General features: G+C 50.4%; 1 protein-coding gene and 2 long non-coding RNA genes across 6 annotated transcripts; all 3 read right to left on the minus strand.

Moving 5' to 3' along the window:
• Positions 1-21,523: 21,523 nt before the first annotated feature.
• Positions 21,524-44,462, minus strand: LOC141490227 (uncharacterized). The gene is made up of 3 exons (XR_012469099.1): positions 43,377-44,462; positions 37,433-37,521; positions 21,524-21,575 (listed from the first exon to the last, which is right to left on the minus strand). It is a non-coding gene; the product is annotated as an uncharacterized LOC141490227 (long non-coding RNA).
• Positions 44,463-44,547: 85 nt separating this feature from the next.
• HDAC4 (histone deacetylase 4) lies at positions 44,548-208,903 on the minus strand. 4 transcript variants are annotated; one of them, XM_074189839.1, is made up of 27 exons: positions 208,817-208,903; positions 185,666-185,898; positions 145,747-145,818; positions 124,583-124,827; positions 117,953-118,103; positions 115,022-115,136; positions 113,977-114,098; positions 104,578-104,709; positions 101,905-102,017; positions 99,214-99,330; positions 98,908-99,112; positions 95,447-95,670; positions 94,931-95,173; positions 94,257-94,443; positions 93,022-93,155; positions 90,204-90,324; positions 86,112-86,158; positions 83,243-83,350; positions 82,506-82,561; positions 81,675-81,762; positions 79,463-79,582; positions 77,906-78,003; positions 71,721-71,839; positions 70,105-70,238; positions 53,674-53,758; positions 52,146-52,287; positions 44,548-51,350 (listed from the first exon to the last, which is right to left on the minus strand). In XM_074189839.1, exons 2-27 carry the CDS (start codon positions 185,685-185,687, stop codon positions 51,311-51,313), a joined length of 3,240 nt encoding a protein of 1,079 aa, XP_074045940.1. In that variant the 5' UTR covers positions 185,688-185,898; positions 208,817-208,903; the 3' UTR covers positions 44,548-51,310. The 4 variants fall into 4 exon arrangements, with proteins under 4 accessions (XP_074045940.1, XP_074045941.1, XP_074045939.1 ...); XM_074189840.1 differs by having other exon boundaries at positions 90,219-90,324; positions 115,016-115,136; XM_074189838.1 differs by having other exon boundaries at positions 115,016-115,136.
• A 71,226-nt stretch (positions 208,904-280,129) lies between these two features.
• LOC141490228 (uncharacterized) lies at positions 280,130-284,842 on the minus strand. Its single transcript, XR_012469100.1, has 2 exons — positions 284,695-284,842; positions 280,130-280,235 (listed from the first exon to the last, which is right to left on the minus strand). It is a non-coding gene; the product is annotated as an uncharacterized LOC141490228 (long non-coding RNA).
• Between the last annotated feature and the right edge of the window lie 2,656 nt (positions 284,843-287,498).

Here is a 287,498-nt window from a genome sequence, read left to right on the forward strand (position 1 = left end):
AGCTTTCAAAGATGCATGGACTCATTTGGGTTAGAACACTCTCAAACATCAAGACTGGTTGACGAAAAATGATGGGAAAATTCAGAAACTAGTAAATGAAAACTGAGAACTGCACAGAGTTTACCAGTAGGACGGTTCATGCACTTATAAAAGTACAACTGAAGCTTAGTGAGATAGATGATTCTTGACTTGGGAAGAAAGCAGATAAAATTCAGCTTCACACTGATAATAACAATCCAAAGCACTTTTATCTTGCCCTGAAGACAATTTATGAGCCAAAGACCTAAGGTGCATCACAACTACTCAGCACTGATGGAGTTACATTGATTGATGATAAAGACATGATCCTAAAGACATGATAGTGTTCTCTATAGACTGTCATCTACCAATTCTAAATCTTGACTGTATAACTCAGGTTGAAGTTAATCCTTCTCTATCTGAATTTCCGACTGAAGAAGAGATTTTGAATGTCATGGGACCCCTCTCATGGGCAAAGCAGTTGGTGCTGAATTTATTCCAGCTGAGATTTATAAGGCAAGGGTTGACTGCTCATACAAAAGAATGTATGTCATGAAGTTATTCCCCAGGAGTTCAAGAACACCTCCACTGTCCATCTCTATAAACATAAAAGAAACACTGTCCTGAGAATATCATGGGAAGGGAGTATCTCTCTCTCTCTCTTAGTCATTACCTGCAAGATTCTTACAGGAGTCCTTCTCAAGAGGTTGATACCTCACCTAGAATATGGTCACCTCCCTGAGAGCCAGCATGGCTTCAGAAAGTTTTGAGGAATAGTTAATATGCTGTTTGCTGCCCAACATCTCCAAGAGAAATGCTGGGAGCAGAAAAAGGTCTGTATATAATATTCATCAACCCAAATACAGCCTTTGACACAATCACTTGGAAGGGCTTATGAAGAATTATGGAAAAACTTGGTTGTGCAGAGAAGTTCAATATTTTATGCCAGTTCCATGACAGCATGCTTGGCCAAGTTCTTGATAATAGTTGATGTTCTCATACTTTCCCAGATAACCTTGGGGTGAAGAAAGGCTGTAGGCTTGCTTCCTTGCTTTTTAGAATGATGTTTACAATATTGTTGTCAAAAACTTCAATAAAGACAAATGGCATCAAGGTCAGCCTCTGCAGTGATGGTAAATCATTTATTGGAAAAGGCTATAAGCCAAGACTAAAGTAGAAAGAAAATTGGTGCATGACTTTTTATTCTTAGATGACTGTGCCCTCAATGCAGCCTCTAAAACTAAGATGCAGCAAAGTATGAATTGATTCTCGGCCTTTTGTGCTAATTTTGGCATAACAATTAACATCAAGAAAACAGAGGTGCTCCATTAACCAGCACCGCACCATCCATATGTGGAACCATTGGTTGCAGAAAATGGAGAATTTTGTCTAACAGAAATCTTCTGCTATTACAATGTTTCAAATGTAATTTGGAGATCCTGAGTTTTGGGGAACCACAGCACCATTCAAAAGGTCACTCATTCAACTTTTCTGGATGACTATGAGCAACAGCATGGTCTGTGTCAATGCCCTGATGCCAGGATAGTTCATTGGTTGAGTCATCTGGGCTATCTCAAATTCTGTATTTTGGGTGTGGGGATTGCCACCTGCCTATCAAAGGACAGAATGCAGCTGATGCCTAATTCTGCCATACAGGTTATGCAATATTAGCTATTCAGAAGTACAAAAACTTTTCATGTTTGTTGTTCATTCTTAGTTTTCCTGCAATAATCTTTATTTTGATATTATCATGACTGCTGTTATTATCATATGAATAACCATAAAAATCACCTAGAACATTAGTGTCGAATCCAAATAGAAACATTAGTATTAAATACTTTCTGATTACATTGTAATCAAGTTCTGTTTTCCAACCTTGACTTTGACCCCTCTGATTTAGGGAATCCTGAAAAGTGGGCAATGGTGGACAGTTTGAGTGTTCAAGATGCTCTGGTAAAAGCACCAGTCTCCTGAGGGGCTAGGACATGCACAGAAAATAGTCTGATACCAGGAAGAACCAAAATTATACATTTAGAACTGGACTGATGCTCATCTCCTTTCCAACAGTCTCTTTGGATCCCACTTCATTACCTGTCTTGTTTAGTCATTTCCCTCATAACATTCTCTTGGTGACCCCACTGGGATTTTCTTGGCAAAGATCCTACAGGAGTTCACCATCTCCTTCTTCAGGTCAATTTACAAATGAAGAAATTGAGACAAATAGGGTGAAGTGATTTACCCAAGGATCCACAGTCAGAAAGAGTCCAAGGTCAGATTTGAAGTAATGAAGAGCTTTGTGCAAAATGGCACCACTGAGCTGCCTTCTGACATTGCCTCTCACACTTATGTATTTCCTAAATGTCCTACACTAGAGGGTCTGAAGACCCAGCTACTTTTCACAAGTAAATTTCTCAGAGTGGTGATAAGGGCCCAAAGTGATACTCAATGGCCCCAAAGTGCTGGACTTTGGGGTTCTTGTGCCCTATTTCCCAGGTCTTCCCTCCTACGTATCCTGCCTGATCTGCTGCAGTTGACCTTTACTGAGATGAGTTTTTCCAAGGTTACTAATGGCCCCAATCATTTATTCAAAGTCCTTTCCTGCTCCCACACCCCCTGACCTCTTTATAACTTCCAGCATTGATAGCCCCTTAAGATTTTCTTATCCTTAAGGCAGCTAGCTAGGTGGCACAGTGGATAGAGCACCAGCCCTGGAGTCAGGAGGACCCGAGTTCAAATCCGACCTCAGACACTTAATAATTACCTAGCTGTGTGGACTTGGGCAAGTCACTTAACCCCATTGTTTTGCAAAAACCAAAAAGCCAAAGACTTTCTTATCCTTTATCTGCTAATCCTTCTCACTCCACACCCCCCCCCCCAACTCCAATGGTAGGATAGTAGAGTTGGAGGGGACTCTGAAGATTCCCAGAGAGTTCTGTGCACCCTCCCCTTGTAAACCTCATAGAATCTTGGGGACTGACCATAGACATTTGCTCCTCCTTACTCATTCACCATGAACTGATTACCAAGCCCTATCAATGTTTGCATCCCTTAAATTAAAGCTTCTTCTGAGTTGAAGTTGATGCCTTTGGGCCCAATAGGTCATTTCTGCCTGCCTCCTATTTCCCACCAGTCCTGATGGTGGATCAGGCTTCCTGAGTGTTTAGTCTTGGACAGATATAGTATTATTGCATCCTTCCTTCAGTGGAATTCATTTCTCCCATAAAATCATGGGCTGAGAGCCTGAGACACATAGAGAGAATTCGCTCTGTGAGTCAAGTCAGCGATAATCATCGAGATCTCAGCTTGGGTGACCACAGGTTATGGATGCTCCAAACCTCAAGGTGTCTCTCTTTTGTGGGTGTTTGTCATTGGCGTATCCATGTACAAGTAGAATAATGCACATGCATACACACACACACACACACACACACACACACACACACACACACCCCTTCACCACCACCTCCCCCCCCACACACAGGAGTGTTATATGCCAGGACCTGCTGCTTGAATCAATGAATATTTTAGGGAGCGATCACTTCTCTGAGCTGCCCCTTCTAAAAGGGAGGTCAATAAAGAGTTATTCAGGACTCACTTGGCAGGCTCTGTACTACAGTCTAGAGATAAGACCAAGAAAGTTGTACTTGTTCCAAAGGAGATGATATTATGAGGAGGGATTTCAGAAGGGGCATGAGGGAACTAACAACTAGACGGATCAGAAAAATATCTCCACAAGGGCAGATTGTAGCCCCTGAACAGACTGATTTTGTACAGGTGCTTTCAGTGAAAACTTCACCCCTTTGAGATCCAGTTGATGAAATGCTGAGGCCATGATGATGATGATGATAATAATAATGTAGTATTTATGTACTGCTCATGATGTGTCAGTGCTAAGTGCCTTACAAATATTTTATTTGGTCTTTCCAATAACCATGTGATGTGGGTACTCTTATTATTTCTGTTTACACTTGAGTAAACTGAGGCAAACAGGTTTGTTGTGGTGGTGGTGGTGGTTATTGTCCTGGTTTAATGACTTGCTCGGGACAAGTATCTGAAGTCAGATTTGAATTCAGGTCTTCCTGACTCCAAACCTAGAATGCCACCCAGACAACAACTGCACAATCCATGAAAGCGGGACCTATGAGAGCTGATGGTTCTCCAGTATAGGCTCAGAGGACTCAGGGTCATTTGTAGACCATGAGGAGGTGATGTGGAAAATGAGAGCTGTCCTCCTTTCTGGAATTCCAGTTTTATCTGGAGTTCTGCTCTTCACTGAGGAAGGTTTCCATCATAGCATCTGGAACTTAATTTCTTCACCTCTAGTCTCTAGCTTAGGGCTAGATTTCCTGAGGGGGCCCTAATTCTTAACATAGAGAGTGGATTTCTCTTTTGTTTTATGTGAGGGGGGTATTGTCTTCCCCCCAAAAAAACACAAGAAACAAGTAGAAAACTACTTCAGAAGGGGCTCCTGAGCACAGTTCTCTGAAGAAACTATACCTCACTCAGCTGTGGATACCTCCCTGGTCATTTCTCAAATATGCACATTCAGGTTTTCCCAAACCCCAAGAGACTGAAGCTTTATGAGAATACCCAGACAACAGTCACCTTGTGCTACTTCCAACTGACTCCTCAATTCTTATCTCTGAGAGAGGGAGATCTGTAATTGTTCCATAGCAGCCAGACACTCTTCTGGGTCATCTGGAAAATGGGGTTCAATGGAACAGGTTTTTATTTTATTTTATTTTGTATTTTTATGAACATTAAGTAAGAGCTTATTCAATGGAACACTCGGGTGAATTCCTTTAAAACGATGAAAAATGGAAAAGAGAATGTTGTAATGCTCTTACTGGACCTCTGCCCTTGTTAGCTCTCTTGTAAAATCCATGCACCAACCTCTTGGCAATGCCTTTCAATCCTGGGGGGTACACACTAGGCTTAATGGGCTCAGTGAGATTTAGTAGCAAAAATTCTCTGAACTTCCCCATGAGAAACTAAGATCTGCTTCCTGGCCCCAATGATTATGTCTGATCATCTATGAGCAACAAAGAGGTTTCATAATATTTTTACAGTCTTGGCCCTAGGCCACTTGCCCTCTGAGAGACCCAACATGAACACCAAGAAGCATCCACTCACGAGGGCTGTAAATGGAGGTTTACCTTTTCCTCTGAACCTTCTGGCTACCACTGTGCCAAAGAGAGATGGAAGGATCCAGGCGTCAGGGAGGCGATGGCAATGTTCTCACCGCCAGGGCGAAGCAGTGGCCAGAAGCTACTTGGGCATTGTGGGTGTCCAGTGTTGGTCCCTGCCAGATGTGTGCGCTCCTTTCTATCCTCAGATCCTAGAGCTGGCACTAGAAGGAGCTCCATGATTCTTCTCTGACCCCCTCATTGTGGAAGCCTGGGAAGATGAGAGAACTTGGGTTGCCAGTGCCATCAGAGTCCACCCACCAATATCTCTCCAGTGCCTACCATAAGTTGAGCACTGGGCTAAATGCTTCAATGTAAATAACCCTATGGAAGTCAATCTATTGGGAATGGGGATGGGCAGCAACATATACACGTAGGAGTCAATGGAAATAGACCTGGGTCACTCAATTGACAAGGAAATGTCTCTAAACTACCTAAAGTAATGGGAGGAGGGGCTGCTGTAGCCTCTGGAGTGGTGGGGTCCATTCCCTCCAGCTCCTTTGGACAGGTCATGGCTCAGAAGTGTTGCTTTTGGCCTCTGGATGTCAAAGACAATAATTAATAGAGGAGAAAGAGACTGTAGACAACAACAGGCAGTTGAATAAGCTGGCGTTGATATTTTATGAGCTTCCAGGGGACCCCACCCACCTCAGTCCCTGGCAAGGGAGCATGTCCCCATCTCCAACCAGGAAGCCTTCAAATTCCAAGCAGGAGCCAATTCCTTTAGACCAGTGACTCAAGACCTGTGATAAACTTTGTGTGATATTGCACCCAGCACTTGAAAGTGTCATATTCAGAAGAATAAGGGCTGGAAGCACTTACATGCCCCGCATGCTGGGGCCAGAAGGTGAGATCTCCAGGGGCCTCCCTCCTTGTCTGGCCCCTCCTCAGGCTTGAGCTCTTGGCTTCACATATTCCTCCTCTTCCATGACTAACCCTACCCCAGGTCTAGATCTTACTCCTGCAGCCAAATGCAAATCAAATGTTAAAAACTCACCTGAGTTCTTAGTTAAAGAGAAGAGGTTCTTGTGATGGGGCTACTAGATGTTTCTGAAAGGTGGACCACTCAGGAAGGGATGGGGAATTCTACCAGAGGCTCCAAGCATAGTTTCCATAATAGGTCAGGTCCCAAGGGGGCTTCTCCTAGTCTGGAGGTGGGTTATATCTCTGCTCTTCAGTGCCCACTTCTCCAATCAGGAGGAGTCATTCTGGAGGCTTCCATTCTGAAGATCTCACCCCAAACTTTAGAACTCTCTATCACCCCACTCATTTAGAGTGACCCCAGAAAAGAGGGGACTCATTTTCCCCTCAGACCTCAATATCTGGACCTGCCCTGTCTGACTCAATTCTACCCCAGCCCCCAGCTCCTAGACTGTGACTACATAGCTACTCAGAATTCTCCAACACATACTCTATTTTCACCTCTCAACAAAATTCCTTGGCTGATCACTCAATAGCTTGAAGGGATTGGGGAGCTCCAGGCTGTGCTCATTGACCATCAGAAGAGAAATCTCTGCTGGGTTGGGGTCCAGGGCCTGATGAACTACATGGAGAGAGAAGGGCTTCTCATCACATTGTCTCCAAGGTGGTGAAGTTACTGATCACTGTGGAAGATCTTTTCTCAAGTCATAGACTTGAATCCATATTTCAAGAGCATTGAGATTTCGGCTGTGAAGACTTGTCTTCTGTCAATGCAGATCAATACCTCTCCTGCAATTTGGTCTTAGGCAAGTTAAGTGACTTATCAAGAGTCATACAATCAGGTACCCTGACTTTCTGACCTCTCAAGACTTGTGTTTCCTCCTCATGAACTTGAACTGCTAATGGGCCAGTCTCAGAAATCACTGGCATCTGATAGATTCTTGGATCCTTCAGATCATCTTTGTGAGATTGGCTCTGGGAAACTAGCATATTTGTAAATACTTCTAATAAGAGATCTTCTCCAACCCAGGTGAGTACACTGGACCTCCTAATAGAGGACGAGAACTGACACAGGCCTGGTTGAGAAAGGAGTGGGGGTAGAACATTTGACAATGTTCTACTGAAGTACCTTCTTTCTATGTGGACCTCAAAAGACAATGAAGAAATTTTCCATCAATCCACTCCCCATTTAAGCTAGGAATGATTGCTCCACAATTTCATCCTGAAGGAGTTTTGAGATACCTGCCACACTTTAGTCTGAAACCATAGAACCCTCTGAAAGTGGGCTCTCCCCTTCTAGCAAGCTGTCTTCTATGCATAGGGCAGGATAGGCACAACAGCAGGGACACCATCTTCTCTCACCTGAACTTCAATAAAGCAAAATGTAAAGTTTGATACTTGGGTTCAAAAAAATCACCTTTCCAAGTTCAATGTGGGGGAGGAGGCATGGATGGATGGATGGATGGATGGATGGATGGATGGATGGATGAAAGCTTGTCTGGAAAAGATGCTCATTATGAATTTTCCCTATTCCTAAGACCAGTCTATGGTCTCCTGTAGCACTAAGGAGTAGACAAATAATCCTCAAGGTCTTCAGAAGCCCATCTCAATCAACACCTCTCTCTAAAGGAAGCTTCTCCTGATCTCCTCAAAAACCTCACCCCCCCCCATTCTGCTCCACCTCTCCAGTGACTATTGCTTCATATAACTAGCTTGTCTTGATTCTCCTTGCTGTTAACTGGGAATTTAAGCTCCTTAAATACAAGAATTATTTCATTTTTTGTCTTTCTGTTTTGTTCCCTGTGCCAGTGTTGGCCCACAATAGACATTTATTCAATAAATAGTTGTTGAATGAATAAATGACCTAGAATGCTCATTTAACTGCAATCAGCTCACAAAACTTGAAACTAGTAGGGACTTTAGAGATCATTCATTCCATCTCTCCCATTTTACAGATAGGGAACAGAGAAATCACAAAAGTAGCAAGTGACAGAGCTAGGAAGCAGGAATGCCAAACTCTTCCCATTGTTCTGCATTCCCCAAATTAAAATGTGCCCTTTGTATGGTCGTTGGTCATCGAATGGTTCTGTGTCTTGTCCTCTTGACTGGAGTGTCAGGGCCTCGGTGTAACTTCTCAGAGACAGTGTGGTCCCACCCATGGTAGGTGCGGGGTGACAACAAATATCTATCATTATGATAACCCTCAGAGGACCCATACTGACCTAGATTGTATGGAACTCTTTGTAATAATGAGCCAGATTAAAGCACGGTTTTATTGGGCTATTAAAACCCAGTTATTTAAAAATAAATGCAGCCAAGAGCCAGCATCGAGGTTGGATTGTGTTCCAATTGGCAGCTGGGTTTTCGATCATGGCAAGGGTGCGCCATTAGTCACTGAACCAATAAACAAGCTCCCTCGGTTGAGATAGAAACATCATGCTGCGTGTTTCTTCGTGATTAATGAAGGCACTCTGGGCCCCAGAGGCCTCCAAGGGGCCTTCTCTGGTTACAGAAGAATCGATCTTGGACAGTTCCAGATGAAGATTCATTCTCCCATTTCCTCACAATGATTTCCTCTGTTTCTTATGAACTACATCCTCTTTTCAATAACAGTCACCCACTTGGCCTGAGAGCATTTGTTTTCTCAATAGATCAAACTTAGGACAAGGTTGATTTTATTTTCAATCCAAAAAAAGACACTATTATCTAGAATTTATTTTTGTCTTAAAGAGTATTTACAAATGTCTCTTTTAGGAAATGGAATATAAGAAGCTTATTTTGATTTCTTAGTATAATCAGTGTAGGCAAAGAAGTAGTTAGTATAACCCCAGGGGGGATAGGCAGCTGGTCTTGATTTTGAGAAGTCTTGGGTTCAAATTCCACCTGGGACATATACTGGTTTTGTGACCTTGACCAAGTCACTTACCTTCTCAGCATCCTAAGCAACTCTTTCAGACTCTAAACTGAACATCCACTTTTGACCTGAATCACCAAAGGGAGTTCCTCCATCCAACAGTTCCTCTACCCAACCTAAAATTCCATAGCTGATGCATTTCTGCCAAGTCTTTCTTCCCTCCTTCTATTCAGCTGTCTAATTGATCTTTCAATTAGGTGTAGGTCTGACCACTTCACCCACCTATTCAGGTGTTCCCCATCACCACTAGGAGTAAATTAAAAAAAAAAACCCTCAAGTGTTTGAAAGCCCTCCCTAATCTGACTAGACCCCCCTCAGACCTTTCCAGGCTTGTTATACCTTTCTCCCCAACCCCATGGATGGGACATTGGCCTCCTAGATGCTTCTCACACAGGACCCTCCATCTTGGGATTCTGGGGATTTTTCACCAGGGAACATTTTTCACTTTGTTTTTTAATTAAAATGCAGAAATAAATTTGACACAGAAGCAGATCAAGGATTGAGTTTTACTGGACTTGACCCCAATATTGCAAACTTTTATTCAAATAAATAGGTCCAGCTTTGGATTTATATATGATTGCTATTTAATGTTAAACTTCTTCCATATTGTAGCTTATTTCATTAAAATATGAGTCTATTAAAATTTTATAAAACAAAGAAATTGAATATGAAGTCTTGCAGATAACAGTAAGCATATGAGCTCTTGCTGGATTATTTCTTTTATGTTTATTTGCATGTAAAATTTTCATAATTATTTTATAATTTGAGTTTTATAATTTCATAGTCACACTCTATAATTATATGGAGAATAAAATGATCTATTTTATGATTATACTTATATAACATAAACTCTAATTTGTAGACTTTGAGGACAAAACTATCATTGGAGTTATTGCAAGCGCTCAATGAATAATATCTAAAAGGATATTATGAGTAGTATATTAAATTACCCTGGGGGTTCGCAACACATTTTTGCTGTTATTGTTGAAAGAGATTTATCGGAGCAAAAATGTTGGGAGCCATTAAGCTAAACCCATTCCCTCATTTTAAAAATGAGGGATCTGAGGCTTTAGAAACATTAACTGACTCCTCAGGGACAAAGCTAGTGAAAATCGTCAGAGTAGAGTAGTGAGGGGAAAGGGCATCAGGAAGACCCAAGTTCAAATCCCACTTCTTAACACTTAATATCTGTGTGACCTTAGGGGAATCACCTAACTTGGTTTCTACCATTATCAAAGAAGAAAGTTGCCCATGGTGGCTTCTATGATGCCTTTCAGCTACAAATCTACATCCTTATGAGTATCAGAGTCAGGTCTCATGGCTCCCAGATCAGGGCTTTTTCTATAACATGAATTTCAAAGGCTATGCCTAACATACATAACTATACTGATCTCTTCAATAAGTCTATTCTGGGCAGCGTGCTGGAGACCAAGTTTGAGAAATCAGTCTTCAATAACCATTTATTCAGATTCTAGGTGGTGCTCCGCTCTGGGAGTACAAAGGCTTGAAAGAAATAACACCCTTGCTCTTGAGAAGCTTTGATTGGGGGGTCACAATGTGGACACATTCAAGAGAAGTCCCTACTGTGTGCTGAGCACTGTGCTAAGAGAAGTCCTTCAAGGAGATGTATCCAAAAAGGCCCCAATAAATACGTGGAACTGCAGAAATTCCATTCTGAAGAAACTCTCAGCCCCTCTAGATTTCAAATGATAATCAGGGAAAAATGAGAAAGAGCCCAATTCCATAGAGGACCAAATGTTTGCTAAAGAGAATTAAAATATAGAAGACCTGGGTATCATCCAAACTAGGCTCCTTGGGCCATTGTGGAGATCACCGAGACCCAAGCACACGTGTTTTCTCTAGGGTTGTATATTCTTGTGGAAGTTTAAACAGTTCATCATGGGTCATTTGTCATTCTCAAAGGAGGATGAAGCCAGAAGTTCTCCTGAGGAAAGATGGGCTATGCAAATGAATTGTAGATTCTCAGGGCAAAGGGATTGGAGGTGACAGCCGGGATCTGAGTAGGTTTGCTTTCTTGGTGGAAAAAAAAAAGGCAAGAATTCAGTTTTCGATAGCCCTGACTAGTTCCAGTGGATGACTCTTTCAAATGTTTCCTTTCCAAAGGACTCAAACAGTCTCAGTTTCTCAAGAATCTAGCTTATAGGGCCCAGTCAACTCTGTGAGAATCTTACATTCTGTGTGAACTATTTGACTTCATACCTTAGACCAACTCAGAGAAATTAGGGATATATTCCTTGATTACCCAATACAGGTGCCATCCACTTCAGTATTGAGCTTTCCATCTTTGATGTGAGATCATGGGAGAAGAAAACTGGGCATCTATAGAGCTTGCCCTGGGTCAACAGAGGGGGCTCTGAGCTAGGAGCCTTGGCCCAGACCCCTGACCATAAGACCACAGATTCTCTGGTAAGAATCAGAAAATAGCCCTAAGCAAAATTCTGAATTTGTCTCTAATTTACCATTTCTTTCTGGAGCCTTCCAGGCCTTCCATATTCATTAATTCTCAATTATATTAGTCTGCTTTGGGAAGGGAAATCACAAAATTCATGAAAGAGAAAAGGATTCTTACCTTTTTAATTTTTTTAATAACCATAAATTAAGGAAAATTAACTGTTAGCAAGTCAGCTCAAGCACACATCTGTTTTTCTTTCATTTTCATTTAATTTATTTTGTTTTGAAATTATGAAACACCAAATAAAATGTACATTTCCGTATACAAAGTGAAACAGGACAAAAAGATTCTACATGTCCAAGACTTGTTTTAGCCTTTTATATATAAATTCAGCATGGAACTGTCTAAGTGATTTTTTTCCTGCCTGTGATTCCTTCTGACCTACTTCTGTTCTCTTTACAATTATTTTCTGCTGAGTACTGCCCTGGAGAGGATTCTGTGTGATTGAGCTCAGTGTTATTTCATTTCATACAATGATATAGCTTAAAAAAATTCAAAGCTAGTTTAAAGAATTTATTGTTTGTTATAGTTATTTCACATATAATTATTATATATTTATTATACATAGCTATTTAGTTGATTAAATTTATATATTATATAAATAAGCATATATTTTAAATATTATATATAAATATAATTCATTTAATTTATTAAATTAAATTAAAAAGAAACCAGTAACTCCCCAAAACTTGTCTTTACATATCCATAACATATCAATATTAGATTGCCCACATAAGCACCCAGGATAGCCTTCATGAATATAGAAGAGGGGCTGGCAGGTTCTCACAAATTACATTTTATAGTAGATCACATCTATACAGTCCCCATTTGACTGAGAGGTGCAGAGAATACAAAATCTTCCAGCATGTTTTTTGGTTGATGATTTTAAAAAATCACGAGATTCAGTAAAATCCAATGCCTTGAAGGGTCATATCCACCAGTCTCCACTGCAGATATGCATCACTGGACCTGTCATTTCTTCTATAGGGAGCACCAGGTGAGGAACCTATTTACTAAAATGTTGGTAGAAATCTCTACCACTTCTAGTCCCTGAGAGCTGCCTAAGGTATCTTGGTCCAAGACAAGGTGTGCCAGTAGGAGGGACCCAAACCCAAGTCTTCCTGGCTCCAAGCCCAGCTCTCTAAGCACCACACCATACTACCTCTCAAGCATTTGCTATGACCATGCTAGGTGCAATAGAAGAGATAGCTTTGCTGATCAACTTTGGATGATTATGATCAGGTAGAACACTAAGGAAGGTGTTGAATGCTCACCCAAGGTGTGGATCACCATCAAGGGAGATTGTCCAATACAAGTCCAAGTTGCCGAGAAGTCTTCTGCACATGGTGAGGTTCTCCAGATGATAATTCAGGATTTCATGGATTTAGTTAGCATCTTTATGCTCATGATTCTCATTGCTCTTTAACCAGCCCTTACCTCTCTCTTAACTCCTGGACTTACATCTCCAACTACCTCTGGAACATCTTGACTTGCAGATATCTTAAACTCAACATGTCCCAAATCAAACAGATTCTTTTTTTCCCTCCTCAAACCCTTTCCTTTTCTTCACTTGTCCCAAATGCCTGAAATCATTTCTGCTTCCTTTCAAGTCACTGCCGAAATCCCTCAAATCTCCCAGAAGCCTTTTCCAGTCCCCCATCCCCTTCGTTCCAGTATCTTCTTTCTCTTCATTACCTCCAGTTGATCCTGCATATGTCTTGTTTGTACATTCTTGGCTACATATGATCTGTCCCCTTTGACTTCAAGTTCCTCCAGAGCAAAGTCAGCTTCCATCTTTGTCTCTCCAGTGCTCGGCACTTTTAGTAGAAGACAGGCTTTTAATTAATGCTTATTGATAGACTCCAGATGCTCTCGTGCATTGATGACATTGTGGTGATTGCACCAAACTTCAGAACACCACAGAATCTCTTAAATGAGACAGAAGGGATCAGTCTACCATCCATACCTTTATAACTTGGTGGATGAAAAATTCCTATTTTATCAAAAAGACTACACAGTTGATGAAAAATCCATAAAGCATATCTATCACTATCTTAGATGGACACTGCAGATGGCCAAGGAACTTAGTCCAGAACTAAAAGAAGAAAACATTCATAGTTGTCTTAGGCAAACTATAAGATGCTTTCTTTTTTTCTTTCATTTTTATTCTTTTTGTTTGTTTGTTTGTTTGACCTTCATTTCCAAATGCTCTCTCTCATAAAGAAACATTTATTGTTACAAAGAATAAATTGGGGAAGGGATGGGGGGAGGTAGTGAGGGATCAGTTCAGCAAAATTACCCACACATCAACCAAAAAATAGATGCAAGGTTTTATATCCAACCCCCCATCCGTGTACTGTGCTTTCATTAATCCCAACATTCTTATGAAACATAAAACAATTAGTGAGGATTCTGGTTTTTCCATGATCTAAATAGAGACATGGAAGATTTTGTGAAATATTGAGAAGTTAACTAACTTGTTCTGGGTCACAATCAGTATGTATATGGGTCAAGGCTTGACCCTAAGTTTTTCTAGGTCTGAGGTGGGCTTCCTTTTTTTTTTAGGTTTTTGCAAGGCAAATGGGGTTAAGTGACTTGCCCAAGGCCACACAGCTAGGTAATTATGAAGTGTCTGAGGTCGGATTTGAACTCGGGTACTCCTGACTCCAGGGCCAGTGCTCTATCCACTGCCCCACCTAGCTGCCCCTTGAGGTGGGATTTCTAACCACAATACCACACTACTGCTACTTTGACCTGCTTCTAGGATAACCAATAAAAGTCTGATATACAAAAAATACAGGGAACTGGTATAATTCTATAACACCAAGGACGATTCCCTAAGAGAGAGCTTTTGAAAGGAAAATGTCAAATCATAAAGGATCTCTTACAGAAATGTTTCATATCATCTGATATAAAAGAAAGGAAGTTTAGAATATTCCTGCAATTTGTTTTCATAATTTCATGTACATAAAATATGTATATTTATTCATATACATATGTATTCAAATCTATAAAAAGACTAAGGATGTGAAAAGACACAAACAGTCCATGTAGGAAGGACTGGAAGACTGTTGCAACACTGTTGGAACTCCAAAGTGACCTAGACGCTCTGAATTGCAGTTTGCAATGGTGAAGATGGATGACCAAGAGATCCTTACTTTTTGTTCTAGCTATCCCATGGTTGGACATAGACCCCCAAGGAGATCAAAGACAAAGACAAAAGTAAATGTGCAATATGGACCAAGCCATTCATAACTCTGCACACTTTGGGAATAGTAAATAACTGGAAACAAGATGAGTGTCTATCCAGGGGAGCAGCTGGGGGGGGAAGGATACATGAATCTAATGAAATATGATCTTGAAGTAAGAAGTCTGAATCTGAGGAATACAGAAATACATAGGAAGATTTCAATAATGCAAAGGGGGTGATTAAAAGCAGAAGCCAAAGGTCTGGAGCTCAGACAACAACAAAATAAATAGGAAAATCCCTAAAAGGGAGCTGGATTCTGAATAATGAGGGAAAAGTCAGTGACTTTCCAGAGAAGAGAGGATGGAGTCATAGCTTCTTTCCCTAAAGGTAAAGAAATAGGGATCATTTAGAACAACGTAGATGGTCATTTATGTTGGGCCACAGAGAAATTACACATGTCAAAAAGCAGGTATACTAAGCATATTCTTTATAGAGCATAAGGTTATGAAAATAAGTAATTAATACAAGCAACACAAGCAAAAGGCCAGATCTAAGCAGTGACTTTACTAGGCCATCCTAAATAATGAATAGGTAAAAAAACCAAATCACAGAGATAAAACTATAAAAGATAATAATCATGAAAAAGCTTATCCAAATTTCTAGGAAAGAACTCAAGGAGGGTTAGTATTTGAAGAATATATATTAATAAATAGAAAAATAAAGTTAATAAACATATGTGATTTTTAACCATCAGAAAAATACCCCAAAACCTAAAATAAGCAAAAAAGGAAGAAATCTTGAAAATTAAAGAAAAAATAGATGATAAGTTCACAAAATAGCAGACATAACTGGAAGTTAGTTCTTAATTTATTTCTTTTCCAACTACACGCAAAGATCATTTTCAACATTCATTTTTTGTCCTTTTGAATTCCACATTGTCCTCCTTCCCTCCCTTCTCTCCTTCCTCCCTCCTCTTGACAATGAGTAATCTGCTGGGGGTTGCACATGTATCACTACATTAAACATATATCCATATTAGTCATGTTGCAAAAAAAAACTGGAACAAAAGGGAAAACCCCTGAGAAGGAAAAAATATAAGCAAAAAACTTGAAAAAATTGAAAATAGTAAACTTTGGTCTGCATTCAGCCTCCACAGTTCATTCCCTGGCATTTTTCATCGTAAAATCTAGTTCTTAAAAAATTAGCAAAATGCATAGTGTCAGCTAATCTAACTAAAGAAAATCAGATTATGAGAATAAAAAATTGATAAAGTAAAATGATAATACCTAGAACAAATTGTTTTGAAATGATCAGAGCTGCATATATAGGCTATAAAAGCTGAGAATTTAAAACAAATTGAGGATTATTCACAAAAATACATAATAACTAAGTTAATAAAGCATTTGATTTTAGAAAACAAAATTGTACAAATAATAAAGGAATAACCAAAGGGTAAGCCCCTAATCAAACCACATTCACCACAAAATTTGTTAAACATGTAAAGAAAAATGACACCTGTACAATACAAATTATTCTCAAAAATTCAGAAAGAAAAGCCCTTTTATGCAATATAGTTCTTATCCTAAATCTCAGAAAGATAAATCAAACAACTCAAAAATTAAAAAAACGCAAACCAAAAATTGAGCCCCTAAGGAGAGTGTGATGTAATTAGGAGGGTTACAGGAGGGGCGATGAGCCCCAAATTGCCTTCTGTCCTTTGTAGACATAGGGAAGATGATTGAGAAGGTGGTCTCTAACTGTCAGACTAGCTGACTCGTAGATTACTTTTCCTTAACAGTCTTTTCCCTTCTCTTTGGACATGTTCTTTTGGGCAGGAACACATCTGGAAATAAAGGTGAAGTTAAAACAAGCTATTGAAATAACTTTTCTTTTTAAAGAAAATCATTCTCTGAGCTAAGGCCCTTTGCTTGGGGGAAAGGAGGGACATTCCCTTTTGTTTATTTTCTTTTCTTGAAGGAAAAATGAACAGGTACACAATGAAAGACAAACCAATGGTAGACTCTAATAGGTTGGATGTGTTGTAACCCGCCCCCCCTTCTATTTCCAGGGCCAGATCAATCAGGCGGACACAGTGTTTACTTTGTGTGGGGGGTCGTGTAGATCTTCTCCTTCCAGTTGGGTATGTGTGTTCAGTTCTCTTTCAAGTTGACGAGGGTTTTTTTAATTCATATGAAATTTCTTTAGACCCATTTCCTTCCTTTAGACTCCCCCGGCTCTCTGGATAGTGAAAGACTCCAGGGCTGGTTGGCTTAATCCCAGGGGTCCCTTTGACGACCGCCCCATGGACTAAGCAGTAGACACACTCTTCACTTCATTTGTGTAGGGGCTTTCATGAGTTCCCTCACTGGACTTTTTTTCCCCATTCTGTCTCCCCAGGGGGAAGACAGGTTCAGGTCTGGACCCTAACTTTTGAGCTAAGAAGCCAGGAATCAGACAGGAGATCTGGGCAGACCCCCCACTTCACACACCAGCCTTTGCTCACCCCATTAACACTTGGCACTGTCTCCAGAGTTTGGACCTCAACCATTTGGGGCTTTGTGCTCTCATTTTAGGGTCATAGCAACTTCTAGTCTAAATAATTCGGCAAAATAAGGTCCTGATCCATTGACTGATTTATTTGCTGGAAGACTATGGTGTTTTCCAAGTTATGGCACTGGGTCTCAGTATCCCTACTTCCATCCACTCTCCTTACCTCAAATCCTATAAATCCCAACTATTTCGGCAACCCTATAGGATTCCAATCTAATCAGATAGCTACCCTTTTATCTTCCCAGAATGCATCTAAGAGGCTCTGGAGTCTGTTAGTCCTATGATGTAATCACTTGGCTTGCTTCCTCTGAATCTGATTTTTGCCAGTATTAATCCTGTAAACACTTTCAAGAAATCACTAAGGGATCCTTAGGGAAACAGCTTTTTTCAAAATGAATAAATAAATATATAAAGGAAGCAACTCCTGTCCAGGAGGACCCCACCCATGCAACTTAGTCCCCCACCAGCAAAATCTTGCCAGTCCTAAAGATGCTGAAAATCTGGGGTTGGGGATGAAGAGGAGGAGGAAGAGCAGGAGGAGGAAGGTCCAAGGAAGGTCCATCTTTCCTACTGGGATTCACTTAAGGTGCTGAATATACAGCCTCAACTGGAGCACAGTGAATTTCAAAGGATCATACTTAGATCAAAAGGACCCGGGGTTATCTAATCTAATGCCTCATTTTATAGGTAAGGAAACTAATGATCAGAGAGATCAACTGACTTATGCCAAATCCCATAAGTAACTGGTATTCAAATTCAGGTTCACCACATTGGGAATTCTTTCCCTTGGGCCAAAATAGAGTGAGCTGGGAAAGAGGAGCCCTGGGTTCCAGGAAGTCCAAGTTATCTGTGTGCTCTTGGGTAAGGCACCAAAAAACACTGAATCCTAAATCCAGTAAGTCTAAACTGAGTCTGGAGGAATCCTTAATGTTCACCACTCATTAAGAGGAGACCGGATGGCCTTATCACTTTTGCAGGGGTTTCCATGATAAACTCACTACAGAAAACTGGAATTTTCTGTATCTGAAATTCTTTCAGTCAAAGGAAGCCCCAAAGCCCACCATTTTCTTCTCCTATCCATCCCCTGGCTCCTCTCTGGCTGATTTCCTGGGCCCATTAATGCTTCTTCCATACAGTGAAGAATCACAGGCCACACCATATGTCCTCATGAATTAGATTTCTTTGCCAGAGAAGTTTAAGGTGGGGTCAGGTTGGGTCTTTTTTCTTTCCACTTTCACTTGGAGCAGACTTCCCACCAAGTACTTTTCTTTCCTCACTGGGGTACCATGGAGTCTCTGTGGGAGGGGTCACTAACGATGGATTTGGCTGCTCCAGCCAGCCTGACTTCACAGGGAATGTTGCCCAGAAACTAGGAGATGGCTGTGCACATTGAGAAAGGGTGAGAATCTAGGGCAGGCAGCAGCATGAGCCCTGAGGGTCCCCATTTTGGGGTGACTCTTGAGGCAGCATTTCATGTGCATTCTTTCATGAAGCCAAAAGTATCCTGAGATTCACACAGCAAGAACATACCACTGGAACTCAAAGGAAAATAACAAAGTGATGATACTAATTGTGGCTGATTGGAAAGCCCTCCTGTCCCCACTACATTGGGCAAATCACATCCATTAGAGAAGAGTAGACTCTTTGGGTTGGAGGGAAGCCTAGTGGCATCTGGTCCTACCCCTGCTTGAATGAGATCTCCTTCTCTGCCCTATTGCTAGAGGCTAGATGACCACTGGGCAGCTTTGGAACAGTAAGGGATTTCTGGAAGTCAAAAGTCAATTGGGACAAATTTGCTCTTTCCTCCTGGTTCACCTGGCTTGTACTTGGGAGGATGATTGGCTGAAGCTATGTAAAACTTTACATTGATCCACAATAAAGGCAGTTTCTTAGGTTCACTCCAAGGGTGTTGGCCATCAAAGTCTTTTTTCAATCCTCTCTCATTCAGTATGTTGGCTACACTTCCTAATGGTGTGTCATCAACATATCGGATGGCAGTTTTTCATTTGTATCCCCAAAGCCTAGCACGACTGGCATGTAGTAGGCTCTTTATAAAAGTTTGATGAATGAAATGATTCCCTCATCCAAGTCTTTGATAAAAACATTAAACAGCATAGGTCCGGCACATATTTCCGAAGTCTTGCATGAGAGACCTCTGTCCAAGGCGATATCAATCCAATCCATTAGTGATTACTAATTGATTGGGTCCATAAAAATAGGACAAGAGACTTTATCCATTCCAGTTAAGTTGTATCTCAAACACTCCCTGGCTCTCATCTGGCTGCCAACTACACCCCCTTCTCACCCCTTCACCCTCCTTGCCTAAGCTGTCTGCATTTGGAGCTCACTCTAAGGAATGAAACCAACTTCTGCTTTAGTTGGTGAGATTCTGAAGGCTCTTTAGGCAGCTTGGGACTGAGCAATTGAAAGAATTATGGAGTCCCCGAACCCTGGGATTTAGAAGGGACCCAAAGACCATCTAAATCACCTGTACAGTGATCTTAGGAACCTACTCAGAGACTACCCGAGCGGTCATGGGCCAATCATTCACCTCTGGAGTCTCAGTTCCATCATTTGTAAAATGAGGAGTTTGGCCCAGCTGACTTCTGAAGACCCTTCCAGCTGGAGATTAAAACCTTAATATCTCCCAATCCAACATTTCACGTCACCTCTGGGGGTCTCATGGATAAAAGATAATAAAAATAACGACAATGAATATTTAGATAGTATCATGTGGTGACAAGGGCCTTAATGTATTAGCTGTAGAGTACTGGAAATGGCAGGTATTATTATCCCTATAAGTGAGGCATATGAAATAGAGAGGTTCAGTGACTTGTCCAAGATCTTACAAGATTCCCCAGAAGGTAGTTTCTCCCCAATGGGAATTAGAAAGTCACAAGAGTCCCAGGGCTTTCCCTTTTGTTGATTTGCCTCTGCATCAAAACCTATTTTCAGACCTATTCAAGACAGTTCCCTGAGGGACCAAGCTTCAATCTCTCTCTCTCTCTCTCTCTCTCTCTCTCTCTCTCTCTCTCTCTCTCTCTCTCTCTCTCTCTGTGTGTGTGTGTGTGTTGATTTTACCAGTGGGTGCATTCCTATGAGGTCCAGTCATCAGTGACTTGTCATATCTAGGAAGTATCTGAGGTTGGGTGAAAACTCAGATCTTTCAGTTACAAATTCAGCATTCTACCCTTTATATTAAGTTGCCCAGATGTCCCTAAGATTCCTTCCAGATCTAAATCCCACCCACATGATTTCAGAATTTTGCCCAAAGAGCCATTTCTACTTTTCTCCATGGAAAAAATATTACTAATGAATTTACCTTCCTCCAGATAAATATAGGGAGCTTGCCATCCTACCTCTTTCCATAGACAATGGCAATATTCTTTGTTTTAGTTAACAGATACCGATTCAGCCTGTGGACCCTATCTCTGCTTCTCTAACCTGCCTCCCACACAGTCTCCTGGGACTTTCAGAGAAGTGCCAACCTCTCCCAGGTCAGGCAGCAGTCAGGGGGCTGAACCCCAGCCCAGACAAGCCTTTTGGGTTGTGTTTCTGAATTCTCCCTCACTCTCTTCCAATTTAAGTCAGTTCAATTCAGTTCTGTCATTTAAATTTAAATCCAAGCTTAATTTAAGCTCCAGGAACTGTCCTAGGTACTGGAATATAAAGACAAAGGAAGGGGGAAGGGATCATTCTTGCCCTCAGGCAGCTCCCCTTCTCCCTAGGAGACTGTACTACAAATTAAGTAAATGTCTAGTGTTTTTGAGATAAAGGGAGCATTGATGGCTCAGGAGCTTGAGAGAAGGCCTTGGTTGCTAAGGAGAAGGTTCCTGAGCTGGAATTACAAGCATGCTAAGGATTCTAAGAGGCAAAGAACAAGGGCATTCCAGGCGTGAGAGGCAAATAGGCAAAAACCGAGATGGAATATCACATAAAAAGAACAAGTCTCCAACTGAAGGGGACAGTACCTAATTAATAGATCGATCAACAAAAATGAGCTATATAGGGGTTAAGTGACTTGCCCAGGGTCACAGAGCTCTTAAGTGTCAGAAATCTACCATGTTCCTGACTCTGAGTGCAGAATTCTAACCACCACCACTTTATGCTGCTTCTCTAAATCACTTTTCCATATCTCTTCATCCATCCAACCATCCCCATAAAATCTGAAGAGAGTTTCTCCCCAGTGGTTATTAAGAGTCCCAGGGCTTTCCCTTTTCTTGACTTACCCCTGCAGCAAAACCTATCTTCAGACCAGTTCAATGAAGACAGCTTCCTGAGGGATCAAGTTTCTATGTGTGGCAATTTCCGAAGGATGCAGGCCTGTGAGGTTCAGACATCAAGAGAAAAACAGCATCAGGATCTTCAGATTCTGGACCCACAGAGTTTTGCCAAGAGTGAGGCCCCCTACACACCCTTAAATTACCTTTGGCTTTCTGCTCCCTATAATTGCCCCCATTCCTTCCTCCTAACAAGATCAGGCTTTCCCAGTGAGTGTCACCACTGACAGGGGATGCTCTGAGCTTTACAGACAAATCTAAAGGGAGAAAGGGGAGGGAAGGGGCCCAGACACTCACCCCGTGCTGCTTCCTGTGCCTCTTTGTGTGGCTGAAACCCATACCACACACAACCCCAAAGCAGCCCACGTTTCATCTCCATCCCCATCTGCTTTCTTTTCCCAGATAAAATCTATTTTAAGACAAAAATATGTGCTCTGTTTCACCCACAATCAACTCCCCCAGAGCTTGGAAGAGATTTCCAGCTGTGGGTGGCTGCAGCTGTGGCCTCCCCAGGGCTCAGCAGAGGCAATGGCCACACTTGGGTGTCCACAGAAAGGTTTCAGGACCTGGGGAAGGGGCTAAGGACCTCCAGCTCTCTGGGCACAAGGGCCCTGGAGTCACACCCAAGGAAGCTCATGGAATGGGACCTCCCCACACATCAAGACCTGGGATTCAGAAATGGGAAAGGTGCTGCTGACTGTGCCAGCATTTGGTTCAGTTAGCCCCCAAGATCTCCTGTAGAGACTCGCATTGGGAGACTTGAATTACTACTATGAGGAAGGAAACTGCCAGACTGCCCCAGACCTCTCAGGAATATGCATGATTTCCTGGGTACAGATGCTAAGGTAGGTTGTCCAGTGTTGTCCCTGGACATCCACCCCCCCCACCCCAGGGAGCACGGTATGTGTCTGCAGCCCCCATCGGGAGCCTGCTGTGTGATATCATCCAACCAACAACCTTAGCCCTCAACAAGGGATCACTGGTGTCACCAGATCCTGGTGGTTCTGCCACTGAGAGCTTAGTAGAAGCCAAGTCCTTCCCTGGCCCTCAGTTTCCTCCACTGGAAGTTGTTGGACTGGATAGCCCGAGGTCTCTTCCTGCTCTTCCTCCACGATCCTCTAAACCATAGGCCTGTAGCCCCATTACAACATGTGAGGTAGACCCCAGAGTGTTGCTTTACCAGTGACATGTTTAAATTGGAGTCTTTCCTATAAGATGAGCTTCTCTCTCATTTAGTGATCCACATTCCCTTCTTAGAAAGTCTATCTGAGGCCCAAAGCATCAGGGTTGTGGCTTCAATCTCTGGGGTCCCTCCATCCTTCCCCAGAGAAAGACAGGGAGGAAGAAGGTGGGCAGAGAAGGGTGGGAGGTGCTGAGCCCTCTTCAAGCAGATGTGGAGCAGGCCCTTCGGCAGAGGAGCCCACAGGCTTGGACCACCAAGGACTCCAGGGGTGCTCTCCATCATTAGCACTCATGGATGCTCATCCTGGGATGATTGGGGGGGGGTTGTTTCCTTCCTACTTTTTGCCAAGCTTCTAAGAAGTATCCTGGAGGGGGATCAGCCTCCAGCCACTCAGCTGCCACACACACTTGTCCCAGGATTCCTGAGTCAGAGCGCAGAGCCAAGAGAGAGAGAGAAAGTTCCCTCAGAAGCTTAACTGGGTCCTATGGGCCATTAGAGAATCTGCCAGGAAGCAGATGCAGTGGGGAGAGCTCTGGATTTGCAAGATTAAAACCTGCCTGTCCCCCTGCTTACTACCTGGGTGACCTTTGGTAGGACTCAGAACAGAATTCCTGGACCTCAGTTTCCTCCTCTATAAAATGAGGGGATTAGACCAGAAAGCCATGAGGCCCCTTTGATCCCATGAAGGCAGGAGACCTACTGTAACCTGCCATCAGCAGTGAGAACCCATGGACCTTCTCAATAACATCTGAGTGAGTTCCTGGGCATGTGTGGTTGGCCAAGAAGGAGAGGTGCCGAATACCCCAAAGGCAGCGGGGAGCAGGGCTTTTGTCTGAAGCAGGAGGGACATTTATCCCAGAGCCCAAAGCAAGGGAGACAAAGGCATGGAATGACTAAAACCACAAACAACTTTTCCCTCTGAGCCAAAACTTTCATTCCCTTTATATCTGTCCCAAGACGCATAGCTCAGCTTTATGGGGGTTTCAAGGAGAATGTGAATCTGATTCAAACTGATATTAAAAAATATTGGCAGGTTTTGTAGAACACTAGTAAAAATGGAAGGGAAGGAAAAATAACGAAGATTTGGATCAACAAATACTAGGCGGGAGGGGTAGGCTCATGCAGAAGGGCAGGACTTGTTCAAAGTCACCACGAACCCGTGTCCCAGTTCCCATTCTGTGGTCAGCTAGTATGAGAGAGTAGAAAAAGTCACAGCAGTGTGTTCAGCACAGAGCAGAGGAGGCTCCCTCTAATTGTGTCATCAGCCTTGTAAGAGGCTTTGGGGGGCTGCAGGACCCTCCAGAAGACGAATCATCCCAGAACTGAGAGTCCATGCGGAAGAGCTCAGAATTCTCTGCCCGCACCCACAAAGGGGGAAGCAAGAAGTCCAATGGCCGGGCAGGGGAAGACTGTGACAAATGTGGCCTCTATTCCAGCCCCAAACAATCATGAGAAGTGGGGTAAGAAGGCTGGGCTCCCATCCATCATGTCAACACCATTCTTCTGTTGGACGTTCCTGGCGTCAATCTGGCGTTTCTCGACTTTGAGTCACACACACATGATTGTTTGTACCACCCTCCGTAGACCCCACCATGCTTCACAACAGACCACCAAGCAAGGGCTTGCCATCCTTCCAACCGCCAGTGCTCTGCCCCACCAAGTCTTCTCCCTTGCTTTTTCTCCCAAAATGGAGCAGCAAGTGTATCCCACAGCCTGGTGGGACCCAAGTGGATGCAGATGTTTCTAGAAGGGAGAAGCCAGGGAACACCCTCGCAGACATTGGCTACGCAGGTTTCTGCCAAGACTTGTGCTTTTGTCTGGAGCTGGTGGGCCTCCCAGCTGAGGTCAGAAGGTCAAGCCACCTCAGGACCCCTCCTTGGGTGCCTCCTCGTTGGCCAATTTCCCCCATCCTTCTCAATAGTGATATGCCATGACCCCTTGGCCCAACCCTTCCCAAGGCTGCAGAACGAGTGTCCATCACAACTCACCATGCCCCATAGTCTGAATCCTGCCACCACTTCCAAACTCCCCATAAGAATTGGGAAATAGGGGCTGGCCACTTATTCCCATCCTCTCTCCTTTGTCTCCCCATCCCAACAGCTACCTCATCCCTTTTTTGTGGGCCCATCATATTAGGACTTGTTGACACCCTTGTATATTTGTTCAGATATTCCTTAAGTCACCCAAATCTAAAACTGGAAGGGACCTCTAGGACAACCCTTTCATTTTATGGAAGAAAATGAGGCCTCTGAAGAGCTGGCACCTTGCCCAAGGTCACAGAGGCAATAATAGTCAGAGGTGGGTTTTGAATCCAGATCCTCAGCTTGGACACCAATGCTCTGTCCATGGGTTCTGTGTGACTCTTTTCTTCTGTACTGATCATCTCATACACCCTCTTGCAAAGAGTCCTTATAGACAAGGAAGAAGGGACCTAACGGCCTTCTGCAGGTTGTGTGGCTCTTACTGTGAAATCCTGTTGGAGAACAAAGACCCATTGTGGAAGAAGAGTCAGAAGGATGTAGATGTCCAAACTGCAGCTTTCTGTTGGAGAGAAGGTTCTAGAGACTGTGCATCGGTCTTCTAAAACCCAAATCCCCCCCTCAGCTTAGAGCCTGTGTGATCTCCACCAAATGTTGGGGTCTTTTCTCACCTCCTGTTTTAAACTTACCTTCTTTTTATCTGTCTGTCTCCTGCACTGTACAGGCACTAGAGCCTGGCAGGGCTCCCACTGGCCAGTTCTAGATACGTATGGAAGCCCCTTGAGGTCAGGGACTGTCTAGCCCAGTGTCTAGTGGTCCCTTAATCAATGTGGGCCATTGAATTAATTGCAGGGCCATACATAAAAGGTTTGTGAACTCTTAGAAAAAGTGGCCTCAGGGAGGTATCTAGGAGGCCAGTAGAGTGAGTGCCAGCCCTGGAATCAGGAGAACCTGAGTTCAAATCCAGCCTCAGACACTTCCCGGTTGTGTAGTGCTAGGCAAGTCATTTAACCCCCAATTCACACACACACACACACACACACACACATGTGGCCATGGCACTCTCTATAGACTCCAGGACCCATAGAAGATCCTCACTTAGCTTAAGAGCCCTTCACCACCTGGCCTCTCCTGCCCTCCTCAGCACACTCCATCCCGCAGTGACACTGCTCTGTGGGTGGCTCCCACACATCACCCTCTGCCCCCTGACTTTCAGGGCATGTCCCCCTCATGTTGTGGCTGAAGGAGCTGAGGAGAGAGCATGAACCCAGGCCAGAAGTTCCCTGTGCCTCAGTTTTCTCATATGTAAAATGGGAATATTAATAATAGCACTCAGCTCACAGGAATTTTGTGAGAATTTAAAGAGTTAATGTGTGAGAGAGTTAATGAGTTGCGATTGTCACAAATGCTTTGTGAACTTGCAAGTGTCCCATAAATCGTGTCTATTGTTGTAGTGGACCAGGAAAGTCCAATTCAAGGGGAGGAAGAACATTCTAAGACACAATGGTGGCGATGGGGGACCACGGACTGACTGGATGGGACTCCTCCCCTTCATCCCGGCCTGGACTGCTGGCCTCTCGTTCCTGCAGATGCCGGACAGGCAGAGGCTGGAGAGGAGGGAGGATGTGGTGCTGAGAAGGGCTGAGCAAGAGAGTTAGAGTAGAAGGAGGCCTAGGGCTTGGGTTCAAGTCCCACCCCAGCACTCCCAGGGTGACTTTGGGCAAGTGTCGCCTCCTCTCTGGACCTCAGCTTCCTCATTATTCCGCAGGGAGATGGGGAGGTCCTCATCCACCTCTGCAATATGACCAGTGGGCACCACCGGGGACAGCAGGGCAGCTGTCCTTCCCAGGCAAGACCAGCAGGTGGCGCAGGGAGCGCAGGCAGGAGATCCCTACTGAGTCTGATCTAGTGGGGAGAGCTGCCGGCTGCCTGGGGGTGCCCGCCTGAGCAGGGCATGATGGGGTGGGGGTGCCCACCTGAGCAGGGCATGATGGGATGGGGTGCCCGCCTGAGCAGGGCATGATGGGGTGGGGGTGCCCACCTGAGCAGGGCATGATGGGGTGGGGTGCCCGCCTGAGCAGGGCATGATGGGGTGTGGGGGTGCCCGCCTGAGCAGGGCATGATGGGGGTGTCCGCCTGAGCAGGGCATGATGGGGGTGTCCGCCTGAGCAGGGCATGATGGGGTGGGGGTGCCCGCCTGAGCAGGGCATGACGGGGTGGGGGTGACTGCCTGAGCAGGGCATGATGGGGGTGCCCACCTGAGCAGGGCATGACGGGGTGGGGGTGCCCTGCCTGAGCAGAGCATGATGGGGTGAGATAGTCTTGGCTGAGAGCTGAGGGTTCCAGGGGGTCAGGGTTCCTCGGCTTCTTGAGGGCTTCTCCCGCTCTGCCTCCCAGCAGAGACTGAGAGAGAAACTGAGTCAGGAGAGACAAAGACACAGAGAAGAGGGAGAGTCTGAGAGACGCAGAGACAGGGGAGACAGAGGTGGAGACATTGGGGGGCAGAGGTGCTGGACATCCATTTCAGCCTCCCTTTAGCCCCCACACACATGCGGACACACACACACACAGGGCCGGGTGGGGGTGGGGGTGCAGTTAGGGGAGGGCCCACAAGAAAACTGAGGGACAGGCAAAGGAAGGGATCTGTCCAAGCTTGTCCAGGGGGCTGAACCAGGGTTCAAAGTCGCTTGCTCTGAGTGGGCCAGAAAGGAAGGTGTAGGGATGCCGGCTCTCCCTCCCCCACACCCGGCCCAGTTGGGGGTGGGGGGCTTCTAGGAAGCCATCAGCCTCCCGCACAGGTCTTCTGCTTCCCCTGCTCTAAAGTCCCGTGGTGGTTGTGGTCCTGTTTGGGGAGTGAAGAGGGGCAGGCTGCCTCCTCCTTCAGGACTGGGGGCACTATCTTGTATCCCCAGTGCTTGGCTGGTATACAGGTGGTGCTTAATAAACCAGCCACTCAATAAACATTTATGGAGTGCCTACTGTATGCTTATTACTGCACTAAGGGTCCGGGGTGAAAAGAAAGGCAAAAACTGGAACCTGCTCTTCTGGAGCTCATTGAATAATGAGGATGGCCACCCTTGAAAAGATGCTGAAGTGGGGAGGGCACCGCAGCCAGCAGGGAATGAAAAGACGACCCAGGAGCCCTCCTCCAATGCAGAGTCGGCCCGCTGACTGAAGGCTGACTGTCCCAGGTCTCCCCTAGGAAAACCCTCCTCTTGGCCCTCTTCCTCCTCCCCCACCCCAGGCCATTCCTGGCCCCAGCTGGTAGCTCAGCCTCGGTCTAAGAAATGGATCTTCTGATTCTGGAAGGCCGTGAGCCTGTCCCTGCTGAGGCTTCTCTTCCATGTCTTCAACGTCCCCAGTTGTGGCTTGTTCTTTGTTCTTGAAGAAGCCCCTGACACCAGGGAGGTGATGCCAGGACAAACGAGTGAGTTGAATTTGAGGGAGGGGTACTATGCTAAGTCACTGGAGATGGCCCTGGTTATGCAGCGCAAGGCCATGGCCTTTTTAAGCTAAGGTCTTTCCCGGGTCTAGTACCATCAACAGGTGCGCCAACACCATGGCCTTTGTCCGTCCTGATGCCCCCCCCCCCAGAACTGAATGTGTCTCACCAGACAGTCACACCTCCCAGTCTATCCTATAGATCCATCCTGATCCACAGAACTGAATATGCCAGGCACGACCTGACCGGGCAGAAGGGCTATCTCAACCTCATTCCTAAAAACTACATAGCCAGGCCATCTGACAAAGATCTGAGAGTTTTAATAGATTGCAAGCTTGATATGAGGCAAGAATGTGATATGGGAGCCAAAGCAGATAATGAGCTCTGAGCTTGCATTGAAAGGTATAGAAACAGAGGGAGACAAAGACAGAGACAGAACAGGGAGAGACCGAGAGAAGCCGAGATGGGAGAGACAAAGGTAGAGAAAGAACAGGGAGGTGATGGACATCCGACTCAGCCCCCTGGCCAGACCACACGTATGAGAGCGTATGCAGCATTGGGTGTGATGTTTTAAATAGGACAATGAATAGCTTCTGTGCGTCCCCAGGAGGTTGACTAGGAGGGAGGAGATGAGGAGGTGGGAGATTGAGTCTGGAGAAGACTTCCAGGGTGTGGGATGGCCGTACAATTCAAGGAAGGTCATATGAAACCAAGCAGAATTAGGGAAAGTGGGTAAAAGCTGCCAAAAGACGAATGTCAGCCTATTTTAAGGAAATTCATCCTAACCATTCAATCTAGTCTCCAGAAGGCAGTGACTTCCCCTTCCTCTTGAGGTCTGTCAAAAAGGCTGAATGACCTGGACTCCCAAAGGGTAGAGAGGAAAGGGTTTTAAAGTTTTAACTGACCAAGGACCTCCAGATGAGCAAAATCAGTCACCCCCCGGCTCTTTGCTAAGCACTGTGGGATACAGGTGGAAAATGAAATAGGGCTGCCCTCATGGAACTGCCATTCGTAACACGTGGCGAGATGTTGGATGTGGAATTGTAGGGAAAGAATGTGAAAGGGTTCAGTTCTCTCTGGTTCACTGGCCCCAGGGGGAGCGGAAAATTTTTGGAAAACAATTTAGGTTTCACCTGTCTACAGTTCCTCAAAGGTGAATGATGAAATTTCTAATTCCCACGCAGGCATTCAAGGTAACAGGTGTAAACCGGGTGTGGGACGCCTTCACCAACAGATGCATATCATATATGCAGCTACTACTGGGCACTTCCTCCAAAAGAGAATAGTACTTAAGGATATTATTGGGGGCGGCTAGGTGGGGCAGTGGATAGAGCACTGGCCTGGAGTCAGGAGGACCTGAGTTCAAATCCGGTCTCAGACACTTAATAATTACCTAGCTGTGTGGCCTTGGGCAAGCCACTTAACCCCATTGCCTTAAATAAATTAAAAAAAATTTTAAAGTATATTATTGGGGCAACTCTCTGACATTCCGGTCAATCCTTATTTTACATACCTTCCTAGTAGTCCACACAAGACTGAGGCAACCCCTGGTGGTTTAGTTTTTCTCCAGGAGAATAACTCGCTATTATTCCCTCCGCAACATATGGAACAAGTGTTTGTCTATAAACTATGACAAGATCTCCAATGGGAGGGAGTCAGCTACTTTTAGGGGATGCCCATCCCACTTTTTAAGGAGATTTTATTTATTTTGAGTTTTACAATTTTTCCCCTAATCTTACTTCCTTCCCCCCACCCCTCACAGAAGGCCATTTGTCAGTCTTTCCGTTGTTTTCATGGTATACATGGATCCAAATTGAGTGTGATGAGAGAGAAATCAGATCCTTAAGGAATAAACAGAAAGTATAAGAGAGAGCAAGGTCAGACAATAAGGTATCAGGTTTATTTCTAAATTGAAGGTAATAGTCCTCGGTCTTGGGTCAAACTCCACGGCTCTTTCTCTGGATTCAGACCATCCCACTTTTTGGATGACTAGCAAGTTTTTCTTTATGCCAATAACAGATCAAGATCCCTGGCTTCCCAAGGCTTTAGTTTTAAAACTAGGGGTCTCATTCCTACTTTAAAAAACGAACTGTGGGGCGGCTAGGTGGCGCAGTGGATAAAGCACCGGCCCTAGAGTCAGGAGTACCTGGGTTCAAATCCAGCCTCAGACAATAATGACCTAGCTGTGTGGCCTTGGGCAAGCCACTTAACCCCAATTGCCTTGCAAAAACCTAAAAAAAAAACTGTTACCCCCAGATCCCACTGCCAAACACACACGCCCCTGTTTAAAAATATATATATAAAGATCCCATAGACACCCAAACTTCCAGAGCAGCAAGTTCAAGCCAAGGATGGGTGCGACCTAGATGCCTGTCAGTTTGGTGGGTGGTCCATGTGACGACAGATATGGAAACTGATGCCGCGTGAAGGAATCAGAAGCACAGCAGACTTGACTTTAACATAAATAAAAAGAATAGCAAGAAAGCAAAGGGAAACGACACAGGCCTGGGGAGGACATTGTTTCACCAAAGAAATTAAGGCCCGGGAAAGAGACGTCCCTTTGCCAAGGTCCCACAGGGTTCCCCACAACAGAAAGCCCCCTGAATGTGGGACAAGAAGATCTGGGCTTGTACTTGACTGTGTTTCTTGCCTCCTGTTTCACCACGGCTTTCTAGTTCTCGTATCATCCTGGGTGAAAGGGAAGGGCTGAATGAGATCATGGGATCCGCAGGTGTCTACATAGGATCTGTGTGCCTGTGCTTGTTTATTCTACACAGCTAGATGTGTGTGCATTATATGTATGTGTGGGCATGTCACATGCACTCCATTGCTGTGGTGTACATGTAAACACATGCATGCTGCATCAGGCTGTGATGTACAGTGGTATGGACTGTGTGTGCATTGTGTGCATGCTGCAAGTTGTTCGTGTGTGTTTGCATGCATTGTGTACACAGTTGCACACGTGTGTGTGGTGTAATAGGCATTGTTTTGCTGTATGTAGTTATGCATATATGTGTAAGTGAATGTTCATGTTTGAACATGCATGTTTGTGTGTTTTCCCATTAAAAGATAAGCCCTCAGAGACTAAAGACTTTTTTTATCCTTTGCCTTGTATCTGACCCCCCAGGTACTGGCACACATGGGAAACCGACTGATTTATTAAATCGACTATCTAATGATGAACTCACACATATTAAAAAGTTTGGGACTCTGAGCAGAGAGCATACAAGCAGAGGCCAACCATCAGGCCAAGAGTGAATCATGCTGCCCAAGGGGGATGGATGGGCATATTTCACTTGTGAGTAAAGAAGTCTACATTTCAATATTCAGAAGGAGGCTGAGGCCTCACCTTCCTCAAGCAGGTATCATTCTGGGCTTGGGCTCAGGGGAGTTGCATTCAAATTCTACTTGTGGTATACTAGGACCCACCCTCATCATGGGAACTCTCTCATTCAGTGTGGGGCCATGGGAACGCCTTTATTTCCCAGACGAGATCTTGGTTCACTCACTAGGTTGGGTGCTCCCCTCTTCAGCAGAGGAAATTCCAGACAGTGCCAAGCTGCCTCGGGTTCTCCGGTCTCTCACTCCCCATCTGGCTGGCAGACCCAGGTCATTAGCCTAAAGGGCACCGTTGGCCTGAGTCGATCCAATCAGAATCCAATCAGAAGATCATGCCTGCTTCCAACCTATAAGAGCTGAGCATAATGGAATCCGTCACAGCGCCAACCTTTTGGACTGTGGCTGCTTTCGTTGGTCTTCAGCACAGACCCCGCAGATGAAGAAAACTACAAAACTGCTTCGCTCCAGCTGCGGCGGGGGCCACAACTCCTCCCAGATCTGGGCCAGCCGTCGTCCATCCTCTGCTAACTGCGGCACTCCCATCCCCATTCTCCTTGAGAGTTGGCTAAGGAATCTCATTCCCAAATGCTGTTCCACTTATGGTCTCAAGAAGGGTCAAAGTCCCATTCATAATGGGACTTGGGACTTGGGAAGATGTAACTGTTGAAGGTTTCTTGGAATAAAAAGGAGACAACTCAGGGGCAGTGACCTCACTAGAGATTTGGCCTCTCTGGGTTTTCAGGTCAATTTACTGCCAGTCATGCCAACCTCCCTCCAGTCATGGATCAGTTATGATCTGTATTAGTGGAAATCTGTATTAGTGCTATTGACCCCACTAGAGATTTGTACTAGTCTTAGTAACCCCACTAGAGATTTGACCTCTAGGCCAATTGACTGCCAATAACGTGAGCCTCCCTCTAGTCATGCACCAGTTGTGATCGTTATTCATAGTATGGACACAAACCCAGATATTTTGCACTCTCATATTTCATTGCATCAGATTTTAGAGTTTGAACACCAGGCTATAGAGTGTCACCCCTTTCGTGGCCCATGAAGTAGATGACCCTAAGAATTTCTGTCCTTCCACGTCTAAATAAACCGAACATTTGGTTAGCAACAGAAGACCATCCCAGTTATCCAAAGTAGCCCGGCCCAGACTTTCACCAATCATAAGCCAGAAATGAGCAGTCAGATCTGAGAGAGAGGCCACCTACTGCCCCCACCGCCCTCCCCATTTTTACAGATGGGAAAACAAAGGTCTGGAGGGGGCCAAGACTTGCCAGTTAAGCACACTCAGATCTCAAAGCCCAGTCTTCAGAATCCCAGTTCTTTTCCTTTCTGAGGCCAACAGCAATTCCCAGAGGAATTTCACTTCTTTTTTGGAAATTGAAAAGATATCAGCCTCATGAGGTATTGAAATACAGAAAGAATTGCATCACCCAAGATTTCGGAACAGAAAACGGCACCATTTCCCCTAGGTCAGCACTTAGAACCTTTGCTTTGAAAGCGGGCTCCCAGGTAAGAAACTGCCTCAAATTATCTGGCTCTGTCTGGTTGCTTTTGGAGGTCTCCATGCTTCCTTTGTAGAAAAGAGAAACCCTGACTCAGTAGTGCTCCTGAGGGGTTCTTTCCAACTCATAACCAAGAGAGCTGCATTCTCAGATTAACTCAGGGCTGGATGGCTTAGACCATGGCCCCACCAGGGGTGTTTCTGCCTTGGGAAGGTCACCTTTGGATGAACTGGTTGAGGAGCTTCCCCACAACCAACCTTATGATGCTACAAACTCTGATTCTGGCAAGGAAGGGGGATGAGAGAGAGAAATCCCCTTCCCTCTTCTCAGGGGAAAAGGGGGGAATCCAGGCCTCATTTCTTTTATTCAGCAAGGATTGCTGTAGGTGCCCAGGGAGAGGCACACGTGTACATGGAGGTCCACCTTGAGATAGATAGTCCTCATGCTTCCTCTTTGGCAAGCCGGGCCCTCCAAGGCACTTGGACAAGTCCAGGGCCTCGTTTGAGGAGCATGGACAGGGTTCTGGACATGGTGCCAAGAGAGGCTCCTTTCTGCTCAGCTCTACATGGGGGACCCTAGGTGAGGTGAGGCACTGCCCCTTCTCTGGGCCTTCAAATCCCCACCTGTAAAATGAGGAGGTTGAGGCAGATGGAAGCTTGGGTCTGCTCCATATTTACAGGTTGTGGCTTTCAGTATCATGGTGGGCCTGAGTTCAAATTCCAGCTTTACTCCTTGCTACTTGTGAAGCCTGGGTCAAGTCACTTACCTCCCAGGTCTCAATTTCCCTATATGTAAAATGAAGTGGTTGGACACCCTGACCCCTGAAATCCATCCCAGTCCTGGACTCTTGATCTGACCTCTCTCAGCCTCAGTTTCCCCATCTGTCAAATGAAGTGCTTAGACACTATGGTCCCTGAAGTCCATTCCAGTTTTAGATTCTTCCTCTTTTGACCCCTCTTGGTCTCAGTTTTCTCATCTGTGAAATGAAGTGGTTGGATACCGTGGCTCCCGAAATCCATCCCAGGCCTGGATTCTTGATCTGTAAAACAAGGGGCTCCCCGGGCCCCCGAGGCCCCTTCCAACTCTAAGTCCTGACCCAGTGGCAGAAACTCTGGCTTCACCTTAGAGCAGGAGACTGGAAGTGCCCAATAGTGAAGCTGTCCGTGACTCCTCCCTTCTGTCTCTGCAAGAAACTCCCCCATGGTAAGAGTCCCCAGGGAGAGTGAGAGAAGAGAGAAAAGAAAGGAAGGAGCCTGAACTTGGCCATTGTGACCTTGAACCTGGCCCAGTGGCAGGAAAGGTCACCAGGAAGTGTGGATTCTCTAGGACACAGATACCGTAATATAGAACCAAATGAAGACCTCTGCTCCGTGTGCATATAACTGACTCTCGATGGAGCCCTCTATCTTTTTAAGGAAACCCCATTCCAATGGCTTGATGTCAGAACATCCCCAGAGAAGCCCTGCATGTGACCACTTATTACTGGATTGGAGTCTAGAAAGTTCCTGTTGTTTCTAGCCTGAGCCAGGTGACAGGAGCAGCCCCGGCTCTCCCAGTATCTCACTCCTCTCACTTTCCTTCCTTATGGGGTAGGTGGGGCCTGCTGCCCTCACAAACCCCAGCCTTGGGAAAGGTCCAGCATCAGGCAGTCCAAGGTCAGCTTGGCCTCTGCTCATTGCGCAGTTCTGGCCGTGTCTCCGAAGGCCGCTCCGCTTCCCAGTCCTGGCCTCCCGAAAGGGGAGTTAGACATTCTCGGAGTCCGGTGACTGAATGGTGGAAGCCTCTGGCAGGAAAGGGGCCAGAGGATTCTGGGAGCAGGATGCTGGGGACGAATCCCCCTGGAAAGTTGGGGAGGGGTGGGGGTTGGGGCTCTGATTTTCTCTATTATTAGACTCCCAGATCTGTTAGAACTGGAATGGGCCCAGGTAGCTGAGTGCCAAAGAGTGCAATCAGACTTACCAAATCCAATAATAAAATAATTGGAACCGCTGTTGAGTGGAAAAAGACTGCCCGGGGTCATGGAACCAGGAAACCCCAAACATCTGAGGTTTGGCTGCTATCCTGCTGCAGGCCCATGGAGCCCAGCAGCAAAGGCTGCAGGTATGACAAGCTGCCCCGGACAGGCCCGTCTACTAGGGGAGGGCCAGGCCTGGGCGTGGGGAGGCCTGGAGAACAGTTTAACTGCTCCAGAGAAGCGGCATCCTCCGCTCAGGCCTGGGACCTCACCCGGTCTCACAGCGCCAGACAAAACCCTGGAGCCACAGGGGGACGTTGGCAACGGGGCCTTCTGTCCTCAGTTCCTGTCACGGCCATTCAAATCCCAAACTGCTGGGCAAATTTATCTCGGTCCAGTACCACAACACCCTCTATATGTGAGCAAATGTGTGAGGTGCTAGGCGGAGAAAGATCGCTCATAGATCCCACTCAGGATCAAGTCTGATTTCACAGACACATGGGGATGGAAGAGTCCTGGGCCGTCATGTCAGGGGGAGGGCTAGAGGGCTTAAGCAACGTGCTTCCCAGGGCAGCCCCAGCACGAAATAGGGGCAAAAGAGAGGGCCAGGACAAAGACTGAGAGGGATTGGGGGCCGAGGGAGAAGGCTGCTGTCAGTTGGAGGGCACCTCGGAGAACTGGATGGAGGAGTTGGGCCTTTAGGGAAGGAGATGCAGAGGATGCTGTTGGGGGAGTACGAGGGGAAGAAGAGCAGGGAAAGAGACTGAGCATGTGAGGGCAGCAGAGAGAAGAGAAGGATCCAGTCTGGCTAGGTGGCCCAGAGAGAGACCAAATCGTGTCCTTTGACCAGTGACATCACTATTAGTCTTTTACATCAAAGAAATCCAGAAAGGGGGAAAGGGCACAGAAATACAAAACTATTCTCAGTGGCTTTTCAGGAGGCAACTCCAAATTGGAAAATAAAAGGATAGCCTCTTGGACAATGGCACATAAGGGGGTGGAATGTGATCGGACGCTAAGAAATGACAGAATGACTGTTGCAGAGAAAACTTGGAAGCCTTCTCTGAACTGATAAAGAGCAGTGGGCAGAAGCAGGAGAATGATTTCTACAAGAACAACATTGAAGATAGGAACAAATCTGGGAGACATCCAGCAGTTTTAGTCAAGTCTGACTTTTTGTCAGACTCCATCTGGGATTTTTTTTTTTTTAGGTTTTTGCAAGGCAAATGGGGTTAAGCGGCTTGCCCAAGGCCACACAGCTAGGTCATCATTAAGTGTCTGAGGCCGAATTTGAACCTGACTCCAGGGCGGTGCTTTATCCACTGCGCCACCTAGCTGGCCCGGGACACTGTTTTAACAAGGAGATAGGATGAGTTCCTATGTTCCAATCAAGAAACAATGAAGGGCTCCCCTAGGGTTAGGGATGGGAGGAGGAGGGGGAAGGGGAGGAAGAGGGGAGGGAAGAGAGGGAGATAGAGACAAAGACAGAGACACCTACAGTGAAACACGGGGAGAGGCAGAGACGCAGAGAGAGACACAGGAGAGAAAGAAGCACTGTGGACCCACACAGAAGACTCCACTGTGCAATAGGACGCAGCAATGGAAAAGTCCAACCAGTTCCAGCCTGATGACTGGGCCGGGGCAGAGCAGCGGCCAGGCCGTGGCAGGGCTGACCTTCGGGTGACAGAGGGAGATGACGTCACCGCCGGACGGCTGACTTGAGCCTAGCTGGCTGGAGGTGGCACATGCTCAGCGCCTAGCTAAGAGTCAGAAAGGAATGGGGAGCTGGGGCCCAAACCCATCCTGAAAGTTCAGCCTCCCTGCTTTTCAGAGGACTAAACCAAGGCTGGGAGAGCTCACATATGGGTCCGTGGCTCCATGGACAAGTCACTTCCTGTCTGTGGGCCTTGCTTTCTTCCTCTGGAAGAGAGTGGATGATATATGACTCCTGAAGTCTGCTCCAGCTTCAGATCTAAGAGATGATCGTCCAGTGAGATCTGGAAAATGACTTCCCCCAGGACTACACCAATGCAAAGAGAAAGATTACAAAACAAGCAACAAAACACAAGCACTGACCATTGGGTGGCCAGGATGACTGAGCCAGGCTGCACAACAGAGTTGAGATAATTCATCTCTCTACCTTTGTTTGCAAAGTGGGGACTATGGATAAGGAATACCATGATACAGACTGTCAGGAATGGTCAATATTGGTGAGTTTTGCCAAAATATTTTCCCTCTTTTAAAAAAAAAACTTGTTTATTCCTGGAAATGATCAGAGGAATCATGAGAGATTTATTGAGAAATGATAGTGATATTAAATAAAAATCGTGATTGGCTCTTCTATGGAGCCCAACACTGTAAGACGTTCTTTCTAAACATTATCTCAATTGGTCCTTACAACAAATCTGAGAGCTAAGATTCACCACCTCCCATTTACTCTTTACTATGGCTCTTATTTTATAGCTGAGGTAGTCAGAGGTTAAGTGACTTACCCAAGATTACACAGCTCAGTGTCTCAGGCTCGATTTGAATTCAGGACTTCTTACTGTAGGTCCAGCCCTCCATCCACTGTGCCACCAAGCTGAAGTACCAACATAAACAATAAGCAATATTTAAAATATTTCCATTATAGTTAACTTTTATTTTCTTTTTACTAGCTCACATTTTAACAAGTTTATTTTATTTTAAGCCAGGTTGTATTTACATATATTACATATATAAATCTATAATTTTCTTTTTAATTGCAATGATTTAAAAATCTTTATCTTATTTTATTGATGTCTTCTATTTTAACATCAAGATACAAATACCCACAGAAATGTGCATGTATAGATAAATATCTATATATCTATAAAAACTCATGTGCATGTCTTTTATATGCATACACATGATGTCTGTGCACATGCATCCAAGTATAGTTACATAAATGCACACACACATTCAGGCTGTTCCCAAGTGCTAGGGCAGTTTTAAGTGTTCATAGATAAAACAGCTTAAAAGCTGGGCCAGGGGCAGCTAGGTGGCACAGTGGATGGAGCATTGGCCCAGGAGTCAGGAGGACCTGAGTTTAAGTCTGACCTCAGACACTTAATAATGACCTAGCTGTGTGGCCTTGAGCGAGTCACTTAACCCCATTGTCTAACAAAAACAAAAACAAACAAGCCAAAACAGCTGGGTCAGGAGGCACTGATGCTGGAGTAGCTGTAAAACCCAGATTCTGGGAATCCCAAATGTTTACACTCCCAATCACTTCACCCAGAATGGAGACCAATAGATACTCAGGCCAAGACCCAGGGTCCACTTTTCATGGGACAGAAGCCAAGGCCTCAGAGGGGAGAAGACCCTGAAGCCACATTTCTTCTGGCATTATTTCTCTGGCCATTGTGAGTCAAGGAGTCAAGCCACCAGCAGAGTGAGGACAAGGAATTTGACCAATGACTGTAGCCAAAGCTGAGGCAAGACTTTGAAGAGACCCTCAGTCCTGATTTCTACCAGCACCCCCTCCAAATCCCTGTCCTGGGTAGCAGCCCTGAGCCAGTTACAGAATGTCCAGACAACCACTGCAGTCTCTCCACATTGTTCTGACTGTCCTGGAAGTGGGATCCCTGGGGCGCCACGTGGAGGGAGGCCGTCTCAGGCCTCCTGAATGCCCCCTAGACCTTGCTTCATTGGAATGACAGAAAAAGAAGATGGACTGGTCACAGAAAGTGAATGGGGATGACCAGGGTCAGAGCCTGTGCAGCGCTGGGATCTTGCAATGTCCGAAGAAAGGAGGGCTCCCTGACAGAGGGAAGGATTCCCTGGAGGAAGTCCATGACAAGAGTCACATGGGATATTCAGGCTGCAGCCTGCATCATAGGAGGGAAGAGTTGAACGATGAGATTCCCGAGGTACAATGTTCTCAGAAGTGCTGGGAAATAGGATCCAAAGTCCACCCCAATCCACATTTATCCCAAGGAGGTCATGGGAGCATTTCCTGCCATAGCAGAAAACTGGGGACAATGTGGGCACCCAGGGATGCGGGAGCGACCCAATGAGCTTTGGTAATATGGGATAATACCAGCCTGTATGAAACGCCCAACAGGAAGACTTCAGAGAAGCTTGGAAAGACTGATAATAATGGCAACAGTGAAGAGAGAAGAAGCTGGTGAGGAAAAGGCAAGGGTGACTATAATGAGACTTGAGACCGAAACAAAAGGACCAGGTAACCTAAATAACCTGGAGAAGGGCTCGAGGTCAAAATGCAGCTCCCTCTCTCCATTGCAGAGGTGCGGGGCTAAGGGTGTGGAATACAGTATGTACTGATACCTACACCTGCACTTACACATAAAACATACAGCATAAACACCTATTTTATAGAATGCACACACCTGACATCAACATACATGTGCACATACATGTGTGTATATGTAGGAAAATATGTAGGGAAACATGTGTATGTATGAATACGGTGCAGTGAATAAAGCACTGGCCCTGAAGTCAGGAGGACCTGAGTTCAAATCTGCCTCCTACACTTAAAAGTTGTGTGGCTGTGGGCAGGTCACTTAACCCAGATTGCCTCCTCACGTCCAGGGCCATCTCCAGATGCCCTGGTCCACATCTGCCTCCCCACAGTTGTGAGTTACTTCCAGGGTCCAGGAGTCAGGTGATCAGGGTCTGCACAAGGGCAGTGGATAGCATGGAAATAAATTTCATTACTTTAAGCAAAAACTGAAAAATATCAATCTCATATATTCAAAAGCCTTTTCTTGATCTAACTCCACCAAGTTAATTATATCTTTCCTTTAGAATATATATACCATACTGTAATAACTAGAGCCATGAGACCTGGGTTCAAATCTCACCTCTGACGATTATCTTAAGTGACTCACTTAATATCCTGAACTTGAGTTTCATCTATAAAATGAGATAATGATCTGTTCCCCACAATGTGCAAAGAGTTGTCGTAATCACTAAATGAGAAAATAAAGGTAACTATAAAATGATGTGTGTGTGTGTGTGTGTGTGTGTGTATGCATGTGTTATAAGTAAAATTTCTCACCTCCTCTGTTCTACCTTTAGGACAGGTGATCACACCAAGACTCAGATCAAAGTTGCTTCTGCTTTTGACTCCCATTGATTTGTGTTCCTGGGGCCACACACCACCACATGGGCGCTTTCTGGAGAATGCCTCCCTCATTCAGGTCTCTAGCTTCCTAGCTAGTCATCTCTAGCAACCATTCAGTTTCTAAACAATCCATAAACAGTCTTGATCCTTGGTCTCCTTAATGGATTACTGAGAAGCCTGGCCAACCTTCCTCTCCCCCGGCTGCCTCTTCCAAAATACCTCATGCTGCCCCTACTCCAAAAGGTGACATCATGCCTTCCCTTTCCTGATCCAAATCTCAGAATCTCACCCAATGACTTCTCCATTAAGAATGGCCCCAAGATGTTTCCCTTTAAATCTTTCTCCTGTGACAGACGGTGTCACCCACAGTCCCTGAGTTCCCCAAGTCTCCACTTCTTTTCTAGTTCCTGACTTGGTTCTTTCTCTTCTTGAAGCTTTGGATTGTCCCACAGATATTCCACAGGGAAACTTGTCTTTCTGGATCATGTCGAGAGATCCTTCCTTTCTTCTTGTCTCATTTTCCCCTTTCCTTCCTTTGAGAGGCTGTCTGATGCAGTAGAGAATATGAGGCTTAAAGTTGTTGAGAAGAGAAGATTGGAAAAGGAGTGAAGTAAACATTGTCTTTCTTTTGGTTGGAAATGGCCATATTTGAATCAATAGAGGCTTAAAAGAAAGTCCTGACCTCTCAAAGGGAGGGCGAATGATATGCTTTGAAAGAGAAAGTCCTGACGGGTTAGTTAGGCTGCCAGGGAAGGTCTGCCCTCAAGTAAGACGTCTGAGCAAGCTTGGATGGGTCTGCTACACCAGGGAAACGATGAGTTGGAGGAAAAGCGATCACGCTTCAGGTGAACTCAGCTGGCTTCATTCTTGGATTAAGTAACTATTAAATGGGAAGTCACTATTAAATGGGAAGTCGCTTTGCCTTATCAGATACTATTGCTTTGTTTTTCCAATTCTGGGTATGTTAAGTGTTGTTATTATTGCATTTACCAATCTGCATAATTGCTTTATTGTTACTTGTTTGGAGAACTGCTTTATTGTTCCACTGTGGTACAATACTGCATGTTGGATGTTTAACTCGCCATTAGCTGATTCATTGAATGTTGTAATTTGCATGGCTCTAGTCACTGGTGGGGTGTGTGTGTGTGTGTGTGGCAGGCAAGTATCACCAGCTTTAAAAATATTCTATAGGGGATGCTAACCCCATGGGAGTGGGGGCAGCACTTTGAAACAGCGACCAGAGGCTTAGTTGCTATAATATAATGAATGCTAAGTGTTGAGCATTCTTAGTGGGGAAAGGCCAGTGAGTGAATGGGTGGGCTTAGTTGCCTGAGGGGTCATTTGTATGCTACTGAATGTGACTATGGACTTGATGGACTAAAGAATCATAACTATTTTAATGAACCCGGAGGGACACAAACCTAGGCTACCAAAATCATAAGAGCGGCATTGCTGTCCTAGGTGGCCAAGAGGGATAGATGGCATCAGCTAGTTGGTGTTCCTAATCTAACATCTAGAGTCACCAAGTAAATTTAAGTCTAGCTTGGAAACATGAATGAACATATCACCAACTTTGTATTATCAAAACTAGCAGGGAGAACCTGAGGTATCTTCTTTGCACATAGTTAGCAATTAATAAAAATCTTTACATTTTCTCATTCATCCATCCATCCAGCTAGGGGGATGACATATTCAGATATGACCAGGAGACATGTAGCAGCATATAGAATAATGCATTGTCCACAAATGCATCTTTGAAAAATGGTATTTCACCTTCATTACTGCCTTGCATCATTTCCTGTGCTTTAGAAGACTGAGGCTCTAGACTCAGTTCACACATCTCTCTAGTTGGCCTCCAATTTCTCATCTCTAAAGTCTCCAGAATTCTTTCCAGTTCTAAAGATCTACAGTTTTGTGATTATGTCCTCATGTGAAAAAATTGCAATATCCATAGGCTCCCAGTTGCTGAATGATCACAAGTCAAAGACTTCCAAGGAGCTTTTCATCTTCACATACAGACTCACCTTTCAATCCTTTCACAAAGAGCAGGTGAAGGACACCAAACAGTTCTTTTCTTTCTCAAAATGGACATTAAAATGCCTAAAGGTCATCTAGAGTCGTACCTCAAATGGCCATCTTCCAAATCAATGCCTTTGGTAAGACAAAGGTGGAGATGGTGCAAGAAGATGTGAATAAACATGGAGGCTGGTGCTGAGGAAGCATCACCTTCATAAATAAAAATAGAAAGGGTCTTTCTCAGCAACCATAGAAAATTAATTTGTAGGATCACCAAATAATTGGGCGTTAACTGCAAATATCAGTGAAAAGTCTTCTCAAGAAACTGAGAACTTGGTCCCAGCAGACAAAATTTGAAGTTCTAATTCCCAGTATGTATATTCTCTGGGGCTATCCTTGAAGAGAGGTATTCTGGGTCCACATTCACTCCAACCTATATTCATGGAAAAAATGAATGAAAATATCGCCAACTTTGTAGTATCAAAACTAGGTCCCCACCAATGTGTTTACTTTTGTTGGTCATCCAGGGGAGACAAATCAAAATAAAGGCATTGAATGAAATAGCATAGCAAGAAAAGTAGCAAGCAAAAATCACTTCTTCCACAATCCCAAGACACATTCCTACCCACAAATATACCCAGTGTCAGGTGTGCATGTGTGCAAGGACACACAAATAAGGACAATTATCCAGAGAACACGGATAGCAGAATATCTTCTCGTGAGGTCATGGTGCTACTTTCTGCCGAGCCGGGACACCACTGGATGATGGCTCTCTCCTGCCTCTGTCTCATTCTCCCATGGGTCTAATTCTCCCTGATAATCCCTTCAAGGGTCAACTTGACTTTCCCCTTTGCTAGGCTGTTCCTGTTGCTGTCACCTCCAGGCCCTCCAGTGGAGTTCTTAGCCAAGACACCACCTTTTCCTTGTAATAGGAATGCTGACATCTTTTAGATGAGAAACTTTAGCTCTTTTAGCTAGAAAAGGCTGGTTCTTTCTGAGGTCCAGAGACACTTGGTGAACTGCCCAAGGTCCCTGAGGTGAGAAGTGTTTAGGAGGAAATTTGAGTTCCAAATACAACACTTTCAATTATTCACTACTTCCAGAACTTATTTTGCCTTTTTTTTTCTTTTTGTGAGGCAGTGGGGTTGTAATTTGCCTATGTCCCACAACTTGATACTTCATCCACTATATCCTCTAGCTGGCTCTGCCTCCAGAATTTGAACATCATCCCTGTTCTTTTGAAAAATGGGATATGCTCACTTCTTGCTCTATGGACCTTCCCTTTATGTTCAGTCATTAAAGGATCAGAATACCTTGAGGTTATTTTTCACTTTGTAGATGACTTGTTGTCATTAAGGATCTGGTCTTCTGGATAGTAAGTCTAAGAGGCAGAGTATACATAGGGACCCTCAGGGGCATTGTTCCAGGTTCGCCAGTAATCAGGGTTCGATTTTCAGCAGGAAACAAATATTTGTTAACCTGTTTTGAACTCTTTAAAATGTCATCTCACTTGATCCTTCCTCATAATCTGGGAGATAGAGGCTATTATGACTTCCATTTCACAGTTGAGGAAACCAAGGGAACCAGAGGGGAACTGACTTACCCAGGGTCACACAATTAGGAAATATCTGAGGCTAGATTTGAACTCAGGTCTTCCTGACTCTAACCTCTGGACTCTATCCATTCTTGTATCCTTCCCTATGCCTGAATTTCTTGATCTCCATAATGTGACAAATTAGAGAACATAGACCAAGGGCACTGGAGAGAATCCCACTTGGTAGGTGCTTGATGGGTAGAAGACTTGGATTTGAATCTCAAGCCTGATACTTCATGAGATGAGGCTTCCTTTTCCCCCAACCTTCCTTTATTTAGATTTCAAAGGAAGATTTTTAATGATGGCAGAACATTAGCTCCTTTGGAAATTGATTAATGAATAGGTCTAAATGGATTCAAGGGAAGCCCCCTAATTGACAGTTCTGTATCCCAGGAAAGCCATAGGACAGGACCACTGGGAAAAATGGAAAGAGGGGAGAGGGGCAAATGTAAAACTTATTCAGTTAACATCTAAATATTAAGTGGCTGGTAGGTATGATATAATAATCTCAGTCAATCCCCATCTTTCTTGGAGGGTGAGAGGGAAATGTTAAATTCTCCCTCAGTCTTTTTGTTTCCATAGGGACCAGCCCATCCATCCATCCATTTAAAATGCTTCTGCTGTGAGGTTCAAGTTAACCCCAAGGACGAGACACTATTAAATTTCATTGCTTCCAAAAATAGGTCAATGTGTATCTGCCAGGTGGTGGGGGCCCCGAGTCAAAGGGAATAGCAGCACCAAAATTGCATTGCATTTTATAGCATGTTGGTAATAAAATGAACTTAGCACTGAAAATAGATTTTTAATGGTGCTCTAAACAGATTATGTTAGGGGCTTCCAATAAGCCCTTTAAATCTCCTGCACATGAAGGAAGGCTTCTGCATGTCTTCTTGCTCCACAGATGCATGAGGGGGAATGGAAATCCTCCATCACTTGCATCTAGAGATTTTAAAAAAGAATACTTTCTAGTGACTTGAAAGGGTGGAACAGTCCACATCTTCCCTAATGGAATGCCCTGGACTAGGACATCATTGGAGTACTATCCCTGAATGGGGACTTTGGTCCTTTGCTGGCAGGGTCTGAGAGAACACAAGATGGCACTGGTACCATGAGGATATTCGGTAGAGGGGCCTCAGTAGAGATAGATGCAGAGGTAGTGTAGATGTGGTGGTCAGTGTTTCAAAGGGGCTAACGTTTATACTAACTGAATGGGACGGTGAGATTTTAATTCTCAACATTAACCAAAACATAAACCTTCCATTGTTCCCTTTAAGATTGTGAAAAACAGAAACCAGACCCTCGGAGGTTGGGTCTAGGGACAAAGTGGTGGCTGCTACCAATGGTGATGTCGTTCTGAGCATGGATAGGTAGAAAGGAGAATATAGTGAAATTCTGCATCTAGTCCTGTTCCCCACTATCGTGAACTTCCATCTCTCAAGGATGTATGACTTGATCATGAAGGATGATCTCTCCGCAACCTTTGGTGATTCGGCAGAGTCTGTTAGATTGCTATGACCCACAAACTCAGAATGAGCCTCTCTGAAGGAAGACAAAATGTACTCATTCCATGTACAGGTCTACCCTGAATGTGGGGTGACCTGCCAGGTTTTCTACACCAGGGTCCCATCTATATCAGGATGAAGCACCAGAAATTTCTGGCACATGTACAGGGTCTGTGTATATCTGGGGGAAAGGGGAGAGAGAGAACCTGTAACTTCATGGGGGGAACCACTCATATATAAATTTCCTTCACCATTTACAAAGCAGCAACTTAGAGCTTAGAGAGTGACCTGGGGTCAGTTCAACAGAGACCTTCTGGACTGTAAGGTTGGGACCCACAGGGTACAGGAAATCCTAGTGGCAGCTGATGATGACATCTGAGAGAGCAAAGGACCCTGTGCATGTGGAAAAGCATCAGGGAGCCCCAGGTCCTCGAGTGCTTTCTGGGAGGGGGATGGCCACCTGGGCAGTCTCCACCCCCTTGGGATTTGTGGAGGACTGGGTCTGAGCTCCCAAGGCCACTTGTAAAACACCCGAGTCAAATCGACTTCATTGGACCCCGGGGTGACGCTGGCAACTAACTCAACAGACTGAAAACAAGAAGAACATGGACAGAAGACAAAGCTGGTGCTGGGTGAGCTTTTTTTTTTTATCTTTTTATTTACACCACAAGAATAACAAGCTGTCATAATGTGGTACAAAATACTGGACTCCTAATAAAGTTCCAATAGAAGTCGGTACTGTCAGAGAAAGACACCATTGGCCAGTGTGGGAAATAACAGAATGAGATGAGGATGAGGATGAGAAAACAACAGCAACAACAAAAATAATAATAAGGAAGAAAGAAAAAGGAAGAACAGAAAGGAGAGGAAAACAAGCCCCCCACCCCCGGGACCACCCTGCAGAGGCTGGGCCGTGGGCAGAGGCTGCTGCCCTTCCTGGGAGGTTGGGTCTGGGGACGGAACAAAGTGGTGGCTGCTACCAATGGTGACGTCGTTCTGAGCATGGATAGGTAGAAAGGAGAATATAATATAGTTACAGCTTTGGATACTATATATCTGGAATAAGCTCTCGGGCGAATAATGCTTCGTTCCCCCCTTTTATATATATATATTATATATATATAAGTTTGTCATCCCCATAAATGGAAAATATCGCCTCCACTATGGAGCACACACACAAAATTGTTAAGATTTCTTTTTCTTTCAATAGGATACTTTTAAAATCAACATCAAAGACAAAGGGAAACCGGTCTCCAAACGACTTGGCTTCAGAAGAATGAAGGAACTTTGGGTTTCCTTTCAATGCAGTCGATAGAATAATTTTTTTAAACCACAGTGTTGCTCACACAGTCCGAGACTGTTAATCGGAACGTGAGATCGATCAATAATGTCATCTAAAAGTCACTTTAAAAAAAGGCAAGGGGTGGGGGTGGGGGGGCTGAGAAGTTAACTCTTTAGATTCCACAGCAGTTTGTTTTTTTTTGTCCAAACAAAGTACAGTTGTTGAGAAATGGTTGCATTCACTCACCCCCAGAAAGGAAATGAAACAAAACAAACAAAAACCACGTCTCTCCCTCCCCCCAGCCCCAGGAACAAAAAAATCTCTGAAGAGAGCCAGGCAGTCTCCATTTTGCACTGGGCATATTTTCTCCCCAACACTGTTTCCACATAAATACAATAAACTCTATTATTGGTATGTCACAAGTGCTCGATAAACTTCTTCCTTAAAATGACAAAGGTTTGAGTAGTCCTTTTATTTCTCTTACAATAAAAAGCACAAAGTCCTCAGAATAAGTTCAGTAAGACGCAAACTTCCCCCCTCCCCATTCTCCTGCCATATTTTGCTTTACAGAAAATGTTCCACCTTTTAAAAAATCTGCAAATGCTTCGAGAGGGGGGAAAAAAACCAGGTTTTTTTTGTTTTTTGTTTTTCTCTCCCCCAAAGCTGCCAAATTTGGCGTGCAAAATCTGTATACAATAGAAAGACATGCCGACCTTACAGACCATGCAACCTCAAGGTGTAGGAAACTTAAAAAAATATATTCATATATATTTATATATATTTATATATATATCAATGCCCGTAAAACACGTGGGCCCCAAAGTTTACAAAAAGCAGAATGGAATGAATACATGACTGTGACGAATACAAAGGAATGTTCTATATCGAAAATAAAAACAAAGCTGAAAAACAACCCCCCTCCCCAGCACCTCACTGGCAGGGGCGATGGGGTCTTGCAAACCTGCCCCTTGCAGGTTCTGAAAAAAAGAAACCACCAGCCTTCTTCTCCAACAGAGGGAGAAAAGTTAAGAAATGGGAGAAACAAAACAGCTTTGACAAGAGGCCCTTTCAAACCACCAGTTTGCGGGGAGCAGCCACAGATAGGCCCCGACTAGGTTGAAATGGGGTCTCTGCCCCATCTGCAAGGTTCTACAGGTTGAGGGAACAACTGTGGTGCTTCTACTGGTGGAGCTCAGGCACATTCTGGAGAGACAAAGATGCTCGGGTTCCCCAGTGGGATAATGAAAAGGGCAGATGGGGAGAGTGGCTACAAGCCCCCCGAGTTCCTCCAGGAGTGCCAACATTGACCCCCACCCCTATCCTGGGGCCAGTAAAGTGCTCACTCACCCACCCTGTGGACCAACATTTGAAAGACATCCCAGTAGCCTTGGCAAAGGTGCAAGTAAGAAATAGGGTGAAGAAAGTGTCCCCCATGGGGCTAGCGTGAGAATGGAGAGCTAAAGGAAGCTCCATCCATGGGCCAGCGACAGCTGTGGTCAGCTTGGGAAAAAAGTGAGCCCACCACCCTGCCATGGAGAGGCCAAAGACAAAAATCAAAGGCAAAGACTCAAGCTTCTAGGCTTGGGGCTGCTGGAAGCTGACAAACCAAAGGGGACTTCACTTGGTGGGTCTTTGCAACATGCAGTAAATACCACAAAGTCCAAAAAATGATAACTGGGCCACAGAAAGATCCCAGCTATCCCCAGCATCTTGTAAAAATGACAAACAAAACTTCCTTCTCTTCAATAACTGACTGTGGTGAAGAGGGAATCCTGCAAAAAAATCCCCTCAGCTGCTGACACTGAATGCTGGGCTCCAGAGTACAGCTTGGAAAAAAGTCTAAGAAAAGGAGTGAATGGGGTGGGTGGGTGCCTGTGACCATTTCTATGCTGCTGGTGGCAGAGGAGAAAGAAATGATTCTCTCCACCCCTCTGCCCCCCTCTCCAACCAAAAAAAAACCCTCCAACCTCAAAATAAAACCAAGCCCAGTCCCAACAGCCCCAAGCAGTCAGGTTCCCACTCAGGTCAAAAGGGGACCTTTTTTCTGTACCCAAACCTTGCCCTTCTCAGTCGGCTGCATGCAGATCTAAGGCTCAAGGATAAATGAAGAAATCCTCCATGCTGTTAGTGCTGATCGGAAAAGCTGAATCGCAAACTAGACCAAGCTCAGAAAATTCCTTGGCTGCCCCTTCTCAGTGGAGGGGATATTCCCCCCCCCCCCACCAATTTCAAATTCTTTCCACAAGTCTGAATTCAATCAATTTTGGAATGAAAATGGTGACTTCTAATGTCACCAAAAAAAAAAAAAGAGAGAGAGAGAGAAAACACGGGTTGTCCAGGAGTGAACTGTACTACTCTATCGACTTCGGAAAAAAAAAAAAGTACATGTGTCAATTGGTCTCCTGCAGGCCCATACTCCAGTAATAAGCATCTGGTGCTTCCAAGTGAGGGTCTAAACCAGATGGCAGAAAGGAAAAAAAAAATGTTAAAATCAACACTCCTCGCCCCCATTCAACATTCTCAAAAGCATTTTTTCCCAAAGGTCTTTGGAGAATAAAAGTTAAAATTCTATCTTAACAATGGTGTTTCAAGGAAGAAGTTTAGAAATATTTGTCAAGGTTGACAAGTCTTCCCCAGTGGAGCTCTGCATGCCAGCGACAATGGAGGGAGATCCCCCGAATGGGGAAGGTCAAGAACACCCCAGCTCCTTTATGTTCTTTGGGGAACAGAATTTAGGAAATAGACCTTGGCTGGTATCGTTCCACAAGCGAGACCCTGGTGGATCCCTCTTTACATTAAATGCTCCATTTCTGAAAACAAACTTTAACTCTAACATCTCCTTAGCCTGGTGGAAAGATGCCGACTGTACAAAAAACAAAACAAAAAATCATAATAAAAAAACCAAGACCTTAAAAAGTTTTTAAAAAATGTACAAGCAAGGACCAAGGCAAAAAAGGCCTTTTGACATCATTATTAGTCAGAAAACTGCCCAATGGAAAACAAATGTAAAATCAACACGAATGAGGATTGGAAAATAGTGATACAAAAACCAACAACAAATTTCTCTAATTCTTGCTACCAAACCTCCTCCTCCCCCCAAAAAAGTCAAAACTCATCGTGTGTATGTGTGCGAAGGGGGGGGGAGGGGAAACAGAGGTCGTGTCAGAAAAGAAATCCAACATAACAAACAGAACCTGAAATGAAAATGCAAACGTTGAGGGTAGTTGCCCAGTGGCTAATGTGTTGGCGATCTGAAGCCTATCAACTTTCCCGTTCCCTCAGCACCGGTCCGGTCCAATTCCCAAAGGAAACCATTTGCTAGGGACCTTTAAAAGGTGACTTTTATATTCTGCATTTATTATATTTACCTTTTTTATTTCTTCTATAAATGCATTATAAATATTTTCTCAAGATTTCATAAGAATCAAGTTTCTAAGCTTGGAGTACATTTGGAATATACATTATACATACATATATATATTATATATATATCTATTTATACCTACAATTGAAGCAATACCTCATGCTAGTCTGCTCTCAGGGAAAAGAATCCCCATCTTAAAACTGCAAGTGTGTCTAGAACATGCGTCAACAACCAAATTGCTGTGTTCGACTCTTAGATGATCAATGCCGGAAAGAAAACGTCTTGGATTGTTTTAAATTTGTCAGACTTCAAAACACCCAACAGAATTTGCCACTTTGGGGGCAACTCCCTTACTTTGTCTTAAACAGCAATGAAATGAAATAGAACCACAAAAAAAAAAAAAAAAAAAAAAACAAACAGAAAGCCGACCGACCGACCGGACAGACCTGACCCGGCCGCCTTCCTGGGGAGAGGACCCCAGAGGTGGCACGGGCAGGGAGGCGGCCCCCCGGGTCCCCGTGCCAGCCGGCCCGGCTGCAGGCTCCCGCTCGCTGGCTCACTGGCTGGCTCGCTCTGGGCTTGCTGGCAGATCCTGGCTCGTCGGCCAGAGGAAGTCGCTCCACGGAGTCCAGCTTTTTCTTTTCTTTTAAACTTAAGGCATTGTCCTTCCAACTTCTGAAAAATCAGCCACGCCAAATCCATCAGATCAAGTGAAAAAAAGGCACAAACTCTCCTCGGCGGCGGCTTTTAAAAGCTAAAGCCGACTCCTCCCGGGGTGGGGGGGCGCTCATGATTTTTTTCTGTTTTTGTTCTATTAAAAAAGAGAGAGAGGTTAGTCTCCTGGCCTCCCACCCTCCCTATTAAAAACCTGCCCTCGTGCATCCTCAGGCTCGGCTGTCCTGGTGCGCACCGGGCAGGCCAGAGTCGTCAACTTTCCCCCTTTTCTTTTTTCTCCTTTTCTTTTTCTAAAAAAACAAACAAACAAGCTACACGATGAGTCGAGTGGTTTCAACGGAGACTGTGGAATTGTGAGTAATCAAACCTTAAGCACCAGTTTTACAAAGTTTGGTTTCTGTATTATTAGAGCTTTGAAACGTGGGTCTCCTTCGTGGCCGCTGCCGTCTGTTTTCACGGTCATGGCCCGTCTCCCCAAAGCCGCCACCGGCTGCTCTCTCCTCACGGGCCCCCACTCTGCAGTGGGCCTCATGTGGGGCTCGCTGGCCAGAGGGTCCGTGGTCAGTGTGGAGAGTGGGGTGGGCACGCGTGGGTCGGTATATCTATGGACGTAGATAGATGCTCTATGTATATCGAGAGATCTGTAGATGCAGAAAGACTTGGCTTCTGTATCCAGAGAGACCAGTCCTGTGGTTGCGTCACACCTGGCTGTCCTTTTGTATTCTGGGAGAACACCCTGACAGGACGCAGGAGGAACAAGAGGAATTTTCTTGGCAGAGCTTCAAGACAAAAGACGCACAAACGAGAGACCGGCAGGGTCGCGCTGGGTGCTACAGGGGGGGCTCCTCTTCCATGGGCTCATCATCTGACCTGTGATGTCACCCCAAAGCCACAGAAGGGGAATGGGACGCGGGGAGAGTTGGGGGAGGAAGGGGAGAGAGACAGAGACTCGGAGAGACAGAAGAGAAGCAGAGACAGAGAGAAAGAGTCAGAAGAGACAGTCAGAGAGAGACAGAGACACAGACACACACACACACACACAGAGAGAGAGAGAGAGAGAGAGAGAGAGTGAGTCAGTTCAGGTTCAGGGTCACAGATCCTGCACAGGCATTTTACACACCGCATTTTCTTGATCTCCTGCTACCACCCAGCTTGTAGCCCTCCTCCTCGGCCTCTCCCCGCTATAGTCTGCGCCCCCCCCAACCCTGAGAAGTGATTTTTTTTTCACTAAGTCAATCTGTTCTGGATTAAACTTCCTTCCACATATTTCTATGAGTTTGTCACAACTGGAAGCAGTTAGCGATGCTTGCCTCTGTTTTCTAAAGTCAGATATTGGCATCCTTCTCCCCCTCCCCCCTCTCCTTGCCACCCACCACCCGTGGCAGCCTTAAGGTGCTGATATTGGCCTCGAACAACTGCAGGGCCCGGTGCTCCGTGCACCCTGTGCTGTGTGGCCTCTAGGATGAGGGGTGTGCACGGGTCCCACTCTTGATGGAATGATGCCTCCTTGGGCCCTCGGACAACAGCAATGTGGATGACAAACCAGTGGGGCAAGAGAACTCTGAAGTAACTGGTTTGGGCCTAGCTGAGCCGAGCGAACCCGGTGAGGACCCATCCCACAGGGTCCCAGGGCCCAGGAGGCAGGCTGGAAGAAGGGAGACCCACCTCTTTTCGGCGTGCTTGACCCCCACAGACAGGGAGGCCAGAGCGGTGACAGTCTCTGCCTCTTCAGTCTCACACTTCTGAGCCTCGAGGAGGGAATAGCCCACCGTAGAGGAAAAGCGCTGCAGAGAACGCCAGTACTTGCCTGGAGGAGGCAGAAGAAAGCAGCAGCAGTTAGGGGTCCTGGAGCCAGCACCAGCCCCCTCTCCAAGATCCAGGCTGGGGGCACACTGCCATCCACAGGCTGAGCTTCCCCAAGCTTTTGGAGCACAAATGGGAGCCACAGACTCAAGAGATTTTATTTTTAAAAACCCATGGGGGGGATGTGAAAGAATTGAGCCTTGAAAGAAGATAAGGATTCTTGGTGGTCAGGGCTGGGGATCCCCTCTGTCTGGCATTGCCCCATCTGGTGACCTAGCTGAAGCAGGATGCACCAGGTGGAAGAAACTGTCTAGGCAAAGGTGCATTGGAAGGAGAGGGGCATCACAGATTCAGAATAGCAAATGGGCTGGAATGGGCATTCAAGGCCCAAGCCCATCTGGGAAGCAGGGAAGGATGCCAGGGACTATGGGGAAGTGCAGGTTTGGGGTATTTCTTGCTGTTTTTCCCTCTATCTCTGGGTCATCATTTCTCTTTGGGGACCAGGAGAGAATGGAGAAAATGGTGAGGCCTCCAACTTATCCTGTTCTTCTTTCCTGACCACTCCTATGGGAAGACTTCCTGGAATCCCTCTTAGCACTTCCCCAGAGAGCAGGTGTAGGGATGGTTCCATTTATCACTTTAGTCCCAGAACTCATCCTGCCTAGAACCGCACCCAATGTAGAGCCACACCCAATGTAGAACCCTCATTTTGCCTAAAATTCACCAAGGTAAAATCGTGTCCAATGTAGAACCTTGCCTTGCCTAGAATCTAGCCATGTAGTCTCCCTCACCTAGAATCTCACTCAATGTAGAGCCATGTCCAATGTAGAACCTAGGCATTGCTAGAAACTCTCCCAGTGTAGAATTTCATCCAGTGCAGAACGTAGCTCTGCCCAGAACCCAGTCTAGTGTAGAAGTTAGACCAGTGGAGAACCATACCTTGCCTTGAACCCAGCCCAATCAATGCCTCCCTGGCACTAGGCAGTCTAAGGACACTGGCTGAAAGGGATGTCTCACATAGTATGCTGGGGTTAGTGGGCTCTGCCTCCCCATCTAACCATCCTGGTCCCTCTGGCCCCCGAAGATTCCATGCCCCTGTTTCCAGATGTCTTTCTGGAATGCTGGTACCACCCCCTGCTACCTGTCTCCAGCTCAACTGTGCAATGCTGTTTCCCCCATTAGGCTTGGGGCTCCCCAAGGGTGGGTGCTCTTCACCTTTCTTTGCACATCCAATCATTTTGAGTACCATCAAGATGGGCACTGTAGCTCTTGGGGGTGAGTAGAGGGTACATTGGAGGATTCAGGGGCACGTGTGAAAGGGGTGGCAGCCTGGGGGGGGTAGCACTAGCAGCAGTGATGGTGTGGTCACCCCCTGGTCAAAGATACTCACTGTGCGTTTCAATGACTTTTTCCATAGAGTGGATGGCGTTGGCATTTGACCTTTGTTGCAAGACCTTGTCCGGGAGAGGATCGAGCTGTGGAGAGAGAGAGATTGGAGAATTAAAGGCATCCAGGGGTGGGCAGCCAGACTGTGGTGAGAGGTCTTGCCCATGGAGGGGAGTTGAGGCACAAGCAGAAAGTTCCCAAAGCAAAGAAGAGGCAGCAGTTTTTCTGACTTCCAAGATGTGTCTAAAACCCACCAAGTGACCCTGGAACAGTCCTTTTAGTCCTTTCCCTCCTTGAGGCCTCAGTTCCTGTCTGCTGTCCCTAACATGATGATCCTGAACTCAGCTGCAATGAACCTGCTTTCCCAGAACTGGACCAAGAAGGTCACCATAGTCAGCAGCAGCTGCTGCCATCCACACACTACTAGTACCTTCTGTTTGCTTTCAGGTTTGAAAGGCATCTCACAGATACCATTCCACCTTAGTCTTAGAGCAGCAGGGGCAAGAGGCATGAATCCCACTTTACAGATGAGGAAACTGAGGCTTAGAAAGGTCGAGGTGGGCTTCTCCACAGTAAAAGAATTCAGGTGACAGAGCCAGAGCGCACCTCATCAGTCTTGGACTCAGAGTCCAAGTCTCACCTCAGACCCTTCTGAGCTGTGCAAGTCTGGACAAGGATGACTTGCTCCCCCATATCCCCCAAAGAAAAATCAAGACAAAATCAAACATCTTTGTCTCAGTTTCCTCATCTGTAAAAAGGAGATCATAGCAGTCCTGACCTGCCAGGGATCTTGTAGGGATCATATGAGATGGGGCATCATATAATTGCTAGCTACTTCAGTCCTTGCTACCTGCTAAGACAGGTGAGATGTCATTTATTTACAATGATTTGCTTTGAGGATCAACTTTCTACATCCCTAGATCACCAATTAGAAAAATATTTTTGTTACTCCCTCTCCCAAGGGGAATGGGAGCTAGGAGGATTTTGGGTGTCCTGGAGCCCTGCCTGGTGAAGTTTTAAATGCATGGACAACTTGCAGGAGATGGGAGCCAGACCTGTGTCAAAAGAGTGGCCACGGACCTGGTAGGCTCGCCCAGCAGAGAGAGAGGCTGGAGGATCATGCCATGGGATGGACAGAGAGGACTCTTTCAGACCCTTGCTCAGCTGACTCCTGAGCTTCCATTCTCCTTTGGAAGGCTGAGATTTGGAGTTCTCTTTTTGCTCTGCTATTTGTAGAAGCTGCTCCCGCCACCCTTCATTAAACTTGGCCCAATTTGATTCCTTACACTGTGGTCCTTAGGGACAGAGGCAAGGGCAGGTCCACTGCTCCAAATGCCAAAGAAACCTTCCTAGTATCATGAGACCCCACACTCAAACATGCCCATGGCTCCCTTCTCCATCTGCCCTAATGACAGGGAGCCCCCACCTCAGGGAGGCTGTGCGTCAAGTCTAATGTCATCCTCAGACAATATAAAATACTTGGGAGTCTACCTGCCAAGGGCAGACTGAGAAACTCTATGAAAACAAGTACAAAATACTTCTCACACAAATAAAATCAGATTTAAATAACTGGGCAAATGTCAACTGCCCATGGATAAGCAGAGCTAATATAATAGAAATGCCAATTCTAACTAAATTAATCTATTTATTTGGTGTCTTGCCAATCAAACTTCCAAAATTTACTTTAAAGAGTTAGAAAAATTATAACTAAATTCATACGGAGAAACAAAAAAGTCAAGAATATCCAGGGATTTAATGAAAAATAGTGAAGAAGAAGGTGGTTTGGCCCTACCAGATCTAAAATTATATTATAAAGCATTAGTTATCAAAACTAGTATTGGCTAAGAAACAGAGAAGTGGATCAGATTAGGTGTAAAAGAAATAGCAGGAAACAATTATAGTAATCTGCTGTTTGATAAACCCAGAGTCCAGATTCTGGGATAAAAACTGTTTGATAAAAACTGTTGGGAAAATTGAAAGTTAGTATGGCAGAAACTTGGATTAGACCAATATCTCACACCCCATACCAAGGTAAGATCAAAATGGGTACAGGATTTAGACATAAAAAAAAATATTATAAGCAAACTAGAAGAACAAGAAATAGTTTACTTGACAGATCTATGGAAAAGGAAGCAGTTTGTGACCAAGGAAAGATGGAGAACCCCATTAAAAATAAACTAGATAAGTTTGATTATATTAAATTAAAAAGCTTTTACACGGACAAAACCACTGTAACCAAGATCAAAAGAAATGTAGTAAATTGGGAAACAATTTTTAAAAATAGTATTTCTGACAAAGGACTTATTCCTAAAATATATAAAGAATTGAGTCAAATTTATAAAAAACAACAACAAAAAACCAAGCCATTCCCCAAATGACAAATGATCAAAGGATATGCAGAGGCAATTTACAGATGAGGAAATCAAAGCAATCCATAGTCTTATGAAAAAATGCTCTAAATCATTACTGATTAGAGAAATACAAATTAAAGCAGCTCTGAGGTACCATCTTACACTTATCAGACTGGCCAATATGACCAGAAAGGACAAACGTTCAATGTTGGAGGGAATGTGGGAAATCTGGGACACTAATGCATTGTTGGTGGAGCTGTGAATGCATCCAACCTTTCTGGGGAACAATCTGAAATTATGCCCAAAACACAACAAAAATGTGCATCCCCTTTGATCCAGCAATACCACTACTGGGTCTATACCCTGAAGAGATTATGAGAAAAGGGTAAAAACATCACCCTGTTTGTGGTGACAAAGAAGTGGAAATAGAGTGCATGTCCTTCAACTGGGAAATGGCTTAACAAACTGTTGTCTATGTATGCCATGGAACACTATTATTCTATTAGAAACCAGGAGGGATGGGGAATTCAGGGAAACCTGGAAGGATTTGCAAGAACTGATACTGAGTGAGATGAGCAGAACCAGAAGAACATTGTACACCCTAACAGCAACATGGGGGTGATGGTCAACCTTGATGGACTTGCTCATTCCATCAGTGCAACAATCAGGGACAGTTTGGGGCTGTCTGTGATGGAGAATTCCATCTGTATCCAGAGAAAGAACTGTGGAGTTTGAACAAAGACCAAAGACTATTACCTTCAATTTTTTTTAATAAAGGAATCTTTTGTATTACATAATTTTGCTACCTCTAATATTTTATTTTCTCCTCCAGGATATGATTTCTCTCCCAATACATTCATTTTTGATCAATGTATAAGCATGGAAACAATGTAAAGATTACCATACTACCTTCTGTAGGGGGATGGGGGAGAGAGGGGAGGAGGGAGGGAGGAGAGGGGAGGGAGGGTGGGGGAAAACTAAAATTCAAAACCTTACAGAAAATGATAGGTATAAACTACTATTGCATAGTATTGAAAAACAAATAAAATAATAAGATAAAAAAAGACTGATGACATCTCCTTCTGGATGTACCTTGAGAGTCCCAGGTTTATGGTGCAGGAATTTGGATTTCCCAAATGAACATCGGCAAGAAGGAAGGAGGGGTGGGGTGGAAGGAAGAGAAGCAGGTCATAAATCATACTGAGTGGTCCTGGACAGGTCACCTCCCCTCAAGGAACCATCAAGTGAAGGGCTGACACCAGCTGCCCTTCCAAGTCTGTTCAGATCCTCAGGACCACATGACATCATCCCTGTTCATTCATCAGAAGGCCACCTCATGATTGGAGATTAAAACTGGCACAGAATCAAAAGGCCATATTTGGAGGCAGGACAGGAGGCTTCAGAGAGCATTAGTACAACTCAAGTGGTTATCCAGACCTGGCAAGATTTCCAAGGAGGGAATGCTCCCCACACTCCAGGCACTCTATTCCATCTTGACCGCCACATGGCACATGTAAGGGTGTATTCAAGGAAGACTAGTTCCTTGGTGTGAGAGTGCCAAGTCCTCTTCAGAGCTGTTTTCCACCTTAGATGTCTACCTAAGCCACCTAACTCTCACCTGTGGCTCCAAGAAGCTGGAGCAGGCATAGCAGTCACACCCTGGGAAACAGTTCCAGCAGGTGGGTTAAATCAGATTGAGAGTAACCAAAGGAGTCTCAAACTCATCGGTGAGTGGAATGGCCAGAAGAGAACAATTTGTTCCAACAGTCATGAAGTCAGCTGAAGCAGGTGCTGTGGAGCACTTAGAGCTTGGTTAGACATCAAAGTCGCCAAGATCATCCACTGCATCTAGAGCCATCACCAGATGTCTGGACTTGTCTTGCTATGTTGGATCATGATGACTTTGTACAGCTCTACCTCACTTAGATCCAATTTACCCACACAACAAAAGACTTCACTCATGACCATTCCTCAAAGTTCCTCTGGCGACAGGCAAGTGATGATGCAGCAGGTGCAGATACTCTGGGAGCTGGAATCACAACCCTGCACACAGGTGACCCAGGGTCATTTCCCCACTGAAAGCAGAAGTGATATTTGGCAGCCCCCCAGATAACTGAGCAGTCCTTTAAGGATCCCACTGCTCTACCTCCTGATGTGAGGAAGGGGCTAGAAAAGGTGTCCTAAAAATTGTCCACTTACCAAACCCTGGCCTGATTACCAAGGCAGGTGGGGAATCCCACAGTGTGGTCAAGACAAAAAAAATCTGCAAAAACTTCTTCAAAGAAGATTCCATTCACCCTTGGTGCATGGAACGTGTGCACACTCTTAGACAGCACAAGATCCAATAGACCTGAAAGATGAACAGCTCTAGGTGCAAGAGAGCTCAGCAGGTACGGTATCCAAATAGTGAAACAAATGAAACAAGGCTGGCAGATGAAGGCCAACTCACTGAAATCATTTGTCTGGCATGGCCGCAGCAAAGGGGAATGCTGTGAAGTTGTGGTAGCTTTTGCAATCAAAATTAATCCAGTTGACATTCTTGAATGCCTACCAAAAGGAATGAATGAACAACACTCATGACAATTAGACTGCCACTTCCAGGAAAATGCCATGCCACCACCATCAGTGCCTATGCTCCACCATGATGAACACTGATGAAGTTAAAGAAAAATTTTATGAAGACCTGGAGACCCTTATCATCAATGGACCAAAAGAAGACAAGTTCATAATTCTGGGTGACTTTAATGCTAGAGTAGGCTTAGACTACCAGACATGGCAGGGAGTCCTTGCAAGGAATGGAGTTGGAAACAGCAACAGTAGTGGTCACCTTCTACTGAAGACCTGTGCATCTCATGACCTCTTTACAAAAACTGTCTTGTTTACCTAAATGCAGTAAAACTTCCTAGATGCATCCTAGGAACAAACATTGGCATCTAAAAGACTGAGAGATTGCAAGGAGAAGTGTTAGACAGGATGTGAGAGTAACAAAGGCAATGTGTGGTGCAGAGCGCTGGACGGATCACAGATTTATCCTCTCTAAATATTCACATTCAACCAAAGCTGCAACCACAAGGCAAAATGAATACTAGAATTAATGTCAAGAGATCAGAGTATCTCTCTGAGTGGAAACAATTTGAGACTAACTTGGAGGGAAAACTGAGCCAACATACAGTTGGCATCAGTGAGGTAGAAAAAGAGTGGGCAGCTTTCAGAGATCTGGTGTCAGCACTGCATTTGCTCATCTGGGCCAGAACACTTGCAAATACCAAGACTGGTTTGATGAAAATGAGGGGAAAATGTAGAAGCTGTTAAATGAAAGATGAGAACTCCACAGGGTTTACCAGCAGGATAGTTCATCCATTTCTAAGAAGGCAGCATTTAATTCCATCAAAAGTAAGGTCCATGCGAAGCTTAGAGAGATGCAGGCCTCTTGACTCAGTAAGCTGGCAGATGAAATTCAGTTTTATGTAGACAGTAAGAAACCAAAATGCCTGAAGGTTATTTATGGGTCAAAGACTTATGGTGCATCTCAACTACTCTATGCTGATGGATCCACATTGATTTGGGACATGATCCTAGAGAGATGGGCTGGATAGTGGATGATGCTCTCATGATTTCCCAGTCACCAGTGGAGTGAAACAAGGCTGTGTCCTTGCTCCCATACTTTTTAGCATGATGTTTTCAGCCATGTTGTCAAATGCCTTCACTGAGGATGAACACGGCCTCAAGGACAGCTACCACACTGATGGCAGATTCTTCAGCTTGAAAAGACTCCAAGCCAAGTCCAAAGTGGAGGGAAGTGTTAGTGCAGGATCTTCTGTTTGCAGATGATTGTGCTCTCCATGCAGCCTCTGAAACTGAGATGCAACAAAGTATGGATCCATTCTCTGCTGACTGTGCTCATTTTGGTCTACCATAAACACCAAGAAAACCCAGGGACTCCATCAGCCAGCAGCACACCATCCACATGTGGAACCATCCATTACAGCAAATGGAGAAGTTCTGAGTCCTGTGGACAGGTTCATTCATCTTGGCAGTATTCTTTCCAAGGAAGTACACATTGACAATGAGATTGACCTTTGCATTGTCAGAGCTAGCTCACTATATGGGAGACTCCGAAAGAAAATGTGGGAGAGAAGAGGTATTAGAATAACAACCAAACTGAAGGTCCACAGAGCCATTGTGTTGACCTCATTCCTAAATGCCTATGAAACCTGGATGGTCTACCAGCATCATGTCAGGAAACTGAACTGCTTCCATTTAAATTGTTAGGAAGATTCCAGGTGAAGATTCCAGACACTGAGGTCCATACTCAAATTAAACTTTTTTAGCATCCTAACATTACTACAGAGAGGGCAGCAATGATGTTGTTGGAATGCCAGCTGTATGCTTGCCAAAAACATCCTGAAGGTCTCATTAAAGAACCTTAGAATTGACTCTATAGCATGGGAGACACTGTCCAGCATGGTATGCCTTCATGAGTGAGGGGGCTGCATTCTATGAGGAAGGTAGAATTGAAGTAGCTCAAGTGACAGCCATAGGTTGAGAGCACCCACCCCAGCACAAATTATTTGTGCCTGACCTGTGGTAAGCGTTCTGAGGTCGCATTGGTCTGATTAGCCACAGTAGGATACACTGTCATTCTCAAACATAGTGCTGTTGCTTGGTCTTCTTCCATTACAAAGGACAAGAAACAACCATTTTTCTCTTGGTAACTTCCCCACCTCATCCTCCTGCCCTCTTAATCTCAGTTTTCTTATCTGTGAAATGGGGATCATAAGCAGATTCATAACTGCTTCAAGGGGTTGTTTTGAAGTTCAAATGGGATAATGTTCCTAAGGTGCTTTGCAAACTTTGGAGGACTAAATGACAGCTATTATCTTTATCATTACTATTATCCAATCACAGACATTTTTTTTTCATGGTATTCAGACAGAAATGGTTCTGGGACAAGTTACTTTCTTCTTATTACTTTTTTATGTTGAATATTTATGGACTATTACACATGTTAATGAAATAACCAGTTTTCTATAATTGAGTCAGGATGGCAGTTGATGTGCTAGAAGAGGGATGTCCAACATTTTAGCTCATTTGGGCTGAATTGCCCAACAAAAATCCATCAAGGGCTGCTGACAGAATTCAATAACCATTCATGAATAAGATGGACACACCACCAACTAGCACCACAATTCAACTTAAAAAAAAAATGTTTTTTTCTATGTGAACACTGAGCCTGCTTTTCAATATCTCTACAGAGGTTGTAGTGATGTGAAAAAAGATTTTAAGATGTTCATCCAGAATATCTGTTCCATTTTTATTTTTGTTTGTTTCTTTTGGGGAAAAAGTTGCTTACAAATTTACATAATCCCTATAGAGACATCCTGAACATGGCATATTTATTAAACACTGGATAGTCTTCTTTAGGCAAGTACAACTTATCAAAGTCCAATAAAGAAACTTGAATAAATTTTTCTTTCGGTTGCCTATCTGATTGCAACTCTTTACATTTTATTTGCAGCTCTGAAGGCAACATGTTAATCTCAACTGAGGATGGAGCAACAAATAGACTGAAATGCAACTGGTGTTTTCTAAAATCTTGAAATCTATACTCAAAATCCTGTGACAAAATAGCAATGAACGCTGGTACAAAAAAGTCATCTGTTGCAATTATGACGAGTCATATAATGTTTAAAGATCCTAATTCACATATAAAACAACAACAAAATCTTCCAGGGATCTGTGAGACCAATGTCGAGCCATGTTAGTTAAGGGTTCAGTTGGTCTGTGAGGCTGCAACTTTGATGCATATGCTCACCCATTCCTTCATTTTCCAGGTAAGCACGGTGGGCTGCATGGAGGGCCAAAGAGGGCACATGTGGTCTGCAGCCCAGGTTGGACACACCTGCTCTAGGGGCTGATGGGAGCATTCTTGGCCAGTGTCCAACGGCAGACAGGACAATGCTGCTGGGGAACGTCATCACTGCTATTCACTCTTGGACCCCCCAGTGACAGCTTTGCCTCTTTCTGTGATTAACTGAGAGTCTCAACAAGTAGTAAGCATTGAGTCATGCCCATTGCTTGATGAATTTAAGATTAACAAAGGCTCCAGGTAAGCTAAAGGACACTCACGTATCGTTTGCCTTTTGATATTTTACTTTTAAAGGTTGGTGTTCTGTCTCCTTGCTATCTTTTTTTCCCTGGTGGTGAGGGTCCTGTATATGATACAAGACTTTCTAGATATGCTGGCTGAGTTATGTTGCTGAAATGTTTTTTATTATAAGGGATGGCCTTCAGGGAAGGGGGTTGGCAAAGAATACAATGGGGAATTGAGGTGATAAAAACAAAAGAGATCAATAAAATGTGATTTTTGAAAGTTGGCCTTTTTTGGGGGGGGTTGTGGGGAGATGGGAAGAAAGGGGATGGGAGTTTAGAAGATAAAACAGCCATCCAGGTGGATCAGTTTTGGGGCCTAATAAACCTGTCTTTGTTCTCCAGAGAGAATTTCCGCAGTTTCTAGTTCAAAAGCATTCACTTGAGCCTTGGAAGAATTATGAGGCCATCAGAGCCCCCAAGAAAATGTGTTGTAAAACGTGTTGGCAAATTCTAGATAGAATTGGGTGGAAGGTTTTCAGGGTTTGTAAAAACACTTTTCATCCCTAGAAATGATCCCACTTGTGTGGGATATTGTGGGAGGAGCTGTTCTTATAAAGGAGAGGGGGCAGCTTACTTGGGGGCAAATGGGCTTCATCACTTCCAAGACTAGTTTTTGCTATGATCATCATTATCTCACAAGGACCCCAGAAAGTTTCCCCAGAAAGCACTTCAATCAGAGAGGCCAAGATATCCAGAATTTTCTAGGAGAAAAACCACTGAAGTATTCCAGTGCTAGGAGCTGGGATTTCTGACCATTAAGTCTCTGGGACCCCTCCCACCTGTCCGCATCTCTCCATTCAGGCAGCTCTGCTGTAGGTCTTCATCTCCTCTTTCCTGGACTGTGGCTCCAGCCTCCTAACTGGCGTCTCCTCTGTCCCCCAGCACTGATTCAGTTGGAGATGTGACCAGTGAGACTGTCAAGCATCCGTCTGACCATGTCACTGCCTTGCCCAGAATCCTTGCTGGTTCCCACTGCCTTGATGCAGGGGAACTATGGACCCAGAGACATTGTAAGTTTATATATATTGGTATCAAATTCTTGTAATCTTGTCAGCACTGTTAAAGTGTTTAAATATCATCATCTCATATAAATAAGGAATTGATTTTTGTAAGCTTTTCTATATTGTTAAAATGGTTCCTTTTTGGCTTTTTTTATGTCTTTGCAAAATAGAAGCCACTTTAGGCTGGTCTATAGTTCCCCTGCATCAGCTTTTAGGGTCCCAGGCAAAGTGCAATCCTCTACAGTCACTAAAGTCAAGTCTTTCCCCCATTCTTCCCTTCCAAGGCTCCCTCCTCCCTGGCCAGGGTCCTCCCATTTTCCCATCGCATGCTTCTGTCCAGACGTGCTTGCTCTGTGTCTTTCCTCCTTGGTCTTTTAGAACCCCTCTTCCCTTCAAGGCTTAGCTCATGTCACCTTCCACAAGAAGCCCTCCAGATCTCATTCCACTGGTATTTTCCCTCTCATCAAAATAGAATCTACAGACTTTGCTGGATGTCATCTCCCCAGGAGAATGGAAGCTCCTTGAGGGCAGACTAGCTCTGTCTTTGGAGCCTCAGTAGCCATCAGTGGAGTCCACCGATATTGACTTGGGACCTCCATTTGTCAAGAGCCAGGCTATTAAGGAATAAGGCAATGGGTCCAAAGAGGGACCAAGTTCTGTAGGATGCAGAGAGAGTCTCATGCACCATGCACTGGGAGGGAGATGGCAACAACTGGCTAGATCCCATTTCCAAGGAGAATAGAATAAAAAGGAACATGGCCAAATGGAGAGCTCTGGCCTGATTGTCAGCAGAGTCGGGGCCTACCAGCTGGCTGTGTGACCCCTCTGAGTCCCTCAGTGGTGAAGACAAGAGTGGCCTAGATGGTTAAAGATCTGGCCTAGATTTGGGGCCATCATGATTCCAATGGACAATACTATCAGCAGAGAAATAGACAGCGCAGCCTGGAGAGACACTGATCCCTAGGATGCAACCTGGGATGTTTTGTTTTTTGGAGGGTAGATCCCAAATACCAGCCTGTGCTATGGGGTCCTTGGCCCATGATTCGCTCTAAAAAACATAAGCTCCCCTTAGTTCATAGGTTTGTCCTACATGTTGATTGTTTCCCTGGGTGGAGAAACAGAGGTCCAGCATTGGGATGTACCTTGGTTGAGCTGAGGGGCTAAACCTCAGGTGCTGAGTTCTGGAGATGTAAGAAATCGATGGGTCAGTGGGAAAGGGGCTTGGCTCAGATGCCAGAGCTCCATGGGGGTGTCAGTTCCTAAAGGCCGACCCTAAATCCTACAGAATGAGAATATTAAAATGGAGAGAACTTAGTTCATCCCAGGCTGTGTGTGTGTGTGTGTGTGTGTGTGTGTGTGTGTGAGTGTATGTATGGAAAATGAGAAAATAGGCAGACAAGGACTCTAGCTTACATTTGGGCTCAGTCTACCCAATGCCAAAACATCTGGTCAATTCATTGCCAAAAAATAATTTGTGTGTGTGTGTCACGGCAGACTGGTTGACTGGGGGACTACTGCTTCCTTTTCAACCACGAGTCGTAGTACTAGCTTTTGGTTGTTTTTCTTTTTTAATATGATTAATTATGTTAATTGTTTCCTAATGTTGAATCATCCAAGCATCTCTAGTATAAATCCAACTTGTCCAGAGTGAAGATTTGGTATATTACGCTGGTGTTATTGTACTTTATGAAGAAATTTTGCATCAATTTTTAGTGGAGTTATTGGGTTGATGTTCTCTTTCTTGGCTTTATCCTTCCCTGGTTTACCTCTTATGAAAAGGGTTGGGTAGCATGCTTTCTCAGTAACGGAGATTTCTGTAACATGGAAATTGTTCCTATAACATCAGATAATTGTGGGGACTCTACTCGGTATTTGTTCTTTTGAGAACTTCTTTCAAAGTACAACGTTGCCTTCAGACACTGAGCTATTGAAGATCTATTATTTGTTTCTGTAATTTGGATAGTTTAGATTTCATTTCCTCTAAGGCGCCAATTTTGCCAGCTTAGAATTGTGTCGAGTCGATTTGGAGAATTTTTTCTTGTGAATTTGCTTGGTTCACTTTCTATTTTGGCAATGTGATTTTTCTTTCTTTCTTTTCTTTTCTTTTTTCTTTTTGATGGGAGCAAGGTTAGTGAACGCTTTATTATTTTCTTAGTATTCTCAAAGAATCAACTTTTGGTCCTAATTTTCTTTTCTTTAGTTCCCTCCTGCCAATTTTTTCTCTATTTCCTAGTTGTCAAGATTTTGTCGTCTGTGTGTGTGTGTGTGTGTGTGTGTGTGTGTGTGTGTGTGTGCGCGCGCGCGCATGTGCACGCACACTTTTTAAAATGACATCCTCAGTTAATCAGCCAGCCAGCTTCGGTCTTTTAACATTCTCCCCTTCCCCTGCCTCCCTCCCCCCACTGCCCTGGGGCCCCAGTCAGGGTCCCAAGAGCCCCAAAGGAAACTAAGATGGTGAAATAGTTAAAATGCTGCCAGATTGTCTCTTTTCTGCCTTCACCCAAGCCATCCCAGCCGCCCCTCACTCCCTCGTATCCAACGTGGCAGCACCCAGCCTGGGTTTCCCAGACTGCCGGGGAGCCTCTTGAGCTCTGTGTGCCTAGGCACACCTCTGCGTCTAGATCTCCCCAGACACACTTGGGGATGGGACATCACCTGGCTCCTCTTGATTTGGGGCTCCCGCCTGTCCCTGCCCCTGGCATCCTGAGGAGCGGCCTGGGCCTTCAGAGGGGAGTCTGACTCCAGCTGGTGAGTGCCAGTGCCCCCCCCCCCCCATTTCCTACTATTTCACCATATAATTTCACCATCTCTCTTAAGCTAGCAGAGCTTCCCTCCGGCATACGGCTGGCCGCAGCTGGCTGCCCATGTGTGTGCGTGCAAAATTGTTCAACACACTGTAGATCAAGCTTCATCAAAGGCCCCGCAAGACAGATGCCGCCGCCGCCGCACACCCGTCCAACTTTCTGGCATTAAAAAGATTTTATAAAAGTCCTTGATACAATGAGTGCTTCCTGCTTTTTGATGTGTGGAAGCCAAGGAGCCTCCCTTGGTCCTTGCTGAAAACTATAGTTGCCATGAAGGCCCAAGATGCACAAAGGAGGCTCAGAAGGGACTCAGGAGAGAAAGGAGGACGAGATCCAAGCCCAGCTTCTTTATGGCAAAGGGGGATACGATGATGCTGAGGATACTTTAGAAAGCCATCAGCCACTTACAATGAAGATCTGTCCAGACCCCCACCCTGCGGCTGATCTGGGGAGAGGCTGCATCCCCTGGGAAGCTGGGGTCCTCCCTACCTCAGAGGGGAGGACTTGGGAGGAAAGCCCCAAATGCTGCAATCCTTTGGTTTTGGCCTCCTTGGGGGGTGGGTCCTCTCAGCTCCTCGGCCTCTCCCTGTTCTCTAAGTAAGTTCTGCCAAGTCCTCTCTAAAATCTCATTCCAACAACCTTGGAAAAGGGATTAAGGGCATCATTAGCCCCATTTTGTGAGGAGGAAAAGGAGGCTCCAAGTTGACTCTGGTCACAAAGTGAACCAATCAATCAATTAGCATTTATTAAGTGCCCACTGTGTACCTGACACCTCTGTGCTAAGTTCTGGAGAAATAAATAAAGAAGGGAGGGAGGGAGGGCCCTGTCATCAAAGACCTCCGGGTCTAATGGGGGACCAACATGCAGACACCTGCATACAGATGAGCCGGGTCCTGGGCAGAGGGAAGCACGGAGATAAAGGAAGGGTCACTGGTGTGTGTGTGTGGGGGATTAGAGAATTGTGAAAGAAATGGGAGGAAGGGGGGGAATGGGGGCATAGGGAGACAGGAGGGGGAAGGAGGAAGAGGATGGAAGGAAGGGGGAAGGGGAGGAGGAAGAGGGGAGGGGGGAGCATATTGGTCAGTGGAAAAGGTTGGAATTGGGAGACAGAGGGTCTGAGGGGGCTAGTTAGAGGAAGTTGGGGGGATGTGAGGGTAAGAAAATGTAATGAGTGGGGAGGCTAGGTGGCACAGTGGATAGAGCACCAGCTCCGGAGTCAGGAGGAGCTGAGTTCAAATCTGGCCTCAGACACTTAATAATGACCTAGCTGTGTGGCCTTGGGCAAGCCACTTAACCCCATTGCCTTGTAAAAACCTAAAAAAAAAAAATGGAATGAGAATAAGGGCTTTAGCTTTCAAAGCTAAAGAAAGCCTTTCCCATTGGCTCATCAGGGCTGGAAGGCAGGGGCTCCCAAAGAAGAAACAGAAAAGAATGTGGAAAGGAAGTTGGGCTGGAAGGGATGCTCCCGAGGGCAGGGCCTGTCTCCCTCATCTGTGTCTCCAGCACCCAGGACAGTGCTAGGGCAGCATGACTGGGGGTGGCCTTGGGGCTGAAAGGGATCTGAGAGACCAAGTCTAATGCTGAGAGGGTAGGGGGTCTGTCTAGGGGCCAGTGTGGGAGCCCAGATTTCCCTGGCCAAAGGGACTTCTGCTGTAGAAGCACCATCTACTAGTGCTCCTGGGGGCAGTGAGTCCTGAGGTGACCTACCCCAGGTTTACTCTACTGAAGGTGTCTAAGGCAGGCTTTGAATTCCCCTCTTCCTTGCTCCAAGGCTGGCCCTCTACCCCCAGGTCTCTCAAGGGTGGGTGGACTGGGAAAGCCACTGGGCCAGGGCCCAGAGGAAAGGCAGCCTGGGGCAGGGCTGACCAAAGGGAAGCACCCCGGTCTCCTCTCCTGGGCAGCTAGGACTGAGGGATCTCTGCACAACCAGAGCTTTCCTGGGTCATCTCAAGAGATGGGGGAGGGAAGAGGCCCCCTTGGGTCCCTCCCAGCCCTGAGGTTCTGGGGTGCCAAGCATTAAGCTCATATCCAGATCAGGAAACTTAGAAAGGGAGACGTGAAGGGGGAAGTGATCCTGAAATGTCATCTCTGGAAATGCAGAGAGATGGGTACACCCAGGGGCAGTCGCGGGACAGCAGCCCACTCCAGGGAAGCCCCCAGGGACCCCTAGTGTAGCAGGCAGCTGGGAAGTCTCGATGTTGACTAGGGACTTGGGTAGATTGCTTCCTTTGAGGCTTGGTCTCCCCATCTGTGAGATGGGGGCCAGGGTAGCTAGACGGTCCAGTGGGTAGAGCACCAGCCTGAAGGTCAGGAGGACCTGTGTTCAAATACAGTCCACAACACTTGCTACCATATTTCCCTGAAACTAAGCCCTAGCATGACTTTTTAAGATGTTCTTACTATAAGGCTTATCCCCAAACTAAGTCCCAGTTAAGATTGTCAGCCAGATGGACGTATTGAGTTATAAAATAATAGCAGTATGTAATTCAATAGAAACAAAGAACATTGTTGACATTAATACTAAAATAAATGCTACTATAAATTATGAAGTATTTGTAAAAACCCAAGTCCTGCCCCCACCTCTAGAAAGATAAGGCCAAACATGCTTCAGGCATCGTTGTGGTGTCCACAAGTGCTCAGTTGAGTGCCCAGAGGTCTGCCCATCTAAAGACCTGAAGAAAGCCCTTGCCAAGAGCCCAGGAGATCTCCCTCCTTAAAAGCTGAACCCCTAGCTATGACCATGCCCTTCCCCTACCCACTTTCCCAGGCTGGCTTTGCTCCCACCCGCTCCTCACTTCCCAAGCCCCTGGAGCTCCCTCTCTTCCCCCAAGGCGCTGTCAATCAGTCAAACCCAGAGGCCTTTGGTTCCCAACTCCTCAGATGCATGGCACCTTGAGCCCCAGCCCCCATCAATGGTCCCTGGGGAGCTTTCCTGTTGGGTCTCTCAAGCTCCACAAGCAGGGGCTATTCTCATCCAGACCTCTGACCCTCGATCACAGTCATGCACCACGTACCCCCAATCCACAGGTTCAGCCCCAGCCTCGGAGCCCTGGCCCCATGATCCCCTTGACTACAAGGCTGGGGATGCTCTCTGGCATCTCACACTCGCACGCAGCCTGTCTTGCACAGCCTTGCATGGGCTAGGTGAGTCCTTCGCTCTCCATCCATCCTTCACAGAATGCAAAAGAACTGAGCCGGTTCACAGGTCTGCAAAGCCCCTCCACTACCCCCTCAGCCAGGAAGCTTCTGCCTGCCAAATCGGCCTTTCCCAGCCCCTGGGCGGAATGGTCCTCCCGTCACCGCACCTTTGCTCAGGTTGGGCCTGACACCCTTCCTTCGAAGCTCGGCCTCCCTGACTGCCCTCAACTGCCTTTTACTGGCATGACTCAGTGTCCACTTGGATCTGTGGCCCCCTCTCCCCGGGTCTTCTGGCACAGCTCCATCCTGCCTGGAGGGCACTGCCTGGCCATCAGCAGGCTGGGCCTTCCATTGGGGGGTCTCCATGGGGAGGTGCAGAAAGCAGACTTGGCCGGGAGTCCAGGGTTGGGGTCTGAAAGCCTGTGAGCCCCCTCCCTGGACTTCAGTCACAGCAAGGGCTAAACAGATGCTTTGTGGCTTCCTCCTCCTCCAAGCTTTAGGCTCAGTGGAGGGAGGCAGGACTTGGAGGCAGAAAGCCCTGAGTTCAAATCCAACCTCAGATACACTTTAGCCTCAAGACCCCAGGGAGACCCTGGAACCCCTCTGAGGGCCTACAAAGAGAGGGGCTACAATTGGTAAATGACATCACCCAACTCTGAGAGTCTTTCACAAGTGGGAAAGGTGACCATCACCTATGTGCCTCAGTCTACCCAAAAGAGGTCACTGTGGCCTTCTCCTACCTGAAGCCCAGGGACTCTGGGAGCACAAGAAAGAAGGGGCTCGGGGAGGCCCATCCCTGGGCACCTGGGGTCAGGTGAGCTGGCCCTGCTTCCCACCTGCTCTCTCTCTGGGTCAGTGGGCAACTACCCCCCCCAAGCCTTCTCGCCAACCACAAGCAGCCTGTCTCACACCCAGCACTGGGGGCCAGGGGCACCCTGCGGTCTCATCGACGTAAAACCGTCCCGAACACCTCTCGTCGGCGTCATACCTCATTTCCCAGCAAAGCAGAAACACATGCTTCCGAGGCATCGCAAATGGCTGTCAGGTCGTGGCCTCCTTCCAGGGCCAGGACGACGCGGCCGCCCGCCAGTCCCATGAGCTGCTTCGTCAGGTACCCGAAGCCTGGAGGGGGCAGGAAACGCAGGAGAAGGGCAAAGGTTGGCAGCCGAACAGGCTCCTGGCAGACGATCAAAGCGGCCCCGAAAGGTATTACATCATATTAAAAAAGCCGCAAGGGGCTTGGGGCCCGGGCCGCCTAATGGAAGCCAGCTTGGACTGGAAGAAATGCAGCTCAGAATTTCGGGGCTGGGTTCCCCCTTTTGATCTGCATGAATATAAGAATTAGGTTTTTGATGCTTTGAATTTACTAATGTAAAAAAATGATCTGTTGGGGGGGGCAAGGAAGGATCTAAAGGGGGTGACTCTCTGAGATTAATACCGCCAACCTCTGGGACAAAATGGGAGGTGTGAGTCTGTGCAGTGTGAGTGAGTGTGTGTGTGTATGTGTGTGTGTGTGTATGTGTGTGTGTGTGTAGGTGGGCAAGCGTGTGCAGTGTATGCAAATGCATGTAGGTGTGTAAATGAGCACAGATATATAAAGGTGGGTAGGGTGTGTAAATGTGTCTATGTAGTGTATAAATGTAATGCATCTGTGTGTAGTGTGTGTAAATATGTCTGTAAAATGTGCAAATGTTTGTGTGTGAGAGAGAGACAGAGACAGAGAGAGACAGAGGGAGACAGACAGAGAGAGAGAGAGAGAGAGAGACAGAGAGTTGTGGGGTACAAACCCCAGCCCCAACTGAAGCCCTGCTGGGGGACACGCTTCATCTGGGAAGGCAGAAGGGTGCCCCCCTGCCCCATGGGGCAATGTTCCAGAGAGATCCACAAACGGGCAGAAGAGAACCTCTGCCCCCCCCACCACGCCAGGGAGCCCCCCACGCCTCCTTGACCCCTGTCCTCTCGGAATCCACCCGACACGAGAAGAGCTTCCCCAAAGATGATGTTGATGAATTCCATCTTGAGTGGATTCCACCCAAGCAAATGAAGCCTCCCTCTCTTCTGAAGCAAAGCTATGGCATTTTGGGGCAGGGGGGTTCAGCCGGTGGCCTGGCTGGCTCGGCCCGGGTGACCCGGGGCCTCCCTGGGCAGTGGGAGGGCATGAGGAGGTGGGGTGTCTGTCTCTGTCTCAGTGGTTGAACAGGAGTGCCCCAGAGTCCAGGGCTTCGTCACCTTTTTGGGGTCCACGCCACCCAGTCGGCCTGACTCATGGGCCTGAAGTAGAACCAGTTTTCACTTGGGATTAGGAAGAATTTGGAGTTGTTCACCCTGCCATGCCCTGGGTGGTGGCCAGACCCTCCCCACAGCCTGCGAGGTCGCTGGCTGACTTCAGGGAGGGTCCACGACCACCCGGAGCTCCCCAGGGGAATGGAAGACAGCTGGCACTCCGGGCTGAGGATGGCACTGACCGTGGGTCAGAATGTTCAAACAGAAAAAGGCCAGACCCAAGTCACCAGTCTGCCATCTCAGGGCCGCCCAGTGCCCTGCCACCCCCTCCCGAGTACTGAAATGAGAGCCACGCTCAAGGCTGAGGGGAACCCCACTTACACTTTGCTGACAGGTTATAGCCTCCAAGGGGCGTCGGGTGGCCTTCCACGGCATCAAAACCAGATGAGACTAGCACCACATCTGGGGCGAATTCGTTAGCCACCGGCATGACGACTGTCCTGCGACACGCAACAAGAGCTGGGTTAGCCCCCAAAGAGCCCCTGAGTGGCCTCCCCCTGTGCTGCCCAGCGAGCCGGAAGAGGAGTGAGTTGGGGAGGGGGCACACAGCTCAGGAGGCTGGGGGGCCCACCTTGGCTCCCATCTCCCCCGCCTCCAGGCTTTACACTGCAGTCCCCAGGCCTGGAGTACCCCCTCCTCAGCTCTGCCTGGCCCATCTTCAGAGCTGCTGGGGCCAGCCCATCCTCCACCTCCCCAATCCCAGTGACTTGGTGTCTTCTGGGGCCCCGGGTCTGGACTCAGGACCATCTGAGGAGCCACTTCACCTCCCTGGTCTCCTCCCCTGACAAGGGAGGTACCTGGTTGGATGGCCATCCACCCCTGGGATGCCAGGACCCTAACTGGCCCCTCTTTTTCTGGGCACACATTTACTCCAAGAGAAAGTGCATTCATAGAGGATGGGAGCCATCCTCCTCTTGTCCTTGGGCCCAGGATGACCCAGGGAGTGACCCCACAGCCACACATGAGCAGCTACTCCGGGGCCAGGGGAGGGGGGACCCAGGCCCCCTGGCACAGCTCCATCCTACCCTCCTCACTGTTGCCAGGCCACAGACCTGGAGGCAGGTTCCCCCTGGAACCCTGGCCAGCAGGCCAGACTGCACACCTGGAGGCGGGTTCTCCCTCAGAACAGCCAGCCAGACTGAAGCTCCTTCTGGGGCCAGGGCACAGACCCTCCGGCGACCCAGGTGGGGAACATTTACTTTTTAAAGTGTTTATTCTGGGAAGCTACGAGGCAGGCTCCAACACCTTCTGATGTCCTTGGAAACATCCCGACGTCCACACACAGGATGTGGAGGCCGGTGATCGATAGGGCCACGGCTTCCACTCTTATCTGCGGCATCGACGTCTTCGAGTCCGTGGTCTGAAAGGATCAGGGACCCCCAGAAACATGTCGGAGAGCACCACACATGGCTCCTAAGGACAGTTTTCTTCAGGTAGGATGTGCCCAAGGAGGGTCAGGCATAGTCGGGGGCTTCCGGGGCCCTTTCCAGCTGCTCCAAAGGGTGTTGCTCTAAGGCCAGTCCAGAGAGAAGCAATCCCAGGCCACAGCCGAGCCCTTGAAGGTTCAGTCCAGAACCGCCGGCATCAGTCTCAGGGATACGAGGAAGCCCCCTGAAGGCTCCCCCTCAGTCTCTGGGGCTGTGCCCATTGAAGACAACAGCCCAGGGTCCAGAGAACCCTCACTCCCCATCCAGGAACAGCCGGCTGCCTCTTGGACACACTCTTTCCAAAGCCTTTGGGAACCCCTTGACTAGATGCTGAGTCTATGAGGACTGACTGTCTCTAGGCTTCCTCCGGGGAGAATGGAAGCAATTTGAGGGCAGGGCCGGCTTGGTGCTTTGGGCAGGACATGGTCCAGTGGGTGGAGAGAGGGAGGGGAGATCAATATCCTACAGACGGCTGATGACCAATAGAACAGCTAACGAGGACAACAGACGGATGGCTATCTGAGTGACTGGAAAGGACAAGGAATGGAAGGCTCCAGTCCCAGTTTTCTCCCAGTTTCCCAAGGACAGCAAGTTTGACCATCAGTCCCCAGAGCACTCCAACAGGAAAAGGCAGTCTGCCATCTCAGGGCCGCCCAGTTAATGCCAACCTGAGCGATGGCTAGAATCCTCATTTTCCGTGTGATAAACATGAGAGGGACAATCAAAATAAAGTGTGAAACCAAGTGCAGGAGGTGTGCGGTCCGACAGGCTGGTGCCCGAGCAAGACCGGCGCTCCTCCCGACTAAAGCTGTCCCCACATCACTTTCCACTAGGGGAAGTGAAGCCTCCCTACCCCCCCACCAGGGTGGCAAAAGAGGCTGGCAGCTGGGAAGTCCACTGGGACTGCTTCCCAAGGATCCAAAGGGCTGAAAGCTCTTAGAGTTGGGGGTCAAACAACGGAAGGCATTCTTCTAAAAACTAGAGTTGGCACATAGTAGAAGGGGCAGCAAAAGTTAGTTTTGCCACCAAGAATCTGCCCTTAGGGAGCTATGGCACAGAAGGAAGAGTGGGGCACCCTTCAATCACAGTGGGAGGGGGTCCACAGGCCACCCGATGATGAGAAAAGGGACGGGGCCTAGGAGAGGAGGCCCCTCGACTGGGGCAGGGAGAATCCAGCAGGGCTAAGGGTGGCACCTGTGCTGCCCATTTCATGCTAGTCTGTCTCAGGGGCGGTCATGGTCATGGTCATGGTAAGAGCTGCCTCTCCCAAGGATTGCCCCACTGACTGGGGCAGAGGTCACCTCTGAAGGAGCTGCTATGATCATTCCCATGTTAGGGATGAGGAAACCTAGCAGATACAGATTGGGATGTGAAGGAGGATAGCCTGGAGTCGGGGACTAACACCTCAGAATCCAGGTGTGAGGGTGTAGGGGGTGCTCCGGGGCAGGGCAGATGTAAGTAAGGCAGGCCTGCCAGGATTCGGCTCTGATTGGACCAAGAAGGGAGAGCTTGGGGGCTGGGCCCTCGATAATGTTCAGAGGGCAGGTGAGGGCCACGGCACACTTGCTTGGAGATGCCAGTCTATAACTGGCAGTTGGAAGAGGGGATCAGAGTCAGACACAGAGATGCCACACCAAGGAAAGTGATGCAGAGGAAGAGGGTCCAAAACAGAACCTGAGGCACCTCACTGTTGATGAGAGGGATGGAGATGGGGACAGCCTAGAGAGAAGGGGATCCACAGAGTCCAAGGCTCCACTGGGTCACTGGAGGGGTCTTGAGCTGGGTGGCAAGGGGGTAAGAGAGAAGAGGCAGGGGTGACACCCACTGTGGTGGGCTCCCATTAGGGAGGACAAGATGGTAACGGGGCTAACAACCCCATGTGAGGACATGGATGGAAAGGTGGCTTGAGCTGAGCCTGGGGATGACTGGACAATGGCCGGGCCAATGCCAGCCTTGGGAGCCCACTCTGTCTGGCCCTTCTTGGGGCACAGCTCGGCGATGGTGGAGGAGGTCAAGTCCAGAAGTGACCTCTAAATCTGAGTCCGGCTATGACAGTCAACGTGGGGTACCCCAAGGGAAAGAATCTCTGCCTCCCCGAGAACAAAGGCCCGTCCTCTTCATCCTCAGCCTCTCAGCGAGCACAACAATGGACACCTCTTCCTCCATATCTACAGGCCTCCAGCTGGGGCCCCACCTCATCCTCCACCTGGCTGAACCAAGAACCAAATACAGGCCGGCTGATCCAGGCCGACAGTCCCAGCCACCACAAGAGACCGCTTGGACCTCCGGCAGGGGGAGCTCGTCCTCCCTCCTGGGCTCTTGGGGAGAGCGGCCTTAATGGCCTTTGCCCCTAAGGGTCGGCATGTCGTCTCTCTTCCAAGAAGCATTCTCTCTGGGAAGACATCAGGTTTATGGCATTTTGCAGGTCTTCAACAAAAGAGGTGACCAGATGAGATAAAGGGTGATAACGAAGAGTTGCGTCTTTGGAGGGAACGCCTCCAGGGTTGCCGGCTGCCGTTTTCCAACACGGTGCTCTGTGCCCATCGTTGGGACTCTAGCACCTCCACACCAAGATCCCAGTTAGGGGTGGGGGAAGGAAGGGGTTAACCAAGCCAGGTCGTCGGCATCCCCCCCCCCAGTTCCAAGCGCTCCCTTGTGGATCCCTCCGGCAACTTCAAAGTCTCTCCATTTGGTGTTGGAGCTGGTTCGAATTAGAGCCCCCCTCGACTGTGAGCTTCCCGGTTCTTGGGGAAAGTGCCGCCGGCTCTGGATCTCATTAGCGCCCACTCTTATCTTTGCTTCATCTCGGGGCTGATCCCCAGCAAACGCAGCCTGGCGGGCCTTGGGGCCGCCTAACAAGGGGCCGCCTGGCAGGCTGGGTCCCTGGGGGCTCACAAAGGAGGAGGAAAACACTGAAGAAAGGGAGAGCTTGGGACAGACGGCCATAAATTCGAACATCAGAGGCCCAGTGTCCGTGAAAATCAGTAAAACCCCAACAAGGTGCAGGAGCTTTAATCAGCTCACCGGAGACGGCGTGACGTGGACGGACTTAGCTGTGAGGCTTGGAGGATGGGGACTCATGGCGAGGGCTGGCGGCCCGGCCTGGCAATCCCCACGACGAGGGCTGCCTGTCACAGTTACCCCATGTGGAAATGGGGGCAGGCAAAGGGCTTCAGGCTTGATCCCCAATCTATCCTGGCCCCTGCAGGCTCCGTCAAGTGAAGTGGGCTGGAGGGACCTGAACCTCAGATGAGGAGGAAGGGGCCCAGAGGGGACAAGCTGCCTGGCCAGGGCTGCCTGGGAACTAGGAAGATGCACTCACTGGCTCCCAAGGCAGAGGCCTGAATTCAAATCCCTCCCAGGTTGCTTCCTCCATGGTCCCATCTCTAGGGCTGGGACCTCATGCTCCTGGGAAGCAGAGGCAGGATCTGAACCCGGGTCCTTGGCTCCCTTAGGCTCTCGGCCTGCTGTCCCATGATGGCTTTACAGAAGTGGTCTTCGGAGAGACCGATTCAGTCAGTCAAGGTCAGCTCAGGCAAAGCGCCTCCTTGCCAGCCTGGGCCAGGAAGAGATCTCCAAGAGGCCCGAGGCAATCGGATCAAAAGCTGGGAAAAAACTGGGACTGCCGAGAGCTGAGGGCGAGGGGCCGTGCTTCAGTTCTAGGGTCGCCCCACAGTCTGAGGCTGAAGAATGTCAGACCTGGTGGCCCAGGGGCCCCTGGGGCTGGGAGTGTCTCTAAGACCCAAAGTTCCCAGGTCACTGCCCACGGGCCCTAGGGTGGGGGGGAAGTGGCCCCCAAGGCCACAAACATTCACTGGAATCTGATGGATCAAACCTGAGTTCTGCCCAGACCCCAGGAGGATGTGGAGATGGGAGGCGGGGGTCCAGCCCCCAGGGGCCAGTCTCCGGGCAGAATTCACCTCCAGAGCCTCAAGGGGACAATGGGAAGAAGTGATGGCCCCAGGAGGATGGCCATCCTCCACCTCCTCCTCCTCCCCAGCACCCCAACATGTGCAGGCCTGTCCTCTGTCCACTCCATCTTTCTAATTCCTGTGCTCAATCCCTGGGGGGCCAGTGATGATGATGATGGTGGTGATGCTTGTCCTTCATTCTGGAAGGAGACCAGGACAACAGGGAGGTGAGGCCATGACAAGCAGGTCAGCTAGACCGCAGTGAGGGGGGCTGGGCTAGGACCCCAGCCTCACTGTCTCCTCCAGAGCCTCTGGGTCCAGGGGCCTGATATGAACCAGGAGGACTGCAGATGACCCTGGATGTGGGCAGTCAGGGTCAAGTGACTTGTCCAAGGTCACTCAGCTAGTAAATGTCAAAGGCTAAATTTGAACCAGGTCCCCCTGACTCCAAGACCAGTGTTCTGTCCACTGTGCTGGCAAGCAGCCCTTCGAATGCTTAAAGTACAGGAGGCCCTGGAGGGGTGAACTCCTTTGGCGGATACCAAACCTGGATAGGCTCTGGGGCCATTACTCTGTCCTAAATGGCCAAGGTCACAAAGACGGGGCAATCCAGAAAGAGGGGCCTTTCTCTGGGTGGTCTGCTGTACTGGAAAGAGGAGGGCCCGGTTTCAGATCCTGCCCCTGTGAACCCCCACCTGCCACCTCTCTGGGCCTCCCACCTCTCAGAGAAGGGACTGGCCCTAGGTCACACAAAGAGGACCATCAGAGTCAGGGTGCAAGCCCATGCCCCAATGCAGGAGAGGAGGGCCAGAGCAGCTGATCTCTGACCTCTCCCAGACTGAGACCCTAGAAGTGGATTCCTCAGTTTATTCATCAGCAAAATGACCCTCTTCTGCCCCCCCCCCCCACCAGGGTCAGAAAAATCCTCCTGATGAAATGCAGAAGAGAAAGCGAACCTTTAGCTGACTTGGCATTCGTGACCCCGCTGGCCACAGCCCCCTACCCCCCACCATCGGACACCTCTGTGTCCGGCCAGCCTCACCAGGCTGGTTTCTGGATCGTCCCCCCCCACCCTGAAATGACAGCGAGATGACAAGCACCGGGCCAATGGAGGTCACGCCCCAGCCTTGACCATGGGTGGGCTGGTCCGAGGAGCCCCCACGCTTACCTGAAGGCGGTGAGATATTCGGTGTCTCCCATGGGTGGGTCCAAGCCACCCGTAAAGGCCATATTCACGTTGAAGCCGACCCCGGGGCCTGTGCCAACCTAGGAGGAAGAAGGGGAGGGGGCGCAGTCAGATGACAGAGCGGCAAGCCGGCTCTTGTTGCTTTTCCAGCCATTTGAAAGACAAAGGTGCCTCGTGGGGCACCACCAGAGGCCCAATGTGGAAGTGGGCCAATGTGGCCCTGCTGGACCTCCGCCCTCCCTTCTAAGGTCCAGACATCAGCATCTTCAGATCTCCCCAGAACACACCTCCAGCACCTGGGTTGGCAGCTTCAGACCACCAGTCTGAATGAGGCCACAGGTTCCCCGTGTCACCTTCCTGCTCTCAAGAAGCTCTGTCCTGGAGGACTCCCTGTACCCACTAGACGCATGGCCTGACAAGGTTGGGGCTTCCAGTGGGACAGGGTTGGGGGCCTGTGGGGTTTTGGGGGGGTTTGACACAGATTCTGTCAAGACCTCTTGGCCCTGCCTTCTGGGCTCGAATCCTCCTGTGACCCAAGCTGCCTCCCCTAGGCCTTGTCCAAACGGGGGGCACCCTTGGTTGGTGAGCAGCAGGCCCGGGTGCTGGGGACCTTGGATAGGCCCCTGGGTGCCCCCCCGCCACTGTGGTGGGTGGGGGGAATAGGGGAGCTTCCTGACTTAGAGGTGGAACCGAAACCAGAGGTGCCTCTCCAGGGCAGGTTCGGGCACCTGAGGGAGGCCAGTCTTCCCAGTGCCCCTTGCCAAGGGGCCCAGGGACATCCTGAGGCTAGATCCATTGGGTGGGGTTCAAACTTGGGGTTCCAATGCTGCCTCCGACCCTACATGCTCAGCATCCTGGTTGAGTCGCTGCTGCAGCCTTGGCTTCCTCACCCCAAAACCCGAGTGATAAAGCACCACCTTCCCCGAGTGGTTTGGAGCATTTAATGAGAAACTAGGGAAGGATTAGTGCCATGGGGGTGGGGACTGGGGGTGCAGAATTAATCCGCCTCCCTCTCTCCTCCTTCTTTCCTCCTTTATCCTTCTCTTTTCTCCCTCCCTCCTTCCCTTCCTCTCTCCTCTCCCTTCTCCTTTTTCTTCCTCTCCCCCTTTCCTCCTTCCTCTCTCTCCCTCCCGTCCCCCTCTGTAACATAAGGGGGGGGCTGGTTTTTCCAATTCTAAACAGACCCAGACGTGGTCTCTACTCCTGGAATGGAAGCCCCTTGGGTCAGGGTCTGCTTCATTTGGTCTCCCTATCGTCAGGGCCTCGTCATATAAAGTTCCACCACAGAAATGCAGGTGCCTGGATGCAGCCCCTGCTCTGGCGGAGCCCTGGGGACCCCCTGGGTGAGGCCCCCGTGACAAACTGAAGAGAGGAAGCTCATGCTTGTCTCTGGCCAAGACAGATCTGCCCACACGTGTGGGACCCTGGTCGAGACTGGCTGCGTACAAATGCAACTTTGCCCACAGGCAGTTGATGTTTGACTTGGCCAAGGCCCCTAGGTGTGCTTGGCTGGAGACCCGGCTCCTGCGGCAGACTCACCTCATCTGGGGCTCCGCTGCCGGGAAAGAAGTTGCCATCGTCGTAGCGATGCAGTGAGATGTAGAGCACGTTGGGGTCGCTGTAGAAGGCCTGCTGGGTCCCGTTACCATGATGGACATCCTGGAGAAAGAGAGAAAACCCGGTACGTCAGGGGCATCTCCCCCACCCCAGCAGCCCCCGTTCCAGGGCATGTCAGAGTCAGATCCAGAGTCTCGGAGGCAGAAGGGACCAGGAGCGGCCTGGAGTGGGTGATGCGCAGGATGGGGAGGAAACCGCCCTCCTCACAGCAGCCTCTCCTGCTTTGGGGCCCCGGGACCCCTCCAGAAGTTGGGCCTGATGTCACCTGCCTGCCTTGGGTTAAGCAGAATAACGCTACTCCCCCTGCCAAGCCGAGAGAAGATTGGGATTCTCTCTCCTCCATGTGGACCCAGCCCTTGGCTCTCCCCAGGAGCTGTGGCCGGTCTATCCCCAGAGAACCAAGGAAAGCGTGGGGAATCAGAATGGTGGTACCCTCGAGTCTGGTGCCAGTCTTCAAGCATAATGCCACCTTGGATGACAGATCCTGGGCAGGACTCCAATGAGGGACCCTTGACAGAAAAGCTGGAAGGGGTGTCAGTGGGAAGCCGGGCTGGCTGAGGCCGCGCAGGGAGAGAGCAGCGTGGCTGGACTGGGCTCTGGCCCCTTGCTCCCCAGGGCCGTGCCCTCCCCCAGACCTACGGGGCCCGTCCCTGAGAGTCGGAAGCGGCTGGGGCAGCTTTAGGGGGCATGCTCCCTACTCTTGTTAAACAATGTAGGCACAGGGGGTCCTCGAAGATAAACAAGGACTGAAGTTAAAGGGGGGAACATCTTGTCCAGCAAAGGTCTACGAGGGAGCCCCTGGGCACCCAAGAAAGGAGGGTCAGTGGCCACAGCCTGTCCTGGCCGGTGACAACCTGGGGGTGGCTCCCTCAGGGGTGAGGGACCAGTCGCCTCAATGGGGCAGTGGGCCTAGCTGGTTTCCTCTGAGGTCTAGGATCTTACGTTGTGGATTTGGGAAAACCTAGGTTCAGATCTCACCTCAGACATGCATTAGTGGTGTGACATGAAAGCATCAGCCAAGACCACGATTCTCACAGCTCCCACAACCCTTTCCTCCCACTAATGCTGCAAACAAAAACTGGCACCTCCAGAGACAGGGTCCCCTCTGCAGGGCTTGTTGGGCCCATTTCAAGATGGGGAACGGGGGCAGAGAGGAGTGTCACCCGTCACCCCCCAAGCTCTGGCCTGTGGACTGAAGCAGAAGGAAGGGGTTTGGCCCAGTGCCTCCCTGGTGACAGATGGGGAGCAAACATCAAGAGGCAGGATCTGAACCCAGACTCAGGGCGACCCCAACTGGACCCTACTCATCACCTCACATCTCAGGGGCCTGGGGCCCAACACCTCATCAGGATAAGAACTGGGGCTCCCCTGTGATCCTAACTGATGACATTGGACTCGAGGCCCACAGTGGCAGAGGGGCGGCTGTGAGTGGCAATCTGAGCGGGGCCCCTCCCCATGCCCTCACCCCTGCCCCGGCCTTTCCTCCCCATGCTCTCACCCAGGGTTTTTTCCCAGGCCCCGCTGGACAGGGGAGCCAAGTGTAAATGACCAATGGCCATCACTCGACTGGCTGAGGCCAATCAGTCAAAGTTCGTGAAGATTCTTGGGGGTCCGGTGCCCGAGGAAATGGGGTCTATGGCACCAACCTGCCCCAGCTCTGGGACGGACAAAGCGTGGGCCTCTGAAGAGTGTCACCATAACAGGGCTGGGGAGGAGGCTGGCAAGGGGGTCGCCTAGGTGTGAACCATCCCCAGGCATCTGAGTGCGAACACCCGGGGCGAGCATGGCCAGAAGATGCGGCAGTCAAGCTCCTCCCCACTATTTCTGGCTCTGGCCTCAGGGGCCAGTGCTTAATGACACCCTCCAAGTTCACACAGAGAGGGGCCTTCCCACGTCCCTTTGGCCTCCCCAGCTGCTTCAGAGTCGTGGGCAAGGAGGGGGTCAAAGCCTCCGCATCATGCTGGTGACGGTGGCCTGGAATGTCTGCGTTCTGCTCTAAAATGGTATCCTGCCTCTGCCTCACACTCCCGGGGCAGCCCTCGGACTAGCTCACCCTCCATCCTCACAAGCTCAGATCCTGCCCGTACGTACCCCTAAATCAAACCTAAGCACCCCCAATCTCTTGCTCACTCACCCAGTCCACGATGAGGATCTTGTTCACGTTTAACCGTTGCTGGAGCAGCTTGGCGGCAATCGCCACAGAATTAAAATAGCAAAAACCCCTGAGGAGACATGGAAAAGGGGGGGAGGGCCAGGTCAGCTGGTTCTCTGGGGGATCCCCTGGGGTGCCACTGATCCCCAGTCTCTCGAGGGGAACAAACTGTGGTTAACCCCCCCCCATCTCTGTACAAGCATTAGGGACCAAGGACCTTCTCTCCCACCACTGAGCCTTTGCATGGGCAGTGCCCCCTGCCTGGATGCCCTCTCCTCACCCCCCTTCACCTTTCTCTACAAACAATTGTCTGCTGTCCTCCTGAGAGAACAGGAGCCCCCTCTTGACAGGTCTATAACCCTGGAAGGACTATGACCACAGGACCAGGGGTCTGGGCTGGTTTGGCACAACCCAGGGTGTCCCAATCAGTGATGAGTACTAATGGTTCTGGTGGGGGACTGCTCTGCACACAGGCCTCGGGGATCCTAATAGTATCAACAGGGTGCATTCCCCCGGCGGGGTCTCCCAGAGGGAGGACCTTGGGGTCAGCTAGGCCAGGGGACATTGGGAAGGGGGTGATGGGCATCAGCCCTTGCCCAGGGAGGTCAGGAAGAGCGTCCAGCTGTGCTTCAATGACCTCTCCCCCACTTCATCCTTGGCCTTCCCTGGCCCCTCTCCAGGCCCTTAGCTCTTCCTCCCTAGCCTCAGTCCCTGTTGCCTGCTGGGGTATCTCTGCGAGCCTACCCGTCGAGGTCGGACCAACTCTGGGCCCGGGCCACTGTGGCCCAGCCTAGGACAGATGCAGGTACTCACATGGGTGTGCTCTCCTCAGCGTGGTGGCCGGGGGGCCGGACGACAGCGAAGCCGTTCTGTGAACCAAAGCAGAGCGTCAGGGGGGAGGAGGAAGAGCACCTGCCTGACGGGGGGCAGGGGAAGAGTGGTCAGTGCCAGAGCCATGGCTCATCTGGGGCTTAGTGTCCACTCACAAGAGGCCTGTGACTTAAGGCGGCCTCAGCAGCCACGTGCTGGAGCATCCTTGGCTCTTGGGAGGGTGTGTGCCTGCACAGGTGTGTGTGCTGGTGCCCATGTGTGTGAGTGTGTAAACACGGACATGCATGTGTGTGTGAGTGGAGTGTGAGTGTGTGTAAACACAGTCACATGTCTGTGTGCAGGCGTGCACCTCTGTGAGGGAACGTGTATAAATCTGCACCCCAGGTGCTTGTGTATAAATGTCTGGATGTGTGTGGGGGGCGCACATGGCTACGTGAACCATCTGCATGCATGAATGTCTGTGTGTGATGGGGGATGGTTGGATGGCCAAGGAGGCCCAGGTCATCAGGGACCCTCCTGCTCTATCCGAGCCCGCCTGCCCGAGGGTGGGGGAGGGCGTCTTCTGTAATGACCTCCTTCTCTCAGACCCCTCTTGCTCCTGCTGTTGCATCCTCCCCTGGCTGCTAGGTGGTGAGCTCCCTGTGGGCAGGGACAGGGTCACAGGCCCCCAGCTTCTGGAGGGCTGGTGGGCCCCCTCCAGCCACCCCACTCCCACCCACCTTCAGCTCCCCGGTGGCCACTTTGAAGACCAGTTCCACCACGCAGCCCACGGCCAGGCGGGCGGCTCCGGAGGAATGCACCTCGTTCCAGATGGTGTCGCTGTCCACCTGCAGAGACACAAGAAGGAGGGTCCAAGGATGATGCCAGAACTGCCATGGCCGGGAGTGGTGGAAAGGCCCCCCAGAATTTTGGCCCCTCATCCCGACCATAACATTCTTTGTGAAGGCTGCCATGTCTGTGGGGGTGCCAGGGGAGCCCTAGGTTCCGATCCTGCTCCTGGGCCTTAGACCAACGTGCACCTCTTGAGTCCACAGTTAATGACCTCCCCAAACTGGGACCCTGAGCCACCAAGACCCAGATTCAAATCCAGTCAATGGTGGGGCCCTGGGTCAGTTACTGCCCTCCCAGGCCTTTGGGAGCCGGGGACCCTTCCAGATGGAGCTGTGGCTGAGGCTGGCGTCCCGCAACCCCAGGACCGGAGGACCCCCTGGCTGACACCAGACACAGAGCTGGCATCGTGGCCAGAGGAACCCAGACCTGGAGAGGCCGGCCACACAAAGGGCCCTGGTTTCAGGCTTCTATCCCCAGTCCCCAGCCAGGGTGACCGGGCGACAGGCCAGATGGGGCGTGTCGGGGAGGGGAGGGGGCCAGGCTCAGCTGCGCCGTGACTCAAACCTGCGTCTCCTGACCTCACACGTACCCGTGGACACATGTATGCTCACACTCAAGCACAAGTTCACCCCCCAGACGCACTCACAAATACACACATGGGTATGCAGGCACATTCATACTGTCACATGTTTACATACCCACATGGCTGCCACACACACATTTCTCCCATATTTCTACCCCAGAACATTTGCACACACACACACACACCCACAGCTGTCATCCATATCTCCCCCATGCTGACACACATAGCTGTGACACAGAATCACACTCACATGCACAACTGCCCCACATTCGCTCGCTTGCTCGCACATGCACACGCACACGCACATGCACACACACACACACACACTCAGAGCTGCCACACACTTGGGAAGCCCCGGGATGCACAGACATCGACACTGACTTGAGCGGGGGGCGGCGGCCCAAGATAATGCCTGCCATGCCTGCCTTGGGGCCCAGGTTGGGCTCTGGCCAGGTCTAGTTTAACAAGTACTTCCTCCAGGGGTTCCCTATGGCAATGCTGAAGGGCCCAGGCATGCAGCTGCTAAGTCTCAGAGCTGGCACAGTGGGTCGAGCTGCCGCCTCCCAGGGCCGAAGGGCACAATCTTCCTGTGCACTCCACGTGGTGTCTGCAGTAAGCTCCCTGTCATCACTGTCCATCACTGACCATCACTGACTTGGGCCCCCACACCATCCTGCTTCCACGGGGTCAAATCCCACATTAGCTTTGTCCGGCCTGCCAAGAGTGGCACGAGTCACTCATCTCTCCAGGCATTGGTTTCCAGTTCAGAATTTGTGCTCCAAGGGCATCTGATGGAACCAGTTGCTTACTCCCAAGCCTTCGCGACACCACCACCACTCTGTCTGGAGGAAGGCACACGTGGGAGGCACCCTCCGTTGCTGGGCAAATCTCGAGCCTGGAGGGGCCATCCTGCGGCGGAGGGGATGCCTGCGGAACGTCTTCCCTGAGCTTCTGACCCCCCTGGCTGCGGGTCAACCTTAGACCAATGTGCACCTCTCAAGTCCACAGTGAATGATCTCCCCAAACCGGGAACCTGAGTCACCAAGACCCAGGTTCAAATCTAGTCAACGGTGGAGCCGTGGCCCAACCTGCCTTGGGGGAGAGTCCCCACAGGGAGCTCCTGATAGACCCCATCCCTGACCGCTGATGTCCCTGGTGACAGCGCTCCTGTCTGCAGACTCCCACACGGCCCGGGCAGAGAAGTGGTCTCCTGGGTCCTGATCCACATGCCTTGGTTTACCAGCCATGGCTGTGTTATCGGTCGACTCTTGTGGCTCTCCCTGCCGCAGGCTCAGATGCGAGCCTTCTCAAGTCTGGCCAGAGGTGGGCTGAGTTCAGGGCCCATCCAGGGTGCTCTCTGGCTCCTCTTGATGGGATCACTTTCAAAGCAGCGATTTTGCCAAAACTCAGGAAGAAAACGATTTTGTCTCATTTCCCTAAGTGTGGCTGCAGCCACCCCAGCCATGACGATGCCTCCGGCGGGCCGCCCCGCAAGCTCTGCCGTGCAAAGCGGCTGGTTGTTGGTGTTCGTGGATCAGGAGGCAGTGGGGTGTGTGACTTGCACCAGGAGGACCGTCCCAAGCAGGCTCAGAGCATGAGGCCAGTGCTGATGACAGATGGACAGACACAGAGTCTGCAGAATGGAAGGTCCTGCCCACCTGCTGCTCAATCAGTTGCTAATCGCACCCCAGAGGCCGTGAGTGGCCCAGGGGATGGAGAGCTGCCTAGTGGCCCAAAGCCCTGGTTGGCCAAGCCTGGCAACCCAGGGGCAACTCCCTGAGCTGAGATATGTGCCTTGGTGGATGGAATGTTCACACTGGAAGCTCCCCGTAGCCATGAACTTGATCCACATTCATCCTGTGGGCCAGGCCCTCTGCTAAGTGTGCAGATCGATCCCTTCTGACGCCCAGCCAGGCTCTGAGGCTATGTCTGAGTTGACCCTAGGGAGGCCGTCAGTGGGACAAGACCACAAAGCCAAAAGGATCCTGGGCAGGCGCGATTCCTGCTGGTCTCAGGATGGGAGGGGGATGCCCTGGCCCCTTCCCCCACTCAGACCAGAGCTGCCAAAGGGGAACATCTGGCAGCAATTCCCCCTCCCAAGGAAGAAAGACAAGCAACCCTGGCCGTTGCTGAGGCCCAGAGAACATTCTGGAGACATCAAAGGACACACTTACCCCGACACCACCGCAAGGGAGTCTGACGAACATGGACGTTAAGGAACCTATGGGGGAACAAGAGCGACAAGTGACCCAAGAGGTCAAGGGTGCCAAGGGGGCACCGAGGCTCCCTCCCCCGCCCCTGCTCTGGGAGGAGCTGGGAGACCCTGCTGGTTGGGGGGAGGGGCTCGAGGACCCCATATCTGGGTGGCGGAGATAGAGAGGGTCATGTTCCATCTGGTGGGCGACTCTCGTGCCATCCGCCCGTCGGCCTCCACATCTCTCCACTATCCTCCTTTCTGAATGACCTATGGTCCTGAGACATCTCAATGCTGAAGGCAGCCTCGGGGTGTCTGGTCCGACCAGCCAGCCCAGTGGGCCTGTCCCCTCAGGGATTCCAGGGCCAACAAGGCAGAGCCTTCTAGGGCAAAGGGCTGGCTGTTGAGATCCTCTGCCTACCCAGATCAGGAGTGACCAGAAATGGGGAAAAAAAAGAGGCTTTTCAACAAAATGAAAAATGGATCTGCCAATTCAGGCAGCTCTCATTGAGCAAAGAGAATCACGGCTCCCAGGCCAGCCTTGAAGTGATGTGCACTGGGGGAAGTTGGACCCCTGCTGAGGAGGGGCTCTCAAAGCTGGGTCCAGCCAGAGAGCCGAGAGCCCCATGGGGCTGGACCCTGGTACGTCCCAGGCTCAGAGGCTTAGGATGGGGGCACACAGACCTCAGGGTCTACTGGTGACCGGCCTGGTAGCCCTGGCTGTTTGGACATGGCCAGAAGGGCCAGATGGTCCCAGGACATCCAACTCACTCACACTTGCTTCAAGGTCAGTCAGTCAGTCAGTCAGTTAGTGGGCACTTGTGAAGGGGGTCCTGGGTGCCTGTCCCCATCCTAGAGCCCAGGGCCATGGCCCTGCCTAATGTGCAAACTGGCACCAGAATCCAGCAAAGGAAGAAAAGAACAAGGGACTTTACAAACATAACATCCCTGGGAGGGGGGCATTGCTATCATCACCCCCATGTTGCAGATGAGGAAACCAGGGCTAAAAAGAGAAGGTGGTCAAAGAAGGCCACAAGGTGGGAGGTGTCTGTGTCAGGATTTGAAGTGAAATCTTTCCAGCTCTGGGCCTAGGGCTCTGGGGCCAAGGTGCCCTCTCACTGCCAACCTTGTGCTGGGTGTGAAGGGAGAGGGAGGCAGGACCCAGCTCCTGCACCCTCAGGTTCCAGAACTGCCCATGATTGCCCGAAGAACATTCAACACCTCCAAATGCCTAGGGTAAGCCTAAATCTTGCAGCGCCCCTTAGTCCAAGGCAGAGACTCCCAGCACTCCCCTGGTACCCTTCTGTGGGACCTGGAGTGGTCAGATGGAGGGGGTGCTAGTCACACCCATCAGTGGGAGCTGAGGCGCCTGGGATATGGCTTGTCTATGAGGCAATGGGAAGTCCCACTGGGTGACCCTGGGCATGTTATTCCTTTCTCCCCATAAAATGAGGGGCCTGGTCTCAACACCCCCATAACCCTCCTGTGTCACAGGCAGGACCCCAGGACTGAAGGCCACAGATGGACTTCTAGGCCGTCTGGCCTCTGACCTTGTCCGTGAGGCATCAAATTTCAATGAAGGCTTCTTGACCAAGGCTGACGGGTCAGGCCGCACTGTCGCTTGGCTCAGGGTGACTTCCAATCCGAGCCTCGAGTCCTCAAGGACCTATCTTGACTGTGTGACCCTGGGTGAGTCACTTCCCTCCTGACTGGGTCCCAGCCTGCCTCACCGGGCAGCCCCGCTCTGGCCATCCAACCCAGCTAAGGCCTGAAACCTTTTATCCTGCTGTCACGTGCTTGCCTGAGGAGGAGTGGAGAGAGGGCCGGCCGCCCAGGGAGGAATGAAGATGGGGGGGGGAGGAGGAGGAAGCTTGCCCCATTTGCCCAGGGTTTGAGGGTCTTGCAAAGTTCCCAAGCCATAACTCAGGAGGAGCTGGGAGAGCTTCCCACTGGAACCACAACCTCCCCCAAGCTGAGAGGGGCAGAGCAGCCCCTAAGAGGGGGGCAGGAACCTTTGGAGGGTGAGGGAGCCCATGGACCCCTGGTCACAGTCATGCCAAGACCAGGCCTTGATAGAACAAGGCCAGCAGCAGTTTTCAGTGGCACCAACAAAGATCAGAACCAAATAATGCTAAAGATTGGACTGATTCTTGAACTGGGGTAATAGAACCCAATAGAGTTGGCCTCAGACACTTGACTCTTCCTAGCTGTGTGACCTTGGGTGAGTCCTCACATCCAGGGCCACCTCCAGTAGTCCTGATACTTCTCTGGCCACCAGACCCAGGTGCTCCAGTGGAGAAGTGAGGCTGGGGACTTAGCACAGTTCACGTGCTTGTCATGGCCTCACCTCTCTGACACCATGATCGTCTTCAAGAATGAAGAACAAACATTGGGACCCAATAGATGAGCTTAGGGGGCACAGCAGGTAGAACCAAGTCCTTGGTGTCAGGAAGCCTTGAGTTCAAATCTCATCTCAGATACTTTCAACAGCTCTACCTCAGTTGCCTCATCTGTAAGATGGGTGACAGCCCTCACTTCACATTGAGCTAATGGGGAAGACGCTTTGCCAGCTCTCCAAGCTTGGATGGATAGTTACTGCCCCTCTTATGGGTGTTTAGTCATCATCAGTGATCACGCTCCCCCTGGCGGATTCACCCCCAGCCCGTCCCCATGGTGGATGGAGCCAGCCAGTGCTTGCATTACCCAGTGAGGGAGTTGGGCATGCCAGCACCCAAGCCAACAAGGCCAAAATTGGTTTTCACGGCTCCTCCCCAACCCCTCCTCTGATGATGTTTGTCCTTCCTTCTCAGAGATTACAACATCAGGGAAGTGATCCCATGACAAGCAGGTGAATTGGATTGGAGGGGGGTGGGGGGCTGTGCTAAGTCCCCAGCCTCACTTTCTCTTCCAGGGCCGTCTTAGCTAGACAGGAATCAAGACAACTGGAGATGACCCTGGAGGAGAGGCAGTCAGGATAAAGTGACTTGTCCAAGGTCACACAGCTAGTTCAAGTCAAGTGTTTGAAGCTGGATTTGAACTCCTGCCCTTGACTCCTAGGCCAGTGCTCTAGCCACTAGGTCACCCTGCTACCCTAAAACAAAAGCTTATGTCAAGGGCTGACTTTCAATAGATCCCAGCGAAGAAGTTGCTCTGCCCTTCACGAAACCCCCACCTCTAGGAGGTTGCCAGTCCCAAGACCCTTGCAAAGGAGGCGAAGTTGTCCTCCGAGCTCTTTCTGGTGCCTTTGTGTAAGCAACCTCTGCCCTCCCATCTCCCAGGGTCCTCTCTGCCTGCCCTCAAATGCCCCAAACCCACACATCCTCCTCATGTCTTCACTGGGCATGATGGCATCAGGATGATCTTCAAGAGCAGACGCTTAAACAGAGACCGATGGCTCAAATCTGGTTAAAAACTAATTCTTTAACGTGATTTTAACCAAGGGCAGCTGGTGGGCCAGGAGATGGCATGCTGGGCTTGGAGGCAGGAGGGTCTGTATTCAAATCTGCCCTCTGATAAGCTGTGGGACCCACTGTTTGCCTCAGTTTCCTCAACTGTAAAATGAGAATAATAATAGTTCTTCCCTCCTAGGGCTGTTGTGAGGGTGAAATGAGATCTTACTTGTCCAAGGCACATAGGAGCCCTGATATATTAGCTATTATTTCCATGATCCTTTCCCTTTGCATAGAGAATCCCAAACTGCTCATGAGGAAGTCACTTGAAAATAGTCGTGAGAAAAAACAGCCTCTCCCCCCAAAAAACAAGATCCAAAAAGAATCCCATCCTCACAGACCCCCGAGGCAGAGACAGGCAAGGACTGGAGGGCGTGTCACGAAGGGCAAAAGCTCTCGGAGGCCCAGCAGACCTCCGATCAATCAGGGAGGCAGTCACGGAGTCCCCGGGGTCAGCAACAGGGCGTACATTCCTGCTCATCGCCTCCTCCACTGGACCATCCCTGGTGGCTCGGGTGGTCCGTCCGGAGACGAGCGGTTACCAGATCTGCCCTTTGGGACCCGCGGGGCGTGAGCAAGCACAACAGCGGGGCTGCCCGAGACGAGCAGCGGGCAATAAATACCTAGAAGTTTCTTACTGTCCAATTTCTGTCTGTTCAGGGGGTTGGTGCCGTAGAGCAGGGCGTGGGCCTCTGAGTGGACCGTCTGCAGCTCCTCCAGGGTGGCCTTCCGTCCTCGAATGCACTGGAAAGGGCAGAGAGCACCATCTGCTTAATGGATGCCCACCTGTACCCCGGGAGAAGTGCCCCAACCTCCATCTCTCCAATGTCAGGGCCTGAGAATCAGGTTGTCGTGAGATGCCCCAAACCCACTCGGCATAGACAGGGGATCCCCCCCCCCCAGTTTCCTGATGAGGTGAGTGGGGGGGGTCAGCCTGCCTCTTCTCACCAAAGTCCAGTCTAGCATTTGAACTCAAGGGAAGGGTCATCCTAGAGGGTCCCCTCTCCCATCAACTGTACCCAGCTGCTTTCTTGCCCTGGAAGGCAGAAGGACTGTGACCTTTGGCCCAAACTGGAAAGGGGTTATAGGTCAACACCTGGCAACTGCTAGGCATTGGCTTTACCTGGCAGGGGGAGACTCTAGAAAAACGTTGAGCCCCGCTGACTGGTCCTGCAGGGCTGACGATGGCCAAGTGAGGAACTCGGAAGAGAGGGGGGCCTCTCTTGGGAGGGAGCCCCAGCCAGCTCTCTCAGCCTCATCCTCCTCCCTAGGCCTACTTGGGGGGCTCTGATGGGAGCAAGTCTGAAGGGTGGCTCCAAAAACCTTCATTATGGGGTCAGGACGGGGCATGGGGCTGCTTCTTGGCCAAACCCCTAGACCCAGAAAGCCCATGACTCCCTCCTTAAAGCAAATGATCCTCAGACCCAAAGACCCCCCCTTTGCCTCAGTTTCCTCATCTGTAAAATTGGGTTCAATTCAATGCCCTGTCAGTCCCTGACCTCCCCCAGCTTTTCTCATGGAGGCCTTTCCTCTCCATCAGGGGTCTGGCCCCCGTCTGGTGCTTCCCACATGGCCTTCCTTCTTTGTCCAGATGAGTTAGAGCTGGAGTGGGGTCACCCAAGAAAGTGAAGGGTCTCTGGGCCCCAGAGCATCCAAGCTCAGCCAGCACCAGCTCCTTGTTTTACAGATGAGGAAGCTGAAGTGCAGAGAAGGGAGTGAGCCACTCCGGCCCCTTAAGTGCCCCCCAGCAGGATGTGGGCCAGCTTGAAGCCGGTCCCAGGGATGCCTAAGACCAAGGGCCGTCTAATGTCTGGAACGGAAGTCGCCTGGGGGGAGGGGGCAGGGAAAGAGCCCTTGGGCAAGCAGCCCTGCCAGCCAGGCCTCTGGGTCCTGGTCTGGAAAGGGAGGCCACCAGACCCTGTCTGGGCAGTCAGGTCAGCGGAGATGCCGTGGGTCAGGCCAATGCTGCCCTCCAGTGGCGAGAGCCCGCCGGGAACACCAGGCTCCCTTGGAGCACCGGCACCAGGGCCACCTCTGAGCCCCATGGGGCAGGCAGGCCGAGGGGCAGCATGGGGGGCTCCATTAGCCCACCTCCCTGCGTTGTCTCTCCTCCACCCCACCCAAAGTCTTTAAGAGAGTTTCATAGAACCCACCATCCCCTGTGGAGTGGGGGACACCAAGCACCTGCCTCCATCCCTCCGGTCCCCCCCTTCTTCCTCCTCCCCGAGCCCTCTTTTGCAGGAGTGGGATTAATGGGGGGCACCTCTCCGGACTGTCTGATGAGGGAGCATCAGGGGGACATACTGGGAGGTGCATTCCACCCTGTCCTATGGGGCAGGGGTGGGGAGAACATGGGGGGCCTCTGCATCCTGGGCTGCTTGACATGGGTCACTGGGTTTGACTCCACTTTTTTCTTCCTCGTTCTAAGGAGTGCGTCTCTGGCATGGATTCACTGGCAAAGGTGGGGGTGGGGGTGGTCTGCCGGCTAGAGGGCTGGGCGCCCGAGCCAGGGCTGGCCTCAGTTTCCCCACCCTGATGAAATCACAGTGCTGTGCTGTTGGACTGCACCTCCCCACTCACTCACCCCCCAACCAGAAGAGGTGCCACCCCCGATCTAGAAGGGGTTTTAGAGTCCATTAGGCCAAGCCCATTAGTTTCCAAAGCAAGATGGGACTTGTCCAAGGTCACAAATGTGACTCAGGCGCTTCCTCCTGCACCCCACCCCCACCCCTGGGAGCCCATTGGTCGTCCAGGAGCACAGCTTAAACTCGAACCCAGACCCTCTGATACCACACTGATGGCTTATCATATTCCACAGCCCCAATCTACTGATGCCCCTCCCCCTTCATCTAGAAAGATGCTGAAAGCTCCTGCTGAGGCCGAGCCCCCCGACATACAGACTAGGGAGGGAGGGAAGGAAAGCATGAAGAAGAGGGAGAGAAAGCAGGAAAGGAGTGGGTGAGCTGGTTCAAGCACCTCATTTTAGAGAGAAGGAAACTGAGGCTCAGAGAACACAAGACCCTTCCAAAGGCAGGTGGGAGCAGGTCAGGGTCAGACTCCTCTTATGAAGGCCCCCTTTCCAACTGAGCTGCCCCTGCTCTGACGGGTCTCCTCCCGTCACCAGGACTTTGCCCTGGCAGTGCCTCCGGCCTCCTCACTGTAGAGTCCCGGGGAGTCTCGGCCGGCCCTAGCGCATGATCCCAGCGATCACTTCCTGGGGCTCTGCCCGAGGCGGCTGGGCCAGAAGACACAGAACCCCAGAGGAGGCGACATTTCAGCACTTCCGGGGGAAAATGGGCAGTAATGAGGGGGTCGTGAGTGGACAGCGCGGGCATGGCGGGAGGATGTCGACGGTCAGCCCGAGGGGCTGCAGTGGGCCGCACCAGCGGAGGTCCCAGGCTGGTCCTGACGCCCCTCCCACCCCCGCTCTGCTCCTCTTACCTCACACTTGCTACGCAGGCCCGTCTCCTGCAGCCGGGACCAGATGCTCTGGATGCGGCCGGCATGTTCGGGGTGGCTGTTGGTGTTTCCACAGGTGCACTGGTGCTTCAGCATCAAGGTGTCGTACACAAGGCCTGGGGGGGCAGGGGGCACAGTCAGCGGGACTCCTGGGGGCACCAGCCCCCACCCCAGTCCTCAGGATCCCCCGTCCCAACTGGATCCCCAGAGACAAGAGGGGTTTATCTGAACTGAATTGAACTGAGGAGGGAAGAAGAGGGAGGAAGAGGAAGGAGGGAGGAAGAAGAGAGGGGGAAAGAACCACCTTCTCACATCTGCTAAACAAGCCTGAGACCCTTGTGAGCGAGTCAAGGCCCAGGGTCTGGGGTCACAGCTACCCAAATGGGGGTGCTGGACAAGGATTCTTAATGCTTGGGGAAGACAGGCTGAGGAAGAACATTCTGGGTCTGGTGGGTGATGTGCAAGGGCCAGGGGGCAGAGAGGGCAAAGTCAGCGGGGGTGCCCTTTGAGGCTGCAGAGTAAAGGGGGAGGGGTGGGGCTGTGAAGGCCCCCGGTTCAAGCTTCCCAGAAGTTGGGGGTGGGCAGCACATGCGTTGGGCCTGGATCCTCAGGTGGCAGAGCCAAGAGGGAGGCCTCCCCCCCTCAGGGTCCCTGGCCCAGAGTCCCCCAGCGTGAGGCAGGAGAGGCTGCACCCTCTTCAGAGCAGGGGAGGGACCCATCCCAGGTCACCCACCCCGCGTCTGCCAGGGCTGACGAGCCGGAGGATTCCCCCGCCACTGGCCAAGGCAGCGCCCCCTGGTCCCACGGGAGGGGGGGAGCTCTGATTTCTATGCCTAGCGGAGACCACCAGCTAGGCCAGACTGCTCTCATACGGCGTCGGTGGGCTGTGCGCTCCCCATGGGGGCAGGCCACCCGTCACCCTCCTGAGCCCCACAAGTGGCAGCTCCCTGCTACCCCTCTAGTCTCCCCACCCCGCCCCATCATGTGTACTGCAAGGGGGCTGGAAGGCCCTCCCTCCTCCAGGCAGCCCCTGCCTCAAGTGACCCTGGAATCCTCAGTGTCTGTTTCTAAGAGTGCACCCCACAAACTCTAACAGAGTGGGAGCCCGGGGGGCAGAGAGAGGCTCATGGTTCTAGGGCCTTGCCAGGGCGAGATGCTCAGCAGGCACCCCACCCCCCGCTCCTTCTCTCCCTCCCCCACAAGCCCCAGCCCCTCACCTGTCGTGAATCTTGGCTTTGCGGGGGGCTCCTGTACAGACATGGGGAAAGTGGCCGACGCGGGTGAGGACTGAGCTCGGGACAGGGGCCGGTGGCCACCAAAGGAGACGGGGATGCCCGCAGCCTCCATCGAGGCCTGGTAGTTTCTCAGCTGATGGATGCGCTGCTGTTCGAGCAGAAGGGCTTGCTGTGGACAGGAGAACAGGAGAGAGGCCGAAGAAGGCCTGGTCAGCGTGGTTGCCGGCCTCGGGAAGGAGTGTGGGCCTGAGAGTGGGGGGAGTGGTGGGCAGTGCCCCGTAGGAGGGTGGCGCTCCTGACTCCAGGAGCTCCGTCCACAGGCAGGCTCTCTGTGGTTAGTACCCAGGAGCCGATGGCCAGACCCCGCTTGGGCGGTCCCCCATGTGGGGAGGGTCTGGTGTCACCCCTGAGCCTGCAGGAAAACTGCCCTGTGTCAGACAGAAGGAGAAGCTGAGGCCTGGAAGGGTCAGCCCTCGTGGCTGGTGAAGTCATCCGGTCTGATCCCTCACTCAGACTTGAGGCCTCGGCTCCTCGCCGGAGTCTGGACACCATCCCGCCCTGCCTTGTGTTTGCAGGACCCTCCCAGATGTAGCTCCTCCTTCACATCCCTGGGGGCCCCTGGGGTTCCGTGGCCCCACCCCACCAGCCCCCCTCACCTGGCGGAAAAGCAGCTCCTGCTCCGCCTGCCGCTGGCCCGGCTCGGCCTCGTGGGCCGGTGCCTCGGCCTCCTCGCCGTCGCTCTCGATGGGCTCCTGTTTGACCTGCACGGCCTCCTTGGGGCCGGCCAGCCGCTCAGGGTAGGGCTCCTCCAGCAGCGCCTGGTGTTCCCGCAGCTCCTCCTCCGTCTCCTCGGGGTGGCTCTCATGCTGGCGCGCTGGTTCTGCGGGCTTGGGGAGCATCTGCGGGGAGCGCGGGTAGGTGACGGATGGCAGAGCTGTGCCCTCCCACTGCCAGGGAGCCAGAGCCATGAGGTCAAGGCTGGCACTGGTAACGATGAGCCAGTGGGCACAGCTGACAGCACCCTGCCCCCTGCGGTCCCCCTCCAGCCCCAGAAGACCACCAGCTCCTGGGAGCCCAGGGCTACGAGGAGGTGGCAAGGGCCAGGGGGCTGATCCCCCCGGGGCTGTGCCCCCCCCGGATGGCAAGGCCCTGGCATGCCGGGCGGCTCCTACCTTGTTTAGGTGCATCTGCTGCTGCTGGAACTGCTGCTTGTGTTTCTCCAGGAACTGTTGGTGCTGCTGCTGGATGACCAACTGCTGCAGGGCCTGCGCGTTCTGGGGCAGCGGCGCCGACTGCGTGCGGCCCAGGGGCCGGTGCTGCCGCAGCTTGTGAATGGAGGGCGACAGCCGCTCGGCTCCCACCAGAGACTGGGCGTGGAGGGGCAGCGCTCCCAGACCTAGAAGATAAGGGGGGTGACCAGAGGGAAAGTGGGGGGCAGGGTCCACAACACTCAATGCCACCCCCGATGGCCACACCTCAGAGGCTCCTCCTCTGGTCGGCCGGGTCGCTGGGGAAGGGAGACCGAAATACGGCCCCCAATATGCACCAACCCCTGGCTGAGACCCCCTCCATCCACAAGCAGGGGCTCTTCCGGGACCAGGCTGGCTCCATGGATGTTTCGGGCTCCACTCCCCCATCTCATCAGGGCAGGGTTTCAGGCCAAGCCCCGCTTAGGAGGGAACCCATCTCGACTCAAGACTCCCTTCTCCTGGACCCCGGCTCTCGAACTCCTCTGAATCCTAGCTGTCTCCCTGGCAGGAGGCCTGGGACCCCGGACAGGCTTTCCGCCCATGTTGGGGCGCTTCCCAGATTGAATGGGTCGACCCTGCTGGCACGATGCCCCCAAACACCCAGGGTCTGGACAATAATGGTGTCTCTGGGTCTCGGTGATGGTCATCCTCCCCAGCGCCATGGGCCACAGAGAGCTCTGTGTCTGGTTCAGGCTGGGTGGCGTCCCCTGCACGCTGGAGCCCTGAAGCACCTGGCTGGAGGTAGCAAGCGCAGGAGGAATGGGGCCCAGTGCCCTAGTGCCCTTGTCCCATACTGGCCAGATGGGGCTGTTGCACCAGTCTGGGGGATCAGGAGGAGCGAGGGGGAGGCTCTGAAGGAAGAGCTGCAAGGGACGGTGTGGGGGGGACTGACACGGCCCCACTGCTTTATGAGCCAATGGCCGGTCAGCACTCGGGGGGCCGGCTGTGGAGGGAAGCTGCGAGGGTCAGTGCCTCAGGCCACCAGAACGGGAAGGGAGCTTCCACACCGGAACACTACTGCAGAGAACTGATGCTCTGTCCTCCTCCTCCTCTCCTTCATCCTAAAGGTGAAGCACCTTGTGATGCCCACAGGAGGGCATCCGTGGCATGGTGGAGGGTCCTTCTGCCCTGGCCAGGCCTGGTTTCTTCAGGGGGGACTTGGGGTCAGGAAGCAGGCTGGGGCAGGATGCCCATGCCGGGCCACCGCTCAGCCCACGAGTCCTGGTTTGCAAGGCTTCCGAGACATCTTCGTCGCTTCCTCAGCTCCCCTGGATGCCAGTCAGGGTGCCCTGGTTTGGTGGCCACGGGAGGGGGGGTTGGCAACAGTCGACAGTGGTACAAATGGGGGGATGGCTTAGCATGGAGAGCTCGAGCCCCAACTTCACCACATGAACACCCATCAGGCCCAGCATCCACACTGGCAGTGGGTTGTGTAGCTCAGTCGAAACCAAGCAGGGCGTCTCGTCAAAGAAAACTCCCAGAGCACCAAGCTAGACGAAGCCAGAGGGTGGGGGGCAGGTTCACAGACGGCCGCTCCCCCAGGAGGGTGTTCCCGACCTGGCGCAGGCGGCTTCTTCATTGTCCTCCCCTCGTCCTAGAGCTGATCTCGGCGATTTACAACAGAATCAGACACCCCGCCGCCTGGCCTTCCTGTTTCTGTATCTCCATCCTGGACATCCAGGTGTGACCAAGGTCAGCCCAGCCTTGAGCAGGTGCTCTCGGGCGGGCCGGAAGGAAGGCTGCCGCCACGCTGGCTGCAGGCACCTGGCCTCAGCTCCCGATGCTGTGCTCCGAGGCCTGACCAAAAGCAGATTCACTGGCCGTGGGATGCCATCATGTCCCCGACCCCTTCTCCAAGTCCAACACCCCAAATTCTTTCCAGTGACCATCCTGTGGCACGAACTGAAGGTCTTCAGCCTCCTTCCAGATGCGATTGCCATCCTCCAGAGGGGCTCTGGTGGGCCCTGGCTTCCAGCTGGCCATCCTCCGGCCCCCTGGTCTGGGGTCGCCTGTCCTGGAGTTTCCTTGAACTTCCCACACACTTCCACATGGTCCCCAGGAGCTTTCTAGACCTCCGGCGGGGGACCCTAAGAGCGGGGAGGTGCTCCCTGGGACCCTGAGGGGCAGCTTCAAGATCCAGTAGAATCCTCCTCCTGGAGGTCCTGGTCCGCCCCGCCCCGCCGTGCCCATGCTGAATTTTGGCTGGGAGAAGCCCCGGTTTAGCGCAGGTGGTCTCCCTCGAGGACAGTGGGTGGTCAGCCCACCCACACTGGAAGCCCCTTCCGGCCAGACACAGCTTCGGGTCCTCAGGTGGGTCTGAGGTCTCAGACTGGAAGCTCCCCGAGGGCAGAAGCCAGCGTGGGGAACCTTCCCCATCACGGGGGGGCATGGCTGGGGGGGCAGCTGGGCAGCAAGCAGGGGGAGGGGCAAGGGGCCTGCGCAGGACCTCCTACCCCACCCCCCACTGACACGGCTCTGCTGCTCTGGAAGCGACCAGACTCCCCGGCAGGGGGATCCCTCCTCTTCCCCCTCCTTCTCTCCCTCCGTTTCCAGAGCGTGTTGGGTGCTGTGCTGACGCTGTGTGGTCATGCCACTCGACAGATGAGGGAAACTGAGGCAAGCAGGGCCCAGTTAGGCGCAGTGTCTGAGGCAGGATTTGAACTCGGGTTTTCCAGGGAATCTATCTTCTGAGCCCACAGACTCCACCCTGCTGGGAGGGTGCTAGTCATCGGGACCCCCAAACGGTAACTCCTTTTAGCAGGCATTTCATGGAGCTGCAGATGCAGGCTCCAGCGAGCCCCCCCCACTGTGTTCCTATTCCTTTGCCCCCCACCCCCAATGGCCCCAAGCCCACCCTGCTGCTCTCCAGGCCCTTGGGAAGGGCTTGGCCGCCTGAGTGTGGGCACAGACAGCTGGAAGGACCTGCCACATCCCCCCAGGGGCACAAGCTGGGGCTGGGGGCAGCCAAGGTCATGCAGCTAAGGAGAAGTCAGAATCTGAACCCAGGACCACACACCCAGCATTCGCACACAGGGGAGATGAAATCCAAATGGGAAGAAATGCCCCCCCCACCCCGCACGCAGGACCCCTGGGGTCATGAAATGGGCCTTTGGCCTGGAGCACAGTTCTGAGTTCAAATCCCGCCTTGAGCACTTATCAGCTGAGTGACCCTGGAAAAGTCACCTGTCTCAGCCTCAGTTTTCTTATCTGCAAAGGGGACAGAACCCTCTGCCAGAGGTTGGGGGGGTGAGGATATAGGGAGAGAAGCTTGAGTGCCACCCGAGGCTGAGCCCATTCTGTTGTCACAGGGGCTTTGTCTCACCAGCCCCGAGCGCCAGGACTGACCCCACCCAGCTCGGGCAGTTGATGGGGGGGACGCTAACCTGTGACCAAGGGCGTCTGGGACGCAGGCTGCTCCAGGAGCACCATGTGCTGCAGAAGAGGGTTGTGGGCGCTGCTCCCATCCCTGTCCAGTGCGGCGGCCGTAGTGCTCAAGTAGGGAGGGAGGTGGGTGCCGGGGAAGAGGGAGATGCGCTGCTGGAGGGCCGGGATGGCCAGTCTCTCGGCTTCCTGCTGGCCGGATGCCCCCTGAAGAGGAGGGAAGGCGGGACGGGTTACTTCCACCGAGAGCACCAGAGGAGCACCGAGTCATCCTCATCCCCCCCAACCCCAGACCAAGCGGTCCTTACGCTAGAAGGGCCGGTGGCAGGCAGGCCCAGCGTGATGTTGGGCAGGGAGGGCGACGTGTAGAGGGGCAGTTGTGTCACGGAGCCTTCGCGGGTCACCAAGCGATGAGCCAGGTTGGTCTGGAAACGGCACAGAAGACAGGTGTCAGAGGCAAGGCCAGATGGACCCTGATCCGGCCAAGGACACTCGGCCTGTGCTGGGAGGTGACTGTGACCAAACCATCATGGCATGTCCCAAAGGCCCTATGGAGGCACCCTGGAGCACCTAGGCCGGGACCACCTCTGGGACCCTTTCTGGCCCACCCCCCTCCCCACCAAATCCCGACGAGGACCCCCCAGAACAGTATTTTATAAGGACTGACACCTGATGCCTCAGTCTAAGGTGAGAAAACATCCATGGAGGAAGACAAGAGTCTGGGGTCGACCAAAGGGGTCCTCTGAGCTGATCCCAAGGCACAACGTCAGGACACTGACCCATGTGGGAAGCACATGGAGAGTCACAAGTCTGAGAGTGTGTGTGAGCATGGTATGTTTATGTGTGTGCTGAGTACGTGTGAGCGTGGTGTGTGTGTGTGTGTGTGTGTGTGTGTGTGTGTAGGTGAATTTGGTGTTTGGATGAGTGTGAATGCGGTCTAATGTGTGAATGCTGTGTGTTTGTGTTAAATGTGTTGTGTGATGTGTGAGTGTGTGTAAATGTGGTGTTTGAATGTGTGTGTGTATGTGTATGTCTAGGAAGGGTGTGTGGTGTGTGGTGTGTGGTGTGTGTGTGTGTGTGTGTGTGTGTGTGTGATCTGTGTGGAAGGAGGCAGGGAGCCCAAGAAGTAAAACTGAAAGAACCTTCCAGAATTTGCCCACTGGCTGTGGGGGGGGGCTACTTTGGGAACAGCGCTGGCAGAGCGGTGGCCCCAAGATCAAGCCCCCATCTTGGCAAAGGAGGAAACTGAGGCTGCCAAGCGACTTTGGTCCCTTCTCCAGGCTCTGAGTCTGGGGGTCTTGGACAGCTGGGGTGTGGGGGAGCTGGGGTCTCTCCTCACTGCCCATCCCCAATGTTGGCCTTTGCTGGGAAAGCCAGTGGGGTGCAGGGTGGACCAGGGGACCCCTTTATGGTCTGGTTCTAAGAGAGCAGACCCCCAAGGGCCCCCAGGCCTGGGGAGAGGAGGGCAGCTAGTAGGTTTGCCCCAAAGGAAAGATGATTGGGGTGGGGGGGCTAGGGGAAGGTATGATATGACAGCATCTCCAAGGAGAAGGGTCATCATGGGGAAGAGGGACCCTCCCCAGAGGGAAGACCCTTCCCAGAGGGCTACAGAAGCCCATTTGCTAAGGAAGGGGAGGGGGGCTCCCTGTAAACAGTTTTTACAAGTTCTCTGTGGCTGGAGAGGAAGACTCCGGTCAACTGGCCACCGCCACCTTGGGGCAGCAGAGAGATGGGTCCAAATGTTCTGAAATGGTTGGTGGATGCCCCATTCCTAGTCCCCCCCTCCCCTCCCCCTCCATCTGAGGAGGCACAAGGCAGGGAGGGTCTTCTGGGGGCCAGGGCCAGTCCATGATCACCATTCACAGCCAGGGTGGGGGGTCCAGGACCCAGAGAAACCCTCTGCGCAGCCCACCCCTCGAGAATCATATCCAGGCAAGGCAAATCCAGTGACCGACAGAGCCTCTCAGGCCACCCCTCACTCCAGGCAGACGGCCCTTCTGGGATTTACCCCCACGTGGGGACGATCGAGTGGGAAATGACATTTTTCAGTTCCTCTGAGGAGGAAGTGCTCCAAATCTGGCCACTTTGCCCACGGCCCCCACAATTGGCGGGGGGGGGGCTCAGAACAGCTGCTTGAAAGGAGGAAAATAAGATTGAATCAAATGATCCACAATGGGCAATTCGGACATCAGCCCAAGAAGCCATGTTTAGGAGTTCTCGAGGCCTGCTTCAGATGGGGCCAAGGTTTGGGGATCCTTTGGGGCTCCCACCTTCCTTCCTCCAGGGGCCCCAGGACCTGCCAGAGATGGGCACCACTGTGCTGGGTGGCCCGTCAAAGCCTCCCCAGGACCATCCCTGGATGATGGGGGGAGCTCCCCATCTTTAGAGGTCTTCAACCCTGGGGTCCAGGGAGACTCATCCAAGAGAGCTGGGGGGCTTTGAGGCAGAGCCTAGCCCAGGTGGCACCCCTCAGGGGGGCTGGGGGCCCACCAGGTCATCCATCTGCTCTTTCCCATTCAGGGAGAGCTTGGGCTGCAGGAGCTATCTGACAAATCCTGAGCGGGGACCTCTCTGAAACCCCTTGGCCTTGCGTGAGGTGGGGATCCCAGCAGGCTCCCCCACCCCGACTTTTAGAACTCCTGAGTAGTAGACCTTGACTTTAAAAGTCCGATGGCACCAAGTAGAGACCAGAGAGGAGGAGGAGGAAGAGGAGGAGGGGAGGAGGAGGAAGAGGAGGAGGGGGAGGAGGAGGAGGAAGAGTTTAGTTTAGACACAAAGTATGTGATTCAAAGGGGCCAGGAAGAATCAAGTCGTGTGGATGGGTATGTATGTGTGCATGTGCACATGTGTACACACGTGTGTGTGTGTGTGTGTGTGTGTGTTTGTGTGTGTGTGCACAGAAGGCAGAGAAGGTCCTTCTCTCTTTTGGGGGGCAGGCCATGCACCCCTGGCCCTCCTTGGGAAGGCTCCCTTTCCCAGAAGCAGCCCGTGGCACTGACCTCTGCCTGGAGGCCGGCGCTGGAGCCAGCGATCCCGTTCTCGGCGCTGACGTTGTTGGAGCTATTGTTGGGAGAGCTGGGTCCGGATCCAGGAGCGCTGCTGCATGCTGAGTCTGGAAGAGAGAAGAGGCGTTAGAGGAGACCCAGGCCCAGCCCATCTTCTTCTAGGGATCCTGAGCACCCTCAAGCAGGCCGGAGGGGAGGCCGCTTTGAAGGTTCAAGTCTAAGGGACTTGAGCAGGAGGCCTCGCTCCTCCTGAGGAGGGGGTCATGCCACTTTTTTTTTTTTAGTTTTTTGCAAGGATGGGGTTAAGCGGCTTCCCCGAGGTCACACAGCTAGGTAATTATTAAGTGTCTGAGGCTGGATTTGAACTCCTGTCCTCCTGACTCCAGGGCCAGTGCTCTATCCACTGTGCCACCGAGCCGCCCCACTGCACCACCTAGGTGCCCCAGTCATGCCACTTTTAAGGGGGCTTCTGACTCCCATCTGGAAACACCTCAATGACAGTGAGGCAGGAGGCCCTCTCTGGACCCCAGGCCCGTTTGGCACTGGTGAAAGTGGTAACCTCCACCTGCTCAAGCCCTGCCTTCACCGTCCCTCTTGTCACTGAGTCTCAGGAAAGAATGGGGAGATGACACTCTACGATTCACCAGACCCAACCCACCCCACCCCACCCCGACATTCCCAGGCACAAGACACAATGAGCTGGGGCAGAACCAGGTGGCCCCGGATGCTGGGGCGAACGAGACAGTGTGACCCAGTTGTCTTTGGGCGCATCATGATCCAAGATAATCCCAAAGGCTGTGTCTGACAAAGGCCAAACGCAGACTGAAGTGACATTTGGACATTTGTTTTCACCTTTGTTTCTGGTTTTTCAGTTATTTTTAACAAGATGGCGAACAGGGATGTGGCTGAGCCTCCAGAGAGATGGGGGCCAAAGGAGGCGGGGGGGATCCCCCAGAGAACGTGACCACCCTGGAGCCCTCAGCCAGCTCTACCTCCCAAAGCCAGCGCAGCTGCCCTTCTCCATCGGGGGGTCAGAGGCCTAGCACCTCCCAATATGTGAGAGGTGTCTCTATGGAGATCTACTGAAATGGGGGTGGGGGAGTTGGCATCTTCTTTGTGACCTTAAGAGCACTTGGGGTGAGGGGGCCAAAGTCCAGATGTCTCAGAGGGGAGACTCGAATCCAGATCACTTGGCTTGCAAGCCAGCTCTGTCTCCACTAGGGCCTGCTGCTGGATCTGCACATGCCAAAGAAGTAATGTGGCTCTCTAGGCATCTCATCGTTCCTGCCGCCCATCTATGGTCCTGGCTGGAGGGGTCTCCACTCTCTGCCGGCCTGGGCCCAGGGCACCTGGCTGTCCGTGCATGGTCCTGGGCCTTCTCCAGGTCCAGCCCTTGGCCCACATCCTTCTCTCCTCTATCCCAGCTCTCTGCCACGGCCCGGTTCTCGTCCTGGTCTAGATGGCAATTCCCACCATATCTCGTGCTCACCCCTCAGCCTTCCAGGACCCATGCCACTGGGCAGAGCAGCCTGGCCTTCCTCCCTGCAAGGGTCTTGCCTAGAATGCTCCCAGGGTCTCAGCAGCCTCAGCAGCATGGGTCAGGGCACACTGGGACCTCCCAGGCCTCTCTGATCCAAACGTGACTTGCCCTCCAGGTGTGGCGGCTGCCCTTCCCTCCTAGAGCTCCCGGCAGTGGCTCCAGACGTAGTCGGGGCCTTGACCAAGGGTGTGGTTCCTGCACAGTGGGCCACGTGGTGCCGAGGTATGACAAGTGGCATAGAGCCAGAATTATTTGGGGAAAGGATAGAAATCATCTGAGGCACCAGGGTGCCTGGCCACGAGTCCCAGCCCATGGGCGAGTTCCACCAGAGTTCCACTCTTTTACAGATTGGGAGGCCGAGGTCAGCCACGAGGTAGGATCTGACCCCAGAGGCGTGTGGCCAAGGACTCACCCAAGGGGACATGGATATGGACCCAAGTCTTCGGTCAGAGGGGCTCCTGTCTCATGACCCCCAGGTTGCTGTCTGGTCTCTCTAAGCCCCAGATTGCAGGATTCCTGGAGCTTCCTGAGAAGGCTCAGGGATCTGGAGCAACCCAAGGAACTTGCACAGGCAAGCATGCCCCGAGGACACTGGAGATGCATCAAGAGAGCCGAGGTCGTGGAGAGATCTGGCCGCTGACCCCAGGACCTCGCTGCTTTCTGCCCGTGTGGATGGTGCCCTGACCACCCGCCCAGAAGCACCGTGGGGGTGGTCTGCCTCTGTCCCCCCGACCCTGTCCCAGGCCCTGCTCCCTCCAGACAAGGGCAGCGGGAGCCTTGGGCTTGGCTTCCCTGTGCTGAGGCCTCGAGGCCCCTAGATGGCGCTCAGTGTCCATCAACTGGAAGGGCAGGCCGCTGTCATCCCAGGCCCCGGAGCCTCCTCTCCCACCAGGGAGGGCCCGGCTCCATTTCCCGGCCGCACCATTCCCGTGTCCAGAGTCAGAGGGGCGAGCACTCAGACAGTGCTGGATGCCCCCCCCCCCCCAGCACTGGGAGGCTGACTGGCCGGCTGGTGGTCACCCACCCTTGGGAGGAAGAGGCCTGGAGCGTCCCCCTCCCCTGCTCTCCCCTCAAACAGCCAAAGCCGTCCGGGGTGGCAAGCACAGAGAAGACCCCCACCGACGTACCTGTGACATCCAACGGACGCTTTTTAAGGGCAGTCACCACTGGGCCATCTTTCCTGCGCAAGAGGGGGCTGCTCCGTCTCTCGGCCACTTTCTGCTTTAGCCTGGATCGCAACTTCAGATTGGGCTCAGAGGCTGCGCGGAAGAAGACGGTGCCGTTAGTGCCAGAAAAGCAGAGGGGCTCGAGATCATCTTTGAAAGATGTAGAGTGGATAGATATTAGCTTAATGTAGACACGTTCCCCCAGGCTGGGAACCAAAGCCCTGGCTCAGGGGGTGGGCGCTGACACTACAAATAGACAGGCGCTATCTATGGCAGCAGTCCTCCGAGCCCGGTGGGCAGTGTGTGTGTGTGTGTGCGTGTGTGTGTATCTGTGTGATAAGAGTATCTTTGTGATGTGTGCATCTGTGTGTGTTGTATGTGCACGTGTGTGTGATATATCAGTGTCTGTCTGTGTGTCCACGCATGTGTGTGAAGGGACCCACCCCCAACCATGCTGCTGTCATAGTATACCATATGGCCCGGACCCAGGGGTCTAAGAGCTACCAGCCAGGGGTGGGTGTGGGTGTGGAGACCCCTAGTCCCTGGCTTTCTCCTCCCTCCTAAAGCTGTCCAGTCTCCCATGGGTTTCCGGCCTGGCCTCCTCAAAGGAGACTCAACAACACAAGATAGTTCAATTCAATTAAAAAGAATAAAGAGTGACTGGTGGCTGGGAGAACTGCCTGGGACCCTCCCTGCCCATGGGACCCTTCAGGTGGCAACTCACTGCCCATGGGACCCCGGACCTGTTTTCTTACCTGCAAAACGAGGGGTGACCCCCCTAGCCTCCCTGAAGCATGCCGTCTATAAAAAGGCTCTCATTTGAAATCAAAGAACCTTAGTCATTTTACCAGTCATCCTGGGACCTAGCTGGCAGACCAGATAGAGTACCGGGTGTGGAGTCAAGAAGCCCCGAGTTCAAATCTGGCCTGAGACACTTGCCAGCTGCATCACTCAGCCCTGTCTGCTCATTTTCCTCCTCTAGAGAAGGAAATGGCAAATCCCCAAATGGGGTCCCAAAGACCACCGTGGGGAATAAGGGGCAGCAGGGTGCTTCACGGTCCGGCTGCTCCTGCTGCCCAGCCCGTGGAGAAGGCGAGGTGACCCAAGGACCCGAGTCAGCAGTCCTGGACTCTCAGCTATGAAGACAACTAACCGACACACCCCCTTCTTTGCGCCCATTGCCTAGATAAAACAATCCATCTCCATGCCTGTGCCCCAGGGTCCCCCATGATAGGAAGGGCTCGCCTGCCTGCCTTTCTGTAAGCTTTCTGACCATCCCAGCTGGGGCCAGATGGACCATGGCTAGAGATCTGAGTGCCCCAAGGGCAGCCAAGGTTCTTCTGAGCCAGATGTATACCGACGACTCAGCAGACACCTTGGGATGGCACCGGCCCTCGGCCTCTTTAGTTGTGATCACAGAAGGATGACTGGTCAGACTGGATATCCAATTTAACAGGTTTGCAAAGTGGCAGGGGCTTCCATTATGTGGGAGGGGTCTGAAGAGGTCAAGGCTGGGGGCAAGAGGCTGCCCATTTAATTCCAGAAACACTGACAAGGAAGCGTTCAACAGAAGCATCCTGGGATGGCGGACCTCCTTGCCCACCTGAATGACTTTGGCTTGACTTCTCTCTTCAGGGTCTCCAAAGGTTAGATTTCAGCTCTCTGGGAGTGGGGTCACCCTTGTGTCCTAGCCCGTGGTATCCCATTTCTTTAGCTTTCTCTCAAGCCCTTCCTTCTTGCTAGCTTCCCTGACACTGATGGCCCCATCATCTTTCCAGTCACCTGAAACCTCAGGGTCCAGATTCCCCTTGGAAAGCTTCCTCTCTTGTCCAGTCCACTGCCCAATGTCCCCATTTCTACCTTCACAGTCCCTCTCTACTTCCCTAGCCATGCCTTCCAGGAGGGGGCTTCATTCCCTCCCACCTGGTGTCCCTGCCTCAACTCTCCCATGATTCTTTTAACTTGCAGGGCTATTTCACACCCCCATCCTAAACTTCACAGCTCCCCCTTGCCCATGCTCCCCTTTTTCCCTTGGTCACAAACATGTGGGCCACCATGTCCATGCACATCCTAGGGAAGAGAGATGAAATGGAGGGGTTCTGCAGCTGGAAGTCAACCCTACTGCCTCTTAACTCAATGCCACAGACAAGAAACACAGGAGCCCCTTTCCTAAAATGTTCTTCCAGCTTCCTGTTGGCGAGCTGGCAGGCTCTGCATTCATAAGCAATGCCTGCCATAAAGCCATCCTCTGAAGGAGCACCCCAAGACCGCCCCCCTTCCACAGATCAAGGAGGTTCCATCTCTCCCCCAGGCAATTTAGGCTCTTGAGCAGTTGCAGTATCCTACTTCCTTGTGGTCCCCCGGGGCCATGCCGCAGCCCAGGCAAGAAGAGTACAGAATTTGGGTGAGACCAGAGAAAAGTGGTGACTTCCTGAAATTCTATTTCAAGAACGTGAGAAACCATCATTTGCTAGGAAGGCGTGATTAATTATTTTGATGGAATCGTCACCGACTGGAAAGATCAAATTGGATGGGAAAAAGAGTGCTAGCGCCTCCATCTGACAGGGAGCCCTGGTCATGGGGAGGATGTGATGCTTTGTATTTCCACTCACCCATGTCACAGCAAGAAATTGGGCCTCTCCTAAAATCCAGGATCTCAGAGAGATCCCAAGGACCCCCGCTTATGGAATGGTGAGACACAGGGCTCAACTAGATCACCTGGACCCTCCAAATATTTGGACTCAGCCCTTGGCACCAGAGTCATGCCAGGGGTGAGAGACCAAAGCTAGGGAGGTAGACTGAGGGGGCTCTCCAAGGGCATGGCTGAGCAGAGGTGGCTGCAAGGTGGGCAAATATGGGGCAGGAGATGGGGCGAGTTTGGAGCTGACAGGAAACAAGGGGCAAGCAGCAACATTTGCCCGGTAATTGTATGATAACAAGGGCTGGAGGCAGAAAGAGCCATGTTCAAACCTGTCCTTCCCAGCTGGATCACCCTGCACAAGGCCCAAGCCCCTGTTTGCCTCAGTTTCCTCATCTGTAAAACAGGGGGTACAGTTCCTAGCCCTCAGGTGACCTTGGATTGACCAAAATAACCACCCAGCACCTGCTGCACTTCGTAGGGCTCTGTATTATATTAGTTATTGCTCGGTCTGGAAGGAAAAGTGGGAGCCCAACTAGCAATACGAGAAGAGCATTTATGTTGATCCTGGGGGCTGCAGGGCAGGAGCTGGAGGACGGGTCTGGGGTTTTGGGCCCCTCCTCCCTGACTTAGCCCGACCAGGCTGAGGAGATCCCCATGGCCGGGGAGTGTCCCTGGCACCATGAGGAGGCAGGATGTGTGTCTCCAAGTGCAGCTCTCTAATGGTCTCGCTAGATCAGGCCCCTTCCCATTGGCGCTGACTTCAGATGGGTGCCCCAGAGACCTCTGATATTTTTTAAAAAAGAAGCAGTGGCAGAAAGAGCCAAGATAGCAAAGAAAAGACAGCAACATCCCTGAGCTCTCCCCCAAACTCCTCCAAACCCCTTTAAATAAGGCCAGAAAACAATTCCAGGGGTGCAGAACCCCACAAAGGACAGGTGAAGTAATTTTCCTGCCAAAGACAACCTAGAAGGTCAGCCACATCAGGATGAGAGAGGAGCCCCAGTGTCCCCCCCCCCCCCCCCGTAAACAGGAGCCAACCTTGGGGGCCACCGAATCGTCCACAGCGGGACTGCTTCTGGAGCTCTCAGCCCACAGGTGGTCAGACAGGACTCTGCTGCTTTGCCCATACTCGGATCTGGGTTAGAGTCCCAGGGAGAGGAGGAGCACCAGCACCCCAGAGCTTGCTGCCCCCTAGAGGAGCAGGGACCCCCCCTCACAGTTCCAGGGCAGAAGACTGAGTCTGGGGTCACTCACCAAGAGAAGAGCTAACACCTTTCCTAGGATCACATTGCCTTGGAAGGACTGAAAACTTACAGGTTCCTACAAGAACCTCTGAACCCAGCCCCCCCAAAACTCCTGAAGCTTGGGACAGGGCCCCCTCCACCCCAAGTTACATACTGGGGAAGCAAGCAAACAACAGGATCTGACCACAGTAAAGTTATTATGGTGACAAGGAGAGCAAAATCAAGACGACCACCCCCAAAGCCTTAAAGAATCATCTCAGACCATGAGAGAGCTCAAAAAGAGAGGTGGAGGAAAACTGGGGAGAAAAATGTGAGCGATGCAAAGAGTCATGGCTTGATAAAGAAGACCTCCACAATACCGGAGAACACACCCCTTCGAAAACAGATCAGGCCAAATAGGAAGAGGCACTCGAAGTCAACCAGGAGAGGAATGCCTTGAAAACAGAACTGGCCAAATGGAAAAAGGTGAAAAAATGCCTTAAAGAAAAGTCCCTTCAAAAGTAGAGCTGACCATAGGAAAATGCAAGTACAAAAGCGCACCGAAGAAAACAGTTCCTTAGAAACTAGAACGGAGCAAATGGAAGCTAATGACAAAACCAAAAGAATGAAAAAACTAAATATGAAATCTCTCACTGGAAAAAAAAAAAAAAAGACAACTGACCCGGAAAATAGATTCAGGAGAGATAGTTTAAGATCTGACCCAAAAAAGAGCCTCGACTTCATTTTTCAAATTATCAAGGAATTGTCCCGATATTCTAGAACCAGAATTGAAAGAATGTGCCGTTCACCTTCTGAGGAGATGCCAAGGTGAAAACGCCCAGGAGTGCTGCAGCCAAATTCTGGAGCCCCCAGACTGAGGAGCCACAAAAAGATCAACGTTGTGGAGCCACCGAGAAGCTCTGTGAGACTGAGCAGCTTCGGCACAACAGGCGCGGAGGCAGGAATATGGTGTCCCGGGGGGCAAAGGACCAAGAGCTCCCTCCCTCCCCAGCAGAGCTGAGCATCATCCTTCGGGGGGAGCGGAGGGCTCTCAGGCACTCCGGATGAAAAGACCAAGCTGACCTTCCATGACAAGACTCAAGAGAAACAGAGCTCAAGAGGGAAACCATCCACGATTCAGCAGGGTCAGCTGCCAGCATCCTACAAGGGAAGGGGACCCCCCCCCGCAAAGGCCAGCAAGGTGAAGGGCTTTAGTTTGAGAGACATGGGACAACGCGTTCAGCAGGTGGGAAGGGAGTGTGCAGGACAGCAAGTCAATGTGTGTAGTTGGCTGGGGGTGGAGCCTTTTGCACAACAAAAACTCCGCCCAGAAAGATGCCCCAGGAGAGGGTGCGGCAGGCGAACCTGCTGCTCCACCTCAGGTGCCCCCCAAGTACAGACATACTGTCCCACACACATGCATAGACACATAAAGGTGCACACACACGCAATACACAGACATGGATATGCACACAACAACAGTATACCACACACAAATATGCACACACGCATGCACTTACCCACAGGCATGAGTACACACAGCTATACATGTGTCCACGCACCCACAGGCACTACTTATAAAAATTCGAGCTCATGCCTGTGTCTGGGGAGAAGAGATGAGGAGGGAAAGGAGTGAAAGCGGTGGGGAGGCTCCCCAAACCCACCGGTGGAGGGGCAGGGGTGCCGGCCAGACCTCGCCCTTTCTCCACCAGATCTGGAGGGGCCTCCCACAGGGAGGACCAGCTCTTGAGGTCCCAACCAGGGAAACTGAGGCGGGTCTGAGCTGGGTCCACGCCGGCTCCTGCCCTGGCCGCGAGAAGAACAAGGCGGCTTGAATCTTTCTGTGACTCTAGAGCACAGAATACAGTCACCGGCTGGTCAAGAAAAGGGACAGAAACAGATGATGGGGCTTCTGAGGGAATTCCGGGGCGTTCCCCGTCTGCACACCAAGCCGAGACCCGGCTCCTGGAGTTCTCTCTCCCTCCTTGCCACGCTTCTCACCGCCTATGTGCAATGGGCCAGCACCACAGACCCCATTTAACACAATTATATATACGTTGAACAAATGTGTTTTACTCACTCATGATATAACACCCTGATAGAAAGACGCATATTCAGTGTAAGTTTGGAAATAGTGAAACACGTAACCCTGACCAGCTCGACACTTCTGCCCATTTCGTATATTCAGATCTGTGGCTCTAGCTCACGAGATCCAGAAATAGCAAGCTTTCACATCATGAAGTTCCTTCCTTACAGGCATTGCTAAAGGTTCCTAATTTGCATTAATTAGGACCACAAGCAGACACACAACAAATGTGATGGGGACCTAAGCTAAGCCCAGGAAAGGGGGTGAAACTCTAAGCTCAAGGGAGGCGTGGGCCAGTGAGCAGGACAAGGGGAGCGACCACCCTGGAGATGGGTCCGGAGTCCAGAGCAAAGGTGGACAGGGAGAACACTCAGGGTAATGGTGCCCGTTTTGTTTCTTGGAAACTCGGAGATGGAAGGGAGCTCCAAGACATACCCCTGGACCCCCCTGTCCTCTGTCACATCTGGGGTCTGGGGACCAACAGGGCTGAGAAGAAAGGAAGCCAGGGCAGACGGAAACTGCCCGGTCCCACACCACGCTGGAAATCCCCAAAGACTTGGGCCAATGGGACCAGAGATGGCCACGCAGCTTCTTCTCAAAGGGTAGGAGGAGAATCCCCAAAATCACAGATCGGGGAACGGAAGGATGACCCCCAAGAACCAAAGGCAACATTACTGAAATGTCAAGGAGGAGGGGTTCCCAAGCACCCAGGGTCATCAAGTCTTCGGACGTGATGGGGGCTGGTGTGGGGAGCAGAGCAACACTATGGCCAGACGGGTGGGGGGTCCCGCAGTACGGCCTTGACCCAGGATGTCTCTCTGCTTGGCGGATCTGCCCTGATCCTGGTTTCATCATTCACAATGGCAGTGTTACCTAGGGAAAGGTGACCTTGGGCCAGTCACTCGCTTTGCTTGCCTCAGTTTCCTCACCTGCGAGAGGAGGAGTGGGTGGGTTCCAAGGTCCTCTAAGATCCGAGGCCTTGGACAAGAAGCTATGGCTAATACAAGACTGTTGAATGAGCTTTGGAACCAAGGAAAGATGAAGTAAATCTAAGTCGATTTAAGCTTCTTGAAGGAGAAGTGGAAGTCCTTCAGGCAGGGTAAAAATGGAGAGCTCAAAAGCAGGGCAGAGGAGAAAATGCTGGCATGACTCAGAGGTCTGTGAAAGGATGGCACTGGCGTGGGGGGCAATCCCCTCGCCCTCCGAGCCCCATCCCCATTGCCCCTCTGTCATCCTGAAGGATCAGGCCAGGGCAGCCTCTGAGAGGAAGGCCTCATGGACCAGTCAGGGCGAGGCAGTGAGTTGGGCAGGGAAGTGGACAAATGGCCCGTGTGTGTCCAAAGGATGAGGATGAGGACCAGGTGCAAGGGCTGGTGTCTCAGGCCTGGAGATTTGGAAATTTGGAAAACCTAGCGGTTTTCCAGCGGAGTCAATGGGGAGGGGCACAAAGATGCCACAAAAGTTTGGACTTCTCCCTCCTGGGGGTTTGGGGTGACCACCCCCACCCCCGGCTGGCCAGTTGAATGCTGGGGATGGAGTCCCAGTCTGCTAGCTGAATGTCCTGGGGCAGCGGGGGGGTGTCTCAGGCTTCCCATCGATAAAATGAGAGGGTGGGCTGGGAGGCCCCAGTAGTCTTGGCCATCAACAAGCCAGATCTAGACTCTGCCAGGCAGCACCACCTCCCCAGCAGAGACCCTCTAAACCTCACTGTCCTCATCTGTGAGATGGAACTGCATCGCCTCTCTCACGGGGTTACCAGCCAAACTGGAAGGTCTCCTAGAGTGACGACCACTGCTTTTTCCAAGTGAGGGCAAGGACCACAGACCAGCAGAAGGGCTGCCTCCCTCCGTCCCCCCACCCTATCATCTTAGCCCAGGGACTGGGGAGTGGTCAAGGGGCAAAGACACGGAGTCAGGTTGCCGGAAAGGACGCGGCACCAAGGCTCCCATGGGCAGGGATGGCGTGACTATGCCCCAGACCCCCATTAGAGATTTTGCTGACTGACTCTTCAAGAGCATCCTCTGAGCGGAACCAAGCCGAGCAGGGTCTCCCTCTGCAAGGGCTCCCAGGAGCTGTCTCCAAGGAGGGGAGCAGACTAACCACTGGAGGCTGTGTGAGGAGGCCGCCCCAAGGAAACTCGATGTTCCCCTTGAACCGGGGGTCACCCCAGCCTTCTTGCCCTGGCTTCCCAAGCATCCCTGCTCGGCTCCAAAGCTCTGTGCCCACGGCGCCCCAGCCGGGGTCCCGAGAGGCAAGCGAGGAGGCCAAGATGGTGGCCAGGCCCTAGAGGCGAGCCTTCGCAGAGGAGCCCACTGCAGCTGTGGCCACCCTGGCCCCGGCGCACAAAGGAGGCATTTTCCAGGAACCCTGGGGAGAGGTTCCTCAAGCCTGGGTCATATGCTCTTGGCTGCACTGCCCAGGGGGAGGAGCCTGGGAGCAGCTGGCCGGACAGCCGGCCACTCGCCTCCACCCGCCTCCCTCCTCCTCCTCCTCCTCCTCCTCCTCCTCCTCCTCCTTCTCTTTTTTATTTTTAAAACTATTTCACAAGCCCAGCAGCTCCCGCTTACCAGGGAAACAGGAACCCTCCCCAGCTGGGAGCTCTGAGCAACAAAAAAGGCAGTAGCCGGCCACCCAGGGCCCAGCCCGCCCTGCCCCAGAGCCAGCACCCCTAGAGCCTAGTCCCCCTGATTCCGCCCCCAAGAGCCCACCGGAGCTGGAGTTTGGCTCCCCCAGAGACAGCAGTTTTTACTGTTTTCAGCCTCTCCCAGGAGATGGGGGGGCTCTGCCTAGCCCCAACATGAACCCCAGAGCCTGAGCCCAACACTCCCTAGTTACTCTACCCCCGGGCTCCCAGTCACGTCCAAGATCAGACCAAATCCTCCCAGCAATCTTTAGAGGCTCTCCCCATGGCCCCTCCTGCAAATGGAAGCCTGGCCCCCTTTTCTGGCTACTCCTCCACATCCCTCTCCCTTGGGGCACAGCCACCGGCTGACCCCGTGTCTTGCAGTCTCCCTCAGCCTCATTCCCCCAAACTCCAGGTCGGTGTCTGTTGAGCCTTGGATGCCTCCAAGCCAGGTGACCCCAGACGGATCACCTCGTCCTGTCGATCCCAGCTTCCTCATCTGTGAGATGAGCTGGAGGAGGACGCGGACGACCCTCGATCTCTGCCGGGCCACCAAGAGCCAGTGGAGACAGAGGAGCCCAGCCTGGGGCCTGGCACACAGTTGAGTGCGAATCCTGCCACAATCATGCACTCCTGATTCTCCATCCAGGGCCCCCTGACGGGGGGATCAGAGAGCCTGGGGTCAGGCCCAGCTCTCCGGAGCGTTGGTCCTTGCTGTGACCCCTGGCAGGCACAGCCAGCGCACCTCTGGGTGTCGGGAGGATAGGATGGAGGCTCAGACACTGACCTGTTTTTCTAAGAGGGAAGTCATCTTTGGAGTCGTACATCCCCAGCACGGGGTGATTGTAGGCCGCGGGGCCCCCGCTCTGGGGGGGCGAACTCTGGTCCAGGGAGCTGTGCTGAGTTTTCCTGCAGAAGGAGAGAAGGTGAACTCAGCTCTCTGCAAAGGGCTGACTGGCGTCACGCCAGAGGCATCCGGGCAGAGCCCCAGCTCATGGTGCCCAGTTCTGGGTCTCCGAGGCCTCTGCCCTTGGCCAAGGCCCTGGAGGGAACAGGGCCTGTGATGTCCATGGTGGCCCTCCTTTCTCCCTCCACCAATGCCAAGAGAGGGGCTAGGTTTCAGGATTGCTTAGACTAGGCAGGGAGCCCCCGGCTCATGGGGAACAGTCTAGTCTGGCGCTGCCAAGGAAGTCAGAAATCTGAGAGCTTTTTGAGGTTGAATTCTGTGTTTCACCAAATAGCACCCACGCAGATGGGGCAACTATCCAAATGACCCCCAGCAGAAAACAGGCTCCCAGGCCGGGCTCAGGGGGAAATGGGGTGGCTCTGGCCACAGTGGGCCCACTGTTCTGAAGCCACAAGGGTCTGCAGATGTCCAGGTGGGGTTCCCCCTACAGGCACGCAGAGTGCGGGCTACTCGATCACTTCCTAAACCGGTCCCCCGGAGACAGACCTCCAACCTCAGCCGGGCTGGACCTTGGAGAATGGACCCATGGCCCGGTTCTGGCCTGTAGCCCATCTCAGAGGTGCCGCCCAAGCACAGAGGCCTCAGGACAGTGTGACCCTGGGCAAACCACTTCACTTGGTCTGTCTCGGTGCCCCCATCTGCCAAATGAAGGCGCTGCTGCCTTTGGTCTGCAGGGTCATTGTGGGGATTGAATGAGCTAATGCTTGGACAGGGGGTTCAGTGCCCCATGAGTGGGCAGCCCGGGGCCCTGGGGGAGGGCAGAAAGCCCCAGGGCAGCCCCTGGTCTCAGGTGACAGCAGGCTTGGGCTATGTGAACCCGTGAGGGCTCCCCCTCCAGGATGACCGTAGCCCCACTTACCCGTACCAGTAGCGAGGGTCACTGGAAATGCAGTGGTTCAGATTACGATGTGCCAAGGCCTTCTTCTTGTTGAGGACAAACTCCTGCAGCTTCATCTTCACTTCGGTGCTGGCCACGGCACCTGCAACCAGAGCCCAAGGGGGTGTCAGCTGGGGGACTCTGAGGCCCTACAGCCAGGGAAAGAACAGGGGTTGAGGGCAGACCCTGGGGTCCCTGGTGTTGTGGCTCCACCTGACTCTCCTTCCACAATATAGGTAAAAGGGAGCGATGCAGGGAGGGGGAAGATGAGAAAATCAAAACCATGCCACGGCAGGGTGGGAAAAGAGAGAAACAAGTAAGAAAAGAAGAAAGAAAATGCAGGTTCAGCAGGTCTGAAGTCCAAAGCCCAGGCTGTGAATGAACCCCCAGGAGCAATGGTCTGGGTGGGGGGGTTCACTGGGAGAGTTTCCTACCTGCCTGCCACATCAAGCAGAAAGGGGGAAGCAGGGACATGGGCACATGGGGCCCTGGGAGACCACCTTTCCTGGTTACACAGGCTCCAGCCCCCTTCCCCCTTAGGCTGGTGGTCCCTGAGGACCCTTAACACAGTGTGCAGCATACAGTAGGAGCTTAATAAATGCTTGCTGTTTGCTTTGGGGTTCAATGGGAGCTCCCAGACCTCTCTGGAGCCTTCTCTCGGGGACCCTCCTTTCTAGATCATCCAGGTACTCCCCAACACAGTGCCTCACCCCCCAAGGAACATGACCCAAGGGGTTTGGAGCTGAAGGGGGAGAGAAAGCAAATGAGAGAGCTGGCTCTGGTGGGCGTCTCCAACGCAGGGTCTCTGGCTCCTGGGGAAGTGGGATGGGTGGGAGGAGGGGGCTGCGTGCACGTCTTTACACAAGCCCCAAACTGCTGCTGGGACTGAAGTCTCAAGATACTATTTCCCTGGATTGAGATACTCCAGTCTTTGAGTTCACACTTTCAATGGGCACTGTGGCCATGGCAGCCGGGCGACCATGAGGTTGTGGATGAGAGGTGGCCCCTCTATGGGCCCAGAAACTGAGGAGGGGGTCTTGGGGCTGGGGGCTCAGAGCCTGGTCATATGGCATGGATATGAGCGGTGCATGTGACGTGTAGCCTGCATGGGTGTGAGGGAGCTGAGGAGGACACGCATGAACACATGTAGGAGGTCCGTCCCCATGGCGGCTCTGGAACAGCCTGCTGGCCCACCTGGGATTCCCTGGGGTCTTTACTCCCAGGATCCTCAGAGGTTTGGGGCCGGCCCATGTGTGTGAGGCTGGTATACAGTAAGTACACAATAAAGGCTTGCTGAGGGGGCGCAGGGCTCTTTGCTGCAGAGATGGCACTGTGGACCAGATGCCTCCACACCGTACTCTACCCAAGGAACCCATCCAGGGGCATCTCATGGGCCTGGGGTGGAGGGCACAGGACTGAGCGGCCACTGCTCTGGGGACAAGACTGTCTGCTCGAGGGATGGCCAGATGAAGGGCTTGGTGCGGGTGACAGGTCTGTAACACACACACACACACACAAAACACATTTACATTGTCACACTCACACAGTTCACGCACACTTGCCCACACATTCATTTTCACTCACACACACTCATATAAACACATTTATATTTTCACACTCATACAGTTCATAGATACTCACCCACACATTCACACACTTCCTCTCATGTACACACACACACACACACACACACACACACACACACACACACACTCTCTCTCTCTCTCTCTCTCTCTCTCTCTCTCTCTCTCTCACACACACACACACACACACACACACAATCTCTCTCTCACACGCCCATCGAGGATCAACAACTGAGCCAACTCAAGGCCGGGCAGAGGCTCTGGCCTGCTTGGTCTCACCAATGGCCCCCAAGGCTGCCGGGGGCAGTTTGCTTCAGAGTCATCCATCAGGCCTAATGGGAAGCCAAGGAGCCCCACGCAGGATGGGGAGGGCCTAGTCCTTGGGGAGCCTGGGGAGCTGCATTAGCAGAGGCAGCAGAGGGGGAGGGTCTCGCATGCCTAGATGGACGCCAGGGCTCTCTCTGTCCAGCTATTTTTCTCCCGGGGACCTTTCCCTGGGCCGTGTTGGGACAACGGACTGGTGAAGGACAGGCCCCCTCAGAGGCACCTCAACTTTGGCAGGTGGGTGGGAAGGGGTCAGGTACAAAGCAGTGTGACTGGTCCTGAGGAGGTCTCGGCCTGGCCCCCAGACCAAACCCTTCGATAGACCTTTATGGCCTCCAAATGATGTGAAAGAAAACAACATGCAGAGACTCACTGAAAGAACCCAAAGCAGCCTTGGGGGACAGGGTGAGGGGCCCATCACTGCAGTCGCCTGTTTACTATGGGAGGGGGACGATGGGGTACGGGCCTGTCTGTTCTCTCTAGAGGGGTCTGAAGGCCTAGAAATGTGGAGTGAAGGGGGGGTAAGAGAAGGGGATGGAGAGGGAAGAAGGGAGGAAGGAAGGAAGGAAGGAAGGAAGGAAGGAAGGAAGGAAGGAAGGAAGGAAGGAAGGAAGGAAGGAAGGGAGGGAGGGAGGGAGGGAGGGAGGGAGGGAGGGAGGAAAGGCGGAAGGAATAAAGAGAGAGAGGAGGGGGAAGGAAGGAAGGAAGGAAGGAAGGAAGGAAGGAAGGAAGGAAGGAAGGAAGGAAGGAAGGAAGGAGGGAGCGGCTGCTGAGGAAGCAGGAGTCCCTTCGTTTCTAACACATGCGACTCCTCCCAGTGTCCAGCAGAGTTCAGGGAGCCCATGGTGGCAGCATCTGGTACTTGATAGTTTTTCCCGTTCTGTGGCCATTAGGATGGTGGTCAAAGAGGCTTTCCAATGTTTCAATCAAATCACAAGCAAGATGTAGCTGGCATTGCCTTCAACTCCTAGGCCAGCCAGCCCCCCGGCCTCAGTTTCCCCCCGGCACTCACTCTCCTTGCCCTTCTCCTTGTTCTTGAGCTGCTGCAGCTTCTGCTCGCGGTGCTGCTTCTCCAGCTCCTGCTCCTGCCGGTGCTGCTCCAGTTTCCGCTGATGCTCCAGGAGCTCCTGTTGGTGCTTCATGGCCAGCATCTCCTGCTGCTGCTGCGGGGGGACACGGGGGAGGGGGGTCAGTCACTCCGTGGAGGCCCCGCCATGGCGGGCAGATCGCACCCGCCCATGGGGAGACCCTGCCCTCCAGGGGCTCCCCTCAATTCTGTCACTTTTGATGGGGGCAGCGAGGTGACCCAGGGTCCAGAGTCCAACCGAAAGCCAGAGGCCAGGAGGACGCAGGTTCAAATCCCATTTTGTGACTGGGTGGCCACGGGGGTTTGTCCAAGGCCCTCCCGCTCACCAAGGACTGACCGTGTCTCTGGCACCTGAGGCCCCATCCCCCTTGGGGCTGAAACACAGACCCCCGGGGGACCAGATGGGCGAGCGAACGCTGAGGGCACCCACCCTTCCGCCTCCCCATGAGAGGGGCTTAATAAATGGTCCCTGACTGGTTCCAGAACTTAACCAGGTCAAAGTGCCTGGATCAAAGGGGGGTCTCCTGCACTCAGGAGCCCCAGACCCCCAGGGAAAGGGCCCCAGCTTCCCTCTCGTAGGAAGCCCAGAGTGGGCTTCAGACCTCCGACCCTCCCCGGGGCCCTTCCCTGCAGAGCACAAAGACGCTGGGCAGGTAACCTGGAGAGGACCCCAAACATCTGCTTCCTGAGGCTCGCCGTAGGCATCAAGGCACCCGGCTTAAGGCCACACCCTCGGGGACTGCCCAGGCTTGGGCTCAGCTTCTCTGAGCTCCCGCCTTCCGCCAGAGGGGGCCAGTCTTTGTGCCCCTCACCTGTCTTTACTCCTCTGGGACCCTCAGGAGAGGACTGGATCCTCAGTGCCTCACCTCAGAGGCCTGGCCCCCGTTCCCTGACTTTCTCTTGAGCATAATGATAAGAGAGCAGCCTGCCTTAGTTTACTAATTTGGTCCCCAAGAAATCTGGAGAAAAGTAAGGCTCCCCGGCCGGGCTCCTCGGCTACCCGGAGAAGGGGATCCCTGGAGGGGCAGGCAGGTCCAGATGGAGGCAGCCCAGGGCTCTGAGGTCTCTGGCCCCAGCCCCCCAGACCTGCTTCCAGGCCAGGCCCACTGATATCACGGAGGGGAGAAGTCACTGGGGGAAGGGGCCTTCCTTATCACCACCAACATTGCCTGTTACTGACAGACAGCAGGGACCCCCAGTCCTACAGCCCCACAAGGGGGGTACCGAGGAGGCCAGGCAATGGCCTTTGATACCCTCCGGTCCCCTGACCCCACAGAGAATCCCGAGTTGGGGAGTGTGGCTGATGAGATCCCAGGGTGCACCCAAGGGAAGGGAGGCTTTTGTGGGGGCCCTGACTTGCCCCATTTTAATGTCACGTAGCTACAAGTGTGGAGGGAGTCCTTGCACTCAAGCCCTCCTCCCTGCAGGACCTGAGCTCTGTCTGTGGTGCTACTTGGGACAAGCTGGCAGGGTCCATGACTGTCCCCGGGGCCTTGGAGAGTGCTAAGCCCAGGACCGCACTGGCATCTGAGCTCTCAGCGTCCAAGCCCTGCCGGGCAGCCAGCAGGCACTTGGGCAGGACAAGACCTATCCGCGCCGATTTAAACACCAAAACCAAACTTCTATTTGGAGCCCCAGGCTGGGGCGGGGGGTGGGGGTGGAGCCGAGCTCTATTGAGACGGGCAAACTTTTGTCCCCCGTGCCCCTGGCACCAATGGGCAGCAGATAGGCAAAGGACCCACCTTTGCGGGCACAGTGAAGGGCAGCTTCCATAGCCACTATTCAGTAGTTTGGAACCCAAGCAGGTCTGCATTTGTCTTAGCGTAGAACTATGCACTTCCCTGGGTGGGGAGGGGGTTGCAGGCTGCCCCCACCTCTCAATCTCTATACTCTGCCTGGAAGAGCCTTCCTCAAGGTTAGCAGTAAAATGAGGGGTTGGGATAACTGGGGAGTGACTGTCCCATCACAGACCAGCTTGAAGCTCATTGAGAGTCCAGGGAGAAGTCGCTGCTGGCCTTCATCACACTCATCTGTCCCCTCCCTTGAGTCCCAGGAGGCTCCCTGACCAGGGTCCCCGAGGACCTTCACTTGCCCTTGTCACCCCCCGTGCCACCCCCTTATCTTCTGTGACCCCAGACACCCCTCCTGGCTGAAATACTATCTCCTCCTGGGACCCTCTTTCCAGCTGCCCAAGCTGTAAGCAATCCCTCTCTCCACCCCCCCCCACACCCCCAGCCCAGAAGTGTCCAGTCGATCCATTGACTGACCTGCTTTTTTTTTTTAAAACAAATAGAGCCATAAAAAGCATACAAGAGTCAAAGGAGTTGAGACTAAGAACTAGAAGGGGAAACTGAGGTTTGAGGATGGTAGGATTTGAACCCAGTTCTTCTGGTGTCAGCGTTAGGGTTCTGCCCCCTGGGCCGCAATGTCCCTCACTCATCAAGGGTCATGTACTGAAGCCTGGCCTAGCCCAGACTTGACCAGCTCCAGGCTGACCTGGGCCTGTGCAGGATCCTTGCAGGGGCCGGAGTGGAGAGATGGGCCCCTTCCCTCCTCCTCCCCACTGCTCCTGGCCCTGCCCTTGAAGGCAAGCCCACCCACCAAGCCGTGGTCCTTCCTATGTGGGGGGCCGGCGGCTGGAGAATAACACTACGGCAATGACAAAAGCAAGAATTGCTGGGGTGGGAAAATGGCAGAGAAGCCGTGTGAATGACCGTCCCCTTACATGTCCCTGGGTTCGGCTGCTGCCCACTGCTCACGGCTGCTCAGCACGGGGACCCCACTTGAGGTCCTCGGGCAGGGATCCGCAGAGCCCCTGCCCGGGCTCAAGCACTCTGGTCATCCTCCAAGCTTCTTGCTTTGAGGGAGGGACCCGTGCCAGCCTGTGCCAGTGAGACAGCAAGGCCATCAATCAGCACCCACTTCCCCTTGAGGACTTGGGGGGCTGGGGGGCATGTGCACAGGCACGAGGAAATCAATGCCAGGAGCATGGAAATGAGAGGGGCAGCTGGCTCTTTGTAGGGCCCCCCAGCAGACCCAGGAGACCCCAATAAAGGCCTCAACCTCCTCCAAACAGCCAACGAGAAAAAAGTGCAAACACTCAAGTGATGGCCTTCAGGTCAGCAGAGAGGAGGAAGGCTGGCCGCCCCCTGGAAGCCCAGAAGCACCCCAGCGGTCCTGGCCACCTCGTCTGCTCCCTTGGCCATTCCTGGTCATTAGCACAGGCTTCAGGCCGCAGCCCATGGGCCACTGTGTGGACAGTGGTCTGAGGGAAGGAACAGATGAGATGCAGGCTCCCCGCTTCCGAAGGACTCTGGGGGAACATTGCAGCCTTTTTAGAGGGTCAGGTACTTTCGGATTCCCCATGAGTCCAGCTCTTTGAATTGGCTCAGGCCGCCCTGGAGCTCTCCCTGGTCGGGAGGCTGGGGGGTGCCCAACTGTGTGGGCTGACCTCAACCCCTGGTGACCAGGCACCGTCCTGCCCCACCCTCTGTGTGACAGAGCACTAGGAGCAGGAAAGACCCTCAGGGCATCAAATCCTTGCTCTTCTTACAGAGAAAGACACCAAGTCCTAGAGAAGAAGGGTCCCAAGGAGCTAGGTGGCCAAGCCAGGATTTTAAACCAGGTTATTCCCCCTTGGGGCAGACTCCAGTCCACTGTTCCTGACTTTCCTTCCTGTCCCCTTCTCTAGAAGTGGCTCAAGATGCTGATGGAGATTTGTTCCCAAGGGGATGGAAGGAAACAAAGAGGGTCTCCGGAGGCATCTGGGACCCTGGTGCTTTAGCACAAGGCAAACAGTAGGTGCTCAATAAATGATTGTAGTAGCCCAAGTGACTTGCTGGGAAAACTTGGACCATGTGGAAAAGCACTCACAGTGAAGCCATCCCCAGAGGCACAAGCCTGTCTCTATCATGGGGTCCAGCATAACTCCTTTGTTGACCTTTGGGTACAGTGCTGCTGTCTTAGGCAGCTGTGGGGTCTGGGGCCTCCCCATCACCAGTCATGGGGTCCAGGCTGTACCCTTTGGCATCCAGCACTTTCTCCTTTGCCAGTTGTGGACTCCGGTGCCAACTCCTTCAGTGATGATGGGGTCCGGTGCTTGTCTCCATCAGTGGCCGTGGGGCCCAGAATCTTCCCCTTTGCTGGCCATGGAGTCTGGTGCTTCCTCCTTTGGTGACCATGGGGTCCAACACGGTCCCCTTCACTGGCATGGGGTCTGGAGCCTCTCCCTTCAATGGCCATGGGGTCCAACGCCACCTGCTTTGGTGACTGTGGGGTCTGGCCCAGAATCTCCCTCTTCACCAGCCATAGGGTCTGCAGCATCCCCCTTCAGTGGCCACCCCTTCCAGCCTCTTTCAGGTCATGTCCCGTGATGGGAGAGGGAGAGGGTCCCCGATTCTGATGTGGGTTCCTCCATCCTTGTCCTTCTTGCTCCAGGTGGTCCCCAGAGGCTTTTTCCTCTCTGGCCAGGCATGGATGACCTCTTCTGATGGTCTTCTGCCCATCCACTGCACCCTCTGGGCAGAACCTGGGGAAGGGTCCTCAATGAGGGCACTCTGGAAGCAGGGCCGTGGATGGGCGCCAACAGCAGGGTGGCCGGCCTTGTGAAATTCCTCAACATTCCTCAACATGAATCTGGATCCTTATTAAATCAATGATAGATCCATAAGCAACTATCGCCAGGTGCCAATCACTGTGGTCCATGCTGGAGAAACAAATGCCCCCCCCCCAGTCCTTTGTGGGGAGTGGGTGCTCACATCAGACCAGTGGAGACAGTCCCATGCTAAGCCTGGTTGCAGACCTGGAGACCTTAAGAGACGGCCACCATGCCAGCCTGGCCACCAGGGAGTGATGGGATGGAAAAGGAAGAGAGGGGCTTCTGAGGTCTGTAGGGGGCAGCAGGGAGCCAGGTCGGGACAGTCAGACCCAAGGTCAGGAATAAGATGGGGACCACAACTGCAACTAAGCACCCAGAATGGGGGTTAGGGTTTTCCCACAACTCCTCTGAGCCTCTGCCCAGTCTGAGGACCTGGCCTTGGACCCTTTCTAGCTGGGAGATGCCAGGCAAGTCACTTTGCCTCTAATGTGGCAGCGAAGGCGTCAACCAGCACTAGGGGAGGGAATCTGCTCCTCCTGGAGGTCCGTGTTCCACTGGACTCCAAGGTCCAAGTCCTGAGGACACAGGGGTTTGTCTGAGAACTCCCAGGGCCGAAGAGGAAGATGCCCGTGAGCATCCAGCCTGGCACTTGGGACCCTCCTCCATGGTCAGCACCTGAAGGCCTTGGGGGCCTCTCACCTCCAGAAGGCAGATCTCTGAAGCCATCTGAAGGCTGCAGGGGGAAACCTGTCTAGGCCTAAAGGAGGCTAAAGAGCCCACCCAGAGACCTGCGACTTGGAGAGGACCATGGACCTTCTTGGCTGCGCCACCTTCAGGCCAGAGGCTTGCTCCCTTAAATCTCAAGGAGTGCTCAAAGTCTCGGGGTACAAACCCCGCAGGAGAGTCACCAACCAGACAGAGACCTCATGGCCCCCTCCAAGAGACCTCCTTGTCCAAGTGTCCCCAATGGCAAAGCCGGGAGCTACCAATAGCTGGGGCCCCAAAGAGGGGAAAATCTAGAATAAATAGGGGAGCCTGGAACCCTCATCAAGTTGGAGCCAGAACTGGGGAGTTGAGGGGATCCTCAGCATAAATGCCCCACAACAGAAATGGGGAAACCGAGGCACAGCCCACAAATCAAGGAGCAGATAGCCATGCTCATGGTTTACAGGTGGGACTGGGGTTCCAGTTCCTTCTGATGACCCCCAAGGCCCTCCCTACCAGGTGACCCATGACCCAAGGCCTGGCCCCCATGCTGGCCTATCTCTCTGGGCCTCAGGTCAAGGCCCTGAGGTCAGAGCTGCTCCCTCCACTTGCCCCTCCTGACCCTCCCCAGGACCTCAGGCCACAGGAGAAGGCAAAGGAATACCCCCAGATGCCTGCCCGGGACAGCCCAGCTGCCAGGAGACCGGCCCAGCATTGCCTGGGAGGCCACAAGAGTGCAGAGGGAAGAGAGGTGGGGCAGTGGCGTGGGGATGGGTGGGCGTGGTGTCTGTGCATGCATGTGCGCATGGGTGAGTGTGCACGTGTTTCTATGGTGTGTGTCTGTGTAGATGGCAGGTGCTTGGTGTGTACATACGTGTGCCCCAGTCTGCATGTGCATCTATGATGTGTGCATGTGGGTGGGTACCTACAGTACATGTGTGCATCTGGTGTGTGTGCATGTGTATGTGTGTATGTGCATGTGCAGGGGTGTGCTGCAGCTGTGCTGCCCCTGTGGTTGCAGGGTCTGGGGGCAGGAGGAAGTGAGCGCTAATGAGGCGCCTACTGGATGCAGGCCCCGGCCCCTCCTGGGAGACAGGCACTATCATTCTCTCTGTTCTACTGAGGCAGGCAGCAGAGGTCGCCGGGCTGGTCAGCGTCTGTGGCTGGATCTGAACCCGGTTCTTCCCGACTCTGGCCCCTGGCTGGCCTCCCCGGATGCCCGGGCCAGGCTACCACGCGGTGCACCGACTCACCTTGATGTGCTCGTGGAGCTGGGCCTCGTGCTGGCGTGACAGCTGCTCGTGCTGGCGCTGGAACTCGGCGATGAGGATCTGCCGCTGGATCTGCTGCTTCTGCTTCAGAGCCAGCAGCTCCTGCTGCAGCTGCTGCTCACGGAGCGCGGGCTCTGCCACGGGCAGCGAGAACTGGTGGTCCAGGCGCAGGTCCATGGGCACGGCAGAGGGCGCCACTTGAAGGGGCAGGGCTGGGCTCACGTCCACTGTAGTGGGCAAAGAGAGAGGGCCACATGGCCAGTCAGTGATTGGAGAGGACCCTTCCCAGAGGCTGGTGCACCCATTCAATACTGGGGGGAAGGGCCCACCCCCACAGGTTACTTGGCATTCACTTTGGGCAGTGATTACAGTGCATCCCCCAAGGGGTCCGTCGGGTGATAGGAACCCTGGGTGTTTAAGGGACATGCCCATGGCTCCCCACTCCCCCCTCTCCGGAATGGGGAGAGGAACCCATTCATGATGGCATTGCTTGAGAGCAAGGACAGCACGTGCCCTCTGGGGGGTCTGCTGCCACAGCAGGAAGCTGTCCCCCCAAGGCCGCTCAAAATGTTTCCCCAGAGATCCCCAAGCTGGGCCTGGGCGTTCACCTTCAAACAAATAAAACAGAAGCCAAACTAAGACCTGCCAAGAGGCTGCCCATGCCCAGAGGGGAGACCCCTTGGGGAAGGGAAGGTGGGTGAAACTCCCAGGAGGGTCTGGGTCAGATCTAGCAAGAGAGATCCCAAACCACAACTACCTTTACCAGCTGGGTGTCAGGAGGCTGGAGGTAGGAGTGTCCAGACCCTGCCCACCCTCCAGAGACTTCTGTTAGGAAACAAGCGGACACAGAAGCACACACTCCAGGGAGCCGCGCAGATGTCAGGGAAGCATGGTGGGCACAGCCCGGCGCCTTGGTCAGGAAGGCCAGTTAGGCTGGCCAGAACACTTGCAAGCCAATAAGCCTCCGTGGGTCAGAGGGCTTCTCTCTCCAAAGGCATGGGGGAGGGTCTTTTATCCAAGTAGATCTAGGAAGCCCCTGCTCTAAATCTAGGGGAGACCCTGGACTTTCAGTGCCCCAGGAGCCTAGCTCTATATAGACATATGTACACTTTGGGGGTGCTCTCTGAAGGGAAGGGGGAGATGAGTGGCCAGCAGAGAAGAAGGAGAATCCCATGAGGGAATGGAGAGGAGGCTGGTGGGGCATCGTCTGAGCTGGTGGCAAGACGTGAACAGAATTGGGGCGTGTCAGAGAATTCTGGCCAATGACCAGGCAGGCAAGGGCCAGCCCCAGACAAAGGTGGAGGACCCAGTCAAGACAAACGCTCTGGATCCGGCTGCACGTTTGCTCAGGGTCTTGGTCACTTGTTTGGGGTCTTCTTAGCAAAGACACAGGAGCAGTTGCCATGGTGGATTCAGACTTGTCCAGGTCTCACAGCTAGTGAGTATCTGAGGTGGGATTTGAACTCAGGTCTTCCTGGCTTTGGGCTCAGAGCCCCATCTACCCAGACACAGAGTTGACCTTCCAAATGTTCAACTCTCTCCTTGCACCAGGTGGGGACTCTGCGTCTGGGATCAGCTCCAAGGGACACAGCTATGAAGCCCCCTGGATCCTGGATGGAGGGGCATAACCTATGGCAAACAAGCACCTCAAGAAGTTCACCTTCTTCACCTCTCCCCAGGATGACCCTCCTCCAGAATTCCACCATGGGAAGAAAGGTCCCAGGGCCATCTTGAATGGGGGCCGGGTCTCCAAGGCCCGGCCCTGGGTCAGACTCTTTCAGCCCTTCTTCTTAGCCCCTTCTCAGAGCCGGGTGGAGGGGGGTGCAAGTGAAACAAGGGAACCTGATGAGACACGGGCATCACTGGGTGCCAACTCAGAAGGTCTGAGGTCTAGCACAGGAAGGGACCACTAAGGTTACACAGTCTAAGCTCCTCATTTGAAAGGAGAGGGACACGAGGTGGCAGAGGCAAGGACCCCTCCCCACCGGGAGCCTTCACTGCTTCCGAGGCTTAGGGCTGGGGCCCAGTGCTTTCTTTGTCTTGTTGCTTCCAGTCAGGTTTTTCCCCTTTTGCTGCCCCCCCAAAGCTCCCAAATTGGAAACAACAGGAAAAGCAAGACCTGTGGATTGGGTGGCTACTGGACAGAAAGACTAACCCGCCAAGAGCCCCAACCCTGGTCACAGAGGGGCTAAGGGGCAAATCCAGCCAACCCTGACCGGCCCCACCAATCAATCACTGGGTCCCTGAGGTCACCTCTACACACTAGGGGTCTGGACCTCCTGAGGTCACCCCCCCCCCACATCAGGGACCCAGCCCCACATGGGCAATGCCGAACTGGCCAAACTGAGGTTCCAGTGTGGACCCACTCAGCCGTCCATGGAGTTCGGGAGAGGCTGAGTTCTGGGCCTGCAGACTGTCCGCTGTCGGGCGCCCTTTCGCTGCTTGGAGGCACAAACAGTAGAGGCTTCTAGAATGTTCCACTTGTCTACCAAGACAGAGCACCAAGGGTCAGGCCTCCCGGGAGGTCTAAAGCCTGAAGAGGCAGGAAGGCTTGGGCTGCCCAGTGCAGGGGGCTGAGCCCAGAGAGAAGATAAGAGGTCCTGGGGATCAGCTCTTCTAGGGCTGGTGGAGCCAGAAAGACCTGGGTTCAAATCCAGCCTCAGACATCTGCCCAGGGTGCAACCTTGGCCAGGTCCCTCAACCCTTGTTGGCCTCAGTTTCCTCATCTATAAAATGGGGACTATAATAAGCCTCCCTCCTGGCCGGGCCTCCAGTAGTCAGTAGAGATAAAGCAGAGGTAGCCCCAGCACCCCCAGCCCAAGGCACCCTGGCCTGGACCTGCCCCGGCCTCCTTCCCCAGCCTCTGATCGGGTCACGACTCCCGTCTTCACTGATGGGTCAGCCCTGCCATGGACACAATAAATCAATATATACCTCATTCAGCAAGCCCCCCCCCCCCCACTGCAGAAGTGCTCTCCTCTCCCCCACCCAATTCCCTACTCAGAAAGCCTGGTTCCCAAAGAGCCTGGCACCCAGTAGGGTCTCCGTTGACCTCCCCTGGGGTCAGCATCAGGACAGTCAGGAATGTGCCGAATATCCTCTTTTGTCTGTGTCCCCCTGGCATCCACAGCATGGCCGGCCCCGGCTCCTGCATGCCCTGGTCACTCACCCAGGTCGGGAGGGTCTGCTCCAGCCCCTGCCTCTCTCCCTGACCAGGTCAGCCTCTCCTGGGCCCAGGATGGCACAGAGGCCCAACCCCTCTTTCTACAGGGAGAATCGGTGCCAGGACACACCAGGCTCAACCCCTCAGGTTAGGGCACAGGACCCTGGATATCTCCTGGACAAGCCTCAAAGCTTCAGGAGCTGCAGAAACCTCCAGGTCTTTGTTGGGGGGGGGTTTCCCAGGGGCTCCAACCTCCCTGCAGGATGCTCCCTGGGTTTCTATCTGCCCTTTCCCACACCCCAAAGTCCGCCAGCGCACACAGGAAAGCAGCCAGGGGAAGATGGAGGAGGCTGGCTGTGGCCAGTTGCTAGCCTGGACGCTGCCGCCTCTACGCCGACTGAAGCCAGGTGACTGGCCGCGGACGTGGCCTCTACGTTGGATGAACGAGGGCCTGGCTTCTGAAAGCTGCCCCTACGCTCCCTGCAGGCCCTCGCTGCTCCACTCGGCCTCTCTGGCTAACGGCCACTCCTTTGGTGGGAAGAATTCAGTGGCCGGACCCTTCAGAAAGCCAGGAACCTCCGCAAATGTACCTCCGTGCTCCCTAATCTAGGTCGGCTCTGATGTCCTACAAGCGGGCACTGTACGCTCCATCTCCACTACAGCTCCCTCTGAATGGGAAGTCATCCCAGAGGCACTCGTGCCAGCCCAGCGTGAGGACTCGCCCCGCCGGCCACTGCACAACTGCGGGTACGCTGACTGGAGCTTTGGGTTTAAGCCTCACGCTGCCCTGTGAGGGGAGGCAGGAAGGGCAGGTGGTCGGGGTAGGAGACCCAAGCAGAGCTGGGACCCCAGGAAAGGCGCTCCTACATTATGACCTCTAGCTGGCCCCTGAGGACCCCAACCTGCCTGCCACTGGCAACAGGACCAAGGCACTGGCCCCGGCACCGACTGGCCACGCACATACAGACGGCCCCATCTGGGGGCTGCTGGCCTTGTGGGGGTGGCTAGGAGAGGAGCCCCCCCGCATCGATGACAGCAGTGGGCACCCGCTGCCAACAATGGAGGCACAAGCGCCATTCACTCCATTCATGGCCTAGTGCGTCAAACAGGACCCTGACTATTTTAGGCTCAAAAAGCCTCTGGGAATCCCTCTTCTCATCCCCCCCAAACAGCCGGGGAAGGTCTGACCCCCTTGACCCATGGAGCACAATGCCACCTTCTCTCCTGCAGGAACATGGCAGCCTAACAAAAAGGCTCGTGTTCATGGGGAGGCGGGGGCTGAGCTGATGATCTGAGGCGTGACGCTAGCAGTTCCAGAGCCCCCATTCAGGGTCAGGCCGAGAAGCTCGAGAAAATGGGGGGGGCAGACCCCAGAAGACGGGCATCATCCTTGTTCTTGGTGGTCACCACTGATGGGGCTGGGTGGGCGGGTCAGGGGAAGGCTCCCCATGGAGTCCCAGCAAAGTGCTGGAGGAGACCCCAGAATCATCAGCAGCCTTACAGTAGCGTTGGGGCTCCAAATCTGAACCCTAAGCACTAAGACTCCTCCTCCTAGCCCCCCAGGTCCCTTAGAACCCCAGGTATTAAGACTCCTCCCCTAGCCCCCAAAGATCTGGCACCCCAAGCACTAAGACTCCTCCTCTAGCCCCCCAGAGGCCCTAAGGAGGTGCAGACAATAAGCCAGAAAACATTCACAATAAGGGGAGCTCCTACAATGCTGACGTCATTTGGTCCTCACATCCACCCCGACAGATTGGGGAATGGGGACCCCCATTTTACAGAGGAGGAAACTAAGGCAGGCAGCAGAGCAATGACTTGTCCGAGGTCATGCAGTCAGCACAGGTGTGAAGGGGAATTGGAACTGAGTTCTTGCGGACTCCACTCTATCCACCACGCCACAATAATCAAACAGTGGCTCTGGGTCCTGCCCCTGGCCCAGAGGGGCTGCCTGAAGACCCAGGAGAGGGGGCTCCCCCAGACCTCTTCTCCTGCTTCTAGGGGCAGCTCCAGTTTCTTTCTAGGATTTTTCACCTGCTGACAAACAGCAGGGGGGAGGGGGTGACTTGGGAAACTCCCACCCAAGGGAGTCCTTTGACCCCTGGGGGCTGCCCAAGGGGTGAGCCAGACCACAAAAGAAGCCCTTCTCCCCCATCTGGGTCCCCCTTCAATCCTCACTGAGGCTCCAGTGAGGGGCTGCCCATGGAAAGGGGGAGTGGGGGCATCCAAGGAATTGGGGAAAAAGTGGAGGCTCAGATTCCATTTTGTCAAGCCCCTGCCCCCCCAAGCTCAGTGTGGCCCCTTGACAAAGGCAAGGTTTTAAGATTCACCTGTTATTATGTGGGATGAAAAGAAAAAAAGATTCAGGGAAGGGCAGTTTTTTTGGGGGGAGTCCTGTCAGTGGAGACACATTGTCCCAGAGCCCCAAATCAGGAGGAGCCCCCTACTACATGCCTTCAGGGCGGTCTCTGGTCAGCTCTCCCTGCAGCGGACCCCGGGACCCCCCAGTCTGGTCGGAGCTGACCTCTTCCTCTAAACACAGTCTGGGTCAGACTCAACGCCACCCTGGATGGACCCGGAGAGGGGCCGTCCGGGTCCTGCCCACCATTGGCTAACAGGTAACCGGAGAGACCCCCGATCCATTGCCAAGGCACCACCTGGGGGGGGGATGCTGAGCACCCCAGAGGAAGGGCTCTGAGCTTACTCGAGGGGAGCGGCGTGGCTCCCAGCCAGTGAGGCCCCAGCACGATCCTCCTCCCAGGGATGCCAGGGCCGTGCTGCCCCACCGATTCCCCAGGCCGATGCCCGGCCCATGGAGCGCCCACTTGGGCCTGCTGCCGGCCCAGCCGTGCCTGGGGGAGAAGCACCGAGAACAGCTGACTGAGCAGAAGGAAGAGGCATTTCCCGGAAGGATTCTTTTCAGCTGCTTTCATTGCGAAAAAAAGCCAGAAATAGCATAGTGGCGAGGGGGGGTGGGGGGGGCACTTCGCACCCTCTCTGTTTTCCCTTGCTGTTTCCCTGCAGCTCCCTCCCTTGGCTCTCTCATGGCAGCCCCCCTCAAAACCCCCAGAGAGGCACAGGAGATGAAGCCTGGGGGGATGGGGCGGCCCCCATCCCCATCTCCTGGGAATCGGAAAGGGAGATGCCGTGTCGATAAAGAAATCGATCTGCTCAGAGAGATGAAGCTATTTCCAGCAGGCCGGGCACTCGCCCCACCGGCTGCACTTCGGAGGATGTCACAACTCCCCAAAAGGCGCAGAGAACTGCTATTTATAGAACCCACTCTGGCTATCTCTGAGTCCAGATACGGGCAGGGGGGGGCGAGGGAAACAGAGTGCCACAGTCTGGGGGGGCACTACTCTGCCACCTGACCACTGGCAAAAGATGGCAGGAAACCGAGGCCGATTCAGGCCCGGTTTCAAGGGTCCGTGGAAAGCTGCTATCCACCTCACAGGCCCAGGGATGCTACCCAGGGCACTCTGCTCCTGGCAAGGAGACAATTCCCTCACATGGTCCCATCCAAATCTTGGCAGAGCTCCCATCACAAGGGGCACGGGGGCCCCCTGGTCCAGGGCGGTGGGCCCCCAGGCAGGATGACCTGGGCACATGGACACCCACCAAGCCCTAGAGCCTGCTGCCGTTACTCTTTTAATAACCAACCCAGACAATGTGGAGAGCCTGAAGGGAGTGGGGGGCTACAGCGGGCAGTTCCCCACAAAGGCGGGGGGAAACTGACCTGTCTGGGGTCAGGGAGGGAGGGCCAGGGGCCTCAGGCCTTCCCCTGACCAACAGCAGCCTCTCACTTAGAATACAAGATCAGAAGCCAAAGTAGGAAAAAGAGAAGACTTGTGGCCCCTTGGCCCCAGCCCCCCTCCCCTCTCTGTCTGGCTTCTCCCACCCCCCCCCACAGGTGCCAGAGATACAGGTGCCCCCAGCTCTCTGCCTGTGTCTCTCCTGGGCCTGCTCAGACCCTCAGATCCTCTCCTCACCCCCAAGGAACTTGAATGGAGGCCTCAGCCCTGGGGGACAGGCCCAGCTGATGCCCCAGGGGTCAACCCCCCCCCCCCAGGAATCCTACAACTGGTGGAAGAGGCCTGGAAGCCCGAGCCTCTGACAAGCAGGTGGGTAGTGGATGCTGGCCGTGAAGGACCCCCCCCCCCCACGCAGACTGCTGGGGGGGAGGGTTAGGGGCAGCAGCATTGAGTCATCTTGCCCATCTCAAAGTCCCCAGTGACTGGGATGGTCCGGCCCCCGCCCTGGAAGGTCCGGGCTTGATGATGAAAGCTGGGCCTTCATCTCCTTCCTCGTCCGGGAAGTGTCAGGAGAACAGTGCCAGGTCCAGCCCATTCTCCAGGGACCTCAGAATCCCCTCTCCAGCCTGGTCAGCACAGGGGTCTCCTCAGAGGAGCACCCACTGCCTGTGAGTCTCAGCCAGGAGGCTGAGACCCTGGCACAGCACTGGTCTCTAGAGGCTTTACAAACAGCACCTCACTTGATCCTGGAAAGAAGGGATGGTGATGGTCCCCATTTTACAAACAAGGAAACTGAGGCAGAGGACCAGACAGCTAGTAAATCTCTGAGGTCAAATTTGAACTCAAACCTTCCTGACTCTGGGCCAGGCCCTCTGTCCATTGTGGCACCCCAATTGTAAATAGCTTGGTAGGGAATGTTAGATGTCCTATCCTGGCCCTTCCCGGAGGGAAGCCAAGGGATCTCCTAGAGACTTGAGACTTTGAGAAGGTTGGCATGTGCAGGGACTGAGAGCTAGATGGGTCCTGGGCTAATCCCCTGTCTCCATTTTACAAAGTAAGAAACAGAGGCCCAGGGTAGTCAAGTTCCTGGCCCTGGGACAGAAAGCAAGCAAGCAGGAAGCCGCCATTTCCCTGGACCTCGTAGATGGCTCTCTCTCAGGCCGGGGAGTCCAGAATCCTGCCTTGACAGCGCATTGGGAATAATGACCTGGGGGAGAGATGATGCGAGAGGCCAGGGCCAGGGAGGCGGCAGCCGTTTCCTGTGCTTGCAGCCCCAAGGTGGCCTGTTGCAGAGCTAGAAGCTAAGATTAGAACAAATGAGGTGTAGGCCCACAGCCCCGGCTTCCTGCGCGCAGTCAGTGGAGAAGCAGCGCCCTCCACTCTCTGATATTAGAAGGGTGCCACCATCACAAAGTTATAGGAAGGCCTGAGTTCAAATGTGGTCTCAGACTTTCAGGCAGTGTGACCCTGAGTAAGTCACTTCATCTCTACCTCAGTTCCCCCATCTATAAAATGGGAGACATACTAGCTAGTCGTCATTTCTCAGGGTTTGTTGGATCAAATGAGATAATGTTGGTAAAGTGTTCTGTCTGGTGGCTGGCATATAGTTGGGGCTTAATAAATGTTTATCCCCCCCCCGTCCCCAGACAGACTAGATGTTTCTGTGGTGCACTTTAAGGTTTGCTTTCCAGGTCTGCTGAGCCTCACCAGAACCTGGGAGGAGGTCACCACAGGATTCAGAATTGCCCCCTCCCCCATCCCATCCTTACAAGACCTAGGGTCAGAGGGGAAGCAATTTGCCTAGGGTCCCACAGCTAAAGCCTCGTGGGGGAGCTCCCCTCAGGGAGTTGAGTGGCCAGAGAACTGGGCAGGTGCATCCTGGGAGGTTCTGTTGCCGCAGGCCAGGGTGGTCAGAAGAAAATTCACCTCTCCTGTATCCATGAGATGGACAGCAGGAACAGCCCCTCTGGCCTCAGGTGCAGAACAAAAGAGACCAGGGTACCCACCATGCTCCCTGTGACCCCCCAAACTAGGGGAGAGAGCATTTGCCTGAGGGTCCAGACCTGGGTGTGACCCAAAATATCTGTGAGCTCCCAAGCCTCAGTTTCGTCCATTTAGGAGATGAATGGGACCTCTCAATCAGCAAGCCTACTGGACCAGGCCTGAGACCAACCCCACCTTTCTCTGGCAATCTTCCTAAGAATGATCTGAGCTGCCCTGGGGGGCAGCTTCCAGCCCCCCACCCCCATACCCCATGAAGGCTTGGAGGGCACAATTGGGTGAAAGATGAGCCCCTGATGCTGTCATAAGATCCACTGATAGGGTCAGGAGGCCAATGAATGGGAGACTGGGAGTGGATGGCTTAGAAGAAGGCTGACACCAGAATTGGGAGGGATCTACACACCCCTGGGGTTTGACATCCCAGGGCAAGAAGCCCTTCCACCAGTGTTCCCCCCCCGTCCCCGGACAGCTCCTTGGAGGACTGGAGAGAAGAGAAGGACAGGAGAGAGAGGGGAGGGGGGGATAGGGAGGAGGAGGGCCAGCTAAAATAGGTCTAGCACAGCCAGGCTTGGGAGTCTGAGGGGTAGGACAGCCCCGGTTGCCTGTGCCACTCCCTGCCCCTTCACCACAGACAGAGCTAGAGCTGGCGCCACCCAAAGGAGCCGGGATCCTTCCTAGCAGCCACAGCTAAAGGAGCCAGGCCGGACTGGCGCAGCCTGGAGAGCAGAACGAGGTGGCCTCCCGAGCAGCAGCTCCCCAAGCCTGGAGGCCCCCATGCACTCACTAAGTCAAGGCACATTGCTGGTTTTTGGATGGAGACCCTCCAGAGTTTGTCTATTTGGCAACGTCAGAACAAAATAAAGTAGGAATCATTATTGAAAAAGAAAGATGGTGCAGATCGGAGCTAACTGGCCCACCTGTCACTTTACAAATGGGGAAACTGAGGGCCAAGTTCTGACAGAAGGGTCCTGCTTGCGTCAGCTCCCAGAGGTGCAATGCTTCTATGCTGAGGCCACATTTGAACTTGGTCACTCGGACGTCCAAGCCAGTCATCCCTTCCAGTCCAGCATGCTGCCTTGTGGCACAACAGCTCTCCATCTTTCAAGTTCCTTATCCTTGGAGCTGGCAGGGCCACCGTGGGGAGAGCACCCATGTAGAATCCAGGGCCGTTGGTCAGCCATTGGACTGCGGGGAGGCAAAGTCCGGCCTGGACTTCAGTGTACAGAGAGTCGGGCAGGAATCTCCTGGAGTCCAGATCCGGCTTCAGACGCTTCCGAGCCCTGTACCCCTGGATGTCCCTTCACCCTGTTTGCCTCAGTTTCCTCATCTGTAAAATGAGTGTAGAAGGAAATGACTAGGTCCTCCCCAAATCAGTCTTTAAGAGTTGGATGAACCTGACATGACTCCATCACCACAGAGGAAGGTGGCAGGTCATTGACCAGCAGCGACTCCACCAAGCCTCAGTGTCTTCCTCTGTTCACAGATCCTGGAGGAAAACTCTTCCTGGGCTGTCCGTAAGCGTGCCAGGTGGCGGTCATCCTCAGAGCTTTCTCACTTCACTAGTCAAAGAGAGCAGTCCAGGCTGCCCACCTGCCAGGGCCCCAGGAAGCACCTGCACCTCCTCGGGGAGCACCTGTGCTGGCTTTGGTGGGGGGCAGATGGGTGTTGGAGACACGGGGACATCCTGGCCACTGGTGCTGAGTACTGCCATCCCGGCCAGTGCTTGTCCATTGTGAGGATGGGGTCTCCTTCAAGTCCTTGGGAAACCACAGACCCAGTGTGGCTGTGGGCTGCAGTCTCCATCTGCCCTCAGCCATCCCGGACGATCCCTCGGGGGGGACATGCCTTCCTATCCCACCATCCCTTGGATGCCCAGTACAATCCAATACAAACAGCTCATGGTGTAGACTTGAATTCAGCATGCTGGCACCCTCGTCTCCTTGGCCTGGGCAGCCCCTGGATCTTAGCCGAGCCTGCCCTGATAGCTCCAATTCAGTGTGGCTCCTCCCCCTCCCTCTTTCTTCTTCTTCCTCTTCTTCCTCCTGACTTCACTCTTTCTAAAGACCCCGTCTCTATACCCCTCAAGTTCCACCTTGCGGCTCCCATGTCCCAATGACCACAGAGCCGAGCTGGCATTTGAGGCCCTCTCCAAGCTCCTTCCTCTCCCTTTCTCGGGTTGAGCCTTCCCCTGGTGCTCCAGCTTTGGCTCATCCTGACTTTCTGGGTGTAGGATCCTGAACCCTCCCCAAAACCTGAGTACCTCTGCCCACCAGGAAAGGTTCATGGAGTCACTTACTGGGAGCTACATCCTCTTCCTTCTTTCCTACCCAAGTCATGGGAACTCCTGGACACATCCTGACCCACCACCCATTGCATCCTTTCCTAGTCTCTGGGGCAGCAGTGGTCAAGAAAGGTCTCAGTTTCCTTACCTGGAAAGCTGAAGTTGGGAGAACTTGATGAGTTCACCTCTCCAGTCCTTGGAGCGCTACCGTGAGGGTCCAAGGAAGGACCTTGAGGCCCCGCGGTCCCCTCTAGCTCAGTCACAACACAGGAGATGCTTCAGTCATTTGACAGACCAAAGGTGTCCAGGAGTGACACGTCCCCCGAACTCTGCAATCAGCCCCAAACCAGTTTGTGAACATTACTTTCATCACCAAATGAAGTTGCTGCTTCTGGCCAGTATGGGCAGTGCAGATGCTCATCTGCCTCCACCCAGTGTGGGTAGTGTGGATGCCCATTCACCTCTTTCTCTCCTGGCTTTCACAGGCTGGACACAGAAGCTGAGCTCTGCTCTTTTTCTGTTTCTATCCCCAAAAGAGTTTTCCTCCATTTAGCATAAAAGCTTTGGAAAGATGACAAAGCAGCTTCAGAGGAGGGGGGCAGTCTCCACTCTGGAGAGCAGGCAGCAGGTGTCATCAAAGGGAGGAGGCCCAGCTAAGTGGGAGGACCCTCTGCCGTCTGTCCATCTGCATGGCCAGGATGAAGAGAGTTTGGTGAATTCCCCCAGGGCGGGCTGCTCCATGGTGGTCTTGTCCACCCCACGGCCAGCCCGGGAAGGCAGAGCATCTTCATCCCCAGGCTCAGAGAACCAGGGTTCCAGGCCAGATCTGCATCCTAATCTAGAGCCTGGACTAAAGAGACCCCCAAGGTCATGGAGCTCAACTCTCCAGGCTTGGGGGCCACTGTCCCTCTCCAGGGCCTTCTCACTCCCATATCCTCCCCTTGCTCAAGGCCCCAGGGGAGGGCCAGCAGGGGCTGGGGAAGGGGTCTCTTCTAAACCTTTCAGGGGAAGGGTACGTGAATGCGCTGAAAGGTCACCCAGGGATAAATTATGAACCTGATTCCAAGATGGAAGTCTTTCAGAGGCAGAGAGTCCAGTGGGATGTCTGACCATGTGCTCCCTGGTCCTTTCAGTCACATCCAACCCTTTATGGCCCTCTTGGGGTTTTCCTGGTGGGGATTTTGGGGGTTCTGCCATTTTACAGATGAAACAAAGGCAAACGGTTTTGCCCAGGGTCACACAGGGCTCCAGGTCCAAGTTCTAGGCTCCGTATCCCCCATTCTGGGTTCCTCCAAAGACTTCACACACAGCCCATCATCTCCCTGGGTTCTGCCAAACCCAGGGGTCTATCCCAGAGAGGTGCCAGTGTGAGTCGCTGCTCCCCTGAGGCCGATGCCAGCCCCTAGCACGTGGCTCTCTTCTGAGTTGGAGGTCCTCCGGAGCCGAGTTCAGGGCAAGGAGTTTCATAGCAACCTGTGGACTTCATGCCACACTCTAAGTGATGCCAACAGCTCTGCCAGTCCCCTGGACTTCTGGGAAACAACGTATTCCAGGTGATAATGCTGTCCAACCCAGGGACAGAGGTGGCTTCTCAAGGTGGCTAAGAGCAGGGATGAGTAAAGGTATCCCCCTCCCACTTTGCAGGTGAGTGGTTCTGCTGCTGGGAAGCCCACTGGGTTGCTTTCTGTCAAATGTATCATTTCAAGGACCGGCTCTTGGGATCCCTAGGGGAGCGGGGGGGCGGGGTTCAAGAGAATACGACGGTGGGAAACAAGACATCCATTTCCATCCATCACAGATGCAATCTCGATCCCATCGGCTTCGGCAGACTTCAGAGGCAAGAGGGCCCTTGGCTCAGCTCCTCCTGAGCTCATGCCTCATTTTGCAGTTTGGGAAGGTTGGAGAGTCCGTCACTGCAGAGATTTGAACCCAGGGTCTCATCCCAATCCAACCCTCGTTTTCAGAGCCAGACGCCTTCTTCTCACCTTCCTCTCTCTTTCTGAGTGTCAGATGACAGAAGGGATTCTCCAGAGGGATTCTGGCAGCTCGGCCCACTCCCCAGGGTGGACTGCTGGCCACAACCCCTCCCGGCAGCCCAGGGAAAGCCAGTCTTTTCTCACTCCCCCTCAGCCCTGATCCACCGGCTGGTCGAAGGTTTCCTTCTAAGTCCTATGGCAGTCAGATTCTCCCTCCTTTCTGGCTGGGCCCATTGGTGTCAGTGACCAAAGCCAAGACTGAGGGGCATTGGGGGCTCTCTCTTAAAGACCCAGTCTTGCTCTGATGGCTGGTGCTAGGCTTTGGGGCAATGACTCCGAGTACCTAGGTGCCTTTCAATGCCCAGGGCAAGTCCTTCCCTACTCGGGAGCCAGCTGGGAAGACTGACATCAACTGGTGCCTTCCAGAGGATGGAGAGAAGGGACGTGTGCCCAAGGTCAAATGTCTCAGTCTGAATTCAAATCCTGGCCCAGTCTTTGCTGCCCAACCTATGAAATGCCAATCACCCCGATTCAATGCTATCTGCAACAACGGAACCGTTCTCCTCAAATGGGAGAGGGCACGCTCTACATCCAAAGAACCCAGCCTTGGAACCCCACCCTGGGTAACATCAATAAGCATCGATTAGGTACCAGATGCATTCCAGGCCCTGGGCCAGTCTGTGCTCCATAAATGGGCTTCCAAAATGATAGGTGCATCCCCCCAAAGATTCCCTAAGACTTGCACTAAGACTTCTGGAAAAGAAATGGGAGGAGGGTCTGGAGGCTGGGATCCCCCTCCCACACCCTCTCCTGCAACTTTAGCGTGAGAGGCTCTGCCTCCCTTATCAATGGATCAGCAACGAAGCAGAGCTAAGAGGGGAGAAGCCCTCCCAGGGTCGGACTGAACCAGGCCATCTGGGACAGCTGCTGTCTGCCGCCCCTTCTGGCCCGACCTCTGCCTCCCCTTCTCATTCTTCCAGCCACCCTACCCTGCCTGGCTCTGGGCCTTGGTCCAGGTGGGCTCCCCCAGCTGGCCTTCTGACCCTCTCCTCGCCTCCCTTTCACAGCTCAGGACACCCACCAGAGAAAAATTACCATGAATGGACCTGGCTGTTGGAGCTCAAAGACTCGAGGTCAAGGTCACCTCCTGCAGGGTAGTGTGGGGAGCGAGAAATAGACTAGGGGCACCCTCTAACTGCCAGGCTGGGCCTGGGGTTGGGCATCTTGGTCTGCTTTTGCAGTCTCTCTGACCCTTGGGCTTCCAGGCCAGGGCTGTGCCCATCCTCGGCTCCCAGCTCAAGGACTCATCTAAAGCCAGGAAGGACAGCTCCCAACCTGCCTCTTCCCCCTGGGGGACTTGGGGGGGTCCTCCAGGCTTGGGGGGCCTCAGAGAAGATTGGCCCCCAAGAACAAGTTCTGGGCTCTGCCCCTGGCACCCTAACCTCATGGAAGGAGGGGGGTGCCAGAGTCTCCTAGGATGGGAAGTCCAGGAGGAGGCAGAGATGGGGGGAAGAGGAGAAAATGGGAGAGGGGGAAGGAGGCTGGAGGAGGGAGGGAGGAGGAAAAGAGAGAAGAGAAGAAGGGATGAATAAAGAAGAGGGAGGAGCGAGGGAAGGGGAGGGAGAAGGGGGGACAAAGAGGAGGGAGGGGGGAAGGGGAAAGGGGAACAAAGAGAGAAAGGGAAAGGGAGGGAGAAAGAGAAAAGAAAGGAGAAGGAGCAGGGAGGAGACGGGCGGGGAGGGGGCCTTCCCTACACTCCTCCCAAGCTGGATTCTGCACCAAGATGGACTCTAAGACCGGGGGCAGTTGGGCATCTCCCAAGCCAGCCCCACACAGAGGGCAGCAGGTGCCAGGGAGGGTTCCTCAGCCCCACACACTGACACACACAGACATACACACATACAGACACAGACACAAACACACACACCCTCCCCCCTACCTTGGCCACTCTTTGAACAAAGCTTCTTAGCTTGGCCTGCTCCCCTCCTCCACTCCCCCCCTCCAGGGACCCCGCTCCCAACATTCCTCTCTGTTGCACACCGCCCAGAGGCCCCCACCCCAAGCGCTCACGGGGACTACCAATAGGGAAATCACACAAAGACGCAGTTGGGACAAAAGGTGGCAGTGCCACCCTCCTTGGGGGGCTTCAATCAGAGGCTGGCTGACCCCTTCACTGTGGGACTGGGGCACAGTGGCTTTACCCTTCAAAGTTGGGTGAAGCCAAAGGAAGCTCAGAACCACATAACGCAGACTACCAAACAAAGCAGACAGGATTGCAAAGGAAATCTATTTTAGGGCAATGCAGTGAAGACCCCCAGCTAAGCTTGCTCCGAAGGTGGGCTGGTAAGGGATCTATCCAAGGTGCCCACACAGGTTGCTTCCCCTCCCCAACTCTCCCTGTCCATTCCCTATCCTTCTTGCACCTCTTTTTTTTTAACGGGTTTTGCAAGACAATGGGGTTAAGTGGCTTGTCCAAGGCCACACAGCTAGGTAATTAAGTGTCTGAGGCTGGATTTGAACTCAGGTCCTCCTGACTCCAGGGCTGGTGCTCTATCCACTGCATCACCTAGCTGCCCTCCATTCCCTATCCTTCTTAAAAGCTTCGGGGGTTCCTGGTGCCCAGCTGGGCCTGTGACCTACCTCCCACCCCCTAAGCAGAAAGGGCAGGTTTCCCTTCCAACTCCCTGGACCCACTATTTTCCCTCTCCTTCTAGCATAGCGGGCACCAGTCACTGGGGTGGGTCACACCCAAGACTGGAATGGGTCGTCCCAAGGGGCAGCCTGGTTGGGAAAGGGGGGAGGTGCTAAATAGCAACCTTGGTGAAAAGGTGTTCAAAAGCCCTGGCTCTCATGGAGGCAGCCCCCCCCCCCCCCCCAGCAGTCAGGAGATCTGGAGATCTGGTCCACTTCTGCCCTTTACTCTTTAGACAACTTTGGAAGTCACTGGGCTTCCCGGGACCTCAGTTTCTTCATCTATAGGATGAGTGTTGGACCAGGCAGATGGTCCAGCCGGCCATTCCAAACAGCAGCCAGGACCTATCCTAAGGGGATCAGTGGGATGGTGGGACCGAGGCACCCAACAGGGTAGAGAGTGCAGCTCGCTCTGCTCCCGAGCCCCAATGACTTCTTCCTCCTCCTCCTCCCTCTTCCTCCTCTTCCTCCCTCTGCTCCTCCTCTTCTCTTCCTCCCTCTTCCTCCTCTTCCTCCCTCTTCCTCTGCCATCTCCGGAAAGAGCCGGGAGAGCTTGGGTTGAGCAAGAACTGTGAAGAAAGGCCCAGAAGGAGCGGCTCAGGAACTTGGCTTCCATGACGGGTACCCATGGACTTCCTGGAAATTATAAATAGCCCCTGTGTGTGCGGGAAGCTGTGGGGAGGGGGCTGTGCCACTGAGGCCCAGGGAAAGAAAAGCAGACCCCAAGGAGAAAGAAGGGCTGTGACCAGTGGGAGCTCCCCTCGCTCCCTGGGGTGGGCCCCACTGAGGCTGCCTCGCTGACCCCCAGGGCCCCAAATCAGGGCTGTGGTTAGGACCCATTCTCATCCTGTCCGTGGTCCAGCCCCTCCTACCACATCCTCCTTCATTGATCCTCCCTCTCATTCAATCCCTGAATCAGGCCCCAAGCACAAGAGATGCCCGATAGTAGCAGATGCTGCCTGGCTTCCTGAGGACCCCAGAGGTCACCTAGTGGCCATGAGGCACTGATGTTTGCTCCCCCCCTTGCCTCCTCGTCTAAATGTCCCAGGGCCCCCAGGTTGGCTGGCATTGAGCCAGGAGGGTGGCAAGGCTGGCTCACCGGGTCAGGCGGCCATGACTTCTGGGGTCCAGCCATTGTCCAGGAAATCAGACCTGAGCCCTGCCTCCACCTCCGAGATGCTAAGGATGACCCAAAGTCTCTGAGGAGCCACCCAGGTCATCTTGCCCAGGCCCCAGGATGCCCCCCATCTCTGGCCTTGTCTTGATTTCTTTTTTTTTTCTTTAGTTTTTTGTTTTTTTGCAAGGCAAACGGGGTTAAGTGGCTTGCCCAAGGCCACACAGCTAGGTTATTATTAAGTGTCTGAGGCCTGATTTGAACCCAGGTACTCCTGACTCCAGGGCCGGTGCTTTATCCACTGAGCCATCTAGCCGTCCCCCTGCCTCGATTTCTTTCTCTAGAGAAGGAGGTTGTCCTTCCAGAGAGAGGCCAGGAATTGCCCAAGGTCACTTAGGGTCAGTGCCCAATGGAGTTAAGCCAGGGTCCTCTGGGGAGATCCAAACAACCTATTCCGGAAGAGGCAGAAGAGAAACAAAAGAAGGAAACTGCTCCGGTGGGGAGTGGGCCCTGGGCTGGCTCCCAAGTGAGGAGTGGGCCCCGGGTTGGCTCCCAAGTGGGGAATGGGCCCTGGCAGCTACAAAGATGAGGAAAGGGATCTTGGCTGGAAAGTGGTTGGGGAGGGGCAAGAACAAGCCTGGGAAAGACATGAGCAAATGCTTCTCACCTGGGGTCCGCCCTGTGGTCCAGACCCCCACCCCCAGCCGCCGCTCCCTGGAGGCAGCCCCTCCATGTTTTCTACCAGGTCTGCCGAGCTGAGAGTTGACATCGAGGATGCCCCATAGGGATCCGCCAGGTGCAGAGAACCTGGCTCCATCTGGGCAAGGCCCCTTCCCCTCCCTCCTCGCTCAAGTCACAGGGCAGAGAGAGCAGAGGTGGTCTGGGGGCATCTCACGAACGCAGAAAGCTGAGGGGAGACCACTCCAGGCAAATCTCAATTCTGGCCTCAGAGCCCCCGACCCCTGGCCCAGCCACAACAGCCACAGCGTCTCAGTCACAGAGCTCTGGTCAGATCCTTCGGTCTAAGGCCAGCCCGAGGCACAAAGATCCTCCTGGAACGCCACAACAGTCCGCTCTGGCGCAGTCTCCACAGCCTCAGCCTCAGCCCCATCCCACAGCCAAACAACCAACCTACCAACCCACCAGAGGTGGCGGTGGCAGCAGTGGCGGGCCTCAAATGGCTGCAGGTTGGACCTCACCCGTGACTGGCCTTTAGGAAGCCAGAACAGAGAGCAGCAACCTCTCGCCTCCCCAGGGGGGTTAGCAACCAGGGCTGTCCGCTGGCACCCCCAACAAGACAGGAGCCAAGCCACCCTTGGCCTCCAAGAGCTTCCATTCTGCTCCCAGAAAGATGGGGAGAAGCAGCGGCTATTCTGGGATGAGGAGGGGCTTAAAGAAAGCCTGAGGGAGGGGAGGAGAGGGCTGCTCAGCCCCCCCCCCCCAATGCCTGATGGCAAAGCTGTAGCCCCAGCCTTTGCCCAAGCTGTCTTGACCTGGAAAAGCTGGTGGGGGTAAAAGAAAACTGGAAGACCCCACGAACAGCCAGGCACGTGCCCAAAGCCATCCAAGCCATGCTCCCAACCTTTCCAGGAGAGTCAGGTTTCAGTCTCAATTTCCCTCTGTAGAAAAGGAAGGTGACCAGAGCAGGGGAGAAGGTGGTGAGTGGGGCAGAGGGCTCTAAGCTGAGGTCCAGTCATTGGGCTTGAGAGAAAAATGACGGGGTCTCGGTTCTGCCTAACCTTCTGTCTCCCATCAGACACCTTCCCCAACCTGATTCTGAGCAGCCGCACCAAGCACCTGGGGACCCAGGCCCTGAAAGGAGCCTGCTCTCCAGGGGGCTGGGAGTCCGCTTCTGAAGCTGCTCCAGCATCCCACCCAGGGCCCGGCAGGGCTAGGCCCCTGACCCCTGAAGGGCCCTCAGACACGTGGGGGAGAATGGGACGTGGGTGAGCTGTCTCCCTCCCCGGGGCTGAGAGGAAGAGGGCTGGCCCGGGCCCCAGCTCCAGTCAAAGCATCTCCTTTCAGCCCAAACCACAGGTGTCACAATCGAGTTCCTCACTCGGCGTGACTCGGCATCTGTCGGCTGCCCAGGAGGAAGCGGGTCTGCCTCGGGGTGCCCCCACCCCAACTGGACTGGCTTTCCTCATCGACCCTTTCAGGTGGGCACATGACGTCATGACCTGAGGATCACTCTCCTCCCCTCTGCCGCTGGGAGTGGATGGCCTTCCCATCAGACATCCGAAGTCTGGCCAGACCAGTCAGGGGCTCCTGCCTCTTGTCAGGGGAGGCAAATAGGGAAGCCACCTCTGGTGGGTGGGGGAAGCCTGGACAAGAGGACCCTAACTACCTGCCTCCCAGATCGCTCAGGGCTAGCCAGAGAAGGAAAAAGCAAAGTCCCACACCCAGGGATCAGCAACCATGGAACAGTCATTGCCAATCTTTCAGGGGATCTCCAGGGTCCTGGATATAACACATCACTGCCCTTAAATGCATGTGTGTGGGGGGAACATGCATCTATTAAGTGCCAGCTACATACATCAACGTGGATGCTGCCTGGACATGGTGAAGGAGCCGAAGGGAGTCAGGCAAGTCAGTGCCTCAAAATAGAGTGAGCGGCTGTAATGGGAGAACATCAGTGGCCCTCTGGAGGAAAGGAAACCGGACACTGGGGGGACATCATGGGACCTCCTGGCGCAGCAACCTGCCCTCTCCCCCAACCATGTCATCAGCAACGATGGGAAGGAGCCCTTCAGAGATCTCATCTGAACCCCTAAACCCTGCCCCATCCAGATCCACCATGGTGCCAGGGTCACGGCAGTATCTCCCAAGAAGCCTCACCCTCTCTTCTGCCCGCCCAGGGTGGGCCATCATCTATCACACCTGAAACTATCACAAAAGCTGGAGGGGTCTGCCTGCCTCAGTTTCTCCCCACTTCAGACCCCCCATCCTCCATTCAACCCCAAAGGTGCAATTGTGTCCCATCCTTTCACAGTCAACTCTGGCAGCTCCCTCAACCGCCAGGGTCAAACCCCAAATGATCCTCTGGCCCCCTCATCATCTGCCTGTCCCCATCTCCAGACTCACTGTGCCCATGGCCTGACAGGCGCTCCAGCCTCTTGGCCCAGCTCAAATCCTACCTTTGCAAGGAATCCTTGCCCTCACTGCTACTTCCAGCTTCCCTGTCAGACATGGCCCCAAGGGCAGGCACCGTCTGCCACCTCTGTGAGGACCCCCCACTCAGCATGGTGGGGCCGAGGCCCACAGCGGCCTGGTTTTAATGATGGGAAGAGGTCATCATCTCCTCTACAACTCCCTGGATGGTGGGAGACACGGGAGTTACACCCATGGCCATCACCAGGGTGAGCTGGGGGCTCCAGGAAGAGGGGATGTTGGAGCAGCAGTGGCATCTCAGTGGCATGGGAGGGGAGAAGGTGTCGAAGGACAAAAGGTGAACGGGAGCTACAGCCAGATGGGAGGACAAAGGTGAGTGACAGAAGGAGCAAGGCAGTGTCTGGTGGAGACTCGGGCACAAGCGGGAAGCAGGGAGCGTCTGGGGCAGGCTGAGAATCGTGTCCAGGATGGAAGCAGCTGCCAATCCAATTGTGCTAGACGGAGCATGCACAGACACACTATTCTTTGTAGTGTGCATATATGTGCACACCCATGTGCGTGCACATACACGTGCATACCCCAGCAGGGTCATGTGATTATGGAGGAGATAAGAGCTTCAAGAAACCCAGACCACCCAGTCTGCCCACACCACCCAGATGGCCCAGACTGCCCAGACAGTCCAGATCACCCAGTCTGCTCAGATCACCCAGACCGTCCAGGGCAGGGATGCTAAGGGAGGACAAGAGACAAAGCTCTCCTGGAAGGAAGACTTTGGCATTAAGTCTGGGGGCTCTGACACTCTCAGAGCAGTCTATGCCCCATGGGAAGTCAGGAGAAAGTGAGGAGGTCAGCTGGTTCCGAGGTCTCCAAGCTGGTCAGTGCCTGCATCCCCAGGATCAGCACGGGCCTGCCTTTCCCCAAGTACTAGTGTCTTCTCTCAAAGACAAGAAGACAAAATACACCGCGCTCCCGGCCCCCATCACCAGTGGTCGCCCCACTTGCCCTAGACCTTCTGGCAGCTCCCATCCTTGTGGCGCAGGACAGGGTCAGGGGCACTCACCAGTACTAGGCATGTGGTTTACTCTCGGCGGGTTGAGCAGTTCGACCGGCTGGTCTCGGCCAGAAAGTCCATCTGGAGCAAAGGGAGAAAAAACAAAAAGACAGCACAGTCAGAAGCTGCTGGAGGTCCGGTCCGAGGGAAGCCAGAGACCCCAGAAGCAGGTACCGGGTCAATTCTGAGCATCAAGCCCGGCCGTTCTGGCAGCTGGTAGGGCATAACCAGATCAAGGACTACTTCCCTCCCAGCGTGAAGGGGACCTCTGTCTTCCGCCTGGGCCATCAGTGGTGGCTGGCTCTAAGCGCTAAGTTGTGTCACCCGGCCAAGCTGCTCGCTCAAGACCAGTATAAAAAACCCAACAGTGGAGGCTGAGCCCCCAGCCCAGACTCTCAGCTCTGCCCCTTCCTGGCCCTCAGTTTCCTCCTCTGTAAAATGAAAGGACTGAACTGGGCAGTCTAGATGGCCACTCCTGGCTCTAAATCTCCCACCCTGTGAACTGCCCACTTTCCTGCAGAGAGGGTCTGAGAACAGACACTGCCCTTCACCCCACTTCTCCACGTGACCAATGAAAACATGGTGGTGCTACTTAGAACACCTGACAAGGATGGACACTGGGGCATGAACCCACAGATAAGGTGTGGAAGAAGGCAGGGGATTCCAATGCCAAGCTTAGCTAGGGCCCGCCTAGAGACCCTCCTAGCACTGAATAGAAACAGGGACATATTAACCCCCCAAGACTGCACTAATGGTCACCTTTGCAGGAAGCCTTTGGAAGTCCTCAAGCAAAAAGGGGCTGACCAACCGGTGTGGGGTGGGGGGGGGGGGCTCTGCAGAGTGGATCTCTCAATCAGGCTGGAGCAGACCAGATGCCTCAGAGGCTTCTAGGACCTCTGCTCGGTGAGCGTCTCTGACTACACCATGGGCCACACCAGGCTCAAGCAACCCGGTCCATGAGGTTCATGTCCCAGGACACCCAGGCTGCCCCCACTCCCAAGTAGCCTCAGGAAAGGCCTGGCCTGCCCTCAGAAAAAGCAACACTGGGCTCTGCAAATCGAACCCCTGCTGTTCAGTCCTCGTCCAGTTGGGCCCCCCAATGTGGTCACACCTCCTCTTTAGCTGGAGCAGTCTCTCAGCCAGCAGACATTGTCTGTGGCCTCGGGAACTGCATTTGAGAAGAATGTTCTGACCAGGGGACAGCACAGGGGGAGCTTGGACACTCCGGCGGGGCCTTGGGGACACCTCCAGCCTGGAGAGGTGCTGGCTGCCACCAGGACGGTGGCCCAGTGGAAGAGAATACACCCACCAGACCTGTTTAGGGGACCGGCAGAGAGAGCAGAGTTCAAATCTTGCCTCAATCCAGTGCTGCCCGTGTGAGCCTGGGCAACACCTCACCTCATCTGCAAGAAGATGGGTCTTAATACTGGTAGCTCGGCCTCACAGGTGCCATGAGAGTAGAGGCCCACAATGACAAAGCACTGTGAAGGGCGAGCCTTCCCCTTCGGGCAGCCTTGGCATGGAACCTCCCCCCCCCATAGTCAGCACGAGGTAGGGAGGTGAGCTGGCCGGCAGGGCTCTGAGTAGCATTGGGGGGCTGGGGGGCCTTGTAGACTCAAAGCTGCCTGCCTGTCTTTGCTTCAGATCCAGGGGGTCAGGTAGAACAGAAGATCTCTCCCCATACTTTCTGGGGCCTCTGCCCCTTGCTCTTCCTGCTCCCTAGCTCTGAGGACAAGGCAGGGACTTTCCTGGGAGGAACTGACCCCAGCACACAATTATTGGGCCGTCTCTGTTCCACTGTGACAGACCAGACCTGTCTGGGAGGTGCAGATGGGACTGGCTGGAACCTTGGCTTCCCAGCCAGAGTGGCCAAGCCATCCTTAACAGGGGCCCTGAGTCATCCCTCCCTCCCTCCCTCCCTCCCTCCCTCCGTCTGTCCATCCATCCATCCATCCATCCATCCATCCATCCATCCATCCATCCATCTGGGGAGGGGGGAGCTGAATTGATGCCCTGGAGAGGAGGGGAAGAGCCTAGGCCACAGACCTCAGGGGTCAACCCTCGATTCTCTGCATTCAGACAGTCCATCCCTGGAGAGCCAGTGCCCCAAGAGAGCAATGATTCCTGGGTTATTGGCCACCTATGTCTGCAGAGAATGCTCCCCTGGAGATTTCCATTGGTGAGATTCCCCAATGACCCTGCCCAGAGCCTGGGGTCCAGCTCGGCATGAGGGTTCAAGACAAAGAGACCCACCCCTGAGGTGCAGAGACAAGGGAAGAGCCAAAGGAGGTGCACACAGGACCCCGCCTCCGACAGGTCAGCCCAGGGAGGAATCAATGGAGTAAAGTTATTATGTCATCCCATCAAAGTCATAGAGAGCGCATCGTAAATGCTGGCTCAGTGGGGGTGGACCAACCCAGAGTCAGGAAGACCCCAGTTCAAATGTGACGTCAGACACTTCCAAGTTGTGAGACCCAGGGAAAGGCCTTTCACTCTGTGGGCCTCGGTCCGCTAGAGAAGGAAAGGGCACACCGCCACGCCAGCGTCTTTGCCAAGAAACCCCGCAGATGGCACTGGCACGGTGATGAAAAGCTGGACCCAAGTGAAAAGCATCCGCCTCCCGCCTGGCACCGACGCAAAGAGGCCAGCCCCAGCAGCCTGGTGATAGAGAAAGGATGCCCCCCATCAGACCGGGCGAGGGAACGAATGGAGGCCATGGCCTTCCGGGGAAGAGTCTGCGGCCAAGTGGGAGAACGCAGGGGAACCACCCGAGGTCTCGGTGTCTGAGTGTGGTGGTTGCGGCCATAATGCGGGAAGACCTGAAAAGCTAGGCCCCATTCAGGAGGAGAGAGCACGGTCACGTTTGGGGTGGGGGGTCTGTGCCAGTCCTGCCACCTAGGCCCAGGCGCCAAATGTGACTGGCACATACCAGGGAGAGGGGCAGAGGGAGAGGGGGAGACTCAGCCCCCCGAGAATAAGAAGCCAGCAGCACAGAGCTGCGCACACCTTTTGGGCCAGCCAGCCGCCACCGAGTCAAGAGGGAAGGAGGGAGACAAGGCCCGGGTCCGCAGAGCGGCTCTTTGGAGGTGGGGGGCTGGGCGGAGCTCCGGGGGCTCCAGGGCACGGGGGCGGCCAGGCACGGCATCAACAGGGCCCAGCCTCGCTCGTGCCAACGGACATGATCACTCCGAGAATTGCGGGGTGAGGCTGGCGACACCCCGGCTTGCCGCCCTGGCCTCCCGAGGCGCACCCCACGCCACATGCTCAGGCTGCGCAGGAACTCCCGGAGGGGCGCCCCTCGGCCCGCCACACGCCTCGGTCTCCCCGGTTCTCTCTAGTACTCCGTCTCCTGGCAGAGTGCCAGCCCGGGCAGGGCGGGGGCCCGGGGACACGGCCCTTCGGGCAGAGGGGCGGCTCCAGGGGGCGTGTCCGCCGGTGGGGGCGGGGCTGCCTTGGGGGGCGTGCCTGCCTGTGGGGGCGGGGCCTCCTGTAGGGGGCGTGTCCGCCTTTGGGGGCGTATCCCCTGTGGGGGTCTTGTCTGACTGGGGGGCGTGCCTGCCTGTGGAGGCGTGTCCGCCTGTGGGGGCGGGGCCTCCTGTAGGGGGCGTGTCTGCCTGTGGGGGCGTGTTCGCCTTTGGGGGCGGATCCTCTGTGGGGGGCGTGTCTGACTGGGGGGCGTGCCTGCCCGTGGAGGCGTGTCCGCCTGTGGGGGCGTGTCCGGCAGTGAGGGCGGGGCTGCCCTGGGGGCGGGGCCTCCTGTAGGGGGCGTATCCCCTGTGGGGGGCGTGTCTGACTGGGGGGGCGTGCCTGCCTGTGGAGGCGTGTCCGCCTGTGGGGGCGTGTCCGGCAGTGAGGGCGGGGCTGCCCGTGGGGGCGGGGCCGCCCGTGGGGGCGGGGCCTCCCGTGGGGGCGGGGCCTCCCGTAGGGGGCGTGTCCTCTGTGGGGGGCGTGTCTGACTGGGGGGCGTGACTGCCTGTGGAGGCGTGTCCGCCTGTGGGGGCGTGTCCGGCAGTGAGGGCGGGGCTGCCCGTGGGGGCGGGGCCTCCCGTAGGGGGCGTGCCCGCCTTGGGGGCGTATCCCCTGTGGGGGCGGGGCCCCCTGTGGGGGGCGCAGGCCCGGCCCCTCCGCGCATCTCCCCCCCCACGCTCCCTCCCGACACTTCCTGCGGCCTGGGAGCCCCGCTGACCCGGATGGAAGGCCCCCCCCCGGGTCAGGGGTCAGCCGGGCGGACCTGTGGCGCCTAATAGATGCGCAATGAGGGTCGCCCGCTGCGGGGGACGGGGGACGGGGGGCGCAACGTCCGGGGAACCCATCAGTCCCCCCCAACTCCTCCGGGCGCGCCCCCTCCCCACCGCGGGGGCCCGCCCCCACCTGCACACTCAGCCCCCCAAAACTCAGGCACACACATTGGGGGCCCCAGGAAGCGAGGCTCCAGGCCCCGCCCCGCATGCCGCCCCCTCCCCTCCCCTCCCCCTCCGCGAGCCCCCCGGCCCCGAGTCTGGGCCCCCGCAGGCCTCGCGGAACCCCCAAAGCCCCACCAATCCCTGGGGAAGCCAGCACGGGGTCGGGGGCACGGGGGGCGCTGGCCCGGTGGGGGCTCCCCCAGCGGCCGCCCCCGTGCCTCGGGGCCCCTCCCGCCCTGCACCCCCGGGCACCCGCGGGCAGTCCGGCTCCGCAGACCTCCCTCCTCTGCCCTCCATCCTGACCACGACCCAGAGGGCGCGGGGCCTCGGCCACGCGCGTCTGCCGGGGTCTGCCCGCACCCCAGCACCGAGGTGGGGGGCCGCCCCGCCAGCCCGGGCCCCTCCGCTCCCTGCGGGGCCACAGCGGAAGGCTGGGGTCGGCCTGACCGGAGCGTGGCGGCCCCGGGACTCCGTCCGGCTCTGACACAGCAGGAAACTGAGGCAGGGTGCCCACCGCCGTGCCCGGGCGACCCCTGCCCGACAACAAGGGCCCCCCAGGGCCCGGGCCTCGGGGGCTCGTGAGGACAGAGCCGGCTGCCCCCCGTCCTTGGGGTCCCACTGGCCGGGAGCACAGTGCATACTTCTACTCAACCCAATGAGCATTTATTAAGGACCGGCTGTATGCCCGTCTCGGGGGGAAAGAGCCTCCAGGGAGAAGCAGGCACGGAGGGGGCAGGAGGCCGGGCGGGCCGGGCCGCGGACCAAACGGCCGGAGGGGCAGAGCTCCAGTCTGGCCTCAGCTATCCCGACTCGCTGTGTGACCTTGGGCAAGTCTTTCACCCTGACGGCCTGGCATCTGGGGCCGGCTCCGGAGGAGGCTGAGGGGGATGACTGGCACGGCCCCGCAGCCCCCCACTCCCAGGCAATTCAGGAGCATGCCGCGGGAGTGCCCCTGCCGGCGGGCTCTTCTTCAAGAAGGAACCCAATGCCGCGAGGGGCAGAGGCCCAGAAGCCACCAGCCCGGCCCAAAGGAGCTCGGGGGTCCCGGAGCCCCCCGTCGTCGTGCCCGTAGACCCCGGGGACGTCCACGCTCGGGACCGAGGGGGAGGAGGCCTGCCTCGGGGCCCACGGCCCCCAGAATGCGGGAAAGACCAGAGCGCTCTCCCCCAGGGAGGAGCGCGGCCCGAGTCGCTCGCTGGCACTCAGCCTGGCAGGGAATCCACTTCCACACAATCGGCCCAAGCTTGATCCCATCATTCCAACACTCTGGAGAACCCCCACCCGGGTTCTTTCCTGGGGAGACCCCGGGCCCGGCCCAGGGTCCCCTGTGGGGGCTTCGAGAACAACAGCGAGCCAGTGGGCTCTGCCCGCCGACCCACCCTTCTGCAAGGCGACCAGCCTGCCTCTCCCTACACCCTACGGCGTCTCTGCCAACACGGGTCATTGGCCCACGGAGGAGGGCACCCCGAAGACTGAGGCCCAGAGGGGCCAAGGAGAGCTGCAGAGACCCGCCGTCCAGCCCTCCCCCCGATGTATGGACGGGCTGAGGACACAAGGGAAGCGTCCCAGAGTCCTCAGGAAACTGAGGCAGGAGGGACGAGATGGCAGAACGCACGGCGGGCTAGACGGGCCTCGGTTCTTCCTGACGCTGCTGTGGTGCCCGCGGCCATCCGTGTGGGATTCAAACCAAGGCCAAGAGGTGAAGGCGTCTCTGCCGGGAGGTGGGTGCCCGTCTCCCACCTGCCTCTTCCACCCTCCCCGCAGAAGCCCCGGGGCTCGGGGACCAGGAGGGCACACCCAAAGAAAGACTGCAAAAGAGCGGAAACCAAAGGAGGGTGGGTTCCTCCAGCTCCAGGAACCTCAGACTTTGATTCCAAACCTCCCATCTTAGAGGAGGGAGCCGAGGCCCACAGGGATGAGGTGACGTGGACGGAGGCAGTAGAGGATTAGAACTCGGGGCCTGGCTTTCTCCCCCCAGCCTCCCCATCTACTTTCCCTGGGTCAAAAACGGGGAGAATGCGGCCCTGGAACAGGTCCTGAAAACAAGGGAGAGGCTCTTCAGAGAGGTGGCAAGGGCAGCAGGGGTGGCAGGGGCAGCCCGCGGGGTCCTGGCTCATCTGCCTGGCAGAGGGCTGGGCAGCCACTGGGCTCTCCACAAGGGAGTGGGAGCAGCCTCAACAGCTGGGGGGCTGATCCAGCTCTGTGGAAACTGGAGGGGCTGGGACAGAAGCCAGCACTGGGGAGGGGGCTGCCAGAACAGAGAGGCGGCAGGCCATGATTTCGCCTTCCCTCCCTCCCTCGCCCCTTCCTGGGGCCCGGGTCTCTGCCGGGGCTCCAGCCCGCCCATCTCCTCCCCCAACACTGCTATTTTCCCACTGCTGTGCCTTTGCAAGGTGCTGGCTCAGGCCGGGCCGCACGGTGCACACATGATCCTGGTAGGGCACATGCGAACTCCCAGGCGCCGTCACTTCCCGCCTTCATGTGTGAGAGAACAAATGACCCACAACCTGCACACTGCCAAACAGGGTGGGGCTCTTCTGCCACAAGGCTCCTCTGGCACGGGCACCCACCCCTGACACATACACACATCACACACACAAATAGACACAGGTTTCCCAATACACGCACATCCCACATGTCACACACACCTCACACATAAGCATACACGCGGCCATATCCCCACGAGCACCCCCCACACACATGCACACCCCAGCCACACAGAACAGACCCCACCGTGTCCCTCGGTCTCTGGTCCACAACTTTCCGGCCTCTTGGCTGCAGAGACGACTCTGCCTCAGTGGCCGCATTCATGAACTGCCGGGGCTCACAAGGCCGCCTTAGCTCTGCTCCCCTGGCTCACCTGCGCCTCTGGACCACAGTGGTGGCAAGCCCAGACCCTCGCCCCAGCGGGTAGAGACGTCCAAGGAAGAACGGATCCCCAACTCCCCGATTCCAAGCTAACATAGATGACCACGCAGGAAGAACAGACGGAGTCGGGTCGGCCAACGGCCGCTGGTCTCCCCCTGCCCTCCGGGAGCCCGGGGCACCATCACCCCTCGAGGAGAAGCACACAAGGAGCCATTCAAGACAGCCTGGAAAATGCCCAAGCTTCTGGGCAGCACGGGAAAGCTTCCTGCTTCGACCTCAGAGAGCCCACAGCTGGGCTCCCCCATTGGGAAAAAGCCCCCTCCCGGTCTGCCCACAGTCCATGGCCCGGAGCGACCGGACAAGGCCGCCCGGTCGGGTCCGAGTCCTGCTAGTGGCCGTCGGGGGTGGCGCAGGGAGAGCAGCCGGAGGGAGGGTCTGGCCTGGAGGCGGCCACAGCGGCAGAGCGTGCTGGGCGAGCCAGATGTCCTCACCTCTAATCACAACTCCCAGTGGCAGTGTCCACCTGCTTCCATGACGGACACCCCCAAACAAGGTATAGGTGTGTTCACCAAGACGAAAATGCAGGCCAGCCCCTTCCATGCCCCCCCCCAAGGCTCAGAACACCATTCTTGGTAAAGGTCAGCAGTCCTCCGAAAGCAGACTGCCACACTGGTGGGGAACCCAAAGTCACGCCAGCCCTGGGCAAGAAAGGCCGGTGACTCAAGTCCATCATCCCAGGGCGACAAGGCCACGGCGGAGGAGGTGGAACGGCTCGGTCAGCGGCCAGTCCCAGCAGCACTGGCGGGCCAGCTGGGGCTGGGGGGGGGCAGGGGGGAGGAAGGCAGGACTCCCGCGCAGAGGCGGGGAGATGCCACCAGCCCCGGTGGCTCTGCCAGCAGAGCCCCGCCATCCCCGCTCAGAACCAATGCAAACGGGTTCAGCAGCCAACGGGAGCCCCCCCACTGCCCAGACTCTTTCCCTTGTTTTGTCTCCAGATATAAACAAAGGGGGGACGGTCCCCAGTCCTGGCCCACAGTTCCCCGAGGCACTCCCCAGATCCGCCCTTACCTCCGACCCATGCTCCAGGATTGCCAGCTGCCAGCCTTCTGCCCTCCCTCCAACGGCAGCTGCTAGAGTGGCAAACCCATTCTGCTCACGGGAGGGAGGGCGGGAGCGGAGCTGGAGTGAATCAGGAGCAACTGTTCCTGATAATCCTCTGCGAGAGAGAGAGATCAATTCCCAGGAAAACAAATCATGCTGCTGGCGGTTGGCGGAGTGGCGGCGGTGGCAGCGGCGGCGGCGGGGTGGCAGCAGCATGCACCTTGAACCGGCTCATGCTATAAATAGAAATCAAGGAGCAGACTGCCATTGGCCCCCCTGCCCACCTCCTCCCTCCCTCCCGCCCCGCCTCCCGCCTGCCAGGCCTGTCAGTTGGAAGCAGGAGACCTGGGGAAACCACTTCTGTGCCGGCCTACCTTCCTCCTGCAAGCACAGGCAGAGTCCCCAGCACTCACACCGAGAGTGAGCACAGAGCACAGGGAAGGAGGGCCTGGAGAAGTCATGGAGGCAGCTGGAGAAAAGTCCCAACCCTCGGCCAATGTCTGCTCCCCCAGAATCTGGTCCTTCATCAGCATGATCGTCATCTTTCTTGTTTCCCCAGCCCTCTTCCGTGGTGGCTCCCACTGGCACGAGCACTGGTCGATGGCAGAGCCGGACGAGTAGCAATGCTTGGGGCTCTTTCCATCTTTGCCCACTTCTTTGGTCTCTCCCCTCACCCCTGACTGAAGTCAGGGTCCAGAAGGGCAAAAGATTAATGAGAGCATCTGATTTGTTCAATATGGTGACTGGTTTTTACGGGGGGGGGGGGTCTTTTATAATCTTTTCTAAAATATTCCTCGTTCTGGTCAGCTAGGTGGTGCAGTAGATAGAGCACCGGCCCTGGAGTCAGGAGGACCTGAGTTCAAATCCAGCCTCAGGCACATAATATCTGTCTAGTTGTGTGATCATTGGCAAAACACTTAATCCCATTGCATTAAATAACAAATAAAAAAATTCCTTGTTCTAATGTACAGGATGGTTCTCTGGGAAGGGAAAGTCTATGGGGGAATTCTAGGAGATTACAAATGAGATAGCAATGAAAATCTATTCTCAAAAAAAAAAAGTTGAAAAGAGATATGGCCTTCTTAGTGTTCCCGCTGGGCCAGTCCAAACAAGTGGGCACTATCCTCAGGCTGATAAAGTTGGCTCCAGCATAGGAAGCCAAGGACATGCCCCTGAACTCCACATAGAGAAGGTAGCTTCTCTTGGCTATGAATGACATTCCCAAGCCAGGGGTCAGCAAGGGAGCCAAGTTGCCTGTGTCACTCTGCAGGAACTTATAGACAGCTAGCTCCAGGTTCTCTTCCCCTCATGGTGAGGGCACTCCAAGAACCATCTCCATCTTCCATACTTAGCCCAGTCCCGCTGACTTCATTAATTCCATGGCAATCCCCCAAGACTTGGGGAGATGAGGTAGTGGGGCCACCATTCCAGGCTTCTCCTAGCTATTCTGTGAAATGAGGGTCTGAAGGTATTGAAGAACAGTTTGAGGCAGGCAGAGGAGGAAGCAGGGCTGCATGCAGAGTTTACATAGCTGTGGGGGCCAGAAGCCCACCCCACTCCAGGATCACTGGAGTCTGAAGGACTGAGGCCCACCAAGTGACGAATTCATTAGTTTTGATACTGGGAAGCTTTAAATAAACTGAGGTAGAAGATCCAGAAATAGATGGAGGGTCAGCTCCTCAGAGAAGGATGCCAAAGTCTAAACCAAAGGCAAACCAAATGACTAGTGAGTTAAGGGCAAGCTCATGGCAAGGGGAGCCCATTTGAGGTCAAAGTCAGATCCAAGTTGAACTGTCTTTTGATGGTCTCTGGCTCCAGAACCTAGTTCAGTAATGGCCCTCCCCAGGTCTGCCTCGATTCATCAAAAGTCCATCTGATACAGTCTGGAGAGTCCCCCAACTGCTTCATGCTTTGACAGGGGGGATGGACAACAATGACCATCTGTCTTTGATACATTGCTGGTCCTATCTGCCTGCCATGACTGTGAATCCTTGGCCAAAAACACAAGTCCTAATATCAGCCCTTTGGGCAGAGTAAAATATTGTTTCAGAATTCCCCTTAGATTCCTCTGGTTTACGTGGACACTGTGGTCAAAGCTGGAAGACACTTGGGAGGGCAGAGTGGGGAAGGGGCAGTGCTGTCCAAAAAGATGATGACAACAGGACAAATGAAAGGAAAGTTTCCCAAGAGATGCGATCTCCTGAGTGCTTCACACAACTGTTCACTTTCCCTGTTCGGCCGAGGAAGAGACCGAACTTCGAAGAGATGAAGGTGAAGGCCACAGTTTCCAGGTGATTTGTCTTAAGGCTCTTCCCTCAATCACCTAAATGGCATAAGCCTGTGGTTTCCTTCTGTCCCCAGAGTTCATTTTCTGAGGCCATCAGAATCTCTTTTGTCTCCACTCCACAAACACAATCCCAAACCAAGGGGGGTGAGCAAGTCCCAGCAAAGACTCAAGGAGGTTCCCCCCAAAGGGACACCAGACTCCACAGCCCCAAATAGGGATCCCCGACTGTCCAACCCAGATGACAGTCACCAAGAGCAGAGACTGGCAGGAAAAATCCTGAGCATAAGAATGATCCCAATGGGCAGGAGAGGAGGCCTGGAGTCCAAAGGGTCTGGGAGCATCTGGGCTAGCCTGGAAAAGGACACCCTTTCACCAAGTCAAGCCAAGCTGTAGCCAGAAGGAACTGAGAACAGAACATCAAAGCCCTTTGCCAGTGGGGAAGAACAGACCAGAGCAGACCATCCCTCCTACCCCCCAGCACTACTGGTCACAGCCCTGACCACCTCAACGCCATCTCCCTCCCCTCTTTTCCAACCTCCTGGCCCAGCCGTAGTTCAGCCGAGATGTGCATTGTATTACCTTACCCTGACTTCTCAAACTGTGGAGCTTATCTCCACCTATCCAGACTTCCTCCCTCCCTCCTTCCTCCTTCCCTGCCTCCTTCCTCCCTTCCTTCTTCTTTCCATCCACCCATCCATCCACCTATTGTCCACCCGTCCATCCACCTGTCTGTCCATCTACCTAATCTAACTTTCTCTCTCTTTGTTTCTTGCTTTATAATTACTTTTATTAAATGAGGGAAATGCCCACACTGAAGCCACTGGGTACAATATAGAGGCTGTTTCCCCCTCTCCCCCAAATCTGGATTGTACCCAACCTAACCATCTTAACCATGACTCTAATGATCAATGAATGATATAATTTCATGCACTGATTCTTTTGAGAACACCCCATGCTGCCCCCTCTCTCTGCCTCACTTATGTCCAAAGCCAGAAGGAATAGGATTCTCTCAGGAAGTTGGCTAAGACCCCAGACCCATCAGCAGCCAGTCCAGGGCTCTTCCCAAGCTTTCCCTTCCTTTGTGTGAAGTCCAGTTTCTAGTAGTGATGTCCCACTTCACTCCAAAGAATCAAATCTCTCAAGACCCTGGGCAGGAGCCAGGCACCCTGACTGAGTTTACGGGGCAGGGCCTTCATTTTTTGAGGACAGTTAAGTGACTTGCCCAAGGTCATACGAGTAGCAAATAGCAAAGAGCATTCCACTCAGATTCTCTATCAACACTCATTCCTCTGTACCACAGAAGATAATGAAGAATAAAATAAACTCGGGGATGAAGAAGGCTGCACCAATGAAGAAGCCCAAACAAACAACAAGCAAAAACTTCATTATCTGACCTACCAGAAATTCCAGGATACCCCAAGGCCTCGGTTCCAAGGCCCAGGCTCTGATTCAGTGCAGTTCACAACATCAAACCCCTGGAATTCAGACCCCACCTGATGTCCTCAGGCTGGATGATTCAAAAGGTCTCCTTTACAGACCCAATGCAGAGGAGGCTTCTTCTTTGCCCCCCAATAGTTCTCAGAAGCCTTGGCTGGAGCCAGAACCAACCACAACAGTCTTTGGTGTCTGGTCCAAGCTCTCTCCGAAGCAGCTTGGGCATCTAGCCTCGCATCTCTGCAGCACTGCCTCCAGAATCTCAGGTCAGGGGGTCTGCCCTGGGAGCTTCCACCTGCCCACCCACCAAATGAGTGCAATTCACTTCAAAGAACCATCCAGGCCTCGATTTCCCCCTCTGACAAAGCAGGGAGGCTGGTCAGATGGTCTCTGAGGCAGAGTGGATGTGGCCTACAGAAAAGGCCTCCCCCGACAAAGTGCTCGCTGCTGACCCTGGCCTGGCCCCCTCTCTCTGCCAGCTTCTTCCTCCTCACACTGGCTCTCTGTTTGTTTTCCCCAAAGTGCAGTCTGTGCAGTGGAGTCCAGACCCAATTCTAAAGGTTATCCTGCTGACATTTACTGAGGACTCCAGCTGTCTCCCCAGAGCCGCGAAGCAAGGGTCAAACGCAAGGATTTCTAAAGAGCTACAGCCCTCTTTGAGAAGATTTGCTGTGGTTCAGCCCAGCCTCTGGAGCCTGGTGGCAGGCAGCTCCCGCCCCATTACCTGGTTCTGAACAGGAAGAGATAGGTGTAACCCCCGCCCCAGGAGCTCCAGAGAAGGGGTTGGGACCACCTGCTTCTAGTCTTGGTGCCTGTGGGCTCCTGAGCCATCGAGGAAAGGGTGGGGAAGAGGAGGACCCGGGGACTGGGTCATGGGCAGACTGGGGGGTAGCGGGTGCCCAGGAAGGAGTTGGGAGCAGTGCCTTCAGGGATGCCAATGAGAAGCACAGGTTCCTCGGGCAGGTCAGGAGAGAGATAAAAGAAAAGGGACGAGGAAACAAACATGCGGGGGGGGGGGTTCCCACGCCGGGCGAGACGTGGAAATGACAGACTGGTGAAGGGGTAAAGAAGCTCAGGATGCACCATGGGCAGAAATCCGGGGGAAGGGAGCAGCTCCATTTGGAATCTTGGGTGGGCCCCGGCCAGAAGCTGGCAGAGACTCTTGGGTCCCCCAAGCAGCCAAGAACAGAGGAGGGAAGAGGGCCATGGGGAAAACCGGGAAGAGGGCCAGGGGGAGGATGGGGGGCCCCTCCAAAGGGCCCAGGAGCTCAAAACTCAAACCTGGACCAGGAGCCAGAACAGGAGTAGGGGCCACCTTGTCCTTGTCCCTCCATTTACAGTAGGAGAAACTGAGGCCCAGGAACCAGAGGGGACCTGGCCATTGTCACTCTCTCCCCCTGTCCAGGAAAGGGGCACTGAAGCCCTGCCTTCCCCTGACCAGGTAGTGGGTCAGTCTGCACCTGGGAAGCAGCCCACCAAAGAGGGGGCACAGATTCACCTCCCTGCTACCTGACCTATGACTGCCACAGGGCATCTGTATCAGAGAAAAGGGGCAGAGGAGGGGAGGCAGGCCCAGGACCACCAAGGGATGAGGGGAGTGGGGAAAGGGACTCTTCAAGGTGGGGGAGGGCACTGGGACCGGGATCCAGTTCCATCAGGGGCAGAATCCTTTCATCGGCAGCACCTCTGGCACCAGGAGCACACTTGGTCCTCCAAGGGCTTCTTTGGGCTCGGCTAGCTTCTGGCTCCCCCCACCCCAGGCATGCCCGTCAGACCAAAGCTCAGCAGAGGTGTGCCTTAGCCAGCTGTGCCCCCTGGACGGCAGTGCCCACACAACCCACGGAGAGGTAACTGCTGCGGCCAAGCATCGGGAGGCCTTGGCACATCCAGTTCATGGGAACCCATGGTGGTCTGGCTGTTTCCCGTTGCCAGCATCTCAGACACCTGAGTAGGTTTTTCACCCAGAGGAGGCAGAAGGGGGAAGACGAGTAGAACAAGGATCACCAAGGCCAGGTCCCTGGCACTAGGACTCTTGAACCCCTAAAGGCACCTGCCACGGGGCCAGACCTCCCTCCTTCACACTCCCCTCAGTGTAAGAGGGCATCGAGGACCCTGCACCATGGGTAGTCAGGCCTCCTGGGGGGGCAGGGGGCCCTGACAGCCTTCACCGGGGCAGTGGCCTCAGGGGTCCAACTCAAAGTCTACTGGGAAAAGGCAGATTGATCTTTCCTCAAAACAAATATGGGAGCTGGGCGAGCGGCCAGCCCCCAGGGAGGAGGGTGCTTCCAGGTCAGCGGTCCCAGCCAAGGGGCACACAGGCAGCTCCTGTGGGGAGACTCTCCCCCCTTTTGAAATCCAGACACTGGTGGGTCCAGTCAGCTCAGGTGGGACACCAAGAGAAGCCTCCACCAGGGGAGCCAAGGGGAGACCCCAGGATCCAAAGCAGCAGCACATACACACACATGCTCACATGCAGGTACACACAAGCATGCAAGCACACAACACCCATGCATACACAAGCATATACACATGCACACATACATACACACATTTGCATGCAGAGGCCAGGCATGTGGAGCACCTTAATAGAACCAAGCCCCCAGGCCTGAATTAAGAAGGTGGCCTCTGGGGGCAGCCTGGTCTAAAGCTAAAGGGCCTTGCAGCTCTTTGAGAACCACTTTCCATCCATGGGTCAGGAAGCTGGCTCAGGGTCTGAGCGGCCTCCCACCAAATGGGCTGTCAGGATGACAGACTTTGTTTCTCCTCGATGTTTTAAAGTGGCTTGAGGACCATTTCTATGTTTTAGGGACATTGTTCCCCCCCCCTCCCAATTTGCAGGAGTGGGACTCAATGATTTGGCGGATGCTGGGTGCAGGGTCAGAGGGGGAGGAGGAGGAGCTGGAGCCTACTCCTCTCTGGGGCTAGGTCTCCTCTCTGTAGACACAAGGACAACCAGGCCCAATAGCTGATGGCTCCCCTGAGTGATCCTGAGTCTCTCTGTGCCAGCCCGAGTGCCCCCACCAGGAGATGGGCACTGCGCAAGCTGGGCGCTTTTGTTTACCTATCTCCCAGCTTCACGACCTCATCCCCTGCTATGAAGGCCACAGAAAATTATAGGAAGCAGAAAAGGGTTCCACCACCATTCATCAAGGAAATAACTACAAGCAACCGCCGCAGCTCCCGAACAACCTGGAGAGGGGGCCCCAAATGACACCCGGCCCAGGCCATCAAACACCTGCAGCAACGAAGCCAGAACAAAGCCATGTGTTTCTGAAGCCGCCAGATCCAACAACACAAACACACAGGCGCTGTCCGTTGTTCTCTCTCTCTCTCTCTCTCTCTCTCTCTCTCTCTCTCTCTCTCACACACACACACACACACACACATACACACTCACATATACTCACACTCATACATCCTCACCCCACATCCACACATATATTCACACTCACATTCACTCACACAGGCTCATATATGCTCATGCTCCCCCTGACTCTCACACTCATACCACCCTTCCTCATGACCCTACCTGAGAAGGCACGAATTCCAACCGAGGCCCCTTAGTCTACCTTGGAAGAGCCTTGAGAGCACTACCACTTGGGCACTCTCTGGGGGGGTTCCCATGAGCCCACTCTGACATGCCCTCCCCAGGATGGTGGCACTTAGCCTGCTTTCTCCATGATAGCTTGGCTGCCAGGCTCCTTTCCCTTGTGGATACACCTCAATTTCTTTATGCACCAACTGGATCCCCAATATCCACACCACCTCAGAACACAGACCTTTATGTGGGCCTAAAAGTCATCAATCCCCCCAAACCCTTCTTTTTAGAGACCCCAAGACTTTCTGAGGTTTAAAGGAAATGAGGGGTGTGATCCCAAGAAAAGGGAGTCAAGGTGTCCAAGTAGTCTCCCCCAAGGGGCCTCCAGCACCCCTCATGATCTGACCAGCTGTAAGGGCATCCCTGGAAAGCATCAAAGAGAAGGTGATGGGAGGCCACAGCTTCTACTCAGCCTGGGGGTGGGGAGAAAGAGGTGGTCAGAGAGTCACCTCAGCGCATGTGGAACATGGGCCAGACCAACCCCAGGGCCTGGGCCTTTCCTCCCCTCCTGGCCTCCCACCCAGCCCTCAAACCCTGAAGCACAACCCTAAAAACCAGGGGCTTCCCTGGAAGTGAGGGGTGGGAGGGAACCCAGACTGAAACATCTGGACCCTTTGAATTGACATCTTGGGCGGAAGATGCTGGCCCCCTCTAAGTGACTCCCAGGCTGCCTAGGATCAAGGTAACCCCAGTCCCACTTTCTCACCCCCCACACCAGCTGCTGTGGGACCCAGGCCCTCATTTAATCCTTGACCAACAGGAACGATAATAAGACCCATGGTCACTCCCTCCCAGGGCTGCCAGGAAAGGACCACTCAAGCGTCCTCTTGAACCACGTTAAGAAGGATGCATCTGGGAGAGCTTCCTTCTGGGTCCTGGGCTCCAGACTCTAGCAGGGAGCCCCCTCCCTGCCCCCACCCACAGCCAAGTTTGTCCAGCGACCTTTGGCTCCTGCTCAGTAAATTAATTTTTTATAAAGCAAAAGTGAGATGAAAACAAACAGAAGTCGCGCCACAATGTAATGGTGCAGGAATAAGCCGGTTGTCCTGGCTCTGGAGTCTACCCCGGGGTTACAGACAATTGGACCAAGGACCCTCCTGGGAGAATAGGAGCAAAGCCACCCGGCTGGACCCCTGCCAGCACCAGGACCAGAGGCCATCGCCAGCCATGCAAGTGGAGAGATTCAGGACCCATACCTCCCAGCTGGGGCTATGTCGGTAGTCCTCTTCCCCTTGGGAAACCTGATTCCCCAGAGTCAAGGTTCATGTGGGGATGAAAGCTGGTGGTCTCTCTCCCTCCTTCCCCTGCTGCCACAAGCCCTTGGGCCACTCCAAGCAAGGGGTCTCCAGGCTCCAGACATTCTCAATAACAGCCAATTCCATAAATCCAGCTCCCGCATTACCTTGAGCCGTGCACTCGCTAACCCGCCTGCATGGTCAGCGCCAAGTGTCCGCCTCTCGGGCACCACCAGACTTAAAAACCAAGCAGTCAAAGCCGCCGCCCGCTCGGGGTTCACGGGCCAAGAATCCCGATGCTCCACCCCAACATCTGGTTTCTGTTCGGTGTCCATGCTGTCCAATTACATAAACAGCAGATGCTGGGCGCCAGGAACCCCGGAGCCCGGCCCAGGCCTATGAGGACCACGGGCAGCAGGACAGAGCAGGGAAGCTGTCAACATCAACTGACTGACTGCCTGCCACTGGGAGGTGTGGCTCTGGAGACCCCTCCACAGCTTGGATTCAAACCCGGCTTCAGAAGGGGTATCCACTGAGTGACTGAGGGGGTGCAACACCAGGGTGGTGACAGCACAAGACAGGTGGTCGGGGTCCCTGTCCTCAGAGGCTGAGACAGGGGCTGGGGGGGGGGGAATGGCTGAACAACCTTTCAGTGGCAGCCCAAGCTCTCGAGAATGCTAGGGGTCAAACCTGAAGGAGGGACATAGCTGGGGATGAGGCAGCCCAGGGGGCCTCCTGGAGCCCATCTGAGGATCTGACCTGACACTGCCTGCTGCTGACCCAGGGCATGAGGTGCAGGGCAACAGAACCAACCCCACCAGAGTCCCCGGCGAAGGGTGCTGGAGGTCATTTCTCCATTCCCGTTCCTCTTAGAGTGAACATGAGATCCCACCCACCACCTCCCAGTAGGCACTGATATCCAAGAAGTCCCAGGGAAGAAGCCTGCCCAGTGAGGGAGGGGGCTGAAAAGATGCAATTCCTGATATTACAAAACATATGCTTTATGGGGAGTATGCTAACTCCCTAGAAGAGCACCCCACTGCTCACTGGGGCTCACCCCGGGCCAAAAGGATGCACAGTCACCATCTTCAAGACCTGCCCTCTGGTCTTGGTGCCCTATGCAGATTGCAGATCCAATGAGAACATGGGTTCAGATCTCTGCCAGGCCACAGCCTTCCTCAGGGCACTGGACCTGCACTCATCAAACCTTGGGCAGAATGGGCCAGGGGGCAAGAGCTTTCCCAGTGACGGAGCTCCAAGTCCAGAGCACCGACCCCTCGCTGGGCATTGTCTGAACTGCAGTGGCAATGATGACCGACACCTGTCCTTGCCCCCTCCTCTGTGGAGCGTGTCACTGTTGGCTGAACTTCAACTGATAAATCAATCCATACAATCCACAAACTGATGCTCTCAGCCCAGGCCTGGCACTAGATGGGATGGACCAGCCTAGCTCTTCCTGGACACTCACCAAAGTCAAAGAAAGAAAATAGCCCAAGGCCATGGGTTCCAATCCTATGACTGCCTGGGTAATCATGGGCCTCAGTTTCCTAATTTGTAATAATGGGAATGGGGGGGGTGGCAACTAGAAGGCCTGGACCATCTCTCTAGATTCTCCTTCCAGCCCCATTCCACACAAAGGATTGTTCTAGAAACTATGAACTGGCACAACCCCACCACGAAAGGAATTCTGCTCTAGGTTAATGAAATGTCCTGTGGCACCAAACTGCACTGGTGGGGAGGTCAAACTCAAGAAGGCCCCCTCAAATGGAAGGCAACACTGTGGCTGCCCATGGACCAGGGAATGCCAAACAACTTTGAGACCAAACATGATGGGGATGATGCCCCACTGTAAGAAATGAGGAGGGGGTGAAATCCCAAGAAGCCTCCTGTGCCCTGGGCCAATGGCAAGCAGGCAGAAACCAGGAAAAATACCCAACAACTTCAAAACAACTTAGACTCAATGGTCTTAGACTCAAAGCCCAAGGAGAGACTCCTAGAAAACTGAAGACAGCCCCCTCCCAGAAAGCCCAAGGAGAATCTCAGAAAGCCCAAAGAGAGCCCCCAGAAAGTCTAAAGAGAGCCCCTGGAAAGTCTGAGAGGAACCCTCCCAGAAAGCCCGAGGAGAGCTCCCTAGAAAATCTGAGGAGAGTCCCCCAGAAAGTCCAAGGAGTCCCCCAGAAAACCTGAGGAGAGTGCCATTCCCCCACCACTTGGTCATGGACTCCACAGGGGTGGCACACCTTTTTTTCCAAGGTGCTGACTGTTTGGGGTGTGGAGTTCCTTATCTTTTCTTTTTAAGTTCTTACATAAATGAGGGAGAAGTGATATAGGATAATGACGCAAAAGTGAAAAACGTCCATCTCCAGGTTTTTAGGCCTCTCTTTCTGCGGCTTCGAGTTGGAAAGGCTGCCCAGCCCTCAGCTTGGGGGAGGGGGCATGGCAGACCCTCAATACAAGCTGCTGCCTAACTGACCCACGGAGCCACGCACCAAAAGGCCCCAAAGGAGCTGAGCCCCAACGCAGGGGGAGCTCACCAACCACCGAGTCCAGCCCCTTGTTTTCCAGATGAGTCACCACCCGTCAGAAGCCGGCCGGGACCATGGGCTGGCTGAGCCACTGATCCATGATCAGCGAGAGGCAGTAGGAGCCGCAGGCAGGATTGGACCCAGAGCCTCGGACCCTTCCCACCGCGCCACGTTGCCTCTTGCCAAGTCACCCCACGGGTGCTGCCTGTCCAGGGCTGTCGGCAGGGCAGATGATGGGGGCAGGCCTCAGAAATCCCACATTGCCTGCCGGCATGAACCCTCTCTTCCCTGGGCCACCTCAGGGCCACCACCCATGCCCAACAGGGCCCCAGCTCCTTCTGCCCTCTGGGAGCCCCCAGGGCTGGCAAGGGAGCAGCTGGGCTAGGAGATTCACTGCTCCCTCAGGGTTTATAGCCTGTCATGTGGCCCAACCCAGGACAGGGCCTCGCTCAACTGACTGGAGCCACACTGAAAGCAAAGTGGACACAACAAGGCCAAGTTTCTCCCCCCGCACCTCTGGGGGTGGACAATGTAGATGGAAAACACACCCATACCCCCCCCACACACACACCTCATGTACACACTTCACACACACACACACACATACACACACACACACACACACACACACACACACACACACACACACACACACACACACACACACAGATCCCCAGTGAACAGCAAGGCTCCTCAGGGCCTAGGGCTGGGGTCTGTCAAGATAGCCAATTTAACAAGACAAGTCCTGGGGGCAAGACCCAAGAGAAGGGAAACATGTCAGACCCTCCAGTGTCCACCCAGGAAGCTGAGTTGGACAAATCAATGCTGCCTCCTCAATTATCAATGACTCTCCCAAACGATTTTGTCATTGTTTTATGAATAATTTGGCACGTGGAAATGCCACAGCCAACAAAGAATCCACGAGGGCAATATCATGCTCATGGCCAATGTTCCCCTCCAACACATGCTCAGAAAACGCCAGGGTCTGCGGAGCAGAAGGTTCAGAAGAGGGGGGCTTGGATTTTTTTATCATATTTTTAGCAGCAATCCCAATCCTGGGACTTCCTCTCCTCTCTGCTTCTCTGCTCCAAGTCTCTGCCTCCCAACAACATTTTTTAACAAATGAGGAAACTGAAGTCTAGGGAGAAGAAGGGAGGGAAAAAATGATTTACTAAATGCTTACCATGGACTAGACACAGTTTGAACCAAGTACAAACATGCAAATACGGGCAAGCAAGACAGTCACTGCCTTCAAGAAGTTTCCTGTCCAATGAGGAAAAAAACACCCATAATAGAGAGTTAAAAAGAGTTCTGAAGGCCAGGTTCCCAGCTAGATATGGCAAAAACTCTTCTCCTGAAGCCAGGGATATGTGATATCCCCAAGGACACTCAGCATGTTTTTATCACAGGGAAAACTGGTTTTTCCTTATTTCTAAACCAATTATTTCATAAACTGAAGAAATTGTCCCAAATAAGCCATTAGGAAGAGGCAACATGGCATGGATGAAGGATGGAAAAAAACCGCAGAGTCAAGAAGCCTTGCCTCCCCCCACCACCACCCTATACAGCATCTTGTCTATAGCACTCAGGTCCAATCACCCATCTTCTCAGGGATGCCAGGCAACATTTAAGCCGAAGTTGCAGGTAGAAAAGGAAGTTTCCACAGATGAAATCACTAGTCTGATCAGAATAGCAAAAGAGGTTGGTAGGAAAGGGAGTGAGGAATTCAAACTCAAAACAATAACACTACCTCATATACTACATAGTGCAAGAAAGGACATTCTACTAAAAGTCAAAAAACCTAGACTGTTGTCAAACCATCCACCTATCCACTCAGTCACCCATCCTTTCATCCATCCATCCATGCACCTACCCATCCATTTATCTGTCCATCTGTCATCCATTCATTCATCCACCCACCCACTCATCTATCCACTTGCCCATCCACCCAACCTCCACTCCCTCCCTCCATCTATATACTCATATGCTCATAAACCAATTCATCCACCCACCAACCCATCCATCCATCCTTTGATCCATCCATCCATCCATTCAACCACTCATCCATCTGTCCACATACCCATATGTCCATACACCCAGCCAGCCAGTCACTGACCCATCCACCCACCTGCCCGCCTACCCTACCATCCATCCATCCAACCATCCATCCATCCATCCAACCATCCATCCATCCATCCAATCCACCCATCCATCCACCCATCCATTCATTCATCCACCCACCCATCCATCCACCCATCTATCCATCCATCCATCCACCCTTGTACTCACCCATCCATCCACCCACCCACCCATCCTTCCATCCATCCATTCATCCATCCATCCATCCATCCATCCACCTATCCATCCATCCACTCACCCATCAATCCACCTATCTAGCCACTCAATCACCCAACCATCTATTCATCTGTCCATCCTTCCATCCATCCAACTACCCATGCATTCATTCATCCATGGTCATTTCTGAAGAAACTCCTCTCTCCAAATGGATGCCAGGAATACAAGCCCAATAAGTGAAATAAAATTTACCCTCTAGTGACAGGAACAAAGCATAGTCACATAGAGGTAAATGGAGATGGGGAACCCACTAAGGATGAATGACTTGATTATCCAGAGGGCCGGAACAAGTTTGATTTTGCTCTTTGGGCCTGTCAGTCACCAGCTGTAAAACTGAGAACACGAACTATGGGTCTCAGGGGGTGGGGGTGGGGCAGAAGGTGGAACCTCTTTACTCTGTGAGACAAGGGCCAAGTCACTCACGCATCTATCCTCGTTTCCTCCCAAGCCCCGTCCAGCCCTAAGTCGAGGGACGCCCAGTGGCTGGCCTGGGAGCCAGGATGAAGTGGATGGAGTCCAGTGATCTCCTTGCCCCTGACCCCTGAGGTCCTATTTGTTCTAAGACATCCAGAAACAATGAAGTCAACTTTGAAAAAAAATTAGAGGCTGAAAAACTTTCCCAAATCAGTTTTACATTTTGTTCTTTGAATCCAGAAGCAGCAAATCCAAGAAAACCAGTTTGGTCAGTTGTCAGAGGAGGAAATACTGCCTCCCAGAAAATTCAGACATCCACTGGGAACAGTAAGCTCGCAGCCCTGGGCACAGATACCACTGGGCACTTTCTTCTGGCCCTGGATATATCAGTAAGCTCACCAGCCCTGGGCACAGATACCACCAGACATTCTCCTCTGCCCTCTAGTCAGTCTTGAAGCTCTGGATAGCCTGAGCCAGACCCAGGTGTGGCCACAGGAGGGCAAGAATCACATCCTCACAAAAAAGTGGACAGCAGAGTCATAGCAAGAAAGGGGCAATGGCCAGCCAGTCTTCTTCATCCACCCTGCCAGGCCAGCCTTCCTCCTCCCTGAGCAGAGGACGCAGCACTCCTGTCCTCAGCAGGCTGACCCTAAGGGCGATCAAAGCCACCTCCTCAGCAACCTCTCCCCTCAGAGACGAGGCTGGGGGTTCAGAACTTGCCGGGAAACCTTCCCTTTCTTTCTTGCTTTTTAAAATAATGTATTTATGTATTTATTTGGCCAGCCACAAGCAAAGCTGCTTTCCAACAATCACGCTTGGTCAGGTTTTCAGTTTCCTCTTTTTCCCTGCCCCTGACAGAACAAGCTCACACAGGTTAGATACATCGGACTCAGCGAAAGAGATTTCCATGTTCATCCAGTTGTCAAAGAAGAATCAGAACAAAAGGGGGGGGGGGCCGAAAGCGCTAAAGACAGATTTCAGCTCATGCAGCTGGGGAGCTGTGGCCTGTGCTCGGACTCCACAGGTCCTTCTCCAGAGGTGGATGGTCCATGATCCCTGACCTGCAGAGAGGAGCACGGCCATCTGTGCTGGTCACCACGGGTGCTGCCTGGTCTGGGCAAGCTCTGGAGGGGGGGCCACGCCCTCACACTGGACACAAGGCAGGCCGTCAGTGAGGCTTTGGTCATTTCAGGAGGCTTGAGGGGCTTCAAGGAAGAGAAGGTGAGGCCGTAGGTGCTAAAGGGACCTGCCCAGGGCTCTAGGACTCATGCAGAGAGGCTGAGGCTGAGTGAACTCAGTCCGTCCTCCTAACTCAGTCCAGCGCTGTCTCAGGGGATGGACGCTAGCAAAATGAGGGGGTCTCTTGTGGCTCTAAGATGCAGCAGGGCTGTGCCCCTTCCACTCTCCTCTGAATCCCAGGCCAGCTCAAAGTCACAGGAGCCCACCTGCTGCTATCCAAACACAGGGAGACCCTCTTTGGTGTTGGTCCCTTCCTGCCCCATTCCAGAGACCAGAAGAACGAAGGGAAGGTCCTGGAGAAAAGGACCCTCGAGGCCCTCCACTATCTTCTCTTTCCCTCCTGCATGTCCTTGGCTCAGGGATGGATTCATCGGCATGGATGATGACTCCCCTGTGGCAAGCATCATGGCCAGGTCATCCGGAGTCAGCAGAGGCCCAGCCACGAGGGATGGAGCAGAGGGGGCTGGTCTTCCTGACCCCAGAGGGTCCCCCCAACACTGGCTGCCCTCTCTCTGAACCACAGTCAGAGTTCTGGCAGCAACAGCACCGACACCTCCACCTCCCCACTGTTTACACAGGGGGTCGCCAAAGTTTTGGGGAAGTCTGTAGCAAACAACACCAGAAGCTGGCCCAAGGCTTTGGGATGACCTGTATCCAGGGCAGGTGTGCCCACCATGCAGCAGAAATCAAGATTCAATTCCACAGGTGGCCCTTGACAAGTTGCTCCTGGGAGCCAGAGATGGACAAAGAAAGGGGTCCCGGCCAGTCCCAAAGGTGGGTGAAGCGCTCGTCTCGGGCCCCTTCCCTTGGGGTCCTTTCATCCAGGGCCCGGGGAGGCCATGACCCCTGTGGCCCCAGCTCCAGGGGGAGGAGCATTGTGTGTGTCTCATCACTTGCTGAGCCTCAGAGGAGCTCTGGGAGGTCTCCAAGCTAGAGCTGCTAGGCTGGGCAGGACAGGTTAAGGAGTCCCTGAAGAGCACCCCCAGTTGTCTGTTATCAACAGCCCTGAGCAAATCTCCTAAGAGAATGGCTGGGTCTGGCAAGCTGCAACCTGGCACCTCCCAAAGGGGCACCCTGTGCAGACCCCCTGCCAGAGCACTCTTCACTATACCCCCCAGCCTGGGCATGGACAGAGAGAGGTGACTGTCTCTCCTTCAAGGAGCCCCAACTCAGGCCTTGGCCTGAAGCCCACCACCAGAGAGGGGCAGTGATGCCAGCAAGCTCTCCCTCCTATCATACCCCCAAGTCTTTCCTGCTACTTTGAGACCACTGACCTAACCCAACCCCAATCATCACCATCTTCTCTAGCCCCAGTAAGAGGTCCACCCTTGGGTGGGGAAGGTGATGACGCCGCAGGGAACCCAGCTGGCACTCTATGCCCTGAAGCCCTGGTCAGACCCTGAAGACCCCAGCTTAGTTTTCCAGAACAAGCATCCCCAGGCTGGACTCCCACCCCCATCCCCCACCCCAGTGATGGCCAGCCAAGGGGGTGAACACCTTTGCATCTGGGCCCAGGACAGGGTACACTGTAAGTGGTGAGAATTACAGCTAGGAAGGCAAACATGCATAATCAAAAGCAGCTACGCCATCTCTCCCACTGGTCAGGATGTAGTACAAGGTGCATCTATTAAGTCACTTTTCCCATAGCCACCTGCCAATGCAGCCCCCGCCCCCACCCTGGCTCAAACCTGGGTTCAAGAAGTTGGTCTAAGACTACAGGGTCTGTTTTGGACATGGGGGGGGGGGGCGGTAGGGATAGGGGCATGAATTCCTTCAGCCCATGGAGCTGGGAGCTAGAGCCCCAACCTGGAGCACCTGGGTCCAGGAGGCCCACTTCCTCTGGCTGCAGGGCCTGGCGAGCTGCCCAAGAGCCAGCCACCCCAGGGACGGTCCTCCCAAAGCTGACCCAGGAGACTCACCAAATGAAGACGTACTCAAGGTCACCTCTGGAAGTTCTGCTTACTCAGGAGACTTGGGACGCAGCAGAAATGCCTCATATGGCCTTTTTTAATAGCGGTATAATAAATCAGGATGGCTTAATCACAAGCCCCTCAAAACCAGGAGGCAGCAGAAAAGGGCCCCCCTGGACCCAAGGTGTCCAAACTGTCCCATCTGGCTCTTCCTTGGGGATGGGGAGAGCACAAGCTGGCTCGTCACGCTGGCAGCGCCTTCTCCTGGATGTGGTGTGGCACCCACTCCGCCAGAGGAGAGGGAGCCACAACAAGGACCACTGTCCAGGTGGCGGCCAAACTCACCCAACAACATCCCCACTTCCCACGTTGGGGGCCGACTGCTGGGGAGCAGGGAGGAAGCCGGATTTCTGGAAAACACCCATGAAGGGGAGCACAGTGCCCAAGCCCCTGAGCAGTCTGTTAAAAACTGAAAGGCACTGTCCACAGCAGGACACATCAATGGGCTCTTCCAACAAGGGCAGATGACCACTCGGGAAGCATGGTGACAAAGGGATACCAGTCACTCAAAACAGGCCCAGATGGCACCTCCATCTCCTGCCAACTCTGAAAACCCATTTCTGGGGAGTTCTCCCCTCAAGCACTGAGAACATAAAGCTTAGAAGTGCCCGCATGGGGCGGATGCCGGGGGCTTCCCTCCCTCTGGGTCCCAGCTGCCACCAGAGCCTCCATTACAGGGCCCCAAGTCCCACAGAGATAGAGATAGAGGCGAGGTGGGGGTTCTGGAGACCAGGGCCATTGATGTGGTTCGGCAGTTGCCCGTTGGTACCAACAGTCAACTGAAGCCTGAAGTCAGCCTTTGTGACTGTGGAACACGTCGGGTATGTGGGGGCAGGGGGAAGGGAAGTCACGGCGTAAGGCCCCCCCCAAGAGCAACTGGGGCATCAGTCAGACCGAGGAGGGGGCGGCACTGAGGGGGGACACCGGGAGGAGACTGCTGAGTCACCAATTCCTGGGGGCTCCCAAGACTCTCAAGGACACTTTAAGTGGAAGCTAACCCTCGCAGCAGGCTGCTAGGGGAGCACCATGGTGCAGAGCGCAGGGTCCAGGGGCCGGAAGACCTGAGTTCAAATCTGGCCTCAGCTTCCTAGTTGTGTGACCCTAGACAAGTCAATTCACTCTGCTTGCCTCAGTTTCCTCTTCTATAAAATGGGCTGAAGAATGACATAGCCAACCCCCCCAACATCCCTCCAACAGAGTCATGGGGAGTCGGACCCGACTGAAATGACTGAGCAGCTACCACTCCTCACTTTTCTAGTCCCACTTGTGCCCATAAAAGCAATGGGGAAAGGGGGAGGGTCCACAAAGTGTCGGCCACAGGTGCGGGCCGGGGGCTGACGGCCACAGAGAAGATGCAGTGCCATTTGTCAGGAACTTTGCAGAGAGCAGCGAGGAGAGAAGGAAGAGACAATGAAGGGGTCATGGTCGCTGAGGCCGAGGCCTCCGGAGGCAGGCCCCCCATCTCGGAGGGGAAGCAGCTGTGCAGTGTGGGGGCCAGGCTTCCCTGAGCCCTGAGCCTGCACCCCAACCTTCTATGCAAGCTTGCTGGCTGCAAGAGGAAGAGGAGGGGGAAGAGAACTTGTCCACTCTGGGACTCTGTCTCAGATTCTCCGTCTCTGTTTCCTCTTGTGTAAATGAGGAGGTCAGAGGAGGGTCCTCTTGGACCCAGAACCCCAGAGACAAGAAGGTTCTCAGCTCTCTAGGACCTCCAAAGCCCCAGCAAACAGGAGGAGAGCCAGGCCCGGCTGACTGCTGACGTGGCCTTTGGGCCAAAATCCTGCCGCTCCTCAGTGTCCTCATTTGTCCAAGAAACCGGATAGGCTGATCTCTATGAATTCTTCAAAAGGTGAAAACCCAGTGCTCTGTAGGGGGAAGAGTGGGGAGAACACCTCCCTTTTCCAAGTCCCTTGGGGGATTGAGAGTCCCAGGTGCAAGGAGGAGAGGCAAGAGAAATTTAGGGTGCAAAAGTAAATCGGTGCAAAGCTTTGAGTTCTTTTTGCAAGGGAAAGTCCCTCGTTTTAGAGCTATGACAATGCTGTTCACGAGACTAGGTCTGCTCCCCGCGCCGTCAGGGCTGTGCAGCTTAAAAGCACTTGGACATGTGGGCCACTCTCACGGAGACGGCTGCAGCGGCAGCTCCCCAGGGTTGGGTGCAGCAACATACGCCAGGGCCCAGAGAACTGCTTTCAACTACACAGAGAAGATGATTAAAATAAAAAGAGCCGTCGGGCTCCCTGGAAATGCACATCTGCCCAGAAGTGCCGGCAGACACGGAGAGCCTGGCGGGGAAAGGACCGAAAAAGAAAACCAGATGAAGACAAGTTCTCTGTCCTCAGAGCTGACAGGGCTGACCCAATGGACCTGTGTTCAAATTCCACTTCAAACCAGTAGCTCCATTAGTTTGGACAAGCGCTGCCCAAGAGAGGGACGGGCCCATTCCTGTCCCCACTCCTGGGAGCTGGCGGCCAGGACGCCAGAGATGGGTCCGTTAGGATCATCACCTCCATGAAGCAAGCCAGCTGGAGCCCAGGAGGCCAGCCACTCCAGCCCCTCATCTACATCCCACTTCCGTGGACTGCCAGACGCATGCTTCCACATTCAACATGACAGAGGAAGACAAAGGTGTGAGAAATAAACTTCTGCCGAGGCAGATGCCTGGCACAGGCAGTGGGTGCTGACGGCTTCCCGGAGCACCCCAAACCAACCCCAAGAAGGGCAGCAGCATCTGCGCCAGCTTGATGATGGCAGCAGCCTCTTCTCAGCTCCTGGGAAGTTGGGGACTCTCATCACCCCCCATCCTACAGACATGAAGACTGAGGTTCCAAGAGGAAGACCTGAAGAACGTGTGACCTCGTGAGATCATCTCTTCCATCGACCGCCCTCTGTGACAGTCAAAGAGGCCTGGCAGCCGTGGCTCTCATGTCTGGATTGTGTGTGTCCTTTAACAAGTGCTCCACGCTCAGGGTAACACATTGGGGTGGGGGACACAAGGGACAAGAAAACAGCCCCTTGAGACAAGGGAGACAGAGAACCTAGGATGGAAGGAGCAAATTCAAATGTGGACAAAGAAGGTAAATTCAGTGGGAGTGCTGGTGGGGAGGTATGTAAGCGAAGGGGATGAATGAAGACCTGAACTGAGGCATAGCGAGAGAGAAGGGAGGGAGGGAGGGAGAGAGACAGAGAGAGACAGAGACAGAGAGACAGAGAAAGAGAGAGAAAGAGAGAGAGAGAGAGAGAGAGAGAGACAGACAGACAGAGAGACAGAGAGACAGAGAGACAGAGAGACAGAGAGAGAGAGACAGAGAGAGACAGAGACAGAAAGAGACAGAAAGAGAGAGAGACAGAGAGAAGGGATGAGGGCAGGGGAAGGGGAGGGCAGGGGGATCCTAAGCAAGGATGATAGTACAACCCAGGGTCTGGGGTCAGGACACTGGGGCTGCAGTGGGGTCCTGTCCACATTCTAGCACAAAGGGGGCCCGAAGCCACCCGCCCTTGGGCCCAGACATAGGCAACTGGCTGAGGAGTACAGCCTCAGGTTCCTCATCTGTCAAAGAGGCATGAAGACGCCCCCCCCAGCTGCCCCCCCGGGGCTCTGGTGAGGCTCAGATGAGCCACTGGCAGACCTCAGAGCCAGCTGCCCACGGCCAGGCCTTGGAGGACGGCTTCTCCACCCCATAGGGCAGTCCACAAAGGGAGAAGCCGGGTGGCAGGGTTGGAGGGCCAGGAAGGGCCCTTCCAGCTGTGGTCTCCGGGAGACGCCTCCCCCCTTCCCCCCATCCTGCGGCTCTGGGCGGTTTTCAGGGTGGTGGAGTCTGGCGGGCTGTTTATGTCTGATCCCAGAAAACCAGCAGTGGATGACGATTTATTGACGCAAGAACCACCCCACGCAGCATGCCAGAGACTCATCAGAGCGGGAGGAATCCTGCTCCGGGGCCGGCGGCCTCCAGGGCGGGCGCTGTAAGCCGAGCCGCAGAGGGACTGAGCCATGTGGCGGGGGCTGGGTTGAGCCAGAGGGGTCCCGGCTCAGCCCGGGCACCGAGCGGCTTTCGCCAAGACCCCACCTGAGGAGGCGGTGGAAGGAAGTGGGATGCTCCCCAGAGAAGAGAAGGCAGAAGAGACAGTCCTAGGGAAGCCCCAAGAATGTGGTGGGGCAGAGGGGCCCTCCGAGGGGCTGGAGGCCTCTCACCGAGGACACCACGGACGCCAGCCCGGCCCCAGCCCCGGCAGGTCCGGACCGCCCTCCCCACTGGCCTCGGGATCGTGTCCATCTCGGAAATGCAGTGACATGCCTTCCTACCTAATCTGCACCTCCAAAAAAGCCTTCTGACATCGGAGCCACCAGAAGCACCCCCCAGCTGGACAAGCAACCAGTCTTGGGGGGCTGCCAACCATTTCCAAAACAGTGAGAGATCAAGGAAATCAAAATCAACAAGGGGATCCCATGCCCACCCCAAACAAGCCCCCCCCCCCACCTTGGGTCACTCCTTCCTCCTTTCTGGGTCTCATGTGTGACCTCCAAGGTCCAGTCCAACACTCTCACCCTCTGACCCTAGAAACGAGGCACCCAAGATGCCAGGGAATACCAGCCAAACCGACTTGCTGTGGCTTCAGCGTCTGGAGGAGATGCCCTGCTGCCCCAGAATCAGAACCTAGATCCCAGAGTCGAAGGAAACGCCACGGCCAGCCACGACGAGTGCTGCCCAGAGGGATTCTCTGAGGTGACGGGCTCCGCTCGAGGGGAGCCCACACCCCCTCCCAGGCTGAGGACTGCAAGGAGGGTCCACTGCCTGTTCTCCTCCCTGCTCTCGGCTCTCCCTTCTGGGGCTGCACAGAACAAGCCCTTCTCTGGCCACCCCCAGGCCTCTGTTAAACGTGTGCCTGGCAGAGAGGATCCCAGGAGCCTCTGCTTCTCCTGGCAAAGACCAGCCAGAGAAGGAAGCAGACGAGGGCACCCTGGTTGGAAGGCCCGGTTGAGCAGCGCCCGTGTGCCACAAGCCACCGTCCGTCAGAAGAGGCGGAGTCCCTGCGGGGAAGCCCTGGCGCAGGCCGGGACGGTGGCAGGTGAGCCTCCTCCTCCCAGCCTTAAGAAGCCGGTCAGAGCCGCTGGTGAAAACTGCCATTACTGACAAAAATACAGCCATGTGAAACTGCCATCAGTGCGCCAAGGACAAGAAGAGGAGAAGGAGAACGGGTAAAAGTCTTTGGAGCGCGTTCCTTGGATAATGGCTCAGTAGCCAGGATAGAGTTGATCCCAAACGGGTGAGTGGCCACAAGGCACGGACAAACATGCATCACAAGATGGGGGGGAGCTCCAAATCCCTGGGAAAAGAAACACACTTCCAAAAGACTTCCCATGAGGCCTCTGGCAAAGAAGACAAAATGCCAGACCAACCATCAGCAGCAGGAATGCGGCAGCCGGCGCACTGGTACGTGGCTGGTGGAGCTGCAAGCTGGTCCGACCAGGGTTTTTGGAAATCTATTTGTAATTATGCAAATATGGTAATTAAAATGCCAGTCACTTGGGAGCCAGAGGTCCCATTTATGGGCACCCAAGGGGGTCTTTGAGATAAAGATAGTTCCCATCTGCACCAAAACACCGTGGCAGCCCTGGGTGTGGTGAGTGGGGACTGGAATGAGGGTCGGTGCCCCTTGACCAGGAACAGCTCAGCAGCAAACGAAGCAGAACGACCCCGCATCCTGAGAGGGGACGTGGTGGCAATGGAGAGGCCCATGAGATCTACTGAGGAGTAGGAGGCCAGAAAACAGGGTACACAGCAACACACATAACACACACACATGCCACACTACACACATAACACACACCACACAATACAACACACATACAAACACAACACACAGACACCACAATACAACACACATACACACATACAACAGTCATATACATATCACACAGCGGATAACACACAATACAATACACACCACACATCGCACAGATCAGACACACCACACACAAACACATATCACACACATGACACATGTCACAGACACACAACACACCCCACACATCACACACTCATAGACACCACAATACAATACATACCACACATCACACACACAAGACACCACGCACAACATGCAACACACATCACACACACATTCTGGCTCCCATACACCTGCCACACCATCCCTTGGCAAGGGAAGCAGCCACCTGAGTGGACAGTGATTAGTAACCTGAAGGGTTCCTCTGGTTTCCTTTGTCCTTCCCAGGGCCGGCCAGGCATCTCTGCTGGGAAGGACCCTCCGCTGGTGTTGCCCCTCTGTCCCCCATCCTGGTTCACTGGCTTCCCATTATCAGGCCCATTCAAAGCCAGGTTGGATTGCATCAGATCGGGGGAGCATTTAGCCTCACATGTAACAAAAGCAAATCCATTTGTGACTCTGGATGGTGCCTAAAAAAGCTTCATTTCGATGGAAAGCATCAGCACAAGGGCCAAACCCAGTCTGGAGCCAAAACAAAAGCGGTAAATGAAGATTCGCCAGGACGCTGCTTTGGGCGGCGAATGCCAAGCCTCGAGGTTCAGGGTCCTCCCTGGCTTCTGGGGTTTGGGGGTCTGGCCACATCTCAAGGTCACCTATGGAGGAGCCCAGAGGTCTCTCCACAGATGAAGAAGAAACTGAGGCTCGGGGGAAGAAGGGACGTGTCTGGGGTCCCGCATGTCACCGGCCTCGGGGAGCTGGGTATAGATCAGAGGCCCAGAGGAGAGAAGATGCTTGCCAAGGTCGGCGGCCTCGCCGGAGCGGCAGTAGAGAAGTAAGTGGTCCCCGGGGTCCTCACAGAGCTCCGGCCTGCTCGATTTTTTCTCTTAGAATATTCAAAAGAGATGAGCAGATTCACTTCAATTACATCAGGGAAAGTAGGTGAGTGATCTCCCCTGCCCCCTACGGCTGCAGCTCCAGGGAGGAAGCCCCCCCCCCATCCCTCTGGGACAGGCAGAGCAGGAGGAGAGGACCGCTACCCCGAGTATGAGCAGCCAGTACCAAGCCAGCAGGATTTGGAAACCAGTAAGTTTGGGTTCAAATCCTCCCTTCGCCAGAGACCAGGGGCCAGTTGCTCCATCTCTCTGAGCTTCAAGCACTGAAATGAGGCCAAGGACGCCTGTCCTTGATCGGGGCAGGGGGGAGGGGGCTTGGGAAATGGAGACCCCTCCCACTCTTGTTCCATTACTTTAAAACCATCTCACTCTTCTTGGGGGGCAAGGGTCTTTTAAAACTCGGCTTGCACTTTGTGGGGGAGACCAGCAAGGGCCAGGAACAGGTCACTGTCTGCACCGCACCTTAGTGACCTCCCCAGGGCCACAAACCACGCTGGGAGGGCAGGAGGCCACCCCGGCGCTGCCCCCTCAGTCACTTCCGGTGGTAGCAGCGGCCTTGGGCTCAGGAGCCATTCCTCCATCCGAGACCATGACTTTCTGCTCCAAAACACCCTGAGAGATGGAGGGGGAACCACAGCAGCCGAAGCATGGTCCAGGAAAGGGCAGCCGGGAGAGGCCTGGCAAGGGTCAGGGGGTGGCCGACAGGGAGGCGCTGAGACTTTTGAACCCCTCCTGGAGCCCAGGCACCATTTGTCAGGTGATGCTTGGCACCAACCAGTTAGGTCCAAGGAAGAACCAGTGAGTAGGCAAGTGGAGGCCCTGGCGCTCCCCCTCCCCATGCTCCCCAGCAGCCGCTGTGCCTGGGGCCACCTTCTTCACGACCACTTTCTGCTTTTGACATTGAGATTTTTCCTGGAGGAAAGGAAGTGATGACAAAGTGCCCCATGAATGAGTAAATGGAGAAAATTCGGTGGGGGGTGGTGGTTCCAGATGTGCCATTTTCAATGGAACAAGTTGGGCAGAGGGCCTTCTAAGCAGGGCTGGGGTCAGGAGTCTCAATCTCTCAGGACCAGAGGTTCCCCCAAGGAAATCTCCATGCCAGTCCTTTTCCTGGGGGGTCCCCACACAATACCTAAGTCCCCTTGGGTAGACACGACTGCGATGTCACTTTTGGGGCCCCTCAGGATCAAGTTATGGGGCAGGGGGTATCCCCATTCAGGACCACTCCACTATGGAACAAAGACCCATCGCCTGACTACATCCTCTTCCCAAGGGCTTTCACCTGACGGCTCTGCCTGGTCCTGCCCAGGCTTCGGCTGGCAGCTCCCCAGGGGCACCTGGACAAACTGCCGGCATCACCTCCCTGGCCTTGCCCGTCTCCATGATCTCCAAGCCTTCTAGTTCCAGCCCAGAAACATCTAATCTAGTCCCAGGGAGCCCACCCCCACTACAAAATCTTGAAGCAGAGAGGGGGGCTGGGCAGCCCCTGCCCTCAAGGAGCTTCCACTAACAGACATGCTGCCAGGAGGAGGCCCGTGGTCGCCTGGCACTCACTTCCTAGGGGCCGATTTTGGTTTGGAAACTGATTCCTCAGTCTTCCCCCACCATCACCCCACTGCTGTCCCTGCCCTTGGTTCCAGCCAAACAAGACTGGCCCTCTCCAGGCAACGATCCCCCTCCTTGGGTATCTCAGACCATCAGCTTCGCCCCTAGAGGCCTCCCTTTGGACTGAGGTCTGTTAGGCTGCATTGTCCAAATAGTCCATCTTCAGATCTCAGGGTCTGATGGTCCAGAAGGCCCCCCCCGGGGAGATGGGTCAAGAGGACCTTCAAGGCCCACCTGGCCCATGGTGGGGGGGGGGCGCTGAGGTCCTTTACCATTTCTTCATCCTCTATCCTGAGCCACTGGCCTCCCTGAGCAAGGTCGTTATCCTTGGTGGTGCTGGCACCTGCTCAGTAAGCAGTCGTGGTGGGGTTCCCCAGCAGTCCATTGTGGGGCTGGGGGGACTCTGCAACACCTCTGGGCCTGTGGCCATGTGTGCATGGCCTTGTTCCTCAAGGCTACCCCTTTGTCTGAACCCAAGCCCTATACTAAGGGCTTCATTTTAAAAAAAAGAAGGAAAAAGACCCTGAAGTAGACTCAGAGGAAGAAGGCCAAGAGCACTGGACCTCCAGGAGGCTCCCCACCTTCCCCATTGGAGAGGATCCCCTCAGCAGATCTCTCTGCAGTGGAAGCCTTCAAGTCTAAAAAAGGGTTGGGAAGGACCCCCATCTCCCCTCTTGCTGACCCCTGTGGACCTCTGGCTCCCACCCTGCGGCCCAGCCTCTAGACCTTCAGGTCTGATGCGCAGTCACAATCAGCAGTGTTGAGATCTACCCCCCCCCCCCAGCGCTGCCTCAGGAAAGGCTCCATCTGATTTCCCAAGAAAGGTTCCAAAGATGGGGCCCCCTGATGATTCGGCCTCCCAAGTCAGAGCATACTGAGGAAAATGATGCTGGGGACCCCAAACCTAGGAGGCCGGCTCTGCGCCTCTGTGGCGTCCCCCCACCCCTAGACCTGGAGGTCAGCTCTGTGCCTCCGCCTCAATGGAAGGGCTTCCTCACGAAGATGGCAGCACAGGCTGAGCTAGGGGCTACTTTTAGGGGAAGAGGAGGAGAGGGGGCAAAGCCGAGCTGAGCCCCGTCCAACATGCTCACAGCCACCGGTGCACCCAAGAGATATTTCTAACAAGAAGGATCCCTTGGGAAATAACCTGCCCGGGGTTGCTGACCGCTCCAATGACCACCCTCCCCACATGACCACACATGGTCAGTCTGGCACTCTGTGCCCTCCTTGGGCTTCCTTCACTCCACTCTGGCCCACGTCTACCCCCCCATCCTACACACATTTCTAAGTGTTCCTTTCATCCCGCACACCAGAGTGGTCATAAAGGGGCTCAGAGGCCCCCCCTCACAATGAGGTGAGGGTGAGGCGGGCACAGCGCTCTCTGGGAGCACCCAGAGCAGACCCTCTTTGTGTGTGACCCGTCTGGAATCTGTAGGTGCACGGTCAATACCCACTCCAGGGACCTTTGGGGGCTTCCACCAGGGCATGGAATAATGGGGAGCAAGTTTCCCAGCCCTCCGGCCTCTCCCATCTGGCTTCTCTGCACTGTGCAGGGGTCTCATTCAGAGGGTCCCAGACTCTGAATGTGAGGATGACAAACAACTTCAAGTGGGGAGACCACTCCCCAGGAGAAGGGCAGCTGCCCCTCTTCCCCCAATACCAGCCTCTCCCACAAGCAACAGGTCGGGGGGAGGGGGTAACCCGTCTGCCAGAAAAGCTGCAGTGACAAAGACAGGTCTGGGGTCTGCTGTTTCTCACATCTGGTCGAGGCCTCATGAGCTACTCTACCAGGGAAAGAAACCTTGATGAAAATACATATTCTACCCTAGGCTGTGGGGGGGATCCTCTACGCTTAAGCAACTCCTCTTCTCAGATGCCAGGCTGCAGAACCCCCAAATCTCAGAGCTGGAAGGTGGGGGTCCAACCTTCATGGAGCAAGTGATCTGCCATCTTGAATGGGAATGGGTCTCAGAGGTCATCGGGAAGGGACGGCCAGCCCCTCTTTCCTGGACCTCAGTCTCTTCAACTGCAGGACCCGGGGTTCCTCCAGGAATGGGCTAGGCTCGATGGCCACTGATGACCACCATGGGGCCTGACCCTTGTAAAAGGCTCCACCAGGCCAGCACCCTGGACAGGTCTGAGGAAGCCAGTGGCCCAAGACCCCTGGTCTTCCCCGGGGGCCTCAGCCTGGTCTGGAGGAGACCCTGCACTAGACCCCTGCAGGAAGAGTCAAGTCAAGACCTGGCAGGGCCTGACTTCCAATCACACCAGCGTCACTTCCTCTCAGAACTGCTTTGTCCTGTTTCTTTTTTTTTTTTAGATTTTTCAAGGCAATGGGGTTAAGTGACTTGCCCAAGGCCACACGGCGAGGTAATTATTAAGTGTCTGAGGTCGGATTTGAACTCAGGTCCTCCTGACTCCAAGGCCGGTGCTCTATCCACTGCGCCACCTAGCCACCCCGGTCCTCTGTTTCTTAATGGGTAAAATGGTGGGAGCTTCCATAGATGGCTCAGGCCCCTTGAAAGCCAGGAGCTCCATGATCCCCTGAAAGTACCAGGCTAGACAGGCAGCCAGAACGGGTTCAGGGATGGAGCCCCACACAGCTCCCTTCCCCCCAGAAAGTCATTCCCCCAAGACCCCCAGGAGACCACAGGCACTCAGGAAGGGGACTCAGGAAGGGGACTCCATGAAGACCCAAAGGGTCGTTTTGATGTTCATTTCCTCTAGCCAGCGCGGTGGGCCGGCTGCGACGCAGAGTTCGAGGAGGCGTTATCACAGGGAGTGTGGGGGCAGTGCCAGGGATGCGAGAGCGGGCTCTTCATCTGCTTCTTCCCTCGGCTGTCCATCCAGTTTCCTCGCCTTCAGTCCCGTTGTCAGGTTTGCACTCCTTCACCCGGCACTGCTCATCTGCACCGCCGACTGTTCTGCCAGGCTGAGGTTGAAGCTGAAACCCACTGAAACCCCAAAACGAGAAGGCAGGAAGTGGCTCGGCCAGCCCCGGCTAATGGACGTGCTCCTCTGTTTAACCAGAAGAGAAAGGGCGAGAAGAAACCTCCCAGTCGGAGTCCATCTCCCCAGGAGGAGTCGCTCGGGACTCGGCAGACCGGCCAGCCACGCCGGGCAGGGGGCTCGTCGGGGGCCCGGGGCTCGGCAGGCAGAATGCTCACAGCACATACGGTTCCATGGCAGCAGGCCCCGGCGCCCTGCCTGACCCTGGGACTTGGGGGTGAAACAGGGACAGCAGGATGAAAACTTGATACGAACAGCTCCAAACTGAGGGAGGGGCAGCGGAGAACATGTCACAACTAGGAAACGGAGTCACGCTTTCAAAACCCCTGGTCACAGGAGCTGTGCATTTGTCTGTCACCCGCCAGAAGGAAGAGTCGACGAAGCAACTCCAAGAACCAGGACGGGGATGATGAGACACAGAACCCAAGAGCAGTGTGACCCCCACCCAGTCAGAGGATCAGGGGTGCTGCCGGCACAGGAGGCAGCCCCCCAATTAGAGCCAGTCCACACTCGAACCAACCAGAACAGCTTTGGGCTCCCCCCCATTTCTGGTCCTGTCTAGGACTGGAATACACTTAGTCGCCCCCACGGCAGGGAAGAGAAGCTGGCAGCACCCCCACCCCCAGGCACCTGGGCTAGATGAGTGAGTCGAATGGGCATAGGAACCAGGAAGGCCCAGACTTTCCCCAGCTCCCCTCCCTCCCACCTGCCCCGAGGCTGGGACATCTCCCACTCAACTACAACCCTTCTGTGGCATGAACCAACACTATCATCCCTGGGCTCCCGTTGCCCGGCCACACCAGTGCCAAGGAGAGGTTCCGCCTCCAGGGCGACCGGACAAGACTGCCAGGAACCAAGTCCCTCTCACACCCCATGGAAAAACTTTCTCTGCTCATTAAGCTGGGTGGGAGGGAGGGAGAGTGCAAACTATTCCCTTCCCACCCCAATCTGGTCACCTCCTAGCGCCAGGGCAAGGCCCGTGGCTGCCAAGGTAGCATTCCATGGTATATGTGAAACAGCCCCTTCGTTCTTGAACTCGCCCAACATTTGGCACTCAGACCCTGGGATCTGCATCTTCTGGCGCAAGGTGTGAAGGCCAGAGACCACCATCTCAACACTTTGCCGGGGCCTCAGGGCCCTCAAGCTCACCAGAGCATCAGTGATACAAGGGCAGAAACACCGAAGCAAAAGATTTTAAAAGAAATGGAAAATCTCGCTGGTAAGGAGAGTGGTCCCGTCCCCTGGCTTCCAGACCAGACCCAAGAGAGCGAGGGAAGAGGGAGAGGGGCTGACCGGGCTTCACAAGGCAAGGAGAGTGGGGACGAGGGGGCCGGGAGAGGCTCTGGGGGCTCCTCTTTGTCTGACAAAATGAAGGGTCACAGGTAATCTCGTCCTGGCAACAGCGGGATCCTTCCTGTCCTCCAGACCCTCCCCACTAAAATCTAGAGCACCCCTGGAGACAGAGTCCCCCAACCAAGGGAGCACAGCTGCCCCCCATTTCTCACACACACATGCACACACATGTGCATGCGTGCACACCCCCACACTTCAGAATAGGGATCTTCCCCACAGCCACATTGCACTCAGGGTCCCCTGGGGAAGCCACTGGTCTGTTTCCTCTTTTGTAAAATGAGGGGGGCTGGTTTGCAGCCCCTAAAGTGACCTTGCTATTTCTCTTCCAGTCTGTTCCCTCCCTTCTTTCCTAAAGAAGAAAAAAAAATGGCACACAGTCTCCCTGGGGGCTGTAAAGAAGCATGGCCAGAGATCTGGACCCCAGCCCCTTGGAGGACTTCCTAGGCTGTGTCCCCAGGCCACGGCGACAGCGCCTTCCTGGGGCTCCCTGGGCTGTCACCAAGGAGTCTGTTCTCTCCAACATGGCAGTGGCCCCTGGAGGCTGGGCCGAGGAGGCCTGTCCAGCCCTGCCAACTACCCTTGGGACTGTCCAGTCACACACTCTTAAGAGATGACCGGGAGCTTTCCCATGAACTAATCGGGATAGTTCCGCCCCATTCAGAGGCTTCATCGATCTTCCAAAGGGCGACAGCTGCTATCCACCCAAGGCTTGCCAGACAACTCATTGGCCTCCAGATCTACGGTGTCCCAGGCCTTCTGATGACAGGCTTCTTCCACCACCACCCCACCCCGTGGCTTGGGGGTCACTGCGAGAGGGAGGGACAGAGGGACAGATGGACAGAGCATGGATAATTCGCCCAACACCTAGCTACGTGCCACATACAATCTGAGCAGAGAGAGGCATGGAGGGAAGCCCCCCACCCAAATCAAATACAATGGAAAAGGACCTCTTTTTTTTAGGCTTTTGCAAGGCAGTGGGGTTAAGTGGCTTGCCCAAGGCCACACAGCTAGGTCATTATGAAGGGTCTGAGGCCGGATTTGAACTCAGGTCCTCCTGACTCCAGGGCCAGTGCTCTATCCACTGCCCCACCTAGATGCCCCAGGAAAGGCCTTCTTAAAGGTCCCTGGGCTCTCTAACCTCATGCATTTTGGCCTCTTGAACCACAGTGACCAGACATGAAAACACCTCTTAGTGGGAAAAACTCTACAAGAAAATGGCCCCTCCTGCCTCTCCTTGACTCTGGATCCCCCAGACTCGCCCAATTCTTCCTTCCAATCACACCATCAATAAAACAGGTCGCACAGCAAGTTGCAGGATCCTGGGTCGTGCCATGGGGGGGGGGGGGGGCGCAGGGAATGTCCAGTCCCCACTGTTCTTCCTGAAAGATGCCTCAGAGCACCCAGTGAGAGGTGGGGAGGGGGCTCCACTCCAAGAGTGCTCGCCCCTGCCAGAAGGGCACCCAAATCAACACAAAGGCCAGGAAACCGTCCAGGGGGCTAACTAGTGATGCGGCAGCCAGTCCCAGTTGCCACCATCAGTCGCAGCCCAACCACACTGCAGTTAGCACCAAGGCCCAGACATGGAGAAGGTCAGTGGCGACCTGGCCCCTGGACATCCTGACCATGCTGGCACTCCCCAGCCACACACCACCAGCTGTGCCAGTGCTAGGGTCTTCTTATCTGGAGGACACTTGCTTACCTGGATGGGTTTGGGAGCTCATCGCGAGCGGGGGTGAGTCCAGGAGGCAAGTCAGAACAGATCACAGAGCCCACCGTGGCGGCAGCTCCAAAGAGAGCCAACGTCCCACCATCACACACGTGTGCAGACAGGTAGGAGAGGGGCTAGGGCATGTTTGAGCCACGTTGGCACGGCTGAGCCGCCAGGAGCCAAAGGAGCAGCTGAGGGCCTTGGGAGCCTTTCAGAATCGGGACCTGTGGACAGAAGGAAAACAATTTCTCAGATCCCAAAGTTTTTGAACTCCTCAACTACAATTCAGCTGACGCTGGGGGTGCAGGGACCCAAAGGAGGCGGATGGGGGCCAGCCAGAGAGAACACCTGGAGCTGGTAAATCTGCACCCAGAAAGGAGGCAGGCAGTTTGGAGTGGCTCCTGAAGCCGGAGGAGGCTGGGGGGGGTCCTTCAAAGGCTCCCCACATGATGGGGCTCAAGGACCTTCACTCTCTTGGATGGCCTCATGCGGACACACGCCACCTCATCAGCATCACGTCTGAACCCAGAGGCAGGCACTAGGGGGCGCAGTGAACAGAGCACTGGGCCCAAGGACCCAAGTTCTGATCCGGCCCCAGACCTGTGTGACCCACCTATATGCCTCAGTTTCTTCAACTGAAAAATGGGGATAACGGTAACTCCCAGAACATCTCTGAGGGTCAAATGAGACACACTTGTAAGCTGCGCTATGCAGCTGCTGTGATTCATCCCATCCACCGGCCTGAGCATGACTGGGATCCTGATTAAGCCCCAATGTCTAGAAGGGAGCCTCCAGCTGCCAGACCTGAACAGGGGCAGCGGCGGTCAGAGGCCCCAGGCTGGAAGGGCCCAGAGGAGGAACCTGAGGCTGGGGGCCGTGCTCTAGTCGCCCACAAGCGAGGCACAGGACCTCTTCACTTTCTGAACTCCGGCTCACCAGCTTCTCCATCCTCTAAATCACAGGCACCATCCTACAATGTCCCCCCATGCCCGGGGGCACTCTGCTGTCCACCAGACTTTTTACATTGTTTTAAGCTTCAAATGTGACCACTTTCAAATTCCCTGGATGGAAGTTGGAGACGAGGTTGTGTGGGATCGCCGAGGGTCCAGGCTCAGGCCCTGGTCCCCCAGGCCAACCCAGGGCTGCCCACCTGCCTCTGACCTCTGGGGTCTCCAACATCCTTGCTCCATGAACTCGAAGCGAAGCTCTGTGAAAAGGCCAGAGCAACAAGGGTTCAGGGACCACAGCTTCGGCCTCAGTAAGGATCCCCCAAAGTGAGTCTTCAAGAGGGCCCTGAGGAAGCCCCAGGTGGAACTGAGAGGGCCAAGGGGCCCCAGTCTGGCCGGGGCTGGCCCACGTTTGATGGAGATGGCAGGGTGTGGGCACACACACACATGATATGGATATATGAGGTGTGTGGGTGGTCTGTGTGTAGTGTGTATGAGCGTGAGTGTCTCTGAGTGTGGTGTGAGTGTGTCCGGCCTCGGGCAGGTTCTACATCCACAGCTTGAGCCAGGCCCCAAACTGCATCCTGGGAAATGCTTCCCGCCGCGGGCTTCACGGTCTTCTGAGTCCAAGAGGTGCTGCCGAGGGAGACCTACAGTGCACTCTCTCGGAGGGTCTGGCGGCCCCCACAGCCCTGGTGACATTCTCCGATGGCAGTAAGGCCTGGATTCAAGTCTTAGTAGCTAGGTGAGAAGTCACCTGACCTCTGTCACTGGTGGACAGACACCCCCCCCAGTCCCTGGGGCATCCTCTTGTTTGGGGGTGTTAGCATCCCAGGAAGTCACAGATGGCAGTAGGAAAGGTCATCTCAGGTGGCTCCAGATCTCCACTGCCACAAGACCCTCCCTCTTAAATTGCTTATCAAAGCAAATCTATCTCCCCCACAAGCAGCTCAGGCTGCGTTTCCTTCCTCCTCTGCAGAACTTAACCCCCTACCCACCCACTCCTCCCCAGTTCTGGAGAGAACGAGGTGGTCCAGAGTACAAGCCCCTGCCTGGGGGCCACACGCAGGCCAGGAGGCTGGCTCGCCTCTTGGAAGCCACAGCCTTCTGGGCAGACTGTACACAACACACACACTCACACTCACGAGGTGTTCAAGGCCCAAAGCCTGGGGCAAGTGAGGAGCAGAGAAGTGGGAAGGGGCTTGCGGTCTGGACCCTCCTCTTCCAGATGGGGAGGGGGGAGGCCCAGAGGGGCAGAAGCTGGGCAGCATGGGGCCCAGCCCCTGGCCGGCAGGCTCCTGACAGCTTAGCAGAACCTCACACCGGGGGGCCGGCCCTCAAGGCGACTTTCTGCATTTGATCGGCTGAGTCATCATGCGGAGCTAAAGAAAGATCAATATAACTCAAGTCAGGAGCCCCACAGCCAAGGAGGCACGAGCACAGGAGGGGAGGTGGGCAGAGGGGCTGGGCCCGGGACCTACACTCTGCCTTGGACGCCTCCTGCTAGAGGCAGGTCTCAGCACCCAATCAAGAAGAGGGTTGAATATAAGACATGGGGGCTAAAGGGGGACACAGAATGAACCATCCCCACAAACGGCGAGCATGCCGGGAAGCCTTGGGCAAGGAAGGCCCTTCTACCCTAGTCCAGGAAAGGGAGAACTGAAGCAAGCCCACAGGAAGGGGAAGGGGTGGCAAAAGCCTGGAAACCCTCCCAGGTGGTCAAACTCAGCCTCCCCCTTCAATCAGTCCCATCATCCGTCCATCTGTCCATCCATCCATCCGTCCATCTGTCCATCCATCCCACTGTCCAAGGTCCTTGCCTCCGCCTGGGGCTCCAAAGACTTCAACAACAACTCCACCCCATCCTCGGCCCATCTCCCAAGGCCAAGAGGGAGCAGCCCTTGAGGTGGTCTCCACAGGAAGCACCTGTGTCAAGTGCAGGTCAGCAGGCTCCTGCTCTGCTATCACGGGAAGAGGGCCACCTGCCTGCCAGCCCTCGGTCCGGAGCCCAATACATCTGTGCCAAAGACCTGGTGACATCATGAGAGGCCCCAGGGGGCAGTGAAAGAACCCTGGGCATGGAGGTCAAGCCCACCACCAATTCTCCCTAAGTGACCTCGACAAGGGCAAGATTTGGCTTCTGAAGTCCCTTCCAGGGATACTTGATCGCTTTTCCTTCTTGGCCTCAGGGGCCGGGGGCCATCAAGGGCAGGGTTCAGCTGGGTGGGCCAGGGAGGTGGCTCTGCTTGGCATCAGAGCCTCTCATCTTCCTGCCTTTCCTGGTCCTCTCTCTTGGCTTGTTTTGTCCCTGCTTAGAAAGCCATGAGACTGCCCTCCATCGACTCTTCCTGGACAAGTGGACAACCAGGGAGTGCCGGGAGCTGCTTTGGCCCAGGCCATTCCAATGCACAGTCCTGGGGGGGGACAAGGTATCCAAGAATAAGGAAGAAGAAATGCAAATAATCAAAAACTTGAGAAACTGGTCAAGGTCTCAAAGATGCAGAGAAATGCAAATTTAGATCATCCAGGAAATGCCGATTTAATCAACATAGAGGGGGCAAAATTAGTAATAATAAAAGCAACAATCAAAAATGATTGCATTCAATGGCAGCAGGTCTACCCCTACAGAACCACAAAGTGAACAGGAGAACAACATTTGGGAAAAGTAATAGGGCCATTTGAAAAGGTTCTGTTTGACAACCTCCAATCAAAACCCCATCAAAAGAAAAAGAAGTATAGACTAAGAAAACTATATCTGAAACATAAGCAAAGAACACAACGGACTGCTGCTTTTGAGAACAAGACAGTGAGTGTTAAGAGAAGACCTAGCATGTGCTAGACACACTGTGATTTCCTTCAATGGTCACAACCACCATGGGAGAAGTACTGTCATAATTCCTATTTTACAGTCGAGGAAACTGAGGCAGAGATGTTAAGTCACTTGCCCAGGTCAGTCAGCTAGTAAATGCCTCAGGCCACACTGGAACTCAGGTCTTCTTGACTCTAGGCCCAGCATGCTAACCACTGCACCAAGCTATCGCCCCCCACCCCAATCACAAATGCCACTCTTGGCAGGGCCATGGAGAACCAGGGACATTCACACCTATGTGTCTGGGGGGCCTGCAAAGTCAAAGAATCCACAAGAGTCACGAAAATAAACTGCTCTGTGAACCACTCATTGAATTCAATACCGAGTGTTTCCTAAGAGCATTCAGGATCAACATACATATCAACATAGATATGAACATCCATGTACACACCACAATCCAAAATGGGCTTCATAAATACTATGCATATTGTGATTTGTGAGATATATGGATCTGTTCAGAAACACAGACACTCACACTCAATTATCAGAATTCACTTCAATCGATCATTTATAAATACCTCCTTCATACGTATCAGCTTGGGCAATGGGGATAAACCATCACAAAAAGAAGTAGCCCCTGGCCTCAAAGACTATGTTGCTGTTGATGGTGATGCTGTCTGTTACTGTTGATTATTGGTGTCGGTGTCTTCTGTCATTGGTAGCTGTTGAGGTTGTCTGTTATTATTGGTTGTTGGTGTTGCCTGTTATTGTTGGTTGCTGGGATTGGTGTCTGTCATTGGTAGCTGTTGAAGTTGTCTGTTATGGTTGGTTGTTGGTGTCATTGTTGGTTGCTGGTGCTGTCTGTTATGGTTGGTTAGTGGTGGTGTCTGTTATGGTTGGTTGTTGGCGCTGTCTGTTGGTGGTTGTTGGCGTTGTCTGTTATGGTTGGTGGTTGTTGTTGTCTTGTTGTTGGTTGCTGGTGTTGATGTCTGTTATTGTTCGTCCTTGTTGCTGGTTGTGCTATTATCTGCTGACATGTCATTTGCTGCTGTTGCTGCTGCTGTTGCAGTTGTCTTGTTGTGGTGTTGAGCTTTTTTTAGTTGCGTCCAACTCTCTATGGTCCCTTCTGAAGTTTTCTTGGCAGAGAAGCTGGAGTGGTTGGCTATTTCCTTCTCTAGTTCATTGGATACATGAGGAAACAGGCAAACTGGGAGAAGGGACTTGCCCAGGGTCTCCCAGCTAGAAAGTATCTGGGGCCAGATGTCACTGCGCCACCCAGCACAATGTACATTCTACTAAACGTTCAACACTCCGTCAACAGCTGAGCATATCATTGTTATGTTGAATCTGATCATTCTACAATCTCATTAAAACTTATTTTTTTCAAAAGGAAGACAGAAATTTGGAAACATGGACATGGAAAACCAAGAAAGAACAGGATGAGTGGATGAAAGAAAGAAGAGCTAGCCAGAGCCTTCCATAGATCTGGACACACACTGACTAGAAGAATCTGAAGGGAAAAAAAACAAAGCCCAGAAATCAATGAATAAAGAGAACAAGGGGATGAGGGAGGAACTGGAGCAGCCCTAGGATCACTAGGGAAATGCTCTCTTTAAAGACAAGGATTCAGGCTGCTTTTGTTTTTGTTTCACCCCAGCAGAGTGGTCCCTCCTGCTGGGATTCCTGGCCTTCCTCCCCATAATGCTGCCTCTTCCACCAGCCTGGCCATCTAGTCTAAGAGCACAGCCAACGTCAGATCCTGGGCTACCATATGACACCAAGTTGAAAAATAATTTGGGGTATAAGCCCTATGACAAGTGGCCTCTTTCCTCCTGAAGAGGGACACACAGCTGAGGCGGCCACTGACTACTGGGTTAGAAAGCTTGATTATTTCTACAAAGAAGGGGCATCTTCACTGGCAGAGGTCAGTCAGGTCTTATTAACATCAACATCTACATTCACTCTCAGCACCAACATGGCCTTTGCCCCACAACTTTGTTTTTAATTACAAGAACGGACGTGGTGGGCTGGCTGTATTGCCAGTTAACAAGGTGGGCCTCACTGGCGTGGATCGCAATGGCCCCTCGCTGCTCAGGGCCTGCTCCACTATGCCAGGTCAGTCAGCTCCCACAGAGCCACCACTGAGATGGAGGGAGGACCAGTTCATTGCTACTCTGAGCGCAGGGTCTGCTGATGGGGAGCGGCCAAAGACCACCATCTTAGGAGAGGACACTAAGCTCTTCCAACAGGGAACACCTCACGGGCAGATTCATCATGCACGTGGTAGCCCCCCCCGCCCCCCATTGTAGCTCAGCTGAGGATGGAGCCGACTGTCACGGGCAATGCTTCCAATGAATTCCCAGGTCCACCTGCCAGTGGCCCCCTTATATCTAAGCCCTCTTCACAACCACCGCCTGGTGGTCATTCAAACCTTTCAGAGATTAGCAAGAGCGGTTGCCCACAAATCCCACAGAATGGAAGGAGCCTGAGGAATGAAATGGGCCCATTCTCCAGGTGACTAACTTATTGGAGCAATACTTCAATGACTTAAGCATAGGGTGTCATTCAAATGACCACTTGTTCATATGTAAAGGCAGCTCCCACCCAGATCTGAGGTTTCTGAATTGGTAATGCCCAGGCAGGAGTCCCAAGGCAATGGACTCAATCCCACAATACTCAGTGGGGAGCCACAGTGCCAGGAAACCCCCATCAGTCGTTTAGTGATTAGGGGATCACCTAACACTACACATTAGCAGTACAGACCCACCCACCCAAGATGGGAAAGTCATGCTGGCAAGGCGACAGAGGTCCAGAGATAGAGGCCTACATATGATCACAAGCCGCATTTGTTCCCCAGAGTTGGAGCTAGACCCCAGGCCTCTTACTGCCTGCTCCAGGGTCCTTCTCACTACACCCTACTGCTCCTCACAACAAACCAAAACAAAGTCAGACTGGAGGACAATGGTCAAGGTTCAGCTTGTCCATCACACCACAAAGAATGTGTTTTCTCCCATTCTTTGGAGATGTGATGAGCTGTGGGTGTGGAATACCATTCACAATAGCAGAGACATCCAATGTGTTGGCTAATTTTATGGAACTTTTTTGTTTATTATGAGGAATGATTCTCTGGGAGGGGGGAAAGGGGAGATACACATAAACTATCTTTATAAAAGAAAGGAGTTCTGAGAGGCCGAGCCAAGTCTACTGGGTCACCTCTGGGGCACCTGGCCCACGACAGCAAGGCCACTCCCTTGCAAGCATGCCGGAGTGGCACCCGCTCATCAGCTGCCGCAGGAAACGCTGACTTGGCCACCTCCTTGAGGTTCTCCACTTGTCTCCACACGTTTCCCTCCACGGCTGCTCACTTCAGCCTTTCCAGGGACAGTAACAATAATGGCCCTTATCTGGCCAGAGACTGGTGGCAGTGACGATTCAGCCCTGTTTCACACATTGTCCACTGGCCCAAGTTCAGCCAACCCAGAAATGGGGAGTTTCAAAACTGACATTCAAAACTGACAGCTATCCGAAGAGAGCCCCAGTCCCTTCTTCTCAGCATGGGGAAGGAGGACTTCCCCTGACTGGGCAGGGCTCTCCAGAGTGGATCCCTCCACTCAGGAGGCTTTGGGAGATGGGAACATGGTCCTTGTCTGTGGGTGGGACCACGGGGAGAAGGCTGGCTCTTGGCCCCTGAAGCCGGGCTTTGAACTCCTCGAGCCCAAGCCCCTCCAAGGAAAAATCTCTGCAAGAATAGATCAGGAAGAGAGACAGGGAGACCCAGGCAGAGAGGCAGATCTGCCTCGGTTTACTCAGCACTAAACCCTGAGTATGCTTACAAAGCTAGGGTGCCAGGATGCCCCAGCATCTCTCCCCGAGGCTTGGGGAGAATCTTGGATGGATGAGGAGACGAAGGCCTACAGTCACTTGATGAGAGCAGTGGTTCTGAGCCTGAGGGCCAGGGAAAGATTTCATGGGGTCTATAACCTTGGAAGGAAACGTGACATCTTCATTTTCCATGAAGTCCCTGTCTTCGGGATTCCATTATGGGGGGGGGGGCGAGGGGCACACTTCCTCCAAAGACAAAGAAATACAAAGTATGGAGGGGGCAAACTCTTAAGGGAGAAGGGGGAAGGGGAGGGGAGGGGGATCCGCCTGTGCCAAGGTGTGGCAGCTGCACATGGGCAGTGGTGTACTGGAAACAAAAAGCACCAGTGACTGAAGGTGGGGTTAAAGGAGTTAGGGTAGGAGGTGGGGAATGAGCTGGGCACTTTGAAAGGAAGTCAGAACGTTCTGAGTTTGGCAGCTGCATCCCAGCTTCACCTCCAGAGTCCACACCTTGTGCCTGGGCACCGCAGTGACAGGAGAGAACCCCATCCTCTTGGCCAGCACTTCAATTTCATGAAGAGGGTAAGCTCCCTCTAGTCCAGGGAACTGGCTGCCGCAGGGGGCTTTGCGTGGCCACGGCTGTGCAGAGACCCCACTGAGCTGCCTATTCCCTCACTGTACCAATTCCCACGGCCTTTTCCTTGGCATGGAGATGTCCTGGCTACCAATGGGCAGGGATGGCTGGTTTCCATGTCTGATTTAGAGGAAATTGTGAGTAGAGCACCCCAACAAATACTGAATCTCCATGCACTGTCCTCCCTTTAGGCATGAGCTGTTGTCCAATTTTCCTTCTTCTAAACACATCTTCAAACTGATAGGACAGATCAATAAACTAAATTGAGATCTTTCTCCTGAACCCGGCCAGGTGTCCAGAAAGCAGAGGCAGTCCCATGTCTCTCAGTCCAGGCGGCTCCATCAACCAAACTGGTTTTCTTAGGAAAAGATCAATTCTACCAAATGATCCAAGATGCCACCAGTCAGGGAAGATGCCAAGAACCTGACCCTCTGTGCATTCCTGCTCCAATGAGCGGCACTTACAGGACAGAAGCTCAAAGAATGGATGTTCAGAAGGGCAGCCCATCTAGGAATGGACCACAAGTAGCTGAAGGATCTTGGGGTTGTCTTCAAATATCCTTTTTAAATGCTTTGCTGAGGAACACCAGAGTCCTTGAAAACTCTTCACTGCTTCAGAAGCTTCCCTCACCCCCACAGCCAGACTAAGCACAAAAGCACCTTGCCATGCCTTACTGCATCGCCTCAGAAAGGCCTCTCCTTTACACTTGGCCCAGTGTGGGCTGCTCTGGTGCCCCCTGCCGTGAGGAGAGTGCCAAGCTTGCCAGTGAGGGGAGCCTGATCACCTGGGTGACCTTAGGCAAGTTACTGGCACCTCTTCCTCAGAAATAACAGGTGTAGGTGGGCTCAGACCACCTCTGAGGCACCCTCCAGCTGCTGCATTGGGACCCTGTTTGTGGCAAGACAGCTAGGAGGGAGCAGGGAGCTTCTACTTGAAGCTTCTCATAAAGATATTCCCCCTGAGCCCCCCCCCCCCCCAGAGCTTGGGTTCTGGAAAACCATGGAAATATTAATTAATCATAACAGTGATTATTTGGGTATAGTTGATGCTTAACAGAGGCATGTTAGACACTCAGAACCTTCGGTCAGAGAACCTGGGTTCAGCTAAGAAGCCTGGCCAAGTCCCTGAGCCTCAGTTTCCTCAGCTGTTAAACAAGGCAGCCTCCAGGGTCCCTTCCAGATCCACCTCAGGGCTCCTGTGGCATCAACCTTCAGCCAATTAGGAGTCACCCATGGGGAAGGGGCCAGGCCTGGAGCCAGCTCTTCCACTGGGGCCAGGGAGCCGAGGACCTGGGCTGCTAGGAGGGTCAGAGCCAGGGCCTTGAGGGAAAATAGAACAAAAAACCAGAAAGCACAATGGAGACCTAAGCTATGCCACCACCACTCCACCAGTGATCTGTGCCAACCTTCAGATCCTGAGGGGCCAATTCAAGGGGGCCAGGCCTGGAGAAGAGATGCTGAGCTGGGACCCTTGAGAAGACTGTGGAGGCAGCAGCACAAAGGGTTCAGCAGGTGGACATGCAGGCATTGGGCATGGTGGAGGCCAGGCTGTGCCCCAAAGTGGGCAAAGAAATGGGGGGTGGGTGGAGGAAGGTCAGGGAGAGGCAAGAGCTCCAGGAGCAGGAGAGAGGCCAGTCAGACGTGCATCCTGGGGGGAGGTCAGCAGTGAGGGGAAGGATGGAGATCAGGGAGGAAGGAGTTTTACAGGAGCCCAGGGTGTTGGTCCTGTGTATGGAGGAGAGATGCTGGGACAACAGATGCTCCAGAGGCAGAATCAAGGGTCTGGGGCAGATCAGTCTGAGCCCAATGGCACAGGAAATCCAAGGCTCAAAGGCCTGGCCTCCGATCCAGGCATGGCCCCTGATCTGGGCCTGGGCCCCCCAGTCCAGGCATGGTCCTCGATCTGGGCCTGGACCCCTGGTCCAGGCATGGCCCCCAATCCGGGCCTAGCTCCTGATCTGGGCACTGCCTTGTGCCTTTGGGGAAAGGGCTGCACCTCTCTGGGTCCGAGTGTCGGCCACTGGTCTTGAAGCTTGAAGGTCCTTTTCACCTCTCCCACAATTCCAGGATTTTAAGTTGTGAAGACAGATGGGTTTGAGAGTGGGGAGACAGAAAAGAGAACAAAGAGCCCCCCCAAGCCTTCCAAGGGGCTTTTCAGTTCTAGGACCACTGGGAAGCCCCATTCTGTCCTCACCAGATGTGGGGCCCTCTAAGATACCAATGCTCTGCCAAAAAAATCACACCAGAGAAGGGGGAACCTGGCATAGAATGGGGTGGGGGAGGGGGAATGGAGGAAAGGAAAAAGAGATGGAGAGAAGGAGAGACCAAAGGAGGAGTAGGCATCGGCGCAGCCCTTCCTGGTGCTAAGCACTCAACGTCCAGCTGGTGGGGGCCAAGCGCCCACTCTACCAGGGAGGCCCAGGCACGGCGAGCAAGCCTGATGAGGGACACGTTTGAATGGGACACCCCAATGCTCCTAGACAGCTCCTCAAATGAGGACCTTCCTCCTGTTCCCCCTCTGAACATCCTTGACAATCTGTGTCCCCTTGGGAGCCCTGGAAATGGCTGGGCTGACTTGGGTAAGGGTCTCCCACTGCCCTACCTCCCTGGTCTCTCTCATAGCACTTGGCCTACATTCAGAAAGAAGACCACGTCATCAGGGAGGCGATACCATGACAAACACGTGAACTAGATCTGAGTGAGGGGGCTGTGTGAAGACCCCAGCCTCACTTTGTCCTGCAGAACCACATAGGTCCAGTGACCAGATATGGATCAGGATACCTGGAGATAACCTGGGTGTGAGGAGATTCAGGGGTGAGTGACTTGGCCAAGGTCACACAGCAAGTCAGTGGCAGCTGTCTACACATGCACGCACACATACACACACACACACTCACATTCATAACTACACACACATATTCTCACACGCGCACACACACACACACACACACACACACACACACACACATATTTTCACAACCATACACCCCCCCCAGCCCACTTCCAAAAAAAACACACCATCTGTCATTCAAACTTATTTCAGAAAAACAATGGCAAGCGAGGCCCTGTGCTCCCAGGTCAGGGACTGGAGGCTTGGCTGAAAATCTCTGCATTTCCATGTGATGAAATTAAAAATAAACAAATGCGGGGTGCCCTGGGGCCGGCTCGCTAGACTGCTCCCAAGAACCCCAGAGCAGTGTGCAGTCTGGGGAGGAAGCTGACCCAGCCCTGGCTTGGTGGCTTCGCTCCAGCATCTCCAGGGCCTCCAGCATCTCAGCTGGCCTAGCTCCAGCATCTCCAACACCTCCAGAGCCTCCAATGTCTCCAGGGCCTCTAAAGCCTCGAGGTTCTCTAGAGCCGCCAGCGTCTCAGCTGGCCTGGCTCCAGCATCTCCAATGTCTCCAGTACCTCCAGCATCTCCACCTCCAATGTCTCCAGTGTCTCCAACATCTCCAGCGTCTCAGCTGGCCTGGCTCCAGCACAGAAGACCCATGACTTGGGCTTACCCAACCCAGTCTCTACAGTGACTTTTCTATTCAGATAACACCCCAATGCAGCCACAGGCCATTGTTCTCTGTGCCAGCTTCTGCACACAAAGCAGGCTCCCCCAGAGACAGAGGAGAGATAGATAGATAGATAGATAGAGAGAGAGAGAGAGAGAGAGAGAGAGAGAGAGAGAGAGAGAGAGAGAGAAGGGCCAGGGTCAGCTCTGAACCAGGTAGGGGCTTTGAGGACATGGTGGCCAGGCTGGAAAACCCACTCAGTCCAAGTCAGGCTGAGGCTCCGGGGGATCTCCTTCACCATTTACTAGCCGCACAGAATGGGCCGGCGTGGCCGGACTCCTGGGGCTTCCCCTCTTCTCCCGCCTCCTCAGAGGCCTGCAAGGTCATCCCAACCTCAGCATCCTTCTCCAAGGCGCCAACCCCGGTATGGGAGGGAGTGCACCAACTGCAGCCTGCACCCACGTAGCAGATTAAAATTAGGCACCCTAATTATTAAACTGTCAGGGTGAAAATGGGAATACCATTTGAGAAGATGCGAAAAAAGGAGAATTAATGGATTTCTTCATTTCCTTTCATTTTGGATACTCTGGCCCAGGCTTTTTTTATCAAGAGGGTCATTTACTCATACATATTACACACACACATACACACAACACGCATGCACATGCACACACCCAAAGGGGCAGAAGTGAGTCCTTAGGTCTATTCCCAATTCCAAGGAGCACCTATTTGAACAGCTCAGTTTCCCGGGCTCCCGAGGTGCCCTCTTGGATGCCAAGGAGCCCCCACCAGAGACTCTTCCTCCTGGCCTGGAGAGGACTCGGGGCTCTCAGACAAATGTGGCTGCTGTCCAAGGCCCAGGAGGTCAGCCTCCCCCTGAAGGGGGCTGTTCTCGGACCACCGAGCAGGGAGGAGGGAGTCATCTGGGACCATTTTGCTTCTTTTCGACTTGCTGAGGTTGCCCAGGGAAGGGCATCTAAGGTGAGAATTCCACTCTGGGCATCAGATGGCAGAGTGAGTGAGGGGGCAGTGTTCTCCAACGATAGCCCCAGGAAGACAGAGACTCCTGCCTAAGGCACACCAAGGGTCTTCCAAACTCTCTAATCCACAGGAATTCTCCAAGTCCAAGCCGAGGCACAGCTCAGTCTGTGGGAGGAACGGGCACAGTCTCCTGGGAATGCTTCGGGGTGAGGCCAGACACACGCATGCACACTCACAACACCATGAGGTGGTAAAGGGGAGCCCCAGGCTTTGAGTTCTGCCCCCCCCCCACGTCCTGCCTGGCTAAGCCCAGGCAAAGAGGAGGCCCAGGAGACTAAGATCTAAAGAGAGATAAGCCAGACATGCTGCACAGAAAGGAAAGTCGGGGACAGGGGAGCCTCCTGAACGAATAAAGGGATCCTGAGACTGCCAAGTGCGAGAAGGTCCCTCTGCCAGCTGCCCTGGTAAATGTTTTCCTCTTCTCTAACCCTGTGCTTAAGGATAGTCTCCTATTTTTCTCTTTACGACCCACAACAAGGTCTGGCATTCAGTGGGTGTCTAATAAATGCTGGGCATGCTCAATTCTTCTTCTGCAAAGGACCAATCCACCTCCATCTGGAATGGCTCTGGAGGCCCCGAGCAACCCAAAAGTAGTCTTACCTGCATCTGCCTCCCATCCTGCTGGCTCCAGGGCAAGAGAGGAGGAAAAGCCCAGATTTTGGGAGGGGGCAAGGATCTATCCAGAAGAAAGACTGTGGAATGTGGAAGAACCCTTGAAGAAGGAAGCAGGACAGGCTTCAGTCTAACATCAAATTCACAAAAGCTCCCTGGACATCTCACAGTTTCATACACAATCGGGCTTTGGTTCTCTGGACATGGAAATGCCCATGTCTGGTCATGTTTAGGTTCAAAATAAAGAAGTCAATTTAAATGTGAATATGGATGGCAAAATGAGGAGGCCAGACTGGTGAATTCCTAATCTGCCCCCTGGGGTTGTGGAGTGGGGGGGCCCTTCTCACATAATTACTCAGCCTCCTTTTCCACCTGGAACGCTCCCCCTTCCTCCATGAAGGGAAGCCCTCGCACTCAGCCTTCACCACTGGCCACAGACCTTGTTTCTTCCCCGGCTCTCTGACCACCACCTTGGCTGACCCTGACAAAGGGGCTTCAAAGTCCAGTTCCCCAGCGAGGCATTCCAGCCTCCTGCCCTCCGGTTCCCTGCTCCCCAATGCCACCCCTGGACCCAGCCATGACCCAGAACAAGGGGGCAGGGAGGCGGGGGCACAAACACCAGGCTCTCAGAAGGAGGGTCCTACCATTAGCAGGAATTGGCTTTGAGAAAACAGAGTGTTCACACTCAAGGGACAGCCAGGGAAAATGGCTGATGTCCGGCAAGCTGGGTGACACTGGAATAAAGAGGATGGGACAAGACGTAGGGTCCAAGAAAGGATCTGACTGCTGATCCTGAGGGGCAAATAGGGAGCCACTAGGGTTTAGTGAGTAAGGGGATGTTATAGTCGGAAACTCCCTTTGGTGGCCAATTGGAGGATGGACTGGAGACAGATAGATTTCCCCTCCATAGAAGCTGCTGCAAAAATCCAGCACGGAGACTGCATTCAGATGGTACAAAGACAACACCAATAGAGAACGGCACAGAGGCAAAACCAATGGAAGATGGCACAGAGGTGAAACTGATGGGAGGATGGCACAGAGGCAAAACCAACGGAGGATGGCGCAGAGGTGAAACCGATGGAGGATGGCACAGGGGCAAAACCAACGGAGGATGGTGCAGAGGTGAAACCAATGCAAGATGGCGCAGAGGTGAAACTGATGGGAGGATGGCACAGAGGCAAAACCAACAGAGGATGGCGCAGAGGTGAAACCGATGGAGGATGGCACAGGGGCAAAACCAACGGAGGATGGCGCAGAGGTGAAACCAATGGAAGATGGCGCAGAGGTGAAACTGATGGGAGGATGGCACAGAGGCAAAACCAACAGAGGATGGCACAGAGGTGAAACCAATGGAAGACGGCGCAGAGGTGAAACCGATGGAGGATGGCACAGGGGAGAAAACAATGGAGGATGGTGCAGAGGCAACAACGATAGAGAATGTCACAGAGGTGAAACCAACGGAGGATGGCGCAGAGGTGAAACCAATGGAAGATGGCACAGAGGTGAAACCGACAGACGATGGCACAGAGGCGAAACCAATGGAGGATGGCGCAGAGGTGAAACCAATGGAAGATGGCGCAGAGGTGAAACTGATGGGAGGATGGCACAGAGGCAAAACCAATGGAAGATGGCTCAGAGGTGAAACCGACAGACGATGGCACAGAGGCGAAACCAATGGAGGATGGCGCAGAGGTGAAACTGATGGGAGGATGGCACAGAGGCAAAACCAACAGAGGATGGTGCAGAGGTGAAACCAATGGAAGATGGCGCAGAGGTGAAACCGATGGAGGATGGCACAGGGGAGAAAACAATGGAGGATGGTGCAGAGGCAACACCGATAGAGAATGGCACAGAGGCAAAACCAATGGAGGATGGCGCAGAGGTGAAACCAATGGAAGATGGCACAGAGGTGAAACTGATGGGAGGATGGCACAGAGGCAAACCCAACAGAGGATGGCGCAGAGGTGAAACTGATGGGAGGATGGCACAGAGGCAAAACCAACAGAGGATGGCGCAGAGGTGAAACTGATGGGAGGATGGCACAGAGGCAAAACCAACGGAGGATGGCGCAGAGGTGAAACTGATGGAGGATGGCACGGGGAGAAAACAATGGAGGATGGTGCAGAGGCAACATTGATAGAGAATGGCACAGAGGCAAAACCAATGGAGGATGGTGCAGAGGTGAAACCAATGGAGGATGGCACAGGGGAGAAAACAATGGAGGATGGTGCAGAGGCAAAACTGATGGATCTTGGCAACAAAGTCTGGGTAGGAGGGGAGGAAGGTGGGAAGCATGGGTCAACAGGTCACAAGTTTGGTTTTTAGGGTGTCCACATTATATCCTATTGGAGATGGGAGCCCCAAGATCAGGTGGGAAAATTGTCAGCATGGCCCCGACTCACACCCCACAGTTTTCCAGAATCAGTCCAAGGCCCATCTCAGGGGGTACTTCCTCCAGGAAGCTACAGGCAGGTCCCGGCCCTCCCAGCCTGGCTCACATCTCTGAGTAAGCCCCGCTATGCCCCCTATGGAAGCCTCACCAGCGGGAGGTGCCAGAGAACACAAGCCTTTTGCACAAAAGCCCCTCTGAAGAGGGAGTCCTCCGGGGCAGGGGAAATTGAGGCACCAATGGATGGTCCAGCAGCCCCTTTCCACGAGTGATACTGCTGAGAGCCCACTCTGGAGAAAGGCCTCTGCAGCCTCCACTGCAGATAGTCTGATCATCCCCCGGGAAGGAGGCTCTCTCCAACTCTCATGAAGACCCAGGAGGAGCGCTGGCCAGGTGAGCTGCCCGGCTGTCATCACCTTTTACCTTCTGGAGAGAAAAAGGCCTGCAGGCCCCAGCACCCCCCCCCCCCAGGCTCTCAGCACACTGGCTGCCTGGCTGGGAGCTGCCAGTCCGGCTTCTGCCATCAGAGGCTCTGTCTGAGCAGCCCAGGTGCGGGACCAGGTGAGCATTACACGGGAGCAAGAGGGATTTCATCATCACTGCTGCCGTCATCCCAAAGCCCGCCAGGGTGGGAGGGGACATCGAGGAGAGCTGGCAGCTGGGACCTGGGCCTTCCCTCCACCACACCTCGGCGGCAACGCCACCCAGTGAGCTAAGTCTCCTCCTCCAGGAAGCCTTCCTCGGGGGCCAGTCCTTCCACTCCAGTGACTTCATATCCAGGCACCGGGTGGGAGCCACAAGGCCAGGAGCCTGTGACTTACCTCACCCCCCCCCCCAGCCTAGCAAGGGCCCTGAATGCTGGAGACAGTGGACAAAGGCAATGACAGCAAGGCCTGGAAAAATGGGGGGAGAGCTAATGGGACCCCATTTTACAGATGAAGAAATGAAGACTGAGAGAATGGAAGTGACCTCTCAGGGTCAGGTGGCAACTACCAAAGCCTATGGGTTGGGATCAGTGGTCCTATGATCTGTCCCACAAGATGGCCTGCATCCCCCCCACCACCTTTCTCACTCTTAGGGATGGGCTCAGCAATTAAATTGCTAGGGCTGCTGCTCCTCATTGATGACCACTGACAGACCGGCTCACCATCTGTGAGATGATGGGATGAGGAAGCCCCCCAAAGTCACCCCAGGAATTCAGGGGCAAAGTGGGCTCAGACCCCGGGCCACTGGCCTGAGGTCTGTTCCACCTAGCAGGACCCTCCTCACTCTCCTGAGGAGGGGAGGCATCTGTTCGTCAGAAAACTACAAAGAGGAAGATGTCCCGATGAGCCTGGACAGGGGGCTTCACTGTCCCCTCCCCAAGCCTCCTGGGGGCACAGAGAGGTGCCCAGCTGGCCTTCAGTTGGGCACCGCAGAGGTGGCAAGTGACCCAAGGTCTTCCTTCCAGCAGTGTTAGAACCTTGGCCAAGCAGAAGGGCTTCAAAGGGTCATCCTCTCAACCTCCTCTCGGTCAAAGGCGTGAAGCTCACATGTCCCCCCCCCCATCTGTGAAAGGGACCTTTAGGAAGGGTCTGAGGAAGCCCCCCACCTCACTTCAGGAGATGGGGCTCTGGCAGAAGCCATGGGCCTGGCCGAGAAGCAGCCATTGGCAGAGCATGCCGGGGGAGGAGACCCCTTAACCCAGTCCTTCCAAAGAGGGTCTTCCTGGAGACCACACGGCAGCTGTACTGACCTCCCGGCGGCTCACCTGCCGGGCAGGAAAGACCCAGGCTCCAAAAGGGAGCTGAGGAGAGCGAGAAAATCCCCAAGACAGCACAGGAGGGACCGAGCTAGGAGGGGCCAGCGAGGACCCCAGGGAGCTCAGTGGGGCTCTGCCAGCATCTCCCTCATGATACAAGCTGGCAGAGTTGGGGGGCTAATCACTTGTTCCTCTATACATGCCCTGGATGTGGACTGTCCTCCTCCCTGGGGGTTGCCCCATCCTAAGACTGAGGATACTCAGGGCCCTGGTTTCAGAGTCACAGGTTCTGAGTTCAAATTCTGCCTCCAACCTGAAGGGCCTCAGTTCCCTCTTCTATAAAATGAGGAGGGCAAGTCTAGACGGGCTCTGATGCTGCTGCTAGCCCATCACAAAGGGCAAAGGGCCTTCATCTCGGACAGAGGCTCCGGCCCGGACCAGCCTTTGACTTGAAGAGCGGCTCTCTCCCTCACTCCTGGATCTTGGAGGGACACACACACACACACACACACACACACACACACACACACACACACACGACAGACACACACAGGACAGAAACACACAGACAAACACACAAACACACAGAGACACACAGGAAAAAAGCACAGACACACACACACAGGACACACAGACACACACCCAGACACATACACAGGACATACACAGAGATACACACAGATAAACACACACAGAGACAAACACACAGACATAGACACACAGGCATACACAGATACACAGTACACACAGACACATACCCAGGACATACACAGACACAGACACATGCAGAAACACAGACACACACAGGACACAGGCACACAGAGAAACACATACTGACAGATACAGAACACAGGACACACAGACACACAGATGCAAAGGACACACAGACAGACACACAGAGACACGCAGAGACAAATGCACAGACACACAGGACACACAGACACACACAGACACAGAGATACAGACACCCAGGACACAAACACACAGGGGACACAAACACACAGAGACACACATACACAGAAAGGACACATACAAACAGACACACACAAACACAGCAACACATAGATACACACAGGCACAGGCACACACAGGACACACACAGACACACAAACACACACACAGAGTCACACACACACACACACACACCCAGCATTTTCACTGAATTTAGGGGCTGAAAGGGAAGAGGCTCTCTTGTACAAAGGGGGAAACTGAGGCCCAAAGAGGGGAAAGGTCCTGAGAGGTCAGAGGTCCCGACCCTCTGGATGCCAGGGAGGTCAAACATGTGTCAGGATCTTATTTTGTCTGAATTTGACAAACATGAATCTAGTGTCTCCCCCCTTAGAGAGGAGAGCCCCCCACCCCAGGCCTCAGTGATTAGTTAGTCGGTCAATAAACGTTTATTAGGCTCCTAAGCAGCACCAAGCAGAGGCATAATGAAAGACAAAGGCGGCCCAGCCCCCAGTCTGGGGGGAGATCAACAAACGTGCATACTGTGAATTGGGGGGGACTAAGAGAAGAGGGAAGGGGCAGTAGGCCCTGGAGTCAGGAGGACCTGAGTTCCAATCTGCCCTCAGACACTTCATAATTTCTTAGTGCCCCCCAAATCTAAAGGTGGGGGGGTTATCTGGGAGAGATCCGATCCCCTCCCCTCCCCTCCCCTCCCCTCCCCTTTCCCCTCCTGCATTCTTTTCCTCCTCTCTTCTCCCCTCTCCTCCTCGCCTTCCTCCCCCCTCCCCCCTCCCCCCTCTCCCCTCTCCCCCCAAGACACTGGAAGGAGAACCCAGGCTCAGAGTCCCTCCCGGGCCGGCCAGTGCTCCGTGCTCCGGACCGCCGGCGGCTCCTTCCTGGTCAGGGCCTGGCCTGCCCCCAGCAGAGACATCCGAATTGCATAAAAACAGGCGCTTTCTAAATAACCTTAAAACCAAAGGAGGCCGCCCCAACATTGAGCAACAGGGCCGCGTTTTAAAATATTTATACAAGAAACCGTATGAGTGCATCACGGGAAGTTACCAGGCTCAGGGGGAAATCAAACTGTATAAAAATGTTATGAACACAGATAGACCACAAATCAGCAAAGAAAAAAACCAAGAGATGAAAAGAAGGCGGCGGAGCTGGGCCTGCCTGGCCCCCGGAGGGGGGGGCAGTGCCCGCCTCGGCTCCCGGGCAGCCGGGAAGGAGGAAGCCGGACTTGTCCAAAGCACCAAAACACCGTCCCCCAAACGGAGAGCCGGCCGTCCACAGTCCCCTGCAGAGACACACGGACCCCACCGTGACACGCAGGGGGTGGGGCTCCCCCTTCAAGCCACACACGTCGAGCACGGGTGGATCTGTCACAGGTAGGAATCAGGCGTGGACCACGTCACACACAGATCACAGATAACCCACTCACCTCACTCAGAGCATAGACGGATGAGATGAATAATTCACGCAGCAGCCGCCCGCATGGAGTCACAGAGACCACCCCGTGTGGCGTGCGCTATACCTATGGATCCCATGTCCACGCATCCCACACCCACACGTGGGTGCCACAGATCACACAGGGTCACACCCCGGACCCTGCCTGCTGCCAGGGAGGGTAACCCAAAGCTGTCTCCCTGGGCCGCAGCGGCCACCATGGGCAAAGCGCTGACCCGAGTCAGAAAGACCCAAGTGCAGAATCAGCCTGGTTCTTATGCACCGTGAGACCCTGGCGAGGCGATGCCCCTCTCTGGGCCTCAGTTTCTTCTCTGTAAAATGGGGATCGCATCACGTGGCCTTCCCCATCTTTCCTCGGCTCCTAAGATGGCCTCCTCTTGACCGACAGACACAAATCAACCAAAGGCTCGGGGACCTCCCTTTCTTGCCACCCTTCAACAATTCACAAGTTTCAGTCCGTGATGCCACTCTGATCTTTCCTCAAAATCCTTGCCCAAGAAAAAGAGGCCGGTCCAAGCTTCCCACCAAACCAAGGGGGGGAAGGAGACTAGGGCAGTCAGCCAGAACCCCGCGAACAAGAACATCACTCAAGGAGAGGGGGAAGAAGCCCCCCCCCCCCAGCCCTGGCAGCAGCCCCTTGGAGAAAACATTCAAGAGGGCAGACCTCAGTGGGGCACTCTGGGAAGCCCCCCGACAACTGCCAACAGGTGCAGCTGTCTCCAGAAGCTCTTGGAGTAGTAGGTGGCGGCGGCGGTGGCGGCACCGACGGCAACTCCATGCTCGGCCTCGGAGCACCAGGCTCCTCTGCAGCCTCTAACAGGCTTCCCACACATTCGCTCAGGAGCTACGAGCACAGCCTTCGGGGTCTGGGGCCCCTGGACTTCGGGGGGCTGGTCTCTGGGCCGCCGGGGTTGTCTTTCAGCACCGGAGCCCTCTGGAAGCTCTGCCTTCCTACTCTGCCCCGCACAGCGCCACTGCCTCTTCCTCTGCATCCGGAGCCCCTCTCCCTCTTCTGGTCCCTGGTCCCTGCAGGCTCTAGGTCCACCCATCCTCACCTAAGCCTCGCCCTGGCCCCCTCCCCAATGAGCTCCTTCTCCAGACGCTTCCCAGGAGCTTCCGGGCGCAGATGGACACATGTGTGTGTGTGGCCGCTCACATACGTGTCACCCTGCCGGAAGAAATCAAAGTCCCTCGAGGGCAGGATGGACTCACTTTGATCCTCCTCTTCCCAGCCCCAGCCCAGGCTCACAAAACTCTGGGTGCGCTCCCCCAGAGGCGCACCTCCCCAAACACCTGGTTTTATGAACTGTTAGGGGAAACCACACGTGGATTCTGTGCCCTTGGCTGTTCCCCCTACAATATGGGCTCATGCCCCTGCACACAGTGGGTACTCGCTAAGTCCCCGATGGACAGGGAGGGCCGGCTCCTTCTTTGGGTCTGGCATACAGCAGGCGCTCCATAAGGGCCTGCTGCCCTACCTGGCTGCTCCCCAGCTTCCCAGAAGGCGGGTCCAGGCTGAGTAGGGAGAGCCGGGCTGGGGTTAAGCAGGGGGGCCTGCGGGGTCGGGGTCAGGGCCCTGTCCAGGCCACAGACACAGACAAGGAGGGAGGATGAGGGGGTCAGTGGCTGGGGGGGGCAGCTTCCTCTGGCCTCTCAGGGGAGGGAGGGGGAGGTCGAGGAGGCCGGGGCTGCTCTGCCGGCCCAGCTCCCTGGGCTGCAAGGCTTGGGGGCCCCCTCTCCTGGGGTGGCGGAGGCAGTGGAGGTCTCGGTCAAGGTGCAGCGCCCCCCCGGCCGCCGCGGGGTCCTCCCAGCAGGGGGTACTGGGGGGAACCAGCTCTGTGACCTGGGGGGGGGCTGCTCATCAGTGACTGCCTGGGACCCCCGCAGAGGGCAGGGGCTCAGCTCCCCCTCCGGCCGGTTGCTCCAGGGGGGAGGGTCCCGGCTCCTCCTCGGACCGTGACAGCCCACCCCACCCCCCGCCACTCAGGACAGACTTGGGGCGGGGCCTGGGTTCGAGTCCCGCGCTGGCTGCAGCCCCTTCCCCTCCACACTCTGAAGTTGGGGGCCTCGGGCGGCCGCTCCCCCGGGGCCCCTGCGCCAGGCCGGGCCGGGGCAGACGCTGGGCCGCGGCTCCGGGCCCGGCGGCTCGGGCGGAGGAGGCCTCGGGAAAGAGGGGCCCGGGCCGGCGCTCTGGGGGCGCCGGTGCCTGGGGAAGGGGGCAGAGGGGGGCCCCCCGGAGCCCCCCAGGCCCCGGCGCCGCGCCCCGCCCCTCGGCCGTGCGGAGCCGAGTTGCCATGGCGACGGCAGAATGCTGCCATAACTTTGGCTGCGACGGCGGGGCGAGCCCCAGGCCCCCCGGCCCCCCGGCCCCCCGGCCCCCCGGTCCCCCGGCCCCCGGAGCCCGGCTCGGAGGAGGGGGAGGCCGGCTGCGGCCCGGGCCCAGGCGGGGCAGGCCGGGGGCGCCTCGGGGCCGCACTGCTCTGCTGGGCCCCCCTGGGCCCCGAGAGGCGGGACGGAGAGGGGCTCCCCGGGCCGGGCCCAGGCCGGACCCCGCACCGGCCTCCCGCACCGGCCTCCCGCGAGCCTCCCTCCGGGCCCGGGCGGGCAGGAGCCGCGGGGCCGCCCCCAGGCCCGGGCCCGGCGGGGCGGACGCGGCTGCGGCTCAGGGGGACCCCGGGGCCCGGGGCGGGGCGGGGGCGGCAGGGTCCCCCCCCCCCAGGCTCCTCCGGGCACCCCGAGCCCGGCCCGCGCCGACTCACACACCAAACCGGTTTGGGGAGCCGCCGCAGCCGGCGCCTATCTGCGGCTGCATCTGCCCGGCCCGGCCCGGCTCCGGCCCCCCGGCCCCGGCCCGGCCCCCCGGCTCCCGGGGGCGCGGCGGGCTCCCCGCGGGGGGCAGGCGGGGGAGGGGCCGGGGCCCCCCGCGGATGCTCCCCAACCTGCTGGCGCAGCGGCGGCGCCGGCCCGGCGGGGCGCGGGGGGCTGGGGGAGCCCCGCGAAGGCGGGGGGCCGCGGATGACAGGCGGGGGGCGGAGGGGCGCGGGCCGGGGGGCGGGGATGACAGGCGGGGGGCGGCGCGGGAGGGCCCGCGGCGGGCGGGGGTGGGGGGGGCCGGGGCCGGGGCTGGGAGGGGCCCCCGGGGAGGGGGAGGGGAGGCGGCCGGGGCCGGGGCCGGGGCCGGGGCCGGGCCGGGGCCGGGCCGGGCCGGGGCGGCGGACAATGGCACTCACCGGGGCGGGCTCCGGGGCGGCGGCCGCGGCGCGGGCATCGCCGGGCTCTGGGGCCGCATCTCCCCGGGCGGGCCGGGCCCGGGGCGGCGGCGGCTCGGGCTGCGGGCGCGGGGCCGGCCTGCGGGGGCGGCGGCGGCGGCGGCTCGGGGCGCTCCGGCGCGGGCTCGCTCCCCACCACGGCGGCGACGGCGGCCCCACAACCTCCCTCCTCATTCACAAAAAATTGACCCACGTTGAACCAGGAGGCTCGGGCCCCCCCCACCACGCCGCGCCCCCATAGGCCGCCCGCGCTGTCTGTCAGCGGCCGCGGCCCCGCCCCCGCCGCCCGCAGCCCGCCGCCCATTGGGCCGTCCGGGCTTGCGTCACCTCCCCCTAGCCGCCCCTCCCTCCGCCCGGACTCCCGAGGAAGCGCTCGTCAATTACGGTTCGGCCCCGCCCCCTCAAGGGCACCTCTCCGCCCTCCCATTGGCCGACGCGGGGAAGCGGGGCACCACCCGGGTCGCTCCCGCCCCTCTCCCGAAAGCCAAAGGCCCCGACGCGGAGACGGAGCGCCGGAGAGCCCCGCCCCCGAGAGGCACGTCCGACAGCCGATTGGCCGCGGCGGCCGCCCGTCGGGAGCGCGGCGCGCCGGCCCCGCCTCCCAGCGCCGACCCGCGGAGTCGGAGGGAGGGGGCGCGCGCGCGCGCGCGCGGCACGAAGAGGAGAAGCGGGACGGGGCACGTCGGGCCAGGCCTCGAGAGCGGCCCCACGCCCGGCGCAGGGGCAGGGGGCGGGGCGAAGCGGCCCGCGGGCCGGCGCCTCCGGCTCGGGGAAACCGTTAAACCGGCCGCGGCCGCCATCTTGGGGCAGGGCCTGAGGGTCACGTGGCTCGGCCATACGCGCGCGGGCGCGCGCTCGCGCGCCTGCCGGGGCGGGGAGGGGGCGGGGCAGTCTGGCGGCGGGCGGGCCCAGTGCGCAGGCGCGGCCCGACCTCGCAGCCCGGAGCGCCCCCTCCCGGGCCGGCCCTCCGCTGCCCCGCCCCCTCGCCCAGGCCCAGAGAGGCCGCGGGCCCGGCCCGAGGGGGCCCAGCGACCCCGGGACCGGGCCCGGGGAGAGGCGGCATGAGAGGGCGGCGTGAGAGACCCCCTGGAAGCACTGGCCAGGGGCGGGGACCATCCAGTAGAAAACCGGGGCAGGGAAATGCGGGAGAAAGTCGTCCTGCCACGGGAAGCGCCAAAATTGGTGAAGAGAATAAATCCCCCCGAAGTGCAACCGGGCAAATGGCCACGGAAAAGAGTTCCTTCAGAAATACAAGGGAGCAAGTGGAAAAAGAGCTGTTTCGTTAAACCGAGTGCCCTCTAAATAGAAAGGAGATGCAAAGGCCAAAGAAAAGAATTCCTTGAAAACTAGACTTGGGCAACAGAAGCTCACGCCTCTATGAGACATCCAGAATCAGCCAAGCAAAATCAAAAAACATGTAAGATATCTCAGTGCAACAGTAACTGACTTGGAAATTAGATTCAGGAGAGAGAATTTAAGAATTAGCGGACTACCTGAAAGCCATGGTCCAAAAAAGAGCCGGGACGTCTATCAAGAAATCAAGGGAAATTGTCCTGTTATCCTAGAACATGAAGGTAAAACAGTCATGGAAAGAGTCCACCTATCACCTCCTGAAAGATATCCAAAATGAAAATGCCAAGGAATATTGTAGCCAAATCCCAGAATTATCACATCAAGGAGAACACTCTGCAGGCAGCCAGAAAGAAGCAATTCACATACCAAGAAGCTGCAGTCAGAATTATGCAGGACTTGGCAGCATCAACATTGAAGGATCAAAGGCTGTGATAATCCAGAGGGCAAAGGAACTTGGATTACAACCAGGGATCAAACACACAGCAAAACTGAGCATAATCTTTCGGGGGGGGGGGGGGGAATGGACATTGAATGAAATAGGTGACTTTCAGATTTTCTTGGTGATCAGACCAGAGCTGAACAGAAAATTCAATCTTTAAATATGAGACTCAAGTGATATATAAAAAGATGTCAAAAAAAGCTTTTGTCAAAATACAGTACCCATTCCCATTCAAAACCCTAGAGAGCATGGGAATAGATGGCACTTTCCTTAAGATGATAAGCAGTAGCTATCTAAAGTCATCGGAAAACATTCTATGTAACAAGATCTGGGGTGAAACAAGAGTGCCTGTTATCATAACTGTTATTCAATATTGTATTGGAAATGTTATCTTTAGCAATAAGAGAAGAAAAATAAAATTCACAGAATTAGATTAAGCAATAAAACAAAACGGTCACACTTTGCAAATGATAGGATAGGAAACTTAAGAAACTCCTAAACAACCAACTAAAAGACTACTTGAGGGGGCAGCTAGGTGGCAAAGTAGATAGAGCACTGACCCTGGAGTCAGGAGTACCTGAGTTCAAATCTGGCTTAAGACATTTAATAATTGCCTGACTGTGTGACCTTGGGCAAGTCACTCAACCCCATTACCTTAAAAAAATTTTTTTAACCATTTAATTAAAAAAAAAACCTCGAGACAATTAACAACTTTAGCAAAGTTTCTAGATACAAAATAAGCCCACATAAATCATCAGCATATTCTATGTATTACCAACCAAGCACAGCAAGCAAGACATAGACAAATTCCATTTAAAGTGACTGTAGACAGCATAAAATACCTGGGAATCTATCTACCAAGACAAATCCAGAAACTATATGAAAACAATTACAAAACACTTTTCACACAAAGTCACATATATAAAGAATTGGAAAAATGTCAATTGCTCATGGGTAAGCAAATATATAAATGACAATCTACCTAAATTAAATTAGTCATTCAATGCCATGCCAATCAAACTACCAAAAATATTTGATTGAGCTAGAGAAATTAGTAATGAAATACATCAGGAAATACAAAAGGTCAAGAATATCAAGGGAATTAATGGAAACAAATGCAAAGGAAAGTGACCTAGCCATACCAGTTCTAAAATTATAAAGCAGCAGTCAGCACAGCTGTTTGGTGCTGGCTAAGTGATGGATCAATGAAATAGATTAGGTACAAAAGAAACAGTAGAAAATGACTCTAGGGATCTACAGATTGATAAACCCAAAGACTCCAGCTTCTGGGGTAATATCTCACTAGATGACAAAAACTGCTGGGAAAACTGAAAAATAGTGTGGCAAAAACTCAGCATAAATATCTCACACCCTATACCAAGATAAGGTTAAAATGGGTACAGTATTTAGACATAAAAAGTGATACTATATGCCAGGAGAGCAAGGAATAGATTATCTGTCAGATCTATGGAAAGGGGACAAGTTTAGAACCAAACAAAGATAAAGAACATAAAATGCAAAATGGATAATTTTGATTACATTAAATTGAAAAGTTTTCACACAAAATGAATGTAACCAAGATTAAAAGAAAGTTAAGTTGGGAAACAATTTTTACAGCTAGTGTTTCGGATAAAGGACTCATTTCTAAAATATTTAGAGCAAATGAGAATACAAATCATCTCCCATTTGATAAATGACCAAAGGATATGAACAGGCTGCTGTCTGATGGCAAAATTAAAGCTGTCAATAGTCATGAAAATGTTCTCCAAATCATTACTGATTGGAGAAATGCAATGTAAAACAATTCTAAGTTACTGCCTTGTGCCTATCAGATTGAGCAGTATGACAAAAAAGGGAAATGATCAACGTTGGATGGGATGTGGGAAAACTGAGACACAAATGCGTGATTGGTAGAGTTGTGAACTGTTACAAACTTTCTGGACCTGAAACTATACCCAAAAGGGAATCAAACTATACATTCCCTTTGATCCAGCAATACCACTACTAGGTCTCTAATCCAAAGAAAGAAGAAAGGGTTAAAAACCTACATGTACAAAAATATAGCTGCTCTTTTTGTAGTATCAAAGAATTGGAAATTGAGGGGAGAATGGCCAAACAATTGTGATATATGAATGTGATGGAGTTCTATTGTTCTGTAAGAAATCACAAGTGAAAGGACTTTAGAAAAGTTTGAAAAGTTTTCCATGAACTGATGCTGAGTTAAGTGAGCAGAACCAGGAGAACATTGTACACTTTTAACAGCAACCTGGTGTGCTGATCAGCCAGGATGAATTTGCTCTTTTCAGCAGTACATTGATCAAAAACAATTGTAAAGGTCTTGTGATAGAAAATATCATCGACAACCAGAGAAGGAACTACAGAGTCTGAGTGAAAACCAAAGCATACTATTTTTCAATTAAAAATTTTTTATGTTTTATGCTTTTATCCCATGTTTTTTCCCTTTTTGTTCTGATTCTTCCTTCCACCAGATTAATAAGGAAATATGTTTCACATAGTTTTACATGTATAACATATCAGATTACTCACTGTCAAGGGGAGAGGGGAGGGAAGGTAGGGAGGGAGAAAAATGTGGAACTCAAAACCTTACAAAAGGAGGAATGTTGAAAACTATCTTTGCATGTTGTTGGAAAAAACATTTAAAAAAAATAAAGAACTACCATTTACATAATGCTTATATTAGCTCCAATCCCCATTACATCGGGGATATGATGTCATGACAAGCAGGTGAATTGGGTTTGAGTGAAGGGGATGCTGTGCTAAGTCACCAGCCTCACCTTCTCCTCAGAGCTATCTGCTTCCAGTGGCCAGATATGAATCAAGATGACTAGGGATAGTCCTAAATGCTAGGCAGTTGGGGTTAAGTGACTTGTCCAAGGTTACACAGCTAGTAAGTGTCTAAGGTCAGATTTAAACTCTTGTCCTTCTGACTTGAGGATCAGAGTCCTACCCACTGCACCACCTAGCTGCTCTTCCAACCTACACACACACACACACACACACACACACACACACACACACAGCCTTAATTCCAACACTTTCCTGTGACAGTTACTTCCTAATTATCCCTTATATGGCCTGCTCCATATATATTTGTATGTTTTCCCCCATTCCATTGTAAGCTGCTTGAGGGCAGGAACTATCTTTTTTGGTCATATTTGTATCCCCAGTGCTTAGCGCAATGCCTGGTAGATGGTAGTGTTTAATACATGTTTATTGACCGACTAACGGAGTCCCTGATTCCGTTTAAGACTCCATTCAGATACCACCTTCTGCATAAGGTCTTTTTTTGTGCTCCCCTCCTTCCCCATGCCTCCTTTAGTAAGGTATCTTGTATGGACCTGACTGTTTTCTCATGTGAGCACCTTGAGGGCAGGAACTATACTTTACTTTCTTTGTGTCCCCTGAGTCTGGCACTTCTATGCTAGCTATTATGGTAGGGGTGGAGGTGGTTGGTGGTCATTATCTGCTGGCTGTTGTACCAAAATAGAGAATGCAAACAAAAGACTCCAACAGAGAAACTGCATCTTCTGAATTCTTACTTTCCCAACTCAGGAAGGAATGCTGGTGTGGAGAGAAGCCCCACGCCCTTCCCTACTGGACTGTCATGACCTGGCTCTTCCTTCAGGATTGTTTTGTTTGGTCTTTTCTGATTTTACATGGAGGATTGGAGAAAGAATGATCTGGAGGGCTTGGAAAGGTTGGAGGAACCACCGAGGTCAAGTGGCCAAGCCTATGAAGAAGCCATCCCTGAAGAAAGTCTGTGTGACCAACCAGTCTTGGATTGGTCCAGTCCTTGGGGCAGAGGAAACTCCTCGTCCACTGGCTCTTCCACATATGGAAGGACACTGCCCAGAGTTAGGGAGAATGCTGAAGAAGAATCCAGTGAGGAGGTGTTTATCAGTGATCTCAGGGAAATAGAAATGGGTTAGTGATAGGAAAGGGCTAATGGTTGGAGATAATTTTGTGTAGTAATTCACCAGATGGGAGGCTGAGACGATAAGCAGTAAGAGTTCACTGCTGAGGTGAAGGTGGGGGATCCTGTCCAGGAGATACAGCCCTGCTGGCTGCAGAAGGACAAGTCCAGAAGGAGTTCACAGAACAGGACTCGGGCTCCAGCTCTCTCTGATCAAGGCCATGAAGAAGGGCAATATCACCTGCCTCATTCTAGATTCCAGGTCTTTCTGGATGCTGACTGGTTGATAGTTGCTTTCTTGACTCATTCACTTTCAGATAGCAGCCCCTCAAATCCCCAGTTCTACTTCATGCAAACCTGATCTTGGATTTAGGAGTAGAGATTCTGGACTGGCAGAGACCCTCAGTGGGTTAAAAAGGAGAGGAACTTCATTGATTGAGCTCACTACAGAAAACAGAACTCTGTTGGGTAAGCTCTCCTTTTCTCTTCCATGTCATCTGAGAAGTGATTTACTGACACTTGTCATTCTGGGGCTTATTCTCTTGAAAGAGTTTCCTCTGTCTGTGCGTTGATAATAATACCTTTTCCATAGGTGTATCATCTTACAACTGAGACACTCTTCCTCATCCATTATCTTGGTGAAGGCTCGCAGATCAGATCAAACAGGCAGAAGAGGGAAGGATTCCCTTCAAGGAAGGTCTAACCTATACCCTTCTAAGTTTAAAACTGGTGCCCCTCCTTCATCTGGGCACCTAGGTGAAATAATTCACTCCTTGGAAGTTCCCTCTTCCTTGGGTCCTCTCTCTCTCTCTCTCTCTCTCTCTCTCTCTCTCTCTCTCTCTCTCTGCAGAGCCTTCATTGAAGGAGGGTGTCCCAGTCAGTCTTCATACCCCCATATTTTTCCATTCTGACCCTTTGCCAGCAACCCTCTCTACCTCCTTTTTTGTGCACAGTCTCTATCAGACCCTCTGAGAACAAGGGCTGTCTTCAACCTTTGTGTTCCTGGCATATAATAGGCCTTCATAAATGTTCACTGATCAACTGATTACCTTTTCTTATTCACCAGCACTTTGATGGAGGAGGTGGCAGCAGACATTTTGTCATCCAATGATGGGGACTGGGGCAGGAGCATGGCTGCTCTGTTCATGCTTGTAGAGGATCCCTGGAGTCCAGATGAAGATGCTCTCTACTTAATAAACCTGTGATTTTTGGAATCTATGAGTGGTGAGAAGACAGTGAATAGGTGTGAAGGTTTGGTGACACCCAGATTCCCACTTCTGGTCAGCCTCCCTTAGCCCCCTCATGTCTTACTTCCAGAGGGAGTGGTTAAGAGAATCTCTGGGAGAAATCTTCTCTTTTAGGACTGAGCAGGAAGGAGCAGGTCCCTTTGTTATCCTTAACCAGTCCCTACTTCGTCCCTCTTTCACCTATGCCACCTCTCCCAACAGCCTTTTGGGCATTTAAAGGTGGCTCTTGGGCTGCCCTGAGCCAACTCTTCCCCGGGCTTACCATCTCTAGCTCATTTGTGAGATGCCTCTGGGGCCTGGATGCAAGTCCTTCATTCTCTGGATGCTCTCCAGATGTGGTCTGCCCTGGGCAGATGATTCCGGGACTGCAGTCTCCTGGTTCCTGGAAACTCAGCCTCTCAAGGCAGCCCCAGATCTCATTAACTTTGCTAGCTGCCATATCACATTCCCTATTTTTAGGGAGATTGCGGTGCACTAACACTTTGCATTTACTGCTTTTAAAGGCCATCTGATTCATTTCAATAGGTCAAAATCTCTTTGAATTGCCCCTCTGTTAACCAGTATGTTAATAGAGCCACCCTCCAGTGTCTTCTGCAGAGGCTGGATGTCATCATTGAAAGAACCCTATGCTAAGAGTCCTAAGGCTAGTTTGTCAATCCCTGTTTTTCCCTTGCTTCCCTGACCTGTGTTACTTTGGGCAAGTCCGAGCCTGTCTGGTCTTTAGTTCCCTGATTAATAAATTGAAGGACTATATTAGATGATACCACCAACACCACCACCACACCAAGGTCTCTTATGGTTAGGCCTATTATAACATGAACAATTTGAGAAGGTCATTGCCTTTATCCAAGCCATGGACAAACATGTCAGACAGCATGAGCAAGACAGTGGCACAGATCCCTGTGGCATTCCTCTAGAGACCTACTTCCAAAGTGCTTTTAAACATGACTAATTCTTCTTTTAACTTAGCCATTCAGCCAGATCAGAATCCATCTCTGCTGATTATTTTCAGTGTCAGGACGGACTTCATCCAATGCTTTGCTCAAATCTAGACCAGCTAGATCAACAATATTCTTCTAACTTACCAGTTTAGTGACCCTGTCCGAAGAAGACTGAGGTCAGGCTGGCATGACACGGTCTCCATGATGTAATGCAGGTCCTGAGTCACTTTGGTTCACCGACCTATCAACTATCTGCTCTAGTATTTGCTGAAAAACTGAAGTCAAACTTCCTAGACCAAGGTCTTACAGGCTTTCCTCTCCTCTTCTTTCTGAAAGTTGGGATGTCAGTGGGATGACAGTCTCTCCCACAAGAGTAGCGCTACCCTCCTTGCCACAGACCAACTCCTTGGAGGTAGTGTACACTGGGGCCAGAGCTTGCAAACAAGTCTCTATTCACGTCATCTATTATTGTCTCAGAGAAGGGAGATATCTGATCGTCTCCCTTGGTTTGCTCACAGCTATATCTGACCAATTGAATTGAATTGTTAAAGACTTCTTGTTAAGCTCCCTGGAAGTCCCAGAGCTCCCCTAGAGATTAGACTTTGGTGAACTACAGCAGACTTGGGATCCCCAAAGAACCAAGAGGGGAACCTGGGGGAGTGGGGGATGGGAAGAGGACAACAAACCTTGCCAAGACTTGCTAGCAGGCCAGAAAAATGTCACGATCCCAAGTCAAGAAGTGGGAGGTCAAGAGAGACTTTTACCTTCAAGTCAGCAATTCCTCAGAAGAGACCGTGCTAATAAATTTGCAAGATCACAGGAGAGAGATTAGGAGAAGCCCCAGAAAAGCAGGAATAGACTGTGGGACTTGGAATCAGGAAATCCTGGTTCAACTGGGGAGCCTCAGGTCCTTCTTCTGTCTGTCTTGGCACCCTGGCTCATAGCACAGTGTCCTGAATTTAGGAACTTAATCAATTCTTGATTATCTCTTTGAGCTATTTGGTAAATGGATTTAAAACTAGCTGCCTTTGAAAGATGAGAGAATGTCTTCAGGGTCCTTTGCAACCACCAAAAAGGTCAAGGAATGCAGACTGTGATCTTAAATAGGACAGATCTCCAGTGGACGTTTGGTTCTAGTTTTCAAGAGAATGTAAAGGTAGGGAGATTTGAAAGAAGATGCTCTGACTGTCCTAACATAAATGCTAGCCTCAGCTAGGCATGCTCACACTTGTTCACCACAGGCAGACCTCGTCCCCAGATGGTGAGCTCACCCAAAGGAGGCAGACCTAAGAGTGTCTTCAGAGAGCTCAGCACCTTTCCTGGGTGTGACAAGCTGCCATCCCCCTCCCTAGAGGCTCCCACTTCCCTGGAACCTTTTCTACAGAAGACACCACCCACTGGGTTCCACTTAATTGTGACGATACAGCTAGTCCTAAGATTTCCAGCCTCTCTTGAACAACGTCATCAGGGGACTAAGGGTTGATGTTCTCAGGGTTTGAGAGGTTCACTTTTTCAGATAATGCCCCTTTCCATGGGGTCTGAAGACACTCGTCTCTGTCCTGCTGGTAGGCTCAATGGGGTTGGGATAAGCCTTCAGAGAGTTCTCCTTTTCCAGATTATCTCAAAGACAACTCCTGCTCTTGGTTGGGTCTTTGTCCCTTATCCCTCTGGCAGCTTCAACAACCTACTGATTTTCACAGGGACTGTCCCATACACTCATCACTGGGGCAGTATGCCTCATCTGCTTGCTTCCAAAGGACTACACCAGCTCTGACCTGCTATTGCAGAAATGACAGAGCACTCCATTGGACTGATCAACGAATTTGGATTTGGGACTAGTTCAGCTCCATACAGCAGCCACTAGAATTTCCTGAAACACAAGTCTGACCAGGTTTCTCCCCCCCCCCCCCAAGAAGCTTACATGGTTCATTCTCCTTCTAGGAGCCACTCTCCTGTTCAACATTTTTAACCTTCCACCACTTGGCCCCAACCTGTCTTTCTAGCCTTATTTATTACTACACCCAAATCCGCTTCATGAATATAAAAGCTGCTAGGAGCCAGCACCACTCTGTTCAGAGCACAAGACTGGGAATTGGAAGACCTGAGTTCAAATCCAAGCTCAGATACTTACTAGCTATGTGACCTTTGGCAAGTCACTAAACCTCCTTTTGCCTCAGTTTATTCAACTGTAATATATAGATAATAATAACCTCCAACTCCCAGGCTTGTTATGAGGATCAAATGGGGTAGTAATTGTAAAACAAGCCATAAAGAGATAGTTCAATGTTAGTTATTCTTTTTGTTCCACTTTGGTCTTCTGGTTGCTCCATAGATAGAACTCCATTTTCCTCTCTTTCCACCAGCTATCTCCAGCCCCCACTCTTGGAACGCTCACCCTTGTGACTTGTTTCCTCCAAGGCTCAACTCACACCCTGCTTCTCCCAAGAAAGCTTTCCTGAACTCCCCCTTCCTTAGTGTCACCCCCATTATCATAAATCCCTTTTATATTGATATATGTGGAGGTTGTTTTCCTTGGTTAATTGTAAAGGGCAGAGATGGTTTCATTTCTGTCATTGAATGAATATCCCTCCTACCTGGAACCTAACAATCACTTAATAAATCCTTGTGGATGGAGTGGTTCAGTATTTGCTTATCCAACTCTCCCTCTGGGCACATCAGCGTCACCTCCTTAACTGCTCACTAAACAATGGGACTGTGACACTTGCACAGCCACCTCCTGAGGCTGTTGATGGGAAAACATTTTATAGACTGCAAGACCTCATATATAGGGTCTAATTTTAACCTATTAATATGATACTCCCATGATTTCAAGTGGTTTTATCATTTCATTATCAATTCATTAGCACCACATTGGTTTTGGTTTAGACAATCAATGGATCTGCTTTAAGTTCTTGCCTGTGGGATGCCACATGCTACGCTGGCTCTCTTCTCAAGAAGCCTCTTGCTCAAGGGCACTTCCCAACTAATGGTGGCAGGTTTCACTGGGGGAAGAGGAAAACTGAGGAAGGAACTTGGATACTAGAGGTTTGGAAGGAAGCCAGAACCATGGTTAGGAAATCACATGATGATGTACCATTAACTGGTAGGAGAACTTTGGAGAGTACCCCTAGACCCTGCCAAACAGGGGTCCATGGTTTAGCTCCTGCCCTTATTCTTAGATTCCAGATTGTGTGTCCTATCCAGGTTGCTGGTAGAATGGGAGCTCCTTAAGGGCAGGAATTGCTTTGGTTTGTCTTTGCAGCTACAGTTCTGGCAGAGTGCCCAGGACACAGTAGGTTCATATTAAAGCTTGCTTGAATTGCTAACTTGATAATTTCTCTAACTTCTGGTGAAATGGTCTCAATTCTAGCCTGACTTAGGGGTGGTTTTTTGGTAAATAACCAATATAATTAACCTCCTCTCCTCTTCTTTTGGAAACCCTGTAATGACAGTGGAAATTTTTTTAAACCAAGTATTCCTTAGAACTCCTGTGCCATTTCCTGTTCAATGCAAGAGACAGGTCTCAAAGGGAAATCTCTGGACCAATGGGGACCAGGACCCTTCATCTCTTACTAAAACCCTGGTATGGTGGTATGGTGCTTCATCATGACACTGAACAGGGCAGGGGTAGAGGTGGGGTGAGATCAGGAGGACTTGTGGGCTCTGCTAGGGGCTCTGAGGAAAGACTTGGTGAGGGCCTATGTGTAAGATTCATGTTGGAGTTTGGGGCTGCAGGAACTCTCCAAGACCATCTAACAAGTCATGGAGAGCTCTAGATCAGCCTCAGCTCTGAAAGCCTTGGAGCCTGAAACTGGAACTCCATCTGAGGATGGGGTGAAGCAGATGAGTGAGTCATCCTCATTCTCTTTGTGAAGCCTTGTTAGAAGGCAAAGCCAATGTAGTATTTATGCAAAGTGCATGTGACTCTTCTAATGCAAAATATGTTCTAGCCAGTGGCTTAGCAGTTGGGTCACTCTACTGGATGGGGCATCTTTATTGTTTAAAGGACATGAATTACTTCAATTTTATGCTATGGTTTTTACAACCTAATGTTCAATGGACCATTAATTCTCTAAAAGCTTACAATGTGAAGAGGAACATCAAGTTACTGCAAGAAATGCTTCAGACTTAAAATAAGTCCTCTATAGATTATGTCGAAGGATTCTGACAATCCGATAATCAATAACTGTTTATTAGTTACCCAACGCTTGGATAAGCATTGAAGGTACAAAGACAAAAAAGAAATTACCTCCCTCTCTCAAGAAACACTCCCTGTTTATATGTGTAGATGTGAGCATACCCAGGTATTCATATCTACACTCGTTTTCTGCTTTGGAGTCAGAAAGACCTGAGTTCACATCTGACCTCTGACACTTCCTAACTCTATGATCCTGGGAAAGTCACTTACCTTCTCTTTGCCTCAGTTTCCTCATCTGTAAAATGGGAATAATAACATCTCCCTCTCAGAGTTGTGCTGAGGACACAAAGGGCGATATGAACACACCATGATGGACATATATGTGTGTGTGTATGAACACAATATATATAAAATATAAGATTCAGATATAAAGTATATATGTATGTAAAATATAATGTCTGTATATCTAATGATGGACAGAAAAATAGAGTGAAACTCTATTCATCTTACAGATGTCATTGTGTTAGGGACAGCACTGTCTCTTTTCATTTTTTCCCTGGGAGTCCCAGTACCTGACCCTGTTTCTTCAGGAATACCCATTCATTGCCCAGTGGATTGATTCTAAGGTGATTCTACTTCTGATGTCAACCCCTGAGGTCAACTCAAGAGGTGGCATGTTGCCCACACATGATCATTCTGACAGATACATGCATGCATGGAAAGAACTCTGCCTGGCCACAAATAGGCACAGTGAGGAATCTGAGGCTCACTGTTCATCCTGGTCTTAGTTGCACTCACATGTTTTCTTTGAGGAATAAAAAGCCCATGACTACTGTTGACCTCCAGTTCTAAGACCATATATTTTGCACATCCATTTTCACATGAAGAAGATAGGCTATATAAGAGCCTGCTCTGGGTTTTTAAGTTTTGTTTGGTTTATTCCCAGAATTTCCAGGAAGAAAAGGAGAAGGTAGACTTGTTCCCTTGTCCTCCCCAGAATCCTCCAGTCTGGTGGCAAAGAATGTTGGTGTCTCCAGATATGTCCATACAGAACAAACTAGAGTGGGAATTAGCACAAATCAATATATTTTGTTCCATCAAGGAAATCAGAGAAAGAGGTCATGGAAGCTCTCTGACAAAGGTGCCGCCTGATGATGAATCTCAAGAGGTAGAGACAGAGAGAGGCAGAGAGAGACAGATAGACAAAGAGAGGGACACACAAGAGAGAAAAGAGAGAAAGACAGAGACAGGAAAAGAATGAAGTGAGATAGACTCAGAGAGAAAGAGCAATCCAGAGAGATATAGTCAGAGAGAGAAAGAGATTAAAGTAAAAAACAGAAGCCCTCGAAGAGAGCCTCAGGGATTGAAACATTGCTATTGATTTAGCAGAGGAGAATGACCATCCAACCCAGTGTCTGACATGGTGAACAATAAAGAAAGTCATCCTGAAAGCTGAGGGGGAGAGAGTCTCTGGGCAGGACTATTCAGTGATGTGCACAGCTGCTAGGAGGTCAAGGAGGATGGAGATGGAGAAAGAGCCCAAGGACATAGGAATGGGCATGGTTTGGAGCCTTGGAGAGAGCTAATAGTATTGAAGGCAGTCGTGGGGGGGATATTGTTGAAAAAAAATTGAGGGGAAAGAATTGGGGAAAAATGGAGGCAACTCTTTCTGGGAGTTGAGCAGACCTATCACATGATAGCTGGAAGACTGAACAGGGTCAAGATGGGGCTTTGAAAGCATGGTAGAGCCCCAAAGGATGAAGAAAAAAATGGGAATGAGAGGAAGAGAAGCCATGGAAAAATAGTGAGCTCAGCACTCATCATGACCAGAAACTTGAGAACCAAGACTAGAGAGCATCTCTTGGGGCCGTTTTAGAAGAGTTTCCTGCATCAGGAGAAAGGTCAGTGTTGAGTGATGGGTTCACTGAGCAGGAACGGGACTAGATGATATCCAGTATCTCACAATTCTCAGCCTAGGGGTTGGGTCCTATTTTAAATACAGTGCAGACAGTTATTTCCTAAGAGAGTACAGCCATGATTCCCTTTGTAAAAATAAGCAATTTGGTAGGATATGAAGATGAATATTCTAAGGTTCTGTGGTGTCACACAGTTGGAAAGGATGGGGGAAGATTAGCCTTTGTCTGCTCATCTCCAGTAGACACAACTGGGTGCAGTGAGTGGATATATGAAGAAGAGAAATGGAAAGGAGAAATTCAGTGTCCCCCTCATCAGATGTATTAAACAAAGGTTAGATGACACCTTCTTAGGTGTGAATGGAAAAGGATATTATTTGGGAATAGTTAGTCTATAGGGTCACTGAAGACCTAATCCAACATTCCATGATTTTGTTGGGCAGAGTCACTGCAACATAGCCTATAGATGTAGGACTAGAAAGGACCTCAGAGACTTTCTAGTTTAACTATCCTCTTTTTACAGTTGGGGAAGCTGAGGAAGACTCAGAAATAATAAATGGTTTATTCACAGTCCTACATGTTGAATCAGGATTTGAACCCTGATCCTCCAATGTCCAATTAAATACTCAAAAACCATAGTGCATCCTCTGAAACAATATCATTGACTTGTTACATGTTATACATTTTGATTTTTGTTATTTGATTTTTCTAAAAGTTAGACATACCCTTGATTTAAAATGTGACCAATAGAAATGGTTTTGCTTCCCTTCATCTTGCTGAAATCTTCCATTCCATGGCCATAGTTCAATGATGACTGGCATGGTAACCTGGTGAAGAGGGAACTAGCATACTCTTATTTATTGTGTGCTTTTGAGTCAAAGATTACTCAACTCTTTACAAACCCTACCTTTCTTTTTTTTTAGGTTTTTGCAAGGCAAATGCGGTTAAATGGCTTGCCCAAGTCTACACATCTAGGTAATTATTAATTGTCTGAGACCAGATTTGAACCCAGGTACTCCTGACTCCAGGGCCAGTGCTTTATCCACTATGCCACCTAGCTGCCCCCAAACCCTACCTTCAAATTCTCACATTACTGGTGAGAGACAAGAGGGTGGCAGAAAAATGGCATCCATGTATTGACAGCTATTACAGAGATGGTGAATTAACATGGTGCTAGGCACATGGGACACCCTTAGAAAACACTGAATTGATCTATGGATCATTGGATGGATGGGTGGATGGATGGACAGGATGGAAGGATAGATGGATGATGGATAGATGGAGGGAAGGAAGAAATTAGACTGAAGATCAAAATGTAACATTTACTTGCTTCAGTCCTTCAGAGGATCATCCCACCTATATTCACAATGGAGCCAGTAATTCGGGATCACAGAATCACAGAATTTCAGGATGGGAGGCACCCAGGGGGCACCTCTATAGTCTGATTGACACCTCAAAGCAGACCTCTCTACTATATAACCATCACATGGTCATTCAGCTTTATGTGATGTTAAAACCCATCCATGGCAGGAGACAGGTCTTCAACTTGGGAATGTTCTCTGTGTTAGGAAGTTTCTCCTGACATCAAACCTAAACTCACCTTCAGATCCCCACCACCACCACCACAGGCTCCTGGTTCTGACCCAATTTCAGAATGTTTAGCTCCTCCTTTCTAGGACTGACCTTCAAATACTTGAAAACAGTTCTCAAATCTCCCCAAGTCATCTCTTCTCTCAATGAAATATCTAGAATTGTTTCAAACAACTCATGAGGACATGATGTTAAACTTCCCCATCTTGGTTACTCTTCTCCTATCATCAATGTCTCTCCTAAATGGTATCAGTCTGCAAAGCCTAGATATTGTCTGGCCCAGGCAGAGGACTGTTTGACTTGATTTTTGTCCAGTCCTTTGATGTCAGAGTCTCAGTCCTTCATTGGGCAGACTAGCCTTCCAATTTTCTGCATGTCATCTGTAAGCTTGATGAGCAAATCTTCACTTTGGGCCAAATTATCTAGAAAACTGTGAAACTGAGCAGGTTTGAACTCGGTTCAAACTCTAGGGTACCCCACTGGAGACCTCCTAAACTGGTGGATGAACTCTGCAGGTACATCAGCAGAGACAAGTCACGTAAAATTGAACTTCATTCTACAATCTGATAAAATTTTGTCTTATTCATGTAGATCAAATCCTAGAGAATAGAGAATCAAATCTAAACCACCAGTAAAAGTAAGCAGTATTCCTTTAAGTTCAGTTTTCATTAGGTTTTACCTTATTTGGGGCTGGAGAGAATAGGTGCTCACTAAACTCCTCATCACATACATTCTAAAATCCTGTTTTATTAGGACTTTAACTGGGTGACCATGAAGCAAGGTTCTTAACTCCTATTTGATTCAGTTTATTATCTGTAAAATGGGGACATACTGGAGAAGAAAATGGCAAACCACTCTAGTATCTTTTTTCCCACTTAGTAGCATTTTATTTTTCTCAATTACATGTATAGATAGTTTCAACATTCATTTTTTTATTAGATTTTGAGTTCCAAATTTTTCTTCCTCTCTTCCTACCCTCCTCCCTCTCCAAGAGAGCAAGCATTCTGAATATTATTATACATGCAGAATCATGTTAAACATATTTCTACATCAGTCATATTGTGAAAGAAGAATGAGAACAAAAGGGAAAAAAACATGAGAAAGAAAAACAAAAAAACCAAAAAAGTGAAAATGATACTCTTCAGTTTGCATTCAGACTCCATAGTTCCTTCTCTGGACACCATTCTAGTATCTTTGCCAAGAAAACCCCATGGACCTATATTGCGGAGTCCCATAGAGTTGGACATGACTAAACAATTGATCCCAACAAATTTTATTAGTAATAGCAATTACCGAAAGAGATGGTCAGATTTGTCAGACACAGATGTGACAGTCCTATGGATGTCTTCCTTAGGAATGTAGCATTTTCTTCTATAACCTGTTCCAAGTGATGGACCCAATTTTCCAAGAAAGTGGAAGTACATGGCCTCAGCCAGTGACAGGAAGTCTAGTTTCTGTTCTATGTTCTCGAACAGAAGAAACTCTGGGGAAAAAAGGACCTTCACATTCCAGTGGATCTCAGGGCACAGATTCTTCTCACTGGACCAGGACAAGTATTTGCCCAGGACTCCCTGCTCCCCTCAAGACAAAGCTCTGCCTTTGGTTGGATCAGGAATAACCAACTCCAATTATGGGGAAGGAATTCCTCACTCAGGAGTTCTTCTCCCAGAGCCCCTTTAGCCACAGCCTCAGTCATATCTTCTGACAGTTTAGGAGATCTAGCCAAATTTCTTTCTTCTTTGGAGGAGACATTGGACATTCATTATACCTTCTCTATTATACAGACACCAGGAAACAGTGTAGAGGGAAACCAATTTCTCCTCATGTCTGACTGGACATCTTCAGCAGAACTCTAAGCGCTTGTCGTGAAGCTAAGTATTTGACTTGGCTCTTTAATAAAGACAAATCCGACAAGGATTAAAAAAATCATTCTCCTTTTGTCCACAGTGGTGATTTATTAGTCAGGCTATTACTGTTGTTTATTATCTGGCAGGGTTATTAGTGGCAGGACGGAGAGGCTCGGATCATTGGAAATTGGCTTCTGCCAGGATTCTTCTTAAGGAGGGAGGGAAAAGAAAATCTCTGAAAAACTTCACATGGCTCCTTTCAGTGGCCGATGTTGGCAGTGGACACGATATTGCTGTTTTGAAAGAGCACCCACAGACAGGAGGGGATGGGCCCTGAGAAGAGCAGAACTTTCCTTGTGCAGGATTCAAGCGATCTCATAGGATGAATGATTCCCCCAGAGCTTTTCTTGGATGTGTTTTCTGGCTTAATGGTGGGTGAATAATACTCTTTTAAATTAAAAAAAAATCCCAGCACATATATAGTAATAATGGAAGAAACAAAATGAATCCTTGGTATCCAGGAAAGATGAGAACCGGGTGTGGTTTTACATCATGTTTTGAAATGCTAACCCTTTCTCACAATTGTGTCATTTGAAATCTAATTGGTGTTTATTCTTAAGAGCGAAACCATGCAGCTACCACACTATCTAATTATTTCCAAAAACATCTAATTACATTTGTATTAATAATTTGTCTCTCATAAGTATAAGAGGAAATATACATTCAAGAGTTATTTCCATCCAAAGTCACCTTATCTTAAATATCTCCCTCAATGAACCCAAGCATCTCATTATCTCTGATTCCTAGACAATAAATCAAAATGAAGCAACTATGGATGCTGCTGAGTGCTGAGGCCCAAAGACAAAAAGGAATCAGTCTCTGCCCTCAGAAAGATTATAACACACGTACCCAGTTGACTCAATTCACAATGGCATATTAAACCATCTGATAGATGCTGGGGGAGGGGATACCCAAACAGAAAGATTCCCTGCTCTCGGGGAGCTCACCCTTCTAATGGGGAAGGTTCCAAAATGTTATTATAAACATTCTAAATAGCAAAGAAGTAATTTACCAAAGTGGGAGGAAATCATTGGGCCCATTTCTTAAGATGGCTATCCTAGGGAGGCCAGCCCTTGCTCTATTCCTAAATGAAAATCTTCTGCATTTGTTTTCGCAAAGTTTTGGCATGTCATCCCCCTGACCATTTCCAGGTTAATGAGTGAGAAAGCCTCATATTCTGCTAGTCTCCTCAGCTAGCCACCTGTAAAGTAAATGGCGCAGATGAAGTAACAGAAATATTGATGTTGGCTTTCTTTTAATACAACTAAAAACACTTTTTCTCTCCTGGTTGATCATCAAATAGAATCATTCAAGATCTGATCCCCTGCCCTTTCCAGCGCTTCCACTGCTGTTTGGGGAATTAACACATATAATAAAATAGTAAAATTTAAATTTTAAAAAAAGACCCTTTAGGAAGGAGGGATTTTTTCACAGTAGTTTCCTCCATTAAGAAAACTAAAATGGTAAAGTCAGGAAAACTATTCTAGGATTTGACTGATAATGTGAAGTGACTTCATGTTTATTTAATTAAATAATTACAGTGTGAGCAAAATAATTTAATATCTGTTTTTTAATTATATTTTCCTCTCCTCCCCTTCCCCATCCCCTCCCCACCCACCACCTTCTAGTTACCAGCACAAACACTGAAGTAAAAAGATTTGGAGACAAATGTTGATGGTATTAGACCGGGTGTTAGCCAAAGTATTTAAGTCAATACCACAAGGATCAATTTAATTTCATCTCTGTGGGTGTTGCCTAGATAAGACAGTTGGATTTGGAGTCAAAAAAGATCTGAGTTCAAATCCCAACTCAGACACTTACTGTGTGATCCTGAGCAAGTCACCTCTGTCTGCCTCAGTTTCCTCATCAGTAAAATGGGAATAATGGTAGCATCTTCCTCCTAGGGTTGTTTTGAAAATCAAATGGAATGATAAATGTAAAGTGCTATGCAAACCTTAAGCTACAAAATGCTAACTGTTATTTTTATTAAATTAGTTAAGATACCAACTTTCATTACGGTCCCACTATGGTATTGCGGATTTAAAGATACTAAGGAAATGTCCAGACTCAGTCTGATGCCTGTCTCAAGCCCTCCATTCCTAGTTTGAGAGCTTCATCATTCTTGCGTTAAAAACAAAAACAACTCCACTCTCAGAATGTGATGACTGATCCCCAGAGTCACTAAGAAGGAGAAGAACGGAGACATAGAATGGAGTTAACATCTCACTGTGCTCAAACCCCTCATTTTGCCACTAAGGAAAATGAGGGACTACATTTTTAGTTTCATGGGTAGTAAAAATCAAATCCAAGACCAGGGACTCCAGATATGGGACTCTTTCCTTGCCATTGGCTCTGACCATCTTCCTTTGGTGAGAAACCTCAAATTTAGCTGGTCCTCAAATAATAGATGTTAACTTTATTGATGGCCACTATACAAAGTCTGTCTAGCTTTGTATTCTTCCATCCATCCATCCTTCCATCCATCCATCCATCCATCCATCCATCCATCCATCCATCCATCCATCTATCCATCCATCCATCCACCCATCCTTCCATCCATCCATCCATCCATCCATCTATCCATCCATTCAATAAATATTTATTAAGTAAATTATCAAATGCTAGGCACTATACTGGATGATTAGGATAAAGTGTTGTGGGAGCTCTTTGAAAGCCCTATAGGAATACTACACTATAGCACATTTTCTTAATTCTCTGCTCTTATGGCAGACTGGGTTCCCTCAGGTTTCTACAGACAAATTCCAAGAAGCTGGATGTTTTTCCTAGTGCCCTATGGTTCATGATCCCCCACAAGCATAGTCCCCCATTAATCATCAGGTGATATCTTAGCACTGCTTAATTAGAAATTAGCTGTTAAAATAGGCATTTAATCAGGTAGGACAGTAATATTCAGCCTCAAATATATTCTCAAACCAAGGGAATGCCTTCCTCCAAGTACATAAAGAGTCCAGGGGGAAATGGCTCAAGTGTAGAGCCTGTAGCAAAGTCTCCATGGTACTTGGAAGTTGTTTTCTGGGAAATTCTCCTTTCCCCTTTGGAAGATCCTCCAAGACCCCATAGGTACCATGGAACTTTTTTACTGGACTCTTTATCAAGTGCTCAGCCTGCCTTTCTGCAGTAGGTCTAGTTTGCCTTCAGTCCTAGTACAACAGCCATTACCACCAGTCACTGTTGTCCTGGGGCAGATGCTTCTAATCCTTCTCCTTTTCCTTCTGCTTTTCCTCTTCCTCCTCTTCTTCCTCCTCTTCCTCCTCCTCCTCCTCTCACTACTACTATCACCAACACTATTTGTTATGACCAAGCATTGTTCTAAGCCCTTTAAAATGATTATCTCATTTGGTCCTCATGGCAACCCTGAGGTGTAGGTTCTCTTATCACCCCTATTTTACAGCTGAGGAAACTTGGGCAAACAAAAGTTAAATGATCTGCCCAAGGTCACATGCTAGATTTTAGGCTAGATTTTAATTCCGAGTTCTCTGACTCCAGGACCAGTGCTCATATGCCAATGAGAAGCTCATATCTTCTAACCTTTCAATGCCCTTGACTGAGTGATCCATGAGGGATGGCTAAGACTCGTTCACAGCTCCAACTAATTGATTTAATTGATAAGTTTAGGCCTTCTGAAGTTCTTGAGGTAGGGTTATAGAATATTTTTCTTACACTAGCTAGTATTACTTTTTCCTAGGGGCAATAAGGAGCGTCTGAAGTTATTTGAACAGAGAAATGATCTGATCATTTCTGAGTTGCAGGAGCATCAATTTGGCAGCTGAGTGGTGGATAATTTAAAGTGAGGAGAGACTTGAGTTTAACATAGCAAAATGAAGGCTCTTCCAGAAGTCCAGATGAGAGGAGATGAAAGTCTAAAGTAGAATGGAAGCTTTGTGAGAGGAGGGAAGAATTGCTTCTTTCTCTTTCCTTCTTGCTGTTTCCTGCACAAGATTCTCCATCTCCAGACTCTGGGTATATTCTCTGGTTGTCCCCTAAACCTGGACTGCTCTCTCTCCTCATCTCCATTTGTGAACTCCCTTGGCTTCTTCAAGTCGAGGTTAAACCTCACACTCTACATAAGACTTTCTTGATCCCTCTGCCCTCTCTGAATTAGCTTCCATTCATCCCATTCATAGCTTGTTTGTACCTATTTGCTGGCATGTTATGGTTCCCATTAGATTGTAAGTTCCTGGAGGTCAAGGATGATCTTTTGCCTCTTTTTGTATTTCCAGGTCTTAGAATTGTGGCTGGCATACAGTAGGGGCCTAATAAATGCTTACTGACTGATCAGAGGAGAAGTAGTGAAAAGTAGAGTCAACAAGACCCAGCAAGTGATTCCAGATGGGACAAGAGTTTGAGGACTTCCAAGCAGCAAACTCAAGTGACAGGGAGTGGCTGGAGGCTAGGGACACTCAGAAGAAGGCAAGATCTGGGGGGCATGGTAGAGAGATGGGCTTTGTACAAGCCCTGAGCATACAACCAAAGGCAAAGGAGAATTCTTTCTTCCAAAGAGCCCTCAGACTCTCCTCTAAAGTTACATGTGGTAATATCTTTTGGTTATCCACTTTCTTCATTATTGAAGCTAAAAGATCATGGTAGCCATTTGTCTGTGCTCACTAAGCTTAAAAGCCGCCCTTTTCCCCTCCCCCCAACCCACCGTCTATTTTTCTGGAAGCTGAGAGACCAAAGTCCCTAATGCTCATTCAATCTCACTTCAAATCAATAGGAGAAACCTATATTACACCCAGCAGCTGGGGAAGAAGTGTGTGTGTGTGTGTGTGTGTGTGTGTGTGTGTGTGTGTGTGTGTATGCTTGTATATGTATGTTTGTGTGTGTATGTATGTAGTCTGTGTAATATATATGTGTAGTATGAGTATATGGGGAGGAGACAAAGAAAATGTTGCTTTTTTATTTGCTTTTGCTTGAAAATAATAATACAAATCCCTTTGTAATGCAGAAAAATTAGAATGAAAAGAACTGTAGAAAAGAAAACTGCATAAGGGAACAAGTTATTTTTTCAATAAAAATATATGTGATCTGGCCCCTGGGTGTTGGTTTTAAGTGAAGATATTGACTTCCAGCTGAATGATGAGTAAAACATCTTTCTGTTGAAATATTGATAGTAGATTACACTACAGCAAAAACTCTCTCCAGAAAGCCCACCATTTCGAATCCTAATGGTATTTTCCTTCCTTGGGATGACTGCAGCATTCATGATCTGATGGCTTTCTTCTATCTGGGGGAAAAACTTTTTACCATACGGCTAAATTAACTTGTCAAAAGGCTTCAAACTTCGGAAGCTTTTACAGCTCAATTCAGAGCTATTATTCGAGATTGAATGGGAAGGCCGTGGACTGTAAAAGCTTGCAAAAAAAAATAAATTTCCCAGGCTTTCATAGACGGAGTGAAATACTTACCTTTTGTTCAGCTTGTATATCTTCATTGAAGAGTCTCAGAATAGCTGTTTTTTTGCCTATAAATTCTTGTTCTTAACATGAAAGACGGCATGTTTTTTTGTCTGCTGCCCTTGGAGTTAGCATCCAGGACACGCTCCCATATACCCCCTTGATAATAATTCATTCCTATCAAGAGAGCTCTCCAGAAATGGGGGCAGGAGGGGGAACAAAGACTCCCCACTCTCCAAATGCACCATTTATTTTTGTATTACCTTAGTCTTTCAATAGACTCACAAGAGGCCTGATAGCCGATTACAGCTCCCAAATACAAGGCAATGTCCTAGTATGTCACGTGGCTGGTGTCATCAGGAGAAGAGACTGGAAGGAATGACCAGAGAGAAAAGTGAGGGAGAGGGTCTAAGCCTGGGTCACCATTTTTGCATGTGGTGGGGTGAGGGAATATGTCTGAGGTAAAAAGAAATTTCTTCCAGTGTTTGTATCTACAAATCCTAGTCTAAAGGAATCATTTTGATCTATTTAGTTAAATGGTCAATTCATGCAAGGGGCGGGGGGGGGGGGACCAGCCATATTGATGTTGGGGACTAAATGAAGTTAGCCAGTACAAATATTTTTCCAAGCTTTCTATGTGCTGGACACTATGCTAAGAGAACAGAAATACAAAATATAGTCCCTTCCCAAAAGGATCTCATTGTCTAATGGGAAGAGACATGCAAGCAACCACAGACCCAGAAGAGATGCGGTATAAACTGGAAGCAAAAGTGAAATTTCCTGAGGATCAGATGATTGTGTATGGTCAATGCCAACATCACCAAAACTGAGCAATCTCCCAGAATAAAATAGAATCACATTGAATAGAAAAGCAAAACTACAAATGTTTCCTGCCCTTGAGAAGTTTAGAATCTCTTAGGTTGTAAGCTTCTGTATAGATTAAAAAAGGGCTGAAGGAAACACAGCATACTCTTCATAAAAGCTTGTTGATGGAGGGATGGGAGGATGTAGGGATGGATAAAGTCATCCCTAAATGGGCTTCATTCAGAGAGGTGTGACTTCTAGAAACAAGAAAATGTTAGTCTGTCTTCTGTCCTAATCCAATCATCCCTGAAGGACTGTGTTCAGTTTGAGGACTCATATTTTAAGAAGGACACTGATAAGTTGGAGAATGTCCATGGGAGAATGATCAGGTAGGGAAAGAATCTCATGTCCATGTCTTTTAGGAATGTTTGTCCTGGAAAAAATAAGATCTAAGCAGCAATAAGAGTAGGCTTCCAATATGGAAGGAAGTACTGTCATGGGGAGGAACAAGTAACCTCATTCCTTTTGAGGAAATGGGACAGTATTTGGATTTCTAGACAGCTAGATTTTATCTCCCTGACAAACAAAACTTTCTTGCAGTAGAGCCAGCAAGAAAAGTAATGGACCATCTCATGGTCAAATAGGTTTCCTTGTATGGGAGAACTTGAAGGCCTTATTCAGATAATCACATGTTGGGAACTCCCTCTAATGGGTGAATAGGACCAGATGGCTACTGGGGTCCTTCGCAACTCTGCTATCCAGTGATTCTGTAGAGTCAGGCAGGAAAAAAATGCCATGGGAAAAGCTTGTGGCACCATAGTTTGGAAGTTGGATGGGACCTTGGAGGACATTGAGCTCACTTCACCCACAATTTTACAGATAAGAAAACTGAGACTCACAGAGGTTTGTGACTTGCCCATGGCCACATAGCTAGCCACTGATTGAGAATATTCCTGTGAAGAAAGAATTGATTGTCAATTAGCATAAGGAGGAAAAAATCCTGGGAAGAATCTGAGGGCTCATCTTGGTGATGCAAGGATATTGGATCAGAAATTGAGCAAATATGAAGAATAATGGAAAGGGTTAGGCAATGGAAAATGGGGTACACTAACAGAAAGTGCTTCTTATGAGCTGCCTGTGGTGACCTTTATAAAAAGCTGGGGGAGGGGGGAGAAGAGAAAGAGGGTGAAACCAAACCAAACAAACCTCTTTCTCCATGGTTTACCCATAAGGCAAGCAGAGCTCTATTTCAGGATTAGAAAAGGATTGATTGGCAGCCAAAAAGCAGAGAAATGTGTTGTTTCCCTCTCCATTCTCCCAATATTGCCCGGCTTTCTTGTAAGTAGCCAACCACTGAGCCAACAGAATGCCATGAAACATGGCTGCTTAGGAAACCCCATGTTCTCTGGACATTTGCTTACTGACTTCCTATGAGGTAATTGTAGGTTTGAAAGGTACTGAATGGAACAGTCATTTTTTTAAAAAACATCACGGCCATTTTGTCAAGGTTAGACAAATTCCAAGTAGCTACAGCCAGAGGACAAGTTGCTGAGACACAAGAATCAAGAAGGCTGCTTACTGAGGCTCCATTTATCATAAGCCAGGACATTCGGAACAACAGCTGGTCCACCAGGGCTATGCCAGCCAAGCAGATGCTGGACTACTTCCTCATTAGACACCAAGCATCACGGCCGTTGCCTTTGTCTATGCAGAGATTTTTTTAGGTTTTGGAAATTCTTTATCACAATTATAGACAACATTGATGATAAATGTCAATGGACAAATGTACCAAACAGGAAGGAAATATTCAGATCAAACCCTCCCATTGAAACTCTTTCACATTTTTGCTTAAAAGCTATCTAAAATTTAATAAAATCAGAGAAGAGGTTTTTCCTGTTCTCTGTCACTTTTCAAATTTGCCATGTGCTTGTAAGAATCCTCTGCCTTTGTTGCTTTGTATGTATGTTGCATTATCTATTGCTCTCATTACATACTTGCTTCCTGTATGCTCCAAGCTCTCTTTGTGCCACTCCGTATAAACCAATCCATATTTCCTTGTATTTCTCCTATTTGTCAGACTTCCTCAGTGCCATCATTGCCCATTATACTAATATGACAATGGTTGTTTGGCTATTCCCCAATTATTTGATGTATCAGTTATGGTCAATGTTTCACTGTTACAGATAGAGAAGCTACGGATGTTTTGTTTGCTTCATTTTGTTTTGCACAGACAAGTCCTTTATTCCCCTTAATAATATCTTTAGGAAACAGTTAGCAATGGGAGTGTCAAACAGGAACAAGTCAAAAGGGGATAGAGAGTCACTTTCATGAATCTTTTTGGATAGGTTGTTATAGTGTTTTCTAAAAGATTTGCACCACTGTTTATTATCAACAATCCTGCAATAAAATTTGAATTTCTCTGCAACTCTGACAACTCACCTGGATTGGGGTTCTCATCAATCACATATTCCCTTTCATAGGGCCTACCCTTCCCATTGGATACTTGCTCTTGCCCACCCATAGGTATGTTCCTGGGAAGGTCCCCTAGATGTTCTGCAGCATTCCTTCTTTGCTGTTGTTTCACCTATGCCTTCTTGGTTCCCCTTGCTGTCATCAATTGACCACTCCATCATCTTCTTCCCCCCCCTTCTAGATTTTTTTCAAAGCTCTTCATTAGTTGTCCTTGGAAGCCTGTTCTCGGTTGCTGTTAGCTATTTCTCTATGTATTGTCGGTCTAATTCAGCTGCTTTTCCCATCTTTGTTTTTCTTATTGCCATTTCTGCTCTCAAAATTGAAGGGGTGAGATGCTTGAGTCCACATGTAATGGTTCTTGTTCTTTATACATAGGCTCCATTTATGCCTCTCAGTCATTCAACAACACTAATCAATAGAACTATTCTACTAACTAGTGATATTAAAAATATGAGAGAATTTATTTATTTCTGGGAGAATTTGGGGGCACTAAAGAAACTTTATAATTTTGAAGGCAATTTAGCATACTCTCCCTCTTCTGTTTAATTTTGGGTCCAATTCACATCTATTTGTATTCTCTTTTCTAGATACATATATATTTTAGACATTATATAAGAAGCTCTGCCTATTTTCCATCTAAATATATATTATAACTTGTCTAAGAGAGACATTCTTCATCCACCTTAGTTTTTCCTCTGTGAATGGTTAGGCCAAATTCTTTTGAGTATTTTCATATTTCTTCAAGGAGCCTTTATTAATGTGCCTGAGTTGGGTGCAAGCATGAGGCCATTCATGAAAAAGGAGAACTGGAAGACATCTGTGTTCACAGAGAAAATCTTTCTATCTTTAACCTTGCATGAATCTTTGCCATCATTATGGCAAACACTTCTGGAAGATATAAGTTCTCTTGTTTTACAATTTATTTAATCATCATAATCAGCAATTCAATGCAAAAAATTGCCTGTTATTTCATTTAAGGACTCTTGAGTGACTTGGGTGCATGTTTGGGGGATAACTTATTAGAAGGAATCCTTCAAGATGGTGTTTTATTTTGCTGAAGATTTAACAACACTCCCAACAAGGGTAGAGTAGAATCTTATATCTTCAGCATCTTTTAATCAATGTAGCTCATTAGTGATTGGTCTAATGTGGAATACTGACTGTGGAAGTAAGATCATTTTATGGTAATACCCTCACTGAATATACCTCTCCTGTCTGAGGAAATAATTCTGCTTAGCATTGTCAAGAGCTGGGAAAGCAGGTCTTTGAGTCTGTAATTGTTGCTATTCTCTCAATTTCCTTTTGGAGGTATTAAGCCTGAAATTCCCCCTCCTCACCATACTTCTGGTGTCTCCTCTCTGTGAAGTGATTCCTCCATACCCTCACCATTGTGTTGACTCTGGTGCTCTAGGTACATTCAGTCTAATCCAGCTGCCTCTCCTGTCTTTGGTCTTTATTGGACAAGTCATTTAACCCTGATTGCCTCACATCCAGGGTCATCTCCAGTTGTTCTGATTCATATCTGACCACTGGACCAAGATGGCCTTGGAGGAGAAAGTGAGATTGGGGATTTAGTCCAGCATCCCCCTCACTCAAATCCAATTTATGTGCTTGTCATGGCATCTCCTCCCTGATATCATGGTCTTCTTCGAAAATGAAGGACAAGCACCTGAAACTTCTTATATAAGTGATGTGTGAGAGTAAGTGTAATGATTCTACTGTTTTTGATGAAAAAAATTTTGGGATGAAGATATTTTTGCATTTTTTCAATTTTTCTTCTATTTGTCAACCCTCCTTTTTATCCTTAAATGCTCTCTGTACCTTTGCTTATTTAGATCTCTTGCTGAGCTTTTAAAAACTGGTTTCACGTTCAACAGCTTCTCTCTGTTTCATTAGACTCATCCATAATCCTTTTCTATATTATGTTACAAATGAATCTGTATCCTAAACTAGCATTGCTTTTGGCTGCCATCTTTGTCTGCTTATCAAGGAAGCCAAGTGTGTAGTCACAAAGGGACTTTTAATGTCTTTCCTGTTCCTCGTTATGGAAATTGATTACATTGATTAAACTTGAGTATGATGTTGTTACAGTCTGTATCAATGTCTTCTTCCATCCCTTACACTTTTTTATCATTTGTTTGAATAGGTCAGGTATGAGTTGTTTCAATGCCACACCATATCTTTTCATCACAATTATTCTTTATTCAAGCTTTGTACTCATTTTGCCCCACCAAAAATGAATTTATATATCTAACAACCTACACACATACATGCATATACATATACATATATATGTATATGTATGTGTGTGTGTGTGTGTGTTTTGCCCAGGCCTTTTTTTCCTCTTTAAATGTAAAGAAAACTCTAGTAAGAAAACTTCCTCCACCAAAGCAGACCAGCACCTTTTCTACAATGTAAAGTCTCATCGAGTTGCTCTAAGAAAGAGAGATGAAGTGACCTGTCTGTTGTTATCCCATCAATTATGTAATGCGACAAGACTTGAGCCGAGGTTTTGAAGTCAAGGTCAGCTATTCATCTATATCATCCAAATACACGTGTGTGTGTGTGTGTGTGTGTGTGTGTGTGTGTGTGTGTGTGTTTGTGTTTTAAGGGAGAGGGAAACAGAATAGTCTAGTGAGTAAAGAATTGTCCTCAGACCCAGGAAGCCCTAATATCAGATTTTGCTTCTGACACATCCTGGTCTGGGAAAGTCCCTTCATTTCTCAGTGTTCATGATAGAACACTGTGGACGTCAGAGAAGATGTCAACATCCCTTCATTCTAAGCTTTATTTCAAGAAAGGCCATTTCCTCACTTTTGTGAAATTTCAGGTCTAGTATCCATTTTACATCTAGATAAATTTTGGCCAATTTTATGGGGATGAGGTGATATCTGAAATTTCTGTTGCTAAGTCAATATATAGACATCCTCTGGATTTATGACTTCTAAATCAGACAGAAGCTAGAAAATTTGGAAATGCTGTGGCAATTTATGTTACAGTGGCATGAGAACTGAAAAGTTAGGAGCATTCCAATAATCTGTTCTAGAAAATGGATTCTAACACAAAGGAAATGTTTTATTTCGCAAAGGTTATTTCTTAGGATTGCCATTGTCCTTTCACAAATGGATTCACAGTGAACTTGAGAGGCTACAGAGTTCACCATAAAGAACACTGATTCTGGAGTCAGAAGGTCTGAGTTCAAATGCCACCTGCTACTACTAATTATGTGACCTTAGCTTTGTCACTTAAATTCCCTACATCTCAGTTTTCCAAATGAGAGTTGTACTACATGACTTCTAAGGTTTGTTTCAGCTATAGATATATGTACCTAAGACCTACACCTAAATATTCCTGAGCTTATGAGACTTGACTTTCCATAATTATTCCTCCAGTTCAAGCCACCATTTAATAGTACTCAATGAAGTAGCACCCTTCCTTTAGGAGACTGTGAGTTCCATCTAGACTGAGTAAATTTGACATTGAGTTTTGAATTATGTGCATGATTCTTTCCCATTGGAACAATTTAAACTATGTAGTAAATAAAAATGGTATGGGGGACACCATGATATAACTCTGGTTTAGCTGTTGAGCTAGGGTACAACTAGCCAAGTTTCCTTTATGGTCTTCACAGAGGGAATAGAACCATGAGGGACTTTATTCAAGAGACTTTCATTTAGACAAGACATACTGAATCCAGTGGAATGTTTTTGCAGAGTAATAATGATATTTGTTTAAATATACTTTAAGAAATAAGTATGCATCTAATGCAATCTAACTGTGGATAGCAAGACCCAGGTCTCTCAAGGGACTGGCTCCCCTTTTCCATAATCATATGAGTTCATAGTCCCATTCGTGTGGGTTATGCCTCACCAGGTAGAGATCACACAGTTCTGTTCTGACCTCTCCTCATATGGGACTCTTTTTTTTTCTGGCATATCATATGCTTGTTTAGTGTGTGTGTGTGTGTGTGTGTGTGTGTGTGTGTGTGTGTGTGTGTGTGTGTTTTAAGGCAATCAGGATGAAGTGACTTGCCCAGGATCACATAGCTAGTGTACCATATATTTTCATAGAGGATTGCCTACTTCCCACCCAAAAGAAGACCATTTTCTGTTTCTTTCATGAATACATGGAAACCAGTGAAACCCATGAGCTCCCCATCTGCTATCCCTCTTTCTTGCAGAATGAACAGACAAACTCTCTTTTGTTTGCACCTGTCCTTGGTATCTAAGTCTCATCAAAATGGGATGTTTTAAAGAGTTTTTTCCCATGATAACAAAATTTCCAGATCATCTTTCTATTAAGAGACACAGTCTGATTCTTCTTGGGGAGGAAGGGTCTTGATGGGATGAGGAGCTGTCCCTAGTTCTGAATTTGTATCATTCTGAGATTTTGGTTGGTACCTACTTTTCCTTTTTTGTTCAATCTATCCAGCTCCCTCTTGCCTTCATTCTTCCATCTGGTAGCTAAAACCACTTAGGGATGTCTCACCTGTCACTTGTATGGAGTCCATGGATGATCATGAACTACCCAGTCATGTCTAATTTTTTTCTCCCTTGGTGAACTTGTTGTTTCAGTAACTGGCAAACGAACACAAATCATGTTTTATTCTGGGCCATTACTTCACAGAATTATCATGCCACTGAGCACATGGAGCATTCTAGAAGCAGGCAGCATATTGTTCCTAGAAACTGCTTGATCATGTGGTGGCTTTAGTTACTAATAAAGGAGCGAACCAAAGGAGAATCTCCAGATTTTCTTATTACTTAGGATTATTTGTCCAAAAGACAAATGCCAAACCTCTGAAGTTTAGTTATATCTTCCATTTATTCTTAAAATGTTGCTAGACTACTGATCTACAGCCTTTCCCCAAATTCTAGGAAATTATGCCATTGAGTTTTCACATGTACATGGATATAATTCAGTTTCCTGGAACTAACTTGGATTTTCTCTTCAATGACTAATTTCTAATCAGAGACTGCTGAATATAAAAATACAAATTTTAACTACCATAACTCACAGAAAATGTGATCTAATTAACAAAAACATGATGGAGCAGCAGTTTCTTAGTGTATAATTTGGTCTAAACTAAATTCACTGTCATTCAAACATTATATCCTAAGTGGATTTCCTGTCTAGGAAAAAAATCCATCTCCAAATAAAAGCCTATCTTCATGATCAGCAGGGTAAGTCTTTCAGGATGGGAAAGACTTTTCGTATGTGAACATTTCATCATTTTGTAAAGGGAAAAACTGTTAAAATCAGATGATTCCACATGGATTTTCTGCCAAATATCGCTGCCCTTGGGAAACAGAATACCAACACTCCCCATGATTTGTGTGAGCATGGTGTGCCTGGGGTAAATCGGAAGGCAAGGCCTCCCCCATCCTGGACCACTCACGTGTTCACTTACCCATACTATCTCCAGCTGCTTGTGTGTTTATTTTGGTCATACATTTCAAAGGACCATTTCTACCCTAAAGTAAACAAACATAATGGAACAGCTGTGACTGGTAAAATCTCGGGGGCATAATCACCACCCTCTTGTAGATATCATGTTGTTGCAGATTTAATTTTGAATTTTCTTTTAAAATAAACTCTTGATTCACAATTGGTACAATCGGTTAAATGGGAGACGAATGCAGAATTGCTTTTTTCAATGTGACAAGCACAGATGAGAAAGGATAATGAAGGCAGGTCTCTTTCCTTGTCGAAGAGTGGAGACTATATGGAAAAGCAAAGTTCGAGACAAAACCAAAGCATGCAAATATTCTTGTCCTTGCCTTCAAACTCCCTTTCATTGGTTCTCTATCAGTGGAAGCAGACAAAGACTTCTTAGTTCTCCTTTAAATAAAAACTTAGTTTCTGGCTTAACATAGGGACTGGAAGGTAAGTGGGCTTGTTGGAGGTAGGGTGAGAGAGAATCATTTACCACTAACTGGAGTTTACCAAGGAGGTCACTTCTGTCATCTGGCCAACTCTGGGAGTTAGTCTTAAGGCTTCAAACATCTAACTTTGTGTTTCCTTTTCATAAACCAACATGCAGCCAACTACTTGGGTTCATCCAGTTTGCTTTGATGCCAACCAGAACTGATCTGCAATCAAACCTTCCTCAAGGGATGTCATATGGGCAAAAGTGAACCCCATCTCCCATCTTAGTCACCTCAAAAATTTCCAGGGTTGCAAGGGACCTTAATGATCACCTACCTCAAAACTTACTCCAAAATGAATCTTGTCTCTGATATTGAATCAATCAAAAAAGATTTATGAAGACTCTCTTGTGTGACAGGTACTGTTATTCACATATACCTTTCTTTAAAGACCCTTAGTGGTAACAATTGTTATTTTCAATACTTCTTTATAAGTGCAGATCTGGAATATACCGCCTGGAAACTATTTTGATGTCATTCTTCTCTCCTTAGTCAGTTTACCTCAATCTGGGTTTTTCCAACAGATGAAAGTATTTGGTAGATTATTGATAGGAAATTATTCATAAACTAATAAAAGTATTGGGTTTTAAATGGGCAGTTAATTAGGGGTTCTTGAAATGATGAAAACAATTTGCAGTTCCTGTACCAACCTCTGAGAATTTCATGAAGGACTGGATAAGACCCTCCAAACGAAGGCGATATATCATCTAATACTTGGAGGTGGACATAAAGAAGGATGGTGAAAGTAGATGGGAAGACATGGTTCAAGGTCAAGTAATAAGAGATCCAATGACTTGTGGATGATATGGAATTCTCAAGTCTATGGCTTCTTTGAGAAAGAGAATCAAGAAACAAAATCATCTAAACTTTTGGGAAATGACTAGCTCCTGATGTGGGAGACATTTCAGAATCAATTTTTTGTATCATAATTGTTCCCCAAATACTCGAAAAATAAATAGGAAAAGACAGGGCATGCAAATGAATGATTTCTAATCTGAAATTTGACCAAGTTGTTGACACCAAAAAATAGGAAATGGATGAAAAAATGAACTCCTACACATGTGGTAATTGTTTTGCTAGGAAATTTAGCCAATAAAAATTAATTACCACAATGAAAAAATCAAGAAACCTAGAAAGCAACACAGGCAGCAAATGCATGATTTTCTTTTCAAATTAAGAGCTAGGACAGTTAAATTTAACAATATTCTATAACCTAAATTTATTTATAAAAGTTTAGACTGAAAGATGAAGAGATCATCCACATTGCCCTATAAAACAATGAAAGGTAGTGGAGAAGAAAACAAATCCACAAGTTTAAGAAGTTTAAGAAGAGACCAAATTAAACTCACCCATCCAAAAGGCATTTACAATCTAGACAATCAACAGACAACAAATGGAAAAGAGTGGAACCTATTTCTATAACAAATTAATGTTTTTCCCATCAATGAAAATGGAACCACCAAATTTAGACTAACATCAGTATCCCTAATATGTTGCATGAAAAAGAAATACCTATAAAGAAGACAAAAGTAGGAAGAATAGCTGAATTAGACCAAAAGCACACAAAAGAAGCCCATGCAAAGACCACCAAAGTTTGAGGGATCAATTCTTGAGGAAAAAAATAGGCAAAGTATTTCAAATAATTGAGGAAAATATGACTGATCTTATTCTTCCCCAGAAGAGATAACACAAGAAAGCATCACTAACCCCATGTCACTGTTCTCATTTCTATACAATCTTTACATGAATAATCTGCCTAGTTATCAGGAACAAGGGCAAATAGGTGGCCAAGTGGATAGAGTTCTGGCTCTGGCATTAGGAAGACTCATGATTTCAAATTTGACCTCCAACTCTTGACCTTGGGCAAGTCATTTAACTTCTGTTTATCTTAATCTACTAGAGAAGGAAATGACAAATCATTCTAGTATCCTTACCAAGAAAACCCCATGGATAGTATGGAATATGGCAGGGCTGTCCAACCTTACTTTTTAAAGTTTTTATTGAAACAATACACAATATATTTTAAATTGCCGTTTTAATGAGAGCTCTGAGGTAGCTCTGTTTTGTTTACTAAAGCATTTAGTAACCCCACAAGCAGGCTGCATAAAATTGCCCTGTAGATCACATGCAGTCCTCACATTTTGAACAGCTCTGGTTTATGGGGTCATGAAAAGTCAGACGTGACTGAATGACTCACAACAGCAACAACAAGGTCCTTTGCAGTTCTAGATCTTTAATCCTAATTAAACAACCATGCCACCTCTTCCAGAGGGTGTAAAAGATTTCACACAGAAAACAATCCACTGAAATATGACTCAAATTTTAGGTCACTCAATAAAAAGCAAAACCAATCTCAAGATTAGAGGGAAAAACTCTTTTTAGGTTTATGATGATATTTTTAAGTAAGGTTATAGCTTAACAGTCACCCAAAGGGATGAAAACCAGAAAGAATAACATGGTTCATTTGTACATATTATTTGTTTACCGCAAAACCCCCTGACTCAGGAAAACAAATGATACCTTACAGATGCTCCTCTACCAGGGATTCTCCTATGCTTGTGTTAATATCAAATGAGCTTCCTTGAATCCATCTATCCTTTGAGACCCTATGATTTGATCAGTGAAGGTCTTCTGTCCAGTGAAATATTTAACTAAGACAGTAGTCTTGTAGGATGGTTGAAGTCAGTGGGGTGATGGTTTATGGGGTTTGAGCTAAGTGAGGCTGATTCTGGGACACACAGCCCTCTGGCTTGCTTTGGTGCTAGTCTTTTCAGCTCTGGAAGACCTTTCTAACCTTAAGTTAGAGACAACTGGTGGTACAATGGATAGAATCCTAGGTCTGGAATCAGGACGATATGAGTTCAAATCTAACCCCAGACAGTAGGTATGTGATTCTGGACAATTTACAAAACCTCTGTTCATCTCAGTTTCTTCGATTGTAAAATGAGGATAATAATAATGGTACCTTCTTAACAGGATTGTCATGAAGCTTATATAAGTCAGTTGTATAAAAAACACTTAGAAGATGCTCCTTCTGCTTGGTTTCCAGTGAGTCCAGGGACTAGCCTTGTCGAAGCCATTCAGTGTCACTTCCGTACCTTGATGAGGTGAGTATATCATATTTGGAGAAAGTAGTTTAATAAAGAAAAATCAAAGCCCCATGTTGTATACTTTGTTGTGGTAGGGAAGACTATTTTTTTGTAGTTCTCCCAAATCCAGTGCTTACATCAGAAATATGAAAAATGACTTTATTCCCTGTTTGACAAATTAAATATATTTTATGGCTGTTCTTTGTTTTGACAACACAGTCATCTCAGGCTATAAAACAATTGTACTCTCCCCAGTCCTTGTAGCTAAGAAAAACAAATGAACAGTGACCATATGTTTAGTGGCCATATCTGACTGCACCTTTCATAAACACAGACATTCTCCCAACTCCACAGTCAAAGAAAGACAGGATCTTCCTTCCTCTCAACCTCCTTAGAATATAATGGTGCCCATTATGAGGAGTTTCATGTTGTCACTCCTTGGTGTGAGGGTTCACTCTTGGGGGGGTGCTTCCCAAACACTTACTGCCTAATTGTTTGATTGAACTACTAGACTATGATGGGTTATATGGTACATTCTACATTTTTACATGGGTTTTTTCTATACATGACTGTGCTCATTGTACAAATTGATTTCTCAGTTCCACTGTTTGTATCAATTATGGATTTATGGGATTACAGATCTAGAACTGGTAGGCAACAAGAGCCCCCGAGTCTAGCCTAATCCTGGATCTTATAGAGGGTCAATTACTTGCTTAAGGTCACACAGCTAGTACATGGTAGAGCCAGGATTTGAACCCAGGTCCCCTAACTCTAGCACCACCATCACGGTAGAAGATTTTGATGAGGTAGGACATGTAACTGTCTCACTTACTGTCTACACTGTGATTCACAAAGTCTGGCCCAGATGGAAGTCTAAACATGCAGTGAACTCAAGCACAGCTAAAAATTTCCTCTCCTCATGAGGCTTATAGTTTAATGGTCATCTCCTACCTACGAGTTCAAGATGCTTGAAATTCAAATATGACTTCCTGACTCTGAAGATCAATATTCTATCTATTTTGCCATCTTGTTATGACACATCATCCCCCTTTTCCTCATGTATGATGATAAACAGAGGGCATGAACTGATCCCTGGAGTGAGACATTTGGTATTATACCTCCTGCCATCAGGGTGACTGGCCCCTCCTTGAATCCCACCATGGAATCTTATAATAATGTAGACCACAACATCAAGGAGGTGACCATGACAAACACACAAATGGGATTAGAGTGAGGGGGTACTGTGCTAAGTCACCAGCCTCACTTTCTCTTCCAGAGCCATTTGGGCCAGTGGCCAGATAAGGATCAGAATGATTGGAGATGATCCTGGACGTGAGGCAATCTGGGTGAAGGGACCTGTCCAAAGTCACACAGCTAGTATGAGTCAAGTGTCTGAAGTTGGATTCAAACTCCTCCCAACTCCAAGATCAGTGGGCTATCCACTGAGTGTGGAGTAGTAATTAGAGTACTGACCTTGGAGTCAGGAGGATGGGAGTTCAAATTCTACCTCTGGCACTTGACACTTATTATCATAACTTATCTAAACAAAAGCCATGCTTTTATATGAACCTTGACTTCCACTCTTCTATATTCTGTTTGTTTGTTTGTTTTAGTTTTTGCAAGGCAATGGGGTTAAGTGGCTTGCCCAAGGCCACACAGCTAGGTAATTATTAAGTGTCAGAGGCCAGATTTGAACTCAGGTACTCCTGACTCCAGGGCCAGTGCTCTATCCACTGCACCACCTAGCCGCCCCTATATTCTTTTTCTTCTGCTCACCTCCACACAATGCTCCTTCAATGTCTATTTGAATGAGTTGGCAGCTGCTTGGTTTCTTTCTCACTATACTGGACAGTCAACGAAAGGGGTCAGTCCATAGCGCTGGTCACTCTTGGGAAGTCCTTGAGCATAGGACTCAAGGTGTGGAGGTATCCTCCTACTCTCCATCCTAGCCTGGCATCATAAATTCAGCTAAACAAATGCATGCTAATTGCCTACATGATAATAATAATAATAATGATAATAATGATGGTGATAATAATAGTATTTATATAGTGCTTTAACTCTTATATAGCAGTATATGGATATATGTGCATATAAATGTGTGTATGTAAATATATGTGTATTTAAATACATACACACATCATACATATGTATATAAAAGACACTCACATATATGAGTATGTATTCAAAGTAAGCCTGTGAGGTAGGTGCCATTGTGATCACTATTTTACAGATGAGTAAATGGAGACTGAGAAAGGTAAATTACTTCCCCTGGGAGCTGTGGATTCCATAGTTCCTGTCCTCAAGTAACTTACACTCTGATGAGGAGAAAGGACAGGAATTCTTTCCCTGGAACTCAAATTTCACTTCGGTGGCCTAAGGATCTTTGATTTTTTTGTTATGACAGGCTGACCTTGACCTCAAACTATCCCTCTGAATCCTAGATCACCACCACTGGGTGGGAAAGTGAGAAAAGAAAGTTCCTTAACCCCAGGGTGACTCTGTTCCACCTTGACCCAGGTTAAGATGGCAGTGCCCATTTGTATTGCTGGGAATGAGTCCCTGGCTACTGAGATCATAGCTCCATGGCAATAGCATAGAATCCTTCATTCTGAGAGGAAAGGAGGCTACCTCCAGTACCTAGTCAACTGACAAGGGCAAAGGAAATGACATGGGGTTCAAGTTGTCAAGGCATCCAGGGTCAGGGAAGATGGTAGAGGCCAAGGTCACACCGGGGAAGCTAAGTCAGAAAAGGGAATGCAGTATCCAGTCCATGGCCCTGCCAACCCACCAACAATGTTAAGGTAGCTGCTTGCCAGTACCCCTGGATTTTAATGAAATGCCAGATCTTTGCTTGAATTTCTGATCATTTTCCTGAATTCTAATAAGATCTTTATGTTAACCCAGAAGAGAATTTATGGACCATGAGGTCCAACTAATAGATAAGCAAACTGAGGCCTAAGCAGATTAGGCATCTTGTCCACATCACACAGGGAGTGTTAGAGATGGGATCCAGATCCAACTCCTCTGACCTCCTACTGCTGTTCTGATATCGCACTGCTTCCTGCTTCTCCTTGGTACCAACTCAGCCTTATGGTTGACAATCACCCCTTGCATTCTACTTCATAGCCACCTTTCTCTCTTGCCTTGATGCATGCCCTAATTACTTGCATATGTGCCCCTCTCCCCAGCAAGGGACATGACAAAGACCTTCTCACATAGCACATGGATCTGCTCAGTGTTTGCCAGGCATCTATAATCCATGGCCTGTGGGCATTGCTCTGTTGTCAGCTATGACACATTAATCAAACTCAAAGGTTTTATGAATAGAAATCAGAAAAATCCACATCCAAGATGATTTCTGATGACACTCAGTCTAAGAGATGAAGGACCTGCCAAATCACATTGCCATATTCCTATGTAATAAATAAATGCACAATTTTTTAAAAGAATCTGAATATATATTTTGGAGGGGCAGAGCTTGCCTAGAGGCACAGATTCCCATGAAAATTGGACATCAAATGACCTCCAAAGGGAGAAGAACATCTCTCTCCTTTCCATTAGGCCCACTGTTTGTGGGAGCTCCCAGGAGAGTCATTTCTGGTGGATGCCCTTCCCTGTCCACCCTGGCAACAGCTCCGAACTTCTTCCTTCTCAATAGTAGAACCTAGGAATCTATGAGCCCCTCTGAGAATCCCAAGACTGACTTTGGTTCTCTAGGGTTAATACTTATGAGAAACCAAGAATGAGCAGAGATTCGGCACCCCACTAAAATATGAGAGTACTGGTAAGCAGATACCTTAGCCTGGCTGGTGGTTGGTATGACCATGAACTAGATCCTGCATTTCCTCTTCTGATTTAGCAGCCCTGGTGTGGCCTCCAGCACCATCTCTCTGACTCCTCAGGATGCCTCCCTAGATGCCAAATTGACTGCTCTGAAAAGCCAGACTCATTCATGAGAAGGATCTTCTTGAGGGACCCTTCTGCCTGTCTAATCTCCCCAGTCTGTCAAATTTGGGGAACTTTCTCATTTCTTACCTTGCACTTGCCATTGGTCAGCCAATATCAAACTAAGTGAACCAGTATATAGAGAAAAGAGAAGACTGGCATTCCTGTGAGAGACCCTGGATTCAAGCCTCTGGGAAGAATCTACCTGGGACAAATCACTTCTCTGGGCCTCAGTTTATTTCTTTATAAAATGAGGAAGTCTGTATTAGTGATGATGATCTTAACTATTCTCTAGTGACTTTAAAGATGCTCAAAATGCTAATGTACCCATGAAATTGAATCTTCTTTCCATGTAAAAGGTGGGTCTTCTAACTGCTCTTGGGGTTGCATTTCATTTATCCTACACAACTGGAAAGAGTGAGAGAGAGAGTCTTCCCCAAGTTTGTGGGGGAGGGGTTCTCTGAGGGACCTTGATTGGTCCCTGCCTTTCTCCTGCCATGTCCAGACAATATGGCAGCTCTTGAAGGGCCACATCGGATTCATCTTCCCTTGTTTCCTGCACACTCCCGCTGCTGGGTATCAGATAGTGTCTCTGCCTAAGTCTCTGCCTACCTTGGGTGGCTTAAATAAGAGAAGACCCATTGCTCTGGTCAATATGCTCCCAAACCTAATTTCTGCTCTGCTTTGGTGGTCTTCAACCCATAGACCCCTTCACTTCCCTATTTGGGAAGGTCTTGTTGCCTCACCTCCCACTGGTCTCCTAGCCCTTTTGGTTTGGATTCTGGTCTTCCTGCCTTTCTGAGACTGCTCCTTAGTGCCCCAGCTCTTCCCCTGTCCATCACTTGTCCCACCCTTTGTAGCATCTGATACTACAAGACAACAACAAGATAAACAAGAATCTTTTAACCAAGATGGGTTCCACTCTCTCTTAGCCTCCTCTTATTCTATGATTTCTGTGACTTAATATCTTGGTTCTTCATATGCTCCTCTTCACTTACCACCATTTGTAAATCAACCAAAATTACCAGATGAGTTTGTCCTGGTGAAGATCAGTCTGGGCATGGGGCCAGAACTGAATGGATGCCTCCAGTGTCATAAGGCCTCAAAAAGATATAGTTTGGGTCCATGGGTAGAGGCTGCCATTTGACCAATTTAGGGTCAAATAACTTCCAACCTGTGAGAACTATCTCCAAGTACCAATGGCTGTCATGCCCCAGCTTCTTCCTCATTGATGACCAAGGAGAGACCACTTGTGCCCCAAGTTAGAGAAGGTTTAAAGGGGTGAGTCAAGTTGGGAGGGATTCTCTAGAGACTCTCAAGGTTCTTCCTGACCCCATTAGTGGCCAGCTCCACCTTAGTCCATTCTCAGTCTTCTCCTCTCTCACTCTACCTTGATAATTCCACCCAACCTCAGAGCAACACCTATTGTTTCTTCATAGGTGATGTCTGAGTCTATCTCCTTGGTCCTAATTCCTTTCCAAAGCTTCAGTCTTGCTTTCTTTCAGACCCCTCTACTCGGCCATACAATCAACACCTCCTCAAACTAAATACTTGTCATTGGGAAAATGAAGGATATAGAAAAGCAAAGGTTATAAATAGAAAATGCTGAAAGTTTTCTCACTTCCACCCTCTCTCTTCCTTCTGATCCATCCTTCATACACCTGCTAGACTGATCTTCCTTAAAAGTCTTCTTAAGATAATTCTTTGACACAGAAAAAAGAAAGCAAACAGAGATCTAATCAGAGAGCCGGAGTTGGCAGCGAGCTGGACGTGGACAGAATGTAAACTCCATGAGAACAGGGGTTGCTTCATTCTTGATATTTCTCTTTCTTGGCTCCCAGGAAATACTTCATCATGATGTTTGAAAGAACTGGGTTTAAATCTTGCCCTAAACACTCACTAGTCAGGGGAACCTGGAGAAAATCACTCAATTTCTTCTTGCTTTAGGTTCTTCATTTTTAAAACTGTTATTGTTGAGTCCCTTTTTTAGTTGTTTGAGCAGGACAATGATGATGCATTGCTGCCTGTGCCTTGCTGTAATAAATAATAAAATGAATGAAATTTGTATTGTACTAAATGTTTGAAGAATATTATTTGATCCTCATAACAACCATGGGCTGAGGTAAACAGAGGTTAAGTGACTTGCTCAGGGTCACTCAGTAAGACTCTTAGGTCACATTAAATTCAGGTCTTCCTGAATTCAGGTCTAGCTTTCTAACCACTGAACCATCCAGTTGGCAAGAAATACAACTAGGGGAGAGGAAGGATATGGTTCTGTCCATCACCATAGCAGCCAATTATATAGTAGGTCAAGGTTCACTTAATGTGTTACCTACCTATCATATCTCATTTGAGATAACATACCCCATGAGGCTGTTCTTATTAACCTTTTACACATGAGGAAATAGAGACTGGTGAATGGTAAAGTGACTTTTTCAGAGTCATCCAGATAGTAAATGACTGAGGCAGGGCTAAATCTCCTTGACTCCATCCCAGGAGTCGTCTGGCTAAGCCCTTGAGCAGTGATTGTCAAAGGTTTAGCAAAAGCAGATTTCCCAGTCTCAGTATCTAAAGCAACCAGCAAGTCAGAAACACAGAAATAATTTCTAACAAAGATTCCCCTCCTCTATTCCTTTCTGGGAGCCATGGAGCTAAAAAAAATAATGGTCCTTCATTTAAAATATCTCTCAATAGGAGCCAAGGATACAAGCAATGCACTGTCAAAGGAGTACAATGAACCAGGGTGGCCCATCCCTGGGCTTTCTAGTTCCTCCCTGTTCTCACCAGAAGAATACAGGGCAACAATGACTCAGAAAGGAACATAGTGAAACCAAACTGAACAAGGAGCTTTTTCAGGTACAGGGTCAGACTTGAAGGGAGACCAAGGTTTGTGTAGAAATGGGGACGTTTGATTCAGCCAGAAACAAGGTAAGTCTTTCCTTAGACTGGAACCTGGGGAATAAAAGAGAGCAGTTCACTTTGTAAGGCCCCCCAGCCCTCTCTTCAAACTGGGCTCAGAACCTGAGCCAGAATCATGGGATAACAGGATGAACAAAGTTGCTTGGATTGTCATGACCTTGGGTCCTTGATTGTCTGAACCAGACCTTTTCTCTTTTAAAAGATCTTCTCTAAGTGTTTATAAATATTTAAAAGGCATCCTTCACTGTCCTGCCTGTCTTTGCCCCACCTGCAGAGTAAGTGTTAATGCTTGTTGACTTGTCTTGATTGATCTATATCGGTTGGGATGGACTATGGTTTCTCTGCCTGGGAACTTCAATCTAGATTTCTAAGAGGCATCATTTTCTGTATGTATGGATTTAGAGCTTTGAGAAAGTGACAGGATCAAAAGATTCAACCCCCTGAATGGTCACTCCCTATCTTTGACTCATCCCTGGGTTACATACTAATCCTTTTCTGCTTAAAAACAACCTATGGAAGCTTTATCCTGTTGACTGATATGGAGCCAAGCATAGCCAGAGAGATATTGCCTTGTTCCCTTAAGCCCTAGGGAGTCCCTCTGACTTTCAGAGATTGTGACACATGATTGTTGCTTTGATTTCACAATCTCTGTCTCTCTCCCCTCCCAAATTACCATATGTGTCTATCTATATCTACAGATGTCTCTCTTTATATACATATATATGGCATGCATAGATTTATATATATATAGTCATTTTATTTACGAATATTATAAAAACATGATGTGCCTTGAGATCATTGGAACTACTCTTGGGCTTGCCAAACTAAACCTAGGAATTACCCTGAATGGAAACATAAAACAGATGTTTACTCTGATCTAGAGTGACTTCAAGGAGGTCTGATAGAGTTTTGACTCATTTCTAAGATGGAGGAGTCTAGTTGGATTGGAGAAGTTGCTGGTCTCCATTAGGAGTTCAGATCCACAATCTTGGGGGCCGGCTTTGGGGTTCTGGTTTAAGCCAAAATGATAAGAAGTCTCTGAAGTGGCCAAATCCCACATTGTACCTCTAATCTGGGTTTAGGTCAGATGTAGGCTGTTTTGTGGGGAGAAAGAGAACCCAGTAAGACTCCCTTGGACATTCTTTTCACATGTCTGGCCCCTTCTCACTTCAGTTCACAGTCTTCTCCTTCTTACTGGTATGATTCACCTTCCTGAAAGACACACCCTCTACTTCCTCTCCTCTGTACAACCACCAACCTAAGCTTCCAAACTCTTTGATGATAATGAAGGTTCTTTACTCTGTTTTAACATTTCTGGTAACAAAATGGGAAACAATACTAGGTACCTCTTTAGTGTCCTTCTTAAACCACTTAAATATTCCCATGGATCTTTGGCCTCATCCTTGTTGGGGGTCCTTCCAATGAGATAAATTGTGAACCATCCATTCTTGCTCATCCCTGAGTGATGAACTGTAGATGTGTGAAGTCCACATCTTCCCCTAAGTCTGTTAGTGAAACAGACTTGGGTCCACCCAATATGCTAAGGACTTCCTTGTTACCTTGTGGTGTGTTTATGGTGGTGCAGGGTGGGTAGGTGGGTAGGTGGGTGGTGATGGTATATTATGTCCCAGGAAAGCCCCCCCTACTCTTTCTAGGTTCTCTTTCTTTTTATCTATCTGTTTGTCTGTCTCTCTTTTTGAGTCATCCTTTTCCATCATTTTACACAGTGTCCATGAGGTGAGGCATAAATACTTGCAGAAACCTAGAGGGAGGCATATGAATAGGGAAACCTATAGAGCTCTGGGTGCCAGGTTTTCATGGCCTTGGTCTCTTTAGAGAGAAGTCTGAATAATATCACTCCTTGGGAAAAAACAGCTCTTAATTTACTCCCTTTCTCATCTCCACAGATTTCCTGTTAGACAGAAATACTTCTTTGCTACTCTCAGGTCACTAAAACAAGAGCAAATGCTTAGCCACCCTTGGCAGGCTACTGAGAAAACCCTGCACTCTTTCAGGGACAAGACATTTCCTTAAGAAGAGAACTGCCAAACTTTCACATCCTCCATGAGATTTTTAATTTCTCTCTCTATCTCTCTGTGTGTCGTTCTCTGTATCTGTCTCTCTTCTCTTTCTGTCTTTGTCTCTGATGGTCTGTCTGTCTGTCAGTCTTTCTGTCATCTTAGGGCCAAGTCCTTTTTCCTCATTAGCTTTTCAAATAGCAAGAAATTCTGTTTTATACAATTACCCCTCAGCAAAGTCATATTGCCTCTCATAACAAAACTTATTCAAAGCTTATCATTCCTGTCTACTTCTCCCCTCAAACTAGAGAACAGTGAAGGGCAACACAGGTTATGTCTTGAGAGCAATTCTCCCTCATTTAGGATATAGATGGAATGACAGGAAGACTACCTTTTTCCCACCAAACAGCTCCCAGCAAAGTGATGCCAATCAGCACAGCTCCCAGCAAAACAGCTGCAGATTCAGCTGGTACTGAACCATGGGTACTGCTGGCCCATGTCCTCTTTTGGCAGCTTCTCTCATCAACTGTTATGGCTTCTATCCCTGACTCCTTCTCTTATGCTCAGCTTCTTCTCTAGTTTTAGATTCCTCTTGTCACCTCCATCCTTCCTCTTTCTTTTCTGGTTCCTGGTTCATCTTTGACCTGATGTGAAACTCTCTCAATGTGACTTAAACTGCTCTCATCCCATCTCCCTACAGTCCACAAACCCTTATTTCCTGCCACCTTTTCAGGTCTATCCTTCCCAACTCTGAATATAAAGGGACCGATGGACCACTTTAGCCTGCAGATATTGCAGCAGGCAGCTCCTGCTTTCAGCCAGGTCCTCTCAGTGCAGTCATTTGAGGAGCATTTTAACTGGGAGTTTGATTTCTTCTCAAGCTAATTTGATCGATTTTTTCATGCAACTGTTGCCTTTATGCCCTCTCACAGAATACAAAATGGGAACATATAAAGGGACAGTACCACACACACACACACACACACACACACACACACACACACAGGAACCTGCACACTTTGATGTCAATCAATCAATAAACATCTATTAATCACCTACAATGTAGCTTATGGTTTTTGAAGAGCATGGGTGATAACCAGCATTCCCATTGCTTAGATGACAAAAACTTAGACTCTAAGATCTAAAGTTCAGCTTTAGGCTGTTAGAAAAGAGAAATAACCTGGAGGTGTCCCAGACAATGAATCCCATTTGGTTAAGCCAGAGAACTTTTAGAAAACGCTTGGCAAACCTTAAAGAACTGCCATTTTTATTATTGAAAGGGCATGTGGTCCTTTTCGAGAAGGAGGCAGTCTCAGAGTCAGTTAGACCTCTGATAACTACTGGTTGTGTGTCTCTGGCTACATCTCTTCAGTTCTCAGTGACCCCCCCCCCCCCACACACACACATACGCCTCTGCCAAGACAGATGGCAATCTAGAGCAGGTGCCAATCTGCCTGCATAGAGGAAGTTTCTGTTCCATGGAGTACCCTCTACCAGGAGGGTCAAGAATGAGACCAGAGACTGGAGTACTGCCCACTACACTCCCAAGTCTGGCCAGAATCAGATTAAAATATAATGGGGAAATAGATAACAAAATTAATAAAAAATGCAATAAAAAAGAGATAACATTATCTTTAAAACCAAGCCAATAAGTGGCCACTGGGATGATGGTCCTGCTTTCATTCTATTCCAATTTGAGCCCACTGCCCCACACTGAGGAAATTAGGGGTTCACCCCCCCCAAGGGCTATTGTTATTACTAAATAGTCCCTGGTTGCTTGAGAAAGTTGGGCAAGAGAAGAATTACTGAAATGATTACCTCACTAATACAAAAAGAATTATCTTTAGGATTAAAAAAAAAGATGTTGGAAAGCCCAACCATTAAAATTCAATAGAATTGAAAACATTGCAAATTGCTGCTAAGCTCCAATGTGTCCACACTGTTGAAATGTTCTCCTCTTCTGTAATTACCCAGTATATTTTCTATCAAAGCTGCAATAACAATAGAAGCTGTTTTGATCCAATTATGTGACAATAGATTGTGATTTTAGAAGTTGTGAAACTTCTTTAGGGAGACTCTACCTTTTATGAGCCTTTTGCTGTGACTCAACTCAGTTCTTTAAGCATAAATTCATCTACTACTATATGCCAGCTACTGTGCTAGGAGCTGAGTATGCCAAAGTGGGTTTCTGCTGGGAGATTTCACAGAGTCAGAGAGAAATAGAGGCCAGGAAGCTTGAGAAAGGAGAGGGTAATAACAATTAGGGAGATCATCAAAGGCTTCCTGTGGGAATATGGCATCTGAGCCAGACTTTGAAGGAGAAGTGACAGGGAGTTCATTCAACACTCCTTGGGCAAAGTTATGGAAGGGGGCAATGGAGTCCGTCCTGAGTTAGAAGAAGCACAGGCTAGTTTGGCTATAAGAAGAGGAACTAGACTGTTTAGGACGTTTGAAGCGGGTCTTTGTATTTCATCTTAGAGATCATAGGGAACCACTGAAGACTTAGTGGGGGAGAGGGCCAGACCCGTGTTTTAGGATCATTATTTTTCCAGCTAAGAGGAGAATAGTCTAGAGAGGGGAAAGCCTGTAATGAGAGAGGTCAGTCCAGGTGAGAAGGGGTGAGTACCTGGAGCCAAAGGGTGACTGAGTGAATGAAGAGAAGGAGAAAGATATGATAGGTCAGAGGGGGTGGATAGAATCCAGGATCACTCTAAGATTGGAAATGTGGTCAAGTCTGAAGGCAGTATTGCCTTCAACTGAATAGGGAACTTCATAGGAGGGTTAGTTTGGGGGGGAATAATATTCAGTTCTTTTAAAAAAATTTTAAGTCCTTTCTGTATTTTATTTTTTGAAATTACATATAAAGATAGTTTTTAGCAGTCATTCTTTTTTTAAAATTTTATTTTTATTTAAGGCAGTGGGGTTAAGTGACTAGCCCAAGGTCACACAGCTAGGCAATTATTAAGTCTCTGAGGCCAAATTTGAACTCAGATGCTCCTGACTCCAGGGACAGTGCTCTATCTTCTGTGCTACCTAACTGCCCCCTCAGCACTCATTCTTTGTAAGATTTTAAATTCCAAATTTTTCTCACCTCCTTCCCTCTTCCCCTCCCCCTCCCCAAGAGGACAAGCAACTGATCTATAGGTTATACATGCACAGTCATTTCAAATGCTAGTCATGTTGTGTAAAAACAAATCAGAACAAAAGGAAAAAGCCAAACGAAAAAAACAAGAAACATTTAAAAAGTGAAAAATAGATAATCCCCAGTTCTGCCATAGATGTGTTGAGTTTGAGGAGCCCATGGAGGTAGAGTTTGAGATATTCAATCTCAGTTGATGCATTGAGCCCCAAGTATGGAAGAGTAAGGTGGCTGGGGATGGTGAGCTTGTGATTGAATCTCTGGGAATTGATGAGATCACCACGTGAGATCTTATAAAGAGAACAGACATGCTGGAGTGAAAAGGCTGGCTGTACATGAACAATATCTGGTGACAGAGGCTGAGACATTTGAGAGGCGGAGGAGAACCAGGAGGGAGTAGCCAGGAAAAAGAGAATGTCTTAGATGGTTGCACAAAGACCAAGGCCTGGTCAGGGACCAAAGGGTAGCAAGCTCCAATGAACCTTGTTTGTGCCCTTCTTTAAAAATCCCTCCAAATACCTTAGAAATAGAAATGGTTTGGGGTCAGCTAGGTGGCACAGTGGATAGAGCACTAGTCCTGGAGTCAGGAAGACCTGAGTTCAAATCCCGCCTCAGACACTTAGTAATTATCTAGCTGTGTGACCTTGGACAAGTCACTTAACCCCACTGCCTTGCAAAAATAAAATAACAAACAAACAAACAACCAAAAAGAAATAGAAATTGTCCAAAGGGAAGTGTAGACAGAGGCAGTCTCATCACTTCATCTTAGAATGTGAAGCTAGGCAATGACCGCTGAGCCAATTATGGGCAGCCTAGCATCTTGAAGTCAGCCTACTTTATTTCCTGTGGTTCTTCATGGGAAGTCTTTCCTTCATTAGCAAAGATTCCATTCAATCAGTGACACTTACTAAGTGTCTATGGACTAGGAGGGGTGCTCTGTAGTAGACACATGAAGACAAAGTGGAAACAGAAGCTGCCCTCAAGGAGGTTCTGTTCTTCCAGGGGAGCCAACATGCCCATCTCTGGCATATACCAAGATCTACAAAAGAAACCCAAGGTTAAAAGTGACATAGGCAGCTGGGGGAAGAGGGAGTGCTTGAGCAAAGTCTAGTAGGAAAAAGAGATTGTTGGAGGTAGAGTTGGGGTGAACATGGGTCCTAAGTGCAGCTGAGGCAGGAGGAGGGTCACTTGGATGAACAGCAAGAACACCAATGTGGGGAGGGGAGTGTGGCAAGCTGACTGTCTGTCCTGAGCTGCCAGGCATCACAACAGGAGGGTTTTCATTCTAGGGATCAGTGAGGGGGAGCCCTTGGTCCCAGAGGTGATGACAAAGGGAGAAATGAATGGCAACCATCTGCATCTTCTTCAAAACTTTCTAGGGAATTTACTATTGAGAGCCAGAACTTCCAGGTTATTTTAGTAGGCAGCTCTTCCCTGGATTTCATTGTTCATTAGCATCAGAGATTCTGGGGGGTTTTTTCCCTTGAAAGGGAGAGGAAGTCAAAAAATAAAAAAAAAAATTCAAAGGAAAAAGGAAAAAGTTCCATCCCTGTAATCACATGGACTCCTTGAGTTGATTCCTATTTCTGAAGCTTTTAATTAGCAGCTGCTCAGAGAATGGTGCTGAGGTCTGGCCATCCAGAGCCCTTCGGAACCCTCTGCCACGTGTGGGCAAAGTTCGCTTCATTAACACATTCTTCTTTCTTCCTTTTTTCACAAAAACATGGACTTGAGGATGAGTGAATAGCAGGAAAGATGACATCAGAAGGCACCTCTTTGGGCAGCCTCCAGTCACAGAGCCATCAAAGGAGGAGAGTGGGGCCAAAAGAATCCTCGCTCTGTCTAACAACCCGAAGCATTTCAGTGGCAGGAAACGAATCTCATTTGATCCTCACAAGAAGCCTGGAAGGTGGAGGCTGCTTTTATCTCCATTTTGCAGATGAGGAAACCATCCCAATTGATACATCTATATATAAAATACATAATGATGTTTCCTATATAGATAAGGTATGGCATAAAATTGTTTTAAATGAAGAATTAAGTAGCAAATATTTTATACTTAGAAAATATTCCTATTTTACAGATGAGACAAACTGCAACAAAGAGATTCCCCCAGGGAAACCCTGTTGGGAAATGAATGAGGTAGGATTTGAACTCAAGCCTTCCTGACTCCAGGTCCAGAGCTCTACCCCATTCTATTAGCCAGCATGCACAGGGGAATAAATAACTTAATAACACATCCTTGGACATATAAAACAATAATAACAGCTCCTGGTTTCCTAGGACTCAGGCTTACAAAGCACCTCCTTCTTAATCATTCCGGAAAGAAAGTAGGACCACTATTTTTTAAAAAAAATTTTCAGTTTCAATGTTTTTATTTATTTGTTTTTCCAACAACACGCAATGGTAGTTTTCATCAATCATTTTTTTTGCAAGATTTTGTTTTGTAGTTTCCTCCTTCCCTCTCTTCCCTCCCCCTCCCTCTGACAGAAAGCTATCTAATAAAGGTTCTACATGCGTAATTATGCTAAACATAGATCCAAATTAATCATGTTGTGAAAGAAGAATCTGATCCAAATGGAAAGGAAAAAACATTAGAGAGGAAAAAAATGACACAGTGCATAAGACAACGTTTAAAAAATTGAAGCTAGTCAGCTTTGGTCTGAATTTAAATTCCACCGTGCTTTTTCTGTAATAGAAATGATATTTTTTTCATCACAAGCCTTTTAGAATTGTCTTTGATTGTTGCACTGCTGAAATGAATGTCCATCATGGTTGGTCTATATCGTTTCTCTGGTTCTTCTCACTTCACCCAGCATCAGTTCATGTTAAGTCTTTCCAAGGTTTTCTGAAGTCCTGTTAAGGCTACTATTATTAGTCCTATTTTTACACATGAAGGAATTGAGGGTCGTTGATGGGAAGAATTAGGAAAATAATGGCCTCTTGATCCTATTTAACAAGGGCACCATTCCAACTCTTGTTTGGTAGTGTCTAAGTCTTTGTGACCCTATTTGAGGTTTTCTTGACCAAGATAATGGAGATGTTTGCTGTTTCTTTTCTTACCATTCCAGCTTATTGTACAATTGAGAAAACTGAGGCAAACAGGATGAAGTGACTTGCCCAGAGTCACCCAGCTAGGATGTGTTTGAGGATGGATTTGAACTCAAGAAGATAAATCTTCCTGTCTCTCAGCATGACCTTATTGCCCCATTCCAATTTTCCTGAAGTATCTTCCAGCTTTGGGGTATTAGGTGGCTTGGAAGTAGTATAATCTATTTGGGTCTCGTTAGACCAAGAGACATCCTCTCATTGAAGTTGGTGGCCTGGACTGAGGACGACATCCTTTAGTCAGATGGCCTTGAACACTTCCCTTGACCAAATAGTGGCTCTCCTGCATCTCCAAGGACAGAGTTGAGAAGTCCAAGACCCTGGCCAGAATTCAGGTGCCTTAGGCCATCCAACAAAAGACATGATGAAGTGACAAGGCCTCTCCTGAGGACCCTGGGCTCTTCCATGCTCTCCTCTCCAGGGACCCTTGGCAGTCCAGTATGATTTTTTTGCCTTCCTTTACATCTAATCTGTCTGACACATGGATCCTATACTTTAAAAGAAATTTCAGATAAATAAAGAAATTAATTTTTTACTTATTTTTTACTTATTTTTACTTATCTATATTTAAAACACAGCCATGCAAAAATTATATTAATATTGGAAGAAAAATAGATATTTGTGTCTGGATTTGAAAGAATAATAATGTAAAGATGGATACATGGGTTACTGAAGAAGGCCCCAAACTGACCATTGTGTCATTCATTAAATACAAACTTCCACAAGGCCAGGCTTCAGAGAACGATGTATCTAAAGGTCATTCATTCATTCATTCATTCAGTCCAGGGATGTTCACTGCATTGACCCTGCCATGGTCTTAACCCACAGTCCAGGGCTGGGAACTCATCAGGGAAAGTCTCCTAGTGCTGGTCTCCCACAATCCCTGCCTTTTCTGCACAAGGACAAGAGATCCCCACAAAGGGAAGCCAACAAATCCACTGGTTTGCCCTTGCCTTAGAGTTAAAGGGCAGAGACAGTCTGACAAAGGACTAGAGAGCCAATTTGGAAGGCAAGGGTCCATCTTTTCTCTGACCCATTCTGGCTGTGGGATCCTGAGCATGAAGTGCCACCTTCCATTATGAGAAGGAATTTCTTCCTTTGAGCATCCCTCAAGCCCCTGGCATTACAAGTCCAGCCATCATCAATAAAATCCAACTCACTTGCATGTCTTGGCATCACCATCCTGGTTTCATGGTTTTCTTTGAGAATGAAGAGCAAACATCATTATCAATCAATCACCATCGATAAAGAGAGACCAGTTTGGCTAGAGGCATCATGAAGTTCTCGTTGGAGCTGATGTAGACTAGGTAGTCTTAACCTGGGAATTGGAAAACTGTATTAAGAAATATATATTCTGTCAAATTTATTTCCCAATAATTGGCTTACTTTGTAATCATGTGCATTTTATGTTTGCATTTAAAAAATTGTTCTGAGAGGGGATCTATCAGTTTCATCACATAACCACCCATGGGGTCCAGGACTTTCCCAGGTTTAAGAATCTCTGACACTATTACTGAAGAGCAAAGAGCAGAGGTTGGGAGCTGTGACAAGGGGGCTAGAGGGAAAATAGGCACAACCAGTTTAGGCAGAGGGGGCTGCTTGAGGTCCTTGCCAATCAGGAGAGATGAGTTGAAGAGAGAGGATTCTGGAGGTGAAGTCTATGGTATTGTGATGACTTAGAGAGATGTCCCTCTTGATAGGGGTGCTGAACAGATTATGGGTTTATAGATTTAGAGCTAGGAAGGCCTTTTCATGTACAGTGAATAGACCCAAACTCCCATGTAGGACTTGATTGGTGAATAGAGTTGGAGAGATAGGTTGAGCTATATCATGGGTGTCTTTGAATGGATTGGGATGGTATTTGTGAGTCATATGGTGCAGGGACAAAAGAGCAATAGCCCTGGAGTCACCCAGCACCAGAGGTCAAATCTTGACTATCATTCATTTCCTTTTTATTTATTTACCTGTTTAAATACATTGATTTATTCATTTTCCATTTATTTATGAAGATAATTTTCAACATTCATATTTGCAAAAATGTTTCCCTCCCCTCCTTCACCCCCCCCCCGGATAGCAAATATATCTAAGTTCTACATATACGATCACATCACCCATATTTCCATATTAGTCACACTGTGAAAGAATGAAAAACAAAAGGAAAAAACCAAAAAACAATCTTAAATAGTGGAAATAGTTTGCTTTGATTTGCATTCAGCTGCCCTCTCTGGATGTGATGGTATTTTCTTTTAGTGTGTGTGTGTGTGGGGGGGGAGTAGGGGGCAGTGAATTGCCCAAGATCACAGAGCTAGTAAGTTTCAAGTGTTTGAGGCTGCATTTGAACTCAGGTCCTCCTATTGCAGGGTCAGTACTCTATTCACTGCACCACCTAGATGACATTTTCTATCATGAGTCTTGGAATTGTCCTTGATCACCAAATTGCTGAGAAGAGCTAAGTCTATCATGGTGGATCATCTCACAATGCTGTTGTTCCTGTGTACCATGTTCTCCTGGTTCTCCTTACTTCACTTAGCACTAGTTCCTGCAAGTCCTTCCAGGTGTTTCTGAAAACAACTCATAATTTCTTACAGAACAATAGTACTCCACCATATTCATATACCTTAATTTGTTCACCCATTCCCCAATGGGGGGCATTCCCTCAATTTCTAATTCTTTGCCACTACAAAAAAGAGTTAATATGAATATTCTTGTGCCCATGGGTCTTTTTTTGTGCTCTCTTTGGAATATAGACCTAGCAGTGGTATTACTGGATCAAAAAGGATATGCACAGTTTGATTTCCCAGTGAGTATCGTTTCAAATTGATCAGTTCACAACTCCACCAAGAGTGCATTGGTGTCCCAGTTTTTCCTTATCCCCTTCAACAATGAGCATTTTCCTTTTCTGTCATATTAGTTGAATTGATAGGTGTGAGGTGGTACCAAAGAGCTGCTTTAATTTGCATTTCTCTAAATAATAGTAACTTAGAACATGTTTTCATGACTATAGATAACTTTAATGTCTTCATCTGAAACCTTTCTGTTCATATCACCCAGGGAATGACTTGTATTCCTATAAGTTTGGTGCAGTTCTCTGTATATATTGGAAACGAGGCCTTTATCGGAAACTCTGGCTATAAAAATTGTTTCCCAGTTTCCTGCTTTCCTTTTAACGTTGGTTGTATTGGTTTTGTTATGCAAAGCCTTTTCAACTTGATGTAATTAAAATGATTTATTCTGTATTTTATAATGTTTTCTATCTTTTGTTTGGTTATAAATTTTTTTTTCTCTCCATAGATCTGACAGGTAAATGATTCCTTCCCTGCTCTTCTAATTGGCTCTCATTCTTGATATCTAAATCATGTACCCATTTCGATCTTAGTATAGGGTCCACTCCCCCTTTCTTGTGTGACTTTGACCTCAGTTTCCTCATCTGTAAAACGAAGGGGTTGTGTCAGGAGGTTTCTTTCCTCAGGTCATCTTAGTCTTGTGCTACATAAAATGGGGGAACCATTGGAGGACTTTACAGGGGAATGATGAATTGGAGTGAAGAAAAAGTGAAGAAAGAAAGCTGAAGAGGCTCTTTGAGTCTCTTTAAGGCTGAGAGGGAAGGTGTGTTCCCACCGTGTCCTGCCCAATCACTCCCAACAACAGCTGTCACTTGCCAGACAAAGGAGCACAGATGTGCTTGGGCATAGAACTTCCTGCAGCCCTGCGGAGGCATCTTCTCTTCCTTTGCTGCTGTCGCTGCCTCCTTGGGAAGACACAATATCAAGCTAATGACAGCAGGAGCAACCAGTCCTGGTTATCTGAGCTAGTCTGTTGTCTCATGTGGGGTACCACAGTTAAGACAGGGGTCAATTTTCCCATCAGAGACCTCAAAGAAGGTTCCATGGATCATTCAGCAGCCTGGAATCCCATTTCTAATCCCACACCTTCTCCCTGGCATCCTCTCAACTAGAGTGTTTGGATATTCTATTTCTTCTTTTTTTAATCTGATCAAGCTACCTGTTCCCATGCTTGCTTTGTTTTATCTTCCCAGGCTGGGCTCCATCTTTGTTGTTCATCCTCAGGAACCAGGAAGAAACCAGAAGAGAGGGTGAGAGGTCTGACTGGTGGGGAAAGAAGTCACAGGGACAGACTGGACCTCAGTCCCTCTAAGGCCACTCTCCACTTCCAGGGAAGATGTGGCTGGAAGAAGCTAATTTCTTCCCCACAGGAATTGTGGCCATAAGAAAGGAAGGATGGCTGCAGGAGAGATGAAAGAATAGATAGGGCTGAGTTCCTTAGAGATAGAATTAGAATGTTAGAGGCTATCTCCTCCACCCCCTCCCTTTACAATGACTAAAGTGGGTTGGGAGTAGTCCCCTGCCTAGCCCTAATTCATATGGGTGGTGGGGGTATATGTCCAAGTCACAGCGCCATCCTTAAGATGCTGTAAGTTAATATTCAGTCACCTGGTACAAAGATGAGTCCATGGCTGAGAGGAGTGACCCATTGGGGAGTTCATTAGAAGTATAGATGCAGAGCTGGAACATATTAGAGTCCATAGACTCCATGCTTCTGCCATTTTTACATCTCTTTGGAGCAATTTTGCTCTCCTTCCCTCTTCCCCCACCAAGAATTCCTAATGTTTTACAGCCCCTCTCTGGCTCAGCAGAGTACCTGATGGTGATTAGCTGAAGAACATTATGCCCCTTTCCAATTCCTGATTCCATTGATGAATCTGTGATCTCCTCAATGTGGCTGCCCCTGTACCAGATTGCAACCCCTCCGCACCTAACCATCTTTCTATAGACTCTTCTGATAGATCTTAGCTGTAGACCCTGTTGGCTCTACAGGAGAGCCCAGCTCATTCTTCTCCCATCTTCTTTTCTAGGCAGATTGAGCATGTGGGTGTGCCTACTCATCACCCACCTACCCTCTCCATCCTCTCGGTCCACTTCCCTGTGTTACTTCCCTTGTTCACCTTGCTCTTGGTGAGAGACTGACTCATGTCTCCCATGCATCTCTCTTTGGCTGCTTGCTGCTTCCACACATGGAAGCTCTATGTTTCACAGCTGTTCCACATCCCCAGGACAATACTGATGCTAGCATAAACCTGAATTTCAGGGATTCTTAAAAGATCTAAACAGTTTCCCAAAGACCATCCAGTGTTCTCCCCTATTTAATTTGGGGACAAACTCATTCTCTAACCAATGTGTGTCCAAGTTCTAAAGGCTTTAAATCACGAATGATTAATGACCCCCTATGGCTACTTTCTCATGTCTACAAGACATTTAAGAGTGTCATCTTCATGTATGGAAATTTTCATGTATCTTGTCTTGATAGACAAGAAAAGAGACCCGGTAGACTTGTAAGAACAATAGAACAGATAGTCCCATTTCAATGCTGCAAGATGTAGAAATTAGATGTTTGCCTGGCACTTACTGGGTTTGACTCTAAGAAGGAATTCTGAAGGACATCATCTTCCAAAAAGGGCATCTCCTCCCTCATTCCTTGGTTCCCACAGTCATCCACAGGCTCCGTAGCCAATACTGAGCTCTGGGATCTGGGAATCATTGGAGGGAGGGGCTCTGAAATAGGCAAGCTTCTATGGAAGGTGCAACAGCTGAGGGAATTTTGTGATGGGTCTCTGATCATAAATACAGAACAAGGACAAAGAGGGAGATGTGTGCTGCCCACAGGGGGTTGCCACTGCCCAGAAGGATCCCCAGTTCAATCCAAAATACAAGAGGATTTCCCTGGATGTAGGAAAATCGCTCAGGTTGCTCCTGTTTGCAGATAACCTGGGAACTGGGCAGACACTCTTCTGGGATATCTAGTATCACCTTTTCAAAGTAAATATCCTAATTGTTAATGCTGGGGAAAAACCCAAAGGCTTCTGGCCCCATTGAGAGGAGTACCCCAGTAGCCCTGCCTGCCAACCAAAGGTGGTTCCCCAGCATCCCACTGATGCCTTGACCACTTTGTGGAACGGAGTAGAACTTTGGGATTCAGAACTGGTTTATCTTCCCAGACTGCTTCCAAAGCTAAGAAAGGTGCTGAGCTCTCCAGAGATCTTTAATCCCTTGTTCTCCAAAGCTGTCCACAGGTCCTGTAACTAATACTGGGCTTTTGGAAAGAGGGAATTGTTGGAGGGAGGGTGTCCTCCCACAGTGGGTAGAGATCTTCCAGAGCTTCTCAGGGCTTGGCAGAGGGGCATAGGACTCCTCAGAGCACGTCTGGTGGGACATTTTCTGCTGGCTCATGAATCACCGGAACTGAGTTAGCCAGAAGCATGTTGCTCACCAGGACAGGCTGGGAGGAACTCCTCAAAGCTCCCATAGACAGGCCGTGAGGGGCCGATTCTGAAGCCCTCCCAGTACTGAGTCACTCACTCTGCTTGTTTGGTGGGGGGTGGCAAGCCCAGTGCCCCTATCACAGCTGGGAGCCAAGGTGGCCCTGGAGTTAGGAAGTCTGGAGTCCAAATCCTGCTTTGGATAGTTACAAGCCATGTGACCTGGCAAGTCCCCCTCCCGTCTCAGTTTTCTCCTCTGTGAAACAGGCATAATGATAGAACTTGCCTCCCTGGGTTGAGGTTGGGATCAGGTGAGGCAGAGCCTGTGGGGTGTTTTGCCACATTTAAGGAACAGGATAAAGGTCTGTTTCTAGCAGCTCCAGTAGGTGGAAAGAGAAGGGAAATGGGCCCAAGTCGAGTTTGGCAGTATGACTCAAGTCACTTCCCCTGGCCTTCCCTCCAGCAGTCCCTCCAACTGAGTCACTCAGCATTTATCTGTCTTCATTGACTCTTATGATGCAATTGTGACCTCTCCAGACAGGTCAGTTCCTGGAGGGCCGGGATCCAGGAGATTATGCCTAGTATTGAAGGGGGAGTCTGGAAGAACAGAGTTCGAATGTTGCCTCAGATACTTCCTAGCTGCAGGTCTGGGCAAGTCACTCCACCATTCCCAGATTCAGTCTCCTTGCCTGCAAAATGAGGACAGCTACAGTACTTACTTTTCAGAGTTATTGGGAGAATCAAAGAAGAAAACACATGAAAAGATATTTGCAGAACATTCAAGTGCCACATCAATTCTGGTCATCTCATGCCAGGAGTACAGCTATTCAGTCAGTCACCCCTTATCTGACTCTTCACAAACCCATGGCCCACAGCTGGCCAAGCCCTTCTGTCCTTCACTAAGTCTGCTTATAGTAGATACTTTTTGATTGAATGAATGTGTGAAGTAATTAGAAACTTGGATCTGAGGGGGAAGACTTGGGTTCTGAATGATGCTCTCCATCTATGGGACTCTAGTAAATTGCTTGGTCTCAGTTTTCTCACCTTCAAAATGGGAGGATGAATGGTACCAACCCCACAGAGTCATCATCAGTCTCAGATGAGATCATGGATGTCAAGGGATATAGAAATATGAATCATTAATATTACTCAGAATCACTGGGTTTAGGGCCATTCCCTGAGCCATTTTACAAAGAAGGAGGTGAAGGGACTGATCTCAGATAATGTAGCCCACCAGGGGCTGAACCAGAAATTCCAACCCAAAGGAGACTGCACACAGTAGGTCAGCATTCACCAACGCTCCCCCAAGAAGTGAGTCTATCAGTTTTCAGATCTTTAGTTGTTCAAGAATTTTCTATGGAGGCTGATTCCTCACCCCAGGAACTGACCTCTTGGAACCACAGGACAGTCAAATAGCTCAGCTGTGACTTTAAGAGTTTTCTTTTCAAGCACCTATTTTCTCCCCTCCAAAGCCTCTGACTTAGGGTTAGAACTTCCTTATTACTCTCCCTTAAAGTCTGATTACTAAATATGCTCATTTATCCTCATTTTTTGAGACTGCTATTCTGAGGATTCACCCAATTTTCAGGTCCCTCGGTTGTCTCAGGCTCATGTTCTTGAGCGAAAACATGAAGGTTAGACCTTTCCAATGGAGCTGCTCAAGGAAGGGGTCACCCCTTCTCTTCCATTCAATCCCATCATTCATCCTTTGTTTCAATTGCCTGCTTTTATTTTGGGGACAAGTCCAGATTCAAATCCCTCTCAGTCTTAGATTCATCCTTAGAGCTCATCCATTCAAAAATTAATTTGAAAGAAAAGGTCCTTCCAAATCCATGGGGTCAAGACTAGAAATGTCCATCTGGCAGCCTTGACCAACCAGAACCTGCTTTTGGATGTCTGTAGGACTGTGTGACCTTGGCTCCTCAATGTCCATTAATGGACTGGACTTGGGACACTATGAATGCATTTCAGAAATACTCCATCCCTTGATGGTGACAAGAGGCAGTCAGGTGGTGTAATAAATGAAGGAGTGAAATGAGATAAGTGTACTTTGAGTCAGCAAGACATGAATTTGAATTCCACCTGAGACAGTCATTTGCTATATGACCATGGATAAGTCACTTCCCTTTTCCCCTCTTCAGTTTCCTCATCTGTAAAATGGGGATAAAACCATGCTTATCTGATAGGATTGTGGGGAGGATGAAATGAAATAACAAACCTGAAAAGGCTCTAGAAATGTGAGCTATTTTTATTATTAATAGTGGTAGTAGAAATGAATGTGCTTCCTTTATGACAGCTGATTCATGATTTCATTTGTGGGTGATTCATACCCCCAGAGACAAAGTAGATCCACAGTTGTGCTATGATGCTTATGACAAAGCTGAGCAGGTTGGCCATGAGAAATTCCTTTGAGGAGCCAAGTCACCAGCACATTGCTTTCTTTCCAACCCATACTGGGTTGCAAGGGTTTGTCAATAGTCAAAAGCCAATAAATATTTATTTCTACCTCTATGGAAGCTTGAGAACTTAATTTGTTGGAGCAGAATGTCACCCAGTCAGGTCAAGGTCAAAGCTCTTACCACATCATTTGACTTGTTATAGATAGGAATCCCTCTTCCCCTCGCCTCTTACTTCTACCAGTATTCAACCCTAGTGTTCCAAATCAGTTTCTAACTCCATGCAAGCCAGATTACAAATGACAGAAACTTGTTTGGATATACTTGGGAGAGAAAATTCCCTGACAATGTCTCAGTGGGTGTTTAGTCCATGGTGGGTTCCATTTTAAGTGGGAGGAATGGTGCAGTAGTGTGAGAATCATGTAATTAAGAAAAATTTTTAGAGAAATGACTAAAGATGCCCCTTGTGTTGGCTGCCGGCTGTCTCTTTGGCGACTCCCAAGTGTCCAGTCTTCCAGGAAGATCATTCTGTGTGGTGGTTCCTAGCCAGTTCTCCACTCTGGCATCTGGGATTTTTAATGATCTCTTTCCATCACAGCCCTTGCCAGACCTTCAAGGATTCACAAAAGAAATGAAAACCAACCTCTTAAAGGCCCATTTATGACATATCCTTGCAAGTAATTAGCAAATTCTAATCTTTAGAGCAAACTGGCAAATGTCCACACAATGATTAAACTTAATTCCTCCTAACTGTGGGTTTCCTATGCGCTCCTCAAAGCTCAAGGATACTTGGGTGGGGGTGGGTGGCTATGCAAGATAGAAACTGCTCCATGATTTAGCAGGGGATATTATTTATTTATTCAATTCATTGTAAATGCTTCCTGTCTAGACAGATTTCAGGATCACAGAAGCAAGTGTAGCACAAGAGAAGGAGGTCTGGCCTTGTAAATCGGGACAATCTGGTCCAGCTCTTTCAGGACCATACCTGTTCCATCTTCCCCTGGAGTACTGGCTCAGTTCCATTAAAGATTTTATTTATTTTGAGTTTTACAAATTTTCCCTTAATCTTACTTCCCTCCCTCCACCCCCCACAGAAGGCAATTTGTCAGTCTTTACATTGTTTCCATGGTATACAACTGGCTCAGTTCCTATGTTGCATTGGTCCAACTAAGTTCATGTCCAGTTGAGGCATGTCCTTCTACCATAATGGGAGTTCCAAAAGTCATGCTTTGCTTTTGGGGTCAATGATGCCATTGCCATCTAAGAGTTGGAGGTTTCACACCCTTTCACTGACATGGAGAAAAATGAATACAAAGATCAAGGACCAATGTCCATTTCCTGAGGGATCACAAGTCCTCAGAGCAGGGAGAAGGCCTAGGGTTGCCCACCCAACTACATGGCCTCTCATGACACTCCCAGTCACAATTAAACCAAAGAGAGGTAAAGAAGCAGCCGAAGCTGATTAAAGCTTTTCTGAAGATGCCAATAGTTGTGACTGTTAAATGCTTCTCTGACCATGTGGTTAGCTGATCTGGACCAGTTCCAGAATGCTCACATGCATTCCACAGTATCGCTAAGGCATCTTCTTCACATAGCATCACACTACTCCAGAAGCAAGCTTTGGGCTTCTGCATTGAGATTTGTCCATGCACCAGATACCTTCCTACCTCCCATCCCATTACATGAGGAAGAAGCAATGTGTCCATGAATAGAGAAATAACAAATATATACAATTGGAGTGAGGAAGCAGTAATTTATGGAAGCCTCTGGTTGGTGAGCAAAAGCTAGTCAACAGTCTACTATCTCCACCTAGACAGAGGTGAAGCATGACTCCCTGGTTCTATTGCTTCTTCTGTCCCTGTTATGTCTATTCTTTCTTGCTTTGAATGAAGGAGTAGTAGAGATGGAGAAGATTAGTCTCTCACCTCCGAGACTTTGAAAAGTTGGGAAGGTAAGTCACTGGAACTTCAGGGAGGGGGCCCATGCTGGAATTTTCCACCAGTGACTTGTGGGATCCAGAAAAGAGGCATTCAAGATGCCATTTCATGGAGTGATTTCATCTGACAGCTATGTCGAATTTGGAGGTTTACTTTGTGGGTTCTCCTTTTTTTAGACATTTTGAGAATGAGTCTATTTTCTCCAAATAGTAGAGAAGAGAGTGTTCCCCCAATTCAGAGCTTCTATTATTTCCCTCTGTCTTCTCAGTAAAGATTCTTTCTTAAAGATTAATAGAAGCTAATTGATTAATTAGTATTGGGATGCTAATCACTGTGGTAATTAATGACATTAAAACGAGTGCACTGCATGGGTATTGCTATGGATTGGTTTGCTCAAAGATGGAAGATGGCTGAATCAAGATGGCAGAAGTGGGGTCCCAAGGATGATTCCTGGGTCAATGACAGTGGAGAGGTCTATTCAGAAGTCATGCCATCCTCAATGGCTTCAGATGGCAAATTTCTTGACATGAAAAGCTTGTTTTTCTTCAAGAATATTGTTCCCATTTCCTGGCTCAGTCATTACTATTTTGATTGTTAGCGAAACTATTTTCTGGTTTCCTCATACCTCCATTTATATCTATATGTGCATAGACTCAGAAAATCACACTGCAAGTTTCACAGTGTTCAGAAACTGTGAGACAGAAATGGGAATGTCAGCACTCAACATGCTACTGCCTTTCCTAGTCTCATGTCAATCATCAATCAACATTGACAAGCACCTACTAGGTTCCAGTCAATACAGAAACCAGAACTCTATGTCAGAACAGAACCTTCTCCACATGACTATTATTTCTACGGATGACTGAGAAACATTGCCTCCCTGGCTCAAACCATCTATTCTCGTTAAATTGCTCATGAACTCATGGGTTCTTATACATATTCCATACTCCCCTCTTTCTAGGGCTGCTAAGATAAGAGATGCTGACAGGATGCAACTGTCTTGGCAAGAAGGGTGCTCTTGGTACCACCATGTCCTACACACCTCTGATATCCTCTCTAGAGTTTTTCCATCACTCACTTCTGGTCATTCTTTCCTGTTCTCTGCCACCATCAATTTCCCTCTTTATTCTCTTTTTTCCCCAATGCTAGTCTTTCTTTTGACCATCTTTTCTTCCTATTACTACATCCTTGTACCAGCCTTAAGCAATCTCATAGAATAGGAGAAATTGGCTGTGAGATCACCCCCTCTATTTTCCATCTTCTTCCCCAAAGACTGGCATCCTATGTGCCCTTGCCATTGGCACAGTTCTCAGTTGAATGTTGCCTTCATCCTACAAAAGTAAGAGGTCTATATGGTCATCAGCATAAAGGAGCAGGGCTAACTGGATGATTATGACTTCTTTTATTCCAGTCAGGTCATTGGCACTGCCACTGATCCTGGACTTTTCCCTTCAGTTCCACCAATTTTGCATCATTGCCTCATTCATCTTTAAGAATTTAAGTCCCATGAAGGCAGGGATTATTTTACTCTTGTCTTTTTATCAATAGAGTTTAGAATAGTGTCTGGGACAGAGAAGTTGCTTAATAAATAATCTGAGTAATTATCCTGTTCACTGATTCAATTAAATTCAACAAACATTTTCTTTCTTTTTAAAAAAGTCATTTATTTATTTATCTGTTTGTTTGTTTATTTATTTATTTGTTTGTTTGTTTTGAATTTTACAATTCATCCCCTAATCTTGCTTCCCTCCCCCCACAGAAGGCAGTCTGTTAGTCTTTCCATTGTTTCCATGCTATACATTGATCTCAGTTGAATGTGATGAGAGAGGAAATCATATCCTTAAGGAAGAAAAATAAAGTATAAGACATAGTAAAATTACATAATAAGATAATGGTGTTTGTTTTTAATTAAAGGTAATAGTCTTTGGTTTTAGTTCAAACTCCACAGTTCTTTCTCTGGATACAGATGGGATTCTCCATCACAGACAGCCCCAGATTATCCCTGATTGTTGCCCTGATTTCCATCAGAGCGAGTACATGAAGGTTGATCATCACCCCTATGTTGCTGCTAGGGTAGACAATGCTATTCTGGTTCTGCTCATTTCGCTCAGCATCAGTTCATGCAACTCCTTCCATGCTTCCCTGAATTCCTATCCCTCCTGGTTTCTAATAGAACAATAGTGTTCCATGACATGCATAGACCACAGTTTGTTAAGCCGTTCCGCAATTGACAATTCAACCAACATTTTCAAGTACCTACTATATTCAATGTCCCATGATAAGCTCAAGGCTTTTCCCATCTTTGGGGTCAGTTCAGCTTTTATTGGAACATTGTACATTGCTTTGCTTTCTATATAGAACTGTACAATGTGAATGTGAAGGAACCTTAAAGATCAGCTATTCCAACAAACTCATTTTATAGATGAAGGAAATGAGTCCCAGAGATATGAGGTGATTTCCCCAAAGTCACCCAGGTAGAAAGTAAGAACTGAATTTGAACTCAGATCTGATGTGGATGCACTTCTTTTGAAATGGCAGAGAGACATGGAAAATCTGAAGGGATGAGAGGAGGAAGCAAAAAAAGATGAAAGATCTAGAAAATATCCCTTCAAAGAAAAGACTGAAGAGTTTGAATTTTGAACAATACAGAGGGCAATTTTTCTGTTTGGGTAAATTTTTTATTTATTTTAAACAACTACAAAACAAGAGAGGAAAAGAGAGAGCATTTCCATAAATTATTCCATACTAAATACCACACATTGTTTTCAAAGTTACCCAGCTTTTCTTTGCTTCCTTCTAGGTTTTCTTTTGTTCTCTGCTGTGCCCTTATTGGTCCAAACCTTTCCATGCGCTTCTAAATCAACCAGCTTGTCATTTCTAATACTACAGTAGCATTTTTTATACACAGTAGTAGAATCTCACATTCTTAGAGATTATCTATGAAAATTTCTTCCCAATTTTCTGCATTTCTTCTATTCTTGACTCCATTGGCTTTATTTCTATGAGAAAATTTTAATTTAAAATAATCAAAATGATTCATTTCACACTTCAACAACACTCTCTCCTTATAATATAGTTTTAAGATCTGATCCTACTGAATCTCCTTCCTTTACATCTTTTCCCCCCATCTCTTTGAAATGATGACTTTTTGTTCTTACAAATGAACTTTGTCATTATTTTTCTATTTTTCTAAAGTTTGTTCATAATTTAATTGGGATGACATTGAATAAATGAATTAATTAGTAAAGTTATTATATTATATTGGCATTACCAATCCACAAATAATAAATATTACTTCAGTTATTTAAATCTGACTTCCCTTCCAATTTTCTAATTTCTACACCTTGAAAAACACCTGCACCATGGGGCTACCAAGGACTTTTGGGAAGATGACGTCATGAAAGGGTGCAAGAATCCACCTCTTTGATGTTCCCTTAAAAATCATAATAGAAATGTTCTAGAGAAATGAAACATGAAGAAATGCTCAAATAAGAGATAAAAAAAGGAAACTTGAACAATCTGGGGCACAATGGAAAATTTGGAAAGGTAAAAAGGAGTGCTGAAATGTACTGAAATTCATCTCAATGGTAACATCAGAAAAAGTTAGACATTTCTGAAGACCAAATGTGGGTTCCCTGAGAGCTGGACCTGTTCGTGAATTTTTGATATCCTGGCACTTAGTATCTATCATGTTTAGCAATAGTAATTTCTTAATCAATGATTGTTGCCTTTTCTTGCCATCCTTTCCTATTTTCCCTTCTTGCAGGTTGTGATTATTCCTTCAGTTTGACTCCCTGATCCTCACTGACTCTTGTCAGCCCTTTGATAATTTTCTTATTGGTCCTTGATACCTCTGGAAGAAAATTGGTGTCACTCTCTAGACTGTTCTCCACAATTCAATAATTTTCCTGAATTTTCCCAAATCTTGGCAAATTTCTCTTCTCTAAATTCATCCACTGACCTGTTTCACTCAGTTGAGCTCTTCCATGTTAGCTTTTGATATCATTCTCCTTGGGGGTCCCTGGTCCTCTCTGCTGCTGCTCCTTTTCCACAGAATATGGAAGTGGAACAATAAAGTTCAGGGAAACCGTCAGATCTGCCTTCATAAGGAAGCAGATTTGACTTGACCTCAAATGACAGAACTATCAGTCTTTGATGAGAAGCTATGGAGGGGCAGATTTCATTTCAATGTCCACAAGTTAGAGCTAAATTTAATTAGAGCTGGACAAGAGGTCACAGGTTGCCTTCACTGGGATGGGTACCCCAACCATAGAGATCATGAAATATAAGATAGGTGATCCATTGGGGGAAATGATCTACTGTATTTTCTCAATCAGGAATCAGGGGACCCCAAGGTCTCTGCCAGCTCTGAGGTTTTGGGATTCAGTGAAATCCCTTTTCTCCATCTGTCTCTAAAATGGGAATGGCAATATCCTGCCTACTGTTTCTTCAAAAGGATTTCCAAAGCTCCACAAGGCCCTCTGCAAGGCTGAAGTGCTGCCTTCACTTCAATGGCCAACAGCAATAATGAAATTGGATTGGTGCTCAGGGTGCCATGTTGGGCCTGACAGCTTTGATCTGTGTGGGTGTATTAGAGCTCTGTGGAACAAATCCAGCTTTTACCATATTCCCCCTCCCATCTCCCCCAGTTAGACCTCCTTCTATTTGCTGGGAGGCAGACCATTGGCAGATGTGATTTTCCTGCTGGCAAAATTAGGATGTACAAAATTCTTGGTCCAGAGTGGTCCTTAGCCTTCTTCTAAAGTGAGGCCTTGCTACTCCTTTTCTGGCATGATCCCATGGATGTCAGCCAGATTTTGGCCCTGGGATATTTTCTGCAATGCAGAACACAATGGGGTGCCCATGATAGATCACAGAGGCCTGGTCTTGGTGCATTCTGGGTAGTCAGCAAGGCATATATCCCACAAAGGGAAGAAATAAAAGTCTAAAATCTTCTCTCCTGTGCACTTGAAAGTGTGGTTTCATTTGGATTTCTCCCAGGGTAAGGAAAACTATTAAAGGTGAAAGTGGAAAAGTCTTCTTACAGCTGTGAAAATACGCCAAGGGTCTGATTCCCTTCTTGGTCTAAGTGTGAAATCTCTTGTAGGATGAGTGGAAATCCTGTGTAGGTCTCAGGAGTGTGCAAAGAGGCAATTTCACGAGGCAGACACAGGTGCCAATGCCAATCACCTTTCTCCTTCCTGAAGATAAAAACACATATAGGGAAAGCCTGGAAAGGGGGAAATGTTTGACATCTTCCAGTGGATTTTAAAATGATGACCTTTGAATACAAATGCATCCTTACTGGCAAGATACTGAGTTCCATTTTTGGATATATTGAACTTGAGATCCCAATGAGACATCCAGGTGGAGATGGTCTAATGGTTAGTTGGAGATAAGGGGTCATAGTCTGAGAAAGATGGAATTTTATTATTTCACAGGAACTTGATCTTTCCCCACCAACACAAAAATCACCTTCCTTTTCTCTCTCTGTCTCTCTTTCTGAGTGTGTGATCAAAACTATATAAAGTTAAAGAAAGTCTTCCTCATGGAAGAACCCTGCTTCTGCAGTCTAAGGACCTTGATTTAAATTCCAAAGTTCACCCCTTGCTACTTGTGTGCCCACGACTAAGAAAATCCTCTCCCTGAAGAGTCTCAGATTCTTCATCCCTAGAAAGAGAGGGTTGGACTAGCTGCCCTCTAATGTCCCTTCTTACTCTGAATCTCATGCTCCTACAGGTGGGTTTTCTTCTTCTCTTCCAATGACCATTCATTGTGGTCTCTTTTGTATTTTTACATTTATACATTACCTGGGATACTCCTGAATATCTAGCTGTGGATGATCCCCTTTGTTGGATAAAGCACAACCTAATTTTAATGGTAACACAAGATAACAAAGAGAGATAACAGACAAATAGATCAACAGAAAGGGGAAGGAAAAAATAGAATCAGCTGATTGATAAACAGAAAATAGATGTATGGTTGCATGAATGGGTACATAGATATATTGAATGGAGGTGTAGGTAAAAGATTGTTAAATGGATAGATAGGCAGACAGATAAATGAATGGATGGATGGATGGATGGATAGATACATGGATGGATGCATGGATGCATGAATGCGTGGACAGGTAGGTAGATAGAAAGATAGACAGATGGACAGACAGATAGATGGACAGACAAATAGCTAGCTAGCTAGCTAGCTAGATAAATGGATAAGGCAGATAGATAAATGGATAGATTAACAGACAGATAGATGATGGATGATTGGATAGATAGACAGATGAATAGAAAGAGAGAGAGAGAGAGAGAGAGAGAGAGAGAGAGAGAGAGAGAGAGAGAGAGAATTTATTAATGGCATTTCATGTACCTGGCTCTGTGCATAGAATAAAGGAAAGACAACCTGCTGAACCATTTGAAATCAAGCATGATTGTGGATCCCCTCTTATTTTAGATTATTTGGGCCCTGAGTATGAATTATTCATTTAAATATGAACATACATGTGTCTTTCTGAGTCCTTACATAACACGCATATGCTCAATATGTAACACATATGTATATCTATATTAAGTCTATATCCACATTCAGGAACAATTTCATTTATGGGAGGATCCTTACCAAGTTATTAATCATTGAAGGGACTAATTCAACTTTACATTGTCCTCTGCTCTCTCATCCCTCCTTGTCCTGTGGTTACTTATCCCTTGTCAATCCTCAGTCTTGAAGTACTCCCACTATTGTGTTGACTGAGAACATCATAATGTCAGTTTACCCAACCCCAAGAGGACCCTCCTTGCAACGAGCCAATCCTTTTCTTTCTCCCTAATCAATACCCCATCACAATTTTCCCAGAACTTCCCTTCTCTTTTCCAATCTCCTAGACTGCCACCTCTTCTCTATCTGAGGACTTTGTCACTTTTCTGAAAAAATTGAAGTAACATAACATGAACTTCCTTTTCTCTTCATCTTAAACTCCTCTATGTCCTCTCCCTCTCTCCTCCTTTCCCCTAGTCTCCCACAAAGAACCAACTCTTCTGCTTTGCCCTGGATCCCTCTTCTCATTTTCTCCAGCAGATTGTAGCCTCAGTTATCTTCTCCTCTTTCAACATCTTCAGCCTCTTCCCATTTACTCTTCTCTTCTGTCTTGCCCACCCTTAAAATATCCTCCTTGTGCTCACTCTACCATTCCATCAAGCTATTATCCTAATTCCCACCTTTTTTTTCTTCCAAACTTTGAAAAAGTCATCTCTCACTGCCCCTACTTTGTCTTCTCTCTCTTGCTCTATGGTCCTTTGCAATTTATCCTCCAAATTCGTCACTTGACTGAATTGCTTGCCCCAAAGTTACCAGTGAATTCTTTGCAGTGTCAGATGATATTTCCACAGTCCTAATTCTTCTCTACCACTCTCATATGTGCTCTATGATTCACCAACTTCTCTTCCTGTCTATTCCTTCCTCTTTGGATTTCCATGACACCACTCTTTCCTGGGTTTCCTCTTCCAGGTCTAACTGTTCTTTCTCAGTCTCCTTTGCTGGTTCATGGCCCAGATCACACCTCCTCACTATGGGTGCTTTCTAAGGCCTTAGACCCTCTTCTCTTTTCCCTTGACATTATCTCACTTAATCATCTCAGTGATTCCCATTATTTAATTATCTTCTCTGCAGAGTACTCTCAGGTCTATAGATTTAGTTCTAGTCTGGCTCTATAGTGTGGGCCTCCAGCCTATTAGCTCATCATCCAGCAAAATCCTGTCAAGGTAGCATATAGAATGTTATCTAGAATTTAACATTTATGACTCCTTGTTACCAATGAGTATAATAATAATAATAAAATGTAATAATACTGCATGAATGGGTTTTGAGGGCCACATATGGCCCACAGGTTGCAGGTTGGACACACCTGGACCTAGAGAATCAGTCCTGCATCATCAATTGTCCACTGGACATTTTAAATTGGATTTCTGGAAACATTTCAAATTCACATGCTGAAAATAGAACCCCATCTGTTTCCCACAACACTATCCTTCTTTTGAACTTCTCTATTTCTGTTGAAGACACCTTCAGCCTTTCAGGCTCCTGTGATGGTAAGCTCAAGGTTATCTTTGCTTCCTCCTTCTCCTTTGTCATTTTTTTGCCTTTACGTCAGCTCCTACATAGGATACCTTCTCGACTTGTGATATTTGACAACTGACTGAATATGTGGAGTGAGAGTCAAGGATGCGAAGCAAGTATATTGGGAAAAATGATGGCGCCCTTGAAAAGTAAGGAATTTAGGAGGATTATAGAAAGCAGAAATGATTAAAGGTTCCAATTTGCAGGGTAGGTTGGAGGGACTAGATTTAAGACCCAGGGAGAGGAGATAGCCTTGGAAAGCAAGTTCACTTTTTCCTCTGAGAATAAATCAAAAGAGATATGAATAGGAAATGAGAGATTCATCAATCTTGTTCTCTCCCTTCTCTCAGTCCCTATGATACTCTATAGTCTAATTAAAACTACTGGCCATTTTATTATATACTATATTTTATGATTTAATTGTGTTATGCATATGTCTATTTAAATATCTGGATTTGTCGACTCAGAGAATTTTAGAATTGAAACTGTGTTTTAGACATCTGCTGTCTGGAGATGGCTGTGGAAATGTGTGAACAGTCTTCAAGAATCTGAAGGGCTATCATGTGGACAAGGGAATCCCCCCCAGGGGGAAAAGACAGAGAAATGGTGTCATGGTAGAGGGAAGTAGCTTTTGACCCAAGACCAGGAAAAGCTTGATCACAAATTTTTACAGAATGAACCAAAATGTCTTATGAGATTGTGAGAGACTCATAGTGGAGGAGTGTAAGGGAGCCATCTCTGGGATCCACACTTGACAGACTCTTAAGATCCCACCCAATTCCAGTATTCAATGATTCAGTGATATTTATGTCACTCACAGTAAGTGGAAAAGAAATAGCTCCTGGCTGATAAATTGAGGGCAGTGATCCCATGGTTTGGTTTTTTTTTCCCCAATTGTATACAATGATAGTCTTCAACAATCAATTTTTTTGCAAGGTTTTGAATTTCAATTCCAAATTTAATGGACAAGATTCACCTTAAGGTCCCCAGAACCTGATTGATACTATGATCACACACAGCCAGATGGAAGTTAACTATTTCATGGAAGCCCCTCTTCCCAGCCCTAATCTCAGATGCTCCCAGAAGTTCCCAGAAGGCAACAGTTAGGAAGGGCTTTCCTACATTACTGGAGATTTTGAACAAAATCTGTCAGATGCTTTCATTCTCCACTCTCCTAACAAATGCAGTTTGTCTTGTCATAAAATTTAACTCAAAGCAAATTTAATTTTATTTTTGAATTCTTAAATGAATTTTCTTAATTATTTTTGTTTTTATTATTTTTACCCCAGATACACGCAAAGACAAATTTCAACATTTACATCTAAAACCTTGAGTTCCCAATTCTCTCCCTTCCTCTCACTCTACTACCCGCCCCCCATTGATAATCCAAGTTACTTGGTACAGGATAAAGATTTGTAGTAAAGGAAAGCATGACTAGAATGTAAGTAAATATACCCCCCCAAGAGAAAGCTCAAGACAAATAAAGTATGTGTGTGTGTGTGTGGGGGGGGACAAGGTTGCTTTCAGTCTGTATTCAGACCCCCTGAGCTTTTTACTTTGGGATGGAGAGCATTGCTGAGAAGCATTGCTGCTACTTGTATCCCGTTCATTTCCTGGTGCATCTGCTCATGGGAGTTTTTGACTGAGAGCATCCTGTTCATCATTCTCAGTGACTCTATTCGACTGTGATGGCCTCCCCTCAATCTCCAGATCCCTGCCCCCCACAAGAGAGCTGCCATAACTATCCCTACACACACAAATTCTTTTCTTTCTATATCTAGCAGTGTCACTGCTAGGCCAAAAAGGTAGGTATAGTTTTAGAGCCCTTTGGGCATAATTTCAAATTGCTTCCCAGAATTGTTGAATCCTTTCACAACTCTTCCAACAGTCAGTGTTCCAGTTTCCCTACATCCCTTCCAACATTTGTTATTAAATGAATTTTCTTAATCTAATTAAAGATATTGTGGAGTATAAGAAAACTAAAGTTAGGTATCACTTCTAATGAATGAAACACAAAACTGAAAATCATATCTGACTTGCTTGATTAGTTATGTCAATGGTTAGCTTCATGCCTTGCACTCTAGGGACAATGAAACTGAAGTGAGTGTTTTGTTTTAGACTTTGAATCTCTAGCAACTTATATCCATAGTCCCTTACACATAGTGTTCAATAAATAATCTTTAAATTTACTAGGATTTGTCTCTCTATACCTCAGTTTTCCCACTGGTAAAATGGGCTTAACATTTCCCTCTTACCTGATGCTTGAGGATGTTGTGTATCTTCATTCAGTGAACAAAACTGCTCACAAAGTCACACAAAAGTGGAATATTCCAACTTCCTGCAGTTACAAAGTGAGGAGCCCTGTGTATGAGAGACAAACCCAAGAAGCTGGGTTTAGAGGACGGGCTCTGACTGGGGCTGTTCCATTCCTTCAGTTACAAGGACTTGGCCTTTGAGAACTTCCAGAATTTAAAATTCCACCTTGGATCTGCTGTTAAGAGCATTCTTAATCCCTAAATTGTTAAGATTATACTACTGAGTCTTAACAACCATCTGTTTGGCTGGGTTGGAGCTAGCTCTATGCAGCTTTCAGCAGCTGATTGTTAAATGTTCAGTAGGAGCAATTACACCTTTGTAAACCAGTTCACGCTACAAACCCAAGACTGAGTTTGTTGCTTTCTTGATTGTCTAGACCTAAAATGTGATGGACAATATATTAATAACATGTATTAAACTTAAAAATATATCATGGATACATTTATCCCCTAGAGTAAGTCATTAACTATTTACCAGCCCCTACCACCTCTGTCTGTGATTGAAAGATTTCTTTTGAGAGATAACCTCCCAATTAAGCTATCTCATTTAATATGAATGTCTACTAATTAATATCCTTAAGACTATCTCAAAGATAAGGCAATATAGAAGGTTAATCTCGACTTGACTGACTGGAAGATATAAACCTGAATTTGTTTCTTCATGGGACATACATCCTTGGGCTTCAGAAGCTTGAGCTTGGTCCTTGACTCATGGGCATCTTCAGCCTCACAGTTAAACCTGGCAACAGTCTGTGGGCTTCCCCTCCTCAAAGTGTGTTTCCTTGAGGAACGGGATTCAGCTCTAGTTCAGTGACCCTCCTACCTTCAAGTTTGGATGGGTTCTCTTGGCGATGATGATGGAAGATGGTCACTAATTGCACTGTAATGAGCACCGGTTTCTTCAGAAAAATCCAAGAAGATCCTCATTCATGGGCCTGGAGCATCCCCTCAGCTAGAGAGGAGAGGGGCCATAGCAAGTCATTCTTGGAACCGTTTTCATGATTTTTCCCCGTCATTATTCGTAATATTCTCTGAAAAGCTGGAAAATCATTGTTTCCCCCCCGACTGATTTTGTTCCTTTCGGCTTAGCAAATATTGATTGTTCCCCCCCTTGGTTCTGAATGGCACGGAAATTAACAGGGCTGCTTTTGTTTAATACAATGAACAAAACTGGAGTCGAGAGTGTTCTTGTCATGGCAAAACATCTGTGTGAGGCGCAGATGTCAACAGGGCTCAGGGAAAGGGGCTTGCCGCTCCAGAGCTTCTGTTGAGTCAGCAGCCGCACAGCGGAAATCACTCTGATTTGGGGGAGGTCTTTCGGGAAGAGTGGCTCTCTGGGAAAAGGCAGAGATGGCAATGTTCTTTCTCTATAATGTGCTCAGAATGTGGGCCTTCCCCACCCAGTTCAGTCTAGTAAGTTGATTAAGCACTCAGTCTATGCAAGCCTCTAACAAAAGCAAACAGCCTTGGCTTGTCCAATGATCACTTTGCCACTCAAATAAATTTCAAGTATTTGAATGTGGAACACATTATCCTTAGAGGTGTTAACTTCTTGGAGATAGGTGGGTGGTTAGACCTAAGGTTTCATCAATAAAGGGGAAATGTTGGGTGAGGAGATTTTCTCAGGGGTGCAGATCAGAGGTTCTCCTCTGAGGAAAGATCAAGTGATCACTTGTCAAGGGTCACACCCTCATTCTGTTCCAGAAATGGGACTTGAATCCAGGTCCTTCTGATTCTGAGGTGGATTCTATTTATCCTCAGCCATTTATCCTCAGGAAGAGGCTTAAGACTATTCATAGCCATACTAAAAATGTTCTAACTCACTCCTGATTGGAGAAATACAAATTAAAACATTTCTGAGATACTGTGTTATACCTATTAGATTGACTACTAGGACAGAAAAGAAAAATGTCTAATATTGGGGTAGATTAAGGGAAAAGAAGACATTAATTCATTGTTGGTGGAGTTGTGAACTGCGTCAATCTTCCTGCAGAGCAATTTGGAACTAAAGGGCTATGAAACCAGACATGTCTTTTGACCAGCAATGCCACTACTAGCTCTATATCCCCAAAAACATGAAAAAGGAAAGGAAGCTATATGCACAAGGATATTTGGGGCATCTGTCTTCTGGTGGTGAGGAATTGGAAATTGAGGGGATGCCCATCAGTTGGGGACTAACTGAACAAATTGAGTGATTATGACAGAATGCTATTCTGCTATAAGAAATGATGAGCAGGACATTCTCAGAAGAGCCTGGAAAGACTTGCATGAGCAGACACAAAGTGAAATGAACAACAATGTTGTAGACTTTTTAAACTTTAGTTTTCCTGAGGTTTCTCTTTGTGGGGAGGGGAGTCTAGGTTTGGGTTTTTTCCACAATATGACAATCACAAATGTTTTTTTATGACTCCACATTTAGAACCTATATGAAATTGCTCACTTTCTCAGTGGGGGAAGGATTGGGGAAGTAGAGAATTTGGAACACAACGTTTTAAAAATGAAATGAAAAATTGCTTTTGTGTGTAACGGGAAAAAATGATGATAATTTTTTTAAAAGGAAAAGAAATAAGTATAATAACCTCTTATTTCATATTTTATTTATAACATCTATTTCTAAGGGACATAGAAGTTTGCATTAACATTACCTGCACCATCACACTTGATCCTCTGGACCAACTGTAGACAAGTTCAAGTAGTTCCATTTTGCAGATGAAGAAATCAAGGGTCAGAAAGGTTAAATGACTTGTCCATCCATCATCAACCAGTTAGTTAGAACTGGAAGCAGCATCTGAACCCAAATCTCATCTTCAGGCAGAGCCCTCCCCCATACTCCTGCTTCTGATACCAGGTTGTCCTCAATGAACTTCTGTAATTATCTCTTTTTTCATTTAATTGAATTTAATGTTTGTCCTTCATTTCAAAAAAGACCATGACACCAGAGATGCACTGCCATGACAAGCACACGAATTGGAGTGAAGGGAGCTGTTCTAAGACACCAACCTCATTTTCTCTTCCAGACCCATCTGGCTCCAGTGGCCAGATATAAATCAGGATGACTGGAGATGGCTCTGGATGTGAAGTAATCAGGGGTACATGAATTGCCCAGGGTCACATAGCTTCTAAGTGTCTGAGACCAGATTTGAGCTCAGGTCCTCCTGACTTCCAGCCCAGCGCTCCACTCATTGTGCCAACTAGTTGCTTTTTTTCTATTAAGAGAAAGTGCCATAAAAGAGACTTAATTGAAAAGTCAAGTAATCCCCAAGGACTTCCCTTACAGACCCAGGTGCTTTCTTCTGTGTCCCAACAACACTGAGAGTTGTCTCTTTTTGGCCCCTTTACTCCACTGCAGGGTGATCTGGTACACTGACCTCAGGATTCGTCCTCTTGTTAGAAGTCTTCATTGGCCTTGATAGTCGAAAGAACCTGACTTGTCCAGCTCTTCTGAGATCAGCAGGAATCTGCTTGATCCTCCAGGTGGGGGAAGAGTGCAGGTATTTTTATGCCCATTTTGCAGAGGATGAAACTGAGTTCCACCAGGTTCAGAAGCAAGGTTTGGGTCTGCAAATCAGGAGTTTTTCTGCTATGTTTCTTAGGCTGTCATTCAGTTCTTATTACATAAAAATTAAAAATTAGAAAAATCTTGAGATGATCAGATTTATTCTGACAATTCTAAAGGAACATTGCCTTGCTGCTCCCATGCAAAGGAAAGTCTAACTTATACTCCCTCTCCAGATAGAGGGGAAAGCTTCCAGCCCTCTCTGCAAGTAGAGAAAGAGGTTGGAGGATGGGTAAAATCCCAACACACACCAGACAAGACCTCTGCCCTCTTGACCATGGTGCCGTTTCCTCTCTGTAACACTGGGATGACTTCCTCTCTGGGCTTTGCTGTGCAGGCTCATGAAATGCCATAGACTATAATCATCAGCTTAAAACCCATGGAGAAAGGGGAAAAATTGACCTTTTCTGATTCTTTGCCTTCATTTACCTTTCTGCTACTTTCTGATGTGAACTTGTTTATCTGCTAGACTCACTGTGGGGAGGGAAACAGGAGAGAGGGTTTACTTTTATTCAGCAAACAAAAGCACACAAAGCAAAATACAATTGCCTAATTAGATTTACACACTTTGCTTTACCTTGCTGCAGATCTCCAGATCTCTTCCTGTCCTTTCCTTTCCCTAAAACCCTTGGCTGCCAAAACCATCATCACCCACAAGAACTACAACACAATCTGGGGCTATTCATGACCTAACAGGTCAAAAGGAATCAGTAGTATGATGTGACGGCCAACAAAGCCAGCGTGATCTTGAGCTTCATGGAGAGAGAGCTCCATTGTCCAGAACCAGGGCCATGATAGACTCTTCCTGGCAGCTCCCTTCTGGACTATGGACCACATTCAGAACATGCCATTTTAAGGTGGGAAAGAACAAACTAAAATGTGGTCTGGAGAGAGGATCAAGGTGGTGAGAGAGGTGTTAGAGTCAGGGAAACGATCGAGAGACTTTTACCTTGGAGTTGGGGTGGGGAGCTCTATTATAATCTAGCATAACTCTCAGAATCAGAAGATTCAGGTTTCTGGGAACCCTTCTGAGAACAGGAGAGGACCCTGAACTCCATATTAACCCTTGCCAAAGGGGTCTTCCCTACATTGGTGCCCAGAGCACCTAGAGAAGGCACCTAGAAAAGACTGCTGAGTCTGAGACAGTGTCTGATAATGAGGATGATGATGTTTGTCCAAAGAAACTATGACATCAGACAGATGATGCTATGACAATCACATCAATTGGATTTGAGTGGGGGGAGTGCTAAGTCACCAGTCCCACTTTTTCCTCCAAATTCATCTGGGTCTGGTGGTCAGATATGGATCAGGATGTCTAGAGATGGCCCTGGATGCTGGGCAGTCAGGGTTAAGTGACTTGTCCAAGATCACACAGCTAGTAAGTTTCAAATGTCTGAGGCAGGATTCAAACTCCCTTCCTCCTGACCCAAGGCCACTGCTGCACCTAGCTGTCCTGAAGGCTGTACTCAGGGAAGTGGGCCCTACACATTGGTTCTTTCCCATCAGTTGTTGCTTTGGGTCAAGTCACCAGGGGGGCCCCTCTTCTCTTCTGATGCTCAGAGGGATTCCTAGGGCTTCAGAGCAGAATGAAATGGAGAGGAGAAGCAGAGCCACCTAATCCCTCCTCCAAAGAAAGACAGAGCAACCAAGCTTTGAAGAGAGCTTTTGGATCCCCCTCATTCTCTTGAGTTCAGTGGGATGATCATAGAAGACCGAGGAGATCCTCAACTCACAATGTAGGGCTGGCCCTCCCAGAAGCCCCAGTCCTCTCTAATCCAGTTCCATCTACACTGGCTTTGAAGTTCATTATGTGACATTTCTCCCCAGCAGAGGCTGCTTTTTCAGAGCCCACCCCAAGGTGATGTCTGCTGGGGGAGGGGTGACCAGGCTGACACTCAGCCTCTGCAGCAGCCCTGCCAGTCCATTGACTTCGATCTTGTGTCCAACTCTCTGGGGGGCCTGTTTCAAGGGAGAAGCCTACCTGGTCAGGTCATTAGCAGCCACATTTCGGAAGATTTAGCTTGCCCTTTACCTGGGAGGACAATTGAATGGACTTGGCAAATGGGTCTTCACACTCTATTTCCCTCAAATTCAGAGGCTCTTTGTTGCCTTTTCATGACAGTAGCAGGAGGAAAGCCAAATTCTTGGAATGAATCATCATCTCTCCATTGATTCCAGCCTGTGTCACCTGGGAAGAGCCGGGGGAGGCTGCCTGCGCCCTCCACTCTAATCACGGGCTTTTCAGGAGCAGAATGATGCCTGAGCTGGGGAGGGGGCAGGGGGGACTTCTTGCTGAGTTTCTTAAGGAAGACAGACAATAAGTTCCCAGAAATACTAACTGAACAGCAATTCAACCAAAGGAAGGAGGGCAGGGAAGGGGTGTGTGTGTGTGTGTGTGTGTGTGTGTATGTGTGTGTGTGTGTGTATGTGTATGTGTATGGTGTGTGTGTGTGGTGTGTGTGATATTTGTGTATGTGTGAGGCATGTGTGTATGTATGAGGTATGTGAGTGTATGCATGTGTGTGTTTGTGTGGTGTGCATGATGTATGTGGAGGTTTGCTGTGGGTGGGTTGTGTGTGTATGCAGTTGTGTGAGTGTGTTTGTGTGAGTGTGAGGCATGTGTACATGTATGAGGTATGTGAGTGTGTGGTATGTATGATGTATGTCTGAGGTGTGTGTGGTTTATGTGTGGGTGATATGTGTGTGAGAGGTGTGTGTGTATAAGCGTGTGTAGTGTGTGTATGAGGTGTGTGTGGTGTGTGTGATGTGTGTGTGTGTGTGTGTGTGTGTGTGTGTGTACCTAGAAGTGAAAAACACATACAAATAAAAGCAAGGAATCCACTCATCTGACTAGTTCAAAAGATCTGGAAGCCATAGGAGAAGGAACTGGACTTCAACATACTAACCTGGGATTAAGAAATCATTTATTCCAAGGTTATAGCCCCTGGAAGGCAATAATACAATTCAGGTCAATCCTCTCCTTTCTGACTTTTTAGGGTTTTTTTACAGGCAAATGGGGTTAAGTGGCTTGTCCAAGGCCACACAGCTAGGTCATTAGTAAGTGTCTGAGGCTGGATTTGAACTCAGGTCCTCCTGACTCTAGGGCTGGTACTCTATCCACTGTGCTACCTAGGGGCCCCACAATCCTCCTTTCTGCCTTTTCAATTTTCTTTTGCATGTTGTCTTCCCCCATTAGATTGTCAGGTCCCTGGAGGCAGGCACTGTCCCATATTGACATCTCACCAGTGCTTAGTCCAGTGCTTGGGACATAGTTGGCACTTAATAAATGTGAATTTGCTTTATTGAAATCAGTTTAATTCAATTGAACGTAACTTCATTGAACAAGCATGTATGTTTGAAGGTCTTACTAGATGTTTCAGATACTGTGCTAAGAGCTAGAGAGATGCTGTTTGATTGCTTTTCAGGCATACCCAACTCTTCATGGCCCCATTGGGTGTTTTCTTGGCAGACATACCAGAGTGGCTTTTCAATCCTACTTGCTCTCATTTTACAGATGAGGAGCTAAGGCAAATGATGAAGTGACTTGTTCAAGGTCACACAACCAGTAAGTCCGAGGATGGATTTTAATTCAGGCCTTCCTGATTCCAGGGTAAGTCCTTTATCCACTGAGTCACCTAGCTGGCCTATTAAGTACTGGGAAGACATGGGGGGGGGGGGAAGAAGCAAGTCTTGCCCTCAAAAAGCTTAAATTCTCTTGAGGGGGGGAATATATACTATGTACACAAATGCAAA

Source organism: Macrotis lagotis, chromosome 5 (genome assembly GCF_037893015.1).
Source record: "Macrotis lagotis isolate mMagLag1 chromosome 5, bilby.v1.9.chrom.fasta, whole genome shotgun sequence".
In the NCBI taxonomy this organism is placed as follows: domain Eukaryota; kingdom Metazoa; phylum Chordata; class Mammalia; order Peramelemorphia; family Peramelidae; genus Macrotis; species Macrotis lagotis.

Excerpts from the sequence above, each read along its gene's own strand:
- HDAC4 (XM_074189838.1), bottom strand. The coding sequence starts at position 185,687 with ATGAGCTCCCAAACCCATCCAG. Across the intron at positions 115,137-117,952 it reads CAAGGAGAAGGGCAAGGAGA|GTGCCGTGGCCAGCACCGAA; the intron begins GTGAGTGCCGGG and ends CTCTGGTTGCAG. Across the intron at positions 81,763-82,505 it reads GCTGAGGAGAGCACACCCAT|GGGTTTTTGCTATTTTAATT; the intron begins GTGAGTACCTGC and ends ATGTCTCCTCAG.